The sequence below is a fragment of the Populus nigra genome, chromosome 5 (assembly GCF_951802175.1).
Source record: "Populus nigra chromosome 5, ddPopNigr1.1, whole genome shotgun sequence".
Classification (NCBI taxonomy): Eukaryota; Viridiplantae; Streptophyta; class Magnoliopsida; order Malpighiales; family Salicaceae; genus Populus; species Populus nigra.
The window spans coordinates 18,314,770-18,581,487 of NC_084856.1; the positions used below are offsets into that span (position 1 = coordinate 18,314,770).

At 33.3% G+C, this 266,718-nt stretch overlaps 28 protein-coding genes and 2 non-coding genes across 52 annotated transcripts in view; 13 read left to right on the plus strand and 17 right to left on the minus strand.

The window, feature by feature from the left end:
• Nucleotides 1–4,035, minus strand: part of LOC133695378 (transcription factor TGA1-like) — a 5,814-nt gene extending 1,779 nt beyond the window's left edge. Inside the window, exons 1-5 of one of the 11 annotated variants that reach the window (XM_062117349.1) lie at nucleotides 3,808–4,035; nucleotides 1,768–2,062; nucleotides 1,599–1,673; nucleotides 1,052–1,111; nucleotides 822–963 (exon numbers count right to left, since the gene is read on the minus strand). In XM_062117349.1, coding sequence (XP_061973333.1) covers nucleotides 822–963; nucleotides 1,052–1,111; nucleotides 1,599–1,673; nucleotides 1,768–1,959 — 469 coding nt within the window. In that variant the 5' untranslated portion in view covers nucleotides 1,960–2,062; nucleotides 3,808–4,035. The other 10 variants (XM_062117342.1, XM_062117344.1, XM_062117350.1 and 7 more) reach the window with 10 other exon arrangements.
• A 17,876-nt stretch (nucleotides 4,036–21,911) lies between these two features.
• LOC133695049 (UBP1-associated protein 2B-like) lies at nucleotides 21,912–32,189 on the minus strand. The gene is made up of 2 exons (XM_062116808.1): nucleotides 30,976–32,189; nucleotides 21,912–29,357 (listed from the first exon to the last, which is right to left on the minus strand). Coding segments are annotated over exons 1-2 (1,176 nt in total). The 5' UTR covers nucleotides 32,151–32,189; the 3' UTR covers nucleotides 21,912–29,356.
• Nucleotides 23,174–25,924, plus strand: LOC133695051 (protein bfr2-like). Of its 2 annotated transcripts, none has more exons than XM_062116809.1 (2): nucleotides 23,174–23,317; nucleotides 25,242–25,924. In XM_062116809.1, the coding sequence occupies exons 1-2, from the start codon at nucleotides 23,198–23,200 to the stop codon at nucleotides 25,689–25,691; spliced, it is 570 nt and encodes a 189-aa protein (XP_061972793.1). In that variant the 5' UTR covers nucleotides 23,174–23,197; the 3' UTR covers nucleotides 25,692–25,924. The 2 variants fall into 2 exon arrangements, with proteins under 2 accessions (XP_061972793.1, XP_061972794.1); XM_062116810.1 differs by lacking the exon at nucleotides 23,174–23,317 and adding an exon at nucleotides 24,554–24,694.
• Nucleotides 32,190–33,676: 1,487 nt separating the features above from the next.
• On the plus strand, nucleotides 33,677–33,750 carry TRNAV-CAC (transfer RNA valine (anticodon CAC)). The gene has a single exon. It is a non-coding gene; the product is annotated as a tRNA-Val (tRNA).
• Nucleotides 33,751–41,361: 7,611 nt separating this feature from the next.
• On the plus strand, nucleotides 41,362–48,075 carry LOC133695353 (uncharacterized). Of its 4 annotated transcripts, none has more exons than XM_062117296.1 (7): nucleotides 41,364–41,772; nucleotides 42,338–42,423; nucleotides 43,448–43,594; nucleotides 43,708–43,816; nucleotides 44,449–44,587; nucleotides 46,572–46,842; nucleotides 47,440–48,075. In XM_062117296.1, the coding sequence occupies exons 1-7, from the start codon at nucleotides 41,646–41,648 to the stop codon at nucleotides 47,545–47,547; spliced, it is 987 nt and encodes a 328-aa protein (XP_061973280.1). In that variant the 5' UTR covers nucleotides 41,364–41,645; the 3' UTR covers nucleotides 47,548–48,075. The 4 variants fall into 4 exon arrangements, with proteins under 4 accessions (XP_061973282.1, XP_061973280.1, XP_061973284.1 ...); XM_062117297.1 differs by having other exon boundaries at nucleotides 41,370–41,772; nucleotides 44,464–44,587; XM_062117298.1 differs by lacking the exon at nucleotides 43,448–43,594 and having other exon boundaries at nucleotides 41,362–41,772.
• Nucleotides 48,076–72,010: 23,935 nt separating this feature from the next.
• On the minus strand, nucleotides 72,011–73,411 carry LOC133694313 (E3 ubiquitin-protein ligase RHA2B-like). The gene is made up of 2 exons (XM_062115802.1): nucleotides 72,514–73,411; nucleotides 72,011–72,263 (listed from the first exon to the last, which is right to left on the minus strand). Exons 1-2 carry the CDS (start codon nucleotides 72,974–72,976, stop codon nucleotides 72,256–72,258), a joined length of 471 nt encoding a protein of 156 aa, XP_061971786.1. The 5' UTR covers nucleotides 72,977–73,411; the 3' UTR covers nucleotides 72,011–72,255.
• A 16,913-nt stretch (nucleotides 73,412–90,324) lies between these two features.
• Nucleotides 90,325–92,619, minus strand: LOC133694117 (uncharacterized). Its single transcript, XM_062115564.1, has 3 exons — nucleotides 92,025–92,619; nucleotides 91,527–91,771; nucleotides 90,325–90,805 (listed from the first exon to the last, which is right to left on the minus strand). The coding sequence occupies exons 1-3, from the start codon at nucleotides 92,490–92,492 to the stop codon at nucleotides 90,469–90,471; spliced, it is 1,050 nt and encodes a 349-aa protein (XP_061971548.1). The 5' UTR covers nucleotides 92,493–92,619; the 3' UTR covers nucleotides 90,325–90,468.
• A 4,118-nt stretch (nucleotides 92,620–96,737) lies between these two features.
• On the plus strand, nucleotides 96,738–98,659 carry LOC133694851 (short-chain dehydrogenase RED1-like). Its single transcript, XM_062116547.1, has 3 exons — nucleotides 96,738–97,105; nucleotides 97,814–97,973; nucleotides 98,281–98,659. Exons 1-3 carry the CDS (start codon nucleotides 96,769–96,771, stop codon nucleotides 98,657–98,659), a joined length of 876 nt encoding a protein of 291 aa, XP_061972531.1. The 5' UTR covers nucleotides 96,738–96,768.
• Nucleotides 98,660–99,438: 779 nt separating this feature from the next.
• On the minus strand, nucleotides 99,439–103,579 carry LOC133693636 (uncharacterized). Of its 2 annotated transcripts, none has more exons than XM_062114882.1 (7): nucleotides 103,061–103,579; nucleotides 102,466–102,713; nucleotides 101,821–101,976; nucleotides 101,529–101,703; nucleotides 101,220–101,362; nucleotides 100,825–100,860; nucleotides 99,439–100,373 (listed from the first exon to the last, which is right to left on the minus strand). In XM_062114882.1, the coding sequence occupies exons 1-7, from the start codon at nucleotides 103,134–103,136 to the stop codon at nucleotides 99,615–99,617; spliced, it is 1,593 nt and encodes a 530-aa protein (XP_061970866.1). In that variant the 5' UTR covers nucleotides 103,137–103,579; the 3' UTR covers nucleotides 99,439–99,614. The 2 variants fall into 2 exon arrangements, with proteins under 2 accessions (XP_061970866.1, XP_061970867.1); XM_062114883.1 differs by having other exon boundaries at nucleotides 101,529–101,688; nucleotides 103,061–103,577.
• Nucleotides 103,580–106,666: 3,087 nt separating this feature from the next.
• Nucleotides 106,667–108,944, minus strand: LOC133693774 (large ribosomal subunit protein eL30-like). The gene is made up of 6 exons (XM_062115087.1): nucleotides 108,795–108,944; nucleotides 108,662–108,705; nucleotides 108,434–108,539; nucleotides 108,212–108,313; nucleotides 107,123–107,191; nucleotides 106,667–107,020 (listed from the first exon to the last, which is right to left on the minus strand). The coding sequence occupies exons 2-6, from the start codon at nucleotides 108,680–108,682 to the stop codon at nucleotides 106,980–106,982; spliced, it is 339 nt and encodes a 112-aa protein (XP_061971071.1). The 5' UTR covers nucleotides 108,683–108,705; nucleotides 108,795–108,944; the 3' UTR covers nucleotides 106,667–106,979.
• A 1,893-nt stretch (nucleotides 108,945–110,837) lies between these two features.
• Nucleotides 110,838–116,163, minus strand: LOC133695478 (uncharacterized). Its single transcript, XM_062117493.1, has 7 exons — nucleotides 115,696–116,163; nucleotides 115,052–115,299; nucleotides 114,423–114,578; nucleotides 114,136–114,295; nucleotides 113,829–113,971; nucleotides 113,442–113,477; nucleotides 110,838–111,633 (listed from the first exon to the last, which is right to left on the minus strand). Exons 1-7 carry the CDS (start codon nucleotides 115,769–115,771, stop codon nucleotides 110,929–110,931), a joined length of 1,524 nt encoding a protein of 507 aa, XP_061973477.1. The 5' UTR covers nucleotides 115,772–116,163; the 3' UTR covers nucleotides 110,838–110,928.
• A 937-nt stretch (nucleotides 116,164–117,100) lies between these two features.
• LOC133694155 (uncharacterized) lies at nucleotides 117,101–122,072 on the minus strand. The gene is made up of 6 exons (XM_062115614.1): nucleotides 121,732–122,072; nucleotides 120,023–121,300; nucleotides 118,320–118,520; nucleotides 118,073–118,224; nucleotides 117,452–117,924; nucleotides 117,101–117,360 (listed from the first exon to the last, which is right to left on the minus strand). The coding sequence occupies exons 2-6, from the start codon at nucleotides 121,269–121,271 to the stop codon at nucleotides 117,108–117,110; spliced, it is 2,328 nt and encodes a 775-aa protein (XP_061971598.1). The 5' UTR covers nucleotides 121,272–121,300; nucleotides 121,732–122,072; the 3' UTR covers nucleotides 117,101–117,107.
• A 4,783-nt stretch (nucleotides 122,073–126,855) lies between these two features.
• On the minus strand, nucleotides 126,856–134,051 carry LOC133693490 (uncharacterized). The gene is made up of 9 exons (XM_062114710.1): nucleotides 133,875–134,051; nucleotides 133,698–133,744; nucleotides 133,383–133,450; nucleotides 132,846–132,884; nucleotides 131,945–132,081; nucleotides 131,613–131,703; nucleotides 129,176–129,247; nucleotides 128,297–128,409; nucleotides 126,856–127,189 (listed from the first exon to the last, which is right to left on the minus strand). The coding sequence occupies exons 1-9, from the start codon at nucleotides 133,984–133,986 to the stop codon at nucleotides 127,074–127,076; spliced, it is 795 nt and encodes a 264-aa protein (XP_061970694.1). The 5' UTR covers nucleotides 133,987–134,051; the 3' UTR covers nucleotides 126,856–127,073.
• Nucleotides 134,052–137,343: 3,292 nt separating this feature from the next.
• LOC133694733 (MICOS complex subunit MIC60, mitochondrial-like) lies at nucleotides 137,344–143,261 on the plus strand. Of its 2 annotated transcripts, XM_062116411.1 has the most exons (12): nucleotides 137,346–137,636; nucleotides 137,762–137,828; nucleotides 138,205–138,966; nucleotides 139,630–139,731; nucleotides 139,820–139,972; nucleotides 140,085–140,162; nucleotides 140,328–140,420; nucleotides 140,507–140,626; nucleotides 141,877–141,954; nucleotides 142,107–142,286; nucleotides 142,648–142,749; nucleotides 142,838–143,261. In XM_062116411.1, the coding sequence occupies exons 1-12, from the start codon at nucleotides 137,626–137,628 to the stop codon at nucleotides 143,072–143,074; spliced, it is 1,983 nt and encodes a 660-aa protein (XP_061972395.1). In that variant the 5' UTR covers nucleotides 137,346–137,625; the 3' UTR covers nucleotides 143,075–143,261. The 2 variants fall into 2 exon arrangements, with proteins under 2 accessions (XP_061972396.1, XP_061972395.1); XM_062116412.1 differs by lacking the exon at nucleotides 142,838–143,261 and having other exon boundaries at nucleotides 137,344–137,636; nucleotides 142,107–142,350.
• A 5,900-nt stretch (nucleotides 143,262–149,161) lies between these two features.
• On the plus strand, nucleotides 149,162–160,024 carry LOC133695162 (protein CELLULOSE SYNTHASE INTERACTIVE 1-like). Its single transcript, XM_062117012.1, has 8 exons — nucleotides 149,162–149,375; nucleotides 149,850–149,994; nucleotides 150,477–150,550; nucleotides 151,480–154,537; nucleotides 155,361–157,905; nucleotides 158,681–159,135; nucleotides 159,408–159,524; nucleotides 159,664–160,024. Exons 2-8 carry the CDS (start codon nucleotides 149,929–149,931, stop codon nucleotides 159,802–159,804), a joined length of 6,456 nt encoding a protein of 2,151 aa, XP_061972996.1. The 5' UTR covers nucleotides 149,162–149,375; nucleotides 149,850–149,928; the 3' UTR covers nucleotides 159,805–160,024.
• Nucleotides 160,025–160,124: 100 nt separating this feature from the next.
• On the minus strand, nucleotides 160,125–163,792 carry LOC133695163 (probable LRR receptor-like serine/threonine-protein kinase At3g47570). 2 transcript variants are annotated; one of them, XM_062117014.1, is made up of 3 exons: nucleotides 161,038–163,792; nucleotides 160,455–160,823; nucleotides 160,125–160,330 (listed from the first exon to the last, which is right to left on the minus strand). In XM_062117014.1, the coding sequence occupies exons 1-3, from the start codon at nucleotides 163,709–163,711 to the stop codon at nucleotides 160,323–160,325; spliced, it is 3,051 nt and encodes a 1,016-aa protein (XP_061972998.1). In that variant the 5' UTR covers nucleotides 163,712–163,792; the 3' UTR covers nucleotides 160,125–160,322. The 2 variants fall into 2 exon arrangements, with proteins under 2 accessions (XP_061972998.1, XP_061972997.1); XM_062117013.1 differs by having other exon boundaries at nucleotides 160,431–160,823; nucleotides 161,038–163,791.
• A 6,033-nt stretch (nucleotides 163,793–169,825) lies between these two features.
• LOC133695195 (aspartic proteinase-like protein 1) lies at nucleotides 169,826–174,087 on the plus strand. Of its 3 annotated transcripts, none has more exons than XM_062117067.1 (10): nucleotides 169,827–170,337; nucleotides 170,416–170,554; nucleotides 171,514–171,755; nucleotides 171,905–172,132; nucleotides 172,256–172,394; nucleotides 172,478–172,548; nucleotides 172,626–172,725; nucleotides 173,259–173,319; nucleotides 173,417–173,488; nucleotides 173,648–174,087. In XM_062117067.1, the coding sequence occupies exons 1-10, from the start codon at nucleotides 170,033–170,035 to the stop codon at nucleotides 173,884–173,886; spliced, it is 1,596 nt and encodes a 531-aa protein (XP_061973051.1). In that variant the 5' UTR covers nucleotides 169,827–170,032; the 3' UTR covers nucleotides 173,887–174,087. The 3 variants fall into 3 exon arrangements, with proteins under 3 accessions (XP_061973052.1, XP_061973051.1, XP_061973053.1); XM_062117069.1 differs by having other exon boundaries at nucleotides 170,198–170,337; nucleotides 171,480–171,755; XM_062117068.1 differs by lacking the exon at nucleotides 173,417–173,488 and having other exon boundaries at nucleotides 169,826–170,337.
• Nucleotides 174,088–182,721: 8,634 nt separating this feature from the next.
• LOC133693846 (heavy metal-associated isoprenylated plant protein 23-like) lies at nucleotides 182,722–184,220 on the plus strand. Its single transcript, XM_062115184.1, has 2 exons — nucleotides 182,722–183,444; nucleotides 183,577–184,220. Exons 1-2 carry the CDS (start codon nucleotides 183,285–183,287, stop codon nucleotides 183,873–183,875), a joined length of 459 nt encoding a protein of 152 aa, XP_061971168.1. The 5' UTR covers nucleotides 182,722–183,284; the 3' UTR covers nucleotides 183,876–184,220.
• A 1,679-nt stretch (nucleotides 184,221–185,899) lies between these two features.
• Nucleotides 185,900–188,939, minus strand: LOC133693668 (photosynthetic NDH subunit of lumenal location 4, chloroplastic-like). 2 transcript variants are annotated; one of them, XM_062114930.1, is made up of 6 exons: nucleotides 188,458–188,939; nucleotides 188,226–188,249; nucleotides 187,829–187,921; nucleotides 187,088–187,148; nucleotides 186,912–186,980; nucleotides 185,900–186,425 (listed from the first exon to the last, which is right to left on the minus strand). In XM_062114930.1, the coding sequence occupies exons 1-6, from the start codon at nucleotides 188,821–188,823 to the stop codon at nucleotides 186,334–186,336; spliced, it is 705 nt and encodes a 234-aa protein (XP_061970914.1). In that variant the 5' UTR covers nucleotides 188,824–188,939; the 3' UTR covers nucleotides 185,900–186,333. The 2 variants fall into 2 exon arrangements, with proteins under 2 accessions (XP_061970914.1, XP_061970916.1); XM_062114932.1 differs by lacking the exon at nucleotides 188,226–188,249 and having other exon boundaries at nucleotides 188,458–188,932.
• Nucleotides 188,940–191,702: 2,763 nt separating this feature from the next.
• LOC133693761 (cytochrome P450 89A2-like) lies at nucleotides 191,703–193,515 on the minus strand. Its single transcript, XM_062115050.1, has one exon. The coding sequence runs from the start codon at nucleotides 193,476–193,478 to the stop codon at nucleotides 191,940–191,942; it is 1,539 nt and encodes a 512-aa protein (XP_061971034.1). The 5' UTR covers nucleotides 193,479–193,515; the 3' UTR covers nucleotides 191,703–191,939.
• A 3,321-nt stretch (nucleotides 193,516–196,836) lies between these two features.
• On the minus strand, nucleotides 196,837–198,362 carry LOC133694852 (fasciclin-like arabinogalactan protein 21). The gene has a single exon (XM_062116548.1). The coding sequence runs from the start codon at nucleotides 198,360–198,362 to the stop codon at nucleotides 197,034–197,036; it is 1,329 nt and encodes a 442-aa protein (XP_061972532.1). The 3' UTR covers nucleotides 196,837–197,033.
• Nucleotides 198,363–200,209: 1,847 nt separating this feature from the next.
• On the minus strand, nucleotides 200,210–202,578 carry LOC133694345 (L-ascorbate oxidase-like). The gene is made up of 4 exons (XM_062115843.1): nucleotides 202,035–202,578; nucleotides 201,730–201,942; nucleotides 201,439–201,624; nucleotides 200,210–201,343 (listed from the first exon to the last, which is right to left on the minus strand). Exons 1-4 carry the CDS (start codon nucleotides 202,425–202,427, stop codon nucleotides 200,387–200,389), a joined length of 1,749 nt encoding a protein of 582 aa, XP_061971827.1. The 5' UTR covers nucleotides 202,428–202,578; the 3' UTR covers nucleotides 200,210–200,386.
• Nucleotides 202,579–206,981: 4,403 nt separating this feature from the next.
• LOC133695175 (uncharacterized) lies at nucleotides 206,982–211,562 on the plus strand. 3 transcript variants are annotated; one of them, XR_009842385.1, is made up of 3 exons: nucleotides 206,983–208,235; nucleotides 210,765–210,832; nucleotides 211,217–211,562. XR_009842385.1 is itself a non-coding variant. In XM_062117034.1 (2 exons), exon 1 carries the CDS (start codon nucleotides 207,141–207,143, stop codon nucleotides 208,230–208,232), a length of 1,092 nt encoding a protein of 363 aa, XP_061973018.1. In that variant the 5' UTR covers nucleotides 206,982–207,140; the 3' UTR covers nucleotides 208,233–208,235; nucleotides 210,671–211,562. The 3 variants fall into 3 exon arrangements, 2 of the variants coding, with proteins under 2 accessions (XP_061973018.1, XP_061973017.1); XM_062117034.1 differs by having other exon boundaries at nucleotides 206,982–208,235; nucleotides 210,671–211,562; XM_062117033.1 differs by having other exon boundaries at nucleotides 210,765–211,562.
• A 686-nt stretch (nucleotides 211,563–212,248) lies between these two features.
• LOC133695174 (bifunctional aspartate aminotransferase and glutamate/aspartate-prephenate aminotransferase-like) lies at nucleotides 212,249–216,862 on the plus strand. Its single transcript, XM_062117032.1, has 10 exons — nucleotides 212,249–212,715; nucleotides 213,058–213,295; nucleotides 213,409–213,502; nucleotides 213,625–213,728; nucleotides 214,312–214,560; nucleotides 214,640–214,753; nucleotides 214,923–215,006; nucleotides 215,886–216,056; nucleotides 216,145–216,258; nucleotides 216,465–216,862. The coding sequence occupies exons 1-10, from the start codon at nucleotides 212,582–212,584 to the stop codon at nucleotides 216,603–216,605; spliced, it is 1,443 nt and encodes a 480-aa protein (XP_061973016.1). The 5' UTR covers nucleotides 212,249–212,581; the 3' UTR covers nucleotides 216,606–216,862.
• A 111-nt stretch (nucleotides 216,863–216,973) lies between these two features.
• On the plus strand, nucleotides 216,974–219,227 carry LOC133695176 (protein NEN4). Its single transcript, XM_062117036.1, has 5 exons — nucleotides 216,974–218,022; nucleotides 218,178–218,224; nucleotides 218,326–218,389; nucleotides 218,510–218,683; nucleotides 218,773–219,227. The coding sequence occupies exons 1-5, from the start codon at nucleotides 217,579–217,581 to the stop codon at nucleotides 218,863–218,865; spliced, it is 822 nt and encodes a 273-aa protein (XP_061973020.1). The 5' UTR covers nucleotides 216,974–217,578; the 3' UTR covers nucleotides 218,866–219,227.
• A 3,092-nt stretch (nucleotides 219,228–222,319) lies between these two features.
• Nucleotides 222,320–226,943, minus strand: LOC133694436 (sulfate transporter 2.1-like). The gene is made up of 12 exons (XM_062115935.1): nucleotides 226,514–226,943; nucleotides 226,353–226,401; nucleotides 226,070–226,277; nucleotides 225,817–225,991; nucleotides 225,633–225,698; nucleotides 224,885–225,115; nucleotides 224,659–224,785; nucleotides 224,283–224,569; nucleotides 223,412–223,605; nucleotides 223,241–223,323; nucleotides 222,809–222,885; nucleotides 222,320–222,700 (listed from the first exon to the last, which is right to left on the minus strand). Exons 1-12 carry the CDS (start codon nucleotides 226,835–226,837, stop codon nucleotides 222,560–222,562), a joined length of 1,962 nt encoding a protein of 653 aa, XP_061971919.1. The 5' UTR covers nucleotides 226,838–226,943; the 3' UTR covers nucleotides 222,320–222,559.
• Nucleotides 226,944–233,146: 6,203 nt separating this feature from the next.
• Nucleotides 233,147–233,599, minus strand: LOC133694853 (chaperone protein dnaJ 20, chloroplastic-like). Its single transcript, XM_062116550.1, has one exon. The coding sequence runs from the start codon at nucleotides 233,597–233,599 to the stop codon at nucleotides 233,147–233,149; it is 453 nt and encodes a 150-aa protein (XP_061972534.1).
• An 11,823-nt stretch (nucleotides 233,600–245,422) lies between these two features.
• Nucleotides 245,423–248,775, plus strand: LOC133695416 (inositol-3-phosphate synthase 1). Its single transcript, XM_062117408.1, has 10 exons — nucleotides 245,423–245,761; nucleotides 245,898–245,966; nucleotides 246,143–246,278; nucleotides 246,434–246,681; nucleotides 246,805–247,031; nucleotides 247,138–247,253; nucleotides 247,358–247,534; nucleotides 247,648–247,836; nucleotides 247,935–247,997; nucleotides 248,331–248,775. The coding sequence occupies exons 1-10, from the start codon at nucleotides 245,574–245,576 to the stop codon at nucleotides 248,448–248,450; spliced, it is 1,533 nt and encodes a 510-aa protein (XP_061973392.1). The 5' UTR covers nucleotides 245,423–245,573; the 3' UTR covers nucleotides 248,451–248,775.
• A 1,977-nt stretch (nucleotides 248,776–250,752) lies between these two features.
• Nucleotides 250,753–250,825, plus strand: TRNAA-AGC (transfer RNA alanine (anticodon AGC)). The gene has a single exon. It is a non-coding gene; the product is annotated as a tRNA-Ala (tRNA).
• Nucleotides 250,826–255,850: 5,025 nt separating this feature from the next.
• Nucleotides 255,851–257,834, minus strand: LOC133693281 (FCS-Like Zinc finger 7-like). Its single transcript, XM_062114468.1, has 2 exons — nucleotides 257,205–257,834; nucleotides 255,851–256,383 (listed from the first exon to the last, which is right to left on the minus strand). Exons 1-2 carry the CDS (start codon nucleotides 257,603–257,605, stop codon nucleotides 256,212–256,214), a joined length of 573 nt encoding a protein of 190 aa, XP_061970452.1. The 5' UTR covers nucleotides 257,606–257,834; the 3' UTR covers nucleotides 255,851–256,211.
• Nucleotides 257,835–266,718: the final 8,884 nt, after the last annotated feature.

The window sequence follows — 266,718 nt, forward strand, 5'->3', positions numbered from 1 at the left end:
ATTCAAGGGCAAAAATAATCAGATTGAGCACATAGAGAAAGTGCTGACATTTTTCAGGACAGATTCATGTACAACAGCAACCTCTCAAGACCATATTTTAAGTGCCAACTTGGGGCATAAGTGAATGATGAGCATGTCACTAATAAAGATTTTACGTTGATAGCAAGCAGCAGCTGTAGACAGTATATCAAGGGGGTGTTTGGCATGTCACGTTCTAAAAAAATCTTGATTTTTTTTTTATCGTAAAATAAATTTTTAAAAATAAAAAATATATATTTTCATGTATTTCAAGTAAAAAACACTTGAAGAAACAACCTTTACAGCACGTATCTTGTTACTGTAGGAAAGCATTTTACTTTTTATTTGCCATTGAACTCGTTCTTTTAACATAATACATAACAATAATGCATGATCAAGTCACAAATATATAAATTAAATAATGTAGCAAATTACTTCTACTTTGAATGGTCTCCTTTGTTCATGTGAGTTCAAACAAACAGACAAATTTTCAACCCAAATAATTTTACAAACATCTTAACAACTATCTCCCGTCCCTTCTTTTTATAATATTGTTATTGTCCAGCAAGAATCAACAAGAGTGTAAAATACTAACTTGTAGGCATTGCAGAAGAAGAAGAAGAAGGGAAGCTAAAAATAAAGCGGAACATTAATGATCGACAATATCTTAAAAGGTTTATGACATAAAACATTTGACAAAGCCTACTGCAAAGTGAGAGAGACGTGATTTCAGCTAGACAGAATGCCATGTGGGAGTGAGACAGCAGAACAAACGGTCATGAAGTACTTAGGCAAACATATACCTGAGTTTGTAGCTCCACCAAAGCCTAGCTGACTGGTATCTACTCCACCACCTATATACAGGCCCTGTTTTCTAGCTCTGTCAAGCTCCTGCTCCAACTGAAGGAGCTTCGTACGACTTGATTCTAACTGCTGAACATAAGCCTGTAAGGAAAAATTAAAATCAAATTTAGTGACACCACACCTCTCTTCGCTTTTAGGCCATTGGTTTTTAATTCATGGTCCTTCCTACCTTCTTCCGTAAACGGCTTTTACGAGCAGCCTCGCGATTTTGTGCAAGACGTCTTTGTACCTGTAGGAAGTCATGCGTGAACTAATTATGAAGCAAGTATTTATATTATTCCAGAAAGAACTCTCAAAGTTAATTTTTTGACATCTGAAAACATTGGAAAATGAGGATATTTCTATCAGTATATAGCAAACAACAGATCCCAAAATTTATGAATGAAAACAGTATAAATATGGATAATATTCAAACGTTCAAAAAAATCAGATTTTTATCATCATCAGAAAGAACATGAAATTATTTCAGGGTTTAAATCTTGGCATAAGATTTCAAATGAATGGTGATTGAAACTAAAGTTAAGACCTCGTTGGAGAAAGAAGACACGAAAATCAAAAGATACAAGACAACCAGCCGATCAAGGGGTGGTAGCTCATATCATGGGAGGAAGTAGGTTTAGTAGAACTTGAGACCAGAGCTATATCTGATAAGGTATTTATTTTCGGAGTAGAGAGAGAGAGAGATCCACAGCCAAGGACACCGGCACAGACTTTACCTTATCAGAAGGCTTAGATGCTTCTTGATCATACTTGGTAGAAGGTCCAAGCGTACCTTGTGAAGTATCCTCTGACTAAAGACAAGTAAATAACAAATATGTTTCAGCTTGTAAATCCAAAAGCATAGCCAAATACAAGAACTGAGGACGAGCTTCCAACAATTTTCACCTGATTGTCTAGCTTTGTGTCTGGTGCTATAATTATCGATGCAGATGGATTTGGATTACCTGCTATAAACATAGTTGAAGTACTTGTATTTCTATTACTCTTGAAGTTTTCTCCCCACATACCAATCTGGTGCATAGGGTCATAAATGCCCATCCTTCCGGAGGTTACGAACTGAGTGGATGTAGAATTCATTCTCCCTCGACTTGTGATGGAAGCAGATCAATGAGCTTTTGGCATATATGCAGAGGCGAAAATAATACAAGGTGCTGGGGTTCAATTGACAGCAGAAGAGTTTCTGTAGTTGGGACAGGAAGTCACCACATTAAGCTGTGAAAGAGATCTGAGTAAGGAAAAACACAATAAGACAGAGACTGGCAAAATATAAATTGAATTGACAAGCTTAGAAGGGCAAAAAAGGCGAAGGAAGTACATGAGATCCCAACTATACCAGTCTGGTATCAGAGACTGGTATCTTAATGCACGTCACTATTCATGGCTTTTTGAAACCTTAGGAGGCAAAAGTAAACGCAGATTTATAGCAGATAAAGAAGAATCTTCTTAGGTTCATGGAAGTGTACAACCACTAATAGTTCACTGAATGGCATTCTGCAGCCAGGAAAAGTCCATGTGAATGTGTTCTATCAAAACACTCACATAACATTCATACGGAGAAAAAGATTACCGAGCACGGACCCTTTCTTTCCATTTTTTGTTGTGTCTCGGCCATTCCTAACCCACCATTTTTGGATCTACCGTGTACTTGTCTCACTTGACATGCTTATGGTGGACCTGGTCCTACATGCATGGTTTACTATTTAGGGAGGAAATCTCCCAACATGTGGTATCTTTAACCACTACCACCACTTTTACCAAGTCAGAACTTCCCAAAAATACTCGGAAAAAAGGCATCATGCATAAAAACTGAAAGGAAAGGGAACAGAGAAGAGAATGAAGAAACAAGTCAACTAGACTATTGTATAGGCATCATGCATAAAAACTGAAAGGAAAGGGAACAGAGAAGAGAATGAAGAAACAAGTCAACTAGACTATTGTATCGTTGCTGACAGTAGTGATAAATGGACTGCACACAACTGAGAGCAACCAAGCTCTCTAATTGTCTTAGACAAATGATGATCGAGGTCGAAGGCACAACTCCGAACTGGCAAAATCATACGTTTTGAAAAGGATAACAAACAAATGAAAGTCAATGATGGAACATGCTTATGAAGTTACAACAACGAGGCCTGTGAAAACAGAGGAAGTCTCGGCAACTAGAGAAAGCGTGTGACCCAAAACACATCCTGTTGCTTTTTCCACCATCAACTTTGAGAGTTATCACAAAAGCACAAGATTAATCTTTGGTGCAGATGAGAATTGCAACTCCGAAAGGCCAAAAACAGTAGAGAATTATCCTAATTCCACAACTATATTGGAGTTTCGGTTATTAGACCGAAGCAGAACATCTGCTGTCTTTAAAGGGAAGGCTGGAAGCAAAACACCTGTTTGCCTCTAAAGAATAGCAATCGTACATCAATTTTTGCTTCCAACTAGCCCAGAAACTGTAAAGAAACATGTTGAAATAAAAAAGAATGGCAGAACACATTCAAAAACTCGAAAAAACTTAGGACATCAAAAAGAACTCTTCTTCCGATCAATCAATGATTCTTAGCTTTCATCACCATAAGCTTAACTCAACTGTCCAACATCTTGTAGGCAACAAACAATCCAAAACCATATCAAGTCAAACATACAATCATCACACAAGCAAGACTTTTTGGCCATAAGAAAACACAGCAAAAAAGAAAAACAATAAATTAATAAAAAAATACATGAATACATACAAACGTATAATAATATAGTATCAGCTTGAGATAAGTACAGTTGAGTTCTCCTAGCTAAGCCTGGACTTGAACAGAGCAGAACAGCTTGAAAAGGATTTGATTTCCTTATCTTTCTCTAGCCCTTTTCAACTTTCTCAACAACCAAACGAACTCTCTCAAAAACAAACAAGAAGAAGGCAAACAAAAAAAAAAAACAGACCTTTTTTCAAATCAAGGCAACAAGAGAGAAACTTTCCCGCCTCTGAAACTGCAAGAGGTAAAGGTAGAGGCAGGTTTTGGAAATTTTCTGAACTGAAAGCCAAAGAGAAGAAGTAATATAATTTGTTGCAGTAATTCTCTCAAAACCACTATTCCCATCATCATTTGCAACAAGAATCGAAATGGCAATAAGACATCTTAAAAGAGACTCTCCTCTTCAATACTGTTCTATATTCATTTGTTTATTTTCTTTCTTTTTATTTTTTTTATACGTCTGAAATTAAATATATTGTATTTAAATTTCAAAGATAAGATATACTCTCCAACTTTCGGTCTAACATAATTTTATTCTAAATACCTGAATTCTTAATGAAGTTAAACATTGGTCCATGTTTTTTTTCTAGTAACGCAATAGTCAAATCATAGTCCCCTCATTTTATTATTATTATTATTATTATTATTATTATTATGAACAAGCTAGTTGACTGGAGTATTGGTTCAAATTCCTTCAAACGATTATAAGAAAAAATGAATATAATCTTGTGTGAAGTTTTCTTGGTGTTGATTGTTAAGTACCTTTACTTTTTACTTATTCCATCAGACAAAGTTATTTAATCAATACTTAAATTAACCATTACTTTATAATTGTGCTATTTGCGGATGAGATAATACAATTTCAATTTAGTAAATATTATTATCCTGAGAAAATAAGAAAATACTATTCAATTCATGGGATTACAAATTGTTAAGTTTATTTATTTAATTTATTTATTATGTCATAAAAACTCATCTTTCATTTTGCAAGTTAACTAATTTCATTGTAATTTTGATCATTACAATTAATCAAGTATAATTTGGCAAAACAAAAATTATCTTAGATAAGAAAGATATATTACTTATTTTATATAAAAAAATGTTTTAAATTCAATTATTAATTAGTAAATACTTCGGTCATAAACCTTATTTTATTATTTTATAAATTTAAAGATACCATAATTCATTCGTATATTAAAGTTCGCGATCTTTCCCTTAAAAGTATTATATATTATCTTTAAATAATCATGGTGAGTATCATATATATATATATATATATATATATATAGAGAGAGAGAGAGAGAGGGGGGGGGGGGGGCGTCAAATTAAATAATTTTAACTTAGACAATTTCTAAACCATCAAATAGACTTTTATTTATTTATTCTTTGTTTTATTGAGAATTTTATAATCTGAATTTTGAATAGCAGTAAAGAATAGAATGTTGTTAATTATTGACTTGCTCGCATTATTTTATGTCTTTTGATACATCATGGGCTACAGAGAGTCAAAGTTTACACGTACGCTTCCACTAACGCTAATATGCGCACCGGATGATCTGTCACTACTCCCCCATCCATGCTTAACCTGCGCACCTCCACTGCGTTTGTACATTACGTCACTTTCCGGCGAGGCTTTCAAGTGAGTCCAGCAAATTTATTGATCTTTTAAGAGTAGTTATGTTGTACCGGGACTTGAAATTTTGAGATTTGACTCATTTGAGTTTAAAGCGATTTTACACGCGCATATAAGGAGCGTGAGTCAGGGATGTCAGGGAGATTGTTATAGCCGGAGACTATCTGTATTGTTACAGCGTGGGATCACGCATTGATTTCTGGCGAGTAGGAACTTTTTGGCCCAGATTGGCATACCAACGGCGACTATTGGATTCGATGCTCTATTTTTTGTAGCTCAAAGTCAGCGAGTGTTAGGGAGTAAAGTAATTTTTTTATTATTTTTATGTAAAAATATATTTAATTTTAAAAAATATTAAATTAATATTTTTATTTATAGTTTTGATAAGCTGGTATAAAAAAATTAATTTAATATATTTTTAAATAAATAATATTTTCAATTACAATATTAAACCTACACTGCAGCACATGATTTGAGAAGTCATGCTAAAAGGAAAAATAATGATGATGGGCAATTGAGTAGAATTTAACTAATTTTACCAAATATTATTACGTAACTGTCTCTTGAGAATTTTCATTTATTAAATAATTAATTCCATTGAATCATGTAAATCTAATTGTTAAATTCTTGAATAAGAATTGAATTGCGGAACATTTTAAAGTAAAACTTGCATTATGCATGGTGAGATGTTAGGAAATGTTTGAAGAAATAAGAATTTAATTAGATGTATAGAAAGTAATTCAAATATCATATTTTAATGTTTAAATAAAATATCATGGAATTTTATCGAGAGGGTAATCTCAACCATGAATATATAAGATTAATTAATATATTTATTAATTAATCAATCTTATATGCATATATTGGTCGTTAACTTTAGGACATGTGGGATTAATCGAGATACGCGCAAGCTGACCCGAACACTCATATTAATAAAAAAAGTAAAATTAATACATGCATATTTTGTATAGCGCTCATAAGTCATATAGTTGATTATATTAATTTTTATATAGTCATAAGAACCGTAAACAAAAATATAGTGAAAAGGCTAAAGTAAATAGAAAGGAGAACAGAAAAAAATATTAAGTTTTATGTTCATATGAGATTTACAAGCCATTTTCACAAACATGTTGCATTGTTCTAGATGGAAAGAAAAAAGCTTTGATAAAGACCTGAATTAGCAATAAGGAGGCTAAGTACTCCACTGAATTTGGCAATCAAGAACTAATCATTTTCTTCAGAACCATAAAAGATTAATCAAGACCAAAAAATAGATTATCCAAGTATACTTATAGTACTTTCATTTGTTTTTAGAGATTATCTAGTGAAGATTACCCAACTAATTAGAAAAATAAATAAATAGGAAAAAACCCAAATCTTATTTAAGTAATCTTTTTTGTTACATGTCTCCTGAGCAATTATATTATAAAGTTGGGTGATCCTACCTAACAAAATCCATGCCATATGGCTGGCTCTTCATGCCCTACACGGACAAGAGTGACCTCAACATACATACATACATATACATACACATACATACATACATACATACATACATACATAGAATACACAAGTTGCTCGTAAAATATTAATAGGTTAGCTGCCTGCTGTCCACTATCATATATTATGAATTACACTTTGTACTTGGGAAAACCATAATTTTCTTGGCATATTTGTACCAATAATTTAATTACCCTTTGAAGCTAGAGCCGGCTTGTTGGGTATTTTATATACAAATAAATTGTCCATGCGCGCACAAGATCTAATCACATTTACACTAGAAAAAGAAATCATAGAAATTAATAAAGAGGAATGCCGATGCTCTATATATAATTAAGAAAATCGATGTCAAGAAATCTCCCTTCAGCCAACAAAATCGATGAATATATTCATCGCACCCTCCTTTATATATATATATATATATATATATATAAGCGAAAGAATATCTTTTAAATGATGTTAACAGGCCAGGAAAGAATGTTTAAAGGAAAATATACGTGTCACAATTTGGCTCTCCTTTTCTTTGATTAAAAATCTTCTCTCTCTCTCTCTCTCTCTCTCTCTCTCTCTATATATATATATATATATATATATATATATATATATATATATATATTATCAATAATTACATTCCTTGAATGGTTCGTTCGAAGGATATGAAAAAGGGAGGAGGAAGACGAAATTAAGATGTGTCAAGCTCTGTGACACTTGTTCCAAATCTTTTCCAAACTAAGTTCCCCATGTACATCATGGCCCCGTGCATGAGCTCACTCCTCCTCCTCCTCCTCCTCCTCCTCCTCCCTCCCATTTCTAGAGGATGTTCCAAACTCAGTTGTCAAACCGACACCACCAAATTGGCATAGCCTTTTCGAAAGGAAAAATGAATGCTACAGGTACGCATTACAGAGACAATGATAGATATTTTATCCGTTATTCACAGCGGGTGACATAATTTTATAAAATTATATACATACAAGTTTTTCCAACTTGTTTTTGTAGTTAAAAAAAATTATGTGTTAATAAAAAATTTAATATATACATGCAATCAAATAAATAAAAAATTATATGTTATAATAAATGAGGAAAAGTCATTAGTGATCGATAACTAAAATAAAACTGGAAAAATCAAGACACAAATATAGATTATAATTTTTAATCTCATAATGGGACATTTACTCGGATGTGTTTGCTAAATTTATTTATTAAAATAATTTTTTTATTCAATTAAATAATAATAAAAATAGACAGATACGTTAAATTAATTGAATAAAATAAAAAAGAAAAAATATGATGCAAAGCTGCACATATTACAAATATTATTTGAAAATAATTTTTTTATTTTCAAAAATAAAGTTCATCTGTACAAAAGATGAAACAAAATTATAAAAAAAATTATAGATTAATAAAAAAAAAATCTCTTCAAAAATTAAATATACATAAATTTTTTTTTTTAAAATCTCTATCTAAAAAACGTTAAATAAGTAAAAAATAATCACAAATGAGTGATATTAATTGAAACATACATTTGAAAATTATTTTAAAAAAGACATTAAAAAAATATATCAATTAAAAAATCAAAATTAGAGAAAAAATTAATAACATGGGTGTTATGACTTAACTTGTCAAATCTATAATTCACGTCGTGGACTCAACTAGGTTATTTTTTTTCTCTTACACACACACAGGGCCAAAAAAGAACCTAGGTGCGTGGGTGGGCATTCAAGCTCAAGGTCTCATGTGTAGGCTTGGTTTTAGTTTTTTATGAGCCTAAATTTGTGAGGACAATAATTTTTTTTCAAAAAAAAAAACAACGAGTCATTTGTGAGCCCAAATTCTAGAAACCACCGTGGTAACAAAACAAAATAGGACAATGTTTCATTTTGCTCTAAAAACCCAATTTTTAAGCTATTTTAACAAAAAAAAAATCCTCATCAACACCCTTGTAACACCTCTAAACCAACCCAAAAAAACCCAAAATCAAACCATTTAGATTTATTTTTCTCGACCTAAATTTTTCCTTTCAGACAATATTGAGACTCTAAAACTACTGTTATTAAACCTGGCCTGATGTGTCGACCCGGGATCCGGTCGACTTGGTGGCTGGATCGGTCTGGATTTGTTAAAAGACGAACCTGGCAAAACAGTCGACCCATGACCCGAGCGAACCCAGTATTTTTTTTTTCAAATGTGGTTTTTCTCCTATACCCTTTTTTTCTTTTTTTTAAGTTGGTTATTAACACTTTTTAAAGTTCACTGTATAAATATTAGAAGAAAAAAGTTGTTTTTTCAATGTGAGATTTGAAATCCTTTTGTATATATACTTTATGTTCATAAGAAAAAAGTTATGTTTTTTCAATGTGGAATTTGAAACCCTTTAACATATATATTCTATGTTCACAAAAAAAAAATAATTATGTTTTTTCAATGTGAGATAAAAAACCTTTTGATTTAAATACTTCAACTTCAAAGTATAACATAATTTCTTTTCAATGTGAGATTTGAAACCCTTTAGTATATATAATCCATGTTTACAAGAAAAAAATTATGTTTTTTCAATGTAGGATAAATTTTTTTTTAAAATATTCTTTTAAATTTTATTATTTACAACATGTTTAGCTTATATTCACATATATTTTTTCTTGATTTTTTAATATGAAATATTAAAACTTTAAATATTTTTTTTAAAATTTTTTCGGATTGACCCATGAAACTCAAGACCTTGCGGGCCGGGTTTAATAACTATGTCTAAAACACCATCATCAAACCTATCTCATAAAACCAGAAAAATCCATTTTAGTGGTAAAAAATGGCTTGAATGATGACTTTCCCTCATCACCGGAATCTAGCAACCCCTCTCCTTTCCATCTCTAACCAGGGACTAAGAAATAAAACTTATAAACATTTGTACAAAAGTGAGTTTTTGAAATTTAAAGGGATCTAAATTGTATAAATTATATTATTTTTAAAGTTTAAAGATCTAAGTGTATTTTTTTATGAAATCTCTAGCACAACATCATGTTTGGCGTCGTTTTCATTTCGATCTTTCTTTTTCCAATTCCACTATTGTCTAAGAAATTAGAACCAATTGTCCTTCAATTAGGGCCAAACCATTCAAAATAAAACTTTAAGAATCAAAATAAATTATTAAAAAATAAAATGTAAATCAACATTATTTTGTGAGCGTGTAAACTATGCCCATTTATAATTAAACAAATGCATACCTTTCAGTGTTTTTTATTATTTAAGTTTAAATATAGTGAAATTCTCAATAAGGTTGCTGTTGATGCAATTTTAAAAATAAAAAAAAATATAATTTCATCTTTATATATTTTCTTTATTTTTAAAATTGCATCAACAGCAACCTTATTGAGAATTTAACTATATTTACTAACCTTCTACCTTTTTTTTTTTTTTTGTTGCTTCAAATAGAGGGAAATTTGGTTCTTCCAATCTCCATCGAAGCAAGTGATTCACCTGTCAAACGGCGCACTGACAAGGATCTAAAATAAGATTATCCGGCACCATATTTGGAAGCAAGGTGAGAAGGAAAGAGAGCGGGGGAATAAATAAAGTGATTTATTTTTCACTCGTTTTCTCCACGGCCGACCCACTGACAGTCTGCACTTTAACTTTGTTATCTGTCTCATTTCTCAGGTTATCGTGCTCATTTGGCTTCACTTGAGCGAAGATTGGTTAAAATAATGTTATGTAACTTTGAAATTTCTTCAAAAAAAAAAAAAACATGTAAATATAAACAGTGAAGTTCTTTCTTTATTTTTTTTATTTTAATTTCATTTATTTCTTAATTTAATCATTAGATTCTTTAAGTTACCATTAAACTGACTACGTTAACTAGATTATATTAGGACAACTTCTATATAATTTAATTTAAACTTAAATTATATAAAAAATTAAATTTTAAAATTTTAAAGTTGATTTACGAGATTGAATTTAATAAAAATATTAAATAATTCTTAATAATTTAAATTTTTTTCATGCTAAAAAAATTATTCTGATCTATGTCGTACTATAAACTAATTTCATATCTTAAAAAAAAAAATTGTTTATACATAGAGATGCCAATATAATGTCACTCATTATCACTAATACATGTTCTTTATGTTATTTTTTTGGACTCAAAATTTAAGAGTGCGAGAAACTTTTTTCCCCTGATACACCAATTCATATATAAATTATCTATTTAAGATTTAATAAAAAAAAAACTCAGTACATAAAAGATAAGATGATCGGATGATATCCTTGTCATTATATATATATATATAAACTTGATCACCGGAGTGATAAATGCGTGTTAAGAACGTAGATATTGAACAGGTGCGTTGAAAAACTTCACTTTAGGATAAGTGCGTGTTAATAACGTAGAGAAAGCACTAGATTAGACGTGCGTTAGGGGATAAATTTGGCAATTAGTATAAAAAAATAAAAGAGATGTCGAATTAGCATATTGGAATTTCTTTTTGGTAAAATAATATATTTTTAAATATTATGGTTAGAAATTATGATATTAATTAAATCACTTGACTGATTTGCAAGAAGAATCATAAAATTATCAAAATCATGGTATTGGGACTAGATTTTTAAAATCTTAAAATCCAACAATTATAGTAGTAATTTAATAAATCTAAGGATCCTATAAAACTTTAAGAGCGATCTAACAGTTGGATAAAAAATTATGATATGTTTTTAGCCATTATTATGGCATGACGCAACTAGATCTCATCTTGAGCCTAGACTTGTACCACTAGTCCATAAATACATCTGATAGGTCATCTATGTTATTTGTTTAGGGTAAATCTTCATCTAGTTGTGGCAGAATCACATGTTATCGTAAACTTGACTTCATTATTGACATTGAAAAACAAAGAATAACTATTGTGCGAACAATAAATTATAATTTCTGTATAAAACAGTCGACCAGTTCATATAACTGTCTCAATCGGTTAACCGATTGAGCCGGATGATTGATTGTAAAGTTATATCTTAAGTTATTGCATTTAAAAATAACGATGTTTAGTAAATATTGCACTCTAAAAGCGCAAAAAGATAAAAATATACTATTTCATTAAAAAATTTAATGATATTATTATGTAAAAACTTTCAATTTACTATACTAATGTTTTTATTTTTTATTTTTAAAAAGGACCAAAAAGAAAGAAGGATGGTGGAAACAAAACGGAAACAAGTGAGAGATAGTCCTCCAGTGACCAGTTTGATAGGTATGGCTATTGGCTGCCGATCAACTCATCACCAATGCACTGCAACATGAACTCTATGACCCATAGTAGGCAAGTTTTCATGAGGCGTCACATCTAGTCACTTTAGAATTAGAAACTTCACCATATCACCTTTTCTTTTCTCCATATCTATGACTTTAAGCTTTTAGGCCTCCAATTTCCCCCCCCACAATTTCAACCCTTGTGGTATATATGCTTTATTTTTCCATACAAAGTAGTTTTCTTTTCGGTTATTTAATTGTGTCATGTCTTGGCATCAATTGTTGTTTGATGCAAAAGTAATTTTAAAAAAAATCAATTGTCGGGTAAACTTATGTGTCACATAGGTTAATCTAAATTTATCTTAAAACAATCATTATTTTATTTTTTAAAATGAAATGACTTTATTTGGACTAAAAAAATTAAGAAATTAGAACTATATCATTTTTTTAAAAAACATTGATTTCACTTAATCAAATATTATTTTGACGTGTTGATATCAAAAATAATTTTAAAAAATAAAAAAATATTATTTTGATGTATTTTAGCATAAAAAACACTTTAAAAAACAACCACAACTACACTTCCAAATAAATTATCGAATTAACTTGAAAACAAGTTCTAAAATGATTGCCATAAATTCAAGAAAGGAATTATGAAGACTCCACGCAAGCTATATTATTAGTTGTTAGGCAGGCAACTACATATGCTAGGAGAGATGCGTGAGCCTCTATGTTTGTATTAGGTTATTTGCATGCATGTATGTACAAGGATTTATATATAATGGGTAGACATCATCTTCAACCCAAAAAAACCTAAATTAATGGGTTTTTGATCTATTTTTTTTTACAAACACCTTACTTTTCTCATTCTTTTTCAACATGGAATATTTATTTACCACTTACATATGATAAATCTCCTCTTGACATATGATTCCATCACATTCAAACACAAATCCTCGATCCTCCCGAGCACAAGTATTTAACAATGACGACGAAGTATGGTGTATATCCAAAACTTGAAGAGCCTGGTTTTTTCTGCTCAACCAGGAAAAACAAAACAAGGCATGGGATAGGATATTAAACATTTATATGAACCTCCACTGATTTGATTTAACTTTATAATCGGAAACACTAGCTAGCTTGTTTGAGGGCTGCAATTGCATCACTACACGTGGAAAAGTTCAGAATATATATAGAGCGTGCGTGGATTGTCTAGTAGGAGAGAAAATTAATGGAAAAACCAAGAAAGGATAAGTTTCAAGAATAATAATTATACATATAAATTAGGTCATGGTGGTAATGATGTGTGTAAAGCTGCAACTACGGTCGTGGTGGTGGTGGTGGTGTCTACTGTGTATATATGGTTGGATGCATGATTCCTGAGTGATTTTCCTTTTCACACTCTCCATTTATTTGTTTTGAATCAAGAAAGTACAGAAACGTCACGCAAACACTTGTCATGGCGGGCTAGCTTCTCCTTCTTTCTTTTTTCCCATTTGCGGCCTCGTTCTCCAGTGCAATCTAAAGTGGCTCGCCACTAAGAATATTGGTTAATGTGTCGTCACAAATCCTGTTAATTCTGCAGAAATAAAACAAACCATGGACAGACATGGAATCATCTTTCTCCACACATATTTGGATGCCCTTTCACTTTTCTTGATACAAATTAAATTCTTCGCTATTTGATACCAAACTATATATATTCTTTCATTCGCATGGATGCATATGCATGCTCGTACGTGGGGAGCATACGTATTTGCTTATGTAAATGTTTTTGGATCACCAGCCGCGATTGATGTCTTGACCATATGAAAAATTGAAAACGATATATATGGAAGAAATTAATTGTAACCGTGGTAGAAAAATACAGTGGACATCCAATGATTAATCAAGCTTTATTTTCTCTTCAATGTTTTTTTTCAAGAGTTTTCAATGGTATATATTCAACCATGGAAAATCTTGAATAATATATATATATATATATATATATATATATATATATATATATATATATATATATATATATTCCATGCTTATGCTGACTTTGGTGGCCACTGCCTACACCTCATGATCACATCATTCATTATTTTAGCATTGTTGGCGCAAATCTTTTCACCAATACTTTATCATGTCGGGCTAGATATACATAATCTGTATTTTATTTATTTCTGCCTTGCATCCGTGCAAGCAAGAGTTAGGGGCATTTCTTAGAATTGTCAAAGTACCTAGGACTTGGAATCATAATAATTTCGGAGCACCTTTAATCCTAGCCTTTCGAATCTTCTTAAAAGGTTGATGAACAAGGAGTACGTAGGTCTGAAACTATGGGATGGCAATTTATTTCCCTAATTAAGCCTTGAATTTTTAATATATAACAAACTCTTTGCTAAGCTAAGAATCTATGCCCATCGACAAATCAAGCCCCACCATGCACGCCAATTTCAAGAATACTTATCCATGAATGTCCCGATGCCATGATTTGCCTCTCTACTGGTCTATGCTTTTACATGGAAGAAATAATTTGAAGATTGAAATTCATATAATCAACTTGACTGAATTGGGATGAGTCATTTGTCAAGGAAGGAAGTTGCATGGATATTGTCTTTTATTTTATTTTATTTTGTTTTAGGCGAAACTTGTGCTGGCATAGCGTAACACTTGGTAAAATAAGAGGCTCACAATTATATCAGTCAAAATTAGGGTTTCTCCAACACATGTCCTAAAGGGACGCCCTAATGTCAATGAATTGAAGGTTTCCACATGCTAGAAAAACCAAACAAGACCAAATGATTTTCTTAAAAGATAATGATGATGACCTTCTTAGCTGGCTAGGAGGGAACCCCAAAAAAAAAACATATTAAATTTGTGTAAATTAATTCAATGGATATTATACAATTGTACTTTTAGCATTTGTGGATTTCATGTGAGAACCGTCAATGTGCTAAAAGTTGCTGAGTGCAATAGTATCATGGAAATACACCCTCTTAATATTCTTAAAATGATCTTTATTATCTTATTTAATAACAAAGGTAAAATTAATGAGAATGGCATAACCCATAGAAAACAGAATTAAAGAAAAGAAGAAGTTGAAGCTTAATTCTTATTAAATCAAGTGTCAAATGATAAAATAAAATAAAATCAATTTTATAAATTGACAAAAAAAAAACTCATCTCGTGTCCATCCAAGTCGGCTTGTCAAATTCGTGATCTGGTTGCAAGACCAGGATAAGCTCGCAAAACACAAACTGAATAAAACTACGAAACTCAATTCTCAAACAAACACAATATTGAAGAGCAACACTTAAAAAGAAATTGATTTTAAAAAAAATAATGAAAAAAAATATATTCAAGTCAACCCAGGTTAACTCATCAAGCTCGTGACCTAGGATATGAGATCAAGATAACCCTATAGAAATAAAAATGAAAAAAATCACGAAGCTTAAACCCCAACAAAATTAATATTTAAGGATAAAATTGAAACAAATTAATTGTAAAAAGAAGACCTAAAAAAACCATATTCAACCCGAGTCATGAGATTGAAATTATCCTATAAAAGGCAAACCTAAAAAAATCACGAAGCCAGATTCTCAATAAAAAAATGTTGAGGGATGAGATTGAAAAAAAATCAATAAATATGATCCAAAACAAAATAAATAGAAATTAAAAGAATAAGGACCAAATTGGACATAAAAATAAAATAAAATCAAATACAAAGGGATGAAATTAAAAGTAAAATTCCATTAAGAAAAGGATTTGAGATGAAACAAATAGCATTCAAAAGAATAAGGGCCAAATTTGATATAAAAATCAAATAAATCAAAATTCTGAGGGACAAATTGAAAAACAAAATGAATTCAAAACAAAATAAATAGCAGTCAAATGATTTAGAACCAACACGGACTCTAAGGAGATAAGAAAGAAAAAGGGGTAAAAAAAAATGGTTATCAACACCAAATCAAAACGTCGTTGCCGCCACATGTCATACTAGATGAAAGCTCTCGGTGTGTTGCTTCCAACAACACAAAAAAGGGTGGCTTTTGGCTACCGGAAGACTCTGCATGCATCGTCTAAACACAACAGATGTCTCCAACCCATTGACGTTTACATTGCAACGCCAGCTTATTTGACTTTTCTTTTTACCCACATCTCTATATTTGTTTTAGTTTTGATTTTTGTCTTGTAACTCCTAATTGTTCTAAATCAGCCAAATTTTATTTTATTTTGTAAAATCAAGTATCAATCAAGCCTTAGAAATTTTTCTTAATATTGTAAGATCCTCGTACCAAAGAAAGCAAAAAAACAACAAAGTCAACTCCTAAATAAAACTAATTTGAAAAGATCAATTGGGGAAAAAAAAAGTTAAGGAACCAAAACTCAAAAAACAAATTGGCATGAAATCCCCCCTTACCATTCAAATGAGCCCGTAAATCTCACCAAAAATGGGGGGCTGAACAATTTTTAAGCTTCAAATTCAAATAAATTAAAATAAAGTTGAAGGACTGAATAGTAAGTAACAAGAATCAAGGGACCAAAATATAAAAAACCCAAGGGGTAAAAAAAGAGAGGAAAACACTATCAGAATAAACAATGTTTTCTCTCACGTCTGAGCACATTTAGGTTTTTGTTAACATCTAATAAAGTAATTTTCTTCTCATAGTTCATGCCTCGAGGCCTTGATGATATAGATCCTTCTTATCTTCATCCACTTTGGTATTAAATTAAGACACCATACTCTGAGAACTTTTTGGATGCTTAAAATGCCTTTCCAGTGATTTAAATATAAATTATTTGCATCCTTCAACTTTCTTCTTCATGTTTTTTTCACTTTGTCCATATGCCAGATGCAATGTCATTACACACACACAGAGACGAAACCCAGTAAATATACTGCTCTGAATGGGATCTTGAGATTCTTGACTGCTGCGATGATGAACTGGATCCATGAGCTTCTTTTTTTTACCCAATTTTTGCTGCCCTTCAAAAATCAATTAATTAAATTCAGGTGAATTTGGGATCACACTTTCTGGGCCTGGAATTCGAGACCACTTGTAGCCCAATTGGATAGTGGCCCTCAGCCCCCCACCAGCTTTAAGTTTTAGTGATCAAAATGTATTATAACGTGTTTTTTTTTGTTTTTTAATATTTATTTTTAATATCAGCATATAAAAAATAAATTGCCGTTGAAATAAATTATGATTAGAAATTAGAAATATATTAAAATCGAATGTTTGTAATGACCCATTATTATCCTAATTTTTCAGAAAATTGAAATATTATCCTCCTAGTTTTTTTACATTGTTTTTATTTTTCAAAGTGAATTTTCAAGTGCTAGCACTAGGGAATCAAGAAGTGAACGGCCCATGAATGCCTTGTTATCATACCGAGGCCCAAAAAATAACGTAGACTTGCGGGCCAGAATATATATACTGAACTGAAGTCACAAGCCCAAGCTCCAACCATTGACTAGCAAGTTGAAGTTATTGAGTTGCCTGGGTCCTTCTTCTGTCTTTTTTTCGCTTTTATTTTTGTAAGAATTTATATAAATGCTTTTTTATATATATATTTTCATAAAATAAGAAATAAAAAAAAAGGGAAACCATATGTTATCTTCCTTTCTCTGTTTACTCTCCAAATCTTAGTCCGAACTAATGACCACGCAAACATGATATAAATTTATAGAATTCTGGGAAAAATAAGCATATTAACAAGGAATCAATAAGACAAATAACGCTCGTGCTTAGAAAGACCGCAAGGAGCAACAGTGACGAATCCAAGATTTGGCCTTTTGGGGTAAGATTATGTAAATTCGTAGAGGGGGTGTGGTTGTAGTTGTTTTTTAAAATATTTTTTATTGAAAATATATTAAAATAATATTTTTTATTTTTTAAAAAATTATTTTTGATATCAACGCATCAAAATAATTTAAAAACATAAACAAAATATTAATTTAAAATAAAAAATAAAATAAAATAAAATATAAATTTTTTTAAAATGCTTTTCAAATAAAAAAAACTAAGTTAGGGTGGTTTATTTCATAAAACTTATTTGTACGGCTTGCAAAATTTGGGGGTATTTTGAAGATTTTTAAAACTTTAGAAAACCACATCAAACCTCCCTGGGATCCCGTCCCTCCTTAAATTTAATCATACCGGAAAGACATGCTTCTTCATGGATGCTACTTCGAAGCAACAACTCTCTCTCTCTCTCTCTCTCTCTCTCTCTCTCTCTCTCTCATCAAACATGAAACCATTTCATACGAGAGTATGGATGGAAGAATCTATCAATACTTTTTTTTTTTTTTAGCAATGAAATAGATTGATGCTCGGGCGTCCACGAGCGGATCTAAAAGAAATTGACATAAAAAAATATTTAGTAGTAGTTATTGTGTTATTTTAAATATTTAAGAAAAATATGTAACTAAGATTATAAATTTATTTAGGTTTAATAAGTTGGTTTTATTTAATTGTGCCATAAAACAAGACAATGAAAGTAAAAGAACCAAATTTATATATATAAAAAAGGATTATGATGTTCAAAAAAAAATACTTGCTAAAAGAAAAATAAATTATGAAGCTTGATTTTTATGCAATCCAATATCAAAAAAAAAAATTAAAAAAAAATCAAGGTAACTCTATTATTTCAGTTTTTTATGACTGCCTCAAATAAAAAGAATTTAAATTTCAAATTTAGATGTTAATGATCTGAATTTCAAATATTATTCCTACAATATCAAACTTATAGCAATGTCTCTCAAATATGAGTTTAAAATTTTGTGGTCATTTTATATGAGGAAAAAATTTATAACTCAAGAAATAATCAAAATGTTTTGAATGCAAAAGATAATTTAACAGCTGGTAATAAAATAATAAAATAATTTATATTCATAAGATGAATTTTCAATTAATTACAGACATGCAAGGGAATTCCTTGACAAAAGAACATGAAATGATATATGTTTTTAGTATTTTTTAGGTTTTTTTTATAATAAAAATTACAAGCCTACTGGATTACAATGTAAAGCCTACCATTACAAGTCTATTGATTGTTGCCTAGAAGCTATTTGCCTGGTGATTATTGCCTCTATAATTCCAAGCATAGGTTTTGGAAATCCTAAAAACTTAATACAATTGCAGAACAATTATTATTGCAGATTTTTGTTGAGTTGTTGTTGTTCCCCCCGCCTCAATTTATATATATAGAAAATTATTTGTTAACTACCAACTTTTAAATTACTCTTTATTTTAAGAATATATGACAAAAAAACCTGTCTAATTTAACTTGTTTTTGTTACTTTTTACAAGTCTATATCACATTTTTTTCTCATTTCTTTCTTTTCTCAATCTAAACTCTATAATCCATTTGATTTGGCCTATAACCAAGTCTATCTATCTAGCCTAGAATTTATTTTAATATGTAATTAAACACTTATTAAGTTCAGCTCATTATTTCATTTTTCTTATTCTTTGACTAAAATAATTTATCCGACTAAGACTAAATTATTGTGTGACATTTATATATTCCCTCATTAAACAACCTATAAATGATTTAATTTTCCTTTTAAATTAGATTTTAATGGGTAGCGGAATTAATTTATTACTCGTCATTCTTCCCAAGATATTTTCAAATTTCAATCCATATCCATTAGTTTTTCATGATAATTTGAATATTAATATCTTTTCTTTTTTAGCATCTTCTTTTCTTCGTTTCGTCTTCAAATATCTACATAATTTCCTTTTTGTTTTTAATTACGTTAAACAAACCCTAAAAGAATGTCCAAGAAATTATGGATGAAATTCCCGGCCTTCTTATTCCCCAAATGACAACAATCCTGGACACCCACAAAGCTTCATACATTCCTTCCTATCAGGAGTTCTTTCATCTTAAACTTTTTAATCCTTTTTTCTAACAAAGTTCTATCATTCCAACTTTCATTTGATCCAAACTTTCAACACAAGCATATCCTAGCTCTAATAGTCCAAAAAAACCCCAACTTACCTGAGATTCCTTATACAATTGAAAGTTCCTGATCACACTACACCTTTTTTTATTATATTCCAGAAAATCTATCAAAATCAATTAGGATTTATTTGCTAGATATATTGCTAACCCTACCAAATCATGGCCTTCTTCTATTACCAATGTTAATGATCTTTGCTACGCTTTATTAAAGCATGATTTTATTAGAGAAAAATAGAGAAATTAATTTTCAGGTATCTTTTTTTTTTTATCTCACTATTGTTATGTTCCACCACGCAACCCTTCTTTTTTGTATGTACTGTTAACGTTACAGTAATTTTGAAAGGAAATTGAAGAGATAATAGAACTTGAGTGACCGAAACTATTACAGTAACTATTACAGTTATCTCACTATTGTTAACGTTACAGTGATTCTCTCGGACATGACAACGTAATTTAACTATAGCTATCAAACTATTGTGAGACTAGTTGGTCCTCGAACTGAGTTCTCAAATTCACCAACCCTTCCTTCGTTCTCTTTCAACAATTTTTTAATGCAGCTCTTGGCCATGCCATTGCACGCTCCGCGTCACATGCACGCGTGTTTGGACCACAAGACGTAATCCGCTCAACCTTACTTCAATGTCGGAATAGGAAAAAAAATCAATGAACATGAATATTTTGAAGTTGGACCGATCAACAATAAATGCTCCCCGAACATGTGTGGGTGCATACAATTGGAGGACTCATTGTTATAAGCTTTTACAATCAAAACTGCAAATCCTCCCAACCAAACCAACAATTACATTACATAACCGAAAAAACTAAAATACATGATGTTTTAGAACAATGTGGACTCCTCCACAATTCATAATAGATGAGGTTTTTTTTTTATTATTATCAAACTTTTTTCTTCCTTTTAATTTGATTTTTTTATTGTAGAATTAGTTGTTGGGTTCTTATAATTTGTTATGTAAAGACAAAATTTAAAGAAAGAGAACCAAAGTAAAAAATAAAAAAAAAATTAGGTGGTGCTTTTGACATTGGCGTGAAAATTAGCTTTGATTCACCTACTTGACAATGAATACATTTTTAGTCTTTATTTTTTAAAAAATTTCACTCTCAATGCCAAAAAAAAAATTTAGTTTCTAGATTAAAAGATGAGAGAAAAAATCATCAGATTTGAGTGAGAAAAAAGAATAAATTCAGTTGGTGTCAATTCCAACCATGAAAAAATCGATCTTGGTGTTAAAAAGTTTCATTTGATGAGAAGAGATTGACATTATTTCTTTACCGTACTTGAGATGATAGATTTGAGCTTGAGATGTTTTTTGGTTTCTAAGTTGTTTTTATTTTTGTGAACTATTTTTTAAATATATATTAGTCTCATACATGAGTTTTTTTAGGTTTTTAGAGTGTTTTTTAGCTTTTTTTTAAGTTCATATAAATAAAATAAAATTTTTCATCATTTAAAAAAAACATATATTTTTTTAATTTATTTTCTATGAAATTCTGTGACCTGAGTCACGAATTTAGTAAGTTAATCTAGATTGATTCAGGTTTTTTTTTTAATTTTTTTTTAATTTTTTTCTTCAACAATGAGTTGATCTTTTTTTTTTCTAAATTGAATATTATTTTTTGTTCTTTAATATTTAATTGATTGAAATTGAATTTATAATTTTTTTTGATTTATTTTTAATAAAGTTATCACGATCTTATAATTTAAATAACAAGTTTTCCAGGTTAATTATAATTAAGTTGGTAGATTTAATATTATTATTTTAATATTTTTTAAAGTTATATCATATAATATACATCAGATTTTAAGGTAATGATTGTTTTTTCCTGTAGGAAACACAATAGCACCGTCTTTACACTTTTTTTTTCGCGGTTAAAATCCGATGAACTGATCCCCACTGTAAAGTGACCGAGAATCTAGTAAAACCTACTCTTTAGCAGTGGTTAGTTAACCTTAAACTGGTTTATTAACCAAACCATGATTACTGAGAGACAAGCCAATACAGTAAAATCACGACAGAGAGACTTCAACAAAAAGCCTCATAGTTTAATAAATTACAATTTAATAAAAAGAAGAAAGAGATAATTATGTAAAAAGAAAAAACAATTATTAACAATCTTTTTAATAATACCCACACTTGTCCTTTCTTACTCTCCATGGGCAGCCCGAACTCACGATCTTTTCAAAATTTACATCGAGAAGAACCCTGCCCGACCTGCCCTAAACCTGAACGAGAAACTACGGGCAGTTAGTCAATCAGTCACCATGCCACACCAGTATTCTCTGCTTTCTCTTTCTTTTTGTGATGATATTTATTTTTTTCTATATCTTCTGGACTCTCTCTTCTGTCTCTACGATCAAGATCCAACGGTCCAAAATGCATGGAGCTCTTAACGCTTGTTTCTTCAGGTTTTAGAGCCTGAAACCTCCAGATCTGCTCTCTCTGTGCTCAGATCTTCATTCCTGGTACGCTTCACCTCTCTAATTCTCTTCCTTGTGTTTTAATTTCTCTGTTTTGATCACTTCTCTGCTTGGTTCGCTTCCTTTTGAGCTCGGTTCTGTACTTTTCCTCTGAGAATGAAAGTTTTTTTCTGTTGATTTCTTGTTTACTTGCCGTTTTGAGCTTTTGTGAGCGCTTTGAGTCAAATTTAGCTCTCTTTGCCCCAATTTTCTTGTTTACAGTGAAAACCGAGTAATTCATCGTGTTATTCTCCCTTTTTGTGAAGCTTTGCTCGTTTTTGCTTCAAATTCTCTGGTTCCGTTGAATTTTGATGCTTTCTCCATGAGAATTTGCTTGTTTTGCTTCGAACTTCAGGAGTTTGTCTGCTTCTGTTACGATTTCCGATATAGTTTAACTTGACTTTGTGCTGGTTTTTCAATTTTGAATATCTCTGTCGAAGACCGTCGCCGGCAAGGGTTTATCCTCGCAGAAAGCTGTTTTTTGTCTAGTTCTGTGTTGAAAAAAACTCTTTTTCTTTAAAATACGTTCTCATCTCTCTGTTTAACTTTTTTTTCACTGTTAAACGAACATTCTTGAAAACAAGATTTTTATTTGTTTTTGTTTATATAATTATGAGTTTCATTTATTTTTATTTTTTTGGATTTTTTTGTCTTTTGCGCGGTGCGAGATCTGACAGCTAATACGGTTTTTGGAACAGATCTAACGGTCATGGATCCTGTTTGCGCAGGTGCTTTTTATTTCTCTTTTTTTTTCCTTTTTTTGACGCCCGCAAATGGAGGCTCGATACGGATCAGTGACAGTTACCCTTACTAACGGCTTGCTAATGTGCGCCTGCGAGGTTCTGACTACTTTACTAGTTTCTGCTTTCTTCAAAGCCCAACTTTTGGCCCAGGTAAGTGTTTTTCTTTCATTTTGCCAAGCTTGTTGTCCTTCAAGTTGTTAATTGATGTGTTCCTGCCTTTATTTGGCTTCTGTTTGTGTTTGGAGTTCCTTTTAGGTTAGCGTGTTTCACGTTTCATTTCCTGCTAACCTGCGCTGTTTCTAGCTAGTTTTTCTGGACCCTAGTCGTGTTATATGCTCTCTATGCTGCTAACATGCGCCAGAGTGGCTTTCTTTAGGTGGTGGGGTTGGACATTTTCTTAGGATTGGCCTCTTGCGTGCGACTAGGTCCTTTTTGGTTTTTTTATTCGGCCTTATCTTGCTTTCTCGCCGTAGAAACGCGCTGTAGGCTAAATTGCGCATGGGGCTTTTTGTGTGATTAAAGAGCGCCGTGGATAGGAAGAAATATTTGGGGTATAGACGGTTTAGGACACGGTTTGAGTCCCGGTTTTGTTTGCCCTCGTGGGCCTGTGGGGGCTGGGATATAAAAAAAAAAAAAAAACTCTGCAGGGTAACTTTTTATTTTATGTCATGTTGTAACTTGTAATAGGAAAAGTCATGTCAAATGGGAAAGCATCTTTTGATGTTGTTAAGGCCGTGTTAGAATATTCTCTTAGGATGCCTTGTTTGTCATTTCTTATGTCATAGGAGATAGACTATTCCTAGTTGATACGTGTTATCATTTAATGATAAATCTTGATTATTTCAAGATGACAAATCTGCTGATGCATGAAAGGGTCTCCAATTTTTGGCATATTATATTTCCCACCCTTGCCTGTACGTTTTGACGAGCCCCCCTCGCACCACCAACTTGCTTTATTTTATTTTTTAGGTCTTCATTAATAATTTTAAATTTTAAACCTACGAAGATTCAACAGTTGAGGGTAGAGTCAGACCCATTAAGAAAAAAAAAAGTAGAGTTGTTGTGGGTGGTAACAAGTTTTATTGAGCGCTTACGAGATATGGATATGTAGAAGGCACTATTTTCACAATTTGCTTTATGATCATAATGGAATCTCTGTACTGATGCCTTAATTTTCTTGAAGAAAAAGAAGTGTCCCAAACAGTAAGATGAGTGTGACTAGTGAAGGGATGTTTCTCTTATCTGTAAAGAGAAACCTCATTTCCCTTTCCGGTTGTGGTTGCCACATATATTCCAGAGGCACCGTGGCCATGTCTCACTTTCTTTTCAAAATAGGGAACAAAGAAATAGATTCTGAAAAAAAAAAGGAGAGAGAAGAACCTGGTTCTCGCTGTCATGCTCTATAGTAAGACGCTTTACTGACTTCCTCTTCAAATGGAGATAGTTTATGGCCTTGGATGCTTTCAGTTATTTGGTCTACCGCACCTGTTGATGCTATTCCATCAACCAGCTGAGAATTCCATTCTTGTTGGTTCACTTAATTATTTCTTTTAATTTACACTCTTTTCGCACAGGCTTATTGTTTCATGGAATTCAACAAGTCTCCTAAATTGATGTAGCTAGTTGAAAAGTTTCTTTAAGGCGGAAAGAAAAAGAGAGTAGTGTGGGATTTGGAAATTTTACTTCAGAGGTTAGCCAATACTTTTTTAACTTTAAATATAAAACTTAAACAAAATGAAGAAAATTCCTTTCAATTCCTTCACCTAAATATATCTACACGTTTGCATGCAATAAACGTGTATAATGTCAATTGCAATAGCAATGGGTTTTGCAACGAAAGATACCCTGTAGCTATCTTCTTGATGTTTTTCTGTTTATTTTTTAATTAAGCACACATGATGCTGCCTTTTGTTTATCCCAGTCGTGGAAAACTGTGTTGTACAGCTCTGCTATTAATTCGATAATATTTATTGTACTATTTTGGAGACCTTGTGTCGTACCATTATCTATTGCCTAAGATATAAAGTCTCTGTTAGACCCACTATGAAATGCTATTTCATAAAAATGGTTTCAGGATCCCTGCGGGTTGTTGCTGACTGCCAAACCTAGAATGAAGGGAGATGAGGCACAAGGCCATGATAATCCAGTTGATGCAGAAGGAGATGATGGTAATGATGAGGACGACGGGGATGATGATGAAGGGGATGGTGGCTTTGGAGAAGGTGATGAAGATTTGTCGTCTGAAGATGGAGAGGACTTGCCCAACAACCCCAACAATGACAAGAGTAACTCAAAGAAGGGTCCGGATGGTGGAGCAGGTGGGGCGGATGAGAATGGAGAAGAGGAACAAGAAGATGATGAAGATGATGGCGAAGGTCAAGATGACGATGAAGAAGATGACGATGATGACGACGATGATGGCGGGGAAGAGGCTGAGGAAGAAGTTGAGGAGGTAGAGAACGAAGAGGAAGAAGAAGATGAAGATGAGGAAGCCCTCCAGCCCCCAAAGAAGAGGAAGAAGTGAAGTAGGAGAATAGTGAAAGCCTCCGCACTCCAGATACACTGCTTGTTTCTCAGTGACTTTGTTATCTAACTTTGTTAATCTACTTAGATTACGAGGAGGCCTGTTTAGGATAATGGTATTATGCATAATTATCGTATTTTCCTTGCATGGTTAGAGAGCACTCTAGAAGTACTGTGAGCTGCGGCAATGATTAATTCGAGAAATGTGATGGATTATGATCTTTAGCTACACAATCAGACACAGTTTCTATTCTTGCCGATAAACTGCTATATACGCAAATGGGCTGGGCTTATGGAATGATCTCATGGCTAACTGTTGCCCACTAATAAACATGAAAAACTAATGTTTCTGTTTAGGTGGTGGAAGAGGTGAATGGGCAGAAGATGTGTGCTTACAACGTTAATCCATTAATTGTTGTAGCCATTTGGACATTTGATGCTTCTTCGAGGACCACCAAGTAAAATCATAGAAGTTGATATCATATGTTGTACATGATCCCCAAGTGTTTCTTCTTCTTCTTCTTCTTCTTTTTCCCCCCGCTGTTCACTCTCCTTTCTATTTCAACGGTGGATCTGATTCCATCTTATAATCTATAGAGAACAAATGGTAGCCTCGCCGGAGCAGCAAAGCTTAGCCAACAAATGCAAAGATCAAAGTAAAGGTGTTCACATACACAATTTAAGTACAGCTATGCTCACATTGGCAAAATTAGTATTCCCCCCTTCATATTTATCCCATCATATACACAAAATCATTACCACTCCATTTCGTCACTATTTATCCCAGCACCACCCAAGTATTTTGAGCTAACCCCCAACTAGATTTATTTTACTAGCATCATCACCAAAGTATTTTTGGAAAATGACAACGCACGACGAACATACAAGTGATCTTAGAAGACTTTACTCCAATATACTGATTGTTGGCTAAACGATAAGTTTCCCTTCACTAATCAATAAGTCAAGCATTGGAGATTTTGCTTGGCTGAATTATGAACAGTCGACCGCAATATATTTTGAGCAAAGATTCTCTAAAAGCTTTTTCCACCACCCATATTATCGAACAAGAACTATGTGCCAAATTTACAAATCAAGCAAATAATAGATGCCTATCAATCCTTTGTGGAAGTTATCATCAGCACCGCACCACTAATTCTCCATCATTATTGCGCACACAGTGAAAAACAGGATCCACGTAAATGCTTACAAGAAAGCGGCCAGTACATTGATCTCTGAGAACCTTTATTCCATCATGAATGTTCGCAGGCTATCTACTCTATCAACTTTGGAATATGAGTGCGTGTGTGAGAGATGGGGGGAGACGAGTGCAGTAATAATTCTGGCGGACGTCCTAACATGTTCATTACACAAGGGGACTTTGAAGCAGATCGAAAGCTTAATTTACCTTTCTAACACAGTTTAATAAAGTTTTGGAAAAATAAGAGCACAATTTGAGCTAGCGGTTGTGTTCAAATTTTGCTCTTTTATTAATACTTTTCCAATTCATGATTAGAAAGGTAAAAACCACTATGTTCACTATTGAAATTAGCTAGTGATTGTTTCAAAATTCATGTCTCATTCAAATGTTTCATTCAAATTAATTAACATGTACAGTGTCAACCTATAATTTTATAGAGATCCAATGACGGAGAAATAAGATTCAAGGTCCACTAACTAAGAAAGAGAGAGGAGATAAGTTAATGTAACATGAGTGAGAACAAGACGAGAAAAAAAAGAGAAGAAAGAATGACTTACCAGGAACACATTGGGGCTCCGTTTTCGACACACCTGATACTATTAGAAAGATTTCGACGAAATATAACTATCCACACATTAAAAAACCACCAAACAAGATCATAATCGATTATGAGTTTTGTTGGGGTTAATTTAGGATTAGTTACAAACTCATTTGGTGGTCTTCCAAGAACTAGTTAGAATCATCTCGATGAAATATTTCTAATGGTACTAGGAATATTGAAAATAGAGCTCTGATAAGTTCTCGGTGACCCATTCTTTCTTTTCATTTTTTTCTTCTCTTGTTTCTCTTTTCAACCACATCACCTTATCTCCTCTCTTTTTTCCTGGTTATTAAATCTTGAATCTCATCTTTTGACCATTGTATCTTCATAAAATTTTGGGTTAACTTTTATTCATGTTAATTAATTTACAAAAAAAACATGTATTTTGAAACATGACTATACAAGCTATATTCAGAAACATGGTTGTGTTCAAAATATGTTATTTCTCAAATACTTTTTCGACTTATGTCATTCTTTCCATGATGTGTTATTTTTCAGAAAAGATTCCAAATCAAAATTAACAATTGTTGTTTGCATGAGCACACAGACAAATAAAAAGCTCTAGGAGGAGCAGCAAGGAGCAACCACAAACAGATGATTAATATGTTTACAAGTATGAAAAATAGATATAAAATTATGACTCAAAATAGGCAAATTAAAAATAAAGCCACTAAGATCATTTCATCTCTAGAAAACAAGGTGCAATAATGTAATTTACACATACATTATACTCTTCCAAACAAAAAAGAGAAAAAAAGGAGCGAAATAGTTTTGTACTTTTGCCACGTAACACGTTGCACATTTTTACAATTTTTTGGGCACACATTTAAGCCAATAAAATAGAAATATCAAATATAGCAAAAATCATCGAAGTTCCTCAACCCATAAAAATTAATAAATAAATAAGAAAGGAAGACAAAACCCAACTGTAAACCATAAAATATACTAGATGAAAAAATAAATATGCACTTTGATTGAACAAGCTTAAAATAAGAAAGATACTCAAAGATGGGTTCTCCTGTATCACAAGGAGTAACTCAAAACAAAATGAGATAAAGGAAAAGAATCCATGAAGTCGATCTCAACTATTTTAGAAACTCAGGTATAGTTGAGTTAGTTAAAGACATCCTCAATAGATTTCAAATACCGAGATAAAACACAAGATCCTTGGACAAATTATTAAAGGATCTTGTAGTTCAAATCACTCTCAAACAAAAACGTGTAAAAGGCAACAAAATGCACACACAAACCCAATCATTGAGCAGTATTTTAAGAATTTGTTTACTAACTGAATACTTTGGACATCAGCTAAAAGTCCTCCGAGTAATATGGTCCTTGAAATATATTAGAAGCAAGAAGGTTGAGGTAGAATAAACAAATTACTCATGAACCTTTTATTAAAGTTAGATTACCAAAAAAAGTATTTAATATACAAAAGCGCTCCAAAAATTAGATAATACTCATTTCACACACCAAATTTGCCTATGGATCATAAACATCAAATCAAGGATTCAAATATATATGTGAAGATGAAGACAGAAACCATGGTCCCATATTACAGTATTGGAACATAAGTAAAATGAAAAGAGAAGATAACCAAAATATCAATAATTATATGTCTTATAGAAAAATAAAAAGTATCAATTCTTATGAGTTATGTCAAAGAAGATAAGGGCTAGGAAGAGAAAGATTAAGATAAAGAAGATCAGAAATACTTCACAAAGTTCAGTCAACTTGGCTAGCTTAACGTTATCAACTATAGAAATATTCCCACTTCAAATTCCCCCCTAGCAAATGATGCACATTATCTCCTAGATAAAATTCCCCAAGGAGCATGAACATTTTTCCTCAAGCTCACAGCAAATCATCTGCAAATACGGAGTCCAATCATGTAAAGATATTTACAAAAGATAAATATAGTCCTCTCAAACACAAGATTTTTATTCAAACTTTTAAACAGTCAATATTTAGAATATGAAATCAGATGCCATGACATCTAGGAAGGAAAAACATGTGCAATAATATAATATAATTGAAAACTGCAGATCAAACTAATTTGGTATTACGAGTTTTTGAAATCAACACGCTGCTAAGAAACTTGAAATCTCATAATAAAGAGAGAGATAAGAACTTAAAAATAAACAGTACAATGAGACAATTAATGTGTGATGGCGCAGACAACTTTTAGTAAAAATAAAACTGGAAGTAGCATCAATTGGCTCTTTACACAACCCAATGGTGAAATTATAGCAGATTGCTACAATACAATTATGATATCGCATGAGAATGCTGTTGGCAGAAAATTAATAGATGCAATATAATCTTGTCTATATGGAAAGATGAAGGTTTATAAAAATAAAGATGTGCTAGGTAAAAGAACAGAAAAAAGAATGAGAAATAAAGAGCACAACATATAGAAAGAAAATGAGAAAAATGTTTTGATTTAAGGTTTATGAAAAGGAAGGTAAAGGAAAGAATGATAAGGAAAAAAATAAATAAATTGCAGATAAAGCTGAAAGCAAGGGATAGGATGATTTCAAGTGAAAATGGAAACCACATTTCTAAATATTAAATGATAATTAATCCAGAAAAAATATGATAAATTGAAGCAAAAACAAATACAGCTGCCATTCTTAAAATCCCAGCAAGGAGAGTAAGAGATTGAGTTGCCATATCTTAAAGGTTGAAAGCAAAAGGAAAACCTCCTTCCTATACTAACAAATAATAACTCCAAACTATTGGCACGCTATTACATGCCACAACTTTCTCTAAACAAATGCATAAGCAGGTCTAAGAAGCAAAATAAGATATCATTCGAAGGGTTTTTCTACAAGGGCAGGGAAAGAGAAAGGGTTCCGTGTGTTTTAAGTTTTAAAGGTTTATACTGGAAAAACCTACAATCAATTAAAGGAGGTGCTTAAGTTTTGATTTTAGCTCGAAGAGGTCTGATGCGGTGAACTAGCTTGAGGCTTTTGGGGTGTTTCACTGTAACTAATAATGGGATGAAATGGGTTTCAAAGCGGAGATTTTGAGGATTGAAAGGGTAAAATTACATCCAATTGTGGGTCAAATCCTTGCGTATATCGAAAGAAGTTGGGATATTCTAAACTTCACACGTAGGAATCCAGGCTTCAGGCCCAAGGTCCCTCCTGCTTTGTATCTAGAGTTCGGATTTCCTCATAAAACCCCCAAAAGAAGCTTTTCAAAATTTCTTAAAATCGGTTTTCCTACCCCATCAACTCCCACCAACTCATTCAATTGTGATATAGCAGCAAAGAAGACACTAACTTCAAAGTATAAACTATACCATGATAAAAAATTTACAGGCAAATTCTGCAGGACTCAGACCAAATATTAGGCATTTCAAATCGGGAAATGAAATCAATATTTTGACGGTACCAACAACTAGAACATGCAGAGAAACATAAGATTAACAGATTGAACAGACAAACAGCATCACTGAAATCTAGCTTAAATAAACCATACCACATATATTTTGGATAGCCGGTAAATGATCCACCAGCCCCCTGACCCCTACCCATCCCTGTCTGCCCAATCTGCGTAGTGCTCGAATAAACATGCTGCAACACTTGCGCAGCCCTATATGCCTCCAATGTTGACTGGCTCCCAACTCCCAATCCCCCCACTTGACTCGTCGCAGTTGGCACCATACTCTGACCGATTACTGGACTGATCATGCCACCACCAACACCTGTGCTCCCTAACAATGCGCTATACAGTGGATTAAACCCAGGATGCTGACCAAACAATGCCAGATTCTGCGCCGCTGCCAAAAACTGCCCTTGAGGCTGTTGATGCACCGGCTGCTGCTGTACCACCTGCTGCATTCCCTGCGCCACATTTTGATTAGTCTTGTTTTTCCCTTCTGTCGCGACCGAGCAACGCAATTGCTGCCCTTCAAATATCTTATGAGGCTCCTCTAATGCCTTTATGGCTCCCTCCACGGTCTTATAAACAAACAAAGCATAACCTCTTGACTTCCCAGTCTCCTTATCAAACCCAATTGGCCCATTCTCAATTTCTCCGAATTTCTCAAAGAAAGCTCTCAACTTTTCCTTATCAGTACTCATTCCTACATTACTCACAAATATCTTCCTCACCCCACCCTCCAATTCCTTCCCTTTGGCCGCCGAGGCCGCATTAGCAGATCCTACAGAAGCCAATTGACAACTAGCCATCCGATCATTAACCATTCTTTTCGTTTCCTTCAACGCAGAGATCGCAGCTTTTCGCGATTTAAACAAGACAAAACCATAGCCTTTTGCTTTACCTGTTGCTTTATCAATTACAACATTGCATTCCTCGATTTCTCCGAAGGCGGCGAAGGCAGATACGAGGTCTTGGCGCGTTGTGTCCCAGGAGAAGCCGTGGACAAAAACATTCCGGTGAGTGACATCGCGGTCGGCGTGTTGATGAATTAGAGAATACAAAGAGGGGTTCTTAATGGCAGAGTTGGTAATTAAGTCGATTAATTGGTCTTTTGTGTAGGGTTCGAGAAGGGTTGAGAGATCGGCAGGGTCTGAAGGGAGGGGTTTGGTTTTTCGTATCTTGAGTTTGGGTTTCTTTAGCGGTTTCTGTTTGGTGGTGGTTTCTGGTTTTTTGGCGGTCTTGAGTTTCTTAGTTTTTTCGGTTTTTGCCATTACAGATGAGAGATGCTGAGAGGGGAGAGAGGGTGGGGGTGCCAGTGGTCAATTAAATTTGGAGCTTTAATAAATAAGTAACTGTTGTTGTTTGGTAGGTTGTGATTTTAGTCCTTTTTCTGTACGAAGTTTCAATTTAGTCATTCAATTTTAAAATCTTGTAAATTGAGACTTTGAATTTGCAAATGGTCAATTATACCATTTGTTATATTAGGGTCGTTTCGGATTACGTTTTAAATGATGTTTTTTAAATATTTAATTTTGTTTTGTTTAAAATTATTATTTTATATTTTTTAATTCTTTTGATTATTTGGTATTAAAATTAATCTTTTAAATATATATTTTTTAAATAAAAAAAATACATGTTACTTCAAATAGTCATAAAAGCATCTACTGCTGCTGTAGCAGTTCACAGTAAATATTTGTTGATCTAAAAACATGAATACTTTAAAATCCCTCGCATAGGAGATGATATTTTAATTCTATATTTTTTAAATATATTAAAAATCAATGAATAATAATAATAATAATATTACTCGCATGTTTAGATATATATAAAAAAAAAGACCGTTTGGGAATACAGTGCAAACCATGTTCTCAAAAAATTTTATTTGTTTTTACTAAAAATTAATTTTTATTTTATTTTGGATTGTTTTGATGCATTGATTTTAAAAATAATTTTTAAAAAATAAAAAATATTATTTTAATGCATTTCGGCATAAAAAATAACTGCAACTACACTTCTAAATAAACCGTGATACTTTGCTAGTATGTATTTCAAATATCTTAACTATTGAAAAAAAATTATAATGTTTCTTAATAATTTGTAAATACTTTAATTTTATAATATCATCATAATGCAATACTTTGTATAAAACACACAATTGATGAATACTGCAAAGGAAAATAAAATACAAATGATTTTAAATTTCTTTATTATATGTGTTTTTCGAAGCTAACTCTTGTTTCTCTATATTCTAAAAAGTTTTGTCAAGGATCAAAAAGATAGTATCATTTATTTATTTTATATGATTATCTAGTACTCATTTACATCTATATAAAAAAGGATAACAAATATGAGAAATATATTGAAAAATATTTAAAATTGTTTTTGAAGTATATTTAATTATCCAAGATTAATGTATTAATTTTTGATTAATCTGGTAAGAATAATATAAATTCGAGGTATTCATGCTTCAGTAAATAACAATTATTATTATTATCATTATCATTATCAATTGTAATTGGTTTCAAAATTACCTAGTCTTGTAAGATAATAAAAAGTTAACTGGGATAGTCTGTTTAATTTAGCATTTCAAAATTGTTTTAAAAAAAAATTATAATGAATTTATAATATTTTTAAATTATTTTGATATAATAGTATCAAAAAATATAATTTTTAATATATTTTTAAATAAAAAATAATTTTTATCATACGTTAAACTTACTAGACATGAACAACAGTGATTATCTCCAGTTATATATTATTATCTGTATAATTATAATCTGGAAATTTCGACAAAACTGTCCGGGTGGTGTAGTTGGTTATCACGCTAGTCTCACACACTAGAGGTCCCCGGTTCGAACCCGGGCTCGGACATGTTCATTTTCGCTGAGTCCAATAGTTTTCTTAACGTTCCACTCCAATCCTCTTTTTAATTTTTTTTTTCCAGAAGTATCCTTGCATGATCCAAAAGTTGTAACATTATACAGCCCAGCACTAACAGTTCTACCCGTAACATGGTCGAAGAAGTTCTAGCATTAAATAGCCCTCGTGATCGGTAATGTTTTCGAAACTGTATTTTTTAAAATTTTAATTTTTTATTTTAAATTATTTTTTATATTTTTAAATCGTTTTGATATTAAAAATATTTTTTAAAAATTAAAAAATATATATATTATTTTGATATATTTTCAAATAATTATTTTTTTTAAAAAATAACTATTTTCATTTCACAAACAACCTCAAAAATTAAGCTTGATCATGTAGATTAGCAGACATAATTCTATACTTAAGGTTCATTCAATCAGTTGATTAGCAAATTCAGTGGTTGATTATTAGCAAAATTAGCAATGTCAGATAAATGTTCCCTTAGACTGGGCTGTATTAGACCTCCAACAGAGTAGTTGGCACTCCTTGTAAAAGATGACTACGTAGGAAAGGATACATCTAAAAGTGTGTTTGTAATATATGGTGGTGTATTTTTTAAAAGTGTTCTTATTTAAAAATATATTAAATTTTTAATTTTTTTTATATTAATATATTAAAATTATTGAAAATTACTAAAAATTATTAATTTAATGTTTTTGTAAAGAAAAAACACTTAAAAGCATAAATGATACATATAAAAGTGTGTTTGTCATTTATGGTCCATAATATTTTTTACTTAAAAATATATTAAAAAATATTTATTTAAAAAAATTATATTAGCAAGTCAAAATCATTAAAAAATACTAAAAATTATTAATTTAATATTTTTTTAAAAGTGCACAAAGATTACACCAACATCAAGGATATTTAAAGATGAGTTAAGTTTCAATTTTGTAAAATTAGAATTTAATTGAGGTTGAAAATAGAAATTATAAAAACGAGGATCATATTTGACAAGGAACAAAAACTCAAGTCCTGTTTAGAATTTGGTGTAGAAAACTTCATTTTGGTTCCTAAACTTTTATGTTTTCTATCATTTGGCCCCTGTAATTTTAAAGATTTATGTTTTGATACCAAACATTATTTTCTTCATGTTTCAATCTATAGATATTAAGAGAGGAGAGAATAAGTCACCAAGAAAATTTAAAAATAAAAAAATAATTGGTTAACCATATTCCAACTACAAAAAAAAATCGATATTTGTGTCAATGAATTTGTATTTTTAAAAGGGTTCAATGGTGGTGATATTTCACTGTTTATCTATTGTTGCAGCATCAAACTCATTTGTTATTATTTATTGTATCTTTAACATACCCAATATTTAAAAAAAAAAAAAAACAAAGTGAAATTGGTATTTTTATGACACACTACTATCAAAGGTAATAGTTGACTTGTTCAATTTAATCTAAAATTTTAGACAATTAGTTTATTCCATAATATAATATTTTCCTTATCAGTTGATCAATTAGGCGACCGTTTCCATAGACTAATTGAGACAGTAGCGAAACTAATTGTTCAATTCACCAAATAGTCGATCGGATCAATTTTTAAATCTATGACTAGTTCAAGTGAAAATTGTACTTTTTTCTTCAAAATTCACTCAAATAAATTAAGTATTGTGTTATTTAAGAAATATTACATAAAGTGAAACAATTAAATTAGTTACACCATTAACCAAGGCACATGTTTATTTTTAAGTAAAAATAAATATAAAAAAAAAAGTACAACATAATTATAGACATGCTAAAAAAAATTACTTTAGATAGATCATTTCTATTTAATTTAGATATTTACACATTTTGGATACAAAATTATATTACAAAGCAAAACATTCATTTTTTCCATTTGCATCATTTGATTTCAAAATAAAAGATACAATTACATGATTTATTACTCGAAATGATGCTATAAAATACCTAAAAGTTTATTTAATACTGAAAATCAATCAATTTTATATATAATGATCAATTACTATTATCTCTTATATATATATTTATTGCATCAATTTCTAAAAAAATAATTTATTCTTTCACCCTTGGTCTTACAAATCAATATAATTAACACAAACATAATAATGTCCTCTCTAGCCTAAATTAGACATTTTTCCATTACTAAATTAATTAGTTTCTCTAATTAACCATTAACCAGGGCACTAACTCTGTTAATCAGGATAACTAGCTTATTCAATAGCCCATTAACCAGGGCACTAGTCCTTTAACTAGGATAACTAATTTCTTCACTGATTTCACATTCTTCAAATAAGATCAAGATACATTTAAATAAAATTACGATTACAATTTAAATAACATTTTAGTTTAAATGTGTCGAGTATTTACTTGATGTCTGAGCATGTGAAATGATTTTCGTTACCGAGTAGGTCCTGCGACCTCTCATGTACTAGCTAGAACAATATATCATTTTCTATTTATACACCACAAAAGTCAATTTCATTTTCCATGCACATTTTTATTTCTTACCATGTATAAATACTCTTAGATAAACTCATTTTTTTTAATTACCAAGATCATTTCATTATCCAATCTAATTACTAACTAAAAAACACAATTTTATATGATTTGGCTATCAATTAATTCAAACAACCCCAAGTATTCAATTTTCATCCATGGTCGGGTTTTCCATCAAGATAGAGGGTAAGTGTTCTTTATTAATTCTATAAATTAATGACTAACCCAATTATTTTTCACATCGATAAACATTATTCAATCACAAATATATGCATTAAAACAACCCAACACAAAATTTATCATCACATACTACAACACATACAAATTCAAATGTATAAACATTACTCCAAACATATCAATTACCTTAAACAAGTTCCTTACCCCTTAAATAATGGAAAACCAAGGATTAAACTCAAGTGTAACTAAATTCTTCTTCCACTCTTTTCCAATCTTCCACTTCCCTTTCTTAATCCTCTCTTTAATTTTCTAACTCTTCAAAACCTCTTCAACTCACTTAATCTTCTTTCTTTAATCACTACAAAATCTTTTCAACTATTTATTTTTATCTTCAATGTGTAGATTTTCAAGAGTTTAGGTGGAAAATCTCAAGAACCCTAATTTCCTATTTCTCTTATTTATACTGTCAGCCATATGGCATTGTGGAAGATTTTTTGTTCATTTTTTTCTGCCTAATGCTATATTAACTCTATTTTCTTAAAGTTAGAATTTGTCTCCATTCATCTCTTGTTTTTTTTAAACCCTATTAGTTCTTTCCTTCTTCTTATTTAATGCTTCTATTTATTATATTCAATCACACCCCTCCCAATTAATTACACTCTTAAAATTTTATTATTTTTGTCCATTTATCACCAATTTAAAATCACAATATTTCTTTATCACTATAAAATTTTAACTTGGTTTTATAGCACCATTCATTTCAAACAATGTTTTTTTTTTTGACATCATACTTTTAGCTTTTTTTTTTAATCTTGTTAATATTATTTTTTTTTCGTTTTCATTTCTCTTGATTTGTATTATCTCCTATTTGCTGAGTTTTCAAGGATATTAGAAGGTGAATTGGGTTTTGATTTTACAAAATCATAATTTAATTTGATTGAAAAAACAAGGACCATATTTGACAAGGAATAAAAACACATGCCTTGTTTAGATTTTGATGTGGAAAACTTCAATTTAATACCTAAAGTTTACATTTCCTATCATTTAGTCCATGTTGTTTTGGATATCACATTTTAATACAAAACTCTATTTTCTTCATTTATTTGATATTAAGAAATAAAAGAAAAGGCCATTGGAAAGTTTTGAGGGGAGAGAAAATGGTTGGAAGACCATATTCTAGTCATAAAAAAGTTAATATTTGTGTCAATGAGTTTGTCTTCTCAAGAGGTGTTTAATGATGGTGATGTTTCACAATTCACATGTTATTGAAGTGCCACATTCATTTTCATTATGAATTGCACTGTTTTTATTTTGAACAATGCTCTTTTTTTCCCCATCAAACTTGTAGTTTTTTCAATTTCATCATTTGATGTTACAATATCATTTTTTTCATTTACATTTCTTTTTATTTGCATTATTCCTAATTTGTTGAGTTTTTAAGGATATTAAAAAATGAAATGGGTTTTGATTTTGAAAAATTAGAATTTAACTAGAGTTAAAAGTAAAAATTAAAAAGAATAGGGACTAGATTTGACAAGAAACAAAAACACATGTCCTTTTTATATTTTGATATGGGAAATTTCAGTTTAATCCCTAAAGTTTTATATTGCCTATCATTTGGTCCCTGCTATTTTAAAGATTCATATTTTGATACCAAACTTCATTTTCTTCACATTTTAATCAATGAATATTGAGAGAGAAAGTCGTCAAGAAATTTTAAGGAGATAAAATATAGCTAGATGGTCATATTTTGGCCATCATAAAGGCTAATATTTGTGTCAACGAGTTTGTTTTCTTAAGAGAAGTTTAGTGGAGGTGGTGCTTCCCTTTAAATATGTTAGAAAATATAGACAGGAGTTTGTTTAATTTTTTTATTCATTTGATTTTTTTTTTAGTGATTTTGGGTTAGAAATTGGTTTATTGAGATTCTTATAGTGTTTTTGAGGTATTTTTCATGTGAAACTGAGCTAAAATTTGGGTTTTTGATACCTAAAAACCTGGATCTTGATTTTTCAATTACCAAAGATTATCAAAAAAACTGTCTAGCAAGTGACCTATCACTTATTATAAGAAACTTGGAGCAAATGTCGTCTGCTTCTAAGATAAAAAAAAAATACATGGCTTGAGCGTAGGCTCTTTTTATTAGAAAACAAACTTGTGGGTATGGCCTGTCATGCCGATCAACATGGCCTTTTTTGTTTTTTCTTTGCATTAATCTATTTTATTAAAAATTGATTAATTTGATTTCTCTAAGTTTTTAAACATTGTGGTTTATCTTTGTTTTTCAAATAGTAATTGATATTTTTATATTTTAAAAAAATATATAATGCTGTGAAAATATGACTTTAATTTTTCTCTTCTTATATTTTATATAAATTAGTTGTATTTATATGATGTACTTATAAAAATAGAATCATTTTATTAGTAGCAACAATGATTATCTTCTAAGATAAAATATACAAAAATATATAAAATAAAAAAGATATTCGATGTATAATATTTTCAAGTACATCCATCATTTGATTTAACTATAAATGCTAGCTTTTCAGTTTAGTATTTAATTAGTGTTAACAACTATATCTTGATTTATAAGTTAATATATATTTTAAAATTTATTTTATAAAGTATGAACAATAACTTTTTGATTCCCAATTAAAAAAACTTTATGATATATGAAAATGTAGCCGTAATGTAGTTGTTTCTTTCTCTTACATTAAATATTAACTTAAAATTCTACACACATCTTAACGTTGACATGTAGATGACTAGTTAACATAAACCTAAAACATATGGGAAAATCATTTTACAAATATTATGGCTTGTGAGTGTTTTCACCATGGATTCATACAATGTTCTCATATTTATGTTTTTTTTTGTTTTTTTTATTATTTTAATATAATCCTCCCACATTTAGTTTATTTAGGATTGAGATCAATAATTTATTTCAGTTGACTTAGCAAGGCTTTTTTGCAATGTTAAAAAAAGGTTTTGGCATTAAATTGATACTCAATTTGAAAAAATCAAAATCAATTTTATTGATTAGACATGATTAAAACTCTGAGGACCAAAATTGATGTAGAAAAAAATTCCTAAACTTTTTTTTAAGCTATGGTCGATGCAATTTTTTTTTAATCTTTTTGGTCCTTAAAGTTTTTTTTTCAATTTATTTCATTTTCAATTCCTGTTTTCTAAAGTTTTTACAGTTTAGTGCAAGACTTTATTATCTTTGAATTTCAATCCATGAGTTAAAGAGAAGAGGGAGGGAATTGTTGGGGAAAAAAAACAGAGAGATAAAATATCAGTTAATTAGGATTTGATGATAAAAAATATTGTTATTAGAGTCAACAAGTTTCATGAGATGCTTTTTTACTCTTATTTTGCTGAAAAAAATAGATCGGATTCAACAAAGGAATTTTTTTATCATCTTTATTTTGAGTTTTTTAACCAATTTAAAGGGTGTTTTGGGTTGAGAAATTGATTTATTGAGATTCTAAAGGTATTTTTATAGGTGTTTTTAGATTAGAATAGGTTGAAAAGTGTTTTTGTTTTTTGCTGAAAAACCCATTACTTGAACTTCTGACCAAACTGCTATTGGTTGAAATTTGAAGATTCAAATGATGCATCATTTGTTTTTTTTTTTTATATAAAAAAGGTTAATATAAGAAAAAAAAAGAGCCTTAACGAGAGGGCATGACCTCCTTCCTAATAGGCTAGGCACATTGGCCCATCCAAGTCCTCACGCTTAACCTTTTTTGTCATTTTATTTTTTTCTCAATGTAATTTTGATTTAAGTCCATTGATATAGATTGATGAAGAGTTTTTTTTGTGATTTTTTTTAATACCATTCAATTTAATTTTTTATACTAGATCATATCCTTTTTCCCCCTTTTTTTTATTATTATTATTATAGCAAGTGTTCTTTTGCACAACCCTTTATAATGTCTTTTTATTTTATTTTATTCCATCACTTTCTTACGCATACCTATTTTTATTACTGTGTAATTAAATAAAAATAATTTTAAAAAATAAAGTTGTTAGACTCAATCAAATTATGTGATAGGTGATTCAATCCGGTCGATCTAATGTGTCGTTATTTCAATATTTTTTAAACTATGTTAAGACATTGTAACCTTAGAATTTTTTAAAAGTAAAAACTAGGTTTTTTCCAAGTCATATACAAGTTGACTCCAACCTATTTTAGTTTAAAACTTGGGTTAGAGAGAAGTGCTCCATCCAATGAGTTTTTTTTTTTGTCTAAACTCTTGTATCTAGAAGTTCATTACACTAGAACCTTGTATCTACTAATCCGATCAAGCTAAAACAACTCATTAAAGGGTAAAGCTCTCTCAGTGATTGTAAACTCCATTTACAAGACTTGAACTTGAAATCTTATTTAAGAAAAATAAACACCAAAGCACTTAAACCAACCATCATTAATAATCCAATGATCTTTAGATTTTATTGCAGTTCATCGAAACATTCAAATATTTTATTTTTAAATTAAATTAATTTTTTATCTATTTGTGGCAAAGGACGAGTAAGGTAACTATAGATTGTGATTTTAATGTGTTTTTTTTGTTCTTCAACTTTTTTTTCCACCATGACTATCTTATCTTATTTTTTTTCAAAAATCTTTTTTGTTGCTAAAAACATATTAATAATGTTTGCATATTTTTTTTTTAATTTTAAAAAACTTCGTCTAATCCGCATTTATTTCACGAGACACATGGTGGATAGAGCATCTCCAATCTGGGTTCAGAAAATCACAAATTTCTGTGAGCAAGAAAAAAACACTTCTAGTGAAAGATTCTCAGGTTGGTTGATGATGAATGTAGTTGGATTTATTGTTAAAAAAAAAGAAAAAGAAAAAGAACAAAAAAAAAGAGAAAGAGAAAGACGGAAGAAATGAATCTTACCTAGCTTGAAAAAGAAAAGAAAAGAAAAAACAATAACGAGGGAACCAACTAATGCCATGCCACATTGCCACCATTACAATTTCTTTTCTCCAATGCAACCGTTTGATCATTATTACACCCCGAAAACGGCTTCGAAAAACAAAATCAATAATTTAAGGGTTTCGTTCGCCTTGATTATATGAAAACCCTAAAATCTCTATCAATATTTTGTATATTAAAATTGATTAATTAGCTAAATAAATAAATAATCCCCCCTACCTCTCTCTCTCTCTCTCTCAAAATCTCAATGGCTGATCATGTATCGGACGCTTCCCCTCTAATCCCTCCGTCGCCGATCACCGAGCCCAGCGAGATCGACCTCGAAGCCGGTCCTGGCGAGCAAATCCAGTGCCGTATTTGCCTCGAAACTGACGGTAATTACCTCTTTAATTGCTTTATGCTCACTGTAAAAGTCGTCGCTTAGGTTTCACCATTCTAGTATTCTATTTGTAGTATTTACTTGCTTGTGGATGTACAAGGTTTTAGGTCAAAAGAGTGAAATATTTCTTTTTAAATTCAATTTGACAATTTGCGGAGGTTTTACTTGCGCACTTGAAAATGATATTTTGATTTGACTTACAATTTTGCTTGGTTGTTATTGTAATTTGTGTTAGCTGGTGATGTTTTAAATTGTTGTTGCTTGGAATTTTGTAGCGTTTCCAATTTTTACTTTAGGGGATTTTAACTAAAATTGAGAATCTTGCTGGTGAAATATTTAGAGTTAATTTTTATTTGCATGTTTAGAATTTTCTACATCTTGTTTATTTCTATTATTATTGTTGCTATGTTGACTGTTTATTATAGATGTTGCTTAGAGTTCGTAGATCTTGGAATCTTGCAAGCTTGGCCTTGAATTTAGTTAAAAAAAAATGTGAACTTTGTAAAAGCATTTGACTTTTGGCCCTGGATTTTTGGTTCATTGTGTTTTCTTTTCCTCAGGTAGGGATTTTATTGCACCATGCAAGTGCAAAGGAACGACAAAGTATGTACATCGTGAATGCTTGGATCAGTGGCGAGCTGTGAAAGTAAGTATGTTTATCATTCTTGCACAATGTTAGTGATATGGATCCCACTTTGTTGATTGAATTCCATGTAACAAGATCTTTTGATATGACCATGCATGTCAGCTGGCTAAAAGCCAATTTGGTTTAGAGAGGTCACTGAACAATCCCTCTGTTTTACTAAAGGTTAAACAATGTCCTTCAGTGTTTGCATGTTGGTTTGAAATTGACGACTCTTATTGCATACAATTTTCTTCACCAATGCTTGACGTGGAATTATGTGGCTTAGAGGTCACTTGCATTTTGATAATTTGGATCTTCTTTTCATCTCTTTTATATATCTTTTGGTCAAGAACGATTGATATTTTCTCTAGTGTGCCTTCATTTTATTTTATTTTTTTAAATGGAGGTGCAAAATTTCTAAAATAAGAAGATAGACCTAGAACTGGATTGAGGACAAAATGCTGCACCTCCATGGTGGATATTCACATCATGTGATTGGGAGTGTTAATGAGCACCTCTATATTGGTATAATTCATATGATATCCATCTTTTTGGTGCTTGCCAAACTTTCTAACTGTATGTGACAGCAAGTAGTTGGTTAAGTGATTAATGTGATGTATTGATAGCCAAGCTTGCCTCTGGCATGATATCCATGATGGATATAGTGTAGGCTTACTTATTTGTCCTTTTTACACAAGTTAATTGCGCATGTTCTTGTAAACTCTCTCTCTCTCTCTCACACACACACACACACACACACTCACACAATATCCAGTACTTGGATCATCCATAATAATTCTGGAGGCAGACTATGCTGCTTGTCATAGATATGTTTGCTGGAGTTTGTTTTGCTATATGAAGTAGTTCGCTGCTTCATTTTTTATGCCAAGTTTCTACAGGCAAGGTAAAAATTGATGCCTTTCACAATAAGTTGTTGATTTTAGTTATGCAACATGTTAATCTGACACTTATCCCCTTTTACCCTGGGATTAATGGTATTGAGCTATGATGTTTTTTTCTTACAATTTCTGCCTATTTTCTTTAGGAAGGGTTTGCATTTTCTCACTGCACAACCTGCAAGGCTCCATACCATTTGAGAGTTCACGCTGCTACTGATAGGAAATGGCGAACTCTGAAATTTCGATTCTTTGTGACTAGAGACATTGCATTTATTTTTCTGGCTGTTCAGCTTGTAGGTCGTCAGTACCCTACTTTGAGTTATTTTGATGCGTTCCTTTTCTGTTCTTTTTATTTTTTCTTGTGTCAGAGGTTTTATTGTCATCTATTTATATTAATTTGTTACAGGTAATTGCTTCACTAGCATATTTGGTCTACCTAATTGACACTCATCAAAAGTCTTGGCTTCGTCTCGCATGGGGCTTTGATAGCGAGTTTAGTTTCTACTACATATGTGGTAATCTTAAAAACCTGAAGTGATGGTTATCACAGTTACTGTCAATGCATGATGACACATAGCTATAATGGTTTGCTTACAGATTAATAGTGTTGTTCGTTATGATTTGGGTAATGCTCAACTTGCCCATGTTTATCTATTCTTGGTCCGGTCATCATGTCATGTTAAGTGTAGCAAACTTTATTTATGGTGTTGATTTCCTAATAATCTGAAAATGATTTTCTTGCTGCATGAAGGTGCATATTTCTGTGGTCTGCAACCTTGAACAGCATTTATTCATAAAAATCGGCTGCTGACATGAACTGATTAATAGATTTGGCTGTTGTTACATTATTTGTCCTGTTTCTGATATTACACAAGCTGTTATGAAGTTTTATGTAATTGGCTGCTTGAACTTCTGTTGCTAATATAAAAACCGAACCATTTACCTATTATTTCAGCATATTTGGAAAATTAGATCGAAAAATATCATCTATTTTTTAACTGTAAAAACTGGTAACATTAAAATATTGAATACAGTGCTAGTAATTGATCACAGGAGGAGGCATGTGAGATTTATGTTGAGGATTCAAGCATGATCTGTTATTCTGTGTTATTTTTGCCAGAATACTTGGATTGAATCTTTATGATAGAATGTTGTTGGACAGGAGCACTATTATTCTTCGCTTTGCTGGGGCTATCTGGGTGCTTCATAACTTGCTATGATCGAAGAGTACGCAATGATTTGGCTCAGCCATGTCGAGAGATATGTCTTTGTTGCTGCCAGCCCGGGTACAACTCTGCTATATCAACAACTGATGCACACGATATAAATTGTTCTCATTGCTGGATTGCCATATTGTTATCCTTTTTATTTATTTATTATTTTTTTTTTTTGAGGGGGGGGGGGTCTTGACTGGAATACAAGAGCAGTCTGATTGATCAAATGAGTTACCATTTTTTTAAGTTTACCTGCATGTGAAGAGGAAAATGTATGTTAGAGTTGTTAATTGTCATCTATTTAGAGTCTTTTATGTTTCTTCCTTTTCATAGAAGAAATGGGGGATTTAATAGCCTTTTTAAATTTTGAGGAATCTAAAAACATTTTAGCTGCTAGTTTCCTTTGTTTGGTGCAATAATAAAATATTGGCTTGATACTGCAAATCTTAGGTTAAATTCCTGAAGGATTTCGTTTGATGAAAAAAAAATGCTGAAGGCAGGGGTATGTTGGATTTCTCTGTCAGGAATCTACATAGTTGGAACCATAAACTAGGCATAAGGGAACACTATTTGATTGATCTATCTTGACTGTAATACAAGCACAGTCTGATTGATCAAACGAGTTACCTTTTTGGTAAGTTTACTTGCATGTGAAGAGGAAAATGTATGTTAGAGTTGTAAATTGTCATCTATTAAGAGTCTTTTATGTTTCTTCCTTTTCATAGAAGAAAAGAGGGATTTAAAAGCCTTTTCAAATTTTGAGGAATCTAAAAACATTTTAGCTGCTAGTTTCCTTTGTTTGGTGCAATAATAAAATCTTGGCCTGATACCGCAAATCTTAGGTTAAATTCCTTAAGGATTTCATTTGATGAAAAAAATGCTGAAGGCAGCGTTATGTTGGATTTCTGTCAGGAATCTACATGGTTGGAACCATAACCTAGTAATGTCATTGGTTACCTAGGAATAAAGGGAACACTATTTGGTTGATCTATTTTCCTTACAAATTTGATAAAGAAAATCCCCAGTTTGCTGATCAAGATGCACTTGCTAGATTTGATGTATATTTTCCAGACTAATATATATATATATATATATATATATATTATTATTTTTTTCATGCCCATCTGCTAAAATTCTTACATGTTGAACTTTTCAGTCTTGTCATCTAATGCATTATAGTTCCATTTATGTTTTGTTTGCATGTTATGTTTCTTATCAAGTGAGGAAAATATTATTGTAGCGATCTGGGACATTAAATTCTGTCTAAGTTTTTGGGCAAATCACCAAAACCTCCCTGATGTTTGGGCTAACCAACACCTACATCTTTGCTTTTCTAAATCAAATTCTTACATCCCTGACCTTTATAATACATACACAAGTTAGGTTGCCATTCCTCAAGTGCTAATGTCCCAAATTTTAAATTTAACGATGAAGTTACAATGTTGAAAATACCCCTTAACTTCACTTTGTTATTTTTTTAACAATCACCTCCATAACATAATTTTTAAATTGACGGCCCCCCCTCCCCCAAATGGTTTCCGATAGCATCTAGTGTATAATATAATATATTTTGACTCTAATACCTTTTATTTTTTTGATAATTTTTCATCATCTGTAGATTTTAGTGTTTGGTTTGGAAAAAAAAAAGAGGGATGCAAATGTTGAGTAGGCCAAACCTCAGGGAGGTTTTGGTAAATTAACTGGAAACTGATTTGCTGTCTAGAGTCGCAAGTGTTTATTTAGAAAAAGCATGGATGTAAGTCAAGGAGGTTTTGGTAGTTTACCTTAAGTTTTTTCGTTGGTTAGTTAGAGGGGTGCTTAAAGTTTAAATTGGTGCTGAATCAAGGTTTGGTACTGGAGTTCATTTGGGTGTGTTAAAGCAAACTTTGGGCATGAGTTCAATGTTTATTTTTTGTTTTTCAATGCATAAGATACACACATGCTCTTGTAATGTTTTTTTAATTTCTTTCTGTGATTGAGTATTTTGGTAATTGGATTTGAGAAATCAATTCAAATGATGATTTATGCGATCCATCTGTTTTCCTTAATTTTGCAGTGTGTGTGCAGACTGCCATTTACCTGGTACTATTTGCATGTGGACTGACTGTACCACATGCTTTGAAAGCTGTGCAAGTACAGCTGGTGAATGTGGTTGCTTAGGTGGTGCCAGTGAAGCAGGGTTACCGCTATTGTTTATAATGGTTTTAATCGTGCTTGGACTATTTACTGTAATTGGCATATTCTACAGCGTTTTGGTGGCCACAATGGTTGGACAACGAATTTGGCAGCGGCATTATCATATACTTGCGAAAAGGATGCTAACAAAAGTGAGTATGGTAACCTGCCTTCATATCTTTTTGAATATGCTTCAGTATCGTTTCTATGGCGCAGTAAGTCACCAGCTCCAACTAAATAAGAAAGTATTCTCATGCTTTTGGCCCACAAAAACTTCACCCGAACTTTTTAAGGGAACTGGCTCCAGTAGGAAAATGGTTAATAAGTAAAAAAATAAAGAAAAAAGAACAGGATCTACCGATTTACTTTATGAACCATGTCTGTAGAATTAGTCAAGTTTATCACAGAAGTGATTGAAATATTGAATTTCTTTCGATTGAGGTTATTGGTCAGTTGAAGTTCAAAAAAAAAAAAAGTTTTTCAAGGTAATAATCGTGTCAGCTCATTTGGTCCAAAAGTCTTTTTTTGCCTTGCAAAGTTTGCAAATTTGAAATATTTCGTCATTGGCTTTGAGGTCAATCTTGGGATGATCTTTTCACTTTGGCATATCACTGCATCACAATCTTGATACGCATCACAATCTTAAAACATCTCTGCTGGCTACAGCATCACACATATACTCTTTGGCATCTATTGAGGTTTCGTGGACAGAGTGTTTATCATGACCTGTTTTTCTTGTGAAATGATAGGAATATGTTGTGGAGGATGTTGATGGTGAAATGACGGGATCAGATTGGTCTCCTCCACCACTTCCACCTGAGCATGTTCAGCAGCTGAAAAACCTGGGCCTTCTGTGAGTCAATATTTATTGATCACAGGAGTAGCACACTGAAGAGACGGACTGACTCTCAGTTTTGGTAGGTCAGTCTATATTGAAATTTATCGAAGTACAGCAACGTCGTCCTAGGCAGTTACAAGGTAAGAAATACTGAAGGCATTATGATGGCCCAGCTTCATTTATGAACCCACGAATGCTGATTTGTAAAAATTTCCTGGTATTGTTACAATCCTTCCATCAATTAAGAAAATCTGAAAATAACACCCTGAAACAGCTAACAAAAGACTCGGTTGTATATTTCATGCCTGTAATCAATCAAAGAGCACAATGGCTTTCCTCAAAAGCTTGGCGGGGCGTGGAGAGATGGCAATGATGTAGCTTGCTAAAATATGTCACCCTGTACCTGATGCATTTCTGCTTTTAACATTTACCAACGAATTTGGCCTTCTGAAAGATGCTGAATAATTTATTTTCTCCTTGAAAGTACACTAATTGTATGTAGGATAACTTGGTAAAATTTCCTAGCATAGAGGCTGCTCTTTATCTATATACTGTGTAAGGACCACTGCTAATCTAAAATGCGGTCTTAACAGTATGTCCTGGAATTACATGGCATGCTGGGGCACAATAACTGCGACGTGCAGGCAGGCAGGGTTTTGTTTCCCAACTGAGAATGATCAAGTGACCACAACCTACCATGTGCATCTGGCAACTTGGTATGCGTTTCGCAATTAATAAGATGCAAAAGAGCAGGGGAACTTGATATTTTTGTTTGTTTTGTCGATGAGCTTTGCTCGTTTTATCAAGCTGTGCATTAGAGATTGTTCATTGTCTTGCTAGACTCCAGCGTGCAAGTTGTTTGACAGACTCAAGATGCCTGAATTATTTGATGGTTGCTCAAGTCTACAGTAACGTGGACAAGAACACACGGGACATCTATTACTATTTATTTACATAAGACGGGAAAGTCTGAATTCGGTGCAATCCTTTTGTTACACATGTTTTGAATATTCTTCGTAGGCTAGGCATTAGATTTGGCCAACCAAATCTGATCGGTCAATGCTTTGAATTATTTTATTTTGGTGGGTTGGTGAATTACCGACAGCTGGTGCTTAGTTAGCATTGGTGGTTTTAACCGACCAACCCATCCACCGTTACACAAAACGACTGCTAGCCATGATATTGGATAAGATTGTCAATTCCGTTTCGGTAAGTATTTTGTTTTTTCAATTGGAATGGAATGTTTCAGTTTCGGAGTGTTTCGACGTGCCGTTTCGGGGTTGTACTGTTTATATATATATATATATATATATATATATATATATATATATTCAACAAACATAATTCAAATTCAAGATAAATTAATTATAAATTATTCAATACAAACACAATGCCAAATAAATATAATTTCAAAATTTAAAATATTTCTAAATAGTCAAGATTAAATAGATATTTAACTTAAAGTAATTCAACTTAAACAAAATATTAAAATATTATGAAAGTAAAATGTTTTAACACATATTTTAAATATAAAGTTAGGTCAATGTTATTAAGGCTAATGAAATCTAAAGCATCCCTTGTTTTACTCAAATTCCTACAAAGTATAAACATGAAAAAAACAACATGAATATAAACCATATATATTAGTGATAAATCTAATTTTAAAAAATTAATATAATTGTTAATGAAAATAGTAATAATAATTTTCAATGTTATTATTAATATCATTGTTATAGAAAATAGTAATAAAAAAGAGCTTTTTATAATTGGGTGATTTAATTAATTAAATTGAATAAGGTTCAATTTGATTCAATGGCTTTTCAAGAGCGGAACGGAACATGTGAAATGGAACCGGAACGTTTCGGACGGAATTTAGCTGAAAAATCAGGAACGGACCGAGATTTAAAATGAGATGAAATTTGTTCCGTTTTGTTCCGTTTTTTGAATTGATATAAAATGTTTCGGTCATTCCAGACGGAACAGAATGAAATTGACAACCTTGATATTGGACCCTTATCTGAACCAAGGTTTATAAGCAACGATTTCATTTACTGTAATTGCATTTGGCACACAACATCGTGCATCGGACTAGCACGTTAAAAAATGTGGCTTTATACTTTGAAGTTTCAACTATAAGCTTTCCATTAAATTAATATTAATTAAAAGTGTAATCCAAAGGAAGTGAGAACCATTAATCCATGACTTAACAAACCAGCATGACAAATAATACGAGGAGATTCTAAAAAATATTAAAAAAAATGATCACGCATAACAAATATGAAGGGGCTTTTAACAGAATTTTTATTGTAGCTCTCCCTTGTTGAGATTTCGCCGTGTACGATAACAATAAAATTACTAATTTATCTTTTATTTAAATAACAAATGGCCTTACTTAGAAGGGTATTAAGGTTTTTTTTGTTTCATATGAACAATAAAAATACAAAATTTTCAATTATATGCCTTTAGTCTAGGAATATTATCAGTTTTTTTCCATTTTAAGTTATGGTTAGATTACTAAAATGCCATTTAAGTCAATATAATTAAAGCTTTCAGTCAAGTGATATTTATATCTTTTTACGTTGATTATTTTATTAATTTTCTGTTTTATCAAGGACATTATTGTATTTTACCAGAATAAAATAATATTAGATTTCAAAAAGCTATTGACGAATGCATTGCACGAGTCTGCGCGTGGGAGGGGCCTGTCTCGTGGTTAAATCTGACCATCCTCCATCTAGTTTGATGTGTTGCCGCATCCTCTTTCAGCTCTTGTAGCTCGTGTCATCAATGAGTGAATGGTTTGTTGTCGGTAGACTCTTCCTTTTTTTTCCTCTTCTTTTCTTTCTCCTCCCTAAAAAATTGTTGATTGGTCTTCTTTGGTTTTTTGGTATTTATGATTTGGTAATTTTTTTTTCTTTTTTTCCTTGACTCTTTAATAAGAGTTTTATTTCATTTCAATTTAGTCCTTCAATTCTAATTTGTGATAAATTATGCTTTTCAATTTGATCTTTTTTTATTTTTTATTTTCTTACTTGACCCTTTTATATATATATTTTTCAATTTCAACCTTCAATCCAAGTTTATTTTGTGTTATTGTTTTCAATTTGGTCCTCATTTTTTTTTTCTTTTTTGTTCGAGTTAATTTTCTCTTCAATTTAACCCTCCAAACAAATATTTGTGTCCTTTTTTCTTTTAATTTATTTTTTTTATCCTTTTCCCTTTTGTATAGGTGTTATTTCTTTTCGATTTAGTACTTCAATTTTAATTTTTTTATTTGGTCCTTATTCTTTGATTTTTTCCCCTTAACTCTTTCATAAAAGTCTTATTGGTTTTTAATCTCACATTTCAAACCAAGTTTATGATGTATTATTTTTTTAATTTTTTCCTCATTATTTTTTTTTAGTTATTTTTCTTTTTAATTTAACCGTACCCTCCAATCAAAAAACTTAGTTGTTTTCTAATTTATTTTTTATTTTGATTTATACCCTTATTATTTTAATTACTATTTTTTATTTTAGATCCTATTATGTAGTTAATTTTTTTATCCGTTATGTTCTTCAGCATTTGTTGACTCGACCCAATTTTCTTATCTTTTTTTATTCAATTTCATGTTCCTATTATTGTTTTTCAAGGTCCCGTGATCTTTTTTTTTATAAAAAATAATTATTTGGTTAGTATCATTATTTTTTTTTATCTAATTAAAATAAAATAACTTATTAACCTCGGTCAGTGTTATAACTCGAATTATTAATCGCTTTTATTTATTTAAAACACATTTGCATCATTTAAACATTATTTTTTTATATATAAAAAAAATACTCGCAACAAAGCGCAAACGCAAGCATAGCATACCCTACTTGTCAGGTTTATCCACATTTGTAGCTTTGACCTTTCCCTATAAATAGTTTCCAAGGGGAAATTCCTGCCCATCATTCAACAATCTTCAGAAAGTAAGAGAAAGCAAGCAGTACCACAGGATTTGAGAGAAAAATGTCTGACATTGCTATGCTGGTTGCAGAGGAGTATGAAAGGAGAGTCAAGCATTCAAGAAAGGCTGCAGGTGGAGAAGGAGATATGGAGATTAACCGGGTTTCTTGTGCCTCTGTCAGGTTTCGGAGGATAAAGAGTAAGATAGGAAAAGAGAAGATGGAACTTCTCAAGATGGCTTTGGAGCCTGAGAGTTCGATGGGTCTCGCAGCATCCGATGGCTTCTTTTCTGCCTGAGTTTCTTCTCATTTCCTCTGCCTGAGGAAATTGCGTTTTATTTTCTTTCTTTGACTTGTAATTATGCACATAAAAAGTGATTTAGAAGGAGATGCTCTTCTTAATTATGGGTAGCATCCAATGCTGTATGGTTTGAATTATGCATGAAGAATTTTCTTCCAAGTTGCCTGAATTCGAATTTAGATTTGGGGAAATTTGTACTTTATTGTCCACTTTTTAGATAAGCAGATGTTAATTAGGGCATCTTCAATGGAAAAGCTAGAAAAAGAGCTACAAAAAACACATTTATTATTTTTTTCTGTTTAAATGCACTAAAGAAAAAAAAAATATTTATCCTATTTAAAAAGCTATATCATGCCATAATGCTACAAAGATGTATATAAAAAAAATGTTATGGAAATTAATAAAGTGACGCCTGGTATATTAAAAAAAAAGAATTAGGATTTTTTAAATTCTAAAGTTATAATCTAAAATTGTAGAGAATTTTGTTTTGATAGACTATGAAATTCAATATTTTATAAAAAAATATTTTAAAAATAACACATCAACTATTTATATAATAGCTAAACTATGAACTGAAAATAACTACAGAAATAAAATAAAAAATTTGAATAAAAAATAAAATAAAGAATATTACGAATCATGTGCTGGCCAACGTGGTACAATGTTCTCAAGTTCCAAGGATAAGATTGGAATCCTAATTCTGTCTGCTACTCCATTTTATTTTACTTGCAAAGGATAAGATTTGAATCACCCAATCAAAGGATACTTTTCTGTGTGTACTGAGCCTGTCCCCTTTTCTTTGGATTTTGAAGAAAAATGCTAGAATTGGTATAAACAATTGGTACTGTGTTCTTAAAAAAAAAAAAAATCTGTTATAGGTCACAATGTGTAATCTTTTTGTCAAATGATTTTCTTTCGGGTATCCGGGTTTATATGTGTGTATTTTAATTAATTTTATGGGTCCTGAAATTAACAATCATATAAATCTTCCGTGACTATGAGATTTTTAGGACTCGAATCGGTTATCCTTAATGAACAAATCTAAAACCTAACCAGTTGAACTACACTCCTCAAAGTTAGAAGATTTTCTTTTCTTTTTATAGTCAATTCAAATATATATATTGTCTAGGCCACAAGAAACTTATTGGCATTGTCATTAAACTTGAAGACTCCTTACCCAATTGTTTTCTTAGCATAAATTTCAAATTAAATTATGTGGGAGTTACTCTAATGTGATATTGTCGACTTGGAAGGTTCAAATAAAAAAAATAAGAAACAACCTGGGTTAACCCAATTAACTTGTCAAATCTGTGATATGGATCATGAACTCCACTAGGTTCAATTTATTTATTAATTTTTATTATATGATAAAAAAAATAAGAAAATCCATTCAAAATCAACTAAATATTAAAGGATAAAATTAAAAAATAATAATAAGAAACTTAATAAAAACTCAACATTGAAGGATAAAATTAAAAAAAAAAAATTAAAAAAATTAAATGGCAAAAAAAAAAATCTAAACACATGGGCTTAAGGCAGATTTAATACACATGAGCCTTTTTTTGTTTAAGAGGATACGAGATGTCTTCCACCCCAGTTATTTTTTTAAATAGGAGGCAAAAACATGTCACAAAATAGAACCCTTGAAAAGTACTAACAATGTTATTTCACGTTGACAATGTCTATATCAAAGCCATTTTGGAAGGACTGAGGGAAAGTTTATGTGGTTGGTTGCCATTAATGTGCAACAACCCACAATTGCAGCAGCCACCATTGTCAAAGAAGATGGCTGCAATGGTGGGTTGTTGGTGGCAGCCAACAACCATTGTCTAATGTCAAAGTTTGGTAAGTTTGGCAGCCACCATTGATGACAAAAGAGCAAGATGAGCTGCCATAGATGCCTATAAATAGAGGCATACATTAGAGAGCAAAATGAGAGTGTGAGAGTTGTAAGAAATGTAGAGAAGAAGAGAGAAAGTGAGGGGCTGCAATGGCAGCAACCTTGCTGCCATTGCAGCAGCTGCAAATGCAGCAAGAGAGTTGATGAGTTGAGTAGAGTGGATGTAATCCTCCTCCTCTACATGTATTTATTGTATCCTTTCTCTATCTCTAATAAAATGAACCTCTCCCGTGGATGTAGGCGGTTTTGCCGAACCACGTTAAATATTGTGTCAGTGTGCTTAGCCTCCGATGAGCAAATATCAGAACATCACCGGTCGGAATTCCCAACAATTGGTATCAGAGCACATGGTTTAAAGTGGTGTTTGATTTTTGCTCAAAAATTAAAGTTGTCAAAATTGTGTTTTGACCATACCACTGTGTAGAGGAGGCCGAGACGAAGCCACTGGTGAAAACGGCGTCAAAATCGAACGTCGGAAAACGGCAGCACGGGCCGGCAAAGAGACTGCCCAGTCAGCGTGCCACGTCAGCGCCAGTCAACAGACACGTCAGCGAAAGTCAGCAGACACTTCAGCGACGGTCAACAGACACATCATCGACCAGTCAGCAGACACGTCAGCAAAGTGGGTCCCACCTGCCACGTCACCAGCCTCGAGCCGAGCCGAATTGGAGCCGAGCCGAGTCGCGAGCCGAGGGACAAGATCCAGTGTAGCTGATCCTACGTGCAACCGGATATGAGATTGAATCTGAGCCGTTGATCAGGCCAGAATTGTTTTGATCAAATCTTAGCCGTCTGAAATGCGATTTGGACGATTTAAAACTTGTTTCCAGCTAATTTGATCGTTCCGGATGCAATGGTACGGTCCGATCGTTGAGATTTGAGATCAAAAGTGGTGGTGGTGAATTATTAAAGAGAGATTGCCCGATCAGGAGGCATCTGAAGGTCATCATGGTGGTCGTTGAAGAGAAGAAGAAGAAGGTGCACATGTTTACCCAATTACATGTGCTAAAATGCTAAGTGGAAAGAATTTTAATTGCCTTGAGGGAAGGCAAAATTGGGACACTCTGGACACCCGATCAACTGGACAATTTGAGGTGTAGAGTGAAATTGACGAAGACCAATCTTGACGAATCTAAGAACTGGTAGTCTCGCCAGATGTTGAGAAATCATGTATTAAACTAGTATATTCCAGATTACTTGTAAAGGAAAGCCGCAACAAAGCTAGCAAATGGTTGTATATACGGAAAGACAGTACGATGGATAGATATGGCCTGAGAAGTTCTGTCTAGGAGATTGGGTTTTAAGCGGGACCAGTGTGACCCCTCCAATCTTTCCTGGGAACTTGCTTGGTGGAAGGATTATCCATACGGTACTATTTTCGTATATATAGCAGTTTGTAATGAAACGGTTGAAGACTAGCAAGATAACGGCACAAGAGAACAGTTGGGTTTCGAAGGTTCAAGGATCTGATGAAGTGGTGATTTCTCCAAAGAAGTTAGATTCGGTGACTGTGATTTCTCGAGGGGAGAATTGAAGACCCTGATAATGGAAGAGGAATACAGCAAGGGGATAAAGATTGACACCCTATTTTGACTTGGACAGGTGTTGTGACAGGATGAGCTACTGTCAAACATAAGCAAGGAATAGGGAGAAATCTGGAGAACAGAAATTGCACGAGGGCACGCAGAGATTGTGCACGAGTACCCGTAGGATCCAACGAGGTACTATTTTTGAGACAACAGGTGCAAGGAGAAGAAGTGTTCCCAGATGAAGCTTAGAGCAAAGACTGTTAAAGTTTGTACAACAGGAAGTCTCTTATGCTCTTGATGAAGACAACAGGCGAAGACCTTTCCAATGCATGCAAGGATGGAAAGAGAGCTGTTGCAGAGGCACCTAATTGAGGGGTGCAAACGCCTGTGATAAAAGGCGACCGCCTATGACGAAAGGCGAAGACACCAAAGAGAGTTGGTGTAGGTGGAGCTGTCAAGCATAAAGGCATAGAAGCTCCAAACATAGAAATCGAGGTGGAGGATTGCGAGGAGTATACCGCAAGTTTCTCTTTCTATGTGATTAGTGGCAGCTATCTCTCCCATAGTGCACATGGTGATAGAGAATTTTGGAGACACTTTGAAGCATCTCAGCTGAAGGAGGATGCAACCACCTATGAAAGGTGAAGACACCTTAAATGGAAGGTGTGTGAGGGCCGTGATAGAAGCCCCAGTTTAGACCGCCGCATGACGACGAGCGGAGACACCTAAGGAGAAGGTGTGTGGGCCACGATGTAGGCCCAGTTCAGAACAACCCCAGAGCCAATGTGATGGCTAGATATAAGTGGACAAGTGTATAGCCAATGAAGTGGCTATGATGAGTATGGAGACAAATGCAGGATTGACTTTCATGGATATTGCCCCCATGCTAAAGATCAATGAGCTAGAAGACATTTGCCTTGGACAATAAGTGTGTGACTTGTGGAGCATTAAGACGCGGCTGCTATGAAGAAGCAGAAGGGCATGCGCAGGTTCCGAGAACGAGTTGACTCTTGTCAAGGTGGTGAGCTCGGTAATGGCATTGTAATACTCAGAGTATGAAGACATATATGGATCAACCTTTAATGGGCTGCCCCCATAGGTGAAGGTGGAGAGCTACCTGGACTCTTACGACTAAGAGTGAGAGACTCACGGAGAAGTAAGGCGTGGTTCCTAGGGTGGAACAGAGGGCAGGCGCAACTCCTGGATGAGTAGACTCTTGGAAGAGTGGTAAGCTCGTGATCATATTGAGATACTCAGATAATGACTGTCGCACTTGGAAAAAGAAATTTCTGTTTGAGGGGGTGTTGTAAGCCTTGGTGTAAGGCTTGATGAATCATTCCGGACTGAGCATGGTTGATACGCTCGAAGGGGAATGTTGTGTTCCAGAGACAAGCGTTAACACTCTTCAAATGTGATGTGGGAGACTATCTGGTTGTAGTGATCCTTTTGTGTGAGAAAAGGTGTGCTTTGGTAACTCTGATGATTGAAAGGTTTGGCGAGTACCTGTAAACTCGGCCACAGACGCTCTCAGAATGGTAAGCTTGGAAGAGCTGCAAGATGCAAGCCTGTGCCGAAGAAGCAAGAGGACAGTTGCCCCACATGAATGGCAAAGGGGGTGATTGTTAGGTTGGTTGCCATTAATGTGCAACAACCCACAATTGCAGCAGCCACCATTGTCAAAGAAGATGGCTGCAATGGTGGGTTGTTGGTGGCAGCCAACAACCATTGTCTAATGTCAAAGTTTGGTAAGTTTGGTAGCCACCATTGATGACAAAAGAGCAAGATGAGCTGCCATAGATGCCTATAAATAGAGGCATACATTAGAGAGCAAAATGAGAGTGTGAGAGTTGTAAGAAATGTAGAGAAGAAGAGAGAAAGTGAGGGGCTGCAATGGCAGCAACCTTGCTGCCATTGCAGCAGCTGCAAATGCAGCAAGAGAGTTGATGAGTTGAGTAGAGTGGATGTAATCCTCCTCCTCTACATGTATTTATTGTATCCTTTCTCTATCTCTAATAAAATGAACCTCTCCCGTGGATGTAGGCGGTTTTGCCGAACCACGTTAAATATTGTGTCAGTGTGCTTAGCCTCCGATGAGCAAATATCAGAACATCACCGGTCGGAATTCCCAACAGTTTACATAAACGTAAGTCTGGTCCTGCTGGTGCTGATTTTAGATCAAGTTGTGACTGATGCATGAGCGTCTGGCCCTGCTGGTTTTGAGTTGAGAAGTGGCTGAAGAGCCTTCACAACAATAGTCATGTTTGGCCTAAAGTCTGCTTCATATTGAACACAAAGTGCTGCAACTGCTGCTAACTGATATACCAATTGAAAAACACAGAAATGAGGACAAGATACAGGGGAAAAAAAAACAAGTGCTTTCAAGCATTCACCAAAACTTCAAATTGCCTAATCCCAACATGTACTTGAAGCTATTTCCTTTCCATCAGAATCACTAGCAGAGACTAGTGATTGATGTGGGGTTAATTAACCATTATTTTATTCCTTTTTTTTAATGTATTTTTGTTGCTTATCTTTCAATTTTGTGTTTTTACTATAATCTTAAGTCTAATTTATTGTAATTAGATTATAAAGGGATTTGATTGAAAGAAAAAAAAATGAAAATAAAATTAAGCTGTTTCACTGCTCATAGAAACTTTATAAACTTTGATCCTTATGAAGGGACCCTTGAAAAAATATTGTATTTAATTATGAAGTCTTAATTATTAAATATAATAATCCTACTTAGATGTCATTTTAGGGTCTTCTTCTACCTCTGTAAGAAAAAAGGACTCGGTAATGCATCTTCACATCAATGATAAACAGTATCTTTTTTTTTTAATACATTCTTTATCATTTCCCACTGTCCGTATTGAGATTACTGTTGCTAGTCGACAGTTTGGCACGTCTTGTGAGATGCCACCAGAGAAGACTAAAGTGGACGGAGGAATCTCAATCCTTGTCGTGGCGGTCAACATCATCCGATCTATGGCCAACTTGTAAAGCCTGTCTGGTACTTGATATTATTGTTTTTGAAGTGTAATTTTTAATATGTTAAAATAATATATTTTTTATTTTTTAAAATTTATTTTTACTATTAACACATTAAAACAATTTAACAATATAAAAAAATTAATTTAAAATATTTTCAAAAACAATTTTTTACACCAAAAAAAATAAACGATGTCTTAGTCATGCGTGGGGGTAGATATTCGGCTGCTAAGGGTGGATGTTTTTGGTGGGTCCATTGACAAGCCCATTTGGGTGATGTGCGTTTTAACCTCGTGTACGTAATCTCCACCATAGAGTGAAGAAATTTCATTACAGTCCATATGGGTCTTAAATTGTCGAGCCACATGATATATTTTGTGTCTCTCTTTCAATATTTCATCATGCTATTATTGTGTTCTTTATTCTTCCTCCGCCGCGCCAACAAAATCGATATGGCAAAGGAGGAAGCTTTGCCGGTTCCCGGGGAAGATAAAGAAAGAAAACATGAATATTCCATACATCAAGACGACTATATATGCGCGCTAGCATTAGCAAGGATAAATTGCACCAAGAACAGATGGTGATACGCTAAGATCATGCATGTACATACATGATAGAAAGAATCTCTCTGCCCTACAAGTGAGGTATCTTTAACCAAATATCTATATATGATTGGCTATGCCAAGAAAAAAAACTTATCTATCTTAGAAAAGTTTTTTCAAACCATTACCATATAACGCAGATAACAAGAACATGGTATCATCATAGCTCCCACCGTTCCGTATAATATCTTGCAGCTGATGATAATTGACCACAATCTCATCTGGCAAAACCCTAGTCCTGCAAAGTGGGCATGTAGCCAGATATTGCTGTAACCATTTGTCTAAACACTCCTTGTGGAACGTGTGATTGCATCTCAATTTCCTAACCCTTTCGCCTTTCATAAATCCCGATAAGCATACCGCACATTCTCTTGATTGCTGCCGGCTGAATTTCTCACTGTAATGAATTGCTGGATTTGTTTTTTCAATGAGGCTGAGATATTGTGTGGAAATTATGAGAAATAGCTTATCAGGATTCGTGAGCTTACTTCCGGGGAGGAGGGACCGGATTAGAAATAGGGTCTTGAGGAGTATGAGATTGAAGGAGGACATGATAGCGGTGTAGAGGTGAGAGAAGACTTTCAAGAGAGCTGCCATAACTGGCTAGCTTCTCATTAATTGGGAAGCAGCACAGATCATGGATAGAGGATGGCTGATAAAGTTTATATACTAGTAGCTAGCTCTACTGCTAAAAACAACGCATTTTAAGTCCAGGTACCTGTGTATTCCAGGTGTCGACTTGTCAACCTACAAAAAGGCATGCGAGTCAGGTCGGCCTCCCTAGCATACAAAACATCTAATCCTGCCAAATTTTCCCGTTTAACCTCACCAAATTATTGAAAGAATGCTTTTGAATTATCGAGAATCTATAGTACAAGTTGACTATTATTTGGTGCTCAAATTTGTAAATTCTAACCCTACCACCTACCGTCTTAATTAAAAAATAAAAAAAAGAGCACAGAAACCGCACAACAAGGCCTTGGTCTTGAGTCATAAAGTAAGTTTTTATTTTAATCCCATATTATCTTCTCTAATTAGCGACCAAATTGCAGTACAGTAAATAATTAAAGGTAGTTCTAATCATGTTCCCGGAGACCCAACCCATAACAAGGGTCTTCTGCCTTCCAAGTAAAGAAGTTGTCAATTAGTAATGCCCGCATGATTACATTTCTATTAATTATTAGGGAATCCACCCTTCAATTACTGCTAATTTTATTGTCGAGTTGTTTATGCTGGGGAAAAAAATGGTTTGTAGACATGGTCATCCAACATATTTAACCCTCGTTAAAAGTGGAATTCATATATTTTTTTGGATTAAAACTTTCTTGAGTCAGTTAACACGTTGATGGGAGATCTATGTGATGATGTGTGGCTGTGGAAGTTTCATAGGAGAAGGAACTTACGTGAACTCGAATTACACTATTTGGACCAGTTAAAACATGTGTTAATTGGGGTTCAATTTATTTTGAATAAAGAGGACACTAGATCAGTATGGGAGGGAGGCAGACTCACAAGGAAGGTTTAATTCACCGTTAACACTTGCAGCAAATTAATTGACAGAGTTGTTTACCCAGGTTCCGTAATGTTCTCCAAAGATAGATGTTTTCATTTGGATCCTGCTACAAAATAGTCTGCACTCGGGAGTTTCTTCTCCGCATGAATTTGATAGACATTGAGTTGTACAGCGTGACTAAGAAAATCCAATACTGACAAAAAAAAAATAAAAAATCTAGGGTAAACTCGGGCTAATCAACTTAACTTCTATCCAGATTATGAGATTGAAAAGTAAAAGAACTTGATGAAGCCTAATCACCAACCTTTAAATGATGAAATTGAAAGAATAATAAGGACAAAAAAAGACCAAAGTCAACCTAGAATAACATTTTGAACCTATGACTTAGGCTATAAAGCTAAGATTACCTCATGGATAGCAAACCAGAAAAAATTATGAATTTTAATTCTCAATCAACCCAATAATGATGGATAAAATTAAAAAAAAATCAATTAAAAAAAGATCTAAAACAAATAGAAATTAAAATATTGAAGGCCATGTTTAATATAAAAAGAAAATGATAGGACTTATTGGTATTTTGGAGAGAATGGTGTGGAGATCGATGTGAGGAGAGAGAAAAAAGAGAGGAGGAGGACAAAAAATAGCATTATGAGATTGTAAGAACTTTATAAAAAGCAATTAAAAATAAATTATGTAGGTCAATTCCTAATTAATTCAAAGTTGAGAGATGAAATTGAATTTTTTTATTAAATTAAAAAAATAACTTGAATTAACCCGAGTTAACTTGACGATCTGGGTCATGAGATCAAAATAACCCCATTTAAAACAAATAAAAAAATTACGAAGCCCTACTCCCAAGTTATCTAATGTTGAAGGTTAAAATCAAGAAAAACAAATCCATGAGATCGATATATAAACCAACATAAAAACAATAAAAAGAATTATGAAGCACAATTCCTAAAGCAAACCTAATATTGAATGAGAAAATTGAAAAAAAAAACCTAAAAAAAGATTAGGCTGTTAGAGGGGAAATTGAAAAAAAAAATTAAAAAAAACCTCAAAAATAAATCGAGTCAACTCATGTCAATCTGCTAAACATATGGCTTGGGCCATGTGATAATACAAAATAAATCCAATAAAAAAAATTATAAAACTCAATTTACAACCAATCTAATATTAAAGGATGAAATTAAAAAAAAATAACTAGAAAATGTAGCAAAAAATAATAACTCAAGTCAAATCAGGTTAACCTGTTAAACCCACGACTGGATCATGAGATCGGGATAAACTTATAGAAATAAATTACGAAGCTCCACTTTAAACATATCTAATGTTGAGGTTGAAACCAAGAAAAAAAAAACTAAATTCACGAGACCAATATATAATCCAACAAAAAAATAAAAAATATTATGAAGCATAATTTCCAAAAAATCTAACAGTGAAGGATGGATTTGAAAAAAGGACCTAATTAGAAAAAAATGGGTTGTTGGAGGATGAAATTGAAAAACAAATCTCTAGTAAAACAAACCCTAAACATAAATCGAGTCAACCTAGGTCAATCTGTCAAACCTGTGATCTATGTCAAGTAATCGACATAATCATATAGAAAGCCGATTGAAAAAAAAAAGATTGATTTTCAACCAACCCAATGTTGAAGAATGAAATGAAAAAAAATATCAAGTAGAACCCAAAAAAATAACCCGAGTTAATTCGGGTTAATATATTGAACTCGCGGTTTAGATCATGTTATTGTGTTAAATTCATTAAAAAAAATCTAAACAAATTCTGAAGCATAATTCCCAAGACAACCTAATACTCAAGAATGAGATTAAAAAAAATAGAAAAAAAAAGATTTTATTGTTAAAGGATGAAATTAGAAAAAAATAATAAACACTATTTTAATGAATAGTATTTTATAAGTATGGCTATGGAGAATTAGTCACGCCCTTTAGTTTTTTTTTAAAAAAATTTGGTTGAGTGTTAGTGTTTTGCTATGGGTTGGATAAAAAATGAATTATTGCACAAGAAAATATGTAAGCCCAATTGCATTTTTTTTCACATGATAAAATATTTGAAATGAGGATAAAAACTTGACTAGTATATTAGATCAATTTAATCAACCACCATATGTGTTAATAAATGAAAACAAATTAGTGTGGCGTGTTCGACCTAACATGCTAAGAGCGAATTAGTCTTCTCATTCAAATGGTGATCTGGTTAAAAAACAATTTCACTCAGTTATTGTTTTAACCTCTACTTAGCCCTAGTTTAAATGTGAAACAATGAACCGTTAAGGGATTAGGTCGTAAAAAATATTTAGGGAGTGAAATGAAAAGATAGGGACATATTATATTGATATGTGTTAACTCGTGAAATTTACAATATTGATAATGAACATGATCACAATGACTAAATCTAGTTATAGACAATTTGTACTTTTCTTTTTCCTTTCTGATTGGCCTTGATTTGGTCTTACTTAACCTCGAGTTATATTAAATCTGGAACTAAATTTAAGAGTTATAAAAGAATTAGACATGAGATTTAAGAAATAAATAAATTATGAAAGTGAAAAAAAACATGAGTATAATAAAGAAAGAAAGAAAACCTAAATCTGGATTAATTTTCTATACTGGCAACCCGTAAAATCCTAGATTTGGGTTTGACCAAGAAACTTAATTCTCAAACAATTTAATGTTGAAGAATAAAATTGAAAAAAATTACAATATAAAAATCTTCCAAAGTAAAAAAAGTAATTAAAATAATAAAGATAAAATTTGATATAAAGATAAAATAAAATCAAACATTGAGGGATGAAATTGAAAAAAAATAAATCTATTTATTAAAATACTAGTGGCGTCCGACTATAGACACTGTTACACGCCTTAAGTGTTGCTTGAGAACACCAATTAACTCAATATTGAATGATAAAATTATCAAAAAAATTCAAATAAAAAAAGATTAGAGAAAACCTGATTTAACTAATCAAACTTGAAACTCGGGTCATGCTCCTCACTATATTTAACAATTTTTTTATCCCTAACATTGTGTTTCACTTAATTATATGACAATCAAGCACTTTTTTAAGAAGAACCAAAACAAGCGTATGAGATTGAAATAACAAGAACAAACCTAATTTCTTAAAGCTACATAACTAAAATAGACCTTTTTTTTAATTTCAAGAAAAATAAAAAAAAATCATTGAATAACAATGGCTAGTTTTTTTTTTAAAAAATTGATGGACTTAAAATGCATTAAATAACAAAAAAAAAAGGCTAAAGTGTAAAATGAGAGTAAAAAAAAAGCAGGCTAGATAAGCGTTTGGCCCATCAAAAAAAGATTTAGCTCGAGCAACCCAAAAATCAACTTAACAAGTCAAATTCAACATAAATCTAAAACTCTTCTCAAGCTTAGATCTATCTTCTCAGGTGATGGTAATGCTAGAAAATGTCCTAGTGAAACTCTTCTCGTTAAATGAAACATGTTGATACCAAGATCAATTATTTTAGTTGGTGAAATCAGTGTTAATTGAGACGTTTTCTCTCTACTACCAGAATCCAACTTCTCTCTCTTTTAGAAATAAAAAAAATAAAATCTTGTATGAAAATATAATTTTAGAAAAGAGACTGAAAAAATAATCATTTAAAAAATTAAAGGATTAAATTGAATTTTTTCATGCCATTTATATAACCACCACCTATTTTCAGCATTGTTTACATCTCGCTCCTCCACCTTTTAATTTTGCCCATGGTTAACAAATAGAAATGAAGGAGAAAAAAATTTGCGAATCAAAGTAAAAAAATAATCAAGTGCTAGAAATCACAACGAATTATAAAAGAGTGAACAATGCAATATGTGTACCATGTTTTCAAGGGTAAACGTATAGATTACCTCATAAACTAATAACGAGAAACTAGCCCATAGCCCATATGCATTGTAAGAAAAATTAAATAAAATAAAATAAAATAAAAAAGTCGAGAAGTCTTTTTTTTGTTGTTCACAAGGCATATGGGCTATGGGTTAAGGTAGAGAAGAAGCCCACAATTTTATCCAAAATTCAAAACGGAACGATAATGAGAAGAACTGTAGCTGTCTGAGAAAAGGATTTGTAGTTGAAGATTTTAACTGTTCTGTAAGGAACTGTTATGTCTCCCTTTTTATAAAAGAAACACAAATTGGCTACTGATTCCGAAATTGTTACGCCAAGATTGTGGCGGATTGCATGAATGGCTCTGCATTCAGTGCAAACCAGTGTACATTTCTTGTTGTAATTAATCTAGCCAAAAACTATTTTCAAAGGGCCGTAGGCTTTGACACAGACCCTGGTTCTTTACTGTCAATCAAGTTCTTGTCTTTCACAAACGTTCAAGACAAAAAGCCATTGGATGTGGTTTAATCGATCTCCTGTAAAATACATAGTTCCCAGCTAACAGAGTGGCATTTATATGACAGCGAAAGAAGAGGACGGCAAACAACGTAATCCAATATTCATGTTTATCTTCCACTGGTAGGATTTCTGGATGTCTTAATGGCAATATATGATCTAGCTTTTAAAACCCGTCCCACGAAAGGAAGGATCAACGTCTTCGGCCTTTTGATAATGCTGCTGAGTGTCTAGTTGCTATGCCCATATTAAATTTATTATGTACGACTAATTTTGATAGGTGGAAGCTAGCGAGCTAGAAAAATGTCTCATATGTACGCTCTCTGGAAGTTCCAATCAGATGTCCCATGTATTTATGATGGTTGCTTCATGCTACACTGGTTTGATTTTCCACCATACACTGTGGGGTGAGCACTTTTTCTAGAAGATTAAATTGGAAAATGTGATAAATATGATTTCAAACACCGTTTTATGGTATACCGAGCATTAATTTTACGAACCACTACCGTTGTTAAATGGGAAGTAAAAGGATCCAACTAAAAATGACACCAATGAAAAGAAAAGTTGCAATTTGTTAATTAAATGGGAAGAAAAAGGACCTATTTTTTTTGAAAAAACTTGAAAGAAGAAGAAAAGGACTGGATTGAAAAAAAAAAAACATTTAAGATGGTTCACTGTTCATATGATAATAGATAATATGGTCACCCGACACCAGGGGCGGAGCCAGGGAGGGGCTGGCAGGCCCCGGCCCCTGTAAGAAATTTGTTTTTCAATCATTCTCTTAATAATATTTATAATTTTAGCTTAAATAGTAAAGCAATTAAAAACTTGACCCCTCTTAATTTTATTTTCTATTTCCGCCACTCTGGCCGACACTACTCCTCTTTCAGTCTTTGGCATTAAAATAAGACTGCAGGGTCTCTTTTAGATTGCCCTCATGAATCATGCCCCCGTCAGATATCCCAAAGTATAGATAATTCATCATTTCCGGTGCAAGATGCAACAAGACATTGAATTCTACTGAACTAGCTTCTTCGATTTACTTATTCAGCTGCTCTAATAACTCATAGCATTCGTTGTTTGGGCTCCAAAACAATTGAGTAAAGGGGAAGCCAGAAAGGGAGAGAGGAGCGTACACTAATTTAATGTTGCCACCTGCTCAAGGCAACCTGCCTTAACCATCCATAAATTTCATCACCAAACACGTCTACGGACATATTTAAGTTATGACTATATATGACTCCAGACAGGAGTGACTGAGGAGGATTGATAATTCTCAACAACATTTTTCATATCTGGAGGAAACTTCTGCCCGTGTGTTTCAGGTTTGTGTGTCAACGGTATTAATTGTATTTTCAAATGAATTTTTGACAAGACGAAGTTTTCAATTTTTTCATATATGGCTGTGTGGAAGACTTTCTCCACCCGGCATGCATGTGACTAATCCGATATATATTTAAGTTTTACAACCCATAACAAAGCGCGTGGGTTAAATAGCTAGTGTGTGTGTATATATATAATTTGTTAATTTATACGAGTACACATCGATTTACAACAATTTGTGTAGCGTTAACATAAGTACCTTTGGATGTGTTGTGTGTGGTCCCGCACCATGTGATGGTGGGACCACCATATTAATTAGTAAGAGACAGCAAGGCAAGGCTGTCTCTTTGAATTAATAGAGGAGCTGCCACTGTAGAGGCAGTAGCAAAAACGGGAGAAAAACAAGAGAAAAGAGAAGAAGAGGCAGCAGAGCAGCCTGTGTTCGTTCTTCGATTTCCAGCTCGTTCACCGTTGGATCGGGCTGAGATTTTGACAGCAGCTTCTAGACACATTCCTCTTCATTCTGGACGGTTGGATCGAAGATTGGTGGTGTGGAAGCTGGCCGTTTTGACAGAAAACGGGGCTGTCAGTTTTGTGAGTTTTTCTCAAATAATTCTCCTTTAATCTTGTTGTAATCCGAGAATAAGTAGTTCTTGATGATATATATGTTGTATCCCTTAGTTGAATCTGAGGAAGAACAGTTGTGAACCCATTATTTGTGATAGTGGAAGTTTTTAGGTGGACTCCGGTCCCGTGGTTTTTCCCGCATCGGGTTTTCCACGTAAAAATCTTGGTGTTAATTTGTGTGATTATTTGCATTATATTTGATCATTGTTTGAATCTGTTTTTTACTGCACAAAGAGGGAAAAAGGATTGGGACTTGTGAATTGTGAATGTATTCCGCTTAATTGATCCGGTTAGTTGTCCCGAGTTTTCCCAACAAAGTGGTATCAGAGCATTTGGTTGTGTAGATTGAGTTCTTGTGCAGTTAAAATGGAAAAGGAAGATTCGGGCATGATAAAGCTCACTTCCTCAAATTATTTTCTGTGGAAAACAATGATGGAGGATCACTTATATTGCAATGATTTGGCTTTGCCGATTGAATGTAAAGGAATAAAGCCTGATGACATGGATGATGCAAAATGGAATGGACTAAATAGAAAGGCTACCGCTAATGTTAGAAAATGGGTATCTTCTAAGTCCATTAATCATATTTCTCAAGAACATGACTGTTATACAGTGTGGAAGATGTTGGAAGAAACATTTGCCAAGGAGAGTGCACAAAACAAGGTTTTTGTAATTAGAGACCTTGTGAATTTGAAGTATAGAGATGGTGAAGATGCTTCAGTGCATATAAATGTATTCCAAGGGTTCTTGAATCAGCTGTCATTGATGAACCTTGAGTTAGCCGATGAAATGCAAGCATTAATCCTATTGAGTTCATTGCCGGATAGTTGGGAGACTTTGGTAGTGTCACTTAGCAATTCTACTCCGAATGGAAAGCTCACTTTGAAAACAGTGAAGGATTGTATCCTCAATGAAGAGAAGAGGAGGAAAGGGACAAGCACTTCCGAGTCTCATGCACTTGTTATAGAAAGTCGAGGGAGAAGTCAAAGCAGGTTCTCTCACAGCAAGCAAGATGGAGAATCCAGCAATAGAAAAGGCAAATGGAAGCCAAGAGGAAGATCTCAGTCAAGGAAGGGTTTTAAGTGTTATTATTGTGACAAGCCTGGGCATATGCAAAAAGATTGCAGAAAGTATAAAAGAGATAAAAAGGGTAGAGATGAAGACAAGAATGAAGAGAATGGTACAGCTGCAGTTGTATCTGATGGTGATGTTGCCATTGTGTGTGATGATGGTTGTGTTAATCTTGCATGTCAAGATACCACCTGGGTTGCAGATTCAGCAGCTTCTTACCATGTTACACCCCGACGTGATTTTTACACATCCTACACTGCTGGTGACTTTGGTCAAGTTAGGATGGGAAATCAAGGGATGGCTAGTGTTGTGGGCATTGGAGATATTTGGTTGGAAACCAATACTGGGTGCAAGTTGCTACTCAAAGATGTTAGGCATGTGCCTGATATGCGCCTACATTTGATCTCTACTGGTACTCTTGATGAAGAAGGCTATCACAGTTACTTTGGAGATGGTAAATGGAAGCTCTCCAGAAATTCCCTAATTGTTGCTAAAGGGAAGAAGATAGGTCTCTATATGTCACAAGCCAAGGTGATCAAAGGGGAGGTAAATGCAATTGAAGATTGCTCTACTGATTTATGGCATAAGCGGCTTGGACATTTGAGTGAGAAAGGCCTTGGAATCCTTGCCAAGAAGAATTACCTTCCTTTAAAAGGTATGAACTTGAACACATGTACTCATTGTTTAGTTGGTAAACAACATAGAGTTGCATTTCAAAGATCATCTTCACATAGAAGGTCACATGTTCTTGATTTAGTTCATACTGATGTTTGCTCAATGATTGATAAGTCTCTTGGAGGTGCATTGTACTTTGTTAGTTTTATTGATGATCACTCCAGGAAGATTTGGGCTATTTGTTTGAAATCCAAAGATCAGGTGCTTGATGTCTTTAAGGATTTCCATGCCAGAGTTGAAAGAGAAACTGGTAGAAAGCTGAAATGTGTTCGAGCAGATAATGGTGGTGAATACAGGGGTCCTTTTGAGAAGTATTGCAGGGAACATGGTATCAAATTGGAGAAGACAGTTCCTAAGACTCCACAGCAGAATGGAGTGGCTGAGAGAATGAACAGAACCATTGTTGAAAGAATTCGATGTATGCTCTCTCATGCAAAGCTGCCTAAGTCCTTTTGGGGTGAGGCAATGAAGACTGCAGTTGCCATGATCAACCTTTCTCCATCAGTTCCTCTTGAGTTTGATGTTCCAGATAGAGTTTGGAAAGGAAAGGATGTTTCCTATGCACACTTGAGAGTGTTTGGATGCAGAGCATTTGTACATGTTCCAAGGGATGAAAGGTCTAAGCTTGATAGCAAGACAAAGCAGTGTATTTTCTTGGGCTCTGAAGATGATGAGTTTGGTTATAGGTTATGGGATCCAAAGGAGAAGAAAATTGTGAGAAGCAGAGATGTTATCTTCTTTGAAGATCAAACCATTGAAGACTTTGAACTGAAGGAGAAAACAGAGTCTACTACTTTTATTCCATCTAATTCAAATCCAGCACCTACTCCACAGTTATCTTTGATGCCTGCTAATCATGGGGGAGACTTGCAAAATGATGAAAATGGTGGTTTTCTTAATGAGCCATTAGTTGGTGATCCTGAATCAGCTAATGATGATATTGATGTTATTCCTGAACAGGTTATGCAGGAAGCTCCAGATGAGCCACAATTGAGGAGGTCAACTAGACCTCGCCAACCTTCCACCAAATACTCTCCTCATGAGTATGTGCTGGTTACTGACGGGGGAGAGCCAGAATGCTTTGATGAAGCTATGTCACATGAGAAGAAAAGTGAGTGGTTGAAAGCAATGCAAGAAGAGATGAAATCCTTGCATGAAAATCATACCTTTGAGTTAGTGAAGCTTCCTAAAGGTAAGAGAGCGCTCAAGAACAAATGGGTGTTCAGGTTGAAAATTGATGAACATTGCTCACAGCCAAGGTACAAGGCAAGATTGGTTGTGAAAGGTTTCGGTCAGAAGAAGGGTATTGATTTTGAAGAAATCTTTTCACCAGTGGTCAAGATGTCTTCAATCCGAGTTGTGCTTGGCTTAGCTGCTAGTTTGAACCTTGAAGTTGAGCAACTTGATGTGAAAACTGCCTTTCTCCATGGTGATTTAGATGAGGAGATCTACATGGAACAGCCTGAAGGGTTTGAAGCAAAAGGTAAAGAGCAGCTAGTTTGCAAGTTGAAAAAGAGCTTATATGGGTTAAAGCAAGCTCCAAGACAATGGTACAAGAAGTTTGATTCTTTCATGGTGGATCATGGTTATGACAGGACCACTTCTGATCATTGTGTATTTATGAAAAGGTTTCCAGATGGAAACTTTATTATTCTCCTGTTGTATGTGGATGATATGTTGATTGTTGGCCATGATGCTAAGAAGATTCAGATGTTGAAGGAAGAGTTAAGCAAGTCTTTTGCAATGAAAGACTTAGGACCGGCAAAACAGATTCTTGGCATGAAGATCACACGTGACAGGAAGAAGGAGAAACTTTGGCTATCTCAGGAGAGATATGTCCAAAAGGTACTCGAGAGATTCAACATGAGCAACTCCAAACCGGTTTGTTCTCCATTTGCAAGCCACTTTAAATTAAGTTCTAAGCAGTGTCCTTCAAGTGATGAAGAAAGAGATGAAATGGAAAAGGTTCCTTATGCATCCGCAGTTGGTAGCTTGATGTATGCCATGGTTTGCACAAGGCCGGATATAGCTCATGCAGTTGGTGTGGTTAGTCGGTTCCTCTCCAATCCTGGTAAAGAACACTGGTCAGCAGTGAAATGGATACTCAGGTATCTCAAAGGTACTTCTAGTTTCAGCTTATGTTTTGGTAATGATAAACCTGTGTTGGATGGATACACAGATGCAGATATGGCTGGTGATGTTGATTCTAGAAAGTCCACATCAGGATACTTGATGAAGTTTGCAGGGGGAGCAGTCTCATGGCAATCAAGGTTGCAAAAATGTGTGGCATTATCCACTACAGAGGCTGAATATATTGCTCTTACTGAAGGGGGCAAAGAGTTGTTATGGATGAAGAAGTTCTTACATGAACTTGGCCTAGTTCAAGAGAACTTTGTGTTGCACTGTGATAGTCAAAGTGCAATCCATCTCAGTAAGCATCCTACTTTTCACTCTCGGTCAAAGCACATTGAAGTTAGATATCAATGGATTCGAGATGCTATGGAGATGAAGTCATTTGTTGTTGAGAAGATCCATACTGATGACAACGTGTCAGATATGATGACCAAACCTCTACCGAGAGAGAAGTTTGAGTTTTGTAGAAGGGAAGCAAGCTTATCAGAGCCTCCTAAATTGAAGCTTACATGTTGATCGCCAATATGGCGAATTCCTCACATGGTGCGTGAGGGGGAGATTTGTTGTGTGTGGTCCCGCACCATGTGATGGTGGGACCACCATATTAATTAGTAAGAGACAGCAAGGCAAGGCTGTCTCTTTGAATTAATAGAGGAGCTGCCACTGTAGAGGCAGTAGCAAAAACGGGAGAAAAACAAGAGAAAAGAGAAGAAGAGGCAGCAGAGCAGCCTGTGTTCGTTCTTCGATTTCCAGCTCGTTCACCGTTGGATCGGGCTGAGATTTTGACAGCAGCTTCTAGACACATTCCTCTTCATTCTGGACGGTTGGATCGAAGATTGGTGGTGTGGAAGCTGGCCGTTTTGACAGAAAACGGGGCTGTCAGTTTTGTGAGTTTTTCTCAAATAATTCTCCTTTAATCTTGTTGTAATCCGAGAATAAGTAGTTCTTGATGATATATATGTTGTATCCCTTAGTTGAATCTGAGGAAGAACAGTTGTGAACCCATTATTTGTGATAGTGGAAGTTTTTAGGTGGACTCCGGTCCCGTGGTTTTTCCCGCATCGGGTTTTCCACGTAAAAATCTTGGTGTTAATTTGTGTGATTATTTGCATTATATTTGATCATTGTTTGAATCTGTTTTTTACTACACAAAGAGGGAAAAAGGATTGGGACTTGTGAATTGTGAATGTATTCCGCTTAATTGATCCGGTTAGTTGTCCCGAGTTTTCCCAACAGGATGGGACTGAAGCTAATGGGTATGTCGGCTTTGGTTATACGCAGGTACGTATAGCTATAGAACTGGTAAGAGGGTTCAGATTTTGGTATGAATAAATGTAAATGGGTAGGTAAATGATGAAATTACTACTTGCTACACAGGTATAAGAAAGCTTCGAGGTAGATGGCATCCAACGTCCATGGAGCTCCATTTAATTTGTGCCGGAAAATTTCAACCCATTTACATGCACTGATGATCAAAACGGAAAGGACAAAAAACTTGCAAGTACTCAGCATATTCCAGTAAAAAGTTCTTTGATTACCGAAGGGGTATACAAATGTACATAATTTTCCAAAACCCGGGACAAAAACGTTTCCACCTTAGAAGAAGATAAGTATCTATGGTCTGCAAACAAACAACAAGAACTGATGTGGGTCAGCATCAAAATTGGACCTTTCTTCTTTATCATAAAATCATGGATATACTAAGGTTTGGCAGCATATGAAATCCGGAAAGAGCTTCATTTGATTTCCACTAGAAATTTAATCACCTGTATAAGCATACATTAGTGAAAATCACAGGTGAGAATACAAAGAGACTCATCCACTAAGGTTCATATTTGATGATATATGTACATAATCTTCGAACAAACTGCAAAAACATTATTAGATCGATGAATACAAAAGATAAATATCCTTATCTATATCTACATGTGGCGGTTTCTATATGCAAGTAAAACATATAAGAACAACCAATGTTTCCAAAACCAACAGGCTAAAAAATTCTTTGTAGACTGTTACCATATAGAGCAGATAACATGAAGATCATCTCTTCATCACTCCCATCATACTCTACCTGACTCTGCATCCGATCATACTTGGCTAAGATCTCATCCGGCAAAACCTTAGCTCTGCAAAGTGGGCATGTAGCCAAACATTGTTGCAACCATTCGTCTAAGCAATCCTTGTGGAACGTATGCTTGCATTTCAACTTCCTTACACTTTCGCCTTCCGAAAATTCGGACAAGCATACTGCGCATTCTATTGAATCTTGCTGCCTCATCAATTGTTTACTGTAAGAAATTGTTGGATTCTTTTCTTCGATGTGTCTAAGGTACTGAGTGGTGCTAATTATTGGTTTATCGGACTTCAAGGTGCTTCCGATGACCGACCGGATTAAAATTACAATCTCAAGGAGTAGAAGACTGAGGAAAACTATGGTCATGGTACATAGGTGGGAGCAGAATTCAGAGAGAGAGGCCATGGCGGCTGCGGCTGCTGCTGCTGAAGTTAGTGTGCAAAACTATGAAACTCTATAATAGTATTTATGATACGTACGATTCCACAGTGAATGTGGCCAGGTGCAATTCATCAGGCTTTGGTATACTTAATGTTCACTTCCGAACTTGTTGAGAATGCATGTGACCTAACTAAAGTGGTGACATGTGGAATCTTGGCATAGAATTATCCCTGATTAGGTTTAAAAGAAATATTGTTCTCCTAGTTAATTAATATTCAAGGATTTCAGCTATGTGGTCATTGAAGTTGACAGAAAAACATATAAAATTAGGAAGAAACCAAGATGAGGAGTCATACTTGGCTGATCTCACCTGAAATTATCCTCACAAGTCAACCAAAAGTGTTGAAAATTATGTGGTTTCATCGATGAGATCCTCAGACAGGAGTCAGGACGGCTAAATTCATCAGCACAGAAAGGGAGCGGTAGGACTGTTTAAAAAGAAACTCTGCTGTGACATTAGCATTATCTTTCGCATAATTATTTTGGTGTGGACTATAGGGTCCAATATGTTATTGTCAATATGATGAAAAATGTCAATTCTGTGGGCCGGCCATGTTGCTTCAATTGATTCTTCTTCTTGCAAAAGGAAGTGCTCGATTGCCGGGCGCATCACCACCATCGATACTGCTCCTCCTCCACCTACCACTCGATCGATCTGGACTTCTTATAGTCATCAAAATCAACGCCGCATCTAGATGCGCCCTTGTTGATTTTTCTTCTCTGTGAAAAGTACTCGATTTCTTAGTTAGATACTCTACCCGAGCTAGACTGCGATGGGATTCTAGATTAATTTATAACCCAAGAAAAATCAACTCTTCTTGTGTTCTGAATTCGTTTTCGAGTATAATATTTTTTTAACAAAAAGTTGAAGACAAAACATATTTTCATGTTTAATATATATTAAAAATATATAAAATGATAAACAACAAATAGGTCATTAACAGCAATTAAATAATAACAAACATTTTATATATAAAAACAAAGTTAGATGTGAGTACAAATGTTTTATATTTGATGTACTTTTTGTTTTATATTTTTATATTTATTTGATCTTAGAGGTTAATTCTCATTTCTAATAACAACTATTTTTTTATATAAATACATCATGTAAATATAGCTCATTTGTATAAAATATAAAACAAAACAATTAAAAAAAATTATAATAATCTTTTTCGAAGTATACAAAATTAAAAAAATAAAAAGATCACACTATCTAAAAAAATAAACCAGACAATTTAAAAAAAAGATAGAGAAAGGATATCAATGAACATTTAAATTGAAAATACAAATGCAAAAAAAAAAAAAAAAAAAAACCATGAGTTACTGAGCCTGGTAGGCCAAGCCTATCCACCTAGCCAACCATACAAAAATCCTAGCACACAGGGCCTAGAAGCCTGCTCCCACTCGCATGGCTAAATATTTTTTCTACTCTAGTTTTTTTATTTTTTAACAAGCAACAAGTCTCATGCTAGATTGTTTTTTTTTTTGTCATCTTCGATTACAAGAAAATTAGGTTCCGAGTTCTCGAACCTAAAAAGCTATTTTTTTTTAATTTGTTTTCACTCGAAACACATAAAAGAAATATAATAAAAACTTTAATAAATCAATTCTCAAAACTAAAACACCATGAAATCATCCAAAAAAACAAAAATGAAACGAATAAAAAAATTAACAAACTTTGATCTACTCTTTTTCTTTTTGGAATGATTATAGGAAACACCACCTTTATTGAACTCCTCTAAAAAAAATTAACATTGACACAAAAATCAGTATTTTTTATGGTTAGAATGTGTTTATTCAAGCACGTTCTTTATCCTCAATATTTTTCAATGACTTTCTCCCTTCTTTCTCAACATTTAGGAATTGAAAAGTGAAGAAAATAAAATTTGATACTGAAATGTGAGTTGTTAAAACAACCGGGATTAAATGATGAAAAAATAAAACTTCAGAAATCAAATTGGAGTTTTCCATGCCAAAATATAAATGAGGTTTGTTTTGTTCTTTTTGCAAGTTGATTTTTCCTTTTTAATTGTTAATTTTAATTATAATTAAATTTTATTTTCACAAAATCGATCGGTCAACCATCATCAAATATCTTTTGAGACTTTGTATATGAAAAACAACGCAATTTAAAAAAAGTATAAGCATAAAAATTTATGCTAATATAACTCAAGATGATAAAATTGCAAAGAATAAAAGTACAATAACTATATATATATATATATATATATATATATATATATATATATATATATATATATATAAAGTTGAACTAGGAAATTAGTAGTAAATATTGTTTGATAACTATATTAACATTTGAGTAAAATGTCATTGCAAATATATGTTATAATGACATTTCAACTTTCAAGGAATTGCCTCTGCTACGCATGCTAGTGGCATTTATTTAATTTTAAAAACAATCATGTTAATTTTACTAGCAATTATGATAAAGTTTTATGACCGACTTCAATCTAAAGAATTAAATTGTTTTAAGTACTATTAATTAAAATCTAATTTTATAAGCAATTATAATATAGGTTTATATATCTACATTGAGTCTAAAATCATTTATTTAAATTTAATGGCAGTACTTCAAACACATGATTTTCTTTTTATAATGCATGGTGGTAAAGATATATCATAATTTTAACTAAGACTAAAAACAAATATGTACACGTAGCAAACAATTATGAGATTTTATTCATGAACCCGAAATCTGGATCTAAGTACAAGCTACTTGAAAATAGAAAAATAATTACCCGTGATCATATAACCTAATTCACAGCTCCATATAATTAATAAGATGTAAGTTTCTCAAGAAATACACTCATATTGAGATTTGTATTTGAGGTCTCATGACTTAAATCTCGCAAGATTTAATTAACTGAAGTTCAAGAGTGTTTTTGTATTTTCTTTTTAAAACACAGTAAAATTATTAAATAAAAAAAACAAAATTTCTTTAACTAAAAGTATTTTGGTATTTTAATCATGATTTTTAATTTAGAATTAAACTAATTAAGAGATAATTTAGTATTTTAATAAATATAAATATTATTAAAAAAATTATCGAAGAAGTTAAAACTCAATATTGCGGGAGAGCAAAAAGGCCTGTCCTTACCATGGAGAAATAGTCGTTGAGCAATAAATAAGGTTGAGAGTGGGTCCCCAGATGCCACTGTACTTTCAATTTTTGATTTTATTAACCATCTACATAATAGTAGTCTACAGCGACAATTCTTTTACTAGACAAGCAGGTATTCATAGATTCCTAGAGAACAACACTCTATTGTACTAGTTCGGTCGTTACTTTGGCCAGCTATCATCGATTTAATGATATTAAGTGTTATAATTACAAGGATGTACTCTATTAAGTGTTATTATATTGTGTTAGGTTTGAATATTATTAAAAATCTATCACATAAAAGCTGGTTATTTTTGCTTATATTGATAATTCAAAAAATATTTTAAGACCAACATCTATTCTAGCATCAAATCCAGGGATTAAAATGAAATTATCCGATAAAGATATAATAAGCTGAAAGACAAAAGAAAATAACAATCTAACCGTTACAATTCAGCGTGTTGTAAGATTATAACTTATGATCTTATAAATGATTTTAAACAAAATAAATATTAATTAAAAGAATATAAAGTAAATGTTTTTTAAAAAAATTATTTAAAGGGTTGCATTAAATTTTTCAAAGGTTAGGGTGAGAAAAAAATTAAAAGAAAAAACAAAAGCGGCGAACCAGAAAAAATTAAGGCACGTGTCGTCTGGATAGGTAGGGCCGAGAGTACCGTCTTAAAACCATCATTTGTTTATGCAAAGCGTTTGCATGTGCCGCCATCATTTTCCAAGAGCTCCTAATTAAGCGCCTCTCAATTAACCATTTAAATAATATTATATATTTTGTAAAAGTCATTTCATCCCATCTCTCAAATTGATTATAATTGAAAACACCGTAGGGAAAAAATACACAAATGCCCCTGTGCATTTCAGTTTTTATTTTTGGTTTTCGAGGAGTAATTTCAATAATTTACTATTCAATTAAACTCGAAAACTCGAAAAGATAAAAATACGTTTAAATAAAAGATATATATGACTTTTTTTGTTTTTAAGAGTAAAAAAAATCATTTTTACTATTGAAAAAAATACGTAGACCAATCAGCTTTTAATTTATTCGGTAATTGATGAAACTACCTCTATATAAGCAAGCCTTGCCAGCTTTTCTCAGAAAGACAGAGGTCGAAATATTGTTCCAAACCACAGTATTTTGAATCTTTTTACACAGTAAATTACTGATTCCTTTTAGCTTTGTAAATTATAAATGTGATCCATCTTAGGTTTTAGGTTATCAGGTTTTCGAGTTAATTTGTTCATTCGGATGGAGTTTCCCAACAACAGTTAGGAATCAAGTCTTTTTGGAAGGAAGATAATGGAAAAAAAGACTACTTAATTTCCCTTCATATAGTTACAGATCCAGATAGGGAGAGCCTATTTTATTTCCTTGTTTAGCTTCATCTCCCCTTGCTTTCCATAACCCAGGAACTTAAGCTAAAGACTCACTTCAAGCACATTGCCTTCCATTGTAGATTTAGTTTGCTATTTCTTGATTTTAAAACCCAGAATAGTATTCTGCTGACAAACATTGACCGCCGCTGGAAAACTCCTTTCTGCTGGAAGCTTAATGGAAACTTATTTCGTTTGCTTGGGAGTGCTGAAAATCACTAGTAGCTGCTGCACTGAGAGTCAAAATAAAGCCAGTGGGTTTTCATGACTTATGAAGCTAACTCCTTGCTCATGAAACACTGTAACTGTTGGAAAACATTCTATACAACCCATGCTAAGATGTCAAAGCAACTCTATCAGCAGTCTCAGCAAGCCAAAGAGCAAAACTTGCAACAACAAATTAACAATATGAACAATTACAGTGGGTTTTAACTACCAGAACAATCACGGACAAAGAGAATTCTTTAAACCCAAGTGCCAGATTTTTTTGATTGACAAATCACACTGCTGCTATAACTATAGAATGACTTTTGATTGGGGCAACGTTTCCATATCTGATTGGTTTCCTGGCACAGTAGCCATTCATCGCATGACACTGCCTAGAGAGTTTATAAAGAGCAAGGTTAAAAGGAGCTTTTCAAATACAATATGGAAAACAAGCGCTCCCTTGTGCATAATACTCCACTCACAAGAGCTTGTTCACGAACTTGTATTCACAAACACTACCTAACGAGTAAAATATTGACGAGCAAGATTAAAAAAATCACCACTCTTGATTTAGACACTTTGACAAGAACCTGATCACTTGTTTCTATGACCATGATGATTCTGGTAATCCTGCTGACAGACCAGAATCCATTCAAAATTGGTAATTCTGATTATACAAAAGCAATTATTCAAAATTATACCGGCAGTGTATCATAGAGTAGATAAGCTAGGCGTGTGCATACTCCATATAAAACTGTACTAAATATTCACGTAAAATTTACTTCGTCTAACCTTGATATAAAAGACTTTAATTAGGGCCGCAATAGCACATGGAAGTTGAAGATTTTGGGAAGTGATTCAGTTACTAATACACCGATTAGGTGCAGAACATTTACATGGTACTTTGAATGGAGCAATCTTCCATATGGGTATATATTACTTTATAAGTGCATGTTATTAATACTTTATAACTGAAGAGGATTATATCTTCCATTTATAAGTCTTCAAACTGAGTTGGGTCTTTAGTATAATGGCACTAAAGTTTTTATACTCGCTCGGGAACCACAAACTGGTCCATTACCGAGTAGTTTGCTCTCTGATTTTGATTTAATGAATGCAATTCAACAGCTTTTTGCGAAAGTTCTCCACCACAAATGGCGTCTTTCTAGCCATGATCATGACAAACACTAATTAATAAGAAAATTTATCCTGTGCCACTGCATGCAAGACTTTATTATAGACTATAGAGATGTGGATAGAGCAGTAATGGTTGTCATTAGCATAAATTCTTGTGACCGTAATGTCTTTCTGGCATTATCAGCGCTAAAGTTATATAATGCCATTTATAATTCAAACGATGTATAATACTTATATATATGGTAGCAATATCATTGAAAAAGTTCTTTCGCCACTTATATTTTCTTTAATGAAGGCCAATAGGCAGTACTTCTATCCCCATCACAACTTGAACCACAAATGTTAGTATAATATCCCGTCATATATACTATATAGCAAGTAACATATCAAGTATTGTTAATTAATCAGTTAATATTATTAATCTTTTTTTAATAGCATATCAAGCTATTACGTAATAGGTACGTTGGATTGAAGACATAACCCTCGTTTTCTTTCTGTAATTTTCACTGCCATGCTCTGGATATTAAAAGGCATACTGATCAATTAGAGCTAGTCTTCCAAGTATCCTCTTTGGTGAAAAAATTATATGTACTAAACCCTAGATGGTATATACATAATATGATAATATATTAATATTTACTTGACCTATAATGTAAGTGAAAGCACAAATAGGTTAACAATAAGTATAGAAACACAGATTTTTGGTAAAAAAATAAGTTAGAACACAGGCATCTTATTAGGAGTTTTATTATGTCTAATTAATGTATTTTGCATCTTTAAGAAGTTTATAACACCTTAAATAGGACATAAATCAATCTCTACTAGGTAATAAAATAAGAATCCCTAATCAAAAAGAAAAATAACATAAAATTTAATTAAACATAAAATAAAGAAAAATTAAAAAAATAACAAAACTAGCTCAAACAGTATCTTTGAGGTCTAATTCGAGAGTCTTCTAGAGCTCGACTAATTTTAGCAAGTCAAGCTTCCTATAAAACTAGGTCTCAGAATCTCTTGATAAAATTTTAGTATGAATCAATTATTGGATGGCTTTTTATTTTTCTTAGTATTAGTTTAGCGTGACCAGATCTTCTATTAGGCTTACCTTTTTTTTATTAATCCATAAAAAATATATGTTAGGTCATCCACAAAATCTGCTTATGACAAATTCTCATTTGATTACTTAGAATCTTTAGTTTCTAAAGTCTAGTTGTATTATGGAATGTTATTATGTATATATATTTATCTTGTATTTACCTTATATAGGTTTCTGATCATGTGTATTAGACTACATGGTTAGTATCATGTACAACCCTACATCTATATATATATATTACAGAAGGGGAGTGCTGCACATTACAGCCTCCATAATATTTTCCAATACTCCTTCTCCCTTAACTTCAACTTGGTATCAGAGCATAATATTCAAAAAAGCTTCCATTGGCGCCTCCCTCTTCTTCTCATGGATTCTACTACTGCTCAATCTTCCTCTCTTCTTACAACAAACATGCCAGCTGCAGCATTCTCTGTTCTCCCTGCAAATTCTTCACCTATGCAACCTGCGTCAGGTTTTTCAATGGCTCCTCCTGGATTTTTTGCGTCTGCACCTATTCCTTCTATTGGTTGCAGCTTTCCTCTAACAATGGCAGCAATACCTTCCTCTGCACCGATTGTTTCGGTACTGCCAGGACTCCCCTCTGCAGCATCAATTGTTCCCAACACACATCTTCATGGTGCTGCTGTAGTCCCTCTCTCAAATACTCATTAGGTTATCTCCTTGAAACTGACCACTAATAACTATTTGTACTGGAGAATGCAAATAAAACCATATTTGTTGGGTCAGGGTGTGTATGCTTTTGTTGATGGATCTTATCCTTGTCCTGCACCCTATGTTACTGCCACCGATACCACAGCTCCTGGTATAAACCCATTCTTTCTCTCATGGAAGCAACAAGACCAGTTAATTATGAGTGCACTCCTCTCTTCTTTAACTACTGAAATTCTACATCTTGTGGTTGACTGTGACACATCTCATAGCATATGGCAGACACTTGAAAAATCCTTTGCTTCACCGTCACATTCAAGGATTATGCAGTTACATAGTTCCTTTCAGGATTTGCGTCAGGGAGATGATTCAGTTAGCACTTATCTACAGCGAGCTAAGGTTCTCTTTGATGAGTTGGCTGCTGCTAGTCGGCCTCTCTCCTTAGAGGACTTTAATCTTTATGTATTTCGGGGCTTGCGGAGTGATTTCAAAGACTTAGTGACCAGCTTGTCTACACGAGCAGAACCCTTATCATACTCTGATCTTCACAGTTACCTGCTCACTCACGAATACCTGAATAAGAGCTCCCTTCAATCCACTCTTGACTCTCTTATGACAGCACCTCTGCTGCCCACACCTTCAGTATTCTCAGTTCAGCGTGGTGGTTTTGGTGGTCCTTCTGGCCATTCCTATCGTGGGCGTGGGCGCCACCGAGGTGGATGGAGAGGCTACCGTGGTGGTAACCATGGCACCTCTGGATCTGGTTGGCAGCAGATGTCTGGGTCTAGTTTTCATCATGGCTCCTGTGAGTCTGGGACTGGTTGGCAGTAACATTCCCGTGGAGTCTCTAACTCCAACCAAAATTTTTGGAATGTTAAATGTCAATTGTGTTATGGTTTTGGGCATTCAGCCAAATATTGTTCTCAATTTACCTCACAGCATTTGCAGGCTACTGCTAACTTGGCATTTCAGAATCCTCAGCTCTCCTCTGTAGGTTGGTTTCCTGATACGGGTGCTAATCAGCATGTGACACCGGACCTCGCTAGTATGACGAGTTCAGAGCCCTATCTTGGCAGTGATCAATTACATGTCGGTGATGGTAAGGGACTGGTTATATCACATATTGCTCAATATAAACTCTATACTCCCAAACGCACTTTTATCCTATCAAATGTTCTGCATGTACCACATATTAAAAAACCGCTATTGTCTGTTCAGAAATTTTGCATTGAGAATAATGTATTTTTTGAATTTCATTCATCTGTGTTTTATGTTAAGGATCTAATAACCAAGGAGGTGCTCCTTTCCGGTCAGAGTAGCGATGGTCTATATGTCTTATCCGAGTCTTCTGCAACGTCCGTACCTCAAGCTTTCCTATCAACGTCTGTGTCATCCACTGCTGATATTTGGCATCGTCGCCTTGGGCATCCTAGCTCTCGTATTTTAGGGTCTCTAGTATCAAATAATAAAGTTGCCTATACTTCGAGAGTTTTTAATTTTAATTGTTCATCTTGTCCTTTAGGAAAAGCATCGCGTCTGTCATTAGGCCTTACTGGTCATAAAACTTGTGCTCCTCTTGAGCTTGTTTTCAGTGATGTTTGGGACCTTCTCCTATGTTATCTAATGATGGTTATCGGTATTTTGTGATTTTTGTGGATGCTTATACTAAGTATATCTGGTTTTTTCCTTTAGCCGCTAAGTCTGATGTGTTTAAAATTTTTCTTCAATTTCAAGCTCTTGTTGAACGACAATTCACCACCAAAATTAAATCCGTCCAAACAGATTGGGGTGGTGAATATAGGAAGTTAAACACATATTTTAAAACCATTGGCATTCATCACCGTCTAATCTGTCCTCACACGCATGAACAAAATGGTACTGTTGAGCGTCATCATCGTCATATTGTTGAAACTGGTCTTACGCTTCTTAGTCAGTGTAAGGCTCCGTTAAAATTTTGGAGTTATGCTTTTGAAACAGCCGTCTATCTCATAAATCGTATGCCTACTGCTATTCTAAATGGTTGTTCACCTTTTGAACGTTTGTTTAAATCTTCCCCTGATTACAATTTTCTTCGTATTTTTGGGTGTTTATGCTTTCCTTTACTTCGTCCTTATAACCGACATAAACTAGATTTTCGCTCTTCCCCGTGTGTGTTTCTTGGCTATAGTTCCTCTCATTTGGGTTATCGTTGTTTTGATTTGTCATCATCTCGTATGTATATTGAACGGCATGTTAAATTTCATGAAAATACATTTCCTTTTGCATGTTCTGAACAGACAACTGCCTTGCCTTCTCCATCTCTACAAACAGCCCTCCCCGCCTTCACCGTTTTTCCTACTCCCATGCCTTCTCCATCTACCCCATTTCTGCCACCTTCTCCAACGCCTGCTCACAGGGTTGTTGCCTCCTCTTCTCCACCTTGTCCCATGAGTAACAGTCCCTCTACATCATCTCCACTTTACTCTACTACTGATCACTCTCCAAGTATGATGTCTGTTTCTCCAGGTACGGTGATCCCATTGTCAGCGGCCTCCTCTCCTATTGTGGTTTCCTCTCGGCCTCCTAACAGTCCCACATCGAGCTCTTCCTCTGGCTCTCCTCCTGCCCTGCGTCTGGTAGTTGATTTATCTAATTTTGATCTTCAGCAGGTTTCTCATAGTTCCTCAACTTTGCCAGCTGACTCCTCTCGCAGCGACCACATGACACTTCGTCCTCGCCAACCCAAACAGGCTCATCTTAGTGTATCTCAGTCATCTGCTAATGTGTGTCCTGTTCAGTCCCCTGCTACCGTGAGTTCTTCTTCTCCTGAACATGAACCTCTCACGTTCAAAGACGCCTCTAAACATTCGGCATGGCAGCAAGCTATGCAAGATGAGCTTCGGGCCTTGCAATCAAATGGTACGTGGACTCTAGTTCCTTATTGTTCCTCTATGAATGTTGTTGGCAGTCGCTGGGTTTATAAAATCAAACGGCGAGCGGATGGTAGTATTGACAGGTATAAAGCCCGTCTTGTGGCTAGAGGGTTCACTCAACAAGAAGGAATAGACTACCTTGAGACTTTCAGTCCAGTTGTTAAGCCTGCGACTGTGAGGTTAGTACTTACTATTGCTGTGACCCGTGGGTGGTTTATTCATCAGCTTGATGTTCACAATGCTTTCTTGAATGGGATTCTTCAAGAAGAGGTGTATATGGAGCAACCACCTGGTTTTTCTCACCCTACTCTTTCATCTCATGTTTGTCACCTGCATAAATCTATCTATGGTTTAAAACAGGCTCCCCGGGCATGGTATACCAGACTCAGTGATTATCTCATTTCTCTTGGTTTTCGTGCCTCTACTGCTGACACCTCTCTATTTATTTACTCTGATGGCCATGATCTTATTTACTTGCTTGTGTATGTGGATGACATTCTGCTTACTGGGAACAATTCAACTCTGCTATGCCATTTGATTATCTTACTGAATTCTGAATTCAAAATCAGGGATTTAGGCTCTGTGCATTATTTTTTGGGGATTGAAGTCACCAAAACTGCCATGGGACTTATGCTCTCACAGCATAAATATACTCTCGATATCATTAGGCGAGCCGGTATGTCTTTGTGTAAAGCTGCTGACACGCCTGCTTCATCCTCGTCTAAGCTATTGCTAACCTCAGATACTCTATACTCTGATCCTACCCGTTATCGACAGATTGTTGGTGCTTTGCAGTATCTCACTTTTACTCGCCCGGATATATGTTATGCTGTAAATAAAGTCTGTCAGTTTATGCACTCGCCTACCGATGGTCATTGGTCTCTTGTTAAAAGAATTGTCCGGTACCTTCAAGGAACAGCATCTTATGGTCTACACATCACTCGGGGGTCCTCTCTTTCCTTACATGGTTTTACAGATGCTGATTGGGCTGGTAGTCTTGATGACAGAAAATCCACCGGTGGCTACTTGGTATATCTCGGCAGCACCCCTATTTCTTGGAAATCTGGAAAACAACGCACAATGGCTCGTTCATCGACTGAAGCAGAATATAAGGCTCTTGCGGATGGTACCGCTGAGATTTTGTGGATTCGGGCTTTGCTGTCAGATCTTCATTTTTCCTCTGATCCTATGACTATCCTTTGGTGTGATAATTTGGGTGCTACCTACTTGTCTGTTAATCCTATCTTTCATGCTCGCACTAAGCATGTTGAAGTCGATTATCACTTTGTTCGTGATCGCGTTGCTAAAAAGGAAATTGCAGTTCGGTTCATCTCCTCCCAGGATCAACTTGCTGATGTGCTTACCAAACCTCTTCCTCATGCGTCCTTCACTTTTTTTCGGTCCAAGCTTCATGTGGATTCTCCTCCTTCAGCTTGAGGGGGCATATTATGGAATGTTATTATGTATATATATTTATCTTGTATTTACCTTATATAGGTTTCTGATCATGTGTATTAGACTACATGGTTAGTATCATGTACAACCCTACATCTATATATATATATATATATTACAGAAGGGGAGTGCTGCACATTACAGCCTCCATAATATTTTCCAATACTCCTTCTCCCTTAACTTCAACTAGTTGCATCAACTTATTTTCTAACTCAAACATAAATAATACAAGAAAAACAATAAACACCAAGTAACATGAAATTTTATCAAATCATCACGTAAAAAATACCCTAATTCAAATCTTATTAGTTAATATTTTCTCTAATCAAAACTCTATATCACAAGTCTTCTAGGTTGCTTATATACTAATAAAAATATGTTAAATAAAATTAAAAAAATAATAAAGAGTTAAATTAATAGAAAAAAAAATCTTAGATCAACTAAAAAAATATTGCAAATTCTAAATAGTAAATTCTCAACCTTATTTAAAGGCTTTTCTAATCTCAAATGGCTATGAAATTTTAATAATTTTAGAATTTTCTTATAAAATTTTAACCAAAAAAATATTATAAATCTTGAATAATAACTTCTATATCTTATTTAAAAGCCTTCTCAACCTGAAATGGCTATAAAATTTGAATTTCATAAGTAGAGCTTATAGAGTTTCATGATAAAATTTTATTATAATTCAACAATCAAATAAAAAATTATACTGGTTAATTATCATTTTGAATATGAGCTTCCATCTCAGCCCTGATAAACTAACGTATTAAAGGGTCAAATAAATTTGGGTCTGCCAAGTAAGTTAGACCGCATTGACGTCAAACTACGCACCCACCATTTCTCTGCATAGCTATAGATGACGTGGTGCTTTTGTGGCCACTCGAAAAGCAAAACCACTATTTTCGAATGTTCCATCGACCCACAGATTTCATTTAAAAATAATTTCGTGCATGCAGCACCATTGTTTCCCTCAATCTGTGTTCTGAAATCGTCTTGCAACATTATGATAATGCCAAAACTCGTTCTAATGATACGATAATGCAAAATTAGTAAGCTGTGATACACGTACTCGTCTAGTATTTGCTAGCTGATCACTAAGTCCTCGTGAAACGCCTATAAATACCCTAGCTAGCTAAGAACTTCTCCATCCCACCAAACAAATTGAGCACTTGGTTAATTTCTTATCTGAGATCTTCACTTTTATAAGTCAATATGTCTTCCATTGGAGTTGCTTGTGCTGAAGTTTACGTCAAGCAAAAACGTCAGATGGAGAAAATGAAGAGAATGGAGGAGGAAAGAGTGAGAAGAGGAGAGAATGTAATTGACGAGAGGACACTTGGTGGTTCTACTTCTACCAGTGGAAAGGGCAAGAACATGGTCCATCCAGGTAATTTTCCTGGCTCGGAACGTGGAGGGAAGCAAGGAGAAGCGAGGGATAATGTGGCATAATTACTAGGGAGATGTTGGTGTGTGCTTATTTGTGTGGATTTGTGTATCATTGGATTTGTTTTGTTTCTTTTTCTCTCAACTTTTCAGCGATCTGTTTATTGTCTCGTTGTATTTCTAGTTTCTTTTAAGTGAAGAAACTGTGTAGTGTGTTTACAGTGTAATCTTTGCACAAAACTCAACTTTGTCATGGTCTATATGTTGGTTTAATCCCTTACCAAACCAGCTTACTTGTATTTTATGTTTCTCTTATGTAGATTAGCTTACTACCTGGTACTGTTAAACCTATGCTATGCCTGGACTTGTAGCCCAGCTGATGGTGACAATGGGTTAGATTTACTAATTTAGTAAAAAATGGAAGGTAAATTTCAATGCTTAATTTAATTCCAAGCTCCGTTTGTCTAAGGTATTTTTCCCATTTTTGTACGCTCACAAGTCACGGCAGAAGTTCTTATAAACGAAAATTAAATTAGTCTCTGATCTGATAAAACACGGCTACCTTAAGAGTTCAAAAAAAAAATCTGCTTCACACGTCCAGATTTAAAGTTTGAACTATAATGATCGAGGAAATACAACTTCAGCAATTCAATTTAAGTTCAAGCTATCAGCTAAGTTTCAGGAGAAACTCTTGTATCTTAAACGAGATAGGATAATATATAGATTTTATTAATACAAGAATTAATGCTTAAAACTGTATGGTCCTGTAGTGGTTGTGGGCGATGACAGCACCCTACCAAGCTGTTAGTGGTTGTCTAAACGACAAACGACTGCCTGGTGTGCACACACGCTTTGATTTCATTATCACCTCTTAAAAATATCGAAATCCTATGCTTTAAATTTTTTAGGCTAAAATAGCTATTAAGTTTATGTTATTATATATTAACACCAACCTATAGCATGTGGGAAAGGCACTATATGCAAATGCCTTTGGAACAGTGGAAGTATTGTTTTAATTGTATTTCTCAAATAAAATAAAAATTCTCTATTAAGGGTACTATGTTCTTTTCACAAGGTCCATTTTTTATTATAGAATTAATCAAGAGAATTTTGGTTTTTTTTTTCATGGTAAAATTATTTAATTACCTTTTAAAACAAAAAATTAGTTAACTTGTTAACAAGAACCTAAAGCATGTGGGAAAAGTATTATAGAAATGTCTTGATTTACTATGGATTAGAATAATAAAATTACTATTTTTTCCTTAAAAATAATTGAATTGTTTGTTAGGGGCAATATAGTTTTTTTACGGGGTTTATTTAGTTATATATAATTGATTTGGGTATCTCGATCTTTTCATGTATTTTTGCATAGTATAGTTATTTAACTTCTCTTGAAAGCAATATATATATATAACTTGGATATAGGAGCGTTTTTGAAATTTCACTTTTCACAACATTGTTAAGTAATTGTATTTCTTTTAAAATAAAAAAATTCTTTAGCTTGCCTCAAAGGATTTATTCATACTTTCATCTTGGTTTTTTATGATAATCATGTAGTCTGAGAGGCATTCTCGTATTTTAATAAATATAAAAAATAAAAATAAAAATGGTTAGTATGTATATTGAACACGCCTTCAAGTAAATCGTTATGTCATGTTCAAGCAATGCATGTAGCGGTCTGCCATGGCTAAAATAGATATTCCTTAGTGTTTTTTGAATTGTCATAGTGGGGCCTACCTTCCTAGGCACTGCATATGGCGTCATTCCATCATGTTAGGCCCCGATTGACATCTTTTTTTTTCTCTATTCTCCTTGATTTTCGTGTTTGGCCTCCTAAAATTTCATAATAGCCTTTTATTTTTTTTTCTTCATATTTGATCCATGTTCTTTCAATTGATTTTTTTTATTTGAATTGATTTATATAATTGAAACTTGTTTTCAATTACATTCTCCTTCAATTTTCTTGTTTATTTGATTTGGTCCCCATTCTTTTAAATAATATTTATTTTATTTTAGATCATTTTTAAAATTGATTTTTTATGATTTCACCCTCCTTCTGTTTTATTGATATTTTTTTAACTTGATATTTTTTTTCTGATTTCATCCTTTAACATTAAATTAACTCAAGTTTAGGAGATTCGTCGATGTTCAGTTTTTTTAGCTCATTTTTTTAATTTAGTTTTATCCTTTAACATTTGATTTAATTAGAAATTGAGCTCTATTATTTTTTTAAAATTTTATTTCTATAGGACTTTTTACTAATTTTAAAAATAACGCAAGTTATCTTGGGTATTTTTTATTTGTTGTTCTATACTAAATTTATTTTTTTTCTAAGATAAAGTTTGGTTTTGAATTAAATTAAGTTAATTGTTTAAATATAAGCATAATATGCTCTTCATGATATTTGTGTTTGTTTAAATATAGCTTTTTTTTGTTTTTTTAAATGAATTTATTGTTGTTGTTGTTGTCAACCTTCAATAGTTGGTTGATTAGAATTTGGCTACCTATTTTGTTTTGATTTGGATTCCATATGATTATCACGATCTTATACTTCGGTAGCAAGTTTCACAGGTTAACCATGGTGGGCTTGGGTCAAGCAAATATGTCGTCGTCTCAATAATTTAAAAAAAAAAACCATATGTCATCTCATATGTCACTATTTTAATGTTTTAAAAGTGTTTCATCTAGTATGCATCAGATATTTTACTTCCTAATATTTTTACATTATTTTTAAGGTTAGAAAAAAATGATCTGACTTGCAGTATAACGCAGACCAAAAATATAATACTTACTATGGAATGTATGCATATGAGTATAATTTCTTACATGCCATATCAATTATATATTTTAACCCTAAAAATGATTTATATAAATTCAACTTAGCTATTTAATTGTTTTATTTGATAATTTGTAGTCTTAAATCATTAAAAAAAATAAAAACCAAATATTATTTCGTTACAAAGAAATTTTTAGATATACGGATTTTAAACCTAAGTTGTTAGGTATTTTTGTCAATATACAAAATTCTATAGTAAGTTAATTCTTTCTAGGTAACATATGTAAATTGTTTTGTTTGCAAATATTTGATTTGCATATGCATGCTAGCTTACTATTAATTAATGTGCAACGTAACATTGAAACCAAAATTTTGCAAATACTTACTAAATTTTAATTATATATCTGAACTTTATAATTATAAAGTTGATGGTGTTTCAAAATTCAAGATGTTTAGGAATATAATTTTTAGTGGTTGGATTGCAAATTTATCGAGTGTTGATTCTATTAAATCCATTCTCTAGAGTAAAGAAAGGTAATTTCTTAATGAGAAAATCTCAATACCTATAAAAAATGCCTTTCAAGTAGATTTGAAGACCTTCAAATGCTTAAGTTGGTAATTTTATAGAGAAAAAAATTAATAAATATGCTAACAAACATTAAATTATAAGAGCAATATTGTTTGTTCTTGTTTTGGTATGAAATGAATGCTTTGTAAGAAAATGGTATATTTATGTAGAAAATAAAAATTGTGATCATTTTATCTAGGTGATTCATAGGATATATATACCTTATGCACCTTGTTCTTTTGGTTGATAAAGAGGACTGAAAAGTCATTTTACCCTTGTAGTATTAATGAGAAATAAATACATTACACGTGCGTTAATAAGAATAAATATTTCTTACATATGTATTAATAGAGGATAAATATATGTTGTTGATGTATTAATGAGATAGAAAAGTGGTAGACTATGAAAGACTCTTGTGCATCTAAGGGTGCACATTGAGTAGGTTCTAGAGTAGGTATGTGAGTAGTGCTTGGGCTTGGGTATGGTGATCGGGCCCACAGGATCTTGGTCTATCAGAAGCAATTATATATATATATATATATATATATATATATATATATATATATATATATATGAATGCTTGGGGAAGTACTTGATTGGCACGTTGAAAAAAATATTCATTAATTTATCTGAAAGAAAAATCCCGGACAACGAAAAGAAATTGCATGATGTTTAGTGATTGAAACGAAATTAACACAATTAGAAATCATTTAGTTATCAAAAAACAAATGGAATTCCTCTTACAAGGCATGCAAGTGAGCTAGATCCGAGACTCTATTTCCATTGAGTGATGATGTAGTACTATTGGCCTTGGGATTATTATTGATAAACTGAAGCTTCTTGAAAAAGCTATAGATGTGTTCACTGACTTCTTCCGGCCTTGCTTGGTTGGGAAAGTGGGCTACTCCTCCCATTACAACCACTTCTTCCAAACGTGGCACATCTTTCTTGAACCCGCCGTTGAGTATGTATTCCTTTAGCCCTGGAAGGTGGTAGTTGATGTCCTGATCACCTATAATAAACTTAACAGGTACTTGGATTTTTACCCCAATCCATGGTGCCATGAGGTCCCAGGTTCTGCAATAAAAGAGGAAAGAAATTAATTGGTTTGGCTTATGACCACCACAGATGAAATGGCAATGTTCAACATCTTGGGAAATTCAGGTCTCATTTGCGGCAGATAAAAAAAAATTGTTAATTTGTTTTGATTTGGATCAAATTTTAGATTTCAAGAGTTTTAGTAACCCGTTGTCTTATTTTAGGTTTTCAAAATATCAAAAAACAATCTCAACCCAATAGTTTAAAATATACTTATATTATTCTCTAATACATCTACTCAAGTGAAAATTTTTTGAGCTTGAAATTTGCACAGACCCACATTATCTTGTGTTTATTTTTTTATTAAATAAATGGGGATGATGAGATTTGAACTTATGACATCTTGGTTATTAAGGCTCTAATATCATGTCAAAGAATAATCTCATTTCAATAGCTAATTAAGTTGTTAGATAAAGTTTAAGATATGATTTATATTATTTTTAACATTAAAAAAACGAGTTTCTTAATTTTTTTTATTATCAAATCTTTGAAAACAGTTGTTTTTATTATTTTTTATGTTTCTACAGAAGTGTTGATAGGTGGTAAAGATGATTTTAAAAAGTTCAGGTGCTCTACGAAAAAATCTATATCGAAACGAGGAAGCCTTATATTAATTATTAGCATCCAGATCGAGAATATATTATAACCAAAAAAGAAAGTGCCATTATTATTAAATAAGTTGGGAATAATTAGAGCTTACTGATTGATGGCTCGATAATAATTTAAAGCTCCAGTGAATCCTTTTTGGTTAAACTTGTTGGCGTAAAAATCGATATCTTCTTCTGAAAATCCAAGAGGCAAGCATGGAGGATCAGGTATGCCTCTGAATCCTGTTTCCTTGGGCACTATTAAGGGATTCGGACCGAAACTTGAAAAGAATATCCTCAACATTTTTGCAGTGGCAACTTGAGCAAAGTCTTTTTCAATCTCTCCAGGGCCAGGTTCCTACAACAGCACGTAGAAAGATTTTTACTAGAATAGGTACCTCTCATTCAAAGAATTTAAATTATTGAATAATATTTATTAACGTTATTATTATATAAGAATTTATCCCAACTCAAGAATTAAGTTATTGGATAATATACTAATAATTGTTTTATATTAGATTTCTAATAGCAGAATATCAATACCGAAGGGTCTCCCTTTAAAAATTAAAGATCACAAATTAAAAATAAATGAATAAAAGAATAATTATTACCTGAAACCTGCAGGCATAGTAATCCTCACCATAAATACTCTTCAAAGCCTCCATGGGGTTAATAGTTTTCGGGTCTCTAGCCATGAATGCAACGTTCAAGTTGACCAAGGCCCTAACCCTGTCAGGTCTAAGCAAGCACAAGTACCAAGCAATCATAGCCCCCCAATCATGGCCAACCAGAAACACTTGATCAATCCCAAAGGAGTCGAGAAGACCTATCAGGTCACCAACGACGTGGAGACCGGTGTACTGGCTAGCTGATTCAGGAGCATCTGTGTCACCATATCCACGAAGATCTGGGGCAACGCAACGGTAACCGAGGGACGAAAGATGGAGGAGTTGGTGTCGCCATGAATACCAGAGTTCAGGGAACCCATGCAAGAAGAGGATAACTGGGCCCGTCCCTATTGAAGCTACGTGCATGTTTATGCCATTTGTGGCAACTGTAATGTGCTCTATCTTATCCATTATCCTTCTGATATTTTCTTGCTAGAGTTGGTGGCGGTTCAAGTGGCTAAAAAGAGATGGAATATGCATGAGATGGAAGCCAAAAGCTGAAATATGTGAATTAAGTCTATGCAATGCGAATGCAACAATTATTTATCCTGTGAAAGCCCCCTAAATATGCCAAGACAATGGAATCCGGTATTTTCTTTTTTGTTTGTTTTGATTAGCTTTCGCACTGACAAAACACAACTAACTTTCCAACGAAAGCCTCAAGCGAAGAAAGGGATGAACACTGCTACAAGTTACCAGCCAAATGCGCTGTGGCCTGTGGGTCCTTCTTTGTATCATTGCTTTTTTGTTCTTTTTTCAGTTTTTGTTTCTGATTATTTTTATAAATTGTTTTCAAATCTTGTCATACCATCTTAATTATAGAGTAATCTATATAGAAATGAGGCTGCTCGTTTATAAGTACAAAGAAAAAAGGATTTACTTGTATATATATATATATATATATAATTCTCATAAAATGCTTTAGTGCATAAAAATATTTATAATATTTATTGGATAAGTTATGTAATTAGCTAGGAGATAAAAGGAAGAACTTATTTAATCTAATTCGATTTATATGAAAAACAATATTTACTAATTCACCCCTTTTATTTGTGCTTGTGATTTTCAAATATATAATGCAATATTTTCCAACAAATTGAGGGAATTCAATGTATGAAAATAATTATAGAACGCAACTGAAATTGATAATAAGTACCAATTAAATCAATTCAGTATATATAAACATATCTACAAACACTACAGTTGGACTAGTTGTTGGGAAAATTGCGGGTGGGAAATTTCGTTTTTAATATTGTAATGGGTAGCATGAAATTAAAAAGCATGTACTGCCAAAGTGTGAGTTGGTGCGGACCGATTATCGAGTTCGTGTAAATGATCAATTGTGTTTTGTTAAAAAAAAAAATGAAATGATTGAAATGGTAAAATAATCGCTTTTTTTTATTTTTAAGGTTTATAGTTGAAGTAAATGAAGATAAAATATAAATGAATAATGGAAAATAAAAATAACTGGAAAAATCATTATCTTGCTAATTAAATATATGCCTTCTCCATCTATTCTTGGTGAACAACCTATTTAGTTTCAAATTTGTATTGAGTTCTACAATACTGCTCGCATGCACTTATCTGCAAGAGAATCAGGTTTTTCCTGCTGATATGATCAGTAATTAATTCCTTTGATGGTCTACACCTGTAAGATTCTTCTTAACCAATATGGCACTCTGCCTCTCATTACATGACCAATTCACCAGGTACTCTTAGAACTTACCAGTCATATAAAGGTAGTCCGGATTATTTCAGGTTGGAGATGGTGCAAAATTAAGAACAACACACATTGGCAAAACATTTATTTCGTCTACTCATTCTACTTTTAAACTTAACAATGTTCTAGTTGTTCCTTGCTTAACCAAAATTCTTGTCTCGGTACATTGATTTGTCAAAGATAATGCTTGCTAGCTCTCTTGTTTTTGACCCTTTTGGTTTTCTATGAAGGACTGTCCAACTCAGAGGCTTTATTTTTATGAGTCAAGTTTTGTTTCTTTAAAACATTATCTCTTGTTCATTATGATGTGTGGACTTCACCTATATTTTCATTCATTCTTACAAATTTTATGTTCTTGTTGATTTATTTTTTGTTGTTGTTGCTTTATTTTATTTTTATCGTATTATCAAATTAGTCAAAATTTATTTTAACTTTTGAATTTCTCTCACTTTTTTAAAGACATGATTGTTTCTTATTTTTCTCAAGGTAAGAAAAATTTGATCCAGTGTCGTACAATTCACCAATCTAGTATTAATTTAAAATTTTAAACTATTAATTAGACAAAACTCTAGAAATGGTTTTATAATTATAAAGAACTTAAAAGAGTTGATGAATTCATTATTCACAAGCTCACAAAACACTTTGAATTGCAAATGTGTTTTGCGACTTTTTTTTGCTTTAACATTTTTTTCTTTAGTCATTGAAATTTTATTTTATTTTTTAATTTCATCATTTCGTATTGCATTGATTAGAAATTGAGCTTGATAAATTGTTTTGATTTTTTTTATAGGGTTATTGTAAAAAAATAATTTGATTTTATTTCTTGAAAAGGATTAAAATGCAAGGACCTAATTTAATTGTGAGGCAAAAATGAAGGATATTTTTTTGTTATTATTCATCACACGTCTTTTTGGGAATTTTTGCCTTCAAAATTCTATCAATTTTATTTTTTGACCTTCTAATTTGAAAATTTTACATTTTTATCCAAGACTTCATTTTCTTTATATTTTGATCTCAAGGTTTAAGAGATGATAGATAAAGTTGCTAGAAATGACAAAGAAAAGGGAAAGTTATTGGTTGGCTATATTTTGACAATAAAAAAATCAATTTTGGTGTCAACGAGTTATATTCGACAAGAAGAGTTCTATTGAGGTATTATTCAATCTTCATCTTACCAGGAAAAGTAAATCAGGTTAAGAAAGAGCCTTTTTAGTTTGAATTTGTGTTTTCAACTAGCTTAGGTGTGTTTTAGTTGAGAAATTGATTTCAAGAAATTCTAATGATCTTTATTGAGTGTTTTAAGGTGAGAATATTTGAAAATTAGTTTTTTTTTATCAAAAGAACCTAAATCTAATTTTTCAACCAACTCTCTAATGGTCAAAGTCTAGTCTCACAGATGATGCATTGTTTACTTTCTTTTTTAAAAAGAAGTTCAAAAAAAAAACAAATGACGCATCGTCCGTTTATTTTAAAAAAAGAAAGGCCCAACTACAAGTGGCCAGACATGTGTGGACCACCAAGACTCTCATGTCTTGCCTATTTTTACCTTTATTTTTTTTCTCCTTAGATTTAATTACTTTAAAATTAATTAATTAAGAATATATTAGATATATTATTTTATTAAATTCTTAAATTAATTAAGAATTTATTTGAGATATTATTTTATTAAATATCAAATAATTTTTACTCTGTTTTCATATAAGATTACAAGAGTCTTCTTATAACTTTATTTAGTGGCTTTCCTTCACGCAACTATTTTTATTATTATATCATTTAATAAGAAATAATTTTTAAAAAATAAAGTTATTAAACTTAGTCGAGTCTATGAATTGGGTTGTGGGTTTGACAGATTGACTTAAGTTGATACAAGATATATTTGTCTCAATAGTAAAAAAAAAATTAAAGTCAAGTTGAGTTTTAACTGGTTGTCTAAATTGTTTTTAGACTTGTCAAATCGACAAGATCATATCGAATTAACCCCCATACAGTTTAATTTAAAACTAATTACAAGCAAGGTGTCGAGTTAGGAGGTCTCGTAGTTGAACCCCTACATCGAGTTTAATGACACTATTAAAAAGTTTTTCATGATAACTTATGAGTGTTGTATTACTTTTATTCTTTTAATACTCTCATGTGAAAATTATCATAATATTATTTTTTTTATTATTGGATTTTAGGATAATAATAAGATGTTACAAAGGAATTTTAATTAGAAAGATATATTTTGTATCTTTATTTCAAATTATTCAAGTTTTTTTTTGGCTATGTATTATAATTACTTTTGATTTTTTTGAATGACACAGAAGAAAGTTAGATTTTTTTTCTTGAAATTAAAAATATTAATAAAGAAATAAAGAAATATGCTATGAAATTAGTTTGTTTTAATGAAAATTAAATTATTAATCTTTTTATAAAAAAATATTTCTATATAATTAAATATAAGGAATTTGATGGCTTTATGTATTATAATATCGAATATCATAATATGCATATATTTTTAATCTGTATGTTTGAGCTTTTAGTTGGTATTAATAAAAAAAATTAATATTTATTGGTGTATATAATCTTTAATATATTTTATTAATGTATGTTGAATTTACAATTAAAAAAAAACACTACATTAATAATGTCTACGCATTCTATTTTTAAATTAAAAAGAAAAATTTGATGGCATTCGAAGGAGAGCGCCGGCCAATCCATTAGATAAATGATAGTCTCACTACCGTTAGCTACAAACGCCAATGGTGTCGATGTATATTATTACAACCATAGCTATCCATCAGACCGTTCTTCCTAAACATGTACCGTTTATATCAGAAAATTATATTCTGTTTGTACGTGATTGCTTCTCAAATAAAAGGCATCTCCCAAAAATGGGAATCCTATTAACGTCATCCCTTTTCAATAGTTCTGAACTGCCTAAACCTGCTATTTATCAAACAAAACCACCACCAAAAGAGTACTTCAATGGAGTCCTATGGCCAACTAGTGGTTTTAATTACTGGTTGCACCCAAGGTGGTATAGGTTATGCCTTGGCACGTGAATTTGCTGCTAACAACTGCCTTGTTGTGGCCACGGCCAGGTCATTGACTTCCATGAGAGACCTTGATCAAGATAACAGATTTTTTCTCCAAGAATTGGATGTTTTGTCTGATGAAAGTGTGCAGAATGTTGTGTCGAATGTTGTTGAAAGATATGGCGGAGTTGATATTTTGGTTAACAATGCTGGGATTCAATGTGTTGGCCCACTTGCTGAGATCCCTTTATCAGCTGTGCAAAACACTTTCGATACCAATGTTTTTGGTAACCTTCTTCTTCTCATCAAACCTTACTCTTGTTTATTTCATTGATCTATGTATTTTCTGATATTCTTTCTGCTTTTGGGTGCCGAAAACCCAATCAATGAGAATCTGATAGCCTTAAAACTATGGAATTGGAAACTGCAATCCCACTCTTAAATTAGTCTCAGCATGGCCGACAGGAACCGTATGAACGGAACTGCTTGGACTTTTCAGCTAGAAAGATTAGTATCAGCAACTGAATACTTGTGGATTTTCTTGTAAAGACTGTATGCGCTGGCTTGCATACTCGTTATTTTTCTTGAAGCATGAGTATCCTCTCTCTGATAGACACGAACACATGGTGCAGCTTTCTTATAAATTCATAAACAAACCTTCCTGAAATATGGCAATGACAAGTTTATTGTTGTAAGATAATTCTTCATGGATTAATCCACTTCTTGTGTAAGTTATATATGTGATGTCTTTGTTCATGTCATGGCCTAGTACTAGGCTATGACTTCGATAAATGTCTTGCTGATCTGTTCATACTACTTCATAGGTTCTTTAGCTACTCTGAAAAGGTTATATGGACGATCAGGTTCCAATAGTGATTACGAATTTCAGGACTCTCCCTGCATCTTTGATCATGCTTGCTAGCTCTTGATTTGCTGTTGGTAAAACTACCAAGATCTTTTTTTTCCTGTTGTTTTGACTTTACAAATACATGTAGGTACCATGAGGATGGTTCAAGCTGTTGTTCCTCACATGGCATCTAGGAAGAAGGGGAAAATCTTAAACGTTGGAAGTGCTTCTGTTTTGGCTCCTCTTCCATGGGCTGGTGTCTATACTGCAACCAAAGCAGCTCTTCATTCACTAACTGATAACATGAGGTTTGTATGTAGTGAGATGCCTATGTTACTTACCTTCTCCTATCAATCTTCTGGTTGGTATATGCATGTATGTATTAGTAACAAGGAGTTCAAACAGCACTGACAACTCCAGCATGATATTATCATATTAAATTAAGTCGCCAGTCTTCTATAATCATCAACTAATGCGTGGGGTAGAGGATTTGTTAACATAGTTTTCATTAATTATGGCTCAAATCTATAATTAATCTTCTTAAACCTCAGATTGGGAACAACATAACTTTGGTATATCAACAGCAAAGTAAGGAAATATTTGTGTTAAATGCAGGCTTGAACTTAGGCCTCTTGGGATCCAGGTGATCAATGTTGTTCCTGGAGCTGTTAAATCAAACATCGGAAATTCTGCCATATCCAGCTACAACCATATGCCTGAGTGGAAGTTATACAAGCCATTTGAAGCAGCTATATGGAACAGGGCTTGCCTTTTCCAGGGACCTAAGACCACCCCCACCGAAGAGTTTGCGAAGAAGACGGTTGCTACTGTGCTAAAGAAAAATCCACCAGCATGGTTTTCCTTTGGCCAATTCTCTACTATCTTGTCGATCATGTATCATTTGCCACTTTATGTTAAAGATTGTATCGCAAGGCAAGTATTTAAAAGCATGTTTGAAACCAATTCCACACCAAGATTGAGTTCAAATCGTTAAGTAAAATCGAAATCAGTTTGAATTGTACATTTTATTCAAAATGTCTCGACATTTAGTTCCTCCTTGTAACAATCCCGACTTTCTGTAATAGAAATACATCTTTGTGTGATAAGAAACGAGGGTTAATTGTTATAATAAGGGTGTAATTGAAAGAATTAAGGAACTGGGATTTTATTGAATTGACAATTCTGAATAACAAGGATTCAATTGAAAAAAAAAGGCTTTTCTAGACATATTTGAGTTTACACAGGCCGATTATTCCTAATAAACTGATATATGTACAAAATTGGAAATGAATGTGATTCAAATTTTGAAAACAAATCTCTGGACCTGATTGAATTAGCTGTGATTTTCCCTTCAAATTTTAAAAGTATGATATTGGCTTAACAATTTAATATTTAATTAGCATTAACAAATCTTTCACAATGGATTAACTCATCTATTTTTTAAATTTGTTTTATTAAATTTAAATAGTATTTTTAATTTTTTTAATTAAAAAGATAATATTGTAATTCTTCTACTATATTAAATATTCAAATCATTCTCTGTTTTTGGGAGCCGAGAACCCAATCAATGAGAATCGTCCAAAAGATTCACATATTCAGCTGATGATTGAAACCCCTCCTTCCGTCTGAATATACGAGTTCCCAAGCACATTTTGTAGGATTTCAATAACAGACAGCCTGTGCAATTTGTTTGCTTTTTCTTTGGAGTTTCGGCCATTGCTTGATATGCATCTGATTTAGAGTTCCCTATTTCTCAATTTTATACTGAAAAGATTTATCTACCAACCTTCTTTCCTCATTTTATACGCAGCCACAAGTTATTTCAGTAAACCAACAAAAACTAACCGACTGGCACGCCATTACATTGTTTCTCCAAGCATCAAAAGGATATGCAGACATTTATACACTGACCTAATTATATCTACCTAACTAAAAGTACGTTTTTTTCTCTAGGAACGAGAAGGGTGGGCATAGTACTCCATAACAGGTGGTTGATGAGGCCTGAAATTAGCACCCAGAGTTTGTTGAGTTAAAGACATTGGTTGTTGCTGGTTTATTATGGCCCGCTGCTGTGCCAATGATAATGGTTGCTGCTGTGGCATTTGTGATGGTTGATGCGCCATAGGCACCATTGAACTTGCCTGGTAGGGTGGGGGTGGGGGTGGTCCTGGGGGTAAGGGAGAGGTGTTACCATAAGCATATGGGGTCATGATCCCACCTGCTGGCTGTAAATATTGCTGGGAGGATGGGTTAAATTGAGCTTGAGTGGTTGGGGTCTGGTTCGGCATAGGAGGCTGGGGCAACAAAACTTGCTGATATGAGTGTGTTGTTGGAGCAGCAAGTGGCTGTGCTGGCATAAAAACATTTGAATCTGATACGGGCAATGAGTTTTCCGGTTTTGACAATGATTGGATGGGCATGGATGCAAATGAATTTGACAGTGTTGGGGCCTTCGTTAATTGAGCATTTTTTGCTTCTTCAGCTGCAAATGTAGAGAGAACAGCGTGCATGATCATTTGAGAAGAGGAGGAAGCTGCAAGCTTCTCTGCAACCTCGGCAGCAATAGCTGCAGCTGTCCTCTTAGGTGCTTGTCCTGCTTTTGCATTTGAATCAACTGGTACTGTAGTTACAGTGGATGCTTTAGATACTTCTTCACCAATAAGCAACCTTCGCATTTTGCTGGCTTCCTCTACTTGTGCCTGTGCGACCTGAAATTGACAAAAAAAATTAATTAAATAAAACAACTGCTCCATGATTCATCATAACACTAAGATATAGCCCTGATGGGGACAAACAAGAGTCTAGATGGGCAAAGAAGCCTTCAATTAGGATTTCTATGCAGCAATGCTAGGAAGATACATCGTACTGGCCTTTGAAAACATCCAAAATTGAGAAAAATCGTTGATTATGCCAGTGTTATAAGAATGCGAAAGCCAAGGTTTTTCTTCATCGGTAATGCAAAAGGTAAACTATTTGGGCTTCTGAAAACAAGGTGTCGAAAGATAATGCAAAGACATGTTGGTTTTACAACAACACAAAATCAAAGGTTTATTGGTTTGATAAAATGTATAGACAACAGGCAAAAATCTTTCACATTTCAAAAGAATAGATGAAAACAGAAAAAAAATATTTAAGGCTCGGAATGTGCAAAATCCATGCCTGCCTCTGAGCTCGAACTTCCTCCAGTTCAGATTCCTTGGAAACATAAAAAAAAATGAATCAATAAGACAAACTTTAAGTGAATAGAATTGCAAAAACATGTATATCTCATTCATTCACATACACAACAGAAAATATCCACAGAAGAATACAAGGAGGGCTAGACATCCTCCTTTACTGGAAAAGAAAACTAATAGAGAAGAGCTTTTCAATCATGCTGAACATCTGGCTGGATAAACTCCATTAAAAGCCCCTGCAGCTTTGCTCTATAGAGAGGCCAAAAAAAAATTTATCACAGATTCTCTATAGATCCTCTCTGCAAACACCCCATATAATGGCAATTTGTGTATTAATTGATAATTGACATTTAAATAACAAGTGAAGGTGACGAATACCTGTTCCTGTAAAGATTCTTTTAACTGTGAGACAAGCGCTACTCTACATGCTTCAACTGATTTAAGTTTCTCAATAATTCGTTTCAAAAGATTCTCTTCATTCTCCAGTTTCTTGGCCAAAGTTTTTCGTGTTGGATCTTTATCTGAGAAATAAGAATTGCGCTTCAGAGACCCACATCTTTTGAAAGTCAAAACTCAGGCTGTGAAAGCATTTCAGGAGAAAACATGTAATGCCAGAAAAGCTGTGGAACATTTCCAAGAAACCACTTTAATCTTTTTCTATATGAACTTCAAGTTCATTTCTCTTACCATTATTACTACAGGCAATATCAACATCTTTCTTCATATCCCTCGCACGACAAACTGCAGACTTGCAATTACTCATCTCTGCCTCTTCATTGGGCCGCTCACTAACCACCATGTTAAATGCTGATACTAGTTTTTCAGCAGCACCTCCAATGGACAATTTCTGGTTCCCAGTGTATTGACATGACAGTCGGACACATGATCAGGAAAAAAGAATATGAAAATATGTAAACAATACACACACATAAAACCAAATAGAAGACAAAAGGAAACAATGAAAGATCCTTGGTCTAACCGTTCTAATGGATCGGGAATCTCGTTTTGTATTTTTCACAGAGCGTGAACGCTTTTTGCTCAACTCCAAGGGTGGAGGAGCATCTTCTCCAAGCATCACCTCTTTGAGACTCCGAGCACGTGACCCAAACACTGTCCTTTCTTCCCATATATTTACCTGGTGATTATGTACGCACAAGTTCAATAATTTTAATCACCTTTCTGACTTTCTTAAGACATACTACACCATTAAGCACGTAAATGGCATCATATTGGCATCTCATACTTCTTTTGACGCTCAACTAACATATAAATACATCCAATTTCCTTTTGTTTCCTCCCGAGCTTGGCATACGAGGCATGTTTATTTATATTTTATAAGATGCACGCAACAAATCCAGCTAAATGTTGATTGATGAATTCCTAGACTAGCAATAAATAAGGCATTGCAAAACAAGAGGCTGACAAAGAGAAATACATTAAAAAAAAATAGGTTGGAGAAAGGACTCTTAGCCTCAATCGCTAATTGATTATGATGCTCAACATTCACAATAGAAATGCTTTGCTCTCCGGTAGTTTTATGAGAGCATGTTCATGCAGGAAACAAAAAAAGGTGTTCCGTGTCATGATGTTTGAATCAGCTGCCCCAACAGAAATAAAAACTTACCAATCTAGAGACGACATTCTTGCCACGGTCATCACCTTTCTTGACTATATTTTTTAGCGCTGCAGGAAGAACTTTCCAAAACTCATTAACAAATTCGCTTCCTTTCTTCTTACTGTTCTGTAGGATGTCATTTGCAAGATACAATAGAGGTACTTTCTGGAGCATATCTGAGTTGCGGAACTGTTTGTCCCATGCCTCAACAACAAATTCTGCTTTGCTTCGGTGAACTATGCACCAGCGCGACAAAGCTATACCATAAAGTTAAGGTAACATGCATACCAAGTCAACAGAAAATCAAAATAATTACTCAACAATTTCGGTAAGAAACTATTTTCAATGCATATGCACGTTACATAACATTCCTCTAAATTCATGAACATTAGAGCAGAAGTACCAAATGAAACTGAATCAAATAAATTGGCAACACTATTTTCAATGCACTGTCCAATTTTTAGGTCATATAAACAATGATTGTCCTGAAACAGTATAAAACATAAAACAATTCACTATGAGTTTCAGATTTGTTAGGCATATAACTAACTGAAAACAAGCTGCAGAATTCATTAATTAAAAATACAAGAAAAAGGAAGGATACATTCAATACATTGCTGGGTACCATTGACCTTGGAAAGGTTATCTGCAAGTGCCTCTTCACTAAATGTACTATTCATATCTCCTTTAACAATGCCTTCCACCAAACCCTAAAAGAAAACACTTAAATTCTTGAAACCAAGCCAGACCCTTTATAGATCCAATTGAAAACAACAACTTGCAATCATGAATGTATCATGAATGTGAGCTACAGCTAACCAACTGAAAGTTTCAATCTTTAAGCCTTAAAATATTAGCATAGAAGAAAAGGGAGAGAAACGATAGATTGAAGTAGAATGAAAAACAAGCCATAAAAATTGGAAAGTGAGAGGGAAAGGGCGGAGTGAAACGACGACGTTGTAGAAAATAAAAATTAAGGGAAATGATATTTAAGGTTTTTTTTTTCCTGGTATTGGCAAAACCCTAAAACAGGTTCATGTAAAAGAGAACAAAAATCTATGTGAAAAAAAAAAAAAACATGGATAATAAAACAAGGATAGAGAGAAGATAGTTGCAGAAAAGAGAGTGGTGCTGAGGTTTGGGCCATTTGGCAAAAGTTACGGAAATCCAACAGATTTTACTTCTTTTTTTTAATGTAATTGTTTGTTTATTATTTTTATGTCTGTTTAGGAAATTGATAAAAATTGTGTTTTAAATCATAGTTTTCAAATCCGGTTCGATTTAAAACTCGGATTTTGAATTTTAACCGGGTCAATTTTTTTTAAAATTAAAATAATGTTGTTTTAGTAAAAAAAATAAAAATCAATGGGTTGCAACCGGGTCTTGCCAGGTCTCTGGGTCACACCGGGTTTTTCTTTTCTCTATTTTTTCTTCAATCCAGTCCGGTTCCAGCCCCGAGGCGACCGGGTCCCGGGTCGACCCACGGGGCGGGACCAGGTTTCAAAACTATGTTTTAAAGTATTTTTTTCTTGAAAATATATTAAAATAATACTTTTTATTTTTTAAAATTTACTTTTAATATTAGAAAAAAATTAAAAAATTAATTTGAAAAAATAAACAAAAAATAACGAAATGATAGTTTAATTGCTTATTTAATTGAACTAAACTTAGGTTTTGTTTGTTTGTTTGAAAGTTTTTTTTAATTGAAAAATAATTTTATAGAAAGTAAATTTTGAAAAAATGAGTTATTTTTTAATATTTGGTAGTGTTGTATAAAATAAATTAAATAAATTAAGAAATATTTTTTAATATTTGATTATATCCAAAAATAAGCTGGAAAATAACTTTTAATTTTTTTTAACTTTTTAAAAAAGCTTATTAAAAGAATAAGGATCAAATTTAACATGTAAAAAAATTAAAAGATGATAAATTGAAAAAAAATCAAATTTCATGAATTATTTCAAATAAAACAAATAGCAATCAAAAGAACAAAGATCAAATATGACAAATTAAAAAATTGAAAGATAATGAAATTAAAAAAAATCATAATTTATTTTAATAAAATGAATAGAAATCAAATCTTATAGATAAAAAAAGATTTCAATTAAAAAAATGATAAAAAAATAAATAAAAATCAAAAGAATAAAAATTAAAGTTAGTATAAAAATTAATTAAATCAAATTTTGATGGATGAAATTAAAAAATAAATATTAAAAATAAAATATATAGCAATCAAAACATTGATGATCAAATTTGATATAATTAACAAATAACAGGATATTTTTTATTTTTTCACAGCTTCTAGAAAGCATTTTCTGCCTAAAATAAAAAAATACTTTATTAGAAATCAAACTAAATTTTTTCTTTATATAAAAGTATTTTTTATTGATTGATTTTTTTAATAGTAAACAAACATAAAAAAATTTAGAAAACTATTTTTAAAAACTATTTTTCATAAAAAAAACACACAGGCCTTAGTTATTAGAAAGCAATTAGTAATATTCTATTACTTATTTTATTTAAAATACTTAAAATATATAATAAAAAATTTAACTAGAAAAAAAAATTCAAATCAAGATATTTTTTATCACCTTTTATATATCATAATTTTATATTCTTTTTTTTATACTGGTGTCTTTTTTTAAAGTTGAATTTTAAGAAGTAACCAAGGTCATTCAGACTCATACACAATAAAAAAAACATAGCATTGTTTTTTTTAATTAATATAAGTGTTCTATTTTATATATAACTTAACTAATTCCAAAAATTTTAAAATTAATAATTATATACATTTTAAATAATTTTATAATTTAAATTTATAATTATTAGGGAGTATATTCAAGGTTTTATCAGTTAAGTTACTTTTAAAATAAAAAATTAAAGACAGTACTGTTGCTCTGCAACGTACTAGCTATTCAAGCTTTATGAACAGTACTCGTTATATATATATATATATATATATATAGAGAGAGAGAGAGAGAGAGAGAGAGAGAGAGAGAGAGAGTTGTGGCAGCAAGGAAATGAAAATGATTCGCGAGAATCCACTCTCTATCATCTTGTGCACCTTTAATCTTTTCTTGATCACAATTGAAGATGTGTGGATCTATGATGTGATTGATTTGATTCAATTAGTCCCTCCAGAAATTGAAAGGACTCCATCGGCAAGTAGATGAGCATTTCAAGAATAATAATCACTGTTGAAATATATATATATATATATATATATATATATATATATATCAGATTGTTCAATTATTATTATTTTTTTTATGATTTTTGATGTATTCAGTAAAGTTTATGCATCATTGATTAACTTTCAAGATCTTAAAATTTATAATTTTAATAATTAGATAAATTTTTAATAATTTTAAAATTTATAATACTCAAATTAATAATTTTAAAAAAATAAATTTAAAATTTTATTAATTAAACTATACCCGTCAATATTTGAATATTCAATTATTTTGGCGTTAAGGTTACGTGTAAGCATATATTAGCTTCTTGATTTAGGATTCTACCTCCTTACCGGCTCTTTTTATTTACAGCGACCTCATCCGTAGCAATAGAGAGATAAACCATATGATTGCTGTTCTTGGGGCTTTTTTTGAGTTGTTTCGCAGTGTTTTAATATTATAAGGATGATATTTAAATGTTTTTAACCAAAAAAAACCAACCCTTGATTTTGATTTTTCTAGGCACCATTATATACAGCAAGTAACAACATACAACACGTATTTGTTTTATTTATTTTTAAAAAAATCATTCACTCATTAGAAGCGGGGGGGGGGGGCTTTAATTTTTTTGTCTCCAGTTGTTTTTACTTCTGATGACATCCTTTAACTTTTTCTAAAAGAGATAAAATTAAAAACTATTAAATCCAATGAATTTGGATAACACCTGATAATGATTTTAGAGATGCTCTTGTGACGAATTGTTTTGATAATGCTATCATAAAGCCAGCTACATGAAAACAGTGTACAATGGTAGAACCAAACCACTAAAAAAATCTGTTTCTATATAATTAAATCATTCATTTTGATATGCTAATGTCAAAAATAATTTTTAAAATATAAAAAAATTTATTGACATACATTTTAACATAAAAAATTATTTGAAAAATAACCGCTACCACACTGTCAAATATCAAAAATACTTTAACTCCCCATGCACATGTCAAAATCAAGAGCTACCAAAAGGTTAAAAACACTCATGAACTCACAACCAAGAATATAATAGAATCGCGAATCAACTACATTTTCAATTTTTTTACTGCTACGCTAAAATCGTGTAGCGCATGAGTGGCGCCATATCTGGATGGGTAATTTCAGAATACAAGTGATTCATAATAGAAAGCTTGCTGTATCAAATATCTGAATCAAAACTTGCCACTTGAGTGCACAGCAGACGGGAATAAAATCCAAAACTGAAGGATTGACAATTGTTGTAGTTTCCAAACTATTCTATAGTTGGAAGGGGGAAAAAAATCTCTGCGGTAAATTAACAGAACTGGAAGAATGACCTGCTTAATGATCACCAGGGACTGTCTTGATGATATCAGAATCACCTGTAACACAAAGGAAAAGAGTGGCCATCAGAAAAATGTCAATGGCATCAACATAATGCCAAAATATACAGTTCAAGACATAATAATCTTTTAATGCATTACCTGCATCAACAATGCTCAGACAAGAGACACGGAAGTACTTGCCACAAGCAGTTCCCAAATCAACATTGTCTGCAAAAAGGTCAAAAGAGGCATGAAGGAGAGGGAAAGACAAGAGTGCAGTTTCAAAATCACCAGTACTAAAACATGGCAAAATAGCCTGCCTGTTGCTACAGGTAAGAAAATCAAAATCATTTGATTATTCAAGGCCAGACAATTATTTCCAAACTCCAGGTGTCCTGCAACAAATATAGGGGGAAACTCCAATATTCCAGGGTGCTCATCATTCAGCACAACATCCTCTTAAATGAAGCCATTTACACACATTGACAATCATGTTAAAATTGATACTAAGTGATTTACCAAAATGAAAACAAAATATAAAAACGAAGATGAAAAGCATATCAAATTCAACGTGACTATATCAACTTGCCCATGTGGTTAATATTAAATGGATGGCGGGTACTCATGGAGTACATGAGTTTTTCCCAAAAACATGTGAAACCTAGATAACTAAATGTATGAACCAGCTATATTGTACCGAGGCACAACAAAACCAAGAGATTAATGGCAAACAGTAACAAGATGCAAGATGACTAGAGTTGGTCTGTATGCTGTCTCAAAACCATGAACGTTTCCCAACATAGATTTGTCAAAGGTCTATAAATTCAGATTGAAGTCACAAGCTTCATGCGCCTTATGTTCCATGCATCTAATAAAGAATTCTTCAAACTCCTAGGGGCTACACATAATGATATGATAATGACTGCACAGACTGAAAGTTTAGTAACGACTCAATCAAATTCAAATTCTTAGATGCGGTCAAGGACTCGAGGTTGCAAAATCTTTTAAATAAAAAAGTAATAAAAAAAAGGAGCATCATCGATAAACAAAATCTTGATGTTTTAGCACAGATAAAACCAAGCAAAATTCATTACAGCATTATAATCACAAGCATGATATCCACTGATATGAATGCATTAAAGTTATAGCATGACTACTAGTACTAAACCAAAACCGTTCTCTATCTATAATCGATGTTGACGCAAAAAAAAATACATAAAAGCCCATAAAAAGGGAACAAGAACTTACTGCCATTATAATGATGCACTCCAACCTTTGCGAGCATAGCATAATACTCAATCTCGGATTTCCTCAAAGGTGGGCAATTGTTTGATAATAGAATCAATTTTCCTGCATAAATATCGATCACCAAATAACCTCAAATTAAAATCTAAACAAAAAAAAGTAATCAAAATTAGGATCTCAGATATAGAAATTAAAAGTTAGTAATGTTAAATAAATAAATAAAACCTTTGGAGCTCCTTAGAGATTTAAGCACAGTTTTGTAACCAAGAGTGTACTTTCCACTCTTCATCACCAAAGCCAATCTGTTATTGATGCTCTCATGGGTCTTCTTCTATAAAATTGACAACAGCAGCAACAAAAAAATTAAAATACAAAATCATTAATCAATAATCAAATTTTCAATTAAACAAAGAAACAAGTGAAATTAAGAGGAAATGGAAGAGAAGGGATTACAGTTTTCTTGGCTGTGACCATTTTGATGCTGTTTGGCTGTTTTCCTGGAAAAAATAAGAGTTTGATGGGAAATTAAGTTAAAAATAGAAGAATTGGCGTTATTGAGATGCTATGAAAGCGTAAAAAAGCTTACAGCGCCTAGGGTTTATTGAGATTTAGAATCTGAAGCTGAAACAAACCCTAGAAGCTTGACGGCAGATGTACAGAGCACTAGGGCTTGTGTGTTTCGTTAGCTAATAAATGGCTTGCTTGCCCACGTGCAGTTCGCATGTGTTATTATTTCTATCTGTTAGTCCTCGAAGATAAAATTAGTCTAATCCCATCCCTACAATTTGTTTTTTAACTATTGTGGGAAATCAAATTATATTCTTAAGAGAAGCAAAAGGCCATGGAGAAAATTGTGTCCAAGTCATCAGGATTTACCACATCAATGTATTGTTCTTGTAAGAAAAAAAAATGTGTCTGTGAAAGGTGATTTTAGGATGAAACTTAGATATTATATCTTTAGAGTCAGCACGATGCTTTATTTAAAACATATTGACCATGCCAAGGAATTCGGTTGAGGATCCGAATGAGGTCGTCCAGAGTGACTCGAGTAGCTGTCTGAGGTGAAGATCTCATGTATAGAGTGGCAATATACAAGGGTGACTTAACTGTCAACTTTTCCATAATTGGTGGATCATATATGTTTCTCGGGAAGGAGAGAGGGGGGAGGATGATCGACTCGTTCCCCGGCATGGGGTGGGATAGACTGTTGCTCTGAAGTGGAAGTTGTTCCTATAGTATAAAGCTGGCTGTGACTGCAGGGTGGACGGAGCAGGTGCAGCCGCACTAGGAGTGACTGGCGCAGCAGGAGAATGAAGAGGAGCATCCACACGCATCTTCACTTTCCGAGTGTCAACGAACTCGGCCACCATTTGGTGGCCATTGTAGGTTATAAACAACATTTCGTGTCTCAATGGCTTCTTCCACTGATCAATACTGCAAAAACAAAGCATTGGGTTCTGATACATCCATCCAAAGACCGGTGAATAACAGAGTTGCATGGATTACTAACATGCAACACAATTGAAGTGATTTATTCATATGAATCATGTTAGAAAGTAGTGTAAAATTATTTTTAAAGTCTCGTCTCTATTTAAGTTTTTGAATAAGATAATTTCTTGATATGATAATAATCATGTGGTAATTGAGGAAAATAGTAAGAAATTATCCTGGTTAAATGCAGGCTAGAACTCAGGCCTCTAGGGATTATGCGATCAATGTTATTCCTGGATCCATCTTCGAAAGATGGTCAAGTAGTTTTATCTATGGATTTACATGAAAAATCCTTGTGTCTTCTCTTAAAAATAGAAGTTTGTTTTTTTAATTTTTAATTTTATTATTTAAAAGTTTATTATACTCCAATTAATCTGATCGAGCTAGATTAGTATATTAATAGGTAAAGCTTTCTCAGTGATGATATATTTCATTCACAATACTCGAAATCAAAATCTTATTTAAAAGAAATAAATATTAAACTACTTAAACCAACCCCGCTGCATCATTAAAGATATAAATTGATTTTAATATTATATTTAATGAAATAACACATATTGAAAAGCATAAGTGGCATGGTGGGTTCGAATCATTGACCTATTTTTTATTCGTATAGGCCATTATCGATCGACTGTGGATGTAATTACAATGTAGTTTGACGGCTAATATATTTATATATGATCAGTGTTTGATCTCCTGGGTCAATCCAACGTTTTGATCTACTGGGTCAATCCAACTAGTTAATCTATAATTGAGGCCTTGAATCTGACAACTATACTTGCAAAGGATGGCGAAGAAGAGAGGAGCAGGTAGTTTAGCTTTTCCCATGGATATCTGTTCAGCACTGCAGCTGGAAGAAGGGGCTGTACACGAGGTTCTCGATATTCCGTTGTCTCCAATCTCCATGCTTCTCTGTTTCAACGAGTATGTATAGTTGTGCGTAATGCTTGTTACTCAGTTTTAACTTCTAACATTTTTCATCCGTCTCTTTAGCATGCCTGTACATCGTCATATCAAGCGACAAGTATTCAAGGGATAATCAATCATGATTTCTCAATAATTAAGAATCTGTGCTTACCAGCCGAGTTATTTGTACTTGTTGTCACATTTCTGTGTGCAGGAGCCTTTGCGAGAACAATTTGCACGAACTAAATTTCAAATTACTCAAGATACTCATTCTGTTGGAAACAAGATAATTACATCTGGCTACCTAAAAGTACGATTTTTCACTAAGAATGAGATGGGTGGCCATAGAACTCCAATCCAGGTGGTTGAGGTCTGAAATTAGCGCCCAGGGTTTGTTGAGTTAAAGACCTGGGTTGTTTCTGGTTTATTGGGGCCTCCTGTTGTGCCACTGGTAACGTTTGCTGCTGAGGCATTTGCGATGGTTGTTGAGCCAAGGGCACGGTTTGACTTACCTTATAGGGTGGGGGTGGCGGTGGTCCTGGAGGCAACACAGAAAAGTTACCATAAGCATACGGGGTTGCAATCCCACCCCCTGGCTGTATATAAGGCTGAGAGGATGGGTTGGGAAGAATGTGAAATTGCGATTGAGTGGTCGGAGTCTGGTTCTGCATTGTAGGTTGGGTCAACAAAACTGACCGGTACGAATGTGTTGTTGGAGCAGTGAGTGGCTGAGCTAGCATAAAAACATTTGGATCTGAAACAGGTAAAGAGGTTTCAGGTTTTGGAGCATTCTTTGCTTCTTCAGCGGCAAATGTAGAGAGAACAGCGTGCATGATCATTTGAGAAGAGGAGGAAGCTGCAAGCTTCTCTGCAACCTCCGCAGCAATAGCTGCAGCTGTCCTCTTGGGTGTTTGTCCTGCTTTTGCATTTGAATCAACTGGTACTGTAGTTGTACTAGATGCTTTTAATACTTCACCATTAAGCCGCCTTCGCATCTTGCTGGCTTCCTCTACTTGTGCCTGTGCATCCTGAAATTGACAAGATAAATAAATAAATAAATAAAACAACTGCTCCATGAATCATCGTAACACTAAGATATAGCCCTGTCGATGACAAACAAGAGTCTAGATTACTGAAGATGACTAGAATTAGGATTTCTGAGTAGCAATGCTTGGTAGATAGATCACAACTTATCAAACCCCTTGCATCTGCAGGGCCCCACATTTCAAATCGGCTTAAAAGCATACTGATCTTTAAAACATCCAAAATTGTGAAAATTCATTGAATATGCCAGTGTTACGAGAATGTGCAGGCCAAAGTTTTTCTTTGTGGGTATATGAAAAGGTAAACTAATTGAGCATCCAAAAAACAAAGAGTTAAAAGAGAATGTGAAGACTGGCGTTGGTTTTAAAACAACAAAAAATCAAAGGTTTGTTGGTTCAATCAAGGGTATAAAGAACAGGCAAAATCTTTTGCATTTCATACAGTGGCATATCAACAAATATGCTCCTCCAAATTAATTAAGAGTACAAAGGATATCCAGGATCCACCATTAGTAAGTTCGCTCGAACTCTAGAATACCTAGTAACAGAAGGTATGAATTTTCAACTAAACATTATCAATGCCTTCAACAGTTGTTGGCAAATGTTCACCCTAACTTATCATGTTTATAGGCTAGTATTTATGATATAACTTAAGTCTTGTACATCTACATTTCCAGAAATTATATGACTACCAACTAACCATGACAACAGTTTCAACCTATGACATGCCCGAATTTTTTTCCAGCAGGGTCAATTAAGGATCCTTGATCCTTGTCTATAATAGATAATCAATTTAAAACATCAAGTTGTCAATAAACCAATTCACTAATAAATAATATTAGTATAAAAAATCAGACTGTAATTAAAACAAACATAACATATGAAATAGACAGTGAATAAAAGTAAATAATATCTTATAAAAAATAAACTATTTAGAATTGAATTAACAGTTCATTAATTTGGAGATCAAGGTTTAAAATCTTATTTGAAAGAAAATACTTTAAAGAACAGAAAGAAATGGAGAACTAAAAAGAAGAGTGGACCTTAATCATTTACCAAATTCATTTAGGCTTTTTTTTTTAGAATATATATCATGTAGTTAAGCTATGACTTCTTTTCAAGAACTTAAGCTGACTACATGATATATATTCTTAAAAAAAAAAAGCATAATTGAATTTGGTAAATAAGATGATACTAAATTTTTAGATTAGAAAAGGTTCTTTTATGTTAATGAATTTTTTATCACTAAATTTTAAAGGAAAGTGGTGATTTTGTGTATCCTATAGAAGGTCAAATGCTTGAAAAAGATAGAAAAACACCAATTTAATGTTCATTTAATAGTACTTAATTAATTTTGTAGGCAAATCTCCTAAAATGACCCCGTACAATTTAATTCTGCTACAACGTCGTTTTGGTACATGACCTTAAAAAACCATAAATTTTAGCAATAAGACAACATATTTCTAAGAATGTTTCCTAATTGGGGGATGTCAATTGACAGCCCTAGTTATAAGGTGGCCTTGCCACTGGTTTCAATAGATGTCAGCAGCCCAGCAAGTATAATCAGATCACAGAAAAGGCATTTAGCATTCATAAAGGCTAACAATTAACTAGAACGTGAATCATTGCATAAATGTACTATCTTGATATTCAATCAGGAAAAAAAATCATCAAGATTGACACAGTGACATACATGCACATTCTACTATATGTCCATTTGACTATCAAAACCCAGCAAAAAATAAGTGAAAACACAATAAATGTTCAGGGCTCGGGAAGTGCAAAATCCATACCTGTATCTGAGTTCGAACTCCCTCCAGTTCAGATTCCTGAAACATAAAAATGAATAAACGAGTAAAATTTAAAGTGAACAGAATTGCAAAAACATGTGTATCTCATTTATTCACAAAAACAATGGAAAATATCCATAGAAGAATACAAGGAGGGCAAGACATCCTCCTCTACTAGAAAATAACACTAACAGAGAAGGGCATTTCAATCATGCTCAACAACTGCTGGAGAAAATCTATAAAATCTCCAGCAACTTTGCTCTGAAAAGAGGCCAAAAACAGTTTTCTCACAGATTCTCTCTGACCAAACACTCCATATAAAGGCAAACCGTGCATAGGCTGATAATTGACATTCAAATAGCAAGTGAAGGTGATGAGTTGATCAGATACCTGTTCCTGTAGAGCTTCTTTTAACTGAGAGACAAGCGCTGATCTACTTGCTTTAGCTGATTTAAGTTTCTCAATACTTCGTTTCAAAAGATTCTCATTATCCTCTAGCTCCTTAGCCAATGTTTTTCGTTTTGGATCTTTATCTAAGCAAAAAGAATTGTGCTTCAGAGGCCCACAAATTTTGAAAGTCAAAACTCAGGCTGTGAAAGCATTTCAGGAGAAACATGCAATGTCTGAAAAGCTGGGGAACATTCCCAAGAAACCACTTTAATTGTCTCTGTATGAAATTCAAGTTCATTTCTCTTACCGTTATTACTACAGGCAATATCAACATCTTTCTCCATATTCCTCACACGACGAACTGCAGACTTGCAATTCCTCATCTCTGCCTCTTCATTGGGCTGCTCACTAACCATCAAATTGAATGCCGATACTATTTTTTCAGCAGCACCTCCAATGGAAAATTTCTGGTTCCCGGAGCAATGACACAACAGTGAGATAAAAGATCAGGAAAAAAGAGGATGACAATACATAAACAATACAAGCACATTAAACCAAATAGAAGAAAAAAAGAAACAAGGTCCTTGGTCCAACCGTTCTAATGGATCGTGAATCTCGCTTTGTATTTTTCACAGTGCGTGAACGTTTTTTGCTGAGCTCCAAGGGTGGAGGTACATCTTCTCCAAGCATTACCTCTCTGAGGCTCCGGGCATGTGACCCAAATACTGTCCTTTCTTCCCATATATTTACCTGGTGATCACGTGAACACAAGTCCAGTAATCTTAATCACCTCTCTGACTTCTTAAGAGATACTACACCAATAAGCACATCAACAGCATCATGTTGGCATCTTATACATCTGTCGATGCTCAACTAACATATAATCACATTCAGTTACCTTTTGTTTCCACCCATGTTATTTTTGGGCATAGGATGCACTTTTATTTATCAGCTATGTTATTACATGTAACAAATCCAACAAAACGAGGATTGACAAAATCCTGGACTGGCAATAAATAAGGCATTGCTCAACAAGAGACTGACAAAGAGAAATATAAGATAGAGAAAGGACTCTTAGCCTCAATCGTTAATTAACTATGTTCCACATCCACAATAGCATCCCTTTGCATTCCAATAGTTTTATGAGCACATTTTTTATACAGAAAAAATGGTGCTGTGTCGTAATGTTAGAATCAGCTGCCCCAACAAAAATAAAAACTTACCAATCTAGAGACGACATTCTTGTCACGATCATCACCTTTTTCAACTACATTTTTTAGCGCTGCAGGAAGAACTTTCCAAAACTCCGCAACGAATTCATTTCCTTTCCGCTTACTGTTCTGAAGGATGTCATTTGCAAGATACAATAGAGGTACTTTCTTGAGCATATCTGAGTTGTGGAACTGTTTATTCCATGTCTCAACAACTAATTCTGCTTTGCTACGGTGATGTATGCACCACCGAGACAAAGCTATGCAATAAAGTTAAGGTAGCACGCATACCAAGTAAACACATAATCAAAACAATTACTCAATAATTTTGGTAAGAAACAGGAATAGTCAGAGATAGACTGAGACATGTCAGAACCATTCCTCTAACTTCATCATGAACATTAAAGCAGAAATACCAAATGAAAAGGAATCAATACAAAGTACATCAAACAGTGACCTTGGAATAGATTAGAAAATCAAAATAGACTCTATGTAGTATGTACTGTCCTTTTTTTGTAATATAAATAATGGGCTGTCCAGAAACAGCATAAAGTACAAAATCATTCACAAAAGTTTTCCGATTTGTTAGCTGTACAAAGAAACTAAAAAGAAGATGCGGAATTCATTAATTAAAAATACAAGAAAAAGAAGGATACACTCGATACACTGCTGGGTGCCGTTGAGCTTGGAAAGCTTATCTGCAAGTATCTGTTCACTAAATGCACTATTCATATCACCCTAAACAATACCTTCCACCAAACCCTAAAGAAAACACTTGAATTGTAGATACCAAGCTAGACCCTTTATAAATTGAATTGAAAACAGCAACTTGCGATCATAAACGCACAGCTGCAGCTATCCAAACTGATGAAAGTCTCAATCTTTAAACCCTAGAATTTTGGCAGAGAAGAAAGGGGATAGAGTGAAGTTAATTTGAGAAGAGAGAATGAAACGACGACGTTTATAAAATAAAAGAAAGGGAAAAGGGAGTCAAAGATTTGTTTCTTCTGGTTTGTGTAACCTAGGTTACTGGGGAGGACTCGAGGAACCGAGGGTGTTTTCTTTTAACTACATTCGAGAGAGGAGAGAGTTAGAGTTAAACTATCATACGAGGGTGTTTTCATGAAAATAGAGGGGTAGAAGGTGATAGAATTGTTTTTAAAAATATTTTTTATTTAAAAAGTATTAATATATTAAACAATTTAAAATTAAAAAAAAAAGATTTAATTTAAAATTAAAAAATTAAATTTTAATAAAAAAATAAATTGAAACTTACTCACAAACATTTCTTAAATATGATTGGTTTTGTGTTTTTATCTATATTTTAAAAATATATTTATTTTGAAAAAATATTAAATTAGTATTTTTTGTTATTTTATAAAGATTTTACATTTGTTTTAAGAAAATATTAAATTAATATTTTTTATATTTTTTAATAATTTTAATATAATGATATAAAAATTTTAAAAAATATATTTTAATATATTTTTAAATAAAAAAATATTTTAAAAACAATACATGTTTATCACATTATTAAAAAACATAATAATAATTACATTTCAAAGTATTTTTTATTTTAAAATATATTAAAATAAAATTATTTTATTTTTAAAAAAATATTTTTAATATCAATATATTAAAATGATATAAAATAAATAAAATAAATATTAATTTAAAATAAATATAAAAAAAAATTAGGATATGCTGGTTGCACCTATTTAAAACACTCGGATGATTAAAAAGAGAGAACTCAAGCAGGGACGCGAGTCTGCTTCAAGGCCACGCGCATTAAAAAAAGAATCCAAAACAGGGAAAATTACTACAGCAGTCCATAATTAAAAGCGTGGAGCAACATTAGTAATTGAAACAGTAAATCAACTTCTTTTGGTGTATTTTATAATTGTAATGAAGAGTTGATACTAATAATCGTTCCAGATTTCTACATTCATTTGCAGAGTTACTCTTCAAAAGAAAAACCAATTGGTGTTTTTCAAAGCATGGAAAGGATATGATGCAGGTATTTATACACCAACTTCAGAAACCTACATAATGGACCAGATAGAAAACATCAATGCAAGGAATTTAGAACCAACTGTTTAAGATTGGGAAAGTTAAAATTCTTGTTCAACAGGAAAACAAGATATGTCCACATGTCGGGCGATCCACTCATATAGAGAGCTCTTAGTTGACAAGTTTCTAATGCTAAAAAAAACTTAAGCTTCTTCAACATCATGCAGTCTTCAGAAAAACCAAATCCAGCAACGAACCACATTCCTCTGCTTGGCTGGAACAATTCCTTCCTACAAGCAACACCTGCAGACCTGCAAAGATGCAACTATGTGATGCTATCTTACCATTATCTAACATAATCCTAAGAGCAGCCAGGGAGGTAAATAATAGCCCAGTCCCTACTGCTTGGTGTTTTTGCCATGTCCTGCAAGTTTTGCTGCGACTTGCTCTTCTGATAACGGTAAATAGTAGATCCGAGGAGCTGTTTTGGTTTTCCGAAAGAGGTCATCCAGGGTGACAATTGGAGGATCATGTTTCTCAGGAAGTGGAGGGGGTGGAGGAAGATCGACCCGTTCCCTGGCATGGGGTGGGTTAGACAGCGGCGGTTGAAGTGGAAGGGAAGGTGGAGGTGGAAGCTGCTGCCTAGAAACCTGTTGACGGGGAGAGGGCTGTGGCTGCAACATGGGTGGGGCAGGTGCAGGTGCAGGCATACTAGGAGTGACAGGTGCAGCTGGAGACTGAGGAGGAGCATCCACCCGGATTTTAACTTCCTGAGGATCAACAAACTCGGCCACTAAAAGACGTCCACCATTTGGTGGCCATTGGAGGTTATAAACAGTATTTCGTGTCTCCACAGCTTCTTCCACAGACGAATACTGCAAAAACATAGCATTTCAATGCATCTCAAGTTCAAGCAGTGCAGAGACCCACTAAAAAAATACAAGAAACAATACATGTATGCTCTCATTCCTGAGAAAGAGTTTCCACACTCGAATGTGTCCAGAAGACAGAGAGATGTCTTACCATAACATAGCAATGGGTTTTGATATGATCCATCCAAAAACTGGTGACACTCCCGGTTTTTCCCAGGAGTTCTTGGACAGCTTTCAGAGTAAAAGGACGCAGAAAACGATCGATTCTGAGAGAATTGGTAGGAGGTTTTTGTGATGGTGGAACTGCCAAGTAATAATGATAGAACAAAAATGTGTCAGATGTTAAACAAATTGCCCCTGGGGACACTTATATTCCAACTAAAAGAAAACTAACTCACCGATGCGCTCCTTGGGTGCCTCCTCACTAACAGAGGAGTCAGATCGAGAAAAGTTGCGTCGCAAAGGAGTTGGTTGAAACCCGTCATTTGGTGTGGTGGTGGGTGTAAGATTAGAGCTTTGCTGTTCAGGAACCTTGATGCTCTCAGAATTCCATCTTCGCTGCCGCTTTAAAGGTTCTGTGTTTCCAACAGCTTCTTGATCTGTAAACAGCACAAAATAAATTGAGAAACTGAGATCATGCTTCCTTGTGAAATGATTAACTTAACAGACAGGTCGACAACAAATTTGCATGCACAACTGCTCATGAGGCAGTAATCATACAGAACCAGATAGCTGCACTTATTTTCCAAAATACAGCTTTCAGAAGATCAGATAAGAGCATAAATCACTTATAGAATGTAAAATAAAAGAGCAAGCAGTCAGGGCAATGTAATAAACATAAATGGTTAGATTGATTCCAACATAACCTAAACTTCAAAAGTAGCAAAAGTTGAACATACAGCCACCAGAAAAATTTTGGGGCAGAGTTGCTAATTTAGATGCCTATGAAATACCATCATATCCAATAATTTAGCTGTGACATACTTGATCAACACAATCTTTAGGTGTCTATTAGTTTCAGAACTAGAAGCTCCCAAAATACATTGCATGCAGAAATGAAATTCAAAAACTAAGACATGCCCACGCCGTATTCAATTCACAGATATTTAAAAAGCCAAGGTGCTTTGGCTAAAAGCAGGCCTAGAAGAACATCCAAACTTGGATCAGTTTTTCCGCATTGCTTAAACTGTACTAAATTGAGAGTATAAACTAGACCCTACAGATCCTACACTTATCCAAGGTAACTTTCACCAGGCCCGGGGGCGGGGTTCGAAGAAAAACTAGAAACTAGATGTCAATGCTTCCAAAAGGTCTTGTACAACATTTCCTTCAGAACTTGCATATCTGATAAAGAAAACTAGAGAGACAGCAGGCTATTTCTTTATCCATTCATAATTTCCTTTTTTTTCTATATGGAAGCAACATTAGATGCAGGACTAAAGTTTTTTTAAGATCTAAAATGATAGAAAGATCAAATAAAAAAATTGGACCAAAAAAAAGAAAAGAATAAGAATTACTTAGCTTAGCACAATAATATGTAAAAAGAGAATTTGTGTGTGGCTGTGAGCTGTAATAGTACAGATAGTCATGAAAATCAAAGACATGAATTCACAATGACATTTAGGACGGTCTTAGAGGCAAACACCAATAATTGCAGCTTCACATGTCTTGGACAAAGTCCAATGATCTCAAAGAACCACATAATTTATTTTTTCCACATAGAACAATCTCAGGACACAGTGAGACTAATCCTTTTCACCAAGCATGGAGAATTTCAAATCATCTCCTCCATTATAATACGCAATATTACATAACAATGAAAGCATAAAATCTCAACTAATTACTACTTCCACGATCAGATCACTCACAAAAATATTTATCACACTAAAATGTTCTTTTAAAGAAAACTAGTGGTAAAAATACTAATATATGGCAGCAGCCCATATGCGAGTAAAATAACCATCATTACCGGACATAAACAACTATTGAAAGGTACAAATACATCATACTTACAAAACTGACATGGCAAAACCAGGTAAAACAGCATTAGTGAATTCCAGAACACATGGTAGTCATTAAAATGATAAAGAACAAATCTTACCATTAAGCTTTCTTTTTTCCATGGGAGCAACTGGACAAGTCATATTCTCAACATGGATCTCCTTTTGATCAGTAGATAAATCCTTCCCAGTAACATTAACTAGATTTTCCTCCTTCAGACTGGGCAGTTCATTTTTTATTTTACACTCATCGCCCACTTCATCAGTATTATACTTTGAATCAATTTGCTTACTCTCTAGAACATCTTCCTCCATGGAGTCATCACCAGAACTCCTGTCTAAATTCAACTTCTCCGAGTACCCCACATCAACACTGTAATTTTTCTTGCTCATATCTGCATTTGTACCATTGCTGTCATCTTTCTTTTCAACAGAGGGACTCTTTTCTTGTGGCTCTTCAACATCCATTGGATGTGATTCACCACCAACTGGGACAACATTACTGGATGATGGTTCCACCATCTCTAGCTTAACATCATCTAGTTCTAATTTGACATCATCAGCAATTATATTATCCTTTAGTTCAATCTTTTCATTAATTGATACAGAATCAGTAGAAATAGAATCAGATTTTACTTGAAACCCTAAATTAGGGTTGACCTCAGATACCTGGTTGTCCGGAGCAGAAGACTCAAGCACGACATTCTCGTCTGGAGGCTTTGAACTCTCATTCTCCAGCTGGGGCTTTGAATCTTCATTCTCCAGCTGGATACTTGAGTTCTCATTTGCCTCCTGTGTTCCAGAATTTTGCAAATCTTGCACACTCAATGCTACTTCAGATACCACACTCTCAGTAACAGAAATGCTGGTCTCCATGGTAGTTGCATGAACAGTGAGCTCCTCTTCTTCTATCCTAGAAGAATTAACACCACCCATTTTGACCTCCTCTTGAAGTTCTCTTGGACCCATGTCTTTCACAGTCTCATCAATGCCAACCTGAACCATAACATCATCCACCTTCTCATTTCTGTTAGCAGCATCATCCACAACAACTTCAACCGTCTCAGTAACAGCTGATACTGCCTCTGAATTTTTCACCCCAACTACATGCGGGTTCTCCAAATCAACACCATTATCCACATCCTCCGCAACCTCTGCAGCATTTGCCAACTCATGGCGAATTTCTTTGTCTTCCCTCTCAATACGAATAGCTTCTTCCAACCGTTTAATCAAATCATCCTTCAAACCACTGGTTTTTAATTTCCGCCTTCTAAGCTCTTCTTTTAACTCAGTAACCTTCCACTGGACTAAGTCCAGTTTATTTCCAAGAACTGGGTATTGTGAAGACATGCTTTCCAACTAGAATCACCCTCAAAATCCTGTAAAAAAAAATCCAACACTCTTTCAGCTACCTAAACAAAACCTCACAACTTCACTACAATTTAGTGAAATAAGAAAACCATCATATCAGTAAGGTTATCACAATTTCAACATCATGTAGTAACAAGCCAGACGCTAAAAATTTACCAAACTCACTTGATCAATAGTTATCCCAGAAATCAAATCCAACCACACGAATCCACTTCATAAAATTCAAAATAAACAAAAAAAACATTAAAAAAAATTCACTTCAGAGACCGAATTTTCTCATCATCCACAAACTGTCTTCCCAACAAATCCCAAAACGGCAAAAAAAAATTACATATTTCATAATGTATCAAATTCTAAATAAATAAATAAAATAAAACAAATGCATACAAAATTATATGAACCAAACACAAAAAACGAGAAAAAAAGAAAGACAACTTACCCAAAAAAATTATCGGTTGCACTCGCAATAGAAACGGCTATTTAAAACCCTAAATTTCACAATACAAAACCCACCATTAGAGATTAAACAAAACCCGGCAATTATCAGCGATTCAGAATGTTTTCCTGAAACAGAAAGACCAAAACAAAAGGCAAAAACTAAAACATGAAAAAAGAGAAAGAAACAAATGTATAAAAAATCTAAAATGAAAAACAGAGAAAGAGTAGAGTTTTCTTTTTCTTTTTTTCTTTTTTCCTTTTGAGGGAGGGGAGGTAATTTAGGGTTTTGGTTTTCTTATCGAGAAATTATAGATAGAAAGGGGTCGAGCGTGTTTGGGGGGTTGTTTGGTCCTTGAAAAATAGCAGTGCAGATTTTGTTGTCATCTACCGGATTTGCCCCTTACAATCGTCGGATTCTGCTTTGTCTCACTTGCGGTTAAGTTACGGGGGGGTGTGGGTGTTGGACCCGTGGTTTGGCAAAATGGCAGTTACCTTATCCGATGGTGCTCGTTAAAAGGGTTACTTTATTTTAATAATTAAAATGTTTTATATTAAAACCAAAATAATTTTGAATAAAGTTTGGTAACTTATACTTTAATGGGTTGGTTTTTTAACATTAAAACATGAAATAATAAATTCTTAAGAAATATAAATGAGTTAAAAGAAATGTTTTGATCAATAAATTTTGAAATTACAACTATTTTAATAAATAAAAATGTACGTTACTTGATTAAAAAAAAATTAGTGTAACTTCTGCCCACTATTTGGATTATTAATTTCAGTGTTGTTTGATGTTGAATTTTTTAAAAAAAAATTTATTTAAATATTATTTTTTAAAAATTTTTATTTTTATATAAATAAACCAAAATCATTCAAAACATTTAAAAAATATTAATTTAATATTTTAAAAAATTACTTTGAAGAAACCAGTTGTAACACAAAAATAAAGAATAAGTGAAAATGCAGATGATGTGCCTGTGATATATCATAATCAATAATTTTGTGATTATTATCACGACCACGTATATAACATGAGACCATTATTCTTCGCCATCGTTTTTTTTAAAACAAATTATAAATAATTTAAAGAAAAACGATGCTATCCCCTTTGAGTGTCTGGATAAAACATGGCTTTCTAAGCATCATTAACTATCTGGAAGCCATTTCTAGCAACTTCAAGTTCTGATATCATGTGAACAGGACTGGATCTCGACAAAGCAGTTGCAAACTATGGCATCCTGTTATATTTTAAAGTGTTTCAAAAAATATTAAAAAAAAGTTAATATTTTTTATATATTTTTACAGTATTTTGACGCGCTGATGTCAAAAATAATTTAATATATATATATATATATATTATTTTGATATATTTATAAATAAAAAATATTTTAAAAAATAATCACAACTACATTTTCAATTAGAAATAGTGACCCCCTCCCAATAAAAATGTAGCGGTGGCAGCTAATCTTCAGTGTATTTTAAAAAAGTTTAAAATTTTTTATAATTTTATGTTAAATTAATGCTTTTTGTGTTTTTATATCATTTTAATATATAATTATTTAAAATTATTTTAAAATATATTTAAATAAAAAATACTTTTAAAAACAATAATTATTATTATCTCCAGAATCAAATATTTAATCCTCACGTGTACACATTGGCGCTTTACCTTTGATATTATAATGAAATCCTCCAGCGTGAGACAAGATGCATTGTTGTGGATAGAAGAGCAATACTACGAAACGGCAGGAACCTGCGATTCATAAATAATATAAATAGTTATGGTAATGGTAATTAAAAGTTAGATTTGTAAACACCTACTCAATTATCTTAGATTTGATAATTTTATCATATTCCAACATCTTGGGCTACCAAGGTCTGACCACTTAAATCTAGCAAGGTTGTCAAATTTAAATAACTAAGTGAAGTTGAGTCTAACAATTATGTTAGATTCACGGTACTTTTCAATTCAATCTTTTTATTTTTTATTTTTTATTTTTTTTTCTAGTTTTTTTTTAAGTTTTTATAATTTTTAATTTTACTATTCAAATCAAATTTATAGTTTTTTTCAATAGTAATAATATTTTTTTAAAAAAAATATTAATAATTATATTAATAATATTAACAATAACAATAATAATTTTTAATTTTATATTTCAAAACAAATTTAGGGTTTTTTTCAATAATAATAATATTTTTTTGAAATTTATTAATAATTATGTTAATAATAATATTAAACATGTTTGACTTAAGTTTACATGGATCTAATAAATATGTTTAACCCACGTTTACTTAAGTTTGACAAATATGTTAAACCCAAGCAAACTTGGGTCAGGCAAAGGTGCTTGCTCACATTTCCTTGGGCATGGTAACATACCAAACTCATGTTACTTGGATCTGATAAATATTTTTGGCCCACTTTTTTTTTTTGGCAATGGGCAACAAGATTTTCTAGGAGAAGAGAGGGCAGAGAGGGAGAGAGGGAAAAATTCTCGCCCGAAGCTCCTCTATGGGCCTCCTTAGCACACGTGCCTTACCACTATGGCACCGTTTGGGAACGCGGCTGCGGCCGCGTTCCCAAAAAATTTGAAAATTTTTTTTTTTTTTTTTTTTGCTAAAATTTAATATGGTTTGTACGTTTTGGATCGTTTTGATGTGCTGATGTCAAAAATGATTTTTAAAAAATGAAAAAACATCGTTGGCATGTATTTTGGCACGAAAAGTTATTTGAAAAGCACCCGCAACCACACTGCCAAACACGCTCTATGTCTGGGTGGCAAGGCGCGTCGAACGATGCCTTATAGGGCAGCTCTCGGTTCGGTTCTAGAGTCACATGCGCCACCCGAATAATGCGGGCAGTGCCTACCTGTTAGCGTGTGCCCGGGACACATAAGTTATTTATGAATATAAATATTTTCATATTTGAACTATCTCAAATAAAATGAAAAAGACAAAGGAACCTTAGCACATGTATATTTTGCCCCCCCCCCTCCCCAAGAGCATGGTTATATCTTCACTAGTTATATTTTTTTCACATGTATATTTTGCCCCCCCAGAGCATGGTTATATCTTCACTAGTTATTGTTTTTTTAAAAAAAAAGACAAAAGAAGCCCCTAACTCAAAAGTTAAAATTTTGTGTCTTAGAAGGTGAATCAGTATCTACACTGCAACTCAAAAAAACCGAACATACTATTTTGTTCCCAATTATTCTCTCAATACCAAGTGCATATTATTAGAAAGACAATCATGCCCCCAGTTGCATGCTTAATAAGTTTTTTTAACAAAGACAAATCTATCATTACAATGCTCCAATTAACAATAATCTATGTTTAGATAAACAATATAAAATAAAAATAGTCATACACAATATAAAAAATCTTGTGTTTCACAACTAAACATAATTTTATCGATCTCTCTCACGTATTGTCTCTCTTATTTCCACTATCTCTTTCTATTATCTCTAGTGAAACTAATTAAACACTACCTGCAAAAAAAACAAAGAACGTTGTTGATGGAGACGCCACGTGTACCTGGTAACACAGTCACATGCCTTTAAAACCCGGTAACAAATAAAACACATGGTTTCCAGTGTAAAATGAAGTTTCCACGATAAAAAAAACCCTACTGGTAGCCGGTAGGTTCTTTTTCTAACCCATCATTAGTAGGAAACGTAAAGAGAAAGATCATCATATAATCATACATATTTTAAATACATATGAAGAGTTTTAATAAAATATGATTAATGGCACATTTGAAACCAAATTTAAACCAGGATAAACTTACTTTAAAAGTTAAATTCTGATAAAAATTCTTTTACATAAAACATTAATGTAATCAAAACAGATTGTAAGTGAATTATAAATTAATCTTAAAGAATTCCGAGTTTACATGTTATTGTGGAAACCAAAACCCAATATCCTATATACAAAAACAATAAGTTTTTATTGTAGTTTATATAATGAAAAGTTGAAGAATTATAAATAAAATAATATATGCACGTTTAGCATGAGTCCTTCGCTTATTTATTTTTGCCAACCTATTCTCAATTTGAATTTGAATTTCTTATAAAATAATTTGTTGGCTTATGAAGAATTATTTTTTAACAACCCATGAATAAAAAGTCAAAACAATCAGTCTTCTTCATCTTCTTGAATAGTTTTTTTTTTTTTTAATAATATGTCTATATTTTATATTTTATATGACTGTTAAAGCAAGTTAGAAAAAACATCAAAATAATATGTCTATATTTTATATTTTATATGTGATTAAAAGCTTAAAAAATCATAAATATAATAAAATCATGCTTAAAACCCTTTTAAAAAATTAAAAAAATAATTTGAATTAAATTTTCAAGAATAATTTATTATTTGAATTATTATTATTATTATTTTCATATTAAATACATAATAATTAAAAAATTATAATATTTAAATAAAAAAATTATAATATTATTAACCATGTAAAAGCTAAGAAGTAAGTGGTTCAGTATTGTATTTTCTTAGTGCAAAAAAAAAAAAAAACAAATTGATAGAAAAGGGTCGGGCCCAATGCTTGTTCCTAGATAGCAGGTCAAGTTCACGCAAGCATAGAGGCCAAGCCCAGGCATCATGTCATTTGTATCATCTACTTGCCCAGTTTCTAGCAACCAAAATGGTCAGAAACTGGGCAGAACAGCAGTTTTATTTTTTTTTACCAATCAACCTATTTTCAATAAACCTGGTTGTGCTCTTGATGCAACAAAAATTTGATTTAAAAAAAAAATCAAGCTGGGATTACAAATTTTTTGAAGATAAGAACCAAAAACCACCATCATCAAAATAAATTATTAGCATCAAATTTGATGATTTTAGCTACCAAAATTGATAACTAAATATTTTCTCTCTATTGCTAATTACTCTCATTCAAGGACTGAAAAATTACGAAAATAAATTTTTAAACCAAAATAAAAATTACAAAAAAATTATTGTTAGGCAAATATTATCTCCACGCCTTAAATTTCAGTCCTTTATCTTTTAATTTTATAGGTTACCATAATTTCAAGGCTAATTAGAGAGGGATTGAATTGAAAAAACAAAAACAAAAACAAAAAAAGGGAAAAAAAGAGATAGAGAGGGAGAGAGAAGATGTCCATCACAAAACCCATAAATTTTTTATGTTTTAAGTAATCTAGTCTGATCTACAATTTTTCAACAACAAAGAGCGGATACCACCGATCGAACATTATCGCCACCATCTTGAAACCGCGATTCTAAGACCCCCACGTGCAGTTAAGCCGCCTTGTATTATCGCCACCCTGTTACAAGTTCCTATCGTTGTCTCGCTAATTCGTAGCATGGTTCTATCTACTCGCTTTCGTCCTCACTTTCCTGGAAGTTCAAATGATTCAAATTCCTTTCTAGTGGCGGAAGCCCATCTTCGGAATCATCAGAAGAGCCTTCATTTTCACTTAAATCAGCTCCTGTAGCAGCATAAACCAGACAACATTGGGTCAGATGTTAATTCTGAATGCTATAATTAATATCCTCAAAATAATAAATCTATTTTCTGCAATGAGATTCCAAGTATCAAGATTCATTTTAAGAATGTAATGGAAACAGCCACGACATTGACATCCAGATAAAAGAAAAATAGCATAAGCTGGGTCCCATGGGAAATATACAGAGGGATTCATGGACAAAAGGAGCACAAACATTACACTCAGTCACTGAATTTTAGATTTAAGAGAATTCTAGGAAGAACGCGCCAGGCTTGCATTACTCGCAACCACCCTTTGCCTACCTTAAGAAAGGAGTTCTAGCAGGAAGGTACTTCACTAAATATATTGTTACATGGTGCATTGGTTGCAACAATGAGTAGAATTATGAGAAGGTGTTTCACAGTAAATCAAACGGAATTCAGAAAGAAGCAAAAGCAGGATTTGTACAAAGTTTCTAAAAAAATCAAACAGGTTTCACAGAATACATGACCAGAAGTAAATGTCTATAGCATTTAGTGAAAGTAAGGAATTAAGTTAGCAAATGGTTAAAATCAATGAACAAGAGATGTTCACGGATGAATGTTTTGCGATCTACATTAGCTGATTACAAGTTGCACAAGAGAGAAATTTGATCATATGTTGCCAATGGCGATGGCATTGAAGCAAAACAGTAATGGAAGAGCCAATTGAGGAGGTATCCAGGATTAGTTTAGGGCATTCAGGTGCTTCAGCAATGTAATCAGAGGTCAGTGTTACAACCCAGCCTCTACTGAGTGATGTACTTCAAAGGTACAGGTCAGGCAAAGTAGAAAAATGTTACACAAAAATTCTATTGGCATGGCAAGAATAAATTGATAGTAATACATAAAGCTGAATTTCTGTTGTATTACTAAGGCTCCCATTGTCCGCAACTTTAGATTCATTATCCCAATTTGACAGGATATATGCTTCAGATATAAACACCACACTGCTTTTACGGATCACAATAAAATTATACATAAGAAATATGTTTGATTCATAAAAAAAAAATCATAGTAGTAGCTTTAAGAAAGTGAAAAAAAGATATTTTCTTGACAAAAATTAAATTACCTTTAGTGTCTGACACAGCCTTTGGAACCTCCCTTTGTTGGGTTAGCCAAGCATTTTGGACAGAAATGATTTCAGCACTGCTTCCACATTCAGAGTATGATTTTAGAAGCTCCCTGCACCATGGAAGTTGAAACAATGTGAAGTATGAATATCAGTAGATCATGACCAATTAAACAGAACGTCAGTTGAAACATTTCACTTAAAATGCTGTTATCGTGTCCCATTTCTATATAAACAAAAATGAGTACGTGCCACACCATTTGTAGGGTTATCTTTAGTAAGTTCAAGTAAGTAACGGTTGCACCTCTAGAAGACAAGTTTATGTCTTAGCAGAGGCTTAAGAAAGCAATTATAATATTCAATTTGACATCCAGAAAAAAACCCTTTTTTCTCAAACAAAATTTAGATACAGAATCACCGGTAATCCATGGTAGCCGAGACTTGAGACTCTAACACAAAAGGATAGCAAGCAAAATACACAAATCTCAAAGAGAGCAAGAGCACACCTGCTGTAACTTTTCCACAGAAGTAGATTTAAGAGAAACATTACAAGAATTCTTTTTCCAAGTTTCTCAAAGCACAGATAGAATATTAAATAGTACTTCAAGGAGCTGGAACCAAAAACCACATTAACCACCATAATGGCTCCAAGAAATCTTTCATGGTAATGCATGTTGCAGATTAAACACAATCTTTTTTCATCCTAGCGATTCTTAATAGAGTTTAACAATCTTTAGGCCATATGCAGGGCAGGAAGTTAAGAGATGCTGCATGCAAAAACCACATTCCTTAAAACATTCATGTTCTATTAACTATGGTATTCTTACATGCATTTATTTATTTTGTCTGTGTACGGAGAACAGCAGTCATAGAATGTACCTGTTGAGTGACAAGAAAGCATGTCCCCACTTGAACTTGCCCAGCAACAGATTAGCAGTTTCCTCTTCCCCACTGTTAGAGCATAAAAGAGCAACATGAAAACATAGAAAGATAGCTTTACAAGATGCATATGCAACTATTACCCTGCAAACTTAACAGATAAATCCATATTTTAAAAGTTGAGGTCGGATAGAAACTTGGGAATCTTCCACCAACATTAATAACCATATTATGTTAGATTTGGATTTAAGCCCTTAAGTAGTTTAAACATACAAACAATTGTCACCCAGAGTCCCAATCAGATGCTCAATATGCCACTAAGATGACTGCTTTTCAGCACCTCTGCAACCACAAGCAATCCAATAAAAATTTTTCATACCACCAGTACAACAATTATATGTTCCGCCATCGCCAATGTTATCACCAGCTAATAACCAGTACCTCTGTTTCTGGCATCACATCATACCTAACTTTGGCATTTCTTATCTTACAGTTCCCCCCCACATTTCAAGCATGCAAGTTGGATCTTAAGGATTTGTTTGATACCTGTTTTTAAAAAAAATTGTTTTCTGATATGGATACAGAAACCTGTTCACTGTATTGGCCTACATGTGCTATAATTTTTTTTCCTTTCTTTGAAATTTCAAAATTATTTAAGTATAGTCCCACCATAAAAAAACATATGTTCTATTGAAAAGTGTAAAAAATTCTAAAATTATTGCTTTCAGCTCTTAATTTCAGAACAAAATTTGAGAGAAAAAACAGGAAACAGAAACCAAGAAGGCTTTTAGCTTTTATTGGGAATTAAAGCCATTCCACGGGAGAAGTTTCATTACTATTCTTACAGCAAACGAGTGCACATGCAAAAGGCATTTGGGATGGTGTAAAGAACCAACATCAATCATTGCTAACAACACAAGATCCAATACACAACTCTCAAAAAGAAATCATAAGCTTTGCTGAATTGTTTCCTTCTCTCAGAAGTCATCAAGTAAGCCTACTGACAATTATAATTGCATAATCTAGAAGGCTATTTGTAATATCTCAAAAATCAAACTATTTAACCATTTCACGTGGTAGATGCAAGATTCTTTTATAAGTAAAAATAAGGAGATGGCAGTGTTACATACGATCAATGGAATGGAGAGAGTAGGACCAAGAAATACATAAAGAGTACAAAGTCCGTGCAAGTAAGAATGACATGTGGCATATGGAGTAGAATGGAGAACTAAGCAAGTAGTGAGGACAACATATTCATAATTGTATGTGATGTTAAGCAATATGGCGAGTGATGCAGTACAAGAATTGTCAAATCAATTATCTGTCATTCTATTGAAGTTCATATTACTAAACAGGAACTTTTTGTGCTTTTAAGCTTAGTCCAATCCTTTCTTAGTAGTTAGTAGTAACTAGTTTCTTATTCAGATTGGAGTTTGTTTCCTTTTTCATAAGGGATTCCTGTTTTGGGCTATAATTTAGGGTTATTGGTCTGCCTCCATAAGCATAACATGAATTTTGAACAGCCATTTTGAAAAATGAAATTTGAGCCTTGAAATTTCTTTGTACTTGTGAGTTCAAGAAGCAAACCCATGCAGATTCCAAAGGTAAAGCCTAGATTCTCTATCCTTTCCCTTAACTCCTTTTGTGGTTTCTACATCAATTAATATAATATCATAGTCTAACCTCAATTCAAAGCCTAAATAGCATCTTAAACCATAATCAATAAACTTAAAACTCGAATTAGGCTTTATGAGCTATGGTTCAGTGGTTGTTTAGTTTCAAATTGAGTCAAACTATGATAGCAAACATGTTGGGCCAATATCAATTGATGTAGATTAGATAGAAGTAATTAAATTAAAAGGTTGATCTTTGTCTAGTGCATCAATGATTGGTTTTAATGGTTGCCTTGAGTTTATGGTTGTCTGGGCAGATATTAGAAAATTTTCTCTTGGATGAAATGCACTAAAAATCCATCCAATTGAGAATGGGTATTTATCATAGAAAAAGTGGAGGCTTCACCAATGAATATGCTGTGAGGCTGACAGTCGTGCACAAAAGGCATTAGTTTAGACCAGTAACATGTTCACAAGCATGAGGTTTAGAACAAAATTAAAAGAGTAACTTGCATTGTGGATGACACGTGGCCCAGATTTGAGCCTCAAACAATTCTAATCTCAAATAATGGTTGAGATATTGCAAGTTGAAAACCTGATCTTGCAAATATAAAAACAACTATTAAGCAGAAGCCCATATAGAATGTCTATTGCACTTAAAGGAGTCTTAACAGTTGAAAACATTCATAAACAAACAACACCCAATCAATGAACTTAGTTAAAATATATTTTAAGAGTAATGCGTGAAAATCAGAACCAAAAAGAACTAAAAAGAAATAGGCATAGGAATTAATTCCAAGTAGAGCTTCAGGGGAAACTTGTACCATATTATTAATGCGGCAGATAATGCCTCTACACAAGATAGCTGACAAGGTCGACCATAATTTACTGGATTAGCTGCTACTAGCCATGGTACTGCAATTTAAAACAATTTTTCAATTCCATAGAGAAATCCTAGCAAAAGATATACAGTCTAGTTAGGAACAAATAGCGTATTCAAGATGAATTACAGACAGGCCCATAGATGCACTGTTGTCAAGAATTGAATGAATAAACGATGAAATGATGCAAACCACATTTGATACAACTGATAATAATTCTCATGTAGATCTGGTTCTTCCAACTGACATGATTTTAAAGGAATGGATGTTCATACATAAGCGAGGAGAAGCACATCGCAGTTTGACAAATGGTACATCTTCCAAACGTGCCCATGAGCAATCCACAACAGCCAATCCTTTCCTTTTAATTAAGTTATAATCTTCTCTGGAGACACAGTGACTCCCAACAGGACTGCCAAAAGAGATAAACAAGGATGATAAGATAAATACAGAATCACGCGCCTAGGTTCCACATAAGCCTAGAGAGAATTCTCTGATGAAACACCATAGTTGGTGCTCCCACAGTTTGCTTTGCACTAGTTTTTTTTTTAATACTATTTTTTGGTCTTGGGGTAGGGATGGGGATTGGTTTGCATGTCCAGAAAAAACAGTGTATCTATGGAATCTTTTGGATCCACCACAATCTAGTCCTCTCTATCTGGAACTTACCTCACCAGTATAAGCCAGCCAGTTTGCCCCAAGCATTGTAACGGGTTTTTTTGAGGCAGTGGCACATGCCTTGTGGCTCTCATGGATGGAAATTCTCAAGTGTTCCAAGGGTAGGAGTAGATCTATGGACCTGGAAAACCCCGAGTCAAAGGTCACGAGTTCTACTCCTCATCACTTGAGCCACACACACACATGTATGTGTGTGCGCGCGTGCGCAATTTGCTTCTTTTACAAAATTATAGTCCATATGTATATGCAGTGAAATCAATTATTTCAAACTCTGCCAACCCCACTGACATCTCCATCCCCTTCCCAAAACCGTAATGTAAAGAAGCTTCCCAGTTATTTATCAAATCCAATCTTCTGAGCATGTCTAGCAAAATGCGATAGGTGTTGTCCGAAATTCCAGGAAATGCATTATGAAACAGATAATTGGGTGATGGACACATGCAAAAATGCCTTCATTTCCAATGACAGCATCAACAGTAGAAAGATTATTTTTGTTACCTCAAAACAATGCCACCAAAACCACTACTGACACGCAACTCCTGCAAAAATCATTCAAAATCCAGTTAATGGCATTTGTAGTATATGTTCCAAGACTGAATCTTTTTATGCATAAAAACTCAAATAAGCATAAACCAGTTGATGATTCAAATATATGAAATTGACTACACTCGGTGCTATCCAGTGTTTACCAAACCATCTTGTTAGACAACACCCTTGAAGCAGGAAAATGAGTTTGTAGAGTAGTCTTATTTTGAAAACAACCTTCCCTCAGCAATAGATGGAAAAAAGATTGCACACAATGAATTGCCATCATTCCTTATTAGTTGTTTCTATCAATCTATCATCTCAACTTCTTGTCAATATGTATCTGACTAATGATTTCTTATTCAAGCGTCAGGAATCAAATTCTTTCATGAATTACAAACTAGATATATATATATAGTTCGGTAAACACAGGGCAATGTACAGACACGCATAGCCAAGTATAGTTCGTGAAATACAGAAAGAAAGATGAAATTAGGGCAGCAGATACTTTCTTTCAACAAATCAAATCTTGCAAGCTTGCGCCCTGTGCACCTTTTTGCATCACACTGCCCAAAATCCTGAACAACAACAATGAACCAATTACATTCGCGACCACAAACTGAACTGGAACATAACCTAACCAATAACATGCTAAAAACAAGGTTACACATTAATTCCATTAATTCTCAGCCGCAATAAGACTATCTATCTATCTATCAAGAAGTAAAGCATAAATATATGCTTGAACAATGCTAGTGACGTAGAGAGAGACACTGACAAGACATCAACACAAAAAAAGAGTTTTGGACAAAAAAGGAAGCATACCCACATTGCAAGCTGAATTTTAGGACCTGCTGTGTCCTCTTCAGGATCTGCAAATAAGAAGAAACTTGTTAGCCCAATAAAAATTTAACACGGCAGCAGCAGCAGCAATATATCACACACTTGGCACCCAAAAAAAAAAAACAGTGACAGAAAAGAAGCAACAAAGTGATTTGATACCTTGATCATGTGGGAGAGACTCATCTTCCCTGTCGAGGTGATTGGTCCTGCTAGATTGACCACGATGAGAGTTGTGGGTTTTGAATCGCCTACTGGGTTTGTTATGACCCATGATGTCCTTAGAAGAAGAGAGAGTGAAAATTGAGTTGCCGTGATTATGAATGGACTGCTTTATAAGTTTTTATCGGGACTCAAACCAGTGTTATTGCGGCTTGGTAAGGCTGGTCTCGAGTCATACATCCGGGTGGGTCGGTTCGGGTCTAGTCCCTTGATTTTGAATGAAATTATAGAGTACTCACTCCTGTCTGTTGTTCTTTGTGATATTGACTAGATTGGTGTTCCATCCTAAAAGCGTGTTTGGGAGTGTGGTTGCGGGTGCTTTTCAAATAACTTTTCGTGCCAAAATGCATGCCAACGATGTTTTTTTATTTTTTAAAAATCATTTTTGACATCAGCACATCAAAACGATCCAAAACGTACAAACCATATTAAATTTTAGCAAAAAAAAAAAATTCAAATTTTTTGGGAACGCGGCCGCAGCCGCGTTCCCAAACGGTGCCTAAGCTGCTGACCCCCAAAAATAAAAATTCAAGAAACGATTAAGTTTAAAAAAAAGTAAAACAAATTTGATAATCTAGTTAGATCTTGATTAATTTAATAATATAATAAAATAATAAAATAATAATAATAAATAAATTTTAAAAATATATTTCTAACATGTAAAACTCGTCACCTAAACATGAGATATGTTCATAACATGTCTATTATATGTTCTAGATTACGAGGTTAAGATAATTCAATAAAAAAAATTAAAAAAAAAACCACAAGGCTATATTTTAAAAAAAAAACAATATCGAATGATAATATCAAAAAAAAAAAATGACAGTCCATGTTAGAATCAATTTATAATAAAAATCGACACCCACATAAAATGTATTGAATAAAATACAAGGAAAATAAATATTATGCAAGGTTTGTAAATATTAAAAATAAATATTTGTTATTTTTAAAATAAATTTAATATAAAAAAAATACATAGGAATTATATTAACTTCTTCAAAAATTAAACATACCTAATATAATTGAAAAATAATTATTATTAAAAAAAGACTGAATAAGTAAAAAAAATATCAAACGAGGGCTATTAATTAAAATATAAACTTAAAGATCATTACATAAACATATAAAACAAGGTATTGATTAAAAAACAAAAGAGAAAAAAAAATAGAATGAATCTAGGCGTTATGGTTCCTATTTCTTATCCAGAAATCTATTCCAACTCATTTAGACTTGGCCTGTTTGGAAATGTGGTCGCGGTTATTTTTCAAAGTGCTTTTCATTTAAAAATGAATTAAAATAACATTTTTTATTTTTAAAAAAATTATTTTTGAAATCAGCACATCAAAACGATCCAAAACATATTAAAAAAATTAATTTTTAGAAGAAAAAATTAATTTTTTTGGAAACACGGCTCTCGTTTCCAAACACTCACTACCTTGCCAAACCAATCCATAGTATCAAAAAACACTAAAAATAGTCTCAAAACCCATAATAAACTTGAAATCAAAAATCATTTTGAGTTCATATTTATTTTTTTGAACACTTTTAAGGGGAAAAATACATAATTTGAGCTCCTCTTACCATATAAAATTATTTGACATAAAAATTGATCGTTTTGATGGCCAAAATCATCACCAACAATAACTTTTTCTTTTTACATCATAATCCAACGAGCCCTTTCTCTCCTCTTATGAAAAAGGATAAAAAAATAAGGAAAATAAAGTTTTGTACTAAAATTAATTTTTAAAAAATTAAAGGGATCGGTTACCTTATAGGTAAAAAAGATGAGGGACTAAAATGAATTGTTATACCAGATTTTAAAGCCACCATCTATTTTACCTAGTTTTTTCACCTTGTTCTTCTATCTTTCAATTTAACTCTTTCTCTAAAAAAAAAACATGTCATGTTAATTTGAGCTCAAAATAGTTTAATTGTAAAATATAAAAGTTAAAATCAAATTAAAAAATATTTTTTTTAAAAAAAACAACTATTTAATCCACAATAATCCGTGATAATAAACAATAATGACACACCAAGGTTGGTGAATGACTAAGGTAAATTAATTATTTTTTATTAATCATTATTTTTTAAAAATTAATTATTTTTTTATTAACGTGGGTGTTCAGATTAATTTATACGCACCTCAGCTAATCTTATGGATTCTAAAGTAAATGACTATGTAAGTCTTCAGTGGTCATTATATTAGCAACTACAAGACTCGAACCTGAAACCACAGGGGAAGCAAACCCTTTAATCCCAAGCTCTTACCACTAAGTTATCTATTAGATGGTTTTTTCTTATACATAGAAGAGGAAGCAAATGCGTCTAAGTTTATGTTGGTTCTGATTTTAGGAAAAAAGAAAAAAGTGATTGAAAATAAAAAGTTATTACAAATTTTATGATAGTCTTTTTATTTATTTATGATGACTAATTTTTTAATTTTATTTAATTCTTTTATTTTCTTTCAAAAATTAAAGAAAAACATTATGTCAAAAATAAGTTTTATGTGAATAAATAGAAAAATTTTAACATGAAAAATCAAAACAAAAAAACATGGTGGTGCAAAATGAGACACTTACTGTCACCACCAAATGTGTCTTATAAACTCATTCACCACCTTACTAAATGCTATTAGAATCCTTTTAATTATTTTTTTTAATTTAAATTATTTCTTGCAGTGCAAATAATAAAATCATGTTGGATTAAACACAAATAATTTTTTTATAGATTTTTATTTTGCAAAGAAGCTGAAAGTTTATGAAGGAAAATTTCTTCAATATTCCTAGCATAATAATGTTTATTGTATTATTTCATTGATGGCTCAAGATTTTAGGTTTTAAAGAGTTTAAAATGAGTGTAAGAAGCAGTTTAATAAAATAAGCATTGCTTTTAATCCGATAATTGGAATAAATTGAAATTTTAACAAAAAATTTTGAAGATTTTATTTCATATTAGATTAAAATTTCATGATGACCGGAGATAAAGAAGATCTTTAAAGTTATTATGCATGATTATATTTATTTACCTTGTTGTATTTGAATTTTTTTATTTAGTTTAAAATTTTTAATTTAATTATTACTTTATTATTTAGAAATTTTAATGCTAAATGAATTATATTAGTTAAGAAAATTTTAATTACAAATTATTTTTTATAAAGAATTTTAGTTTTAATTAGGAATTTTTTTCAATAAATTTTTTTAGATTTAAAACTAAAAATATTGGATAAAAGTTTTTGAATAAAAATGATGAATCGGAAATTTCATCTACAAAACACGACAATTTTTGTTTTTTTTTTAAAAACAACTAAATGGAAGACAAAGAGGCCTTCATTAATGCAAAAGACACACTCCAGGTATTAACTAATTTATTTTGATAACTATAAGGACTAATTCATAGTTTACTCACCATTACACACATATTGCGAGAAAACTCCCGGAAAACTTCTCGCAGAGTCAGAGAGTAGTGTTGCTCTTTCTCGCGGAAACATTGATTTACCAGAAGAAGGCGATTATTTCACCATCAATCCAATCCAAAACGACTTCTTCCTTTCAAATCCAATGCTAACATGACCTAAACCTCCCAAACCCCAACTCCCTTAGACCCCCAAAACTCAAAAACTTTTTATTTTTTATTTTTTTCTCTGTCATTTTATCAAGCACTTGCACTGTAATCGAATATAAGTCTCAAAACAATGCTTCGAAGGTATGGGTCCACTTGTAAAAATTCTGCTCTGTTATGAATTTTGGGTTTCTTTTTGTTGTGTAATATGTGGAAAGCTTTAATTTGATTATCGAACCTTTTGTTTTATTTGCTGCGTTGGCTGGCAGGTCCCTTTTGGAGCTATCGAGTCGTCGTCAATCCATAAGGAGGATTCCGAGGAAGATTACTACTCAGGCATGTTTATTTGGTAATTTTGCAATTATATTTGGTGATCTTGATTTTAGATTTGAAAGTAATTCATTCTTAATTCACGTAAATGCTTGAGAGTGGAGTGTATGTCAAACCCTGAATTATTTTTGTTATTTTATATTGATATCATATGAATTCAACCTATTAAGCTCATGACTACGGCACCAGTCTTGAATGTTGATTTATTTTTTTTCACTTCTCTGTGTTTGAACCCATAATTTTCCTTTTTCATTACTGGGTTAGTGTTGTTTTGGGAATATATACTTTTATTCTTCGCTAGCTTCTTGATTTTTGGTAAATGATTGTTGTTGAAGCTAATGTCTAATTTGTTTTTGGGTTCTGGTCTGTGGTGTACTTTCAGCATGTGCCCCTATTCCTTTCTTCGAGGAAGGAATTCTCGACCTCTTTCCAGAAAAATGCATCCCCAAACGGTGGTCCAAATGATAAATCAGAGAGGAGAGGATCTCTTTTAGTGAAAAGCTTAGGTGCAGTTCTTGTTGTCGGGACATGTTATTATGCAGGTTGGTTAGACCCAATTATTGAATTAATTGATAAAAAGAAGCAGAGTTATGTTAACTCGGGTGGGGATGGCATCGATCATAAAGATGTCAAAGTAGAGGAAGTGGTGTCACCCATGAGTGAAGAGGCTAATAAATTAAGCCATTTTATAGAGGAGGCTGCGCAAAAGGTTAAAAGGGAGTCAGATCTTACTAGTGTTGAAACCAAGGAGGAGAAGGTTGAAATTCATGCTGACGTTCCTCATTTTGAAACTAAGCATAAGGTTGAGACTCCTACAGATCTTCCTCATGTTGAAGCTGATCAGAAGTTTGAAACTCAAACAGATCAACCTCATCATGAAACTTTAAGTGAAACAGAAAGTGATAATCAGTCTCAGGTACACCACGGGGCAATCTCTGTTGAAGAGAGACATGAACCAGAATTTTCGCAACATACAGGTTCTGAAGGCAGTCTTGGCATGGAGATCCCAGGTTTGAAAACTACTAAAGAGCCAAATGAGGGAATCCAAGTTACACAAGTACAACCTCAGGCCACGGGGGTTCCTGTAGAGAGTGAAATAAAAACAGTACCAACTCAGAATGTCACTACTGAAAACAGATCAGAGGTATTCTTGATAGTAATTGCTTATATTAATTTTTACTTCATGTCGTTTTGTATATATGTTGGGAGCATACTCTAGAAGGTCCCAGCACAAGATTTTTTACCAGTCCTCTCTGTATTAGCTGCCTGGAGTTTTGGCAGTCTCTTGTATTCATTTTCCGGGAAAAGAAAAAAGTTAAAATTCACAGTAGGGAGCAAGATATCAAAAATCATATCAGAATATTCTGGTGCTTTAGGATAGCAAAAATCATATTAGAATATTCTGGTGCTTAAGGATAGCAAAAATCATTTTATTTCCATTTTATGCACACAGGGGTCTTTCAAAGGCTGGCTCCTTCAATAGGGAAACCAGCTAAACTGATATTAGATTTGTATTTGCATCCTTGGTGACATATTGAAGTGGATTTGGTGTATGATCATGCGAAGTGACACAAAAGGATCTGTATGACCCCATATACTTTGGTATTGAGGCTGTGTAGCTGCTGCTATATCCTTGGTAACTTATTGGGAAGTCATTCACTAGGCATATGATGGTGGTGCTGGTTTTACATGCTGTTATACTCATTCTGTGTACCATACAAAGGAATTTTAGAATTTATTTTGCTCTTTATGTTTGTTGTGCTGTTGTTCACAGCTTTAAAAGCTTTTTTTATTTCTCTTTGAGCAGGCTGCCTTCAGTGAACATTCAGGAATATCAAGTCTTCTTGGTTCATACCATCTCGATGATAACGCTGAAAAGAACATCACAACAGAGGGCCTTGGAGAACAGGTTGTTATAAGCCTGACATGTTTACTATGTGCATGTCTCTGTAATTGCTGGCATGCGCTTACTTAATCACTATTCTTTGGAATTACAGGCTATTGTTAGTGCCATAGAAGAACTGAATGATGGTTACATAACAAAAGATGGAAAGTTAGTTTTGGATTTTCTTGAAGCAATTCATGCAGCTGAAAAGAGGCAAGCTGAATTGGATGCCCTTACGTTTTCTGAAGAAAAAAGAGCGCTGAAGGTATCACTGTTGCATTCTTTGTAGCATGGGCTTTTTTTGATCAACGGCGACTGCATGTGTCCTTTTTTTCTTTCCGGTTATCTATTTGCATTAATCCTTCGCTCTCTTTCAGGAGAAGTATGAAAAAGAATTGAGAGATTCAAGGGCAAGGGAACTTATGTGTGCTGAAGAGGCAGCAATGTTGGATAAGGTTGTACAGATTACTGTCTTCTTTTCATGTCTGTAGTATTGTAGCGAGAGATTTAATAGAACATGCAGATGGTTGGAGATAAGCTGTCTGTATAAGCAAACTCTCCAGACCCCTTCCATCAATGTAGTGCCAGCTATAACTAGATGACAACTTCTAAACTTTCAGGAAATAAAGAGAGAGATAGCCAAAGCTGCAGCTGCAATCAAGATGCTTCAAGAAAGGATGGAAGAGAAACTTAGGGTGGAGCTTGAACAGAAGGTTTGCATATGTTTTTTTAAAAGATTCTTTTTTATATGCTTTGATTTGATAATGCTTAGCTCAAGTTGCAAGCAATTTTAATGCAGGAAAATGAATCAGAAATGAAGCTGCAAAGGTTTCAGGAGTTAGCAAAAGCAGAATTGTCCGGTGCAATTGCAAGTGAGAAGGCAGCACATATTGAAAAGATAGCTGAAGCAGATCTCAATGTAAGATATTTCTTGGAAATGGATGTTCTTCCATTATTTATATTAATTCGTGGTTTAAAGTTCTTTTTCAATGGAATTTTCAGCTGTTCAGAACAAAAATATTTGGTATGCATTTTTGTTTTTTTCTTCTTCTTAATTTTGGGAGATATTTAGTAGGATGAAAAATGAAGAGCATGTTGATTGTCATATTTGCTAAATATTTGATAAAAGGATGCACGAGCATGTAAAACTTCAAATTCATCTAAATCAAAATAGGAGGTATTGGAAGATAGAAGCTTTTGCTGTGAGGATTGTACTGGAAATGATATTCAAACTAGTTATCTTCTCTACTAACGACAGTTTGCAGATTAGGTTTTATGTTATGTTCTTTACTTGTGTGTTTTTTTATTTCTTTGACATCAAGACTAAAATTATAACATCCACGTTCCAGGAAAAAATTCCATGCAGTTAATAAGAACATGTAAGAATCACAAACAAAACTCAGTCAGGCTTCAAACCCTACTAAATTGTGTATTTAAGAAGGATAACAAAGCTTGCCTTTGTGAAGGAACAGGTGAACTAAACCGCTCAAGGTATGGCATGGATTGCACTTGCAATCCTGGTCAGCAGATCAGCACACTCCTTTCTAGCTGGATTGGTGATTGCCAAACCTTTCATTTCTTCCTTAGGACTCCTGATCTGCCTCAATGACAATAGGCATGACCTTCCCGAGATCAGGCTTCCCTGTCTTGGCAGTGAACATCATCATACCCCCCACACAAACAGATGGCAAGCAGTGCAAGCTACCCTCACTTTCTTTAACTGATATGGTGTACAGGTTATTAGCACCTGTGTTGTTGGCACAGTTCTGCAACCTGCTGTTCCTTTACAAAAAGAGTTTCAGGATATTATGCTTAGTACTTGCAGGATCCATATTTACAAAGATAAACTGTATTTCCTTAAAGTCCTTGAAAGAGTAGCTCATCAAAAACATGATTCTTTGTCCAGTAAAAGTCATGCCACTTGCATAGTTGCTTGGGAAACTTAATCTTGAACCTTACACCTAGACCATTGTAGTATATTATAATAATTGTGCATAATTTTTCATTTGTCTTGTGTATAATGCTTTGATATGTAGATGCATGTATGCTTGTTAACTAGCATTGCACAGCAATTAGCATTTATTAACATCTTCCACTTGTTTGCAATTTAGCACTATGGATGTTTCTATTACGCAAATTGTTTGGTTATAATTTTTCTTGTTCTTACAGATTAATGCCTTGTGCATGGCATTCTATGCAAGATCTGAAGAGTCTCGTCAGATTCACTCTGTTCACAAGCTTGCTCTGGTAAGGATTCTTGTTCTTTTGCTTCTTCTTTTCTAGGATATAAATGTTCCCTCTCTCGTGTGTATGTGCATGCATATGTGTTGTCCTTGTGCATTTCTGATATCAATGTTTGCCTAGCCAGCAAATTGATGCCCTCCACTTGCATTTTACAGGGAGCTCTTGCATTGGAAGATGCACTTTCCAAAGGACTGCCAATTCAGCAAGAGTTAGATGCTTTACACGCCTATCTTGAAGGCATTGATAAAGACTCACTTTTACATTTGGTTCTATCAACTCTTCCTGAAGAAACAAGGCACCATGGTACCGATACTTTATTGGAATTGAATCAGAAGGCAAGTCACTTGTTGGTCCATTTGTTAGTATGTGCTAGTAAACGGTGTAATCCAGTTGTTCAGAGTGAGTAATGTCATTTTGTGATCTCTTATCAAACTTAGCTGCATGAATATTGCCATTGGCAGATTACAAATTGAACGCTGCTCTGCTCATCATAAGTTTATTTTATGGTTATTCAATTGCTAATCTGTAGTCTAATATGTCAATTTTCTATCCTGCACTGGCATGTTGATAATGGTTGAATGCCTTTGCTTTTATTCTATAGAATACCTGAATGTCTTCAAAGCTGGCACTTCACAAAATCTGGAAGCGTTTCTGCTTTCTTTCTAATATCATTTATCAATCTTTACTCTTATGCAGTTTAATGTCATGAAAGGGAATCTACGACATTACATTTTGATCCCACCAGGTGGTGACGGCATCTTGGCTCATGCTTTGGCACATGTTGCATCCTGGTTGAGGGTAGGAAAATATGAGATCTGTCTCTGGAAACTTTCTATGTATTTGACACTACTTGGAACTAAACTATTTTGATTTGTCTTTGGTGCAGTTTAAAGAAGTCGATCCCTCTGGTGATGGTATTGAATCTATTATTAGCAGAGTTGAGGGTTTCCTTGCTGAGGGAAAGCTCGCTGAAGCAGCAGATGTTCTCCAAAAAGGTGTCGAAGGCAGCCAGGCAGAAGAGATAGCTGGTGATTGGGTGAGGAGAGCAAGGAATAGAGCTATCGCAGAGCAAGCTCTAACTGTACTTCAGTCGCATGCCACTTGCGTCGGCCTTACTCAATGATGCTACTATCATCGATTTAGCATCTAGCTTGCAATATTTTTGCCTTTTCTAAACTTTACGCACAAAAGGAGAGCAAGAATTACTGCCCTATTGAGCAGCTTGAACTTACAAGAGCTTCACAAGGGTTGTGAAACCCAAAACAGTGTAGATTGAACATACCCCCGATGAATAAAATTTTGTTTCTTTCCGTCCCCTTCCGTGAACACTGTACGTTTTCTGGCGCAGTAATGTGTTTCTTGCTATTTAATAAACAATTCGTAAGTGATCAGAACCCGATCAGGACGAGCGGAAAAGGAGCTGGATGTTTTATGATGCTTGTGGGCAGTCTGTTGAGCTTGACTATACTTTCTGCTGAGGCGACACCGACAAGGACAAGTTAACTGATTCTTTGAACAATGTGCTGATGATTTCGGTACAAAAGTGTATTTGCTCCTTTTCATTGGAGTATAAAACAGCCTGACCTTTTTTAATTGTTTGATGGCGAGGAGACTTTTTTTTTATTATTATTATTACTACATGTTTTTAAATATCTGATCCTCCTCGGAGTCCATGTGCTTGAAAGAGACGTTATTAATCGAAGTAAAAAAAAAAAGCGCATCAATCAAATCACAAAAAATACTGTATAGACATTATTAAATGTAATATATATATATAAAGGCAATACTAACGTGTTCTCTTGGGAAAAAAAAATCATGAAAAAATATTCAATGCATGCTTTAAAATATTAAAAGGTGTTTTTTAAAACATATTTAAATAATAATACATTGAATCGACTCGGATTAATTCTTGTTAACTTGTAAAATTTATATTCCGGGTTATAAGACTGTGATAATCTTGTAAAAAAAAAATAAAAAAAAAACTCATAAGAAAAGAATAACCTCATAGAAATCAAAATGAAAAAAAAAGCTCAATTCCAACCCAATGAAAAAAAAATTAAAAAAAAAACATTTTTTTAAAAAATAAAATTGACTTGAGATAAGCCAAAGCAACTTGTGAAACCTGTAGTATGAGTTATGAGATTAAAATAACCCTATAAAAAAGCAAATTCAAGAAAAAAAAGTAAAGCTAGATAGCATCATCGATTCCCAAACCAATCCAATGATAAAAGGGAAAATTTGAAAAATAATCAATTTAAATAAAAAACAATGAAAACAAATTATTCGAGTTAACCCAGACAAACCCTTGACCCAAGTCATGAGACTAGGATAGCATCATAATAATGAAAACAAAAGAAAATTACGAAGCTCAATCTCCGACATTAAAAGATGACATTGAAAAAAAAAATTAATTAAAAAAAACTAAAAAGAAAGACCGAAGTCAATCCAAGCTAATATTCCAAACTTATGATCAAGATCATAAGATCTCATAAAAGATAAATCGAATAATAAAATTCAATTCTCAATTAACCTAATGCTAAAACAAAAAAATTAATTAAAAATTATAAAAATAAAACAAATAACAATAAAAAAAACCAAAAGTAATATAAAACTAAGATGGCATGATACTTTACTGTCATGGGGAGAATTTCATGGAAATCAAAGGGAAAAAAAAATAAAGGTGAAGAAAATTCCTAAAATGCTTTTTATTTTAAATTAATAAAATTAAATTTTATTTAACAAAATCAAGTACCAATAACTTTTTTTTCTTTTAATATTATAGGATTTAGAAAATAATGTTTACGTCAATTTCAAATAAATGTAATGTGAAAATATTAAATAAAAAAAATAAAAATTGAGTTACCATAAAAAATCGGGTTGATTGTACTTTGGCCGCGCAATTCAATCCCCGACTTTTTCAAGAAAAACAGCTGAATATCTATTCATCATTAGTTTAATTGTTTTAAAACAGTAAAAAGTTATTTAATTTTGTCCAATCAAACGTGAATTGAACGACAAAAGTTTTTCTCGAAACCGGGCAAAAGACATGATGGAAAGATTGGACAGCTAGGATTGCCTTGATAAAAATATCATGCAATTATCATGATTTGCCTGCACTGTATTTGGAACTTGGAAGTATATCTGTCTTTTTTGTTTATTGTGTTGTTTTTTTTTTTTTTTAAAAAAAAAACAGGGGACAGCTTGAATGTCTGGTTCTTTAGATCTGATGGAAATTGCACATGAAGAAACATGCCCTGCTATTAATTATAAATACTTAATCATTTGAAAATAATATTATTACATGATTCCTTATTTGGTTTAAAGCGTTTTTCCATTCATAAATCTATTAAAAAAATTATTATTTTTAATTTTTTTATATCAACCTATCAAAATAATTTTAAATATATAAAATTTAATTTTAAATAAAAATAAATAAATTTTCACTAATCTCCGTTTTAATCGCAGCTTTATCTAAATTTTCATTTCTCTGGTTTTTATTAAGAGTTAATAGTCCCCTATCATGAGTGGTGAGAAATCAACTTCCATTGATTTTTTTTTTTTTTATTTTTATTTTTTTGTCAAATAAGAAAAATTGAAGGTGAGGGGCTACAGCTCAGCAAATTGCAGCTCAGACTTTTCATGTTGCCGCAAGTGGAGTCAAAGTCTTTCAAAAGCTGGTATCGAGTCCCGATCATTTATACAAGCAAGGGCTTTAAAGTCATTTTATCTGAAGACTGACTAATTGATGGCTTGAAATTCTTAAGCAATTAGTAAATTACACAATCATCCCCATTAGGCATATCTAATCTGTCTAGAATGCTTCCTTGCCAGAATGCTTCAAAGTCATTTTATCTGAAGACTAATTGATGGCTTGAAATTCTTAAGCAATTAGTAAATTACAGAGTCATCCCCATTAGGTGTATCCAATCTGTCTAGAATGCTTCCTTGGCCAGAATATTATTTTCTGCCAGCTGTGAGAGAGAGGGGGGCTGATTTTGACCAGTTTGTGGCTTGGCTAGGCTGAGGTTGCTGTTCTTGTCTTCTTCTCTGCCCCCGTTTTGTTGTTTTTGTCATTTTAAAAAGTGAAGAAGATGCTGTAAATGACAATGGATAATCGAGAGTGCAGTTGAAGTTAGTTTTTAAATTGTTTTTTTATTTTTAAATATATTAAAATAATAATTTTTTATTTTTTAAAAATTATTTTTAACATTAATAAATAAATGATACAAAACATTAAAAATATATTAATTTTTTTAAAAAAATTTAATTCCTTTTAAAAATACTTTCAAAATACAATGTCAATCACTGCTTTGCATGAATCCGGACAGTCATTTTCGCGTCGTAGAATCGACAGTGATGAACTGTAGAGCATGGAAATACAGTGGATAGGAGCACGCGTTATGTCAAGTGTTCGTTTAATTTTTTAAAATGTAAAAAAAATACTAATCTGATACAAGTATTTCTAAAAAACAAAACTGGGGTTATTGACTAATTAAATTTGACACATTTAAATAATATAAATAAAAAAATACATTGATACAAAAAAAAATTAATAATGTAAAAAAAATTACAAAGCTTGTTAAAAGCAAATTTAATAAAATTACGATTCTTAATTGATAAAATAATCCAAAATTAAAGGGTGAAACTAAAAAAAAAATTAAAAAAATATTTAAAATAACATGATTAATCCCATGATTCTTTGCACAAGATTATAATAATTTTATAAAAAAATAAAAAAAAAACATCAAAATCAATTCTTAATAAATTAAATGTTGAAGAAATTATTATTGTTGTTGTTGTTTTTTTTTTATAAGATTTTTTAAATCCATACAAAATCAATATTCTATTATCTATTCTATAAAACACAAAAGTCAAAAATATATTATTAAATTTTTTCAAAGCCATACAAAATGGTTTTCAAAAATTATTATTGTGGTTGTTGTTTTTTTTATAAAAATAATCCAGCAATTTTTTTATATTGTTTTAAAAAATTAAAAATAGAAATAGAAAACGAAAATCACCTCTCCAAGTAATCACCTAAAACGACTAATAATTTCTAGACACACTGTTTATATGAAATACGTGGCTTCTTCTTTTTTCTTTTCTATTTCTTTTTTTTTTATAGCATTTGAGATAATAAACTCTGAATTCATATGAACATGGAAGGAGGTGGGTTTATTTTTTGGCATTTCTTTTTTGTATTTTTTGTATTTTATCTTTTAATATTTACTTGATTTTAAATTTATCTTTATAAAATAATATTTTAGTTTGTTTTTCTATGAAATTATCATAGTTTCAAATAAATATTCTGATATCTAGTTTGTACTCGATTTAATAAGTATCTATTTTTAATATTGTATATTTAAGTAAAAAAAAGTTAAAAAACAAAGTTTATAAATCTAGTAGAGTTCATCGTTCGGATAATAAATTTGACGAGTTAACCTGCAAAGTCCAAGAAATATATTATCATATCAATATTAAAAAAAAACTCATCTTAAATAATTATTTTTTTTATAAAATCAAAATTTATTTTTAACCGGTTATTCAAGTTGTTTTTGAATTTTTAGATTATGGTAGAGTAACTCTTATATCATATAATTTTAAATCTAAATTAGATAAGCAGTAAAAATGATGTAAAAATTTTCTTTCATGTTCAATTTTGTTTTTCACTAGAACCTCAACATATTGCAGCCATATAAACTAGTTTCACACTATTTGTTTGTGAGCACCTTATTCCTCATGTTTTACTAAAGAAAAAAGAAAAATACCATGACTATTTATAATTAAGTTATTTTTTTTACTTCTCTTTTCTTTTAAAAACTACAATTTATTTCTTCAATCAACACAATTTTTTATTATAAATAAAAGATGAATCTATCCTTATATATATATATATATATATATATATATATATACACATATATATATATATCGTTTGCTTGAAAAACGATAGCGATAATGGGAATTGTGTGCGAGAAGCTTTTTTGTTAGATTACTTGGATTTTGTGAAGAATTCATGTCTTGGGGCAATCTTTGCCTAGCAGAGCAAGGAACTTGTTGATCTTTGCAAAGTCCCAGCCCTTCTGTAAATGCTTTGCTTCATTAATTTGCCTAACAAAGCTGCTTTACAGGTTGCAAATTCTTCGAGCTATGCTGAAAAAGGAAACATGGATTTGGGTGGCAAAATTCCGACAAGGATAAAAGGAAAAGGGTGAGGGTGGTGACCATAGTTTTTTTTTTAATGATAAAAATTATAATATTTATATAATATTTCTGTAGTAATTAATTAAAATATAATAAAATATTATAAATAATCTAATTTTTGTTGTTGATTTTTTTTAACATGTTGTAAATTATAAACTTATAAATTCAAGGATGTAAACTATTATTTCTAAAAATAAAATTAAAAAAAACCCAACTATGCAATGATAAAGGTAATTTTACCTTAAAAAAATAATTACCTTAAAAAAATAATTAAAAACTGATCCCATACCTTAAAGTATATCTAAGAAAAGATACTATTTACAAGAATTAAATTAGTAATATGGTTTTTTGAATAGTAGAAATTTTATTTTTGTTTATATTTATTTTAATGGTAAAAATTTATTTATAATAGCTAATTATATTTTAATATATTTGATATATAATTATTTTACCAACTTGAAATGATTTATTTAACTCAACGAGTTTTAGGATAACCCGGATGATTTTCAATCAACATAATATTAAATGATAAAATAAAAAAAATTAATTTTTAAAAATAACAAAAAAGCAACTTAAATTAACTAAGATGAACTCGTTAAGTTCATAATATAAGTTATGAAATTATGATAAATTTTATAAAAAAAAATATAAATTTTAAAAATGTTTTTTTTCAAAAATATTATTGGAATAAATATTTTTTTATAAGAAATTAACATTTGTACAAGATATATAAAAATAATATTTTCACGTTTTGTTTAGCAACAAGCATCGAGAAGCCAAAGTAATATATTTTTTATTTTTTGCTTTCCATTTAGCATATGCCCTGAGATGCCTACCATTCCAGTGAACGTTAGCCAAAAATCCAAGCTGAGGCAAGCCAAGCCAAGCCAAGCCGCAAAGACAAACAATGAAAGTCCAGGTAAGCTTGAAGCTGTCGGTGCTCTTTCACTCTAACCTCTAAAACCACACATGCAGAGAGAAAGCCAACTGCAAACCTCTCTATACGCTCTTTCTCTAAAATCTGAATAAAGAATAATAATAAAATAAAACACACAATTATTTATTTTTCTCTAAAAAAGTCTGACTGAAAATACTTCATTCTTCTCTCTCTGTCTTTCCCAATCAAAATGAAATGAAGTGAAGTGCCTTTTTATTATCTTCCCTTCTCTTCTACGATACCTGTAGATGCTCCTCCGCCTCTTCTCTCTCCCCCTCTAGAGGTGAGTCATTACTCGCGAGTGATCTACTGATTTGTTCTTTCCTTGTTACTAGCTACATTTTTATCACTCTTTCTCTTCATCGATGACGTTTACTTGTCGTTTCTTTGAAAAATTCTTAAAGAGACTGGAGGTGCTGCCCTTTTTAATTCATTGTTACTTCATTTTCATTGAAATTCCTTCTGTTATAAAAGAAAAGAAAGAAGGAATGTCTGTCCTGTCCATTTGAGTTCAGTTCAGAATTTCGAGTCATGTTGTGGTAAAAAACAACGACGTTTTTTGAGTTGAAATTGGAGTTTATTGATCTGCTGTTAGAATTGAATTGAAATGAATTCAAGTCAATGAAGCAACCGAACTCAGTCATGTCGTCACATTCTTATTAATTACAATTAAAAATTAAAATCAGTTCGATTTTTTATTTTTGTAATTAGCAGCATTAGTTACGCTGACTGACTTGATCTGATTGATACCTTACAGGAGAGTTTGATGTCTTGATTGTGTAAAATAAGGTAGATCTGGAGACAGACTCATTCTTTTAAGGGAAAAAAAGGAGAAGATGGCGGCTACACTCGCTTGGAGGTTATCTGCTACCAATGGCAGCAGCCTTGCCACTACTGATCTGGTTGGTCCATTCATTATTCACTGTATTGGATTCGGATAACAGTTTCAAGAAAAAAAAATGGAATTTCATTTAATTTTGGATTTAATTTAGTGTCGGAGGCGCTGGATCTCATCCATTCTCTCCCTCACTCCCTCTCTCTCTATATATATATTTAGATGCTTTTGGTTTTTAAATCTATTGGCGTTTCCGGTTTTCGTTTTATTTTTTTAGAATTTTTTGATGTGTATTGCAAATTTGCAATACTATTACTTTCAACTATTAATATTTAATTCCTGAGTGACCCCTCGCGGTCTCTGGTTTCAAATCTGAAAATACTATTGGCAGCAAACTAGTTTCGAAGTTGAATTTTGTGATGGTTTCATTTAGTTTATGTTTGGTTAAATATTAAATGACACTCTCTTGTTTCATGATTGCAGGAAAAAAATAGCAATAGTTTATGTTTGGTTAATATTAAATGACACTCTCTTGTATCATGATTGCAGGAAAAAAATGGCAATCTAAAAACTCAAGATTCAGAGCCTCCAACTCCCCGTTCAGTTATGAAGATGGGTGTGAGGTGAGTTGAGAATTTATTTATGTGGCTGATGAGGTCGATATCCTGTTGTGATTACTTTGCTTTTGCCAATGCTTTTAATATCTACCATGGTCATGTGCTATCCTTTGGTGATTAATTTTTTTGTAATATTGAGTAGCACTATAGGTGCGAAATGCTCCATACTGATGGTAATACTTTTGTGTTGATCAGAGATTTTAGTGTATGTGTTTCCAGAATGTCTTAAAAGGAACTGAGGGTCCACTTGTTGTTTGCATCTACCTTTTGTGTTTCAATACACATGCTCTGCATCGAGTGAACGTGACTTCTAGAAACCATAAATCAATAACCTTCAAGCTTTTAGTTTCTGAATTGATTTTCACTTTGTTGAATTATACAATTCTAGTCCTGTTTCCACTATTTCTAGATTGATTTTGGACACACTTACTTCGAATCAGAAAAATGACATATAATGTTGGTAGAAATTCTCTTTTATAGGAATGCATCTAATAAGTTCTGATTTCAAGATACTTTTTTCTAATTCAGAAGTAAACGAAAGTTCCTTTGCAATTACCAGATGTAATGAACTGGAATAGAGCCTTGTGCCATTAAAAGAGCAAACCACAGTCCTATAAGAATGAATTCTGTTACTGATGCTATATTTGTTTTTAAATTATTGTTCAGCATTTTTTATTTCTTGTCATCCTGTGCCAGATTTCTGTTTCTGTCCATGTTTTACTTTTCTAGTGCTTTCAATTTGAAATATCCCATTTTATGTTTTTGTGCTGGTTCTCTCTACTGAAAATATTAATAACTGCATTTCCTTTTATGAGTTTTCACTAGTAATAACTTTTTTTCCCATAAAATGAGGTCAACTAAGAGGAAGTTTCTCATAGTGCCTAAAAGCAATGAAAATTGTTGCCCAATTTTCTCATTTAATTAATTATTTTCAGAGACCGTACTGGTAGCATGGAGGATCCAGATGGCACACTAGCAAGTGTTGCACAATGCATTGAGCAGCTGCGCCGGAGCTCCTCATCTGTACAAGAGAAGGAGTATGCATTGAGACAGTTGCGAGAACTTGTTGAGACACGTGAAAATGCTTTCAGTGCTGTTGGATCTCACTCTCAAGCAGTTCCGGTGCTTGTTTCTCTTCTCCGGTCCGGATCACTGGGGGTTAAGATACAGGCTGCTACTGTCTTAGGTTCTCTCTGCAAGGAGAATGAACTAAGGGTAAAGGTCTTACTTGGAGGATGCATCCCACCGTTGCTAGGTCTACTCAAGTCTAGCTCCGAAGAAGGTCAAATTGCAGCAGCAAAGACGATATATGCTGTGTCTCAGGGTGGTGCTAAGGATCATGTTGGATCAAAAATTTTTTCAACTGAAGGAGTTGTGCCTGTGCTCTGGGAGTTGCTTCGTAATGGGCTCAAAACAGGTAAATTAGTTGATAACTTGTTGACTGGAGCATTAAAAAACCTCTCCAGCAGCACTGAGGGATTTTGGTCTGCAACAATACAAGCTGGAGGAGTGGATATTCTGGTTAAGTTGCTCACAACAGGACAGTCAGACACACAAGCTAACATCTGCTTTCTTCTTGCGTGCATGATGATGGAAGATGAATCTATTTGTTCCAAGGTATTAGCTGCAGAGGCTACTAAACAGTTGCTCAAGCTGTTAGGACCTGGCAATGAAGCCTCTGTTAGAGCAGAAGCTGCAGGTGCCCTTAAGTCTCTTTCTGCACAGTGCAAAGATGCAAGGCAAGAGATAGCTAAATCTAATGGTATTCCTGCTCTGATAAACGCTACAATAGCCCCTTCAAAAGAATTCATGCAGGGGGAGTATGCCCAAGCATTACAGGAGCATGCAATGTGTGCCCTGGCAAATATTTCTGGTGGCTTGTCATTTGTTATCTCAAGCCTCGGTCAAAGCCTTGAATCATGCTCTTCTCCTGCCCAGACTGCTGATACTTTAGGAGCTTTGGCTTCTGCTTTGATGATATATGATAGCAAAGCTGAATCCACCAGGGCATCAGATCCTGTTGTTATTGAGCAGACTTTAGTTAATCAGTTCAATCCTCATTTACCATATCTTGTGCAGGAACGTACCATAGAAGCATTAGCTAGTTTGTATGGGAATGCCATACTTTCAGTTAAACTCGCGAATTCTGAAGCAAAACGGTTGCTTGTTGGTTTGATTACAATGGCAACCAATGAAGTTCAGGATGAGCTTGTAAGAGCTCTTCTTGCACTTTGCAATAATGAAGGCAGTCTATGGCGTTCGCTTCAAGGACGTGAAGGAGTTCAGCTATTGATATCCCTTCTTGGGCTTTCATCAGAACAGCAGCAGGAATGTGCAGTGGCATTGCTTTGCCTTCTATCTAATGAAAACGATGAAAGCAAGTGGGCCATCACTGCTGCTGGTGGTATACCCCCCCTTGTTCAAATTCTAGAGACAGGATCCGCTAAAGCCAAGGAAGATTCTGCTACTATCCTTAGGAACTTGTGCAATCACAGTGAAGATATACGTGCATGCGTTGAAAGTGCTGATGCTGTTCCTGCATTGCTATGGCTACTGAAGAATGGGAGCCTCAATGGGAAAGAAATTGCAGCAAAGACTTTAAATCATTTGATACATAAATCTGATACAGCTACTATTAGCCAGCTCACTGCATTGTTAACCAGTGATCTACCTGAATCAAAAGTGTATGTCCTGGATGCTCTAAGAAGCATGCTTTCTGTAGTTCACTTGAGTGATGTACTACGGGAGGGCAGTGCTGCAAATGATGCGATTGAGACAATGATTAAGATATTGAGCTCTACTAAAGAAGAGACCCAGGCCAAGTCTGCCTCTGCTTTGGCTGGAATTTTTGAAACTAGAAAGGATTTACGTGAAAGCAGCATCTCTGTTAAAACACTTTGGTCAGTGATGAAGTTGCTAAATGTTGAATCTGAAAACATCTTAGCAGAGTCATCTCATTGTCTTGCTTCGATATTTCTTTCAATTAAAGAGAACCGGGATGTGGCTGCTGTTGCTCGCGATGCGTTATCCCCTTTAATTGCACTAGCTAACTCATCGACCTTGGAAGTTGCTGAACAGGCGACATGTGCTCTTGCAAATCTTATTTTGGATGGTGAAGTTTCAAAAAAAGCAATTCCAAATGAAATTATTGTGCCTGCAACAAGGGTTTTGCGTGAAGGCACAATTTCTGGAAAGACCCATGCAGCAGCAGCGATCGCTCGTCTCCTTCATTCTCGTAGAATTGATAATTCCATAACTGATTGTGTCAATCATGCTGGAACAGTACTCGCATTAGTTTCTTTTCTAGAATCTGCTAGTGGCAGATCTGCTGCCACATCAGAGGCTCTGGCTGCACTTGCTATTTTGTCAAGGTCAGAAGGGGCTAGCGGACACATCAAACCAGCATGGGCAGTTTTAGCTGAATTTCCAAACCACATATCCCCAATAGTTTCGTCGATTGCAGATGCAACACCCTTGTTGCAGGACAAGGCTATCGAAATATTGTCACGACTTTGCCGAGATCAGCCTTTTGTTTTAGGAAATGCGGTTGCTAGTGCCTCTGGATGTGTAACGTCTGTGGCTAGAAGGGCGATTGATTCCACAAGCCCAAAGGTCAAAATTGGGGGAGCTGCACTTCTTATTTGTGCTGCAAAAGTTAGTCACCAGAGGGTGGTGGAAGATCTTAACCAATCAAATTCATGTAATCACCTTATTCAATCACTTGTCACAATGCTTTGTTCTGCAGACACTTCTCCTTCAGGAAACCTGGTTGATGATGACAGGGAGGTCATTAGCATATACAGACATGCTAAAGAAGGTGAGAGTGGTGAATCCCATAAAGCAACAGCAGTTATTTATGATTATAACTTGGCTGTTTGGCTACTTTCGGTTCTTGCCTGCCACGATGAGAGAAGTAAAATTGTTATAATGGAGGCTGGAGCAGTTGAAGTCCTCACTAACAGAATCTCCAGTTGTTATTTGCAGTACAGTCAGGTGAAACCTCTTTTTTTCCTCTTGAACTGAAGGTTTTCCAGTGTCTAGTGCCATAAGCTCTCAATACCAATGAAAATTTTGATTTCTATGGATTGACATAGCAAACGAGTCAAGCCAAGCTTTGATACATTTAGATCAGTTTCATCTAATTTTAGTGGGGTTCAAACTTGGCTTGTGCTTGTGGCGAGTCTAAGACATGAAGCTCAAGCTTTGTTCCTCGAGCTTCATTTGATTTAACATATTAGACTGATAAAATAAGCAAATAAACAAGCTGAGCTTGACCTTGGATTCATCATGACAAACCATTCAATAAAAAAGCAAACATCTGTAATTTTCAAAAGAATCAAACTAGTGTATCTCACATCAGAAATAAGTTTGATTAGATTTGATAATGTAATAATTCTTATTTTATATGAGTTTTTATTTGGCTGATCTAAAATTTTCTTATTATATGCAAGCTTCTTTGTGAATTTTAATTAGTCTAGATGCAAGCCCTTAAATGATGTGGCCCCGTAAACTTAGGTGAGCTATCTTGTGATCTTGAACAAGTTTAGCTTGATCTAATTCAGTTGTGGCTGTATTAACATTAGGTTTCAAAATAAGCTTGAGCTTGACTCATTCATTCTATTGAATGAGCTTGAATGAACCTATAATCGAGCTAAAGCTTCAAGAGGCTTTGCTCATCTGCTTCCTAGAAGAATTATGAGTTACATCAAAGAAAGCACAAAATTTCACACATTTTCACATGTTATGCAGCAGAGAAATCTGTTCTACATTCTGATTGTCATTAAGCTTCATAGCTTCTCTATGTTTACCTGTGCAGAGTGATTTTAGTGAAGACAGCAGCATATGGATTTGTGCTCTACTGCTAGCAATTCTGTTTCAAGACAGAGACATCATACGTGCGCATGCAACCATGAAATCTATACCAGCACTTGCAAACTTGTTGAAGTCAGAGGAGTCTGCAAACAGATATTTTGCTGCACAGGCAATAGCCAGCCTAGTGTGTAATGGTAGTCGGGGAACACTTCTGTCTGTTGCAAATTCTGGGGCAGCAGGTGGACTCATCTCCTTACTTGGCTGTGCTGATGGTGATATATCTGATCTTCTGGAATTGTCCGAGGAGTTTGCTTTGGTATGTTATCCAGACCAAGTTGCGCTTGAGAGGTTATTCAGAGTTGAAGACATTAGAGTTGGTGCTACATCTCGCAAAGCAATACCTGCTCTTGTCGATCTACTCAAACCAATTCCAGATCGTCCTGGGGCACCTTTTCTAGCATTAGGACTTCTAAATCAGTTAGCAAAAGACTGTCCTCCAAATAAGACTGTTATGGTTGAATCAGGGATTTTGGAGGCCCTGACTAAGTATCTTTCACTTGGTCTGCAAGATGCAACCGAGGAAGCTGCAACTGATCTGTTAGGGATCCTATTTAGTAGTGCTGAAATTCGGAGACATGAAGCTGCATTTGGTGCTGTCAGTCAACTTGTTGCTGTCCTGCGTTTGGGTGGAAGAGCTGCAAGGTACAGTGCTGCTAAAGCTTTGGAAAGCTTGTTTTCTGCTGATCATATCAGGAATGCAGACACTGCCCGGCAAGCTGTCCAACCCTTGGTGGAAATTCTTAATACTGGTCTAGAGAAAGAGCAGCATGCTGCTATTGCTGCATTGGTTAGGTTATTGAGTGAAAACCCATCTAGAGCCCTTGCATTTGCAGATGTTGAAATGAATGCGGTGGATGTCCTTTGCAGGATCCTCTCATCAAATTGCTCAACAGGGCTGAAGGGGGATGCTGCGGAGTTGTGTGGTGTTTTGTTTGGAAACACAAGAATCAGGTCTACAATGGCTGCAGCACGCTGTGTTGAGCCTCTGGTATCTCTCCTTGTAACTGAGTTCAGTCCTGCCCAGTATTCAGTTGTCTGTGCATTAGATAAGCTTGTTGATGATGAGCAACTGGCAGAACTGGTCGCTGCACATGGAGCAGTTATTCCTCTCGTTGGCCTTCTCTATGGTGGGAATTACATGCTTCATGAGGCTATCTCCCGGGCACTTGTGAAGTTGGGGAAAGACAGGCCCGCATGTAAAATGGAAATGGTAAAAGCTGGAGTAATTGAAAGCATACTTGATATCCTCCATGAAGCACCAGATTTTCTCTGTGCAGCATTTGCTGAATTGCTCAGAATATTGACCAATAATGCCAGCATTGCCAAGGGGCCGTCTGCTGCAAAAGTTGTTGGTCCCCTTTTCCTGCTGCTGACAAGACCAGAATTTGGGCCTGATGGACAACATAGTGCTTTGCAGGTTCTAGTTAATATTCTGGAACATCCACTGTGCCGTGCAGATTATAACCTCACCTCTCACCAAACTATTGAGCCACTCATCCCATTGCTTGATTCTCAGGCTCCAGCAGTGCAACAGCTGGCTGCTGAGCTTCTGTCACATCTGCTCATGGAAGAACATCTTCAGAAGGATCCAGTGACACAGCAAGTAATTGGTCCTCTTATACGGGTTCTCAGTTCTGGTATACACATCTTGCAGCAGAGAGCTGTAAAGGCTCTTGTTAGCATTGCACTAATATGGCCAAATGAAATTGCAAAGGAGGGTGGTGTGAGTGAGTTGTCCAAAGTTATATTGCAAGCTGATCCTTCTCTTCCTCATGCCTTGTGGGAATCTGCTGCTTCTGTTTTGGCTAACATTTTACAGTTTAGTTCTGAATTTTATTTGGAAGTGCCTGTAGCTGTCTTGGTAAGGTTGCTCCGTTCTGGTTTGGAAAGCACGGTGGTTGGTGCACTGAATGCTCTTTTGGTGTTAGAAAGTGACGACGGAACAAGTGCTGAAGCTATGGCTGAGAGTGGTGCCATAGAGGCTCTTTTGGAACTTCTGAGAAGCCATCAGTGTGAGGAAACAGCAGCAAGGTTGCTGGAAGTATTACTCAACAACGTGAAAATCAGAGAATCAAAAGCTACTAAAACTGCAATCTTGCCATTGTCGCAATACCTTTTAGATCCCCAAACTCAAGCACAACAGGCAAGATTACTGGCCACTTTGGCACTTGGTGATCTATTCCAGAATGAGGGCCTGGCTCGAAGCACCGATGCTGTTTCAGCTTGTCGTGCTCTAGTCAATGTCCTTGAAGAGCAACCAACAGAAGAAATGAAAGTAGTAGCAATATGTGCTTTGCAAAACCTGGTCATGTATAGCCGATCTAATAAAAGAGCTGTTGCAGAGGCTGGTGGTGTTCAAGTTGTATTGGATCTAATCGGTTCAAGTGATCCAGATACATCTGTCCAGGCTGCAATGTTTGTTAAACTTCTTTTCTCCAATCACACCATTCAAGAGTATGCATCCAGTGAAACAGTCAGAGCCATAACAGGTTAGCTTCTCTTCTCCCTGTGCACAGTTTGTCTACTCTTGGCAGATTTGAGGAGAACACGCCTAATCTTTTTACGATGACATTTTTCTTTGTGGTTTTACGTAGTGGTTTGTAGTTTGGAATGTTATTCTAACATTTAGTTAAACATAATCTCCGAGAAATATGTTTTTCTTTCATGCTAAGTTCAGAGGTTAATTGAAGTAGACCAAAATGAAATAGATCTTACCAGTAAAATGTAAGTAGAGGCAGATTTGGATAGAAATGGTATGGGATCTAATTGGACCGAATGAGTTGCTTGCTAGTTCAGATTTTAAGTCACGGTGAAATAGAGCAGACATCTAAATGCGAGCTAACTTCTCAAACTCTTAACAGATGATGGATCACATGTAAAGTTGAATCAGAGTGTGAAACTGCTTACTATTCTCTATACCATTGGGCAAAATAATTGTAATATTCTGATCATTACTTGAAGCCATGTTGAAATAGAGGGGATGAACAGTAGCCTTTGTGCGTTAGTGAAAATTTTTCGTTGTCCATTTCTTTATTCAAGCTACATGGCCTTTTATTGCTCTTTTCTTGAAAGACATGATAGACAGTTGAGCAGTGGAGCAACCCTGGCCAGTGGCTATGTTCATCAGTATTTGGATATTAGTTTACTTATTGACTTCAGGATTAGGTGTATTGTACTTTCCTATTAAAATGCTATGAGTTTTCTGCCAGGGTGTTTTTTCAATCTTCTTTCACGCGCAGCTTAACATTCTGTTTGGTCGTGCAGCTGCTATCGAAAAGGATTTATGGGCCACTGGGACTGTTAATGAGGAGTATCTCAAATCTCTAAATGCCCTTTTTAGCAACTTCCCAAGGTTGAGAGCCACCGAGCCTGCAACGCTCAGTATACCCCATTTGGTTACATCTCTCAAGACAGGATCAGAAGCATCTCAAGAAGCTGCCTTGGATGCACTGTTTCTTCTTAGGCAAGCTTGGTCAGCATGCCCAGCTGAAGTTTCCAGAGCTCAATCCATTGCTGCTGCAGATGCAATCCCCTTGTTGCAATACTTGATTCAGTCTGGCCCACCTCGATTTCAGGAGAAGGCTGAATTTCTGCTGCAGTGTTTGCCAGGGACATTGGTGGTTATTATCAAGCGTGGAAACAATATGAAGCAGTCGGTGGGGAACCCAAGTGTTTATTGCAAGCTTACCCTTGGAAATACACCACCCAGGCAAACAAAGGTAAGATGCGTCTATACATCATCTTTTTTATTTTTTGTGATGTTTTATATCTCCAATTATCATTTATTTTTAAGGAAAAATAAAATAAACAAAAGGTAATTTATATCAATGGATTATCCAATTCATCTATTCCAGCCATCTTTTGATGTTCAACTCACTATTGCTCCTGTTCAAAAGAGAATTTCCTCTCGCCATTGCTTTCCCTACTTTTTTTCCCTAGAAATTGCTATTTCAACCTCTCTCAAAATGAAAAATATTTCTGAACTTTTCAGGTTGTATCAACTGGTCCTAATCCGGAGTTTGATGAGAGCTTTTCATGGTCCTTTGAGAGTCCTCCAAAAGGCCAAAAGCTTCATATCTCTTGCAAAAATAAGAGCAAAATGGGGAAGGTAATTAATGGAACTGAATTTATTTTTTTTGGTGAGAAAACAAATCAAAAAAAGAGGTTGTTTTGATGTTTATCCACATTTTATCAGAGATTTTTTCTTCACATTGTCATTTAACCTGTCTCTTTTGATCCAACAACAGAGTTCTTTCGGAAAAGTAACAATCCAGATCGATCGGGTTGTAATGCTAGGAGCAGTAGCTGGGGAATACACTCTGATGCCAGAAAGCAAAAGTGGACCCTCGAGGAATTTGGAAATTGAATTCCAGTGGTCTAACAAGTAACAGATGTTAAAGACGAGACAATCATTCGTCACAAATTGAGAATTTAGGGAGAAAATATGATCAATCCGGTAACTTGTCCCCATTCCAGTGTAAATAGTTTGCCAGAGAATCTGATTTTTGTAGTTGTTTGCCAAAAGCCGGAAGATAGCAATTTTTTCAAACGTATTCTTTTGTAATCCGAGTTTCCTATAATATTTCTGGGCTGAACCACAAGAACAAACATACGAGTTTTCTTTGTAATTTTTGTTACCCATAGTAACGTGCTTGTCAAACCGAGATGAAAATAATAATAACAACAACAACTGTTCTGGTTTCGGATATGAAAGAAATAGCAAATGCTTTATTGTCTTCTTCCAGAAATCTATGTTTATTGTATATCAATATATATAATTGCAAGTTTTCACTTCTAATAAACATGTTTAATTCCAGAGCAGCACACAAACACACAAAAAGAGAGAGAGAGATGCTTACAGACAGCTCAAAAACCATATAAAGTCTTTGTTGCCACTCTGATCACCTCAGGAATCTGCATCACAGAACAGATCATTAGTGAACTTAAAAGGCAATTAATGGATAATCATTATCACTGATAATCTTTCTTCTAAATGTCAACAACTGGTCTCTGCCTATGGATGAGGGAATGATTTCACCTCTTTCTCTCGTCTTGATTCCAAGAAGCATTTCCCTGATTCGATGCAATTCAACCACAACGCTGGCAATGCCCATCCTCTCTCCTGGCAATTCTGCAGAACAAGCAAGTCCTGCCTTCATAATTGAAACCATACATTCCATAACTTTGTGACTATCATCAATATGGTTCCTTTCTTCGTGTTCTCTCAGTGTTGGATCCACAAACTCCAACACGTTGTCAGGCTGCACCATTTTAGCGTAATTGTGAAGGTTGTGCCCGTCTTTAAACATGCCATCTGTCGGTCTTCTTCCTGTAAACATCTCCAGCAGCAGGATGCCATAGCTGTACACATCTCCGTAAGTTGACACTTCACTTCCCATACCGTACTCTGTGATTCATATACAAGGGTTAGAAATTACGTTGTTCATCTGTTGCTTAACATTAACGACATAGCTGGTCAATCTTGCTATTCAAAATTCATCAGCAGATGGGAACATAAAGGACACTAGTTTTACTGCTTTCCAAAAATATTTTAGGATACCAAAATGTGCATTTCTTTTGTGGGGATAACCATGATCAACAGGGAAGTTTTCTGATGTTACCTGGGGCCGCGTAACCGATGGTGCCTTTTAAGCCGACAGAACTGCTCTCATCTGCAGGTAATTGATTGGAGGCTTCTGGAAGGAACCTTGCTAATCCAAAGTCTCCAACACAAGCAGTCATGTCATTACCAAGGAGAACATTGCTGGGCTTCAGATCGCAGTGAACAACAGGAACTTGGCAATGGTTGTGCAGATAGTCAAGCGCACTAGCCACATCAATTGCAATGTTCAATCTCTGAACGAGATCCAAATTTCTTGTCTCGGGTGTGACATCAGATATATGGACTGGATGCAGCCATTCTTCTAGACTCTCATTGGCCATGAACTCATAAACTAGAGCTTTGAAGTCATTTCCTTGAAAATCATTACTGGAACAAGCAGTTATTACCTTGACAAGATTTCGGTGCCTGATGTTTATCAAGGCTGCACATTCTGCCATAAAACTTTTGGAAGCTCCTTTACGTAGAAGGTTCAATACTTTCACTGCAACAACTGCTCCATCTGATGCGAGAGTTCCTCTGTACACTGACCCAAAAGCACCTGCACCAACTAAATTGGACGAGGAGAACCCATCAGTTGCTTGCAGGAGGTCTTGGTAGGTTAGTCTCTGAAATGAGCTCTCCCATGAAGGGCCAGAAGCAGGCTCATCTTTCGTTTTTCTCGAGTAGAAAAGCAGGAAAGAGGTCATCAAGACTATAGCAAGAAAGCCACAAGGAATTGCAATGATCAATATCAGCTTGGTATGAGATTTTGGCCTTGCTGGTTCGTTAGAAGTGCATTTGGGCAGATCAAGCTGAGGTATTCCTCCACAGAGCTTCTTGTTTCCCTGAATGGAAATCCTACTTGTATTCTCAAAGACTCCTTGTTCAGGCACCTCACCTTCAAAGTCATTATATGACAAATCCAAAGTCTCCAGCAACTTTAAGTCTTTCAAGAACTGGGGAATCTGGCCACTCAAGTTGTTGTACGAGAGAAGAAGCATTTGAAGTGCTCGCAAAGAGCTCAAATCAGGAACAGGCCCTTCAAAAAAGTTACCCCCCAAATCCAAACCTTCTAAACTCTTACAACTGTCAAGACTTTTTGGAATTTCACCCGATAACCTGTTTTTGGAAACCCTCAGAAATCCAAGATTCACCAACTGACCCACTTCCGATGGAAGGGAGCCTGTCAACTGATTATCATGTAGGTATAACAACTCTGACAAGGATGAAATACCAAGTACTTCTTTTGGTATGGGACCGCTCAGATTGTTTTGAGAGAGATCCAAGATCAACAACTTGTGCCAATTTCCAAGACTTGCCGGGATAGTTCCTTGTAAATTGTTTTGTGCGAAACTAACTTCGATCAACGAGGTAATTTTTCCCAAAGAAGATGGAATACTTCCTGAGATTTTGTTTTCATTAAGATAGAGAGCAGCTAAATTTTGTAATTTACCAATAGAACTTGGAATAATGCCATGCAAATGATTTGTCTCCAAACTCAAAGTATCCAGGCTAATGAGGTTTCCAATCTCAGTTGGAATGCTTCCATGTATTTGATTCCTTCCAAATGTTATTCCCTTGAGATTTGTTGAGAAGTTACTCACTATTTCGGGCAGCACTCCTCCCAAATTGTTATCATTTATTCCCAATGATTCCAAATTGGTGCTGTTTGCCAAGGTATAGAGAAAACTCAAGTCATCTTCCTCACCGTTTCCGAGATCATTGTGGTGAATTAACAGCTTCTGTAGATCAGGCAAGCTTGCTAAATCGGGTATTTTCCCAGTTAAGTTGTTATATGAAAGATCAACAAGAAAAATTTTCGAGGCATTGGAGAGCGTTGCTGGAATTGGTCCGTTCAAATGGTTGAAGTTGATGACAAGGTATGCGAGATTTGGAAGATTTAGGCCTACATCAGGAGGAAGACTCCCATGAAGTCGGTTCTGTCCTAGAGAGACATAGGCAAGAGAAGAGATATTGCATATGGAGGAAGGGATCGTACCACTGAGATCATTTTCAGCAACTGCAAAGTATTTTAATCTTTTCAAATTTCCAAGACTGTCTGGAATACCTCCTCGCAAATAGTTTTTCGTCCAGAAGAAGTTCTGAACGGAGGACAGGTTTCCAAAAGAAGATGGTATATCACCAACTAGATTGTTACCTTGGAGAACAAATGCCCCCAACTTTGATAATGATCCCAGCTGTGCAGGAATTTTACCTGTAAGATTATTGTTCCCTAGATGAAGGACAATAAGATTCGAGCAACTTGAAATGTTGACAGGAATTTCACCGCTGAAAGTGTTGTTTCCGAGCACCAACCTCTGTAGTCGAAACAACCGGCCCAGTTCTTGAGGAATATCACGACTGAAGTAGTTGCCTTCCAGGTTTAGTACCCTGAGAAAACTCAAGTTGCCAATACGGGGAGACAGGTTGCCCATCAGTTGGGAAGACTGCAGGTTGAGCTCGACGATTCTCTGATGTCGATGTCCACATATGACACCTGACCACTTGCAGAAGTGTGTGGATACATTCCATGAGCTCAGTGCATCAAGGGGATCGGTAATTTGAGCCTTAAAAGCTAGCAAAGAAAGTCTATCTGTCTCATTTCCTTCATGTAATGAAAAGGAAAATGAGAGTTGAATTATTAGCAAGAGAAGTGGGCAGAATATGCAAGAACTCATGCCTGATAACTCCATCTTCTACGTTTTCTCAGAGCTTAGTGGCTGTTTGGTATTGTGGCTGTGGGTGAGGTTCATCGCCCGCAGCCACAAATTCTAACATTTGATAATGCTCCTACCATAATTTTTCAATGATGGATCCCACCATTAACTGTGGCATAGCTGCAAGTTACAAGAAGCAGCAAATAGCTGCGAACTTGTGATGGGAAAATGGATGCTCCACTATTCAAGTTTAAAAATTAACGTAATACCATGCTTTTGTTGCTGAGGGCTTAAACCAGCACATGGAAGTTCAAAATACTTGGTATTTTTTTTAATTATTATGAGTAAGATTTATTTGTATTTATTACTTATATCATTATTTTATAAAATAATTATATCCAAAAAATAGAAATAATTCTACATAAATTAATAACAAATTTTTATCATCTGTATCATATTTAGCATAAACAGTAATATTTAATATAAACATGATTTTATTTATAATGCCATGTAAACATGATTTTTTATTAAAAAAATTTAATGCAAAAGTTACATAACTTGTTATTATAGTTATAACCCAACATTAAAGTTACAAGTTTGATGAATTAACTCAAATTAATTTAAAATATAAAGTTTTGATTTAACTTTTTTAAAATTAAATTAAGTTTTATTCTGATTTTAATTGATTCATAAATTAACCTGTTTAATTGATTAATTTTAATTAAATTAATTTTCATCCAGTTAGATATAAAACTCAGGTCGGCTAGATTTATCAAAGCTAAAAATGCATTGAACCGGGTCCGACCTAATAAAATAAAAAAATATTTTTTATTTTTAATTGTATTTTATTTGAAAAACTAGTGTTAAATATTATTCAATAACTATATAAATTAGATGGAGATCGCTTGATGACGCCGTATTTACAGAATTTGATCGCAATCTCAATTTTGTTCCTGATTATATTTTACCTGATGTTGTTGTGCTTTTAAGAAATTTATGAAAATTGTAGTCCTTGTCGGATATATTTCATACGTGATGGAATTGTGGATAGTTTAATGAAACAATAAAAAAGATTTTATATAAAGTATTATTTATTTCATGATGTAATAGCAATAGTTAAATCTATAGTAATTAAAAACTATCAATATTAATATATATTTTTTAAAATTATTTTATAATCTCAATTTCAAAAGCATTTTTAACCAAACACATTAAACTATTTTTTGTTCAACCTCAATTTCAACCACAGTTTTAACCAAACACTTATTTTTTCAAATCAAACTCAACTAAAAATACTTTTTATAAAATAATTTTTTTCAAATCATAACCATAACAGTTACGGTAATACCAAACACGCTTCCATTGAAAATATATACACATCTTTGGTTAGCACTTAGCGTGCTGCATTAATTGATATATATTTTTTTGTTTTTAATATGTCATTTATAATCATTGATCAATAAACATGTTGAACCTTCAAATTTCCACTTTCATCGACGACAAAACCACTAAAATGGCCTGCAGCATTAAATAATAGCACCTTGTTTTTTAATTGTCATTTGACAGGCAAGAAAATCACGGACTCTTGATAATGACTGGCCGTCTATCTAGATGATAAATGCATGTCCAGTTCCGAATTGCTTTCTTCTTTGCCAAGGTTGATTTTATCATCGTCTCAGAGTAAAAAGTTTTTTTGCCAAAGATAGTGATTTTTTCCGAAAACCCTGAAATATTTCCTGGGAGGACCCATTGTTAAAGCTTCTAATGCTTGTGCTTGTATTCATGGCGTGCTCCTCAACCAGGGAGTCAGGAAAATAACTATCTCGGTTCTAGTGCCGGATTCGAACATCTTTGAGCTATATTCGTTTCTTCTTCTTCTTTCTTTCTTTTTTTCTTCTGTTGATTTTCGAAGAAATTGGCATATTTTTCTTCTGTCAAGAGTTTGCTTTTCCTTTATTTATTTCCTGTCCTTCCCTATAAATTAATTTCAGCAGTCTTTTCTCTAAGTTTATAGTCAAAATAGATAATATAAAAGGTGTAATATTTCTTTATCAAACATATAATCAATATATCTATTTAAAGAAACTTTAGACTGCATCTATTTGGATTGTGAATGATCTCTTAAGTTTTATAGCTACGTAAAATCGTGTTTGGTATGCTAAATAATATTAATTAAATTAAATAAGTAATTATTTTATTTTATGTTTAATGTGCATTAGACTGAATTGAATAATTTATTTTATTTCATATCTATATATATTGAAGAAGATAGAGTAATATACTATAATGACAATAATACTCGTCTTATCTAACATTTAAAGTGTATATCATAACATATATTGTTTTCTAAATAGAAACCTAAAAAAAATATTCAAATATAAAATCAAAGTAAAATATAAATGAGTCTATTTTATTTTTAATATATATTAATGTTAAAATTATATATTTTAAAAAATAATTAGATATTATTTTTTTCACTTTAGTTTATATTAAGTGTTAAAATTAATAATGTTACAATGAGCTTAGTTATAAACTCGAGTTGATCCTCTCGACCCGTGACCCAGGCATGGTCAATGGTCAATCATTAAGTCTAGTTTTAAAACTATGATAATAATTATTTTTATCTTTATGTTGACCTAAGTCAATTGTCAACCCGACTCGTGACTAGGGCCTTGCTCCGAGTCGATTCTCGAGTCAAGTTTAAAAACTATGATAATAACTGTTTTTATTCTTACATTGACTAGTAAAAACCTGGATTGACCCTCCCAACCTATAACTCGGGCCTTGTCTCTAGTCAACTCCTGAATTGGGTTACTTGCCAATCAAATTAATAGGTTAATAACAGAGGTTTGTGTTTAACAAAAAAAAAGAGAAATAATTGACCCAGCTTAACCTGAAAAAAAACCTGAATTGATCCATGATTTAGGTAAAATCCATTGATTTTTTTTGAATTTTTTATCGTGTTGATTCTTTTTAAAAAGTTGATTTTAAATGTAGAGTCATATAGTCATTTCATAAATAACAACTCTTATACAAAGACAAACTTATCATTCCCGTTTTAATAATATAAAAATCTCTTTACTACAACAATTTTAAACATAATAAAAATTAATTTTTATACTATCTAAAAATGTAATAAACAACTACATAAAAAAAAATCATCGTGTTTAATCTATTTTTGTCCAATGTATCAACTACTACCTCATTGAACAGTCATAACGAGAGGATGATAGGATCAAACCCATCAGAATTAAAAATTTAAAAGAACACAAGCATTCACGTATCTAGGTTTACTTTAAAGCAAAGATTGATACACTTGCTTGCTTAAATACCATTACTCTACTTCATTATTTTCATCATGAACACGCACACAATGACATCGATCACGAGTATTAGTAATTGTGGTTGAACTTTTTTTTCCTTTCTTTTATCCGAAGGAATGCTTTCAATCCGACCTAATGTAATTTCGGAATAACAGTTAACGAAAATTGATCAAATACTAGAGTCCGTTTAAATTGTGGTGTTTGGTATATATTTTGCTTGCTTGAAAAAATATTAAATTAATATTTTTTAAATATTTCTTAGTGTTTTAATATGCTATTATAAAAAATAAAAAAAAATCATTTTAATACATTTTCAAGTAAAAAATATTCTTAAAAAGTGCGGTGCATTATAGTTTTAAAACCCGAATCAATGAGTTGACTCGAAACCAAGTCAACCTGAAATTGAAATCGGGTCGAGTTTAAGAAAAATAAAAAAGGGAAAAAATCCACGTGACCCAGTCAAAAACTTGAGTTGGTTTGATAAGACCCAGTCAAAAACTTAGTTATAAATCATTATTTATTTATTTTTTTAACAAAAATAGTGTCCTTTTTGCTTTACAAAAACAAATTGGGTTTGATTTGAGATAATTCGATGATTCAATTAAAATGCATGATCCCAACCTTGAATCGTGCGAACCACCAATCATGTTTAAAAATAATATTTTATATTAAAATTTCAAATACAAACTAATTCACGATGCAAAATGCAAAAAAGAAAGGAAAAGAAAAATCTAAATCAATGAATCATGTTTGTTTAAATTTATTGTATTGTATCCGTTCCATTTCTCTTTCTCAGCTCTGGTCTCTATGATTGCACCTAGTAAGTTGTCGTGTTCGATAAATTAAAGAGGTGTTGTCTGCATCGAGACGTGGCCCCGTTTTTTGTGTGATTAAAAATAAATAAATAAATAAATAAATGTGGTTTGTTTTTTAAAAGAATTATAGCTAAAAAGAAACTTAACCTTACACCGCGTCTTGATCCCAAACACACACGCAATTTGATGCTCCTGTTTGGCGACAAGTTTTCTTTCCTAGGAAAAGAGAAATTATGTCCTTTTGTTCTGTGTAAATTGCTTTCTTGAAAATTATTTTTCAGGTTTTTTTATTATTATAAAAATTAATTAATAAAAAACAATTTTTAATCTAACTAAAATTTGGTTTGGTTTTTTTTTAAAATATTATTCTTTTATTTGTGGTATAAAATACTTTTCAAAAGTTATGAAAATTTTAAAAATATTTTATTATTCATTGATTATGTTAAATTTGATTTTTAATATTTTGATTGTTATATATTTTATTTTAATTTATTTTTTAATTTTATTCCTTAAAATTTAATTTTTATATTAGCTTTAGTTATTTTTATTTTTATTTGTTTTCCTCTTATTCTTTTTTTAATTAATTAATTAATTAATTAATTTATCAGTTTTGGTTCATTTTCTTTTTATTGCAATTTATTTTATTTAAAGTAATTTATAAAATTATATATTTTTTTTTAATTTCATCATCTTTTAACTTTTTCATCTATTAAATTTGGTTCTCTTATTTTAATAAACTGGAAGGTAAAAAAATAAAACTTTAATAAATTATTTTCCTGTTTATTTTATAACATTACCAAATATAAAAAAATAATTCACTTACATAAATATATTTTCCATAAAAACTACTTTTTTTTAGAAAAAAAAACTATTTTATAGGAAACAAAGAAATTAATCTTTACACACAGGCTCACATACTTATTAAACTGCTTTCTCTTTGCTTGCATTGACTAATGTTTGTCTCGGAAAATATATTATTGTTTAGCTTGAGTTAATGACAAGCTCACAAACTTCCCACTATAATCTTGACCTTGATATTAAACTGCTTTCTCTTTGCTTTAATTAAGTGCCTAACTCTTTTTTTTTTCCGTAGGATATATATATATATATATATATATATATATATATATATATATATATTATTTCTAGCTTTGACACATCCTCACTACACAATAATAAATTCTTTATAATGCAGATTTTAAGGTTTTAATTTAAAGAATAAGAAAAAAAAAACAAATATCTTATAACTACTTAAAATCAAAGACACAATTAAATGTAGTATAGTATACTTGGGAGAATATGATTTGAAATCAAGATTACTAGACTCGTTATGTTGACTCAAATATTCAAACTCGAAGTTACAATGGGCCGTCATCACTGGCTGTGGTACTATATAACAATATCTGTGATCATGAGCCATTTGTTTTTCGATTTACAAATTAAGCAGCGTCAATTTTTCTTTTTTTTTAGTCCAATAAAAATATATTTATATTTTTTTTATTTACTTTAAATTATTTTTTTATATTTTTATATCGTTTTTATGTGTTAATGTTAATATAAGTTTTAATATATATATATATATATATATATATATATATAGAGAGAGAGAGAGAGAGAGAGAGAGAGAGAGAGAGAGAGAGAGAGAGAGAGAGTTAAATTTCCATATAAGTGACTATTTTTTTGCCAATATTTAAGGGTTTTTTTGAATGATATTTATCTTTTTTTTATTTGCAAGTACTGTTTAAGATGGTAATAGAATTTGTTTTTCAAATATTAAAATAATATATATATTTTTTTTAAATTTATATTTTATATCAATAAATTAAAATAAATTGAAAATACTAAAAAAAAATTAATTTAAAATAATAAAATTAATTTTTTTTAAAATTATGTTGGAGCACAGAAACAAAAACTGCTTTAGAGCAGGTACATGATTATTATACATGATTACACATAGCAGTAAAACTACACACCGTACCATACATATATACTCATAGCATAGGATCCCTCCCCACCACAACAGCTAAGTGCATAATGCGCACACTCAGAGCCTCAGACACGTATGCACTCACCTCCACTCTCTCTTCTCACTTCTCAGCTAACCCCGGAAAGACAACAAAGAGAACTATACTTTTTTTCTCTTCACTCTGTGTGCGCATTTCACTCCCTGCGCTTCTTATCCGAACCCCTTCAAAACCCTAGATCTCTCGAATTTCTCCATGGAGGCTCCATTTCTACTGCTAATTCTAGTAATGTCAAGCTTTCTAGTCCAAAACACTGTAGAATTAGCTACTTTCTCGTCCAGGCTGATACACAGATTTTCTAAGGAATATAAGGAAGTTAGCGTTTCGAGGGGAGGGGACGTGAATGGCACGTGGTGGCCGGAGAAGAAGAGCAAGGAATATTACCAGATACTAGTCAGCAGTGACTTAACGAGGCAGAAATTGAAGCTTGGTCCTCATTATCAGCTTCTCTTCCCTTCTCAGGGTAGCAAAACGATGTCGCTTGGCAATGACTTCGGCTGGTATGGACAAAAGTTGGAAGCTTGGTCCGGTTGGTCCTGATTTTTTATAATTTTATTTTGTTTTTGGTGTTTTTGTAGGTTGCATTACACGTGGATTGATATAGGGACGCCACATGTATCGTTTATGGTGGCTTTGGATTCTGGGAGTGATTTGTTTTGGGTACCTTGTGATTGTGTGCAATGTGCTCCTTTATCTGCTAGTCACTACAGTAGTTTGGTAAGCCTGAAATTCCCATTATTTTTTCTTACTTAACTTTCTCTCGATTGGGTTTTTTTAGTAGTTTTGTGGTAATTTTAGTTGTTTTACATGGTAATTTTGTTTCGGGCTATACTATTTTTTTTTATGGAATGAGTGTTGTTGTTGTTGTTTTTTTTTTTTTTTTTGGGGGGGGGGGGGAGATGTTGTTTGTTCGCATTTGATTCTTTGCTAATTGGTAGGAAATGCAATTTGGAGTTTTCTTTTGGCAGCATTCTATGTGCTGAGTAAATGTAATTTATGACAATGTTTATTTGTGGAGGCGGTTTTATGCGTGGAATTTTGAATTTCGTTCATCATTATGCCAACGAAATTCCAAATTTCATTTACATAAGTATATAAACAGAATTGTTTTGTGTACATGAGGAAAGGTTGTCTTTATGCAACATATTAACCTATAGGACCTATTTGTTCTGAAGCAGATTGTATGTTTAGTTATTTGTTCTTTGGTATTACTCTGACAAACTTCTGCTGGAGAACTCAGGAAAGTTAGATCTAGTCATGAAGTTAATTGGGATTCTGCGGAGTAAAAAATAGGTTATTTTATTTTCTAAAATCTTTTTGTAGTTGACTGTGCTTCTTGGAGGTGCTTTGTACCTATCTCTATTGCCATTTGACCCAATCCACAGTGTTAATTTCAGCCTTTTGTTTTTAATTTCTCTCAAGCGTGTTGCAAATACTATGGGCCAAGTTGGAGAGTAGTTTGTTATTTGGCATTCATATAACTGTGCCTCAATACGTGTTGGCGGAGTTGTTTATCTCAGTGAAGATGGTTTCTTACTTAGAATAAGAAAAATAAAATGACCGGAAAATCAAGGGAATCACAGATTTTATGCTAAGATATGATAACAGGTTTAGCACTTATTTTCCGATTATTGATTGGCAGGTGCTCCCTCGTATTTGGAGCATCTATTGTGCAGGATAGAGATCTTAGTGAATATAGCCCATCTCAGTCAAGCACCAGCAAGCAATTGTCTTGCAGTCATCGGTTGTGTGACATGGGTCCAAATTGCAAAAACCCAAAGCAGTCATGCCCTTACAGTATCAATTATTATACAGAAAGTACATCAAGTTCTGGATTGCTGGTTGAGGACATAATACATCTTGCATCTGGTGGTGATGACACATTGAATACTTCTGTGAAGGCTCCAGTGATCATAGGGTGTGTGTGACGTATTCTTTCTTGCCACATTAGTTTCAACTTTATGTCATCGCTATTGCAAATTTAGTGGGGTTGCTCAAGTAAGATATTCTTTTATTTGTTTTATTGTTTTTTGTTGTTTCACATGGTTATTTATTTCTTAAGTACAGATGTGGCATGAAGCAAAGTGGTGGTTACTTAGATGGTGTTGCTCCTGATGGTCTTTTGGGTTTGGGCCTGCAAGAAATCTCAGTTCCAAGTTTTCTTGCTAAAGCAGGATTAATTCAGAATTCTTTCTCAATGTGCTTTAACGAGGATGATTCAGGGAGAATATTCTTTGGTGATCAGGGACCAGCTACCCAACAATCTGCTCCATTTCTGAAATTAAACGGGAACTAGTATGTACTATCTTTGCATCTCTATACGCATCACAAAAAGAAGCTATTGTTCTCTCTAGTGGTTGTTCTTATAGCTGCCAAAACTCTCATGCTTACTATATTAAACTCATTAACATGATTCAGCACAACCTACATTGTTGGAGTGGAGGTTTGTTGTGTTGGCACTTCTTGTCTTAAGCAAAGTAGCTTCAGTGCACTGGTGGATAGTGGCACATCATTTACATTTCTTCCAGATGATGTTTTTGAAATGATTGCCGAGGAGGTACCATCTCTTAAGTTTTAACATCAAACTTCATTGTGTACCATGATCATCTATTATTTTAACATGGGAGCCTTGTTTGATAGTTTGACACACAAGTAAATGCTTCGAGATCTAGCTTTGAAGGGTATTCTTGGAAATATTGCTACAAGACTAGGTGAGTCTGCATTAAAAGAAGAGCTTTGATAGCCTCTTTGATCCAACACTAATATTCAGGGTGGCTACTGTAAATAGTTCGCAGGACTTGCCCAAGATTCCATCTTTGAGGCTTATCTTTCCTCAGAACAACAGCTTTATGGTCCAGAATCCTGTTTTTATGATCTATGGCATTCAGGTGAGACCAATTTGAAATGGTGTTGTTAATTAAGCTTAATTTCATCTGTTATTTTCTGGTCAAATAATTGACAAAGGTGCAAGAAGTAAATATGGGTAAACACAATTTTTTAGAACTTTGGACATGACAAACCATTAAAGCTTTAAATGAATGTATTTTAGATTTCCAATCTAAGAAGAATGTATTGAGCAGATTCATAGTACAACTAGACATTTCTGGAACACCTCTAACAGATAGACAAATATTCAATTTTATGCCAAGATGTCTTCTTTTTTTTCTTTAGATATTGCTGCACTGATGATTCTTAGCTGCATTTATAACCAAGTGAGAAATAACCTTCCATTTATTTATTTGTATGGAATTTTTCTTTTCAAACAAGATTAAAAGTTCTGTTGGGTCTTATTACCTTGCTGGCTTGAATATAGATTTAGTAATATGTTCTTATATTATTCATATCCGTTCAGCACTATCTCAGTTCCATAGAAGTTTGCTGGTTGCGATGAAATCTAAATGTGGTGGCCTTGATGGTGCAGGGAGTTATTGGCTTTTGTTTGGCAATTCAACCAGCGGATGGAGATATTGGAACAATTGGACGTAAGTATGCTCACAGTTGCCTAAGGAAAATGCCACTGGTCATTAAATCTTCAGCTTGCTCTCTGGAAGTCTTATATTTGAATGGAACTTTATGCAGAGAATTTCATGATGGGATATCGGGTGGTCTTTGATAGAGAAAATTTGAAGTTAGGGTGGTCAGGTTCTAATTGTGAGTTCCCTGGCATTTCCTATGTTTAGGGATGTTGATACATTACGACTAAATGCCCCCTCATTTCTATATTTCATTCACTTGTTTGTAGAGCCATAGCCTAGCATATGGGAACTTTTTATTTTTTATTTTGGTCAGCAATTAATGCAATGTGTGCAGGTGGAGATGAAGGTGATGGTAAGACGTTGCCGCTTACTCCATCTGGGACACCCCAGAATCCACTGCCAACCAATGAGCAGCAGAGCACTCCTGGAGGACATGCAGTTTCACCTGCTGTTGCTGTAAACGCACCCTCCAAACCATCAGCTGCTTCAAGCCAACTAATTTCAACTCGGTTTTGTTTGTTAAAATGTCTGCTGCCACTGTATCTTCTGCATCGGGTTGTTTCAGCTTCATGAGTAAATACTGGCTGTCTACGAGATACAAGTTCTATTCTTTATATATAGCCCTACTTGTAAATTAAGTCCTTTTTCTTTTATATGTATACAAGTATATGTGGATCGGTCCTATCATCAAATGGCATCGGTTTTCCCCCTCCTATGGCCATTTGGCTGATTGGACTTTGAGGACAATATATTGTCTGCTCTGTTTTTCCTTAACACGTATCTTCATTTTGTGCCTCCATTCCTTGTGGACAAGCCATTCATCTACACCGGCCCTCCTCCTTTCCTCCTTTCTTTTTCTGTTTTTTAAAAGGCTGTTTTACTTGAAAACTGGGCAAGCTTGGGAGGCCAATTGTGTATTTTTATTCAACGATAAAGGATATTCTCATTATCAGTCTATGTATTTCATTTAAAAAGGTTTGATAAATTCCCCATATCTAATATTTGAAATGGCTCCAACCTTCATGTCGTGTCCCAACGGGCTTTATGCTCTCTGTTTTCGGCAGAATGCCTAGCAGAAGGTATTTTTCTGGCTCTCATTAATAGAACTCTGATGACGTATCAAAAGCTCAGTGGAATCATGAATCAGGGAACAAGAGTAAACCTAAACCCAATTGTCGCCGTTGAGACCACCAAAATTAGTTATGTCTTCTCTTTTTCAGGAATTGGTCGTTGTAGCACCGCAGAGAAAGCTATTCTAATTATTTTTACAAGAAACTGAAATAAAGATTGGAAATTAATAAGAAAACTAAAGAAAATTAAAATTCTAAAAATAAAAGGTAAAAGACAGTTCAGTAGTCACATGCTCGGTTGATTGATCATGGATGGAAAAGGATGGAATTAATTAGAAAAAATCCCTAATTAATTCCTTAACATCATTGAAGTGGTTATAATTAAAAACTTGACATTTCCTTCCCACTACGTAACCCAACATGAATTTAAAGTTATCAATCCAAGAAATGCAAGAAACCCCAAATGTCTACCCCTTCCTGGCCACTGTTAACTAATTTGGAGTATACTTGTATGGAAATTTTAGTTTGGGCTATTTAGACACAAAAACATTTTGATGGAAGATCTTTTTTGTAAGGTTAAATATTTATACATTAATGTTCATTTTATATATTTCCTTTTTCTTCAAATTATTTGTAACCCACCATTTTGATTCAATATCTCTTTTAACCAAACTATTTGTTCCCTAACCACATTAGCGCTAAGCCAAACGAACCCTCAACCCAGGTACGGAGCAAAAAAAATAAATTAAAAAAAAATATTTTAAAAAGATTAAAATTTCAGTTATTTTACTACTAAAATTATAAATATTAACAAGAAATGGGCTATAAAAAACATTTTCATGCAGGAATCAGGATCTCTGCTAGCCCCTGCCTCCACCACTGCCTCTACCCATTATTATTATGAATCGACCAAGTATAAAGTAAAAACATATTTGTGAGATGTTCAATACTTCATAGAAATGGAAAAATTAGACAATATGACGCATAAGAAAAATAGTTATAAAATCCTTGTAATAGTAATTTAAAAACGAGCCTTCGTACAAGCCACGTGAATTATCAATTATGTTCGACAACTATATTTGCTCCTCTCTTTTCTTTTTCTTTTTTTTCTTCAAAAAACTACACGCTAATAAAGGAAAAGACATTATAATATCATGATAATTTTTTTTTAAATCTAATTTTTAAAATTATTTTATATATATATATATATATATATATATATATCAAATATGAAGAAAAAACAAAATAAAAAATCGTTTTAAAAATCTATAGGGCTAGACGTGAAAATTAAGAAGGAAAGAAGATAAAGAAAAAAAAATGGACCACGTCAAAGAACCAACTTAACTTAGTAACGTAAGATATTAGATAAGATCCTAAGATATGATTTATATTATTCTGTAACACAACCCCTCAAGTGAAAGCTTTTTGCACTTGAAACTTGCACATGTTTACATTATATTATGCTTAATTTTTATCAAATAAATAGGGATGATGAAATTTGAACTCGTGACCGCTTGGTCATCAAGGCTCCAATACCATGTCAAAGAATCAACTTAACCCAATAACTTAAGCTGTTAGGTGAGGTTTTAGGATATAATTTATATTATTCTCTAACAAAATAGACATTGATTATATTCGAATGTTTCCCTGAAAGCAAATGTTTGACCGTTAAGTGACATCACACACGTTGCCACTATACACGCGCCGACTCACACGCATGCGCCATCCACTATTTTTAAGTAGTATTTTCGTTTGTTAACTTACCAAATAGTCTCTAAATAAGCCTGATTATAACAAAAAAAATATCCATAAGGAGAAGATTAAAATGCTTATAGATGGATGCAGGTTAAAGAATTTGATTTTAATGGTTATCCAGTCATATTTCACCGTGTTTAAAAAATTAAGAAGATAAAACAACCCCTTAACCCAAGTTTAATAGTTATTTCATTTTTTAAGGATAATTATGTTACAGTACAAAAATATAATGAGACAAATTTATATAGATCAAATCAAATTCGATAATTAACAATGAATTATGAAAAAAAATCGTATTATGCCTCTAAGCAAATTATTTGATTTTGTTTGAGAAGTGCAAAAAAAAAAGTCATTACATATATCCACTGTGCAATAAATCGAGGGCACAGTGATTTGCTAATCCCTTTTTGTTGGTTTTTTTTTTGTAATTCATGCATGCACTTGTGTCTGTTGTTGTACTTGCATCTGTAACTTTTAGCGGCGATCAAATCCATCAACCCTTGAGGAGTAGCTTTCAAAGCATCAACAATTAGATTGATTGGTTTTCATTTTATTTTATTGAATGGATTTATTTTCTTCTATCGGTACTTTCAGTGGGCAAGAGGGAAGGTTTTGGACTGCACAAAACTATTATTATTTGTCATGCATGAATGAGGACAGTGAAGGACGACGAGGGGGAAGGCGAACAATTATTGGTTATAAGAGGAACACCAGTGGCTTACCCTCCTCTCCATTTCCAAAAGTTTTCCATTTTTAATCGAGAAGAAAGGTCCAAGAACCAAAAGGAAACATATAGATCCAAGCACCATGAGAGAAAAGAAAGGGGACCATGGCCTTACTTTATGTAGCCCTTTCGGCCTTTTGTGCAGCTGGTTGCATGACGTTATATGAAATTCCACAGTCATTAACCTTTAATTAGATCGAGTGACTAGCTATACAGTACGGATAAAAACAAACTTAAAAAGGTTTAGAAGTTTCTAAAAGCAGAAGCGTGATAAATTCGAAACATATTCAGGTTGGTAGGTGCTGTGTTGACGAGGAATAATTAATTAAACTAAAACATAAACTAAATTCTAATTTTTCCCAATTGTTCTTCTCTGCTCCTACCTGATTTAGTTCTTCTTCCTTTCTTACTAATACTAAGAAAAAGATGCAAAAGGTAACTGCAATATTTCCCACATAGAAATGCCCACTAGACTGAAAGTTTTTTTTTTTTGTTAATTTATCGTTTATGATTATATAAGTATGTAAATAATATTTTGAGTTTGGTATTCCGACCGTGTGCACTTCACCATTTGAAACCTCTCTTGAAGTCTACGAGGAGTAATTAATTAACTAATGTTCCCGAACATTGAATAACAGATGTCCAAAAGCTATAATTAAAATATGTAGTATGTAATTAAATCTATGAAATGGCGGGTTGAATAGAAGATGAGCTATTAAATATGCAAGGAGACTCATGGCAAGGTTCAGAAATCAGTCAATCCCAGCACTGCCGAGAAGAGAAAACAATTCTCGCAAATCTTCTCTGCCTCTAGCTAGCATGGATGACATACCTTGATTCAAGCTTTGATTTTAGCGCATTACAGCAGTACATGTTAGGTTAATATTAGCAAGAAACTTGCCAGTTAATTTGAGACATGTTTTCTGTTATAAGAAACCAAATATATATATATATATATATCTTCTAAACAACCAAAACATCTCGGGTTCGGTACGAAACTTCAGTACTGTATTCAAGCTCCTCATTTTTTCTTTTCATTTTTAAACTCTTTTTTACTCAATTTAGTCCATCTCTAGTCTCATGGGATGAAATTAGGTTTTGAATTATAGTACACCTATAAAATAAAAAGATAGATGATGGAAATAATATATGCCTAATCTCAAATTTTATAATTTTAATTCCAATTATAAAATTTATTTTTGATATTTTTTTATCTCTTGAATAAAAAATAAACTTGCTATAAAATAATAATAAAGAGACAACATGTATTTTATTATCACGATTTCGGCTACCAAAATAATTAAGTTTGGTATCAAGATATTTCATTTGATGAGGAGCATTTGATGGTGGTGGTTTTTTGTCCTAACTTTGCCTTGAAAAAATAGATTAGGACTTAGAGAGATTTGTGGTCTTGGTTTTATTATTCCGTTTTTAAATGATTTTTTGCTACTTTAAAGGCGTGCATAGATTTATTGAGGTTTGTTAAGTAAACTCTAAGGTGATTTTAGATAAAAATTAGTTGATTGGTAAAAAAATCCAAATCAATTTTATAATCGGTTTTCAACTATTTTGGTTGTCAAGAATTGAGGTAGCAGATTTTAATTTTAATTTTTAAATAAAGAATGAATAACTTGCATGGCATACTCGTAATAAAAACTCTAGCCATAACAAGTGATTTTCTCACCAAATTACCCGAGACAACTCTATTCATCTTTGTTTCTCTTCCTTTCTATAGTAAATAAAACTTATATCTAGTTTCTTATTAATCTAAATATAATTACCACTCTTTTCATTTTACTTTCTCTTTCCTTTTATGTTAATTAAATCTATATCTAGTTCCTCATAGATCAAAATATATATTTTCTTGTTTATTTTATCTAGGTTTTATATGTACTCATTTATCAGGTTCTTATATCCTTTTAAATAAAGTTGAATAATTATATCTTATGATTTGAAAAAACTAAGCTTCTCTGCGGCTCATTCCTCCATTAATTTATAATGATAACTTAATTAAGATCTTTTTAATTACATGTATGAGATACAAATAATATTTTTTTGGAAGTCCTGGAAAGGGAAATGATAGAAGAAGTCTCAATTTTACGTAAAAAGAGAGAGGCTGGTAGTATTGACTTAAAAGATCATATTTCTTTATTTTTATTGGTTATTTTGTTTAATTTGCTTTAATTTATTAAGTCGTAATTCTTATAACTAATTAATGGGTCTTAGAAACAGTGATGTGTTTTTATTTAATCATAAATAGGTAACTTATTTATTTCTTGCCACGACATGTACTCTCTTGACATCGACAATCTTTTTAAGGGATCCAAATTAGTAGATGGCCCCATATGTTGCCAAATAGATTCCATACGGGCTACGGCCAATCAAAACAGTTATTTTTATTTTTTAAAGTATTTTTTATAAATATATCAAAATAATATATATTTTTTATTTTTTAAAATTTATGTTTTATATCCATACATCAAAATAATTTAATAATATATAAAAATAACTTAAAATAAAAATAAAAACAAAAAACTCAAAATTTTCAAAAAAACATAATTGAACCGTGTTTTAAAATACCGTCTACAGATGGGTCCCAAAGCATTAAAAAACAAATCAAGCATGCAGTAAAGCCTCGAGGCCCTGTTCTAGGCAAAGCGAAGGCTTTATAAAGAGGGTGGGTCCCTACAATGACAACTACGTGACAACAATATCATATATATATATATATATATATATATATATAATCATGCAATAATATCATTCTTGTCCATAATTTAATTGATCACGAAGAATGAATATAAAATCCAGTACATGGAATTATTAATCCCTGCACCCCCGACTTTAGTATGTGCTATGGTGTATCGTAATTCCTGTAAAATCAAAGTACAATTTTCATGGGTCAAGAAAATATTAATCGTCACAAGAGAACTAATTATAAATTTAAGAGCTCGCTTATCTGAGGTGATGCTTTTATTTTTGGGTAGAAAAATATATTATTTCTGTGCTTTTCAAAAAAAAAAAAAAAAAGAGCAAAAACTCAGAAAAAACATAGCCTAGGAACACAAAACTAGAGCAGCTGGAGACAAAAACATGTGCGCAGATCTATAGAATGTCAGTCCGCCTCTGTCTCTCTCTCAGTTAATTGGTTACATGCCATGAACTTCTTTACGCTAAATGATGTTTCTTTTCTCCTCCCTGAAACTTAATAGTTAAGTTACTGTAGCGCGACATGAAGCTTCACATCATATTTGATTACTTTTCTTTTCGGAGAATCTTCGTATTTGAAATATGGTATCTTCAGAAGCTCCGTTACCGTTTGTTTTTGAAAAAATTTAAATTTTTCTTTCCAGGAAGTGTTTCTGTCAACGCGCCTTCTCGGCCAATCAAACCCAACCAACCAATCCAAACTAAACAACTCGCCGACGATCCATCCAACAGAGAGACAGAAAGGCTCCCAGCCTAGCCTTTAGAGGGAGCCAGCTCCTTCCTTCACATCTCCGCCGTCCACGTGCCAATCAATCCACACCCTGATCTTCTTTTTCAAACGTGTGGCGCTGCTTCCCCATTCTAACGTGCCAGCTGCTTCCCCTTTCGTTCTGATGACTACTATTACTACTATTTTATTATTATTATTATTTTAGGGTTAATAATTAATACCGATGCGGCGGGTCATACAGGGGTTCTCATAGAAGGTTCCTTTTCACACACATAGCTTTCAAGCCTCGCTGTTTACCCCATCTTTCTTACTCTTAGGAGTCTTTGCATTTAAGTCCCTATGACAAGTTTTTGCATTTAGATCCCTATAGCATCTTTATCATCAAAATTGAAAACGTCAGCATGCTTGTATGCCACCTCTAATCAACAACAAAGCCTAATTATTCACAAAAACATGAAGGATGTGGGAAAAGTATTGCTAATTTTTTTTTTCCGCCATTCATTAAAAAACAATAACTATTATTTAGGGGTAAATATGTCTTTTCACAGTTCATTTTTCATTATGGAATTAATGCATCTTGCTCCCTTTTAAACTTTTTTATACAGGGTAATTACTTAACCGGCTTTAAAAACAAAAAAAAATTATTGAAGTTTGGTCTAAAATGCTTGTTCTAAAATTTTACTTTCAGCCTGATAGTAAATTTACTTTGTTGCTCTTTGATTCCAAAATTTTTAAACTTTATATTTACGAGCTTATTCGTATTTTCAACTTTTTTTTTATGTGATTGTTGTGTGTTCTTGTCACAATATGAAATTTTAGTAAACATATAAAAAAAAAACAAAAAGTTTCTCATATTCTTCAACACACGGGAAGCACCCGTGCATTCCAAGCATGACGTGTAACGCCTCCCAACAACTAAAATATTTTTTCATTGTGTCATTGGAAGTGTCATCGTATCCTTTTTATGTTAGTAAAACATGTGTTGCCGATAGTGGTATGATTTGTCGCTGGTGAGACTTTCTTTTTTATTCTTCTTCTTTCCCCTCCATGAAAATATCAGGTTGGTCTTCTTTGTTATTAATGTTTCAACTCCATTCTATTCTTTTGATTTTTAATTTTTATTCTTAACTGTTTTGTAAAGTTTTATTTAATTTCAATTTCATCATTCAATCTTAATTTGTTATATATTATTTTTTTTAATTTGACCCTTAGTTTTTTTTCTTGGCATGTTTGTAAAACTTTTATTAGTTTTTTATTTCATTCCTCAATCCAAATTTATGGTATATTATTTTTTCTAACTTTATCCTTATTCTTTTGATTTTCTTTGTCCTTTTATTAAAGTTATTTTGCTTTTCAATTTTCACTCTTCAATCAAAAATTTATAATTGCTTTCTAATTTATTTTTTACTTCAATTTTTATCCTCATTTTTTTTATCGTTATTTTTTAATCTTTTTGTGTATTTATCTTTTCCCGATTTCATCCTTCAACATTTGATTTATTAGGAATTGAGGATCGTGATTTTTTTTCATGTATAGTGCTTCTGGTATAACAATTCAAGTTTCAAGTTTAAAAAGTTAATGTGGGTTGACATCTCTGTTTTTTTTTTACTTGTTTTCTTTTTCAATTTCATCACACGACATAATTGTTTTTTTTAAAAAAAATAGCTTGTGATGTTTTGTTTTATTTCTTATCTATCAGGTTATCATAATCACATGACATAGGACACAGTTTAGCGAGTTAACCCGAGCTAACTTGCCCTTTATTATTCAGATTAAATGTCTATCATGCTAACTCAGTTTGATTAGCGTCGTTTTCTTATCCATTTTTGTTCTTTCATATTTAATTGGTCAAAAATTGAACTACATAGTTTTTTTCACTCTTGAAAATTTTTTTTTCTTCTAAATCATCATGATTGCTTTTTAATTTTTTTTATTTTTTTTTATCGTTGCCTTTTTTACTGGCTAGAGCTATAAACCGACTCATAAATTTTCTTCTTTTTCTTAAACACGCTTGCAACACCTGGTTCTAGGTTTACAAAATTCACCCGGGTTCATTTTTTTTTAAGATCATATTTTTTTAGTTTTATTTTTCAGCATTTAATTTAATTTAAAATTGAGATCTACTATTTTTTTTTCTATGTTTTCATTTAGATCTTTCACTAATTTAAAAGCTACTCAGGTTATCTTGGTTTCTTTAGAAAGAGGAAAAAACATAATTATGATTTATATGTGAATGTTCAATGTACACGTGAAAAAACCTTTAGTTTTACTTGTTTATATATATATATATATATATATATATATATATATATATATATTATAATAATTGTAATACAGGGTAGGTAGCAGACACTAGCCAACTCAACAAAGAGATACAATTGACATAGAAGGGGCACAGCTGCAAACTTTCCTCCTCATTTTCTCCCTTGCATCCGAAGAACAAAGGTTTCTTATTATTGAAGGACAATGTCATCAAACAGAAGAACAAAAATATCATGTCTTCTTAAAGTATTTGTTTATTGCTGTAGGGGGGGCCACGACCCTTTTTTCTCTGTTTGAATCAGGCCATGGAAAGGCCTATATAAGTAGTAGACCTGTGTGAGAGAAAGATCTCAAGGGAAGTAAGGAAGCAAAGAAGTAGAGCAGCCTTAACACCCTCTTTCTTTGTTTGTTAGAAGGCAAGAAAAGAATCCATTGTTTGCAGGAAGCTCCTTGTAACTTCTTGTTTAGCTCTCACTTCAAATGTTTTTGGTGGTACTATAAATTAATAAACATTACTTCGTTCTTTCTTTCAAGAAACACACCTCTTTTTTTGTTTTCTATTTTCTTTCTTCCCCACCTTTGTTTCGTCTAGAAACTATCTGTCTGGGGTTTCGTTATCTTCTGTCAAGCTCTCAAAAACTTGCCTTGGTAATTCTGACTTTTTATACTTACGGAGAAGAATATTTTCAGAACCATTAAGAGACCATCTGTAACCTAAAAGATGGGAGTTAGTGGCACTTTGGAGTATTTATCTGACTTGGTGGGAAGTGGAGGCCATAAACACAAGAAGAAGAAGCAGTTACAGACTGTTGAGCTTAAGGTCAGGATGGACTGTGATGGCTGTGAACTTAAGGTCAAGAAGGCCATTTCTTCATTGAGTGGTATGTTGCCTGCCTTTTCACCTCTCTTGTTTATTTTCTGCTGCACTGTTTTTTTTTTCTCCTTAATTTTGCAGCTGAAGAGAAAGTGATACATTTGAACCTGATTAATTTTTGCGTTTGCCATTTATGTAGGAGTTAAAAAGGTGGAGATAAACAGAAAACAACAAAGGGTGACTGTTACAGGATATGTTGATTCAAGTAAGGTGTTGAAGAAGGCAAAGTCAACAGGGAAAAAGGCAGAGATTTGGCCGTATGTTCCTTACAATTTAGTGGCTCAACCTTACGCTGTTCAGGCTTATGACAAGAAGGCTCCTCCTGGTTATGTCAGGAATGTAGAAAACACTGTCACCACAGGCACCGTGACCAGATATGAGGACCCCTACACCTCCATGTTCAGTGACGACAACCCAAATGCTTGCTCTATCATGTAACGCAACCGCAATTAAGAGTACAGCAAATGTCCCATCCACCTGCTTCTCCTTCTCCTTCTCACGAGTTTAAAAACCACTGTAAAATTCCCATGTAGAGTTTTTCTCATTTTCAGCTTCGTTCTTGGGGGATTTTCTTATTATGCAGTAATAAAATTGTGAGTAGATTAGTGAGTTGATGAATGTCGTCACCCCTTTTGGGTTTTTTGAATGGTCTCAATCAATGTTTTGTAGCTTTGCAGTGAGTGGTTTTTGTTGGGCCTAGACTACTTTAGCATGGGTTTAGGTATTTGATGTTGAAATGTTGTGGGTGGCCACTTTTTAGCAGTAGCAGCTTCCTTCACTTTATTTTCTGGTGCACGATGTTAAGTTTTTTAATCTATTTTGTGACTGAATAGTGTTAACAGCTGTGGTCAAGTCACCATGCTGGGGTGATGCAAGGAAGTTGCATTTCCAACGAGGGTTCATAACAAGGAATTAAGGATGTATGGTGGAGATCTTAAGTAACTAAAAGTTTTAATTTAAGTAACCAATCAATTTGCCTACTGAGGAGCAATCCCATGTCTAAAGAGGTTTGTTTATATTCTAGATCTGTGAGCTTCAGGCACTCAGCTAGAATGGTATATAGACTAGGCCAGAATTTGGCTGAACCAGCAAGAATGCCTAACCCCAAGGTGTGGCAAAAAAGGCATTGGCGTTAAGATTTAAAATCTCAAGATTTGGAATCCATTCGGTTCCCAATCGAAGGCAAGGACAAAGGCAAACAAGAGAAATTCCCAACAAAAGCACATCCACTCAAAACCAAAACTGAGAAAAAGAATCCTTCTTTCCAATTTTCTTCAACCTTTCTCTGATCCAGAGGAAGCGTAAAGATATATATCAATAACATAAACAGAGATTCATGTGCAATACAGTTTCTCACACAGCTTCAAAAAATCAAGCCTACGCTCAATTTCCACTTCAAGAATAAGCACCTGATAACACAAGGAAAAAACAAAAAGAAGCAACTTTCTTCCTTGTCGGACATATTTTATGGTCATTAATTTTCCTTGGGATTTCTGTCAAGGCAGACCATGTGAATCGTCGCGTATATTAAGCGTCCGAATCATGCATTTCAGCAAACTGATATAGTTTGTCAGATGAGGCTAAAATGATCGAACATATAAGTATTTTTAGCAAATTTTGGCTCCTGAGGTAGAGCAGATTATTTGAATTGATGAGAGGTAAAACCTCTAGAAAATAGGAATAAAATGATTTTTAGCTAATAATAAGAAACTTGACAGACTAACTAGACAAATCAAATCAAAAGATAACATCCAAAATGACATAAAAAATTTATGCTGTTGCTGCATACTCGGGAAAGAAAATCAACTACTCTCGACAATGAGACTGTTTAATTCCACCCCGTGAGAAATAGAATAATTCCCACCTCCGAGCAAGCATAGTTGAGCATGTCAGAAGAAACCACTGCTTATGTTTTTGAATAAAGGCGAATATTGTAAAGTAATCAATAACTTGTACTCAAAAGTTTGCTCTTCATTTCTATAAGGTTCTAGAAAGTAGAAACAGCTCCTTTCAGGAACTTTCAACGGAAAGAAAACATTTCGGTATGACAGGAGCAGAGAATGACATTCACTTGAGCTATTTACTTCCCGGTGATCTTAATGGTGATGCAGTTAGTGCTGATTAGCCTTTTGAGCCATTGCTAGCACGTATCTTATACAGCCTGGTATGCAGAATCATTTTGTTTGAGAAGCACTAACATGGTTGAAAATCCCTGGAGAAGAGGCTGATGGATGATGCTTGTCATAAGTGGGGCACTTTATATTTTAGTGATCTTCTTAGGTAGCGTTATCACACAGTTTCAATCATAGTATGTAACCAAAATCTGCGCTTAATACGTGACACCAGTCTTCCTGTCTTCTCCTGCAACTAAAGCATGCATTGTCTAGCAGAAAATGTTGTTTCAGAAGCATAATTGACCTCATCCTCCCCAGGTTTTCCAAGATTTCAAGGAGACCTTTAACTTCATAATGAAAAATGGATGCGTAAATGACCACCATTAATCTCTAAGTCACTTTACATACACAAACCATTGTCCTCCCCATTTGAGTACTTTCTAGCAGTCAAACAGGGAATAATCCTCCTTTTTTATGTTTTTACTACTTCAATCCCCAAAAGTAGGCTTTATCAAGGTCAGAGAGATTATGACATGCCGAGGAGGGGGTGTGAAGAATATGCTCTATTATGCACTTCTTCAAAATGTAAATTTCCATACACGAGCCATGACCAACCTATGAGGCTCTTGAACTCATAACTGAGTCAAGTGAATACAAAAAAAGCTGCTTCTGGAAGTTCAAGAAGTTCCTGGATTCCAATCCCAGCATCAATCCAACAAGGTGCAATGACATCATTTCCAAGATAACGAGAGGAAACTCACTTGATGATCTACACTAGACTTTCATTTTTTTGGTAAACTCCTATTCCCAGAGTAAACTCCAACAAAATTAATATCATAGAGAAGAGTTGCATTGCCAGGGATATTGCAATCACCTGTGTAAACAATATAATGGCAGTTAGTTTCCAAGTAACAAGTGCAAATATTGGTTGAATGCATTAGTGCTTCTAATTCTATCCTATGCACTAGAACAGTTTAGCTATACAAAAACAGTCATGTTAGTGAGCATATAACATCATGAAAATGATACATTACGAGTAAGACCACACATTTGATTCAGAATTAATGGGCATAAGAAAACTAAATGACAAAAGACATTGGCAATACAGATCAACAGCATTAGTCATTGTACCAACAGTAATAAAACAAGGAATCCATACTGCTGCGCTGCAAATTCAATACACATGAACTCGAAGGCAGGAGGATGGAGAAACAAAAGGAAACAATTTATAGTTTTTCTTATGCCTGACTGTCTGAAGTTAAACCTGTACTCTGCATCTGTTTTGGAATATTTTAAGCTCAAACACCTACGAGTAGTTTAAATGTTCAATGATATGGAATGCTTCATATGAAAAAATCACCTGAGAAGCATCCTGCAGGTTCTGGACCATATGCTAAAGGAGGAGGAATATATAGCTTACGTCTTCCACCTGTGAAAAGCCAGCAGTTTGACAAAACCTTGGGGAAAATAAGAATAAATACAAAGAACAAAATAACTAACAGAATTCTTTCCTTTTTTTTCTTCTCAAAATCGTACCTTCCTGCATTGGGGGCACCCCTTCACCCCCTAGAATTCCCTGATCCAATCCTCTAATGACCTGAACAAATAAATAACCATGTAAAATAAAGTTGTCTGATGTAGATGTATGTGGGGAAATTATACGCAGCATCATTTGATTTTTGATATTCTCTGTTTATTGTTTCTGTAAAGAATGGTAGAGCAGCTTAATGAAAGAAAAATCCCAATTCACAAGAGTCGTATAAAAAGTTTCAAAAGTTCTTGTTGTAGATTACCTAATGGAAGATTCAATTTAGCTCTTTAATATCCTTCATCATTACGATTTACAATAGAAGGATTCACAGAAAAATGCTAGTACAGAGCAGTATCAAAAATATTTTGTTAAGCATTGTACATGAAAACTCTAATCTATCCTTACATGGGGACAGTATGGAATATGGTGATCCGCCCACAATCATCCATTAGATTAAGAAGGAATAAATTATCACCAATCTAAGCAAAGAATATCAAGTAACTAATATGACATGCAGATAATGTAACCTATGAATGAAGACAAAAGTAGTAAAACTCACATCTCTACAGAGCACTATATATGAGCTGTGACTTGGCAAATACATGATAGCAAGTAGTTTAGACCCTAGTCTTACAAGCCTCTAACTTGATCGGCTGTAAATTAGGAGTTCAACATAAAATCTTTCCACTTGCATGTTTGAGAAGAAAATGGAACCAAACTGATAATTCTAGCTAATACTTTCACACCTTACCAACGCCAATGCGCATAGTGAGAGGTCTGCCGCGTTTATAGCTGCTGTCAAAGACTCTCCCATCAGCGAATCTTGCAGTGTAATGGACCTGTGTCGAGGGAGGGAAAGAAAAACACAAATTGTGATGCTTCAAGGTATTTACTAGTTGTTTTTCCGGTGAGATTATTTATAGGTGCTACTGCAGGGAAAAAAAAATAACTGAAACAGTACTAAAACAAGTTGAATCTTCAAGGAACAATTCATGACCAGAATACATCAAATAGGTAGATCATGAATCAAACAAACCTAAACCTTTAAGGATAAAGTTATTCATAACTCCAGTTAAGTCAAGTACTTTATCAAAATTATTTCACAATTTCTGAGCACATGCTTTATTTAGATCCATTACATACCTTCAGCATGAAAGCCTCAAAATTCTCCAATCAATATTGCCCCAGAAAACATGAGAGAACCCATTCAAGAACAGATAAAAGCTTATTAAAGTCTAGACACAGATTGAATTACTATCATTAATTAGTAATTTGAGATTGAAGCTTGGTATAACTACTTCAATAAAGCGAAATTCAGGGAAACAAAAAAAATCAAGATAATAAATTAGCAAAATTCCTGAACTGTTAGACTCACATTAATGAGCTCATTATACGGGGCATCCACACCAGGCCCTACAGAAATATCACAGTAACCAAGGCCAGAGGGAACAAAGTTAAGGTCACATGGTGGGTCTGCTACCGTAGCATAGTACTCAATTCTAGTGGCTTCAGCATCCAATGGCGAGAAAGCAAGAACAGAAGCAGCTAAAAGCCCCAAACCCACGTCAAGAATGCACTTCTTTGTCTTAGAAACTGACTTCAATGAGAGATTTGTTTCTCTGTCATGTGACAAACAAGAAAGACAAGAAAATGGTGAAGTGGGTTTGGAAGTGAGAGTGGGTTTGCTAGAATTGAAGAGGTTTTTTGAGGTTGTGAATGTTATAGCAGAGAGTGCTGCCATGTTTTGGGCAGTATACTGTAGTTTGTTGTGCTCTCAACTCTGTCTATCCAGTTGAGGTGAGGTGAGTGGTTTTAAAAAGCGGTTAAGTTAGGAGGGTGGATTGAACAACAAAAGCACTCTTTTGGAGGGAGGAATTTTGATCGTTGGATATGGATAAGAGCCCTTATTGAAAAAATAATTAATTTAAAGTAAAAAAAAAAAAAAATCAAAGTAATTTCAACCTCAATGCCAATGCCAAACACTCCTGAATTCATGCACGTGCACCTGCTGCCTGCTTGCTTACAGATTTTGTCCAGTGGTCCTGATCATGCTATGAATTTAAATATGAAGGTAACTAAAACCACCTATCGTTTTTTCCCCTCTGAATTTCCTCATGGATTTGGAAACGTTTTTCCTTGCAGCATAGAGCACAATTATGGATTTGGTTTTCCTTGTACAAATCAAGGAACTCCAGCTAGAAGTTAGTAATCTGCAACTTCACCTATGGCCGAGGAACGGTTAAGGCCAGACAAGTGTAACAACAAAAGTTTTCCACTTCTTCACTTTTGTTGTCATTTTGGTATTGTATCGATCTCAAATTACTGGTGTTCTTTTGTCTTTTGCTTAATAACTAATTGAAAGGTTATACGAGGCTGACCTTCTGAAATTTACATCAATTCTGGACCTTGAGTCATTTGAGAAGACTCTTTTGGATACCATGGCACGTCTTCAAGAGAGAATGCTAGTGTTTTTTTCTCTTGAAATTACATGATTGATTAAGTGTTATGTTCCAAAATGCCATGTACTGGTATGATAATTGTATATCCATTTTGACTCTAATCTTTGCTGCAGAAATACAATCTCGAGTAATCCAGCATCTACGTATGACCCGTCAAATTTGCTGTTAATCAATTGTACTTTGATGCATAATTGGCATCAATCTTGAATTACTTGAATAATTAATTAATTAATTAATTAGGACTAAGAAAATGAAGCTCTTGCCACTACATCTCTTATTAATTTGCTGGTGTTCTTAGATGCAGAAGGGGGGATGCCAGACATTGAAAATGAGATTGCAAGTCTCATCAGTAGCATAAATATACAGAGACATTTTTGTGCCTGAAAATGGAAACAACCTCAGTTCTGTTCGCGTAGGATCTGATCAATCTTCTTGTGTTCCTGTGAGGTGAATAAAGGTTGAAAGTTTTGTACGAGGATGATGGGAAATCTGTGTATATTTATGCTACTGATGAAACTGGTTTTTGTTTTTCTCAGCAACCAATCCTCCACAGCAAATTTTGAGGCATTGTCTCATGGGACTAATAATGTAAACGCAAATCCTTGCAACAACATGGAAGGAAGCAATATGAACAACTCGACCAGTGAGGTCTTCCCATCTTGGTACCAAGCTTTCACATCATTGTCATCAACTGATCTCCTCTCTGCCTTCAGCCTCCAGCCTCATTCCCAGCAGGATGCAGTAAAGGTTCTCCCTCTCTTTAGGCATCTTTGAAATTCTATGTGATACTGCTAAAAATGTATAGCTAAATTTAAAACCTATTTTTAGTGACTATTTCATAACAAGAACATATAAACTTCTCTTGTCGGCAAGACAATGTTGCTGGTCCAGGCTTTACTTCAATGTTGCAACAGCCACAGGCAGAGACCACATCAAACTGCCATCAAATGCCTCTACTACTGCTGACCAATGTTCAGAATATGAGAATAATGATATAACACAGCCTAAGGTATAAAATGCTTCACTCCAATAACTTCTTTTGAGTGGTTAAATAGCAGTGTAAACCAGAAATTTGGGTGATCCAATTTCGAGGGGACATGCAATTTTCCTTTTCTTCTTCCTGTTTCTTCATGTAGGAAAGGAATATTAATGATGTGTGTATATTATGAGCTCATGGATTTGTATGATAAAGAAGGTAGAAAAAACAAGGATTTTCTCTATATCATATGCCCTAGGTAGACTTCGGCAAAAAGAAGAAGAAGAAGAAGAATAAAAACTTGTTACAGATCGAGGATAATTATTCGTAGAAATCTGCTTGAAGTTGACCATGAAGAGGGTCTGTGTGTTTCAATTGGGTCTGAAGATACACTCTTGACTCCTATATCCAAGAAATATTATCGATCTCATGCTAGCATGTTCTTTTCTTTTTCTGTGAGTTTCAAATATAATCCAATATTTGACCATAATTCCAGCAAGAGCTATTTCTTTTAATCACTTAAGAATTGCATGTTATAGAACCTGAATTAATGCGAGATCTAATCTTATGTAAAACTTTTTAACAACAATCTAAACCGTAGCCATGCGTTTATTTATCCGGGGGATCTTATAAAGTTCATCGGAAGAAATGCAATGGCGTAGCATGTAGATGTTTATTTTTCGAAACTAGACGGCAAAATTCTGAATAGTTTAGGGGGTCGACACCTTCAGCTCTCTGTATAAACAGTGGTGATATCAATATTCTATAATATCTACAAAGAATCAAGGTTCTATACGGCTTATCATCATTTTTCTTTCTAAAAAATCATATTTTCAGGACAGTATTTTTTAAAGGGTCAACCTAATATGATCCGAATCAAGTTATACAAGTTTTTTTAAGAAATTCAACAAGAGGCCAATATATGGACCTTGCGGCAGGTTAGGGATGACCCTCTTCCAATTCTTAGATCCCCATCTTTGGTTTTTTATGGATGTAATCTCTTAATTCCTTATCTAATATGATCCCTCGGTTTTGAATTCAATATATTCTAGAGAAATCTTATAGAAAGTTAGATGTCTTCTGTTTTTTCCCCTTTTTTCTTGGGAAAAAGACGCTTAAAAGCCCCCCAAAACAACCCGCAGCAACCCGGCCCGAATAAACATGCATCCAGACACACAGCAAGCATAACACGAACAAAAAACCATTAAGGTAATTAATTAAGTAACAGGATGTAGACACTATTGGTCAAATAAAACTTAAACAATAGGAAGATCACCCTACAACGTAGGGGCATTTGACTTGGAGCCATGCTTAGCAATTCCTTAGCTCTAGTGTAGCTATGTGCAATATTATTGTCCAAGCAAATAAAATCAACCTTAACGTTTTTATCAAAAAGATAGAGAAAGAAATCAAGCTGATAATTTATTTCAACCTTGGGCATATTTGGGCCTGCAATGGATTCTTCATCACTACTGTGAATTCCTCCTTCTCGGACAGATCAACATCATCTCCATCAACAGCCTTCCACTCAAATTTCCAAATCAAATTAGCTACAAAATACTCCAAATGTAGCATAGCTAAACCATAACCAGGACAGATTCTCCTCCCAGCCCCAAATGGCATCATCTTGATCTCTCTGCTTCCTGTTATATCAAATGTTTCCTCTCCTCCATTAAGAAACCTTTCGGGCTTGAATGCCATAGGATCTTCCCACACCTTTGGATCCCATCCCATTTCAGCTACCATGAAATTTATAGTTCCATCTTTTGGTATCACATATTTATCCAACACTACATCTTCACTCACCGCATGTGGTAACACAAAATGGCCGGGCGGGTGCCTCCTCAGCCCTTCTAGAATTATTGCTTTTAGATATGGCATCTTTTGCAATTCATCTTCTTTTATATTCTCCTCCCCATCTCGTACAACCCCTTTAATCTCCATGAATAGCTTCTCTTGAATCTGTGGGTACTTAATCAGATTTGCCATGATCCATTGCAGTGCTGTTGAAGTAGTATCTGTTCCTCCGTTAAGAAACTCCGAGCACAAACTGACCATTTCCCCTTCGTCGAGCTTTCTTTTCTCTTCCGGGAGTTCCAAAGACAATAAGGTGTCAACATAGGACAGAACATACTCATCTTCATGCCATTTCTTGTCCTCTTTACCTCTTCTTATCCTCTCTTCCTTTGCCTTCTTTCTCGCTCTTATCAATGGAATCAAAACATCTTCTTGCAATTTTCGGAGGCGAAACAACTCATTCCAACGCTTGCGCAACACAATCTTCGTCACTCTTGGCCAGAAATTGAGTATTTTGAACTTATTGATATTCACAAGCATATGTCGCAGTACTTCCTCGATTTTTTCTATCTGGCTTTCATCAAGCTTGTCACCAAAACACATCAGGACTAACAGGCAAAACATGGCATATTGAAAATGCTCCATCACATGAACAGGACGACCGGATTTCGCTTCGGACTCGAAGCGATTCTGGAGGATTTGCAGCACCCAGTTGCGTGCATGAGAGTAAGATTTCACGCGCGAAGGGTGGAGGATTTCGGCCATGAGGTTACGCCGCAGGAGTCGCCAAGTTGGGCCATAAGAGGAAGAACTGATATTAAGCTGACTGCTAGTTGTAATCTTGGCAGTAGCAAAAGCTGGTGGACGGTCCGCGTAAACTGCACCATTATGTATTAAAGCCCTATGAGCAAGGGCGCGATCCGCAATGAAGATAACAGGGCGAGTGCCAAAACGGAGGGTAACTATTGGGCCAAACTTGGCATGCAGGGACCGGAGGATGGGCTCCAGTTTGAAGGAGGACAAGCGGAGCCATAGTAAGTTGCCGATGATAGGAAATGTTACAGGACCTGGAGGGAGTTTCTTGGTTGTTAGGAAATTGTTGAAGATAAATTTCAAGAAGAGAGAGATGGAGATGGAGACAAGGATAAGCAACCAAGTTTCCATGCTGAAAATGAAAGAGATAAGTTTCAGCTTGTTAGCGGTGAATAAGCGTCTATATAAGGTGACACGCCCCTTGTCAGAAGATGCCGGAGTCAGTCTAGTTTTTTTTTTTAAAAAAAAAATGGATACAATTTTTATTTAATTATTGAATTGCGTTGAAATTTGGTTAGCGTGTTTTACATAACCGGTTTTCTATAGGGTTAATTCGTTATTCTTAATTGAGGTTCGGATGATTTTCAAATTAAATCTAGAAGATGTCATTTTAGGTATTAATTTTTTCTAATTATTTTTGAAATATTTTTTTAATAAATTTAAGAGTTATATTTAATTTAAATTTTATTTATTATGTAATTTTAGCTACTACTTAACATTCAAAGTTTATCAAATCATAGAAATCTTTAATACAGGTAAGTTTATTAAAATATTTTTTTAATATATTAAAAAAAAACATGAGTAAAATTATCATTCGCGAACATAAGGCGTCCCAATCTCCTGTGGTAACTTTTAGAATAGTTTACTTGTTCTTAATTAGCAATATATAATCATGTTTGACTTTAATTTGTCATTAAGGGAAAGACCCCAGCAAATCAGTACTTAAGAGAAGATTATAAAATCAAAAGTTAACATCACTTGACAATTAGATTAACGTGGTGTTCACGACAAGCAATTTAATTTCTTAAAGAGTAAAGATGGAGTCCAATTTACAGCACAAGGCACTTCAGAGATCATTTTATTTCTTAGGAATTCGACCTTCATGGAGTAAGACTTGTAACTTGAAAAGTCATATTGATTTAAATACCTATAATTATGATGATTTGACTGCTAATTTTTTCCCCTTTTCGTGGTTTCAAACTCTGATAAGGTACTTCGTCTATTATTTTACATGTGAAAATAAAGATTGGGGACATATATCAACTTATTCTAATAAAAATTATATGATAAATAATTAAAATATATTTTGTTGACTTTTGCAGGTAATTTTTTATTTTATTTTTGTGAATGTTAATGTGAAAATGACAAAATAGTTCATACGATGAGATTATATTTATTAACATTGATGGCAAGAGAAATATATGTTATAATCCTGACATCTCGATGTAACTTAATTTGTCAGGTTTTGGATTTGTTTTATAATGGTTACGAGTTTGTGTTTTCTCAGGGTCGCTAGAAACTTATATAATCATTAATTTCAGAGCCCGTAAGATTAGTCGAGTTGTGCATAAATTAGTTCTAAACTTATATATATATATATATATATATATGTTATGTAGTGGGGCATAAAAGAAGCTATTGCATTGAAAAAATGAGATTTTGCAATTCAAGATAAATTATCATAATTCACCCATGATGTTATTTATATTTTTTTAAGTGAAATTATGACGTTATTTTTTAGTTTTTTAGTTTAACGTGGGTGTCCGGGTCAACTTACGTGCATCTCGACTAATCCCACGGGTCCTGAAATTAACGACCATGTAAATCTCTAGTTACCATCATATGAATAACCACAGAATTGTGACATTATTTTAAAGGTACTTGTTGAAGCATTTTTACTGTAGAAAACGTACGAGGGTGCTTAATGAATTATATGGCAACTATATGTTGAAACCTATTTAATTAATATAATTAAAATAAATTATCGGTGAATGAAAAATTAATATTAAAGAATTCTTGGTTTTTCTATTAAAAGAATTATTAGTTTTTTTATATTTAATTTTTTATTTATAGTGGCTAATTAAAAATTAATATAATGACATTAATTTTTTAATATTTTAACTTTCAAAATTCATTGTAAAAAATGGATGAAGCAAGAGTTTTGTATATTTGTTCACACTCTTTTTTGTCTTATTTTTAGTTTTTTCATTATTTTTATACTTTGGTTTTTTTTCTTTAAGATCTAGAGTTTAAGTTTATATTTTGTTGAGAGATATTCAAAATTTTTTATTTTGGTTTAAATATTTTTTTTTGAAGTGAATCTAAATTAATATGGTGTTGTTGGAATTTTAAGAGGAATATTGCAAACATCTTAGTTATACAAGGAAGAATCAATTAATAAAGTTTTAAGGACAAAGAATTCATCATCAACAATAAAAGTTAAAATTATAATTAAAATTATTTAAAAAATTAAAATTTTTATCCATTGATGTTGCACCTTAATATGCAAAATTTGATTGTTTTAATAAGTGTCATAAATTAAATATTATTGACGGCATTACGAATGGATTTCATCGATGGGTTAAATCTTTCGGTAATTTTATTTGTATAAATGACATATCATTATATATTTTGATTTTTTTAATATATTTTTTTTCCATTGTAATTCTCTCGGTATATACCAAATAAATATTTTTATCGGCGTTGACCGATGAATATAACGAGAGACTATTATATCGGTAAAGTTTATTACAATCCACCAATAAAATTTAATTTTTTTTTTATGGTGTTTCCATTTATATTTGATAATTTTACTGGTAGTCCTGGAATTGTAGTTTCATTAATTATTTTAATGGATCCATCATCTTGAACAACCTTCCTCCTATCAATTGAACATTCGAATTATACACACTTGTATGTATGTATGTCTATTAAAAAAATATCTGCAAACATTTTAACAAAATAATCACACCTCAATATTTTTATGGTTTTACGTAGGCTAATTTCACCTCAAAATAATTTCTTGCTAGAATACATACCTCTAACCTAGCTATTATGACGAAAGCCTACGAAGAACCAAATTTATTAACATAACAAACGTATTTATCGGGGAAAAAAACACATTTATTGTCTTCCTAGCAGACCAAATCATTTGAAACTAAAATAAGAAAAAAGGTTTAGAAAAATGAGTAGAATATATAGGAGAGGAGATATATTCTTTAATTAACCTGTGCTACGTTACACGTTAATTTGTCGCCGCTCTATAGCACCATGAATAACCTTTTCTACCCTTCTAAACACCGTCAGAACGACTTTGAATTGCATTACTTATGATCACATCTATCTCTGCAAAGACTTTTATTTACATGCTCCCTAAATTACTAGTAAAATTCAACTAATTAAAAATAAAAAAAACATATCTACAAGTATGCCACCATGCTGTACATAAAATAAAAATAAATATAGAAAAAAAAATTTCTTAACCGATCATTATATGTACATAGATTAAGCACAAAATGGAACCATAGTTAACAGCCACGACAAAGATGAATTTTTAAATCTACAAAGACAATTAGCACTTAGCAGGCAATTGAGCCAGGCACGAAAATAGATTGAGATTCATTGGCGACTACTAGATCATAGGCCCATAAAGAAGGGTGGACAGACTCATACAGTAGGCCCAAACAAGTCCTCTTTCGTAGCAACGCTCACCAAATTTCATAATACTACTCATGAGACTGTCTCGCTTGGCCACTGTCCATTAACTACAAAGCATAGCTAAGAGAACACAAACAAACAAACAAACAGATCTTTCAGCTAAAAAACAGACACTGACTGCCTATTGACTAACAGTGGGCAACAAAAACTACCAATCCAAATAGGACACGTCACCATCATAACAAACATCTACAGGCCATGGTGATCTTCATCACTCCGCACCACCACAGATGGCTTGACCTGAGCTGGCATAGGAGGCACCATCCCACAGCTACCGTCCTCCTCAAAAACCGCAGAACAAGCACCAGCTTCCGCTGCCACTATATTCTGTCCTTCACCACCAATGCCCATCATCTCATCAAAAGCAGCAGCAGAAGTGGGATGAATCCTTGGGAAAGGCAAGTAAACAGCATGAACAACTATCTTCAAGTTCCTCATCACATCAGGCACCTTAACTCTCACATAGTTGATCCTCATCGGCACCGCGGTATTGAATCCAGTCAATCCACCAGCAGAAGTAACCACCAAAGCCTGACCTCTCTCTAGCGTAGGCAAAGTAGCCCCCACAGGAAGCCTCTCTAAATCAGCAGTGCTCAAGTAATGATTAGGCACAATATGGAATCTCACGCTGCTAATATACCCATGCGATCCAGAGAAGATCGACACATCATCAAGAGCAAACACAGTCATATTAACCAGATTCGTTAGCTCAGGGTACTTCACTCTCATTGCAAGAGAGAGAATCGTGAATCCATTACTACGCAACCTAAGCATTGCATCACGTAACATCAGACGCATTATAGCAGGCTGCACCAGAGTACCGATACCCTGTTGATGAGTAGTTGAGGTCACGTGAGGAGTCACGCCCTCTTGAAACGGAAAAGAAAGAGAGCTCAATCTCTCAAAATCGCAAGAGAATGGAGAGAGTGGTGCAATATAGCCTTGGATGCCATGAATGATTAAGACACCGTTGTTGAAGAGATCAGGATGCGTGATCTCTACGCCTCCTATGAAGACCTTGACGGTGGAAGGAGTGGCGGAGACGTTTTTTAGTGAAGTGGAAGTGACGGTTATACAACGGCCAGCACTTAGCGTTTCGATTTTGGTACCGAAAGCGAGTTTACGGAGGTAATCGATGGAGAAGAGACCGGGTACGATGTGTTCGTGGAGGAGGTCAGGGATAGAGCAAGAGAAGCAGGTACGGAGAGAGGAATCGGAAGGAGCGAAAAGAGTGGAAGGACCTGACCAGGCCGTGGTGGTGGAATCAGCGGGGAGAGATGGAACCGCCATTGCGAGTTGAGTGAATCCTAGGTGAGAGAGGATTGGCGCGAGGAGATTTGTGTGTGAGGAGAACGAATGGTCGTGGAAGTGATCGGAGGTGGAGATTTGTGGTTGAGGTGATTGCGGAGAGAGATTTGAGCCGAAAGTGGTGGTTTCTACGCCGTCAATGGAAGTGGAGGAGATGATTATGGAGAGCGAGAGAATTAAGAGAATAGAGAGTTTCGGAGAAGACTCCATTTTGACGACAGAGGGAGAGCGATGAATAGTGGATGTAAAGGAGAGGGAGAAGGTTGGGGGGGTATTTATATTGGGAATCTAGAAACGGTTATGGTAGCGCGTGACGGGAGCGTGGCGTCGGGGATTGGGAGAGGGCGAGCGAATGAGTGTTGCGTGGAGTTGCTGGTTAGTTAGAGTGAGAATGTTTGGGTATGGTTAGGTTTGGCGGGAAAGTTGAAAATGGGGATCTCGTCCTGGCGTTGATCAAGCTTTCTTGCATGATCAATTTCATCACAGGCTATAAACTGCTGGTGTTATGAATAGCTGGGTATCTATGTCACTCTTGCATAATGCCTCTTTTTGTTTTTTTCACTTGCGATAATTAAATAATGATTAAGTTACGTTTATTTTTACATTTTAGAAATATATTTTTTTATAAAAAATATTATTTTTTTTTCTCCTAATTACTTTTTAGTATTTTTTTTATCGTTTTGCTATGCTGATATAATAATTTTTAAAAAATTAAAATAAATATTATTTTGATATATTTTCAAGCAAAAATTACTTTTAAAAAATAATCGATATCACACTTCCAAACACCTGTATAAATTTATATTTTTCTTTTTTTTTTCCTTGAGCTATTCAACTAAAAAACTCCAAAACCTACAAGTCCTTATAATTATAAATTACAGTTAAAAAAAAACTAATTCTGAAGAGAAAATCATTGTGGATTTCTTAATAAATCATTGCTCGCTAGAACAGTAATATATATATATATATATATATATATATATATATATATATATATATATATTCTCTTTAGTTTGTTTAAGTTTTTTTTTAGTTATTATTTTTTTAATTTAATCCTTGCACAATATATTATTTCCACTTTTTTTTTAGAAATTATTTTGATCTCCTTGTTGTGAGACTCTAAGAAATTAAAAAAAGTCTGTTTGGTTGATATTCAGTTTTTCAAAAACAAATTCAGTTTCGTTGCTTGAAGAAATTTTAAAATGTAGGGACCAAGTTTGATGTAATGTCTAAAACAACGAGTTTTTTTTTTTTAATGTTTATCACATGTGTTTTTTATATATATTTTTTACCTTTAATATTTTTCCACTTTTCAATTTGGTCCCTTCAACTCATAATTTTTACTTTGTAGTTCAAGATTTTATTTTATTTATATTTCAGTCTTTGAATTTGAATTTAAAAGATAAACGATGATTAGGAAAAGTTTAGATTTTTAATAAACTAGAAAAAAAAAACGAATAGAAAGAGCAGGAGAGAAGAGCCACAAACCAATTCCTAAGAATTCAAATTAATTATAGAAAATAAATTTAAAATCTAACTAGTTAAATTACACTCTTCAAAATTACAATTACATCTTAATCATAAAGAACTCACCCTAAACAAAAAGTCATTTGTTTTCAATTTCAAGACATGATCTTTCTCTTGAAAATTCCAATCTTTCCTCTAAAAAATAAAGAAACATATAAAAGGTCTAGAAGTTGTGGGGTTAGTGATTGCTAGCTACTTACAAGACTGTAGCTTGGTTAAGCCCATGTTTGTTATTTTCTTCTGAAATGGAGCTCGTAGCCAATTCATCTGGGCCAACACAAATGCATAAGGTTTCAGTTTTTATACATTTAAACCTGTCTCGGGCCATCAAGAGTTCTTATGAGAAATTCTTCTCCTCTGGCCTTATTTTGGACTCAGATCCTTAGTATATTATGCCTTATTAACGAAGATTGTCCTTAATTGGGCTGATAACCCTTAAGAGCGATTAATTAAGTGATAAATCTAATAATTATCAAAGGTCGATAGAAGAGTCAAACATATCTCAATACTGAAGGGAACAAATAAGGGGAAAGGAAGAAGAAAATGGTGTATATTTTATTGCAACAAAAAAATTGTGTAAATCTTTCTTTTGCTGGAGTCACAGAACAAGAAAACAAAACCAAGCCATTCTCCATGGCAGGATTTATCCAGTAAATTTCCCGAAGCCTCCAAAAGAATTGTAGTACAATAGTTTTCCTCCTGAACTATTATGGCTTGCGGAAGTGTTTGGTTTCACCACAGCCCATGATAGATGACGGCAATTTTCCTACCCTCTCTATACCTTCTTCAAATGTCACTCTCATGCCCATAAAGAAATGTGACTCGATGTGGCAATGGAATGCCCAAACTCCAGGGTTATCAGCTTTAAATCTTAAAGCTGTCCATCCATAAGGATGAACCGGTACCGTGTTCTTCATAATCGGATCGACCAAATTGTACTTCTTTGGATCATTAATTCGATCGAACTTGCCCCTTCCATAGCCTAGGACCCAAAAGTCATGTCCATGAAGATGCCATGGATGTGTCTCACTAACGCTGGCTACCATAGAGTTTGCATTTTGCAAAATAATATCCACTGTTGAGTTGAACTGAAGCCTATAGATGGCATCACTAGTAGTACCATTGTTGTCTTCTTGTTTAACAGAAATGTTATAATTTGCAAAATCATATCCTTCGGGAGGTGGGGTTTGGCTAAAGGTGTGAAGCAAATTCTCCTTGAGTGCAATCAGGTAAGGTGTATGAGGTAAATTGAAAGAGACATCATTGACTGACCAACGTCGAGTACCATTTACCTCATTTTGCGTGTTCAACAATACTATGACCCTGTCAGATGTGGCAGGAGGGGAATGTATGTGGCCTTTGCGAGCCTTAATGGCAAGACTTTGATTAAACCGAGAATCAACATCGTTCCAAAGAGGCCCAGATGGAGGAATCGTTGGAGGAGATCTCCGGGGATGGTTTGGATAGTAGTTGAAAATGGCTAAGCCTGGCAGAGTTGTGGAATCTCTGCTAACAACGTTTGTAGTAGCCCAATAATTTCTTGAAGGGTCTTGGTCAGTTTTCACTAGGACTGAATATGTCTCGCCAGAGTATATGAATAAATTCTTTACCACAAATGGCTCAACATAGTGACCATCAGCTTCAACAACAGTCATGTTGTGACCCTGCACAGGAATTATAGAAATGTTAACCAATGGCTACTTTATTATTTCCCTGTAATAAGCTGTAAAACATAAATTGGCAGGGGCATGGAAAATACCTCTATCTGGAAACTAAGAGCTGATAAAGCAGTCAAACTACTAATCCTAAGCCGATATGTTTTTCCAGGGACTACAGTCATGGAATAAAGAGAGCATTCAGGATTTGTATTATTGCAAACATCAGCTTTCAGTGGTGATTTGGCAGTGGAGCAGTTCAACCTTCCCTTTCCATGTATCAAAAGTGACTGCAATTTTTGTTCCAAGTAACAAGCTTAGTCATACGAAAGTGATGATCAAGACCATAAAGAACAGTAAAGATATCAAACAAGGCATTTAAGATAATTAAGTACCTGAGGATCCCCAACCCACTGGAAATCAATTGAGGACAATCCAGCAGCTTGTTCATATGTGCTTTTGTGATACCAATCATTGAGGATGATGCTTCGATCATAATCATACGCAAAGGGTTCGGATTTTCCATCGGGAAGCGCTACGCGAATCGAACCATATAGCCCAGCTTCTCTTTGCATTCCATAATGGGCATGGTACAGATATGTACCAGGCTGCATAGAGGAAACAAGAGGTTTTTATTATATGTGTAAGCTGACATTAACAGAAGTCTAGCTATTATAAGTGCTAAGACTAGAGAACTCACCCTGTCAACAACAAACTTATATACGAAAGTGTCTCCAGGCAAAACTGGACACTGAGTCACTCCTTCAGTTCCATCAAACCAAGGTGTTCCAATCTGACGAATTCCATGCCAATGAATGGCTGTGTTCTCAGTTAACAAATTGTTCTTGACCTCAACAATAACTGTATCATTCTGCTGTGCAAAAATTGTGGGTCCAGGAGTTCTTCCATTAATTGTAATGACCAGCTTCTTATAGCAATCAGGGGATCTGTACTCGTACTTGATCTCCCATTTGTAATGACGAATTCTAGCCTCAGCAATTGGTATGTCTACCAAAGAAATAATGAAGAGGCAGAAAGCCAACAATTTCATCATGGCAATGCATTTGGATAGTGGAAGCTGATAATCTCTCATGCTTTTTCAAATTGTGTTCCTGTGGCTAGTCACCCCTATCTATATGAAATGAATATGTGATGGTCTCACTTTGGATCTCTGAGGCGCCCTTTTATAGTGCTGGCTGTACAAGGGCCTTTTCTTTTTGTAAGAATTAGTTTGAAAAGTTGAGTCAAAATATATCACGAACTGTTACTGGTCCTCCGTAGATGGATTTCACAAGGACCCAGTGAAAAAAAGGCGTAAAATCAAGAATGCCATCCATTGAAGTATCTTTCATAGAGGGAAAATACAAGTATATCAAGGGGTTCAATTAAAACCATAAAGGTGCAGAGATATTCTAGTTTTAAGAACTTTATAGCTCAAAGGTTCATTTCATTGGCATCGCAGGAAATTAAGCAAAGATTAAACTCGATTCGTAGTTGTACGTGTTCTCCATGTTTAATTTGAGACATAGTTCGAATTCTAAGGAAATTAACCCATAAAAAAAATCCAGCTAAGAAGAAATGATCTGCTTAAGACTTGTCAAAAAAGGATTAGTCTCCACATACAAACATCAGCATCAAGATACTTACGATTAAGAAATTACCGATCGAGCCTTTTCTTATGAAAGAAACAGGTAAGATTTTCTTTTTATTAAGGTTTCATCTTATGATCATTACACCCTCATAACTTATTGTAATTATGGAATAAAAAGTGGGAAGGAACTAAGCAATAGTACAAACAACTTGGCGTGGATAAATCGATGTCACTAACTTGCAAAGGTAAAATTCTTAGTAACGAAATTGTCATAGTTCGCAGCTTACCCCGTTGTTTCTGTTTTGGAATTCTGCTGATTGACAGGCAAGCTATTTCTTAATTGTTGACTGTATAAACAAAGACCTTTCCCTTTATCTATGGTCTTTTCAAACTTCAAACATGGAAATTTATTGCCTATATCAACATGCAATTTCTATGTGAATGAAATAAGCTATTCAGGACCTGACCATGTAATTAGAGCGCAGAAGAAACACCAAGCTAGAAGCATGCTGCAGTTTCCAGGAAAAAACAGAAGTTGAAAACACGAAAAGTTGACAAAGATTAAATGATTTCCAAGACGTGGTCAACTTCGACAGATGATTGCTTGCTATAGTTCTTGACGTGTTATAAAAGTAGTGAATTTGAATTGTCAATTATTTCCATCGATCTCAGGCTCTCGTACGTGTTGTTCATATGCATGTATTATGGGGTGTCCGCTCCGGTATGATGAATAAGGATAAACCGGAAATTATAATTTTTTTTAAAAAAATGTTTGATGTATCTTTAGACAATATAAAAATACATATTTATTTTGTACAAGACTATTTTAGAGGAGAATTTTTTGTTCCATTAAAATAGGTGGAGCAAGCTTGTCTAATACCTTACACAAGCTAGTATTGTTATTTATGAAAGGATAATACTCTTTATATAAAATACATCACTATAGAAATCTGGCTATCTTTTCTCTCTATAAGAGAAGATCTATATGTATTCACAGGCCTTTTGCTTTTGTCTCCCGCGCATTTCCGATGGTGACTCCTTTATCATCATTGGTTCAGAAATGTTTTTATTTGATTTTTTCTTTCTTGAAATTGGTTTCTTCTGTTTGATTTTTGTTGATTTTTCTTGTGTTTGATTTTTGTTGTCCATAAACATGTCAACGACATATGCAAGGAGGATGTTGAGAGAGGAAAGGGGGAGAGGTAATGGAAGAGAAACCTTTGGTTTGTCTGGTTTCGAGGCAAATGGATGTAAAAAAGCAGCAGTCTTTCATAGCAGGCAAAAGGCAGCAAGGAGATTAGATTTATAACTGTGCTTGTGGTGTTTCATATATACATTGCATGTGCTTTCGTTGCTACTTTTTTCATACATAAAATATCTGGAAATTGAGTGGTGAAGAGGTTTTTTTTTTTTTTTTTAAGTCTATTTTTTCAAGTATTTTTTAATAAAAAGGGGCTAAAGGGTGAAGTACCACCACCATTCAAACACTGAGGAAATATCTCTGCAGTTGCTGTCTTATTCTTGTCAGTAACTTAATTTAAGTCAATATTCAAAGATGCTGGAAGCACGACCAAAATAGTGAAATACTGATGTTAACGTAAACGTTGATTCTTATGCATGGAGGAAATATCTTTGCAACTTACAGCGCATATGATAATTCCAAGATTCTCGATTTTATTCTCAAAACAACTTCTCCTGATCTTCGTCTCATTCACTATGATAATTACAACGCCAGAGAGCATATTCGGGTTCGCTGAAAGCTACATGGCGAAGCCGGACTGGCGGCTGTTTCAATTTGCAACACGGCTCTCCGGTCCCTAAACTCTTGAGATGATAACAATTTAGTCCTTATATGAGAAGAAATCTGGCTAAATCCCACAAGTTTCAATGATTTCGTAACACCCTCTTGTCTAGTCATTTCGAGATTTATATGGAATAAACTGTTAAATCTCAAATTATTTCTGATATGCACCGTGAAAATCAGAACAATTGCCTACATGGCATTATTGGTTAATATAAAGAAATTAAGTAACAACAATGGAAAGAACAATAAGTTTTTATGAATTATGGATGACAATATACTCTGTTTTTATGTCACGTGACTATAGCAAAACTTGATTCTTCTTATTTATTTATTTATTTATTAAGATCCAACCACACAATAAGGGATTAAGGGGTATTTTCTAGATAACCACATAAACTTTACTTAAATGAAGTAGCCATCGACCATACAATCATTAAAATATATTATTAATAATATTTATTAGCTCCAAATGTCTTGTACTCAAGACTAGTCCAAATATCAAAACCATATAACTCGTTGGAAATGGCATGTGTAGAAGCGGTTCACATTTACAATAAAAAAACATAAATGGTTTTTGGGATGAGTACTTATTTGTGTAGCTTAGCTCCTTGTACATACAATTCTCTGAGTATCTGTTTAGGATTGTAATTGCAGTTATAGTTCAAAGTGTTTTTCGCTTAGAAATACATCAAAATGATTTTTTTTATTTTAAAAAAATTATTTTTAAGATCAGCACATCAAAAGGATCTGAAAACAAAAAAAATTAATTTTTAACAATATATATTTTTCAAAAAATATTGGATTAAAAAAATATACAGATATAATTTTTCTGCATTCCCGAACATGTTGGGCTGACATGCACCATTATTAAACGCATCCTCAAGAAGGCATGTTGGGTCTAGCATTGGACAAACCCATATGCTATTGGGTCTGGTCAAATCCAGACCTAAAAGTTCCTAGATGTGGCCAACACCAAACCCAAAAATTGCTAGGTGTAATGTTGTCCAGCCCCCCGTGATTGTTGGGTATGGCCAACACCAGATTCAAATAATGCTGAGTCTGGTGCTTGCCAGACCCGGACAACATATGGGTCTGGCAATGTGTGCTAGACCTAGAGTGTAGGTCTGACAAATGCTGTCATACCAACACTTGAGCCTGTCAGTATGCCAAGCTTAAGCGCAACCTAGGTCTGGCGCACGCGAGATCCAAACACCATTTGGGTCTAACAAGTGTTACTAGGCCCTATAGCTTGGCATGACGCTTGTTATCCGAGGGTGTCAAACCCGAGAATTTCTCGAGAATTTTTTTCATCGCACCCCGAGTACGACCAATTTCACTGCACCTATGGTTCAAACATAATATTTGAATTTAGTGCCATCAATTCTATAGATTTTTATATAAAATCTTAGAGAATTTATTTCTCAACAAATAGACTTAATTAAACAAGTCTATACTCCATCAACACTATTAAGTGTATTAAAATCTCTCATACCCTACAATGTTTATATCCTTTTGTTGGATAAAATAAGTGAAACACAACTTACAGTACACCTAAAAAAATTATAAAGGTGGAGTTACACTCTAGCTCCTCCTCTTCACAAATTGACAAGACTTATGGACTACAAATACACCATGAATCCTTTAAAATAATGGTTCACAATCTTCATTCTTCATTGCATACATATTTGAGAGCATTTCTCTCTAGAATATTATTGTACTTTCTCTTTGTGAAAATATATTTACTTAAACATCTAAGAGTCCTCACATCCATTAAAAGAGATATTTTGTAGCTGCTAGCCACAAACCGCATGGGTCAACCAAATACTAAGTATAAGCTATCAACCACTTTAGTTAGGGAGAATAAATGAAATTGTTAGGACCAATTAATAACCAATTATCCAGTCCGGAAATTCTATTTTTAATCATCTTGGATTTTTGAAACTTTATTAGAAAAAATATAAAAAATTAAAATAAATCATATATCATACAAAACAAAACAAAACGAGAAAATAAACTTTTTAATTAAGTAACTTTTAACTGGTTTGGTATGGTTGTCATTTTCTTGTTTCTGAACTTCCTAAAACAACATAAAAAAAAAGAGAGAATAAAGATATATAAATAACAATAAACAATAAGTGACGTAAATAATTGTTTTTTTTTAATAAAAAAATCTGCAACCATACCACACGGACCCCTAAACACGGAGAATTGAAACTATTGATATCAATGGGCTTTTGATATCTATTTTTCTAGCCCGAATCCATTTGGTGTGAAAGATCTCTAGGCCTGATTTCGTTTCCTGTCCTGTCCCAAAAAAAAAAAGACACCACCCCCAAGGCTCCCGCGACAAATCTCCGGTAGCTTAACAACACCCATTTCCCATACCATCCATCCATCACCAGGCAGCAGCAATGGACTCCGACTCACCACAACCCGAACCCACACCAGTCCCACCCTCCACCGATCCATTAACCAACCAATTCACCTCCCTCAACGACCTAGCCCACGAACTGACCTCTCTCCAAGACCTAGCCAACCGCGGCTCCTGGCTATCAATCCTCGACAAAGTCAATCGAGCCCGATCTCTCTCTCTGTTAAATACCCCACACGATCACCTCACTTACCTCGCTTACATCGTTCTCTCTTTCACTAAACTACGCCGTTTCCAAGAAGCCCAGACAGAACTCGATTCCCTCGATGATTTTAACAGTCACCATTACCGCTACGAAACTTACCCTAAAATTTACCCTAACCGGTCCGGTTCAATGGTCCCTTTCTCTCTCCGGTGGCTGCATGCGCTGCTCCCTATTAAATTAGGCAATCGTCAAGAAGGTTTAGATCGGTTTTATTTGTTACTTGATTTGGTACGTGAAAAACTGAATCGCAACGGAAACGACGAGTCAGACAAAGTTTGGAGGAAGAGAGAGGTTTTTGTTGTTAATCATATAATTAATCAGCATTTGAGTAATAAGGAGTTAAGTGTTTGTTTAGATTTGATTAATGCTTTAATCTCACGCGGGAATTTAGATCCTGCTTTGTTGTCGAAATTAGGGTATGTGCAGATGCAAATTGGGGATTTGGATGGGGCAAATGTGTCATTTGGTAAGGTAGAGAAAATGGCTAGTGAGAGTGAAGAGAATGAGTCTGGGTTAAGGAATTTGGTTAGGAGGAATAAAGCATTGGTGTATTTGGTGGCGAAGGATTATTTGTCGGCGGTGAGGGAATATGATGAGTGTATTGAGAGGGATGGAATGGATGTTGTGGCGATTAATAATAAGGCGATCTGTTTGATGTATTTGAGGGATTTGTCGGATTCGATTAAGGTTTTGGAGAATTCTCTGGAAAGAGTGCCCACCGTTGCATTGAATGAGACGCTTGTTGTTAATCTGTGTAGCATGTATGAGTTGGCTTATGTTAATCATTCGGATACTAAGCGGACACTTAGTAATTGGATTGCTCGAGTCGCTCCAGATGATTTTGATTCTTCTTGTACCCGGGTTTGAGAGGTAGTTTACATGAACTTCTTTACTTGTGTAGTTGTTTTGGGATGATTTGGATTTATGATTTTTACTTGCATTGTTGAGCATGTTCATTTGGAGATGTTAGCTACTTCAAGAGACTTACTCTTTTATAATGTAACTTGGATCTAGTACATTCAATAATATTGTTGATTTGAATCTTTTACTTGCTCATTTTGCTTTCTCATCTCTGGATGTCATTTTACTGGCGTGTTCAATTTAAAAAAATAAAAATAAAAATGTTGACGTGTCTCTACTCTTTAAGCATTTGGATGGTTGATTAAAATTAACGTCAGTAATGTAGTGTTTAGAGGGAAAAAAAACTTGAATTACTTCAAATCATATCTTCTAATTTGAACTGGTTGTCGTAATTCATCTCATAAAGTTAGTAGATTCTTATTTAAACCAAGTGAAGAAAGCATCAAAGCATTTTTTTTAGTTGATTAAGCATCGGAGCCTATATTTATGTTGATCATTACAATGTGTTGCAGTTTTGGACCACCTCAGCTTAAATTTCTGTATAAGGTTCGGAGCATAATGTTTTAGCTCTGGTTTTGAGTTTATGTTTGTTGTCTAAATGTGATAAGGAAATTTCAGAGGATTATAGTTTGATTAGATGGTCGGAGTTGTAGCTTGTTGTCAACAAAAAGATAAACTTTTATGTGCTTTTGTTTGAATTACCTAGTTAGTTTTGATTCTGTAACATCAATTTCACAGGGGTATTTTGATAATTTTCATATTTTCTGGAAGTTTATAGGTCTCGATATGTATTTGACTAGTCTTTCAAACATTAACTTTCTTGTTTAGGGTTTTCCTACTCTAAATATGAAGATTGTTGTATTTTCTTGTTTAAGATTCTAAATTTTGTTAAATTAGAAGTTCAACTACATAAAACTTTAGGAGACTGCTGAGTCTATAAATATTGATGCTTGTAATGCTTCATTTCAGGATCAGAGTTCATGACTAAATTATTTAGCAATTATGCTTAAACATTGTGTGATACAATCTTAGGTGTGACTCCTACGAACATCTTGTGATCTTAGGATCTTCTTCTTGGAGTAATCCCTAGAAACCTATTGCTATGATGTGGGTAGCGCTTTGCATCCATCCTCTATTAAATTTCAAACCTCGTAATTTCTATTCTTTTGTATCATAGCCTACCATTAAACTCTTGCAAGTAGGAAATCAAAATTTGTCATGCATCATGTAGTTTTTAGTTAGTGAACCATAAGAAGAAACAAAAATAATTTTTTTTTTATTTCTAGCATGAAATGTATTCAAGACTTTGCTTTGCATGCGCTGGTTCTGGTTATGCCTCATCATTAACGCCTTTGTATATTTCCAAGCTGCACTTTAGAACTATTTTATATGTCAATTTCAAATAAAGCTACTAAAAGTATTTTTTTTATTCTCTTCCTCGAGGCAAAGTAGACCTCACTCAGATGAAGAATTTCTTATGAACAAAACTTGTTTATAATTTAGATTAGTGCATTAAGGAGGATGGTTAAAAGCATATTAAACAAATTTGTTTTTAGTTGAATGTAGTGCATTAATGTAGCATTTGGTAGATGAGACTAAAGTCACTAAACAATTAGACAAGACAATTCTAGCTGTTTTGGTGTTTGGTATGCATTAGTCAAAAGAAAATTTAACTTGTCATGTTCCACACCGAGATTTTTGTCCCAACTTCCATATAGGACAACCTTCACCTTTATAATTTTGTTCTGTCCATTTGTTCATCAAAACAAACACGCTCTAAAGGTGTGTTTGGTGAGCAAATGTGATTGGTAATATGTGTCAAGATTGTTTAAGGGGAGGTGGGATATAAATTTGGGTATGGGATGGAACAAATTTGTTTCTTAATGTGTTCCAAACACCAATACGAGTAGGGTTTACTGTCATATTCAGTCTTGTTCAGTCCCATGCGCCAAACGCTCTTTCGAGGCATCATGTCCAACTAAATCCAACTTGTATAAAAAAATCTAGACTTATTGTTGGTATTATGAGACAGCCAAACGCTCTTTCGAGGCATAATGTCCAACTAAATCCAACTTGTATAAAAAAAATCTAGACTTATTGTTGGTATTACGAGACATAAATATGCAAACATGCTTTTATGGCAGAACAAAAAATCGAAGTGTATGAAGCAAATCTTAGTAAATGTTTTTAGCTAGCAATAATATTTCTTTTTTCTGTAATTTTTTGTCTCGTCTTGGTTGACCTTTACAAACTACAAGTATTTTAACCAACTGATCAACTAGACCCCCAGAACCTTTCCTTCTGATACTTTGCTTACTCTACCCCATAAACCAAGAACTGGCACAAAGTTTATTCTTGGAGACAGTTGTATTTTGCCTATTTTTATACCTCCTGTTCTTATATATGACATCAAATGCTTGAGTGCAACTTTTTATATTTTGCAGATTGAACATAAACCCAGCTTGAATTGTCATATTGTGTAAACTTAGAACTTTGGCTTATAATCTATTTGTATGCCTGGCATTTTACTCCACACAGTGGGAAACTCAGAGGACAAGCTGTCAAAGTGCTTCAAGCTTGCGAGGAATGAAGTTGGAGCCATGCTGGTGAGTCATTTTTAGGCTAGTGTACTTGCTTAGAACAAATAAAAAACTGAGAATGAGGTTTGACACATCAATGGTTTTTTGATGCTTTTCTATGTGAGATGCAACACCACTTTAAGATTGTATAATCTTGATCTTCCTCATCCTGATGTATGATTCACAAAGTAATACACCTGTAAGGAGACAGTGAGATTTGCAGAACCTTAGTACATTATAAGTCAACAAGAGAGCACCAAAATTATATTTTGGTTGAAAATCATTAGTTTCATTGAGGTGTTTGTATTTTCTCTTTAGTTAGTGTCACTTCCCTGTGCATCTTCTTTACATTTTGGAAAAAAGAAAAGCAAGTACAACTGTTTGTGATTGGATATTAACTTGCTTGCAAAGTAAGGAGTATGGTGTGTTCTAAGTTACTTGGCTACGGTGGAGGTGGAGGTAGAAGTTTTGTTGGCAGGGGAACTATCAAAGGCAGTATATCCCAGATGAGCCCAGAAGAAAATCCAGAAAGCCCCTAACATATTCTGTGATGGAGGTGAACATCTTTGCTAGAGTGAGGCTGTGCTTGTGTTTCCAATATAAACCTCAAATAGTTTACAGTAGCAATTCACTAAGTGTGGCTTCTATATTAGCTGTTTTGAAGAAGGAAGCAGGGTATTAATGAGTGTTAATTTTGTAAGGATACTCGTTGACTTGATTGAATAATTGTGTGGGTATCGACTTTGGAATTTCTATCTGCATAGAGTGTCTTGGCACGATGCTTATGCTGCAAGATGGGATCGATTCCAAGCAGTTCTGTCTAGTTGGAGAGAGAAACAAAACAAAAGGGCAATCCTCACATAATTTTGCCGACGTAATCTCAAGTTAGAAATAACCTTCTTTTCCTTTTGCTTTAACATCGGAGAAATCTCGATCTGTCGAACTGATAATTTAATCTCTATCAAGTGTTTTTGTTTTTTTTTTTTGAAATTGAGCTTCCTGTAACTAGCAACTAGGAATGCACTTCATGAGAACGGCAGCGTACCAAAGATGTATTCATGTTCCTCAACAACCATCTCAACTACAAGTGGTAAGTTGGTAGGTGGCTAGAGCAGGCCCAAACCTATTTCACCAAAGAATGTTATTGCATGCTCACCACTGGTACTTCTCGTATTTTTTTATGATGATTTTTAAAAATATTTTTTATTTAAAAATATATTAAAATAATATTTTTTATTTTTTAAAAATTATTTTTAATATTAATATATTTTGAAAATATTATAAAAAATATTAATTTAAAATAAAAAAATAACAATTTTTAATTTTTTTTAAAATTACTTTTAAAATGTAAAAATAAACTAGAATCTACTGTAGATTTACCATCACGTCTCTTCTCCACTCGAAATATGTAACTCAACTGTCCACTCAATTTTCTCTTATGTTTTCTTTTTGCCTCGAATTCCTCGAATCCTTCCATGTTTCACCGAACTTCTCCACTTTGCCAACCCCCATCGATCAATCACAACCGTAGACCCACTTTTGCGTTGAAGACCCACAAGTAAAGAATGGCCCAGATGGTTTACTTGTCTTCCAAATGGGAACCCCACTCATGTCGTGAACAACCCCCCAGTTGTCCATTTCCTACCAACCCCCCCCTCCCTTCACCTTAAAATAAATAAACAACAAAACGAAGCATGGAGATTTAAAACAGAAGCCAAAGAGAATCAGAATCCAACAACTACCACCGCCAACTAAAACGCCAACCTTCCGTCACCCATGGCTGCTTCAACTTCAAGCATTTCCCGTCTTGGTTTTAGACACCGCCAGCCTCTCGGAACCAATCCGGGTTCCCACTCTCAACCCTCCGGATCTGTCTCTTTCCATTCTGGGTCTCACTGTTTCTACTTCAAGTGAGTCAATTCCTCCGTCTCCATTCAATTTTGCAACTAATCATCATTGTATTGATAGTTGTGTGTTATAACTTGGCGAAAATGGCTTGTTTTGTTTTGCTTTTTAGTTCGTGTTTACTGGAAATGGTTGTTGATATTGACTAATAAAGCCAGCTTCTTTATACAAGGAAATGTGCCCATGTTCATACATTAAATTTAAGAGCTTGCTAATTTTGTTATGTGAAGTTTAGTGTACTAATATTATTTGAAGTTATTTTGGTCTTTCTGTTTCTTGTGCCTTTTGTTGTTGGTAACGTTATATCACAATTGTTTTCTGACCGCTTGTAATGTGTATCTTGATAGACCATTGGAGGCTACTAGACAATCACAGTTGTCTAGAGTAAGTGTACTGGTGAAGGCAGAAAGTAGGTCTGAGGAGATGCAAGTCGATATTTCTTTGAGTCCAAGGGTGACTGCTGTAAAACCTTCAAAGACTGTGGCCATAACTGACCAGGCGACTGCGCTTGCACAAGCTGGAGTCCCTGTTATTCGCCTGGCTGCTGGAGAGCCTGATTTTGATACGCCAGCTGTAATAGCAGAGGTTATTCGTTTTCTTTTTCCTCGTTGGTGCTTGATTCATGTCTGTGATATGGTTTGAAGTGTATTCCGGTTGCATAAACTGATTGCGTTTTTTTTTTATTGTGGAAAAGTTAGGCTGGTATAAATGCTATTCGTGAAGGTCACACAAGGTACACTCCAAATGCTGGTACACAGGAGCTTCGAGTTGCAATTTGTCAGAAGTTGAAGGGTAAATATATATTTTAAACAATTTTGTGTTTGTGAGCTATTTAATATGCTTGGTGCATTCCAGGATGTGATTTCTAACATTTTATTTTTTGTTTTATGGATTTTGTTATTTGTTTTTGGCAGAGGAGAATGGTATATCTTATAAACCTGAACAAGTTTTAGTAAGCAATGGGGCCAAGCAGAGTATATATCAAGCAATACTTGCAGTTTGCTCTCCTGGCGATGAGGTGAAGTTTTTATTTCATAATAATCAGCATTGTGGTGTTATTCTGCATTTCTGCTACTAACTAATTGGTATTGGAATGCTGCCTTTTTACAATTGAGTGTTGGGCAGTGTGTAGCATTTGCTACCTGTATCTGTAACCCCGGATCAACTTAACACTTGTTGAATATAGATCTATGGTTTTCTAAATTTTATAAGATTTTTTTTTTAAAAAAAATCCAGTCAAATCTAAAATGCCTATGCAGTGTAAATTCATAGTAAAAAAAGACAAGAGAGAGAAGGTGAAGGAAAGAAATAAAGATGAGAGAATCTTGATGTGTGAAATGAAATAGCTTGTATGTGGCTTCAGGATGATTTACCATGTCTTTAATTGTCAGCCTAATAGCCTAATGGCAAGTGTGTGAAAGAAATGGGATTGCTGAGCATGTGTTACACTTACTTGTTTACATATTCTGTGAAAATTGCATTTATTTTCATTTAGGCAATCAAAGTCTTGTTCTTAATTGAATACAGTAGGAGCTCATTACCATCGAAGCTGTTTAATTTCTGAAGTTAGCTCATATTTATAAAAACTGTCTTACCCTCAGGTTATAATTCCAGCACCATTTTGGGTGAGTTATCCAGAAATGGCAAGGCTGGCTGATGCAACCCCGGTGATTCTTCCAACATCAATCTCTGAGAATTTTCTCTTGGACCCAAAGCAGCTTGAATCAAAACTGAATGAAAAGTCAAGGCTGCTGATTCTTTGCTCTCCATCTAACCCAACAGGATCAGTTTATCCTAAGAAATTGCTTGAAGAGATTGCAAAAATTGTAGCAAAACATCCTAGGCTTCTGGTATGATTAATGAATCCTAATTGCAAGTCCTATGCTTTCCTGATATTTAAATGCTGAACTTCTTTGGTATTTCACTCAGGTCTTGTCTGATGAGATATATGAACACATAATATATGCACCTGCTACTCACACAAGCTTTGCATCTTTGCCTGGCATGTGGGAAAGGACTTTGACAGTGAATGGATTTTCTAAGGTAGCTTAATCTTACATTTGATTATTGGTCCTAAATATCTGCGTTTGTGTTCTTGTCATCAATAATATGATATGCCATGCATAATTTGATATGGTTGTGATTGTAAATAAAACCTGAAGCAGTTTACCTCATTCAGTTAGGTAACATTTAAAAAGTGGGAAATTTGCAGGCCTTTGCAATGACTGGTTGGAGACTTGGGTACCTTGCCGGCCCTAAGCACTTTGTTGCTGCATGTAATAAGATACAGAGCCAGGTATTCTATGACCCGCTTTGCAGCCTTCAATCTGCAGAAATTTAAATGAATTGAGTCCATCATGCATGCTCTGAAGTTTTCGTTTATCCAAAGCATCACTTGTGATTGTTACAACCAGTTTTCTAGTATTTTATCTATTTGCATGTCATGTTTTGAAGTTAGATCTCAAAATCGCATAGATTTTTAACCATCCAAATACTATGCTGGATCAAATAGGCTTCAATTGTCAATCAAATAGTAGTGATTTTTTGCAAGGGTAGAAGTAGCCAATCTGAACTTATTTCAGATAGTTTGGGCACTCAGAGGAAAGAAAGTTTGTTAATATTGGAAGGGGTAAGGTGAAGTTCAGGGTTCTAAAGAAGCAGATGAATGGCTAATTTAGATGGACAGATTTCGCTGATTGTTTTGTGATTAAAGCCTACAAGACACAAAATGAAACTTGCACCTGGTAACCAATCCAAATTGTCAAGCCTGTATTTTTTATTATGCCATTTTATATCTCCCAAAAGCATTTGAGAGAAATCAATACTCTTGTGACCTCTAGTCACAATCTGTCTTACGGATTAAGCACTCGTCAATATGTAATGACCTCACTAATCACAAAAGTGCTTGACATGAGAAAGACTTGTAAGTCAATAACAATCTATAATTCATACTTGCTTTCATAGCCCAGTTTGGCCTGGTAAATGTTGACGCTATACTGGCGATTGCATGGGGCTGCAGTTGCAACTCTTGATGATTATTACTTTCCATTAAGAATTTTTGTGTCTTGCCATGTTGGTTTGCAAAATGCATTGATATGCCTATTCCTGTAATGCTTGTGATCTAAACAATGACTTTGTACAAGCTCCAGTTGATCCGTGTGCTATATTTTTCCAGTTTACCTCAGGTGCCAGCAGCATATCGCAAAAGGCAGGAGTTGCAGCATTAGGACTAGGCTATGCTGGTGGGGAAGCAGTGTCCACCATGGTGAAAGCATTTAGGGAGCGGAGAGATTTCTTGATTAAAAGCTTTGGAGAAATGGAAGGTGTTGGGTTGTCGGAACCTCTGGTACTGCCTTTCAGTTATTATATACTTAAGACCTCCCATTTTCCTCGTGATTCCATCAGCTTCTAATTCTAATTGGTTTTACATGCAGGGAGCATTTTATCTTTTCATTGATTTCAGCTCGTACTATGGAGCAGAGGTTGAAGGGTTTGGTAAAATTGACGACTCTGATGCCCTTTGCCGTTACCTGCTTGATCAGGCCCAGGTATCCATTGTTAAAGAAGATTATCCTGTTTACCTTTGAGTGGCAATGTTTCACTACTCGTCTCACCAATGTTGTGAAAGCTGAATATTTTTAGATAACACTATGATGCAGTTGAAACTTGAAGCTACAGTTTAAGTAACATGGCATGCAGCTGTTATTGCACTACTTAAGATCTTTATAATTTGATTGTGCTTGCTTATTTACAGGTTGCATTAGTCCCAGGGGTTGCATTTGGAGATGACAGCTGTATACGTATATCCTATGCAGCTTCTCTGACCACCCTACAGGCAGCTGTAGAGAGAATTAAGAAAGCGCTTCTCCCACTCAAGTCTGCCGTCCCTGTTTAATGTAGATGAATTGCAATTGTTGTACTCTTTTAGGGATTAAAAAATGGGCACTTCATTATTGATTGTTACAAATAAAATACCATTGTCATTGAGGGTCATTTGTTTGCTATGATCATTGGTTTTGCACTAGCCTTGTTGAGGGAAGATGTGGAAGAATTCCAATGTCTCTGTACAGTATTTGCTTTCCACCATAAAATTGTTGCATCTGTAACTGGATGACATTTGTCTCGGATTTATTCAGTGAGATTGTTTCTCAATTATGGCAAGCTCACTTTCATTAAGTTAGTAGGAAATGGCAAGACATGTCATGCATGTATACAGGAATATGCTCAACAAACAAAGAGACTATAACACTAGAAAAGCTTGGATTGAGGCCTTCTTGTTGGGTCGGTCCAATATTTGACAGGGAGGAATAAAGGTGCAACTTGGCTGGCATCATTAATATGTTAAGGTATAGCTTGCTGTCTTTATTGAGGCAAAGAGAACGAGGACTATAAAGTCAATGTTATTTACATGACTGGCGTCCTCTAGTTGTCCTCCTCCTCTTGGTTAGAAAAGATTCATGGCATTAGGGAACGGGGAATCAATTCTTTTCTTGGTAGGAAACTTTGCTTCAAATGTTTCCACACGTTCAATTTGCATGGCCTTTTGGGTGAAAAAAGTGCACAACTTTTTACACAGGTCTCGTATAAAGGTTTCGGAGAAGGCAATTCTTGTCCTTCCTTGCAACAAGATGTACCTGTCCAAAGGGAAATGATTTCCTCAAAACACCATCAAGAAACAAAGACGACTCCATGGAAAGCCTAATTAAGCTCCTGACGTGAACTACAAGACAATCAATCTCACATGTGAAGAATTCTCTCCTTCATCCTGGACCTTTTGGGCTCTCCCTTATTATTACCCCACTATTTATAACACAGTGAAGGCAATCGGAATTAACCAAAAACAGATATACCAATACAAATAACAAGAAATGGAGGCCTCCAGTCCTGTATGCACACCAGAGATTGTGTTCTTCGACTTAGAAACAACGGTGCCCAATAAAGCTGGACAACGGTTCTGGGTACTGGAGTTTGGTGCAATAATAGTTTGTCCACGGAAACTTGTTGAGCTAGATAGTTATAGCACACTCATAAGACCTAAGGACTTGTCTGCTGTTGCATTGAAGTCTGCTCGATGTGATGGGATAACTCGTGAAGCTGTTGCAAATGCACCTGCATTCGAGGAAGTTGCTGACAAAATATTTACCATTTTGAACGGTAGAATATGGGCTGGACATAACATCCAAAGATTTGACTGCGTCCGAATTAAGGAGGCATTTGCAGAGATTGGTCGGCCTGCACCAATGCCTGTTGGAATGTTTGATTCTTTAGGAGTTCTGACGGAAAAATTTGGCAGAAGAGCTGGTAACATGAAGGTATGCATCAAATTTGAGCCATTTTCTATTTATATCAAGCATTCGTAGTAAATTTTGAGCAATCATGTGATCTGCACTTGCAAGTGCAGCTTTGTGATGTGTTCACAAAAATTCATTAAGATGTTGATATCCTGATTTGTTTGTTTTACGTTTAGATGGCAACTTTGGCTACTTATTTTGGGCTCGGCCAGCAAAAACACAGGTATGAATAAGTCTTGTCTAAACTAGGTGTACGTGTGTGTCCTTTCTGGACCAATATTATTAAGAAACTTGTAATCATGGTTTTACAACTGCATTAAACAGGAGTCTTGAAGATGTGCGTATGAACTTGGAGGTCTTGAAGCATTGCGCAGCAGTTTTATTCGTGGTAACCTTGAAAATCTTCATCATCCCTATATATCCAATTAATCTTACGACACACTCCTTAAGTATTTATAAAATTATATACACATCATAGTTAACATTTTGGAGTTCTAAATGGATTTAGGAATCAAGCCTTCCAAGTGTAATGAATGGCAAATGGCACAACCCTTCGACAATGGTAACTCGAAGCAGAAGTAATGGAAAACTTGTGTTTAGGGAAGAAAATAGCAGAAAATCTCCTCCAACTACTCTTGGATACCAAAGAGCAGTTCCCTATACAAGGGGAAGGTTGGGAGAGGTTTGATCTGTTCATTGCTTTTAATGTTCAATATTGTCCAGCCTGTAATACTATGAACTGATAATGAAAATGAATTGCATGAAAAGCAGATGACAGAAGGAGTGAGAAAATTGCTTTGTAAAGCCCAGGAGACAAAATCTCTTAACAACATACTCAAGCATTCACATTCTTTGTTCAGATGAGCGAAGAAACAAGGGTTTTACTGCTCATTTTGCATCACTTTCTCTGTTTTGGTAAAGATGGATGCATCAAGAGAAACGTACAAGAAAGTTCACATTGGATAGCAGAGAACGGCTGCCTTACCAATAACGTGGGATATCATCACAAATGGGAACAACTTACTAAGCCATGCTGAAGAAGGTTGTTAACATATATTTGGTTAATCTAATTTTCCACAGACAGCTTGAAATTGTGGACTTGTAAATGTCAAGTGGCTAATGGCTTTAAGGTTCAGCCTGGAAGAGCATAAATCTAATCTTTGTAACTAAGATTATCTGTCCTTCCTTCCTTCCTTCAATTAATTGATTTATTTATTTCTCAATCATCCACCAGTTTATTTCTCAAGCAACTCAACTTGTGTCTAATATAAAAATATAGTTATTGCTCATCAAAATCCTACTGGGGATAGAATCCATCCCTAAAATGTAATTTGTTGCTTTTCTTCCAAGTACAATGAAGTTTTTCGTTACACTTCTCATAAGGATAAAAAATTCGATGGTAATCAGCCGGCAGATTCTATAATTTTGGCTGCATTTCTTTAAGATGCCGGGAAATTCTTAGCAATGAATAGGAACTCAACGCCAGCACCTTCGGCAATTTATTGGAGATTGTAAATTAAGTTCATCTCTCGGATTGCTCCAGATTTTGGCTTTATTAGAATTAACACTGAAGCAAATTCATTGGAAAGTCCTGAAAGAGTTTTCACAAGAAGCTATTCAAATTTTTTTAGATTCTCGAGCTAGGTTTGTTCCACCCTTGCTATGGTATCATGCTCTTACTGCATAGATTCAGTGCTCTCAAATCTTGTTTTCAAATTCTTTTTCTTTGTGATAGATTTGTGAAATGTTGAGTCACAATTAATTTTTTTTCAAATTTCAACTTCCTTCTATTTTTTATTTCAATTTCATAACAATTTTTTTGGTTTCCTTTTATATTAACATAAGCTAATTGGGAAGGGAAAAATACTGTTTACTATGAGAGAGATCACCATTCCCAGCACGGTCCGTGTCTGGTACAATCTAAATTTATTTAATCCTAATACATTTTCCCATTCTCCTTCTCTAACTCCCTCACCTATTTTTTTCCTCTACATCCCTCACTCAAATACATTTTCACTTCATCTATCTCTCTCAGTCGAAACCCCATCCCTTTAGGTTGAATTTGGACATATTCATGAACAGAGATGAAGCTACCTTCTTACTCTTATAGGGAATAGGGTCTTTAAAACTTCTTGAAAAAATTTCAATTAAATCCCATAATCAAGTAAAAAATTATGGCTATTTTTATCAAGAAAGCTGTTTGACACGTTCAAATTTCTTGTTAATATAATGGAATTGACAACATTGATTAGTACGACCTCTGCGTTTCTTGTTAATGGCTATTCCCGCCAACCTCTCTCCCCAATAAACACCAAGAATTTCCATAAATGATCAAGGCGCCTAACCCTCCCTTCATAACAACACCTCCACAATTGTTCTTCATAATTACTCTATATGGTGTTTGCCACAGCATGCTACATGATATAAGCTCATTTGATCCAGATGTATAAATATCTAAGTTGGTAGGTAAACACATAAGGCAACTCAGGACCACAAAAAAAACATCATAACAACACATAATATTCACTCTTTTAAGCTCTGTTCTCTTTAGTATATATAGTTTGTTTCCCTCCTGCAATCTATTCATTTAAGCATTTAAGAATCTACTACCCTGACAAGAGATTTGTTTTTGCAAGAAAGCATGCATGGAAAAGCCCGTTCAAACACTTGACCCCAAGAAATAATGGTGGAAATTCCAAATCTAATTTGAAGTTTTCCGAGTTCATCGCAATAAATCTAGACAATAATGAGGCAAAATGGCAACTTTTGGGGGGGAGTTCAAAACTAAAATTAAAAGAATTCATTGAAAGGGCAACTGAGTGGGAATTAATCAGAAAAAGTAGACGTCATTGATAACAAGAGAAAGGCAATATTGCTTTTCAATCTTTAGAAGAGTATTATTACTGGTAACTAGCATCCACCAATCACCACTTAACTCCTGAGACATAATATATGTGGATACTTCTTGGAAGAAGCAAATTAAGGTGTGTTTATTCAAATTAAACAGACATAACTATTGCTTTTAACTTCTGTAAATTAAAAGAGGGAGAGAGGGGCAGGCTAGAGAGTTACTTTAGCTTTATAAATTTATAAATCATGAAAGAAATGGAGGACAAATTCCGTTTCAATATGAAGCGATATTGATAAACAAGCGAAGAGTATTGTCATAGACAGAACAAATAATCTTGCAAAAATATACTTCGTAGTTTTTATAATTGATATATATTGTCATGCAAAGAACAAATATTACGAAAATCTTTACAGATAATTATTCGGTTGATTCACAGTTGCATTATCATGCCATATTGATTCGTTAAAATGATATCATGTAGATACGATCCGATAGTAAAATCACTACTTGGCCCAAATTAATCAAATAAAGGCTGTAATGGTGAAATGGAAAACTTGAGGCACTATAAGAGTATAAAAAAAAAGATCTGACTGCCGGAGGAACCGTATGTATGATCCATGGGGCCATTTCGATCCAAACTTATGATTTGAAATTAGTAGTTTTGTTTCTTTCTCTCGAAAAGTAGTTTTTAAAAAATTATTTTTTAAATTTTTTTATGTTTATTTATTATTAGAAAAGTAAGTAAACAAAAAACACTTTTTGATTAACAGAAAATTTAACTTGATTTCCAGAAAAATGTTTTCCTTTCATTTTGAGCAGAAAACACTTTCCGAAAATTATAAAAAATTTAGAAATATCATATTATTTACTGATTATATCAAATTAGTCCTCAAACTTTTGATTACTATATATATATATATATATATATTGTTTTGAATATTTGTTTTTCAATTTCATCCATTAGAATTTAATTTTTATATTAATTTTGGTCTTATTTTTATAATTATTATTTGCTTTTTCCTTAACATTTTTTAATTGAAATTTTTTATCTATCAAATTTGGTCCTCATTCTTTTGATTATTACTTATTTTATTTGAAATAATTTATGAAATGTTAATTATTATTATTTTAATTTCTTCATCTTTTAATTTTTTTATTTTTTAGATTTGATCTTTACTATTTTGATTATTATTTATTTTATTTGAGATAATTTATGAAATTATATTTTTTTTTTCAATTTCATTTCCATTTAACTTTTTAATTTGTAAGATTTGTTTCTCATTATTTTAATAAACTTAAAAAAAATAAAAAATTAATAAGTTATTTTCCAGCTCATTTTCCATGACATAACCAAATACTGGAAAATGTTTCCAATTTATTTTTCATTACACTACCAAATATCGAAAAATAATTCACTTCCTGGAATTCATTTTCTAAAAAGAAACTACTTTCCAGCAAATAAACGAGGTCTTAGAAACCTATAATTCATTTCGCATAACAAAAGGGTAGGGTTTAAATCATAGTCTAATGCATAAAATCACAACTTAATGCCAGCAGAAGCACAAATTGCTGCTTCCCTTTCCCTCTTGGACCTGCAAGTACTCCTAGGATTTGAGGAGAGGAAAGCATCGCTTTGTTATATATCCCAGTAAGAGGGACTAGATCACACAAGATAGACGAATGCTAGCAGAATTAGAAAACACGTGTTTAAACAGCAGCCATTTTGGCGCCCAGACACGCATCCACAGCTTCTCCGACTGTCAAGAAGACCCTTCCTCCCATTTCCGTCACAAAGTTGGCTAACCTTAGCTTGTGAATCACTTGCCACTTAGGGTTTGTTATGGCTAGCTGAGAGACAAAACCAAAACAGGGTCCACGATTAGAAATTTGAACAACGAATTTGCATAACGAAAAATACACACTAGGAGTGCAAATTCGCATCAATCATTGTATGACCTCCATTCCACCTGAGGCAAGATTGTTTTGCAATTCCAACAGGGAAGCTATTCCCGACATATCAATGTTCATTAAATCTGCAACACAGAAAAAGATGAAACAAATAACTATGTGAGATATATATATATATATATATATATATATATATATATATATATATATATATAAAGAAAGAAAGAAAATACTAGCTAGCATAGTTATAAGAACTAATGTTAGGTATGATCACGGGTTAGATGGATTGACTTGGGAGTTGAAAAATCAACTAGATTTTCTTTTCTTTGTTTTTTAAGAAAACTTAGATATAATGTTGTTTTGGTAAATAAAAAACTTGTTCAAAATAAAACATGTTCCAAGCTGAATTCCAGGTCACCAGGTTTTATAACTATGCTAACTAGGATGAACACATCATTGATTTATCCTGTAGTCACTTACTGGACATGTCAAGAATCACAACTTGAACAGTCCTTTTCCCTTGACTGTCGTTCTCTTCCTCTTCCGTTGCCCATTTCATGATCCTTCAACAGATTAGTAGATGAACAGGAATCATCTTAAGTCCGTCCTTGTACAATATATATAAAAATTATAGGGAGGAGTGGTCTTTACTTTTCTTTGACAAAGATGGCATTTGCAAAACAGAGCAAACCAGACTTAACACGGATTATGAGAGCCTTGGAATTCTTAACAGCCATAGGATATTGATTGACATCACAAAAAATGTCAGTTCCAGGGAGTCTTCCAAGTTCTTCTGTGCCTGGTCTGATTGAGAATATAATGATCTTCACAAAAGATATTATCACCTGAAACGCATCAGTTCAAATTAACAAGCGAAGCTTTTCTGCTACCCTCTTCATCTGCGCACTCAAAAAAGATTCTGAGACAAGAAATGTTTAAGTGGTCTAGATCAATGTATTGCTAAATATTCATTTCGTCAGACATACAAACTATATTCGGCTACTGTTTTTGCCACACTCACTGGCATGATGTATGACATTACGAAGCGTTGTAGGGTATATATCTTTAATTATAATGGCAACGAGTGAATCAACTTTTCAATTTTTTTTTGTGTAGGGATCATTTGTTTCTTTTCACAAAATTCTCTTCTTATGAGCTGCATCAAATCCACTTCTCTTTTGGGTGAACCACGATCTTGTACGAGGAGCCACAAAAAAAATTACAACCAAAAGCTACATAGTTGAGAGATAGGTACAACTTGCGGCGAATAGAACCAAAAGCTTTTAGCCGAATCTCTTAGCAGTCGACATAGCGGGTTAATTAATTTTTATTTTTTAATAAAAAAAAAATCAAAGGTTTTTTAACCCAACTTAACCGGATGGTGAGTTAATTTGTTTTTTTAACTGGGTCACACCATTAAATTCCTCCTATTTTTTGTGAATTTTGGACCGAGCCCGAGTTTAATAACCAGTATCTTCATTCTATTAATGCATTCGAAGTTATCAGCAGAAGCAAACGTTACCGCAGCTAGAAGACCGATCTCCACCGATGCAAATAATACCCCAAAGAAGGCCCGAATACAAACAAGAAAATCTAGCTTATCAACCTTCCATATATAGTATGCTTCATGAGGGTCAACGAGCCCAGGTAAAGCAGAAAGAATGATTGCAGAACGGACTGCGATGGGAGTAAAGTACAAAAGCCTTGTGAGCAATTCCAGAGATATGATCACAGTAATGGCCATCACAATATTTGACATAGCAGTTTCACATCCAGCACTGAAATTTACAGCACTGCGCGAGAATGAACCTACATACATGGTTTTAATTGTTAATACAAAAAAAAAATCCAATCTAGATTAATATCAGAAACGGCATAAAGTATCAGAAGAACCTAACCAGTTGCTACATAACAAGAAGTGAAAGACCCCAGAATGTTCATAAATCCAAAGGCCACCATTTCTTGGTTTCCATTGATGCGGTATCCTTTTATGGATGCAAAAGATCGGCCTACTTCAGTTGCTTCCTGCATTCGACATAACAACAGAATATATAGAATGAAAGTGAGTAATGTTGATTTAATGTACTTCTCATGGAGAATGGACTTGAATTATTTGATACCCACAGTGATCGCAATGACAGCGACTATAAGTCCAGTTTTAGCAACTTCTCCGATGTGTGGGTTATTGAACTGCAACTCATGGATTGAGCCTGGGTTTAAGCCCTTTTTAATGTGTTTTATAATAATTACCCCATGTTTATCAGCTCTGGTCAGATAAACTAGAAGAGTTGAGAGAACAACAGAAATCAAAGGAGCAGTTGCAGGCAGCCAGAAGAGTTTCCTATTCCTTTTACCCTGCAGAATCAGCAAGTCTTTCATCCTGTAATGACTAAATAACGGCAACAATATATATTACTAATCAGCTATCACTACAAAAATCAGTTTCCAATGACCAAATCATTGGTCGCCGAACACCCTGTTTTTGGTCACCAAAGGCTCTGACCACATTATTTCCAAATGACCATTTTTGTCACCTATTTGTGGTCTCTAGAACATTTGGCGACCAAAACTATGAATTCCGTCACCAGTGATGTGGAGTCAATAGCATCGAAGTTAATCATCTAAAACTCGTTGAACAATCTCTTGTGAGTGTAAAGATTGATCTTCGGAAACGAAATTCATCAATATAGGCCGCCCTATACGGATAAAATAATTTATTCTAACGAAATTGGCTGACTCTAAGCTTGCCAATAGTGACCAAATTGGTCTCCAGTGGTGGCTTTGGCAGCTAATTTGATTCCATAGCTGATATTGAAACAAAAAAGAAGCAAGCTTTCATGAACAAATTGAAGTTATTGCGAATAGGACTTACCACAAATCTGGTTAATATAATAAAACTTAAGAATGAGCATCCGAGTATAAAATTATGCGGATTCCACTGTGATCAAAATGGAAAAACGAAGGGATAAATTAGCATTTCTATGGAAATATATACAAGTATGAGCATTTATTAGGCTTTGAGCGAGGAAAATATTTAGGGAAAATAACATACGTACATAAAGATGAATTGATCTCCAAATAGCTTGCATTACAGAGATAACAGCAGTCTTATTTGTGAAATGAGCAATCCCAAGTAGTCCTTTCATTTGTTGATGACCGATGACAATGGCTGCCCCTGACACAAACCCAACAATTGCAGCATGGGAGAGAAAATCCACAAGGAAACCCAGCCTGCATATTCCGAAAAGGAAAATTATGGCGTTTAAGTATTAACATCAACCAGCAAAACTACAATTGTTAACGAACCACCTAAATAGTCCAAATGCAGCTTGAAAAATTCCTGCAAAAAAGGTTGTGGTAAGAACAAGATTTCCGTAGGCAATTGGATTAGCCTCAGGGTCTTCTAGTTTCGGAACCATCGAAGACATAAGCAGTGAAACCACAGCCACTGGTCCAATTGCTATGTCCCTTGAAGTTCCCATTACAGCATAAATGAGAGGTGGAATTACACTTGTATCTGAAAAGAGAAACGAATTCATACGTGCATATCAAAGATTGCTAGCTACCCAAGAAATTCAGTTATGAAACTTACAGAGGCCATATTGAGGATCAAGCTTCGCCAGAGTTGCATATCCAATACCCTGCATGAAATTTACATGATCTTGAGACTGAGTAAAGGGATCGGTAACTAGAACTAGAAATGTTGACTGTTTCTGCTACCTTCGTAAACTTCCATGCTTGCTTGTTCTATACCTGAGGAATGCAGAGACTAGCGAGAGTCAGACCCGCCAATAGATCGTTCCTGAGTTTTTTTGCGTTGTAGTGCCGGCACCAACTAAAGATAGGAAACATTGCCTGCAGGACTGAAATAACTGTCTTGAAAAGGCCATCCTTGTCCTTGAGATATGGAAATCTCTTGCCACGAGGCAAAACAGTTTCTCTGGCGGAATCCATGAGCTCTCGCCACAGGCTAGGTGGCTCAGGGGCATTGAACACCCACTGAGCCTTTTCAGCCTGCCTATTTTTCTCAAGGTCAAGGATTTCTTGACCATCTGTTTCAATGGCCGAAGAAGCCATAGCTGATTGAAGTGTTCAGGGGAAATAGAAGAGTCTCTTTCTCTGTCTCCGATATGTCTCTCAACCTATGGAGAAGACAACATTCGGACAAAAGAATGGTTCACTCAGCACCATGCTTAGAGAATGGTCAGATGCTAAAGTGCATATTTCACCTTTACAAAAAGACTATCACAGACCTATATATGATTTGATTTTCGAATTTAGATTGCCAAACAAGTGGTGAGATGCAAATTCCCTCCTAGTTATTACAATTTACAAATAAGGAACTAATCACATTTTCAATAAACTAAACACTCTCCGGTTTTTCCAAAAACACTGGTAGTGTTTTTCTCTTCTTTTCTTTTTTCGATAGGAAAAAACACCATAGTTTTACATATTACGTCAGCCTCCAACTAGAGCCCATCATGATTTAATTGAATATAAATGAGAATATGAACTTATGCGCAGCTTGCAATTCCAAATTGACTGCGCACGATTTCAAATCCATTTCATCGCTAAATTATGGAAACTTTAGCTCCTGTTTTGTTTTTAATTTGATCGGTCTTTATATAAATGATTTTTATTTTTTATTTTTCAAATTAAGAACCATATTGATTCAAAATATTAAGTATTGGAAAATACTTTAATGATAATTATATATTATTTTCTAACCTGAGTTTTTTAAATTTGAAACTTATGGTTCTACACTAAAATTAAGTAAAGAATTATGAAGTCTGGAACATAAAAAAAAAGTCAAACTGGATTGCAGAATAACCTTGCATAAATGATATGTCAACTTAAACACGTAATAACAGACTAAAAAAATGGGTTCGAGTAGTTTTGGGCAAATAATAATGACGTGAGATGTGAAGGACACCACCACGCTTAAACAGTGTGTGTGTGGTGCCCTCAAGTGCTGGAATGCTACCTTTCCTGGTGGGGATGGATGCTTCTCAGCGAGCCCTTACTGGTGGTGCAGTTTGTGCATGGATTGGTGTCGCGTGGAGGTTTTTTTCTCTTCAATTTTTTCCTTTTTTTTCCTATCTTTTCTATCTCATCTCCTTAATTTTCACATAAATTCTCTTAACAATACCAGTTTTCTAATATTTTTTTTAAAAAAATTAATCTTTATTGTTTTAATTATTATTATTTATTTTGCTTTAGATTTTTTTAATTAATTTTTTTTCAATTTCATCTCTCTGTATTTAAGAGATTATTAAATAAACTTCGTGATTCTTTTCTGATTTGTCTTCTATGAAATAATCATAGACTCATAACTTGAGTCACGAGTTTAGAAAGTTAGCCCCAATTGCCTTGAGTATTTTTTTAGATTCTTATTTAAAAAAAAATTAATTTTATCCTTCAACATTAAATTTATTGAGGATTGAGTTTCATGATTTTTTTTTCTTTTTTTTTATAAAGATATCTCTATCTCATACTCTAGGTCATGAGTTTTGCGGATTATCCGAGTTGACCCAACATTTTATTTTTTTTAAATTGATTTTTTTTTAATATTGTATTTGAGCCTTATGTTAGTTTGAGAATTAAGCTTCATAAATTTTTGTAATTGATTTCTATGGAATTATCCTAGTCTCATAAACCGGGACACGAATTTGGTAAGATAACTCAGATTAACTCGAGTTTTTTTTATTTTTTTAATTATTTTTTTATCATTTTACATTGAATTGACTGGAAATTATGCTTTGACTTATTTTTGATTTGCCTTCTATGAGAATATTCATTTCTCATTACCTGAACCACGTGTTTAGTGGTTTAACTAAGATTAACTCGAGTCAATCCAACTTATCATTGTATAATATTTTTTAAAAAAATATTGTCTAATAATTTTTTTAAAATTTGTCTAATATGCATTGAATGTTTATGTTCATGATTTTTTTTTATTAGAGAATACGTTAGCAATATTTTTATATTTTTTATGTTTTAAAAAATTTAATACAACCAGGTTGTAGCGCGGCGGGCCAAACCTAGCAGTGACTAGCTATAACTAAAACATGAAATATTTAAATATTACAGCTAAATTTAATGACTAAAATTTAAGCGTTTCCTGCATGTAATTAAACGCATTTACCACAGCACCTGAGTTTCATATAATGGGCTATTATGCATAAAGAAAAAAAGACCAATCTTTGTTTGAACATCAACCAAATACGTTGGAGTGTTCTACGGCTCATTAAAGCATTCCCAGCATTTGAATCTCCTACAAGGGCTTCATCCATATATTTACAAATACAGTACATGTTTTTTTTCCCCAGTAGATTTGCAATGTTTTACATATAAATAGCAAAGTTTTTCACGTGGATTACAATGTTATTCAATCCATATTTCTAAGCAAAAAGCCAATACCTTGGTTTACATACTAAAACTTCATATCTTAAAAACTTCAATACGGCAACTTATCTGAGAGATGCATCTAATTATTAAAGAAATAAGTTCTAGTTTCCCCATTTTCAATGAAATGCTTCGCTTCTGTTGACAGCAGAAATGTTTAGTGCAGTGGTGACTAATTAATGGCATCCTGGGTCCTTGTGCCGTGTGCGCATGTAAGACCCATTTTTCTGTGTGGGCTACATAGTTAGGTCTCTTCAGAGACTGGGGTCCTTTTCCTCATGGAGCCCACATGCAGAGCCTGCTAGACAGGAGATACCAAGCCATGTAATTATGATATAAGCAACCTCACCATGGCCATTGTTTAATTACTTGCAGGGTTGAAGAATCCAAGACGCCTGCTATGTTCACAGTGAGAAGAAATCGGGTGGGTTTTGTATTCACTTTCTATTTTTGAGAGAATGATTGGACTGAAGTATGAATTTCTATTGAATATATCGTAATTGTGATATAAACAAAGCATAATTGGTTGCAATTCAAATTTGAATCTACACTAAATTATTGCATAAATGAATTTTAAAAATAAAAATTATATTTCCTAAATCCTTGCATGAAACTAATGAGTTTTAGCTGGGAGCTACTGTTTTTCTTCCTCTGATGCCCCAGAATTCTATACCATATGCATGCCTATCAATGAATAGATAAAGTTCTGCAAAAGAAGAAAACATGTATATGAGAGAAATCAGAAAAAGAGAGGGATGATCTATAATTAATATCAAGCACATAAATTAATACACACAGAATTCTTTTCTTTTCTTTGCATTCAAGAGGAGACTTCAGTATATTAGTTTCCAAATCATCCCCATATTTGTAGAGTAAGCCGATCGTTATTAGTGAAAACGAAAAAGAGACGCACCAATATAAGCTTGCTTACATGAAGGGATCTTATATATATATTGCATCTCCTTAAAGTAAATCTATAAAAATGGAGATGGAAATCAATAAATACAACACCAGAAAGAGAAATATCAAGAAGAGAATAAATGCTTGCACTTCGTGGGAGTTGTGGTGGAAGCTGATGGTGCTTCTACCCGAGTACTACTTGACCTCTCTTGTTGCTTCTTCCACCTCTCAATTTCCTTCGACAGCAAGCCCTTGCATTCCTCCTCTCTGTCATCGCGATCACTTTCCTTCGTGACTCGAACAAGCTTTCCATTCTTAAAATTGTAACCTATGTTAAAACACATCTTCTTGAATATTAATCTTGATCTCTCGATTTTCGATAAAGAATCAAGGAGAAACAATGGGAGCTTTATCCTGACTGTTTCCTTAAGGCTCTCTCCCCTTTTCCTTCCGAGAGGGTTTTGGGTTTGTCACCAAGAAGTGACGTACGGTGAATACAAGAAAATGATGATCACTTTAAGAATAAGTTAAGTCACAAGCAGACGAGTGATGGGATAAGCTAATTCGAGCCTAAATATCAGAATCATATATATATATATATATATATATATATATATATATATATAACGTTGCTTTAATAAATTTTATCCTGCCCAACAAACTTCCACGCGTTTCTCTCCATCTTTTGCCTGCTTTTCAAGGCAGCAGTTCTTACGTTAATATCAGATATTTATGTGCCTCTGCTTAACAGTTAAACTTTAATTTTCTGTAGAATGATCTTTCAATATGATAATGCAGCCAGCCAGCCAGCCAACATATATATATATATATATATATATATATATATATATATATATATATATATATAATGAAGTAATAAGTGTTCAATAATAGTAATATGTAATAACAGTAAATTTAAATGAAGGGATTAATCATTGTTCTATTTATTTTCCCCACAATTAGATTCAACTTAAAATTGGTTCCATATTGCGAAAAGGTAATCGTTTTTAACATATGGTGGCATGTTAGAGACTAATTAATTAATTATATAGCGATAAATGATTTATTATAAACAGTTTTTTATATTAAATTTCTATATAAATTGATCGTATATTAATCTATAAATAATTGAATTAAACATAGATACTATAAACTTTAAATTAATAGTAACTGTTTATTCAAAATTAATATGTAAGGTTTGTTATGTTGTCTATTCGGAAGCTTAATTTTTTTTTCAAGTGAGATAAATCTCTAATAATTTGGCCATCATAAATTAATTTCTTTTATTATTCCCACTAACTTATAAAACACTGATTGGCTGTGATGACAACCTTAAATAGGAGCCAAATCAGGCTGCCGGTTTTTTTTTTTTTTTTGTGACTGCACCTGTTAATTAATTTCAATGCTTAAAATAAAAACTGCTTTAGCAGAATTGTAAATTGCATTTGCTTATTAAAAAAAAGTTCTAGTAGGTGTTAGTATAATAGTGGTTGCTTTTTAAAATATTTTTTACTTGAAAATTCATTAAAATAATTTTTTTTATTTTTAAAAAATTATTTTTAATATTAATATATGTAAAGAATTAAAAAAAATATGTGAGTTATATTTTTTGGAGAAAGAAAACAAGAGAGCATTGGTAAAATATACAAGTCCGATATATTCATCAAGGCATGTAACTCAAGCCGGGCCCAATAAACGACCCATTTAAGAATAGCCTATCAACCAATAAAAGACTGAGGAATGAGTTTTCTACAATGATATCAAAACGGCCCGTATCGTCAACTGTAGAATTAGGCATGAGGAGGCATAGGCGCATAGCATCAGAAGTAGCTCTCTCTCATAAAGTCAACATCTCTCCTGAAGAGACCACCAAATTACACAGCAAAAATCAAATGGTTGTGAGAATTGTGTAAGTATAGATAAAGGATGCAATTAAATTAAAAAAAAATGACCGGAATTGTTTCACTTACAAAAATTACGAATTCTATGGTATTTATAATTAACTACTTGAACCAAAACGAAATTCCATTGTTTAATAATTTTTCAATATTAATTAGCTAATATATAGAGACGAGAGCTTTTTATGAGTTTCGATGGCTCTCGCTGGCTGAAGTATGTTGAGCTCTAATTGCCTCATTAATTATCAAGAGAAGATTAATTGACCTTCAAGTTAATTTTGAGGAGGCCGGCTTAGATGGATTGAAATCATCTTCAAGATGAAATTATGCCAAAATAATATGTGTGGAATCAGTAATTGAAACAAGAAGAATTTTAGGTGGCTACCTTAATAATATTAAAAATTAAATCAAAATTTTGAAGCGGGCTTTGGATTTTTCAAAGTTTTGAAGGCTACAAATTCAATAGCAAAAATATCAAGTATTCAAATTCCTGACTGCTATATTAAAAAAACTTTTGATATCATATATATTAAAGCATCATTTAACTAAATAAATATATAGAAGCAATATTATATAGACGAATTAATTAAATATACAAAATTATCATGCAATATAATTGATGTGATAATTATATATACTCTTTATGCTTAATAACAATATTTAATATCTACATGATCCACAATTCACTAGTTGCAAAAATATATGTTTTTGTGAAGTGTTAATAAAGTTATTTCTAAAGCTGTTTTGTTTTTCTTTTACATAGAACGTGCATGCTCGAACCTAAGACTTTTTCAGACAGGGGGGGATTAAGGATGTTACTTACCTTTTATGCATGGACATATAGCTTATTACATTATATGCATGGTGATTTCATAAATCAATACACTTACTATGTGGTAATATCTTCCTTAAATCAATCCACTTGATTAATAAGTTGTGATAATTCTTAAAGAAATTGATTTTCCGATCCGAAATGAGTGAAGGAGGTATAGAAACCCCCTTTTTTGGATAACAAGCAGCTGTAAATATTGAAAAGCTGAATAGAGTTTGGAAAAAGAAGTGAAATAGCCTTAGCTTATGATTTGGGTTCGGCATCAGAGAAAATTCTTATACAAGTTCTTGTTACAGAACAATCAACAACTTACAATAAGAATACTAAAATAATTAGCAGTAATCAAACTATCTAACTTTGCATGTATTTATTGTTCCTCCTCTCCATTCGGGCATATGATCGTTGCTGCAATCCATGCAGTTGCCTTTCCCACACTTCCCTTGGAAACCTGTTCTTCCTATCCTCCAACGGCATCCCTTCAAATGCAAATCCTCCAGAATTAACCAAGCCCAACTCATAATCATGCATTGTACGAGAAACCGGGTCAGACAATGTCTCATAAGCCTTTTGAAGCTCAACAAACCTCTTTGTGGACTCTTCTCTTGCTGATGGAGTACATACATCTGGGTGGTATTGTAGAGCCATGCTTCTATAAGCTTTCTTGATCTCATCAAACCCTGCATTATGTGATCCAAGAGAAAGAACTTCATAAAAGTTTATCTTTTTCCGAAATGCTACTTCATTCTTGCATATGTTTGTCTTGTGCTTATAGGATTTTTGCCTTGACCTTGTTTTCTGAACCATATTAATAGGAAACTTACTTGCTGTATTGAGATTTACTTGCAAGAACATCTCCATATATGAATACTGGAGGCTGAGAGAGAAAGAATTAAAGATCGGAGAAAGAGTGTAAACTATGAGTGGAAGAAATAAAGTCCTTATGTATATGCTAGTTTGCATCTAATCATCTATGCATACTAATCAAATATATTTATATCTGTTCGAAACTAGGTAATATTTCCACGTTTTGAAATATAGTAGAAAGCCGTTGAATATAATCTTGGCATGGAGTCATTGTTCTTATTACTGGACCTGCCTACCTTCTCTCTCTCTATATATATATATAATCATATTTTTTTGTCTTTACTTTTCTGAAGAAAAAAAATTGAATGATCTTAATTAACAATGTACGTGCGTTTAATTATTTGTCCTGTAAAGCTAGCAGATTCCTTGGACGAATAATTCAACACGACCATTAACAACAATAAATAACAAGAACGACAATATTTTGCATGAATATTATAAATGTTAATGACAGTGAAGATCCCGAGTTATACGTGGGTCCATTAATCTTTTTTAAAAAAAAAACAAAAAACATAGACGCAAAGCAAGAGGCAAAGTTAATTTCTATGCTTTTCGGCAAGTGGTCAAAGTAACAACTGGGTTCTTCCAGTCTCCAGTAATTACGAACCATATATAAGAAAAATATATATGAAGCCAAAAATACTGAAACCTGTGGCTGTGTATGTATCAGTATATGTAATTACTTGTTCAGAATCAGAAACCCGTACAACTTGATGTGCAATTAATATCCCTAGCTCTTGGCTAACTTCAGAAAACTAATGATAAATTTAGAGGTTATTAGCACGTTACTGCTTGCAATGATCCAGGGCCTCTTGCACGAAAGAAAAAAGGAAAGGGAAGGAAGAAAAAAAAACAGACAAGCATTGAATAATTAATTTAATATATATCATATGCTGGACCAGGTTAAAGTGTTATTCTTTGTCTTTTTTGTTTGTTTCATTATCGTTGCTACATGCATATAAAAAGAGAGAGAGAGAACAAAATACCTTAAAATCTAAAGTATTTGCTAGTTGCTTGAAGAGTTGAAGTGGTTTTTGTTTGTCACTTTGCTTAATAGCAGCCGATTTCGTATTCATTTGAATTTCTTACCGCGTATTGGGTGGATTACAACCAATTTATCTTTTCTGCCGGCCAAGTTCTGGTGTCATGTATTCTCCCATATAATTTAGGTAATTAACCATCTTCAATGCACCTTCTTCCTTTATTTCAATCGAAAAGAACAATAACTCTCTCTCCTCTACTCTCTAGTACTTCAGAAATCAACTCTACACGTGCACAATAATTCACAAAACAACTAAAATAGGTATAGGGTTGGATTTACTATTTTAATTATATACTGTAAAATAACTATTTTTTCTTTTATTTTTATACTTTTTTCCCCAATCAAACCCTTTGTAGCCTAATTAGAATAAATTAGGCTTGAAATTAAGGTAAGAATACAAAATCAAAAAATAACAGACTAAAAGAAAATATATAGTTAATCCCAGATTAGAGATAATTTTTTATTTTAGTCCAAAAATTCATCTTTTCTGTTATTCAGTCATTGAATTAGAGAGATGAGAGAAATACTTGCTTGAAAATAACAAGGAAAGAAAAGGTGATTGATTTGATCACTTTACGGTGACGAAACTCGTCTTTCATGTGTTAAAGGGTTTCATTCGATAAAAAAAGTTCGATTATTATAAGTTTTGTTTATAAACATGCCTTGAAAAGAAGGTCATGTTTCATTTTGATCTTTTTGATTAGGTTAATTTTTGTTTTTAGGTAATTTTGAGGTTGTTAGATGGTTTAGGGTGGTTTGTATGGGCTCTATAATGTGTTTTTCAGGTGAAAATGGTTTTTTAACCCAAAAAAACTCATCCCTTGAATTTCTGGCAACCATAGTGGTAGCTAAATTAATTGCATACAGAGGCAGGCAACCTTTTTTTTTTCAACAAAAGATAGGGATGGATGACCGCTTGTTTTTAAAAAATAAAAATAAAAACTAGACAGGCGTAGACCCATGCATTTGAGCTTTGTTTTTTTTTTTTTTTGCCCTTTAGGGTTTTTTTCTTTTGAAATCCCATCATTCAATGTTCGATTTTTATTAAATTTTTTCATTGTATATTTTTCAATGTTTGATTGATTTTGAATGGATTTTCATATATATGTTTTTAGCATATAATAAAACAAAATAAAAATAAATAAGTTGATCCCACTTGAATTTATAACTCGGGTCAAGGGTTTAAAAGTTTAATTTGGGTTAACTTGAGCTATTTCTTTTTTGTTCCTTGATTTTTTTTTTCTTTGAATCTACCAAATCAACAATGACATGTTAAAAAAACTTTACATGATCTAATTTAAAACTCTGGCTAGACAAAAGTCGAGTTGAGATTTTTCAAGTTTGATTTATTGAATCGAATGTAATAATAATATAAAAAAAAATTATGTGCTGTAAATATTATTATTATTATTTTGATGCAATGTAATCAGGAAGTATCCTAGTTGTTACCGGATGACATTGAACCAATTAATAATCCAAGTATAAAGGACAAATCAAATGATGGTCAATCCCGCCAGCTTCTTGAAGATTGACTCATTAATTATGCCTTGGCCTTGTATATTCATACTCACCTGGTAGCAAGCATGCATAAATGGAAATAAGGACGGAAATGGAGGTCCATAGAATCTTTATGAAAGGAGGAACTCTATGAAGTCAAGCACCCCTAAATGAAAACAAAGTTTATGAGATGGATTAATGTGGTCAAGAAAAAGTATGGATGTTGTTAATATGAAGACACTTGGGGGGTGTTTAATATTTAATTATTGGCATTGAGAAGTCGAGCATGTTTGGCAGTGTGGTTGTAGGTGCTTTTCAAATAGCTTTTCGTGCCGAAATACATGTCAATGATATTTTTTTATTTTTTAAAAATCATTTTTGACATCAGCACATCAAAACGATCCAAAAGGTACAAACCGTACTCAATTTTAACAAAAACAAATTTAAATTTTAATAAAACACAGTTACAAACACAATACCAAACAGTACTTAGATTTGGTCTCAGGGTTGTGGCGGGCTCTGTATATTTTACATTCTGTCACTTTTTTTTCTTTTTTATAACAGGAGGAGGGTTCAGGGTTAGACATCCCTGAGCCCAACTCACCAAACTTGTGTCTCGATTTGGTCTCAGGGTTCCCACCATCCATGTGCTCAGACTAAGAGACATGACTCACAAGCTTTATTGTCCATGGTTCATGGCCATACACCATGATCTGTCTTCGATGCTCGGACAAGACTTGTCTCATTGGGTCTGGGCGTAGTCTTGGGCCAATGGGTTCAGAATGTCCGTGCCCTAACCCAACTACTTGCCACTTGGGTTCTTTCCTACCTACCAGCCCTCTGTGTGATTAGTATTTTGTATTTAATGTTTACATGACCTATTGTCATAACAAGATACACAGGATGGTGATTAAACATGTTTATGCCTAGAACCCGACCCAACTGACCATGTTATTAAAGGTTATTATCTCACATAATTTTCTCTAAAACAAGTAATTAATTCTCACTCTTTCACTCTGGACCATATAAAAGTTGGCACACTTTATGAGTATACAAACACACATTAATCACAAGTCTGTTTATTTTTAAGTTTCAAACATATTTTTAAAAATATTTGAGATTTTTGTATTTTTTTCTTTACTTAAAATTAATATTTTTAGATTATTTTAATGTGTTAATATCAAAAATAATTTTTTAAAAATAAAAAATATATTATTTTAATTTATTTTTAAATAAAAAAACATTTTAAACCGTAACTATTATCACATTCTCAAACACACCCTTAACCAAAATTCCAAACTTTACCTGCTTGAGAGTGTGGTTGTGGTTGCTTTTCAAAGAATTTTTCGTGTCGAAATGCATCAAAATAATGTTTTTTATTTTTAAAAAAATTATTTTTGAGATCAGCACATCAAAACTATTTAAAATATATAAAAAAAACTAATTTTTTATAAAAAAAATTAATTTTTTTAAAAACACGGTTTTGCACCGCGTGCCCAGACATTAAAAAGTTAATTGCTTTGTTATTAAAAAAAAAAAAGAAGACAAATTTCATTCAATACATAATATCATTTTTATATATAATTTTAATGCAAACTGAATTTCAACAGCTCTTTTAATTGAATGCTTTCGACTTTTTTAATAACTATTTATTTTTATCTACGTACCAAAGCTTTTTCCCTCATCCACTCCTTTTCTCACATCTTTATCACCACCGCCAACCTCTCAGCTAAATAAATCCTAAGAAATAATATATAGTTGTTTTATTTTTGGGAAAATGTTTTAAATGTTTTTCCTATCAGAATAAAAGCATATATATAGCCTGAAATTAGTATCGTATGAATGTCCAATGGTAGAGTGAATGGCATGTACAGGAAGGATGAGGAGAATTAGAACTCAATCTCTTTAGCCTCCAAGTCCTAGCTAGCAGCCGCTCGGACAATTCGAGGCGACAGTAACATGGCAAATCATATGTTAGCGACAGAACGGTACACGTGAAAACGTAAACAAGGTGTAATCAAAATTTCCACAAAAACGTTCAATCTTTGACGTTGATATGCTATTCTTTTTTAACCCCTTTTTTAATCTTTTCTTTTCCAGGTTGAATCAAAGTCTTAAAAGCGAGCTATCTAGTCTATTCTTTCATGGAGTGAGCGATCGATGATGGGGAAATATGTTTAAAAGTGATGCTTACCAAACTCTTTGATTGCATATCACGTGCTTCAATCTCCTGAAAGCTCGCTTGGTTGTCTGCTCTAACAACGTGAGAAGGTTATGATCATGGACAGAGCCAGAGCATTCCATGCATACATGTGAAGACTCACTGGATCTACCATGAAAACTTAAATTTGTTTTGATGACTCACGTTCAAAATCAGTAGACAGCTTGAAGGGAAGTTAAGGACTCGAAGATTGATCCTAAAAGACAAAGGGCCTTGCTAGATATCAAATATTGATGAAATGGATTTAATTGATGGGCAAGAACAGTCAAATAATTGGATATTATTCAAAGAGCTTGTTCAAGATGGATTTTTAGATGAAATAGCGTTGCTCGAATTCTTGAGAGAATATACTCATCGCATAGAGAGAGTGAATCTTGAGTTTATGTTCTACATGACCATAACAAAAAACCATTCCTAAAATAAGTGGAGGATAATGGAGTTTTGCCCATGTAGGGCCGTCGGAAAATTGAACCACAGAGAACAAAATAATTGAGATCAAAATGTGTTTCATGCAACTAAACCTTGACAGGCACTGTATGTATCCTATCATTGCCACAAACAAAACATGATCAAAATTCGAATTCACACGGTACCACTGAAACCAAAATTTGTGAAGAAGTGGGCAAAAACAAGACAAAAATGATGCGTGGTAGCACTTGCCGTTGTTACTGTTTTAATTTTATCCTTTAACCTTTAATATTTTAGAGATTAATATTTATGTTTTTTTTTCATTTTCTTTTATATTTAATTTTTTATGAAATTAAATATTTTAATTTTAGTTATTTCTTAATCAAATTTCAATTTATTTAATTAGATACATGTACAAGCATTTTAATTTATGATTAGAATTTTTTTTATATCCAAAACACAATGGAAAAGCCTCTATATTAAATTTTTTTATTGAAAAACATATATACTTAACCTGAGTAAAGTGTGGGTAACATAGCTAGTATATATTATCAATACAATTAAAACTCTTGGGGTCGAAACACTATTCATATATGAACAATAAACAACTTCAAGTGTTTTTTTTTTTCACTTGACTTTTGTTTTTTCAATTTAACCCTTTTATATATTAGGTTAATTTAGAGTTGGGCTTGGTGATTTGTTTTAATTGGCTAAGTATAGGGTCCTTGCGGTGTCGGGAAACAAATTTGATGATCTATTGATGCTCGATTTGGCAAAATCAAAGTCAATTTAATTTGTTGATTTATTCTCAATCGAATCCTTCCATATTATTTTTTGTCATTTTTTTGTCATCTGATTTTTTTTCTTCAATTTAATCCTTTTAAATTATATTGATTTACAGGTGGATTCGATGATTTATTTTGGTATGGGGTCCTTGCGATGTTAAGAAACAAACACAACGCTCGGTTGATGCTTGATTTGACAAAATCAAATTCAGTTTGTTAATTTTTTTTCAATTAAATCTTTTTTTACCAATTTAATGAGTTATTGGTGAGATTTATAATAGAAAAAGATTCAAAAAAAAGAAAAAAAAAACAAGGGGAAGCACATGGCCAATCTAAAATCAACACAAAAAGTTATTTTAGTTCAAAAGTTTATTTTGTTAATTTTTTTAATTTTTAAGTTGGAAAAAAAAATCAGAATCTCGTTGAAAAATAACAAGCAAGAAAAAAAATTATTGATTAGTCACATTCTGACAACCATAATAAAGGATCTTGGTGTTGATAGCCTATGTTTATTTTAATTCATTTAAAATTGTTTTATCAAATTAAAAACCCATGAGAAAAAAATATATTTTTACATCTAGAAAAATTATATATTCGGAGTTGATAGTCACATTCTGACAACCATAATATTTTTTATCAAATGAAATATTTTTCATTTAAACAACGTTAATAACACGTACCATTTTTTACATCTAGAAAAAAAGCACCAAATCATTTGTATTCGGAAAAGGAACATCTTTTGCTGTTGAATTGCCTGTATATTTCGTGGAAGCGAAATAGGGCAGGACCACGAATTTGTGATATGCATCATGTGAACTTCAATCAAAACTAAAACATTCAAATATGCATCCGCCTTGATAGTGCAATCACCATGCATGACAATTTTCAGTGTCATACTCATGACCTTGAATAATTGGTGGTCGAGTAAATCAGCAACTCAATGGACAGTACTGTTGGTCCAAGAGCAGCCACTCTTTCTTTCTTTTTTAATGTTTTATTCTTTATTTTAGTAGCCCATATATTCTAATACTAGTTTTAGCATGCTGATACTAAATCCTTTCCAACCATAGATTAAACATGCTCAATAGTTTTATTACTTTTATTAATTCAAAAGACGAGAAAAATCTAAATCAATTTGATAAAAAACATGAAACGAAACCTTATTTATCTACTTCATATATATATATATATTTGCCTCAGTTGAGATCATGATCTCTAAGATACAGGGAGCGAAAGAAGAACCATCCTGCCTTGGAGGGTGCACATACGCAAGTGTTTGATGTGAATCCAGTCTTTCAAGCATGGAAGTGTCTGGACTCTCGAGGGCAATTATGTATCAAATAGAAGGCAGAGACAGTAGCTGAAGAACACTTTCCCAGGAAAGTGAAAACAACAAAATCTCTCATGTGATCATGGTCGTTTTCACACCGCCCTTTTACAGCAGGTATACCCTATCGAAAGAAAGGGACATATTACCTGCATGAACCACAAGAATTTTCTCGCACTACCATGAAAGAAGAAGAAGAAGAAGGCCAAAGCCTAATGAAAAACCTCTAGTCTAAAGGAATGCAATGTGGCCATTAATCTAACCTGCAAGAACGTGGGGTCTCCCTAACATGGGTTTTTCTTGGTGCTTTTTGCTGATAGTGGCCACTCATGCTTACCGTGCTCGCATCTACCACAAACCAATTCACTGGTCGTTGATCAATAATGGAGCTCGATCAATCATAGCTATATGATTTGTATCTAGAACTGATTTTTTAAAATAAATAAATATTAACTTAGTCAAATTAAGATGACTTTATGATTATTCCACGTGTCGGTTAACCTAGCCAAATTCAGTTAAGATGCAACCTCCTTTTTATTTTTTTTAAAACTCTTATCCAAAACAATGCTGGAAATTAAAGCTACTTAATTAGGTTTAATTTTCCTAGAAAAAAACAAGATGGAGGGGTCTTGTCTTTTGGATATCACATGATCCTAACCTTTCTATCGTCTACATCCATAGCCTTCAATTTGATCTTACTGGTGTATATGTTTTGGCCTTTTGTGTTCTGATGAATATTTTTATGCTATTTGTTCTAGTAAATATATTTTTACTTTTCTGTATTTTATCCATGATTATTATTAAACTGGACAAGATATGATGGAAAGACTCAGCAACTTATTAACTTAAAACCCATTTCAAGCTAGGTTCTTTTGATTTTTATTTTTTTATTGATTGATTTATAAAAGTTTTGTTTGATTTCAATTTAGTTTTCAATTACAATTTATTATATATAATTTTTTTAATATAGTTCTTATTCTTTTGATTTTTGATTTTTAATTTTTAATTTTTTTCCTTGATCTTCTTGTATAAATTTTATAAATTTTCAATTTCATTCTTCAATTAAAGTTTATGGTGTATTGTTTTTCCAATTCAGTCCTTATTCTTTTGATTTTTTCTCTTTTTGTTAAAGCTATTTTTCTTTTCAAGTTAATCCTCCTAATAAAAAAATTTGGTTGCCCTTTCATTTGTTTTTTATTTTAATTTTCACCCTCATTTTTTATTTTATATAGATGAATTTTATTTTTTTAAATAAAAAATATTTATTTTTAGATAATATTTCTAATCATTCAACATTAAATTTTTATTATGTTTTTTTTATTTTATTTGATATCTTTTTTAATAATTTTTTTATTTATGTTTCAATTAATATCCCTTCTTTATAATTTTTATTTTGCTTGTTTTTCCAGTTTTAAATAAAGATTTAAAAAAAACAAAAGTGGATGTATTTAATTTTTTATGATATTATTTTGGTTGATCTATAAATGTTTTTATATTTTAAATTTATTTTTCAAAAAAATTATTTTCAGATAATATTTGTAATATGTGAAGCCTTGTATAATTTTTTTTATATTTTATCTTATTCAATTATTTTCTAGTGTGTTTATTTAATTAATAAATTCAGTAAATACAAAAAAATAATGTTTAATTTTTCAAGATCAGATATCTTAATCTACATTTGTCTTTCAATATTTCCAGTTATGCTTTTAGTTATTATTAAGTTTCTCAATTTACACTCAGAGTTTTTTTTATGTTAAAAAAAATCAAAAAAGCTTGTATATAAATTTATAATTTTTTTTAAGGTATGGTTTTGGGCTATGTGTCCTCTCTATTGGGTAAGGTGTTTTGTTATGTTTTATTGGAGAAAAGAAAAGGTTCTAAAGGTCATAATCCGGAGCGACCTCAACCATTCATTCCTTGAAGGGGATCAACACCATTGGTGGCATCTAAGGGTGTTCCTTTTTTTTCTTGTTTTGAGAGCTAGCATAGAGAGTGAACTAGGTTGTTTTTGGTGTTTTGGATGTATTTTTTGATGCATTTTTTGTTTGATTGATGAAGAGATAAGAATGAATCAAAGGTTAAAAGGTGGTAATTGAACCAACCTTTTTGGGGAGAAGCTTGAAAATGATAAATTGTGCTAGACGACATTTTATCTGGTTTCTATTTTTTTGTTTGAAAACCATCAAAATTATATTGTTTCACGCAAAACACATATTTTTAGCTAAAATGCATCATTTCATTTAATATGACAAATTGTTGTTTTGTTAACCCTAAAACAATTAGGGTTAAACTTTTTTGAATTTGTTTTTTGCCCTTAATCTTTGAAATTTTGTAATTAAACCCTCAATTGACTCTAATCTTTAGAAATCCTTTTAGTTTCACACGTGGCCTTTTTTTATTGGATCCTTGGACTTTAGTGCCTTGTATAAAGTGGTTATTGGTCTCAAAATATTTCAATTTGGTCTTCGATTGATCCTTAAATGTTAGATTTCTTTCAATTTTACCCTTAATCAATTCAATTTCACCCCCTCCATGTTTAGCAACTTATGCATTATGATACTTGGACAATTAATTATTTCAATTTTTTCCAAATTAATTCCTAAACTAGATTTCTCTTTTGATTAAGCCTCTAATTGAGTCAATTAAACCCCTCCAAGCTTCAATTACATCCCTAGCTTTCTAATTTTTGCAATTTTACTTTGATCTTCACTTTTCTGCTTTAATCATGCCCTCAATTGACAAAATTGAACTTCTAAACTTTACAACCTTGTCCATATTGGTTCTTAAACTTCCAATATGTACAGAGTCGATTTGAGCTGGGTTAACTTGATCACACATAGACCCAATGAATATAAGCAATGTCTTTTGGGTTATTTTAGACATATTCACTAGAGTAGGGTCAAAGCCCAATTTTCATCATCCATATAGGTCCAACGTCTATTTTTGCAAATAACTTTTTCGATGAAATCTTTCATTTTAGGAATTAACGTCAATATTTTTGTAAAATCGATGAAAATTCTAATTTTAGTGATTAATGTCAATATTTTTTATAAAATTGAAAAAAATTTCTTTTAGGGACTAACATCAATATATTTTTTTGAAATCGATAAGATCTTCTACTTTTAGAGAGTAGAGTCAAATTTTGGCAAAGACGGACATTATCTCTTATTTTAGGGATTAACATCAATAATTGTTTTCAAAATCGTTGAAATATCCTATTTTAGGAATTAACATCAATAGTTTTGTAAAATCAATGAAATCTTCTATTTTAGGAATTAACATCATTGTTTTTTTAAAAAAAAAATCAATGAAATCTTCTATTAGGGATTAATGTTAATATTGGTTTTTTGAAACCAATAGAATCTTTTATTTTTAAGGATTAACATCACAGTCTTACAATGATAGATGAAATCCCCTATACTTTTAGGGATTAACATTAAAATAATTGATGAATTTTCTACTTTTTAAAGACATTTTTTTTAAAAAAAAATAAGATAAAATGAACCACAAAATAAACTTAAAATATAACTTAAACTATTAAAATAATATGCGTACAAGCTGATAATATAATTTAGAGAGTTATTGTTTTTTTTCCTCTCTTTTTTTTTTCCCTCAGACAAACAAATAAATTAGGGAATGAAATTCCACTTGGAAGTAGCGAAAACATCGGTAATATATCCATCTACATGGAAGTTGCTAATAGTCTATCTATCCTCGCATGTATAGTTTTAAAGACCGGTCTAATGATTGATTCAATTTAAAATTTTTATTTTAACTGAATTAATAGGTTGGTCAGGTTAATTTTTTTTAAAATCAAAATGATATTATTTTAGTAAAAAAATAAAAAAAAATAAAAGTTAGTGGATTTACAACTGGATTTTACCAGATTACCGAGTCACCGAATGAACTTGTCAGATCACTCGAGTCATATTAAATTTTTTCTTTTTTTATTTTTCTTCAATTTGATTTGATTTTAATTTTAAATTAATTAAATTTTAAATTAATTAGATCAGATTTCAAAATTATAATCACGTGTTAAAAAGAACATATTCTACAAAATCCGACTAGAAAAGGGCCAAGTAGATAGATACAGGACCTTTCCAGCCTTTCACTTCACCTTGCTTACCCCAAGAATTTCACGAGTCACCTTCTCACTACATTTTCCTTCGAGGGCCTTCCTTATTTTATTTATTTATTTCGGGACCCACAAAAAAGTAAAAAAGAAACTCTGGCACTCATGGGATGATGCCACGTTGAAGCCCAGCCACTTGTCTCTGTCTCTCCCGGCACGTGCCACCCTCATACGTGCGGTCTAATCCCCCTGTCTCTCTTCTCAGTTCTCCCATTTTTGCATGGCCTAGCTTCACTCGAGAGTTGAGACCAAGGGGCAAATGAAAACGAAGGTAAGGTGGGGTCCGCCTATGCCCACATCCATTAACATGCAGACACGCGTCTCTCGTTTCTCTATTTATTCACCGCTCAGGGTGGCTCTTGGCAGAGCACGCAAGGAAGGAAGAAAGGGTGGGAAGCTGATAAAAGAGAGTAGTAGTAGTAGTTGTCTTTGCAATCTCGGTCTAGGGTTCCATTCTTGATTCCACATTGTTTTATTTAGCTAGCAAGCAAAGAAAGCAAAAATGTTTATTGAGAAGTTTAAGGTTGAGAGTCCTAACGTTAAGTACACTGAAGATGAGATTCACTCCGTGTACAACTACGAAACCACTGAACTTGTTCATGAGAACAAGAACGGTTCTTATCAGTGGACTGTCAAGCCCAAAACTGTCCAATATGAATTCAAGACTGATATTCATGTCCCTAAACTAGGGTTTGCACCCATATTCCATTCCTTTCTATTCTTTTCTTCTTTCTTTTTGTGCTCATCTTCTTTAATTGGAGGCTCATCCTTTGTGGGTTAATCTTAAAATCTTGAGATAATGTTTTAATTTTTCTTTTTCTGACAGTGTTATGCTTGTGGGGTGGGGCGGAAACAATGGTTCAACTCTCACTGGTGGTGTTATTGCCAACAGAGAGTGAGTTTCTCTTCTTTCTTGTTTTTTATAGTATTTTATTTGTGCTTTGCTTTAAATCAGGGATGTAAAATTGGTTCCTTTTGGTTGGTAAAATTATGTGATTGATGTTTAGTTGGTTTCTTTGCTATTTGAATTTTTAATTAATTTTATGACGTGAGGTGTTGAATATTTTCCAGAGGAATCTCCTGGGCAACTAAGGACAAGGTGCAACAAGCCAATTACTTTGGCTCACTTACCCAGGCATCAAGTATCAGAGTTGGGTCCTTCAATGGAGAGGAGATTTATGCTCCATTCAAGAGCCTGCTCCCCATGGTATACACGTGTCTAACATTACGTACTGCCTTTAATTACTTCCCGTCTTTGTATTATATTTTGAGTTAATTCATAAATTGTTCTCAACTAAGATGTTAATCAACACTAACTTCTCTAAAAGAATTCTGATGTTGAAATGTTAAAAAACAATACAGGTGAACCCAGATGATATTGTATTTGGGGGATGGGATATAAGTGACATGAACTTGGCAGATGCCATGGCGAGGGCCAAGGTTTTCGACATTGACTTGCAAAAGCAATTGAGGCCCTACATGGAATCCATGGTACCACTCCCTGGAATTTACGACCCTGATTTCATTGCTGCCAATCAAGGCTCACGTGCTAACAATGTTATCAAAGGCACTAAGAAAGAACAAGTCCAGCAAATTATCGAAGACATTAGGTAGCATTTTAATTTTAATTTTAATTACTGTTAACTTTTCCGGTTCTGTAACTGGAAAAAAGGTTTTTTGTTCCTTAGATGGAAAGGTAATCAATGTGGTTGTGTCTTTTCATAATTAACTAGGGAGTTCAAGGAGAAAAACAAGGTGGACAAGGTGGTTGTGTTGTGGACTGCCAACACAGAGAGGTACAGTAATATTGTTGTGGGGCTGAATGACACCATGGAGAACCTCTTGGCTGCTGTGGAGAAGGATGAATCAGAGATATCCCCATCAACCTTGTATGCTCTGGCTTGCATTTATGAAAATATTCCTTTCATAAATGGAAGCCCACAGAACACTTTTGTTCCAGGTTTTTAACCTTAAAATCCCACTATTTGTTTCAAAGGTCAAATATTGCTGGTTGTTAAGAAGTGTCGAAGTTCAATTTTTTTTTTTTTGGTTTTTGATAACTACAGGACTTGTTGATTTGGCTATTAAGAGGAACAGTTTGATTGGTGGAGATGACTTTAAGAGTGGTCAGACCAAGATGAAATCTGTTCTGGTTGATTTCCTTGTTGGGGCCGGTATTAAGGTATATAATACATTAAGAAAGCGGAATCATAGACTTTTTGTCCTAATTGTGTTTTCAATAATTGTGGTGACATTGACGGGGTGTTTGTGATTGTGATGATTCAGCCAACGTCAATAGTGAGTTACAACCATCTGGGAAACAATGATGGCATGAATCTATCAGCACCTCAAACTTTTCGGTCCAAGGAAATCTCCAAGAGCAATGTTGTTGATGACATGGTCTCTAGCAATGGCATCCTCTATGAGCCTGGTGAACATCCTGACCATGTTGTAGTAATCAAGGTAATTGATCTCACTTTTGTTACACTCTCAACTCCTTTTCCAATTCTTACTCTTGAAGTGCTTTATCTTCTTTTGTTCTTTTTTAATTTATGTTTTGTATTTTACTTGTATAGTATGTGCCATATGTTGGAGATAGCAAGAGAGCTATGGATGAGTACACCTCGGAGATATTCATGGGTGGGAAAAACACTATAGTGCTGCACAACACCTGTGAAGACTCTCTCTTGGCTGCACCAATCATCCTCGACTTGGTTCTTCTTGCAGAACTTAGCACAAGGATCCAGCTCAAAGGCGAAGCAGAGGTGTGTTTTCTTGCACTGAACTTTTGATCCTGTTTGATTTTGTTAGGCAAACTAATTTACTTCTTTGTGGATTGACCTTGTACCGATTCTATATGCAGGGCAAGTTTCACTCTTTCCACCCAGTTGCTACTATTCTCAGTTACCTCACAAAGGCTCCTCTTGTAAGTTCTACTCTTTTATACCACTTGGTTGTTCTTTGGGATTTAATTACTGACTCAATGAAATAAAGGGAAATGGGAAGTTGGGGTTAATGTATTTTTACCTGGCCAAAAGGCCAGTACTTCATCTATGTTGTTCATGCCAATGTACTCAGTTTGACACGAGTAGTTGAATTACTTTAGTGACAAGATGTAAATCAAATCATACTAATCTTGACTTGATCCTTAATACTCACTTTGGCTTTGTCAGATTATCTTAATATCATCAGACTTCTTGTCTTCATCACTGAGAGCTTATGACTAACTTGTATTAACTCTCTAATGGGGAAAAAACAGGTTCCACCAGGCACACCAGTGGTGAATGCACTGTCAAAGCAACGTGCAATGCTTGAGAACATACTTAGAGCTTGTGTTGGGTTAGCTCCTGAGAACAACATGATTTTGGAATACAAATGAGCCAGTAGAAGATAACAGTGGAAGAAGATTGGTCTAGGAACTAAAACAGCCAGCCATTTTTCCTTTCTCTTCCACTAATCCTGTGGTTAGGAGATGCTTTTTCCATATATATAAATGTAATAGTTGTGTGATATTAATGTTATGTATGGAGTTTGTTGTTTATTTCATGTAGCCCGTTTGCTCTGGTTCTCTGATGACCAAGCACCTCTTTCTATTGGAAAAGGAAAATATGCATGTAAATTGTTCATAAACTGTGTTTATCACAGCGAAGTCGTGTAGTTATTTCAGTCTATACCATTAAACTATAGTTTTCTTCCCTTCTGAACTCTTCTTCTTCAAATTAAAACTACTAACGAGTATGAATTCATGATTTGTTTAGTTTATAATCATGGTAATTTTGAAATCATTAGTAAATACATAAACTTCCATCCCCAGTTTTTTCTTGAATACCCCTAATAATTAATTCCTTGGCACTCATGGAGTGCCAAGGAAAGGGGGGAGAAAATTTCAATGGTCCCCAGCTATCTGTCCTCTCTCCAGTGCCATACATGTGGAGTGCTCATTATTTGAACCATCCATAAGGTCCACAATTTTGTTGTTACATCAATCAATATATACAAGGAGGACAATTCATTCTCTGTGGGAATAAAACTGGTCCCGTGGGGCTAATTATCATCTCAGGCTGACAAGTTTTGGATTGTGTGATTATTTTCATGTTGCCTGCAAACCTCAAGAGGGCAGGTGGGTGGCCTAGACTGTTGGAGATAATGCCGTGGGCCTGTATAAATTTTCTGCACCAGATCATGACTCTTACAGAACAGAGGAACGATTCAACTCTCTCTGTTTCTTTCTCTCTCAATTTCTTGATTCGTTATCCATGGAGTAACGCCTAGCAATATCTTCGAAAAAATTGGAAAGGATTGGTCTTACGATATCTTCTCGAAACAGAAGTGATGTCTTCCAAAAAAAGCTATCAAGGGAGATGATTCTCCTCGTTGGATACCAGGATTTGGGATAATCTATAACCCAAACATAGCCGTTTTTCATGTAATCTCATACAGTATCAAACAAGATCATGAAGGGGCTCCGGTGCCAGCACTGATCATCATCAACTCATATAACTGTTACGATATGTCCAATATGTTTTTGAATATCCATCACATTTTATATGAGCTTACAATTCGAAGAGGGCCTAAAGGATAATCATAATCTTAGCCCTAATCCTTCTTTATAACAGCGCAACAACAACCAATTCTCGAGTTTTGAAGCAGGAAACTGAGGCTTCTCCCTCAAAGCGTCCATCTATCACATTTGTGTTATCTCTCAAAAACTTTACCAAAACAGTTAAAACCAGATGATTTAACCGCTCTGCTATGCGAGGGTTAGATTAATTTTTAAAAAAAAATTCAGGTATTATTGTAAATTTGGGATTTTTAGAATGTTCAAAGATTGGGAAGGAAAAGAAGTGTGAGTGTGTAACTTATTTCTTGAACTATACTACTTACACAATTTCGGAGATCAAATTATATAAATTTAAATTCATTTAAAATCACATGCTATGTTATTACCGTCTTTCAATTTAAAATATAACATTGAAAAAAAAATTATACACCTAAAAATATATAAAAAAATATATAGTTCATAATATAGTTCATCTCATGCAATTCTTTTACTCGAGTAATTTTTCCATAAAAATATAATTTTTCCATAAAAGTATAATTTGCAATAACAAGATTTGGAGACCTAATTGATTGAAAATAATTCCTACATTGTAAAATATCCCACTTCGGTTTCTCCATTTTAATATTTTCAATTTAAATTTTGTGTTTTAGAAAAAGCAATCAAGTACTCTTCAAAAAATACCATTTTGATTAATCAGGTGTGCTCTTGACAATGGCATTTTCGAAATAGATGTTCTTGATTGATCTTGTGTTACAAGAGCATATTAGATATGCTATTAAAGAGGTTTAGACTTCAATCTCTATATTTTATTTTATTTTATTTTATTTTAATCAAAACAATTAAAGATGAGAAAAAAAATTCTATGAAGAGGGATTTTTGTGAAAATGGACAGAACAATCAAATTTAAAATAAACACTCTAAGGATGACGTGTACTTGAATGAGATATATATTTTTTAATAAAAAGAAGAAAATGAAGCTGAAAACAGGGGCTCTAGGATTATGATTATGCCCAAAAAAATGTTAACGGTTTAATCCTTTCATTACTCCTTCCATGTCTGTGCAGAAGGTTGATCATAATATAACCTTATTAACAAACCTTTGACAAGCGAATAGAAGGTTGGGGATGTAGCTCAGATGGTAGAGCGCTCGCTTAGCATGCGAGAGGTACGGGGATCGATACCCCGCATCTCCATTTTTATTTTAATTACTTTTTTTTTTTTTTTTTGTTCTTCGAAAAGGCCTTGAATAGCCTGTCCAGACATGTGGCGTCCAAGGCCGACAGCACTGTACTCCAGTTGTTGGGCCGCCGAATGGATGGTTCCGTTTCATACCTCCAAGGCGGAAGAATTTTTATAGCTACAAATTACAAGTCTAAAATTTTGACCACTGCAAACCACATGATACATACAGCCAAGATAAACGAGGTTTTTATAAGCTAAAATCCTTCAAGACTTGTGGGGTTTGTTAAAATTTTAAAACCCTGTAAAATTTATCGGTTTGTTACAGGTTAAAACTTCCGAAGATCAATTAAACTTATAATTAAGAGGAGATATCAGAATATATAATTTTATTGATCTGTGTGTGCTAAAAACACAAGCCAAACTAGAAGTTTTTATAGATATAGTTGGTTCGGGTTTGAGCATGTAATTATATCTAACCTAACTTCTAATACTTTTCAAGTTATAAACTCAATTCATTTAATTTTTTTGGATTTAAACAGATTAGATATATCAAATTGGGCTACGTTGACCAGGTTTCAAAATTTACAATAAAAGTTTTTTCTCCTAAATTATCATGATTATTTTTTTAAATGGTTCATTTATTGTCTTTGTTTTTTTTATCATTTAATTAAAATTAAATTATTTAATCTAGTTATTAAGTATATAACCCAAGTTATTTTTTTCCCTACTTCAAAACACATTTATGGCACCTGAACATTCATTAATTTGATCCAGAAACATACATGTTCTTATCTACATATAGTGCGCATAGATGAACTAGGATTGTTAATTATAAAATTAACTGTGATGACGGGTAAAGTATTTACAGTTGGAGTTGAACAAGTAAAGTAAAAACAATAGTCATGAGAATTGTTTTTTGCAAGTTCTTGCGTCAATGGGCAGCCGATGAACCAATCACCGAGCCATTGACTAATTCTCACAGCAAATCTTTCCAACTTCGCTGTTCAAGATTTGGAAGCATTTTAATATTAGCCGAAAGAGAAATCATCTGATATTTTTATTAGTAATTTACAAGTATGATATGACCTCTGGGGTAAGTTGTGTTGGGGAGATAATACATATTCAAATCATATTTTTGTTGATAAATTACAAGACAACTGGTAGTTCACTGATTATTGATTGAGTCCTTAGACCTTAAAAAATAAATTATGATTTGAAATCAGTCCATATGTTTTCTTCTAGTTGTTTTACATTGCTAGCTTTTCTTCTAAGCTTGTCAACAATAATGGATGATAATCTAATGACATTATTGTGTGTAAGGTAGATTCTATTTGTTTTTGTATTTTAAAAATAGTTTTTAAAAAATTTGATATTATATTTTTTTTTTAGTGTTTTCAATTCATTTTAATACGCTAATGTCAAAATAATTTTTTTAAAAATTAAAAAAATAGTATTTTAATATATTTTTGAGTGAAAAACACTTTAAAAAACAATTGCAATTACACTCTCAAGTACCCTCGTATACCACTGAAGTTGATCATTTATTTGGTTTTGTGTTTCAAACGGAAGTTGTCTAAAAATATTAAAAACAAATTATTTCAAATTATTTTTTATATATTTTTGAATTATTTTGACGAGGTGATATTAAAAATATTTTTTAAAAGATAAAAATTATTATCTTAATATATTTTTAAATAAAAAATATTTTAAAAAATAACTATTATTATATTCTTAATATATTTCCTTTCTAATTCATTCGGCTTTTATTCTATCTTATATATCGTTAATATTATCAAAGACTTGCACATCTAGCTGCACAACAAATAATTAAATAATAGTTTTTTCTTCCTTTAAATCTCATCTGATCTATAAAAATATTTATTTATTTTACATAAAACATCTATATTATAGGCCTAAAAAATAAATAGGGAAAAATTTGATATTTAAAGTCACAAAGATGAATGTTGACGCAATATATAGTAATAATAAAACCAAGGTTTTCAAGTCCTAAAATCATAGAGGGAAAACTTTGATATTTTTTTAAGAAGTCTAAAATTCAATAATCTAATAAAAATAACACATATATTATTCATATAGAAATTAAAACCAATATAACCAAGAAAATTCAAAGTTAAGTAGAAAAAAATAATTAAATCTAAACTTAACTAGAAAAATAATTAAAACAATAAAAATAATATTTTCCGATCATAATTTTCAAATCTCGTATGGTTACAAAAACAAATGACACCACCCATGTAGAACCGAGTCTATAAAATCATTCAAAAAAATTTAAAATTAATTCAATTAGTTTTATAACATTCTATACTTGATCTGTCCGGATTGTCTATAGTAAAATACCCCAAATATATTTTTCAGTGTTTAGTGAGTGTGGTTGCGGTTATTTTTTAAAGTGTTTTTCACTCAAAAATATATTAAAAAATATTTTTAATATTAGCGTATGAAAATAATTTAAAAATATTAATTTAAAATAAAAAATAAAAAAAATTCAAAATTTCTCAAAAACATTAAACCAGCAAAAACAAACAAATAAAAAAAAATGGAATCACATCTAAGTAATTATATCTCCGTACGGTTGTCTAAGGAATCTTCAATGGTGATGATGATTGGCTACAATTGGGCCACTAGTAGTAAATTCATTGGACGGTAAGATCCGTGCTCTTGAATATTCCAGAAGGCAGTCTGGATCCTCAAAAATCAATGAGAAAATAAAATAAAATAAAGAGCACGTCGCAACCAACCCATATTAATGAGAGAAAATAAATAGGGGCTATTTTCTACGGGTGGTATATGGACACGTATATCCCAAAGTGCGTGGTCCCACCAAGAGTATGTGATTTGTCAAGGACACCATAGCAGCAGCATTACAGCCCATTTCTATCAATCGATCGATCAGCTCCAAATGAGTCTCTTTCAACTTTAATCGGAACACCAACCACCAGATGACGGATCTGTGCTTTTTACTGTAACAAATTTTCAATTGATAATGAAAGTTAGGTATGATTCAGAGCGTGGAGTGCTGAGGGGTTGTTTTTTTTAATTTGTTTTATTTAAAAATATATTAAGATAATAATTTTTTTAATTTTTAAAAATTGTTTTTTATATTAAAATATAAGAACAGTAAAAATTACAAACAATAATTTAAAAAAACAATTTAAAATTTAGTTAAACTTCCATTCTAAACAGTGTTTTAAAACGTTTTTTACTTGAAAATACATTAAAATAATATTTTTTTATTTTTAAAAAATTATTTTTATCATCAAAATAATCTAAAATTATCAAAAAAATATATTAATTTTAAATAAAAAATAAAAAATTTTAAATTAAAAAAAATACAATTTAAACCGTGATTTCAAATACTTGCCAAAATTACAGCAGTCTTTTCATTTTATTTTTAACCTTTTGTTTTTATGGTCGACAACAAGCACCTCTCGCTGGATTTTAACAAAGCTAAGTACTAATTAGCAAAAAATTTAAAACGTCTCGTGTGTAATTTATTGAAACAATATGAAGAAACCTATCTCTAGACTTAGCTAGGTCTAGTTATCTATTGTATTATTAGTATTGTATCTATTATACTAGGATCCATTATACATGGCTCAATGAAATTAGCTAAAATTTGTTTATATATATATATATATATCCTAGCATTGCTAATTATGTCAATTATAAAAGGTATCTGACGGATTAATTATATCTGTATTTTTTAGAAAACTCTAAAACTGTTTATTTTTTAATTATACTATTAATTACTGTTTTTTACAGATAAAATCATCGACGGATTGAAAAGTTATCGATGATATTTGGAGGGTTTCTAAATTTTTTTGATTAGATTGAAAATTTAAATTAAATATTACAAACGGAATTACCGACAGATTTAAAAGTCATCAGTGATATTTGAAAGGTTTCTAAAATTTTTTCTTTAAATTAAATTTTAAATAAATATTACAGATAAAATTACCGACATAATAGATAAAAATACTAATATTTAATTATCTATTGGTAAAACCATCAGTAAAATATTCTAATAAAAAAATAGAATCTCTCAAGTCATAACAAACATGTCTCTCCTCCTTCTTCCTCTCATGTAAAAAACATCAACGTCCCTTTTTTCTGTCTTTCTCCTTAACTCATTCTCTTCTCTTCTCTTCTCTTCTCCTCCATGCACAAGTATGTCTTCTTCTCTCCTTTTCTTTTCTCTTCTCAATTTTTTTTAATTAACATACTTTATGAATTTGTTTTTTTTTCTCTTCTCAACTTTACTTGCAATTACATTAAGGTTATATTTTTTTTTTCTTCTTTTTTAGTGTTTTTTTTGCATTATATTTGTTTTTTATTTTATTTTTATTTTTTTGTTCTTGATAATTGTATGAATGTTGTTTTAGGATTATATATATATATATATATATATATATATATATATATATATATATATATATGAGATCAATTTTGTTGGATTGTTTTTTTAAAATTTTACTGTTCAATTTCAATTAAATTATTTTATTTGTTGCTAGATTATGGGTTCTGAAATAGGTTTTGTAGGTTCAGTGGAAATTATTTTTAGTTGATTTATTTATTTGTTATTGTTTTTTTTTTGTTATTTATTTGTTGCAAATTTGTTTGAGTTGATTTTCTTTTTTTTTTCCAAGCAACTCAGTTCTTAAGTATTATGGAATGTTGATATATATTAATTTAATTATTTTCTACTTCTGTTAAATAGATTTTTTAAAAATATTTTTAAATAATTACTAATGGTATTATTGACAGAATGAGAGTATAAATACTGATGTCGGTATATTCGTAAAGGTTAGATGATCGTCCATAGTCAGTTTAGTGAAAAGTCCTGTTAAACTAAATAATTTGTTTTAATTTCTAAAAGGAACTACTCATCTAATTAGCTTCTCTTTTTCCATATAATAGTCATACGAAAAATAATATTTATAATTTTGCTATATATATATATATATATATATATATATATAACAGAACAAGTCTTCTAATTAGATACAAACCCAAAATGAAAGTGCAAAGGACATAAATTTAATGAAAGAGGAGGTGGGAATAAAAATATTCCCAGAGGATAAAGAACAAGTTCCATTGGCATCTCAATACAATAACTGTAGCCACATTCATTTTCTAAATATATTTTTTTCTGAACTGATTTTCAACATATTTTACATAATAACTAGTTTTAATATTGTTTTCCTCATATTGTAGTGCAGGCCAGCATGTAAAATACACTTGGTCTGATCATTAATAGTAGAGGAGATTGGGTAATGCAATAATTATATCTCTCCCAGGAAATTCTACAACGTTGTGTTGTCATTTATGACACATGATCTTTTGTCTCTTAAAAAGCAGTAGTGGTCTAGCTTCAAGTCAAGCAGCAGCCACAGTTTCACTTTTACGAGAAGACTTGGAGCTCGTGGTGGATGCTGATGCATGACGTTCTCCTTTCTTTGATGTTATCATAACGTTGCGGTTTTCTTTTCTCTCGTCTTGTTTCATCTGCTGTGCTCTGCACTCTTGACTGCAAAATGCCGTATCTCCCCTGCAATTTTATCATATAGAAGAAGAAGAAAAAAAAGTACTTAATACAATTAAGCACTTCATTGAAGAAGAAGAAGAAGAAGAAGAAGAAGAAGAAGAAAAGAATCATCCAATCATATTCATCCTTGCTAATTGATAAAATCTTTGGCTTATATATATAGTATAGTACAAGGAGAAGACAAAATATATCAAAATTTGAAGAGTTGAATTTGCAAATAAATATTTGAGACTAAGAATTAGGGAAAAAATAAATGAAAAAGAAAGCTTAGATCGGAGGCATCAGGCATGAGGAGATCAGTTTCGGATCTTATAAATATATAAAGAAAACACGAATTAAAGAATCTAACAACAAATTTCAGCATTCAGTTGAATAAAATACACTAGATCATAATTGAACAAAATAGGATGTAATATTATCGTAGAAGATACCGTTTTTTTTTTTTCTTGAGTCAGTAGAAAATGATTTTCTTTTGCTAGAGCCTAGAAGTGGAAGCTAGTGATAAATTTTACTTCATTACATGACATTTTCTTTTTGCTAAAATCTTCATTTCTCATCATTCACGAAGCAAAATAACAATATACGGTCATAGGTAGATCTTTACATGTCCACCAAGCTTCTAAGCTAAAAATCCTTCCGAATTAATGAAAACAAAAGAAAAGGTACGATTGGAAAAAAAATCCCTTCAAGAAGACAAACAAAATCGAAGAAATAATTCGAATATATATATATATATATATATATATATATGTATATGTATATGTATATATGTATATATGTATATGTATATGTATATATGTATATATGTATATATGTAAACATACCTGTACATGTATAAATCTTTCCCAGGAGCCAACCGACGTTTACAAAGGCCACAGGTCCGCAAGAAATGAGAATCCTCCACAAAATGATTACCAGAGCCACTGCTCTTATGGTGGTTTCTTGGTGACAACACGGAGGCCAAGAAAGGTTGATCGTGCAAGAATCCACTAGTATTCTCACCACAAGAAGTATCCATCATATTGTTTTTGTTGTGATAATCAAGAGACCCTTCTTCGAGTCCTGCAGTTGCATGGAGACCCTTGATGATCATTTGATGATTCTGGGTAGTATCATCAGAAGGCTCAGATGAGCCGGCGCCCACGTTGCTCGGAAGATCAACGGCAATACCAGTCATGCTTGTTGTTCTTCTCATGGGTCCCCTTGGACGCTTCCCTAGTGACATACCTTAATTCTCTCTCTTTGTTCCCTTCTTTCACTATTCAGAGAGAAAGAGATGCTAATCTATTGGTATGGTGAGAGGGATAATGGAAGGAAATGAGAGAAGATAATTAACGGGAGGAGTATACTGGGGTGGGGGTGACTGAGAGAGAATCTAGGCCGTTGCTTGCGGGAACCGGGTTCTAACACCTCCACGTCACGCTTCTTTGCTCTCTTTGCTTTTATGAATGCTGTCTCCTCTCCACCCTTTCTTGGTTTTTTATAAGGGTTATTTGTTTACTTGTGATTTTCTTTATGCTTGCAAACAAACTCATGTTACGTCAAAGCATGAGTAAAAAACAAACACAATAATGCTCTTGTTAAGGCATCAATATTTTCAATTAAAATATGTGTACTATCTGCGGGATAATACATAAACCTAATTGAATTTTCTTTATAAATTAATTACATGTATGATCTGCCTCTCGTGTCCGCACTTAAGATTTCCTTAATTCATCAAAGAAGATTTCCAAAATTCTATGAAGCCACCTCCGTTTTGATCCATCAGTAATAGTTTGATCAGTTAAGGACTTCTGCATCTACCTTCCCGGGTCCTGTTGAGATTTTGGGATCATATTAACGAGGCTGGGGTTCTTCCTCCCAGGAAAGTCTTGGAGATTAGTGGACATCTTTCAGTGCAATCAAGTCAGTTGAATAATTGAATCAAATCACTCGGTGGATACTACTACTTACTGGGTTTGACAAAACCGAGGAGGTACAGCAAATTCTCAATGAAATTTCTCCGTCGATCAAGAAGGTATAGGCTGTCATCTTCATTCACAAGAAAAGACAAGTTAATGGTGTCACTGACTCACTAGCAAAGAAAGGTATATGGATCATGCGTGCTGAGGATGTCATTGCTTTGTTTTGATGTGCATACTATCCCAGGTGATTCTGTGCTCCTGTTAACAGCGAGACTCATTTTTGTTGGCCACTGAGCTGAGTTGAGTTTCATTTACATGTAAAAGCAAAGACAATAGTGTTCACAACTACCCGGATATGGTGAGGTGATTAAGAATGTGGTAATAATTATATTTTGAAGTGATTTTTATTTTTTTAAAATTATTTTCATTATCAACATATGAAAAAACATAAAAAAATTAATTTTAAATTTAAAAAAATCAAAATTTACCCATCTTCCATCTACAACGCATTACCAAATGGGGCTTAGAATTATTTAAATGGAAAAAGGGATGTGAAATATTTATGGTCAAATTATGCGCAGTCACAAACATTTTAAGTTCTTTTAAAAAAATAAAATTCCCTCATTTTTCCATCATTTATATCGCCCTCCCACTCTCTACTTCGTTCATTCTCTCCATCATTCTTTTCTCTCCGTCCCCCACTCAAATGCATTTTCGCTTCATCCACCTTCGTCTAGTCACTTTGACTCAATCTCTTTAGAATTCAACTCATTCTCTAGTCCTCTATCTCTTGCCCTATATTTCATTCTTCACTCCATCACTTTCATTCTGAATAGTGTTGCTTCTCATTTTATTCTATCGTATTTTATCTAAATTATCATTTAAGTTTCTCGTAAAAAATTATGCATCAATTAAGAAGTAATTTAAAATTCTTATTTTACTATTTAAATTAAAGATGATGATGATGGTGTTACTCTCCAAGAAGTAAAATAAATGATGATGGTGATAGTTAATATTAGTGGTAATTATTTAAAAATGATGATGATTATTAATATTAATTATTTTGGAAGAATAATTATTTAAGAAACCGTGATGATTATTACTACCATTAATACTCAATTACTTTTTATTTATAAGGATTAATTTTTAATTCTAAACAAAATCTTGTCACTTTTTTATTTTGTTATTTTTGTGACAATTTGCAACTGCAATTTTGCCACAAATTCCTACCAAAATATTAAATTCTCTCAAAACAAAATTTTTTATTTGTGATTTTTTAAAATAATAAAATAATTTTCTAACCAAAATTGGTCACAAAACTAAATCATGGTATATTTGTAGCTCTTAAAATTATTCCATCACAAAGCCGCCATAATAAATTTATGACTGAACTCTCTTTTTATGAGCGAATTTTCAATCACAAAAGACACTATTTTGTAGTGATAGGCTAATATGAAAACATTACATGGGTAAATATAAATTTAAAAAATTAACAAGCATATAGTGAAAGGTCCCAAAATCAAATAATTTTCAAAAATCATATCTCTATTATATTTAATTTTTTTTTAGTAAAACCAGTAATGTTTCTCCATGTCTCCAAACAGGTGTCTATATTTCCAATAAAATCTTCATGAAAAAAATATCAAGTTCTTAATTAAATTCTTCAAATCTTAGTCATTGTTAATTTATCTCAAAAGAATCAGGGATCCTTTTCTAGGTCTTTATTACCATTTATCTCCATTTTTCCATGACCACTTAACTTAAAAGGATCGGGTATCCTTCTACAAGTCTTCATGGTCACTTATCTCTATGTCTCTGTGATCACTTATCTCCAAAAGGATTAAGGATCCTTCTTTAGGTTTTTATGACTACTCATAGGACATTTCCCTCTAATCCATTCTTGAAATCATACACAAGCTATAATATTTACTTTTTTATTCATCTTATTATATTATTACTATATTACCTTTCTAACCAATTCTTACATTTGAGGCACTTCCTAACAAGTTATACATTAGGGATAGATAAGTCTAGTAACATGACATGTATAAGACAATTATGCTAAAGGGATAAACAAGTTTGGTAACATGACATGTATAAGTCCCTCTTATTTCTAATAATTAAATCTTTCAAACATGATAGTTTAAAATAGTTGAGGAGGAAAATAACGGTGCATTAAAAAAGCACTTAAAATGACCCAATCAAGGTTGTTTGTTAATAGTCTAATCAAGGCCTAAACAAGGAAAGAAAGAAGGCTAGAGGAGGGGAGGAAGAGGGAAGAGAAATGGGTAGCCTAAAAGGCCCAACCAAACCCTCTTAAATTTATCCAACCAAAGCTATGAAGATCAGGCCTAACTTTAGGTCCAATCGAACCCTCTCTTGGCCTAACTAAGGCTTACACATCAAAAAGAAAAAAGAAAGTTGTCTTCAATAGGGAAGAAGAGAAAAAATATGCATAAAAAGTAAGGCAATAAGAAAAAAATGAGGAAAAGAAAAGGTGGAAAAAATACATCGTCAAAGCATCATCGTGCGTTCATCGTATGTACACACCACACTATCATGAAGCTACCAATAAGATGATCCAGAAAACACTAAAAAAGACTATCATAGAAGCTCGTATCTCGTTACACACAACAACCTCATTTCATGTGTTGTTACATGTGTTACACACCCCTAATATTATTTTCTCTTTTTTTTTCACTTTGATCATTTATTCTCTAATAATTTTTTAATTTAGTTTTGAATTTCATCTCAACCAAGCCCAATTTTGGACCCAACCTAACCCTTTTCTTCTTAGCCCAACCTAACTTTCTTTTCTCCAAGCCTAATTTAACCCTCTCATCTCCAACAAAACCCTTTCTAAGCCAAGTCTAACCGACCTTTATTTTAAACCCAACCAAAGGTAGAGAAAATAAAGAGAATGAAAATTTTTTTAGCCCAACCAAACTCTACACCTAACCTACATTTGCAATGACCACCCTCTCTCACTAATAACTATCCTTCTCAATCAAACTGTCTTAGGCCAACTTTTTCACCAATGGCTATATCAAAGCCTAACTTTGAACTAAATCTCTTGGCTTAGACATGCTTTACACTAATGACTTACTCTCAAGGACCAACCTATCATCTAATGGCAAACGTGACACAACAATCATTGACTTAATTTTTTAAGAAATTAGATATTCTCCATCATTTTTTCCTCTCCACTAGGTAAACTTATATGACACATGATATTTATAAATACCATAGGTCACTACGTAAGAAAAGAAGCTTAAGCAAGTTCAACGGACTTCATTATGCTTTTGTTCCATATACAACATTGTTCTCCCTAACACACATTAGCTCTTCTCACACCTACATTTCAGCCCTCTTACATTTATTAACTTAAGCATTTGGGGGTCCTTTATTATGATAAGATGTTTATTTTACAGGTCAATCATTAATGTACCAGACAAACAAATAAAGTCAAGACTCTATTTGAAGTTTTTCATGACTTCATTGATTATAATTTATATAAAAAAAACCAATTTAATATTATGATATATATTAAGCTTGTCAAATCATTGATATAATAGAAACATATCTTTAATGTGATTTATTATAGTTTTTTAATTTAAAATATATCTTAGTTAGATATATCTTCTATTGAGAGAATTGCATATGTTTGTTGGGTATATATCACAAGCTACACTGTTTTTTTTTTGTGAAAAGTGGGGCGTAAAGCCCAAAAACTAAATTAGACGAGTAGTTACAAAACCAATCAAGTCATAATAAAAAAATTAAATAACGACCCTCATGGTGGTCATGAACTACTTAGTCATCTCTAGATAACAAGTTCCTCCTTGTCCCGAAATTAGCCAACCAATCTGCTACAACATTAACTTTTCTATAAATGTGCTTTACTTTCACCTCTCAGTTCTTGCTCAACATATATCGAGCTCTAGAAATCATAGCATAATCAACATTCACTTTATCATCTTTCTTTTCAATAAGATTCACCACCAACAAAGAATCTGACTCTAAAATAATAAGGTAAATTAGAGTTTGCTTGGTCTTTTGGGTATCGTAAGATTATTTTAAAGGCTAAATTATTACTGCATCTTTACATCTCCATATCATTTTAGTAATTTAATGAAAAATATTTGTTTTAGCATATTCTTATTCATGATCCTCATGGTGTAATTATTAGTTGTTAAAAAAATTGACTAATAATTTTATGTTGTCCTAGACAACAAGAATACCTAGTCTCTCGAGTCATCATCTTTAAGTAGCATTACTTATTTTATAATTATTCTTTATCAAAGAACCGTCTCAACCCAATAGTTTAAGCTATTAGGTGAGGTTCCAGGATATAATTTATATTATTCTCTAACACACCCCCTCAAGTGAAAGCCCTTTAGGCTTGAAACTTGCACATGCCAACATTACCTTGTGCTTTATTTTTATCAAATAAATAGGGATGATGAGATTCGAATTCGTGACCGCTTGGTTAGGCAGGCTCTGATACCATGTCAAAGAACCATATCAACCCAATAGATTAAGCTGTTAGATGAAGTTTCAGAATATAATTTATATTATTCTCTATTAAAATGATTGTAGTTTTTAAAATATTTGTGATAAATTAAGTAAATATTATTTAACACATACTATTTTAAGAGATTGCCACGCGGTGGACAAATTTCATGGCAACTCTTCGAAACATATATATATATATATATATATATATATATATATATATATATATATATATATATATATATTAAATCCATCTTGCAATAATATCGTGGTCTTTCGTTTTTCATGTGTTGTCCAAATTTCAGTGGCAATGATGGCATGTTCTAGAAGTTGAGGAAGATTAAATTGATAGTAATTAAAAAGGAAAAGTGTAAGGAATGAACCTTGAGGGATGCATGCAATAGTGGAAAAGGATGGCATTAGAAATAGTGGTAGAGAATGAACCTAAACAAGACGTACATAGTGAGTGAGTGGGTGAGTGAGTGAGGGCCGGCCGAGTGGAGCATGGACAGCCAGCAAACATCTTTTCACTTTTGTGAATGTTTGGCATTATTTATTGATGCCACCAATCTTATATGTTTTCTGATGTCAGGCCACCCAATACTACAAGCTTAATACGTTTTCTTTCCTTTTAACATTATAGCACTAAAAACATTCTTCAGTTGACTTTCCTTCAATTTGAATACAAAGTAACAAAACATTATTTTTATGGTTTTGGAGGTAGATTTATCCTTGGATCAGTTTTTTTCACTGATATTTACACAAAGTAATAAAATAACAATACCTAAAATGATGTGGTTTGAAATGTCAAAGCATATTAATCATCAATTTAAATTAAAAAATTAAATTATTAGATGAAGTTTCAATAATACATTAAAAAAATTCACTTTTAGACATAATTATTAAAAATTAAGCTAGTAGCTCGGCTGTCAATAGTCAAGTGGTAAAAAATTAACTAGAAAAAAGGATAATTTTTGTTTAAATTCTACTATTTACGTTTCTCAACTCACATGCAAATGTGTAATTAATTAGGAATCTCGAGTTGGTAGGCTCTCTCTCGTATTTTAACTCATGAGAGGTGCTGTTTATTCATAGGTCGCGTCCAGAAATGTGTTCATAATATATATAAAAGACATAATTATAATTATTAAGCACATTCGACACATAATTAGAAGTGGAATACTTTCATCTCATATTGGATAGTGATTTTTCGAGGCTTATATATGTGTGTATAGGATTTGTTCCACGTTGGAAAGATAGAAATTATTCTACGATTTCAAGGCCTATACATGTGTGTGTAGCCTTTGTCCCTGGAAAAGATAGAAATTCATTGCCGTTAAATAAAAAAAATGATTAAACTTAATTAAATTCATGATTAAAATTACGGGTTTAAATGATTAACTTTTATTAATTAAAAATAAAACTTATTAATTTATTTCAGTTGCACTAATAATTTTAAAATTATTTAATTAAATACTTGCATAAATTTTTAAATTTAATATTGATTTTTATATAAGAAACTCGTATAAAATGCTGTCATGTTTATTTTTTTATGATTAAAAAAAACTATCCAACCCCAAAACAAAAGAGTCAAATAGCTAGTAAAGCATTTATATTTCGTGGGCACACCCTGTGGTGGATATGCTAATTAATCTAGTGTGTGTAAAGCTGTGATTGTTTTTCCATCAAATAAGGTTCGGACAACGACAATTATAACAATAGTTACAATCATAGTTATCATGTTCGAATTGAAAAATGTTTAGATCGTTGGTTTCGTGAGTTAAATCAGTTGTTTATTGACAATATATTAATTATTTTTAAATCATTTCATAATTGCATAGAAATGTAGGCCGTTTTGTTTTATTTTATTTTATTTTATTTTTTAGCATATTAAGCTTTAAAAATTGATTATTTATATGTTTTTGTAAAATAAACGTACGTATAAAAATAAAATGTGATCGAACCAGTCATTTGGTTCAGTAGATCTCTAAAAATTGCCTAGCATTATTGGTGGTTCTCATCGGTTCCTTTCATTCTACTGTTTGTCTTATCCTATGCGAAATGAAGTCGTTTAGTTCCAGATGGTTAGTTCTCGGTCATATAGATAATAATTAATATCATTAAAAGATATACAATAATAGTTTCATATTTTAATAAACGGTTGGTGATAGTAGCAGAGCCATTAAAATAATAAAAAGAAATCAGTTAATATGTAAAAAAGATTTTTCAAAATGATTTGTATGAACGTAATAATTAAATTAATTTATTCGTATAGATTTATTTTACATATATAGCTCAGAAATATTCAAAAAGATGCGTGTTTATTGCTAAAAAAATCTCATAATAAGAAAAAAGGAAAAGAGAAATGAACAGTGAATTTTATATATTTTTTGAACAATTTTTATATACTTTGCATTGCACTTTTTTTCTTGCTTTCTTTCCTCTTCAAGTGTTTTCTTTAGCGTCAGAGAAAACCTATTATTATTATTATTATTATTATTATTATTATTAATTTATTACTACCAAAAAGAAGTATTATGCGCAATTTCTGTCAATTATTGGGTCCCTCGTGGGTCTATAGCCCGAGGTTTCCCCGCCACCCATTGGCGAAGATAACAAGCCTGTTTTGGAAATCAGATATAAATGGTTTTTTCAGATATTTTTTATTTAAAAATCATTTTTTTATATTCAAACATCAAAATAATAAAAAATATTAATTTAAAATCTCTAAAAAAAAATCAAAAAATAAAAGAAAAACGTTTTTACAGCAATCACAATCAGTGCCAACGAATGAATAGGAAGCAGGAGATACCAATGATTCATTCAGAACATGGGCATTATTGTCATTTAGTGGGCCCCACCAACATCATTACCCAAACTTTGTCTCCAATTTCCAGCTCTCCAACCGGACATAGAGATTAGTTCCTTTTTACCCTTTATTTATTTATCTTCTTAACTTTTGTAATTCTTTAATGATCATCGTCTGCAATCCCTTTAATTCTATATTTTTAACTTTAAAACTCTCGCAAATCCTTCCTTACCTTGTATTTAATTTTTAATTTAATTTTAGCTGTTGAGATTTAAAAAGTGCTAAAATAATATATTAGAAACTTAACTTATATTAAAGAATAAAATTAGATAAATTAAGAATATAAGAATAGTTTAATTAAATATCTCAATATATACGACAGATTAAGTCATTAATTTTATAGCCATTAAACTAAGATTGTAGCTTACTTTAAAATGTAGCTGTTAAGTCTCTTCTAGACTCCACTAATTTAAAGGCTTTTATATCTTAATATATAAAACAGATTAAGTCATTAACTTTATAGCCATTAAACTAAAATTGTTGCTTTTTTTAAAATGGAGTTGTGGACCTGTTTGGAAGTATGGTTTTGATTGCTTTTTAAAATGTTTGTCATTTTAAAATGCATCAAAATTATATATTTTTTTATTTTTAAAAAAATTATTTTTGAAATCAACCTATTAAAATAATAAAAAACATAAAAAAATAATTTTTAATTAAAAACAAATTTATTTTTTAAAAACGCTAATTAACCCATGTTTCCAAACGTTTTCTAGATCTCTTCTAGACTCCACTACTCTAACGGCTTGGTGCATAGACATTGGGCTGGCACAAGAAATATCTTTTCATCTCAAAAATCAATTTGTTTTCTCTTTTAGTGAAATAATAAAAAAGTTTCAAATAATTTAAATTATTTTTTTAAGAATTTTGATCTATAGATGAATTTTAAAAGCCGAATTAAATATAGACTATGATCATCATAATTCTAGTTCCATGTCAATCGGATAGGAGAAAAGAATTTGAGTAAATCTCAAATGAGAGCCCAAATGTATGGGACTCTTGGATGAGTCATTTTTTTCCAATAAAAATCTCTAAAATTTCCGAAAATTTTTC

Bases quoted from the DNA above. Each gene is read 5' to 3' on its own strand.
- LOC133694851 (XM_062116547.1), top strand. From the start codon at position 96,769: ATGGAGTCCTATGGCCAACTAGTGGTTTTAATTACTGGTTGCACCCAA. The intron at 97,106-97,813 runs GTAACCTTCTTC...AAATACATGTAG, and splicing joins TTTCGATACCAATGTTTTTG to GTACCATGAGGATGGTTCAA. The intron at 97,974-98,280 runs GTTTGTATGTAG...TGTTAAATGCAG, and splicing joins TCACTAACTGATAACATGAG to GCTTGAACTTAGGCCTCTTG.
- LOC133695049 (XM_062116808.1), bottom strand. From the start codon at position 32,150: ATGGCAAAAACCGAAAAAACTAAGAAACTCAAGACCGCCAAAAAACCA.
- LOC133695416 (XM_062117408.1), top strand. From the start codon at position 245,574: ATGTTTATTGAGAAGTTTAAGGTTGAGAGTCCTAACGTTAAGTACACT. The intron at 247,254-247,357 runs GTATATAATACA...GTGATGATTCAG, and splicing joins TTGTTGGGGCCGGTATTAAG to CCAACGTCAATAGTGAGTTA. The intron at 247,837-247,934 runs GTGTGTTTTCTT...TTCTATATGCAG, and splicing joins AGCTCAAAGGCGAAGCAGAG to GGCAAGTTTCACTCTTTCCA.
- LOC133695162 (XM_062117012.1), top strand. From the start codon at position 149,929: ATGGCGGCTACACTCGCTTGGAGGTTATCTGCTACCAATGGCAGCAGC. The intron at 150,551-151,479 runs GTGAGTTGAGAA...AATTATTTTCAG, and splicing joins GTTATGAAGATGGGTGTGAG to AGACCGTACTGGTAGCATGG. The intron at 159,136-159,407 runs GTAAGATGCGTC...TGAACTTTTCAG, and splicing joins CACCACCCAGGCAAACAAAG to GTTGTATCAACTGGTCCTAA.
- LOC133693668 (XM_062114930.1), bottom strand. From the start codon at position 188,823: ATGGCAGCACTCTCTGCTATAACATTCACAACCTCAAAAAACCTCTTC. The intron at 188,250-188,457 runs GTGAGTCTAACA...TATTGATTGGAG, and splicing joins CGTATAATGAGCTCATTAAT to AATTTTGAGGCTTTCATGCT. The intron at 186,981-187,087 runs GTACGATTTTGA...GGCTTTTCACAG, and splicing joins GGTGCCCCCAATGCAGGAAG to GTGGAAGACGTAAGCTATAT.
- LOC133694733 (XM_062116411.1), top strand. The intron at 140,421-140,506 runs GTTTGCATATGT...ATTTTAATGCAG, and splicing joins GGGTGGAGCTTGAACAGAAG to GAAAATGAATCAGAAATGAA. The intron at 142,287-142,647 runs GCAAGTCACTTG...ACTCTTATGCAG, and splicing joins TATTGGAATTGAATCAGAAG to TTTAATGTCATGAAAGGGAA.
- LOC133694313 (XM_062115802.1), bottom strand. From the start codon at position 72,976: ATGGCCTCTCTCTCTGAATTCTGCTCCCACCTATGTACCATGACCATA.
- LOC133695175 (XM_062117034.1), top strand. From the start codon at position 207,141: ATGGACTCCGACTCACCACAACCCGAACCCACACCAGTCCCACCCTCC.
- LOC133695176 (XM_062117036.1), top strand. From the start codon at position 217,579: ATGGAGGCCTCCAGTCCTGTATGCACACCAGAGATTGTGTTCTTCGAC. The intron at 218,023-218,177 runs GTATGCATCAAA...TTTTACGTTTAG, and splicing joins GAAGAGCTGGTAACATGAAG to ATGGCAACTTTGGCTACTTA. The intron at 218,684-218,772 runs GTTTGATCTGTT...CATGAAAAGCAG, and splicing joins CAAGGGGAAGGTTGGGAGAG to ATGACAGAAGGAGTGAGAAA.
- LOC133695478 (XM_062117493.1), bottom strand. From the start codon at position 115,771: ATGAATAGTGCATTTAGTGAACAGATACTTGCAGATAAGCTTTCCAAG. The intron at 115,300-115,695 runs GTATCCTTCTTT...TTTATTGCATAG, and splicing joins CACCCAGCAGTGTATCGAGT to CTTTGTCTCGGTGGTGCATA. The intron at 111,634-113,441 runs GTATGGATTTTG...TGTCAATTTCAG, and splicing joins GAGTTCGAACTCAGATACAG to GATGCACAGGCACAAGTAGA.
- LOC133694852 (XM_062116548.1), bottom strand. From the start codon at position 198,362: ATGGAGTCTTCTCCGAAACTCTCTATTCTCTTAATTCTCTCGCTCTCC.
- LOC133694155 (XM_062115614.1), bottom strand. From the start codon at position 121,271: ATGTCTTCACAATACCCAGTTCTTGGAAATAAACTGGACTTAGTCCAG. The intron at 118,521-120,022 runs GTAAGATTTGTT...TGCTGTTTACAG, and splicing joins GGAAAAAAGAAAGCTTAATG to ATCAAGAAGCTGTTGGAAAC. The intron at 118,225-118,319 runs GTGAGTTAGTTT...ATTACTTGGCAG, and splicing joins GGCACCCAAGGAGCGCATCG to TTCCACCATCACAAAAACCT.
- LOC133693281 (XM_062114468.1), bottom strand. From the start codon at position 257,605: ATGTCACTAGGGAAGCGTCCAAGGGGACCCATGAGAAGAACAACAAGC. The intron at 256,384-257,204 runs GTATGTTTACAT...ATAAAATTGCAG, and splicing joins AAAGATTTATACATGTACAG to GGGAGATACGGCATTTTGCA.
- LOC133694436 (XM_062115935.1), bottom strand. From the start codon at position 226,837: ATGGCTTCTTCGGCCATTGAAACAGATGGTCAAGAAATCCTTGACCTT. The intron at 225,699-225,816 runs GTACGTATGTTA...TTTTGATCACAG, and splicing joins GGAGATCAATTCATCTTTAT to TGGAATCCGCATAATTTTAT. The intron at 225,116-225,632 runs GTAAGTCCTATT...CTGATTCTGCAG, and splicing joins TTATATTAACCAGATTTGTG to GGTAAAAGGAATAGGAAACT.
- LOC133695051 (XM_062116809.1), top strand. From the start codon at position 23,198: ATGGAGGCTCGATACGGATCAGTGACAGTTACCCTTACTAACGGCTTG. The intron at 23,318-25,241 runs GTAAGTGTTTTT...AAATGGTTTCAG, and splicing joins AAGCCCAACTTTTGGCCCAG to GATCCCTGCGGGTTGTTGCT.
- LOC133694117 (XM_062115564.1), bottom strand. From the start codon at position 92,492: ATGGATAAGATAGAGCACATTACAGTTGCCACAAATGGCATAAACATG. The intron at 91,772-92,024 runs GTAATAATTATT...GTGCTGTTGTAG, and splicing joins ACTATGCCTGCAGGTTTCAG to GAACCTGGCCCTGGAGAGAT. The intron at 90,806-91,526 runs GTAAGCTCTAAT...CTTTTATTGCAG, and splicing joins TATTATCGAGCCATCAATCA to AACCTGGGACCTCATGGCAC.
- LOC133695163 (XM_062117013.1), bottom strand. From the start codon at position 163,711: ATGGAGTTATCAGGCATGAGTTCTTGCATATTCTGCCCACTTCTCTTG. The intron at 160,824-161,037 runs GTAACATCAGAA...TATGAATCACAG, and splicing joins CATCGGTTACGCGGCCCCAG to AGTACGGTATGGGAAGTGAA.
- LOC133694345 (XM_062115843.1), bottom strand. From the start codon at position 202,427: ATGAGAGATTATCAGCTTCCACTATCCAAATGCATTGCCATGATGAAA. The intron at 201,943-202,034 runs GTGAGTTCTCTA...TCCTCTATGCAG, and splicing joins ATAAGTTTGTTGTTGACAGG to CCTGGTACATATCTGTACCA. The intron at 201,625-201,729 runs GTACTTAATTAT...CAAAAATTGCAG, and splicing joins AGTGGGTTGGGGATCCTCAG to TCACTTTTGATACATGGAAA.
- LOC133693761 (XM_062115050.1), bottom strand. From the start codon at position 193,478: ATGGAAACTTGGTTGCTTATCCTTGTCTCCATCTCCATCTCTCTCTTC.
- LOC133693636 (XM_062114882.1), bottom strand. From the start codon at position 103,136: ATGAATAGTACATTTAGTGAAGAGGCACTTGCAGATAACCTTTCCAAG. The intron at 102,714-103,060 runs GTATCCTTCCTT...TTTATGGTATAG, and splicing joins TACCCAGCAATGTATTGAAT to CTTTGTCGCGCTGGTGCATA. The intron at 101,704-101,820 runs GTTAGACCAAGG...CTGTCATGTCAA, and splicing joins ATTCCCGATCCATTAGAACG to TACACTGGGAACCAGAAATT.
- LOC133693774 (XM_062115087.1), bottom strand. From the start codon at position 108,682: ATGGTCACAGCCAAGAAAACT. The intron at 108,314-108,433 runs GTTTTATTTATT...ATATTTATGCAG, and splicing joins ATCTCTAAGGAGCTCCAAAG to GAAAATTGATTCTATTATCA. The intron at 107,021-107,122 runs GTAATGCATTAA...TTTGTGTTACAG, and splicing joins TCTGAGCATTGTTGATGCAG to GTGATTCTGATATCATCAAG.
- LOC133695174 (XM_062117032.1), top strand. From the start codon at position 212,582: ATGGCTGCTTCAACTTCAAGCATTTCCCGTCTTGGTTTTAGACACCGC. The intron at 212,716-213,057 runs GTGAGTCAATTC...GTATCTTGATAG, and splicing joins TCTCACTGTTTCTACTTCAA to ACCATTGGAGGCTACTAGAC. The intron at 214,754-214,922 runs GTAGCTTAATCT...GGAAATTTGCAG, and splicing joins CAGTGAATGGATTTTCTAAG to GCCTTTGCAATGACTGGTTG.
- LOC133695353 (XM_062117296.1), top strand. From the start codon at position 41,646: ATGGCTGATCATGTATCGGACGCTTCCCCTCTAATCCCTCCGTCGCCG. The intron at 43,595-43,707 runs GTAGGTCGTCAG...AATTTGTTACAG, and splicing joins TTTTTCTGGCTGTTCAGCTT to GTAATTGCTTCACTAGCATA. The intron at 46,843-47,439 runs GTGAGTATGGTA...GTGAAATGATAG, and splicing joins CGAAAAGGATGCTAACAAAA to GAATATGTTGTGGAGGATGT.
- LOC133695195 (XM_062117067.1), top strand. From the start codon at position 170,033: ATGGAGGCTCCATTTCTACTGCTAATTCTAGTAATGTCAAGCTTTCTA. The intron at 170,555-171,513 runs GTAAGCCTGAAA...TCTATTGTGCAG, and splicing joins CTAGTCACTACAGTAGTTTG to GATAGAGATCTTAGTGAATA. The intron at 172,549-172,625 runs GTGAGTCTGCAT...TACTGTAAATAG, and splicing joins AAATATTGCTACAAGACTAG to TTCGCAGGACTTGCCCAAGA.
- LOC133694853 (XM_062116550.1), bottom strand. From the start codon at position 233,599: ATGGTTCAGAAAACAAGGTCAAGGCAAAAATCCTATAAGCACAAGACA.
- LOC133693846 (XM_062115184.1), top strand. From the start codon at position 183,285: ATGGGAGTTAGTGGCACTTTGGAGTATTTATCTGACTTGGTGGGAAGT. The intron at 183,445-183,576 runs GTATGTTGCCTG...CCATTTATGTAG, and splicing joins GGCCATTTCTTCATTGAGTG to GAGTTAAAAAGGTGGAGATA.
- LOC133693490 (XM_062114710.1), bottom strand. From the start codon at position 133,986: ATGGGTCATAACAAACCCAGTAGGCGATTCAAAACCCACAACTCTCAT. The intron at 132,885-133,382 runs AAGTATCTGCTG...ATTTTTGCAGGA, and splicing joins AGATTTGATTTGTTGAAAGA to GTTGCGTGTCAGTAGTGGTT. The intron at 127,190-128,296 runs GTAATTTAATTT...ATGCTGCTACAG, and splicing joins GGCTGTGTCAGACACTAAAG to GAGCTGATTTAAGTGAAAAT.